Raw genomic sequence first — 288,358 nt, forward strand, 5'->3', positions numbered from 1 at the left:
AAATTTAAAACAAAGATTCTGGCGAAAAATCATCTTTTAAGGCAAAATTGACACATTTTGTCCATTGAATCCAGCACTTTATTGTATTCAGATGGAGAAACAATTATTCATTTTTAACAGATTTGTTTAAACTGAAATTATTAAAGATATGGATTTAGATTAATTCTGATTCATATAGGACAGCGCACCATTCCACAAAGCTTATGCCATAAACGATCGATCCCAAATAGTGCTATCAGCTGTTTTTGCGATGTCAATTAGATTTTTTTTGTTATGCTTACAGTCTGGAAATGTTTCAAACACTTAAGGCTATAATTATCCGAGCATTTGGTGAACTACAGCTTTATACATTATTCATGAAAGACATTAAATTGTATTGGTCAGTTGTAAATATACTGCCATTTTTTAAATGTTCGGTATCAAAACTATTTATTACATAATATGCAAACCGGTAAATAATGTCTTTAAAAAAACACCCTTCTTCTACTTAATGCGTTCTTTTGGTTCATACGCTTTTTTAGATAGTCTAAAATTATAAATTATAAGTACAATTTTTGAAGGGTTTTTGTAGAAACTTTTTCCAGCGCTCAAAAATTGTTCTCTCACATCCGATATTATATTTCTTTTGATTATTAAGGACCAGTTACAACTATCATTGAATTTAATTAAAAATTTTGTTTCGAGATTTGAAAGCGAGCAAAAAAGTCCAATTTGTTATGTTTGGTGTCGGAATGAAGATGATGAGATGAAGATTTTATTTACTAAAATAAATACAATATTTAACCACCCAGAACTTTTTGTTTTCAGTTTTTGAACATGTTACAAGTTTATTTCCAGCAAAAGATTGATCCAATTAGATGAATCCTATATTTAAGTATTCTTACCAAAAAGAAACAATGCATTTAAAGTTTTATTAAATAAATCTATTTTAATTTTTTTAGTGATGAAATTTCATTTTACTAAACAGCTGACTGCCAAAAGCCAAACAAAATTTCATTTTGTTTTACGATCAAATCATTAAAAATTTTACTGATGAAAGCAACCGTAAACAAATTGTCTAAGGAGTGAAGCCTCAAAGTGAAATTTAATTTAATAACGTAAATTTACTGATTGCTGTTTCAAACTTTACTGATGGATTTTACTGATAGCTATAACTAGCCCCTAATTTTTAAGTTTTCAATGATGAAATCATTTTCAATGAACAGCTGATTTCACATTTTGGAACAAAATCCTTCCAGTGAAAGCGTTCCATTTTCTTTGCGTTCCCGCCTGTCAGTTTTATTTTCAACGATCAACTCTTGCTAAATGCTTGATTCTAATTCGGAAATGCTTAATTTCGATCAGAAAATTGCAGACATTTTCCATGAAAGCTATAATCATCCTGTCAAAAAAAAATTCCAATGATTAGTTTCAATGATGAAAACCAAAGTTAGCTATAACTGGTCTGTTACTTCATATGAAAATTTAAAAACTATTTCGAAGGTGTGAAACATCCAGAGCTGCAGTATTAGTATTTCATAATCTGTGTTTCACATCGGCTGAGCTGTGTTGATTTTATTATAAGGTACATGTAAATCTCCATTATTAGAGACCATACCTAGATTTCTTGAGAGAGATGTCGACATACGCTATTATCTTATATTTACTAGGATGGATACCAATTTTATTTGCCGATGAGAACTCTGTTTTGAAAATTGTGTGGGTAGTCGGTATATAGCTTTTATGTGAGGTGCAGTATTTAATTCGATAAATACTCAATAATTTAGAAAGAGAATAACCAATTTTATAAGGACAATATCAGGCATGCGCATAATGTTTTCGAACTGAATCGAAGAGAAAATCTCATGCTCTTTATATTCGTTTGTGTATAATAGAATATTAAAATGTATGGTAAGGTAGTTTAGTTCTTAGTTTAAAACTTTTATTATCCACTTCCTAGTTTAAAGTTTTCAAAATTAAATAACTCAATAACACTTCCGCATGATAAACATACAAACTTTTCAACTTAATAAATATATTAAACTATGATTACATGGTGATAACCACAACATTCGTTTATAATTTATCATTAATAAAATGTTATATGTATAATGTTTACTTATCACTTGAAATTTTAAACTTTCTTATCAGAAAAATATTTGTTATCGTATTTAAATTTTTTAAATTCTAATAAATGTTGTTTCTTAACAAACTTATTTTATTTTAGTAGTTTAATATTCTTTTCTAAGTTATCTAAGTTATTATTACAACTATTCAAAATAAACAAGAAACATTACATTATTAGTTCGAAATGTAATCGAGCAATCACTTAAGAGGACGGTTATAGCTATCATTAGAACGAAATAATTAATTAAGTAATCAACCATTCCTGTGTGTGAGTCATTTCGTAAATGGAGCGGACCTCCATGCCAAATCTGAACGACTAATGTCAGAAAAAGACAAGAATTACTATTGTATTATTTGTAAATTCCTCACAAGAGGCAGTACCCGTACCCTAATCATGAAAAATAAATCAATATGCAACTATTTGTTATGTTTTTTTTTTTTTTTTTACACTTCAGAATTTCAGAAAGTAATAAGCTTATAGCAAGCGTCCAACTACGATCAGAGGCTCATCATAAGTGCATGTGTTAGTTGTTAGTAAAAAATAATACAATTATAGCCTAACACACGCACAAAATACAAAGCAAAATGAACATTTAACTATTACAGACAAACAAATAAAATGAGAACGATTACGATAGTGGAGCACTGGTTCTAAACAATGATTTTAATCCCACCTTATTTAAATTTAAATCTATCGATGAACAGTTTAAGTTTTATAAAATGCTCATTCGACTTAAAGCTTCATTCTTGCCACAGTTAGTTCTATGGAAGTCAATATGTATAAAATCAAATGTTCGCAGGTGAAGAGTTCCGCCCCGGTAATTCAAATGTACAAATGCAAATAAGGTGCATCAATTTCACCGTTAATGAGTTGATGAAAAATACTAAGTCATTATTAACACGCCTTTGATGGAGAGATTGCATTTGAAGAAGAAGAATACGATGTTCATAGGGAGGCAAATCATAGGGATCTTCCCAAGGAAGACCTTTTAGGGCAAAGCGAATGAAATTATGTTGAATTGATTCCATACGTTTTCTATGAATTTCGTAATAGGGAGTCCATACCTGCGAAGCATATTCAAGATGAGGACGAACATGGAAATTATACAAAGAAAGGGTAACATAGGGATCATTGAACTCCTTTGCCCAGCGTTTTATAAAACCAAGCATAGAACTTGCCTTATTAACAATAAAATTAATGTGATGTGTAAACTCTAAGTTTGAACAAAAATGTACACCTAAATCTTTAAATGTGGAGACACGACAGAGTTTTTGCTGCGATATACAGTAGTCAAATACGTTACTGATTAGTTTTTTAGTGAATGTTATAGTCTGGCATTTTAAAGGGTTGAGTAAAATGCTATTTTTCCCACACCAAAATGTGAAACTATCAATGTCGGCTTGTAAAAGAATACGATCATGGTTGGACTTTATTATTTTGAAAATTTTCATATCGTCAGCAAAAATGAGAAGTTCACTTAAGCGTAGACATGACGATACATCGTTAATAGACAGGATGAACAGAAAAGGGCCAAGATGGCTTCCCTGGGGAACACCAGATTGAGCAACAAAAGGTTCAGAATGACAATTTCTAAATTTTACCTCGTAGGATCTGTTTTCAAGGTATGACTTAATCCAAGCTAAGAAAAATGGTGGAAAACCAAGAGCCTTAAGTTTAAATAAAATAATTCCGTGGCTAAGTTGGTCAAAAGCTTTAGAAAAGTCAGTGTATACACAGTCAATGTGAGAATGTGAGGAGATTAGTAACGGTTGATCTTTTTTTCACAAAACCATGTTGCTGTTCGCAAATAATATTTTTATTTTGTTCAAATACTTTAGGAATGCAAGAAAGCTTTGCAATGGGCCTGTAGTTGCATATATCCGACTTGTTAGCTTTCTTGAAAATTGGTGTTAGAAATGACTTCTTCCATATACTGGGAAATTTTCCTGTTTTTAGAGAAAGTTTGAATAAAAACGTAAGGGGTTCAACTAAAGCATTACTACACTTTTTTAGTACTATCGGGGGAATACCATCAGGACCGGCTGAGCAGTCATCATTCAACGCAGATAAAAGATCAAGGACCGTACTCTGTAGCACAGGTATGTGACTACAGCTAGTTTGCGAAAAAATGTGAAGATTTTGAAAATATACTTCATCAACTTCTTGAAGGCTATTAACAAATGACTCACGGAAATTCGATGCGAAAGCGTTACAGATATCAAAAGTTTTATCTAACGAAAGGTTCTTGTAAGTGAAGTTAACTGGAAAGCCATCTGATTTTTTCTTTGAGTTTACAAAATTCCAAAATTTTTTAGGATTCCCTTTCAAAGAGGTGCCCATATCAGTAACATAACAAGCGTATAATAAATTAGAAAGAGATTTAAATTGGTTAAAGAGTTCAACATAAAAAGAGAAGTTGACTGGAGACAGAGTTTTGAGATACGTTTTCCATGCCTTATTTCTTTTGTTACGCAGTAAACGCAATTCTTTCGTGTACCAAGGATGGCTAAAGTTTGTATTTCTTGATTTCTTTAACAGTACATTTTTTTCAAAACAATAATTAAGGATCCTATAAAAATTTGAAACTGCTTCGTCAATGTTAGAAAATGCTAGTGTATCAGGAATTCCAGAAATGGTTAAATCTTCAGACAACTGCTGGAAATTGGCTCTTCTAAAATCAAAATTATATAAGCAATCAAAAGAATTACTGTGATTAGTAAGGTGATTACTTAAGTCAAAAAAAATGTCCAAAGGGGGGTGATATTTGTCAATATTAGTAATTCCTGATCTAGATTCTAGAACAAGAGTACTAATAGCGTCAGAAGAAAAGACTAAATCGAGAATTCGATTCTTTGAGTTTTTAATACAGCTTGTTTGCTGTAAGTCAGTAAGAAGGACTTTATCGAGAAGAGATAGTTCCATTTGTGAAGAAGAAGGAGAGGCTTCAAGGCAGGATTCGTCTTCGGATGGAATCCAGTCAATGTGTGGTAAATTAAAATCACCTAAAAGTAAGATATTGGTGTCAGAGCTGGACAAATTTATAAGATAGTCTAATGCCAAGGAGAGATCGTTATAAACAGACTCCAAACTTTTTGGAGGAATGTAAACGTTTAAAATGAAAAAAGTCTTAGTCTGTACCATTATCTTAACACATACCAGTTCAATTGATAATACAAATGGAAAAGATACAGAAGAAGAGAAATATGTATTTTTTACCGCTATGAGAACACCTCCACCTAAATCCTTTGCATTACCAACATGACGATCGTTTCTGTAAACTTCGAACTCTTGACTAAAAAGTTCTGTGTCGGAAAAGCTTGAATTAAGCCACGTTTCTGTCAAAACGAATACGTCGTGTGGAAATGATTGGGAGTTAAGAAAAATGTCAGTAGTCTTGCTACGGAGTCCCCTTACGTTTTGGTAGAAGAGCGCAAGCCTGTTAAGTTTTTTGATTTGTTTTTCAAAGAAACACCCTGTTTTTGACTTTGAGTAAATTCTTTGACTAAAGTCTCTGTGGGCCATATATTTGGATTGCAAATAGAATCAAAGTAAGTGGGATTCGTTATTAATTTAAAAGAGGAAACAAAGCTTTTTGGTTTACTGATCTTAGTACACCTGATAGATGAGCTGGAAGGTATGCTCTTGGTAGATACTAAGTGAGAAGTTATATCTTCTGGCGTAGTAACTGGGTCCAGACGAGATATAAAAAATGTTATGTTTGATACGAAAGTCAAGTTAATGGGCTTCTATTTGTTCAATAATGAAAGTACATCTAATTTTAGATTGGGGCCAGTCACAACTTTTATCAAAATCAATCCTCAAAATGTTTGAATGTATATTTTTCTTTTGATTATAAATACAAAATATATTGATTGATTGGAAATCATTCAAAGAATTATTTTTGTGAAAAATACATTTATTGCACAATGATGTTTTGCTATACATTTCTTTTTTTCTATTTTCTTGATATAAATTCCTGTTCAGCAAAATGGACTCCCATGAAGAAAATAACAAAACAGAAATTAATAACAAAACAGTATAGTGTAATGATATGTTTCTCACAAATATACAAATCCAATGAAAGATTCCTTTCAGGTGGATTTCATTCACGAAATTTCATTTTCATTGATACAAATTTTCACATATGGCTAAAAACTATCTGTCAAAAACAAAACAAAGAATGTTTTCAATGATAAAAACCAATTTTATTTCATATGAAAACCAATAAACGATTTTGGCCAAAAATCCACATTGAAAACTCAAGTGATCCCATACATTATTTGTTACAGACATGTTTTCGTAAACCACAAGTTATATATAAAACCTGTTCAGAAATAGTAGCAATTCAAAGATGAACTAAACAAACAAACCTTTCAAAACATTCAGCGCTAAATTAAATTAGCACAAAACAGCTGAGGAAAGTAATATAATAGTAATTTGAAATTGTGGATTTTTTATCCAAAGAGCTTTCAATTTAAAAAAAAAATGTTTTAGTTGTAAGAAATTGTTGTTTTTGGTAAACAATATTATAATTGCTTTATTATAATAAAAAATTTAAAAGAAAGGTGTAGATAGCGAAAACGAAGAGTACCTGATGAAACTGTGGTGCGAAAAGGAACAAGAACTTTAAGACAATACAAAAAGCCATATTTATAAGGAATTATTGGCCTAATTTTGGAGGCAGCTGGTCTAGTACACTTCGGGAGAAATTACTATTAAAATACACAATCTAAGAACAAAATTAAAACTACGCTATTTTCAAATGATTACTACAAATTCAAAATAATCTTTGTGTTTTGTTATAAAAATCAATTGTTATTAACATCAATTTGTATTGCATTTTATTTTCACAAATAATAATAAAAAATTTGACAGTAGATGTTGTTGAAATGTCAAACGAAAACTTATAAATGTTCAATGTGGGATTGGTGTTAAAAGAGTATAAGGTTAATAAGAGACATAAAAAATACCTGGCATCACTGAAACTAAAAACAGATTTTATACCAAATTTCAAAACAGACGAATACAAAAATTAAAAAAAGATTTTCAACAAATTTACGTCATTAAATGTTCTTTTCTTTTTATCATAGGGCGTTTTTCTTTTTTAGTTCAGAGCAGAGCTCGAACTGTCAAAAAAATAATTGTGTTTCTTTTTGAGCTCTGAGCGTTCAGAGCTTCAAATTCGTGTTTCTTTTTTAGTTCTGAACATGTTCAGAGCGCGCTCTGTGAGCTCAGAATAAAATAACAGAGTAAACGGAGTAAAATGCTGAGCACAAACAATTTGATATCTGAAAGCCGGGAAATAAAAAAAAAATCGTCATCAAAACAATAAAAATGGCGGAAGAGGCTGGTTGCTCTTGTGTAGAATGTAAGATAATTTTGGAAAAACTAATTGCATATAGCATTTTTATGAATCAAATTTATTTCAGGCGTCAAATGGACCAACGCTATGATTGTTTTATTAATTAATTTGATTAAGGAGAATTTTGAATGCCTTCAAACAGACGACATTTAAAATCATGACAGTTTAGTGCTCAAGTTGTTTCATAATTAAATCAGAGAGCTCTGAACATACTCTGCTCAGAACTCTACTCTACTCTACTCTGTTCGCTCAGAGTATGCTCAGAGCTCAGCTCTGAACTAAAAAAGAAAAACGCCCATAACATCGAGCTCAGCGCTTCAGACAATTTTGTTTACTTTTGCTTTCATCAGTAAAATTCAACAGTGAAACAAAATAATTTTATTTTGGCTTTTGATAGTCAGCTGTTCAGTAAAATGAAATGTCATCATCAAAAAAATTAAAATAGATTTATAAATGAAATAAAACTTTAAATGTATTGTTTCTTTTCGAAAAAGATACTTGAATATAGGATTCATCTTATTGTATCAATCTTTTGCTATAAATAAGTCTGTAAAATGCTCAAAAACTAAAAACAAAAATTTTACCGATGGATTTTACTGATAGCTATAACTAGCCCTTTAAATGAAAAAAATAAATTTACTTGAATAATAAAAATAGCACATCTCTATCGAAAATATCGATATAGACCCGCCCCGCAATGACAGTTCATTATCATCTCCTGCACATCTCTATTCTTTCATTGTCAAAATCACCTGGCACTGGACTAGATCTAGATGTAGATGATGGAGATGGATAGAAAAAAGTCACCCACGTAAAATCCGTGTATTTTCTTTAATATTTTACAAAAAAAAATATTACTTTGCAATAGAATCAAACATATTCTTTATTTCGACCGATATAATTAGTAAAGTGCAATAAAATTAAACCAATCATGGTTAAATAACACAAAAAAACATAAACATTCTTCCGATTAAGTGCAACACAAAAAAGAAATAAAAATGGAAAAACAAATAATACACCTTTTCTTCTTATTTCAATTTCAATGTACTACATCATACAGTTAATATGCAAGCAAGCAAACAACTAATAATAAACAAAAACAAATAAGAAAAAGATAAGAAGAATAAATTAAAATATTAAACAAAATAGAATAACAACTAATTAAAAAGAGAAAAACTGGCATCAAATGTCTGCTGCCAGTATAAAAACTAAAAATAAACCGAAATATTCGGTATTGGCAAAACTACGGCCAATAACCAATAAATATAAATTTTCATCAACAACTGCAATAAACAATAAGGTAAGTTAAATTATTCAATTTTATTTTAAATTAGTCTTTCTATCCAATATCTCGTTTTAAAGGGAGTTATTCCTCGCATATGGTTGGTAAAAAAGTTTGATAGGACAAATTAATGAACCTATTCATGGATAGCACTTTATCTTATTTCCCTAGCTCTTCAGATTTGTATTTACGGTTATATACGTAGTTATGTATCCAAACAAACTTGTCCAATACGAGTGTATGATTTCTCGGCTTCTGTTGAATTAAAACCGAATGAAGAAAATGCAAATTCTTTGCAAATTAATATCGGAACTTGTTTCTAAATTATTGATATTCTATCATCAAGAGGATGCTTTTGGACAGACTTATGTGCCCCAAGGAAGATAAAGGCATTTGTTTAATTAACTTCAGATACCTAAATCAAGCCTGATCAACTTGTTTTCCGAATAAATGTCCACTTTAAATTGATGTTAAAAGAAAATAGTGCCGCAAAACCTTATCTAAATAAATTTCGCGATATTTATGTTTTGTACCAAAATCTCCGAACCCATAGAAAATAGTAATTCGTAAACTGTACGTCGTTCTGTTATTTTGATTGTTTGTTTTAGAAATTATGATTAAATAACTCGCCATACAGCTTATTTTAATTCTGATCTAAATTTGAGTATAACATAATTTAGTGTCCGCTTTTAAACATGAAATCATACCTAAAAGTAAACATGAACTTCCAAATATTAGGTGCTATGTTAACTTTTTCTAGATCAAGTATTGGTTCCGTACAAAAAAAAACTTATCGGTTCAAATATTTCTTTTTGAATATCAAAACATATAGTTTTCGAACAAGACAAATCGGTGCAAGCAGTCGAACTTTCAATGCAGATTTGAAAATACGTACATATGAGATTCAAATGCTTATTTTTGGTCCATCTTGTTATTGGTCTTGTATTTTTGTGTTGTACAGAAATTTACTATATTCGTAAATAAATCGTTTTATCTTATTCGTAAATATCAAATAGTTCAACGCGATGAATGATGAATCAAGAAACTTCCTCCTGAGCAAATATGTGCGACCCTGTTAAGAATTTTCTTTCTTTTAAATATATAAAGTTCGCTACTTTTTTATCATCGTCATTATTTATATCAGCGGAACAAATTGAAACAAAATAATGAGAAATAATCTCTTATACATAGGTAAGAAATTTAAAATATTAGTAATTCGTATGTAGCTTGTTAAATAATGGTCCTCATGCCAATGGTGTTACGCTGATACAATTTTAATTGATTTGAATGACTGATCTTGATTGACGGACAGTACAAGAGGAAGTTTTTTTTTATTAAATTGTTGTCTAAACAACGATAAGAGGAAAGATCATACAAATGTTTATGTTGCTCTCGCTACAGAGTCAATGTCGTAAATGAAAATGTTGAACTATATTACATGCTGGATGATTTGTTGATAAGCTTAAGATTTAATCTTCTGTCAGTAGAAAAAAATGTACTCGTAAATACACAAATACATACATATTCAATGTTTGTTATATCTGGATACAGGTTACATTCTTCTTTTATAATCCTTTTTTAGTAGCATTCCGCATACCTGTTGTAATTTTTCGTCTTGGGAAAACCACCGGAACAAATATTGTATACCTACCTGAGATTAAAAATAACTTGTTTTCTAATCTGTGTGACTTCAGTTCAGAAACGTTGAAAATACTCAAATAGGACAATCATCATTATTTTGATCAGTAAACAAAGAAGCTGAGAGAAGTAGTGGAATGTCGAATAAAATTGACAGGCAATAAGAGAACCAACAAAAATATACTTTGCTTGTTGTTTTTCAAGTCAAATAGCTAGAATTGGATATCTTAGGAAATAAATAATGGTCTTATATTTTCAGAATGGAATTTCTCTAAGATCATTAAAACTCGGCAACATTTCAAGGCTCAATTTTATTTCAGGTGGCATAGAATAGGGTCTTTTATTTTTTGATTTCGAAAGTGAATCTAAACAAAACTCACAAAGATAAATTTTTGATGAAAATCATTACCCATTAGATATTTTATTATAAAATTTGAAATTTTCTATTTATTGTGAAAAAAAAACATTATAATTGAAATGGGCGCTTGAAAAGCTGTTGACCTAATTTTCAATCACATTGTTTCATTCAATGAATTTTTTTTATGAATCAAATTAAATTGCATGACCTTTATTAGTTTATTACCAATCAACTCCTGCAAACAGTGAATTTACCTCGTGTTGTGTGGCTTTTTACCCCATTTAGTTGGAACCATTTTACATCATTCGACTTTTTCGGTTACAAAATGACTGAAATGAAGAATTCGGATCATCACCCAGCATTTGGTCTTGCAGCAATCATCTTGAATGAAATCAAAACCAGAAAAGAGGTGCGAAACTCCTGGTTGTTTAATGCGTCTGTTTTAAAATTTAACTCTCATTAGTTAAATATTTCAGATCCCTGCTGGTTCAATTTCTACTGATGAAGTGGCCCCGTAGATAGGGTAACCGGATATCTTTTTTTAGTGTTTTTCGTGTAATAGAACAACTGATCCAAAACAGCTGCGTTATCAAGAAAGAAATTCAAAGGTATCCAAGAGCTTCTGGGGTACGTAGCTACCTGACAGAACGGCTGATCCAACGAATAGTTCAATTTAAACGAACTTTTTTTTTTTTTTTTTTCTTTTTATCCGATGGAAATCTTCAAAAGACACTCGGTAAGAATCGGTACCGAGTAGTGTGGGACTATTACCGCACTAAAACCACCGGTGAATCAGGACCAATCTATGAAAGATCGACAAACGATTTTTATTTCTTATTTTTTAAATCGCATTGGGGGAAGTTTAAGGTTATAACACTTTCCCGTAGCTTTTAGCCCATCAGCTCATGAGGCTTGGTTCTTCTTAATCTCCGAACATTGTCTCGTACATTTAATACGGTCTCCATTTCAGAGTTAGTATGACTTTGCAGTCGCTGATTGTGTGATACAGCGTGTTTCTTAACCACTTCTGTAACCATTTCAATTTGAAAGTCACGATGTAGATCGCTATTTCTTATATACCAAGGGGCATTTATTATTCCACGAAGGACCTTGCTTTGGAATTTTTGGATGGGTTCAGCATTTGTTTTCTTTGTACAGCCCCATAGTTGGATGCCATATGTCCAAACGGGTTTCAATACTTGCTTATATAACATTAGTTTGTTCTGGATAGATAGGTCAGAGTTCTTTCCTATTAACCAGTACATTTTTCTGTACTTCAAGTTTAGTTCTTCTCTTTTCTTTTTGATGTGTTCTTTCCATTTAAGCTTTGCATCCAAATTCATTCCAAGGTATTTGGCGGTATTGGAGTAAGGTACTTCTGTACTGTTTATAAAAATTGGAACATTGTTTATGTTTTTGTTTGTAAAGTTTATATGCGTCGATTTTGTTTCGTTTAATTTGATACGCCATTTGTGCGTCCAATCACTAACTTTATCGACTGCATTTTGCAATTTTTGTGTAGCCTTCGGAACGGATTTATCTGGCACCAATATTGCAGTATCATCAGCAAAGGTGGCCATGATAGCGTTGATGTCCACTGGAATATCCCTTGTATATAACAGATACAGGGTTGGTCCTAGGACACTTCCTTGTGGTACACCGGCTTCAATTTTCTTAAGTTCCGAGTAATTTTGGTCGTACCGTACTCTAAAGAGTCGGTTCGTAACGTAGGATTTCAGTATTTCGTAATACTGCCTGGGGAAGTCCCTATGCAGTTTGTACTCAAGTCCCAAGTGCCAAACCTTGTCAAAAGCTTGAGCAACATCTAAGAATACAGACGAGCATACTTGTTTTTCTTCAAGTGCCTTTTCCACAACATCCGTAATTCGATGCACTTGGTCTATCGTGGAATGTTTATTTCTAAATCCAAACTGATGGCTCGGAATTAGTCTTCTTTCTTCAATTATTTTGTTAAGCCTTTTAAGTAGCAGTTTTTCAAAAACTTTTGCCATGATTGGTATAAGCGATATTGGTCTGTAAGATGTAACTTCTGTTGGTGGCTTACCTTGTTTAGGTATAACAATGACTTCCGCAATTTTCCAATGATGTGGCACATATCTTAGTTTAAGGCATGCGTTTATTATAAATTGGAGTTTCTTGAAGGCTATAAGAGGCATTTCTTTCAGAACCTGAGCAGTTATAAGATCGTACCCTGGTGATTTTTTGTTTGACAACTTATGTTGACACATGCTTCTTACTTCTTTGAGCGTGACAAAAGGTATTTCACATTCGTCGTTTCTGTCAACAAACTGTAAGGGATCTGTAGCTGTGCTTGCTGGGAATGGCTTGAAAACATTCGCGAGATGTTCAGCAAAGAGATCAGCCTTTTGTTTCGGGTTTCCGATCCATTTACCATCTTGAGATTTTATCGGCGGGTTTTGTGTCTGAGGTCTTTTTAGGCGCTTAGTTGCTTTCCATAAGGAGTATTCTGTAGAAGCATCCGTCGTCAGACTTTTCAGGAATCTACTTAGTGAATCATTTTTAAACTCACAGATTCTTTTTTTTAATTCGTTGTTAAGACGGTTAAAAACTACCTTATCATCTGGGAATCTCGTGGATTGCCATTTTCTTCTAGCTCTTCTTTTTTCCAATATCAACTCCTTTATTTCGATAGGATATTTTATTTCTTTTTCTATCGCATTCGAAATAGTTTGAGTACTTTCTTCTGCAGCCTGCTGCACATCAGCAATAAATTGTTCTACTTCATGATCAACTTGTTCAATTGTTTGCATAGGGGATCTTAGGTTTATAAAATTTTCAAGTTTGTCTCTGAATGCGTTCCAGTTTGTTCTGTTATTCACGAGCTTGGGATTACTTTTTTCTATTATTTCTGTTTCGCTCAGTGATAAAATTACTGGAGTATGATCTGATGATAAATCGTAATTACCTTCGACACTTATATGACTTCGTTTAATACCTTTAACTACGAAAAAGTCAATAAGGTCTGGTATTTTGTTAGTATCAGATGGCCAATATGTTGGCGAACCAGAAGAATAAAATTCGCAGTTGTATTTTCGGCCTGCTTGGTATAGCCGTTTACCTTTTGTTGTTATTAGCCTAGATCCCCATTGGGTGTGTTTAGCATTGAAGTCGCCACCAACAAGGAAGTTATGTCCTAACAAATGTAGGAGTTCTGCATAGTCTTCTTCAGTTGGAGAGCGCCTCGGAGGGCAGTATATAGCTGCTATTTTGAATTCTTTCTTTTTTATACCAATACTAATTGTTGTTACTTGCATGTTTTCTTTAGTAAACTTTGGTTCTTCAAAGTGTGTTAAGCACTTTTTTATAAGTATTGCTGATCCTCCCCTAGCTTTTTCAGCTGGGTGCGGAGCGTGATAACATGTATAGTTTGGTAATTTATTATCAAGATTTTGTTCAATAGCGAGGTGGGTTTCGGACACCAAACAAATGTCTATATGCTCTATGTCTAAAAAGATGTTTAGTTCTGATACATGCTGTAAGAGACCGTTTGCATTCCATGTTGCGATTTTGAGTGTTCTGTCCATCATTGTTTTTTAAGAGCGACTTCTTCGCTTAGCTGTTTTATGTTTAAATCTTGTTGGTCAATCCTTTTCAGGATGAGTTCCAGCATTTCTTTTATAGAAGTTTCCTCATTCTTCCGCACATTTTTTACAATCTGGGAATAGGATTTATTTTCATCAAGCTGAACTTCCTTTCACTGGTCAGGTACAGATAATATATGGGACTTCATTTGCAGTCAACTGTATTCATTGAACGTACATTTTGATGAAGGCAGTAAGTTAGTTTTCAATAATCTCTACCTAATTTTCTAAAAAAAACTCCTCAGGCAAACTACTAGTCCAGCTCGACTTGGATTTTTTTTTTTAAGAAATATTATTTATTCCTTTTCCATTTTGAAAAGAAACCCTTTTACATGCAACTTCAAGTGGAATTGAGCAGAAAAAAATAAATGACAAAGTAATAAAGTTCAGCTTTCAGTTGAATGAAAAATTGGGCGCATTCACAGAGCTATTGGCTATGTAGTCAAAATTGAACTAGCTTTGTGAATGCAAAATTGCACTACAAAGCTAGTCAATCCGGAATTGTCATATTAATGACAAATACAAGGAATTTTTTGGCAGCTGGCCGATCAGATACTAGAAAGTTACTGGGCAGATTCAGACAACATAAAGGACTTCATTTGCAGTCAACTACGTTCTTTGAATGTAAATTTTGACTAAGGCAGCAAGTTAATTTGTCAAGTGTCACAAATTGCAAACTTGGAACTTTACTTCACTAACCTCTACCATTACAAAAACTATTAAAAACATTACTTACTTACTTAAGGTGGCGCTACAGTGCTGTGTGAACTAGGGCCTCACCCAACAAACTTCTCCATCTCACTCGGTCTCTAGACCGTCTCCAGCTTCGCGCTCTAAGTGTGAGGTCACTTTCCACTTGTGTGCGCCACCTGATTAGCAGCCTTCCTCTACTGCTCAGCCCAATTCGGGAGTTTTGTTGTTGTTTGGAGTTGTCGAAATTTTTGAACGGTCGAGCAGAAAACACTCTTGACTTGTTTCTTACCTGTGACCCTGGTAAGTCTCCTATCTCCTTTTTCTTATAGGCGCATCGAACCATTGCGTTATATCAGCAAATTTCTCGTGTCAAAACTCTCCAGTTAAAGAAAGAGCTCCTAAGAGAACCGTTTGGCAATACGAGAAAGCCAACTGGGACGGTATGAATAACTATTTTTAACTAGTCACTATGCTTCCTCGATATTAACGTTTACGCCAGCCCTGATATGATCATAAGTTTGATTCTCCTGGGAATGAGAACTTTTATCCCGAATAGGGTTAAAAACATCAGAACTCGCATGTTTCGATGCGAGCTATAAAAAGTTTGTTAGGGTCAAGAAGGTAAGTTTCCATTGTTTTAAAGTCAATCCAACTGAGGAAAACCGGAATAAGTTCAAGTAAGCCAGGAAGGCCTGCAACGCCCATATCAACGGACCAAATTTGTACATGACCAAAAATTACTGCAATGTCCCAAAGGCAGTAAAAATTGTTGGTCATTTGTAAAAAATATGAGGAATTCTTCCTCTTCTTACCTATGCTTATTGTCAATGACACTCCATTTGTTAGCTCTTTAGAGAAAGCTAATCTCTTTGTTAGGCAGCTCGACGCCAATTCAATGCTGCCAGTGAGTGTTATGACACCGCCTGTCATCGAGCGCGTTAGTGATTCTATGGAGTCAATCTTTTTCCTCACTCGTACTGTGACGAAAGTCCTAAAAGATCGTAACATATATAAATCCGCTGGTCCTGATGGTATCCCTTCTATTGTTCTGAAGAGGTATTCTTCAACGCTGGCAAAACCACTGCGTAAGCGTTCCGATCGGATGGAAAACTGCATTTGTCCAACCTATTCCCAAAAGAGGCGAATCTTCCTCACCCTTTAATTATCGACCGATTGCACTTATGTACGTCCCTTCTTTCTAAGGAAATGGAAACGCTGATTAATTATCAGCTCAAGAAATAACTCGAAGATCGAAAGCTTCTTAATGACCGTCAGTATGGCTTTCGTAGCAATAGGTCCACTGTTGATCTCATGGTTCATCTCACTGAGCAGTGAAGCAAATCTTTGTAGAAAATTAAGATTATTGCACTTGATATTTCAAAAGCATTTGCTAGCGTTTCGCGTCAGGTTCTTCTATCAAAAATGCGTGCTTTCGGTTTTCATGAATTCCTTGTTCATTGGATTAGTAATTACCTTTCGAATCGTTTAATACAAGTTGTATTGGATGGATTCAACTCAGAAAACTACAAAATAAATGCTGGTGTGCCTCATGGCTCTGTTCTATATCCAACACTCTTTCTCATTTTTATTAATTACCTCCTGTCTGCAACTTCTAATCCAATACATTGTTTCACTGACGATAGTACTCTTATCTTTTCATATTCGTTTTCAGACTCACATCCTTCTTCTTCGTATGTGGAACTGCAACGACCGAAAACCCAATGCTGTCTTGTATATACCCCATTTGCCATTATTCATAGCTTCTCGGTATGTGTATCACCACCACCTTTTGTGGAACGATCATATACGCGATGTCGCCTTAAATGCCGCAAGATGTTTGGGTTTTCTAAGTTGATGCAAGAAGCCTTGCCACACTCTGTGTTTCCCAGCCATTGCAGTATTCAAAAATTCAAAACCAATGTGCACCGACACCTCCTTTCAACTCCTCTCTCCCTTTTCTAGTGCTCACACTGTGGCTACACAATAAAGGTAGTATTATCCCCTTGAGTGTGCGCTTATTATTAACAAAAAAAAGCTTTAAATTTCTTCTTAATTTTTTCGGAGGTAGGAGCTGTCTTTTACTAAAACACCGAGTAGAAAAGTAGGTTTATTGTAAATTCGATTCGATTTAAGTGTAACATCTATAAATTCTCAATTAGTTCTCATTGACCGACGTCATGACTTAAAAACTTGTGATTTTCCAATTATTTTTAACCTGAAGCTCATTTCTTTATATTAAAAAATTAGACAAGTTATTGCATTTGTTTGTCTCATTTTGTTCGAAGTGTCTCGTTGTAAAATATAAGGCACGCTTTCAGAAATGTTAGAACGGCAGACTTGAAATGCATTTACCTAAACCATTTCTACAAGAACCCTTAGACTGTGGTTTATATTAACTTATTAACAAAAAAAAAAATCATAAAGCTTTACAAAAACGAACATACAAACCTAAAACCTTAAAATAATATTTTTTTCTTTTTTTCTATTCAACAGCGAGAGCCACTTTTCTTTTTCATAATGCGTTTAAATCTAAAAGCGGCTCTTCTCTGTCTATGCATAGCAGTATTTGTAATAACACTCTCCTGGTATATGCGCTGTTCAGATTTTAGACTGCCACACGTTTTAGTTCGTCGTTGGGATCGTGGCATATACGATAGTAGTAGTTCATTGTCATTAGCAGTCAATGGACAAAGTCAAGATATAGACTGTCTTATCAACCAAGAGTACACAATTCATTGTAAACGAGAAAACGACGAAGTCTATGTTCCCTTTTCATTTCTTCGAAGTTATTTTGAAGTCTCTGGAGCATTAAGTACAGAGAATCAAATAACCAGATTTAATTGGACGCATAGTAGTGCGAAAATTAATTACCCTAAGGGTAAATATGATTCAAGGGGATTGTTTATGTATTTTGAGAATTACAATGTCGAGGTGAGTTTTTATCAATTCTTAAAATTAAATGAAAAAATTACTTATATGTATGGAAATTTTAGGTACGAGAAAGAGTTAAATGCATCAGTGCGATCGAAGGAGTTCCAATTAGCACACAATGGGAGAAACGTGGTTATTTCTATCCAACTCAGATAGCCCAGTTTGCTTTGTCGCATTATAGCAAAAACCTCACAGAACCAGAACCTCGAAGAAAGGTACAATATTCGGGAGTTTTTTTTACGTATTTCTTCTAAATTACAACCTTTTCTGTGTATTTATAGATTCTAGAAGACGCTGATGCCAATCAAATGGAATGGATAACTCCCAAGTCAAGCAATCTAACACGAATTTGGCACCCGAAATTCAATACTTCAGTTGTTCAATTTGAAACCACAATCGATTACGAAAGTGCAATCAGTATTAATGTTGACTACGCTCTGGATCTGGTATTGAGTCTGGATCTTTTGTTAGTTAGCAACAGCAGCAGTTTAATGGTCACTCTGCAGAATCGAGAAACTAAGCATACCTACAATTTGTATTATATCATAGCTGATCTGGTGGTGAGTGTTCAGGAGGAGAATATCTATTATGGGCTAGGTAGTTCGTCAGTGCATCGCTGGCGACATCTTACTCGTGATCTTCTCATCGATGTTCAAAAGGGTCTGCTTAATCCCGATAAAAAAGCCAAAATTCGCCGAAGTGAACTTAAAGTGGCTTCGATTTCATTTCTGGGCATTGGATTCTTTGATAATATTACTCTGTCCACATACGATCATTTGGCTCATTTCTACGATGCCGCTGAATGGTTTGTGAATAATCAGGATAGAAAAACAGGTGGCTGGCCAAATCCAGTTAAGAGAAGTCTACTCGGATTTCAGGAATTAAAATCCGGTTGGTTGTCTGCTATGGGACAGGGTCATGCGATATCCGTGCTGGCACGAGCTTATTGGCAGTCTGGAGGGGATAAGCGCTATTTGAAAGCTGCAACCAACGGACTCAAGCCATATAAGGTTCTATCGAAAGATGGAGGTGTTTTGGCACAATTTATGGAACAATATAATTGGTATAGTTTTTAAATTCCTTTTTTTTTGTGGAGATATTTATGGTTTTATTTTTCAGGTATGAAGAGTATCCAACGACTCCTGCGTCTTTTGTACTAAATGGATTTATTTACTCTTTGCTTGGGTTGTACGATTTAAATTGTACTGCTCCCGCGGGTATTGCAAGAGAAGCTGGAAAGCTCTTCAATCAGGGAATGCACTCCCTGAAAAAGATGCTTCTTCTCTACGACACTGGCTCCGGGACAATATATGATTTAAGGCATTTGAGTTTAGGTAAGATTGTTTTATTAACATGGTTTCAAATGAAAAAATGCATGTCTTTTATATTTATACTTCTGCAGGTGTAGCACCAAATTTAGCCCGATGGGACTATCACGCAACGCATGTAAATCAGCTTCTTCTCCTAGCTACCATCGATTCCGATCCAATTATTTCAACAACTGCCGATCGATGGAAAAGTTATATGTTTGGCAAAAGAGCAAAACACAACTAAAAAAGAAAAATTATTTGAGTGATTTATTATCGATTGATTGAAATAATTGGTATGGTAAGAAAAATAATATTTTCTTTAAAGGTAAATAATTTAATCAATTGCACGACTAGCAGTTTAGTGATATTTATTCGGTATTGTTCAATTGAGTGTTGTTGCTATGTTTGTAACGATTCGTTGTAGTTTAGTCTATGTTTATATTTATATATAATATATATAACAAAAAAAAAAACAAAGAAGAACAAAAATCTGATTCATAAAATACGCACCTAGTAGTGATCATATAAGTATCAATTTATTATTATAATAATGCGTATTACAGATTTAAGTCTAGTTTTTTTTCTTTATATTTAAGTTTAACTATAACTTACGAGCTTATATATTTTGACATGGACGAAATGTATTACCTCTTTTACTTAAAAACAAAAATAATAGTAATAATAATTTTAAAATAAAAACGAAATCGATTCTACTATTGGTGCTCGAGCTTCCTGTTAAGTAAAACATAAGCTGTACAACTATTTATTTATTTTTGTTTACATTGTTTTTTTTTTTTTTATTTGTGTTTAAATAATACTAAAACTTTTGTTGTATGTTTATTAAAATATATGTATACATGAGATAATTTTAATATCCTTAATTCCTATTTCTAGATTTTTAAGTCGTAATTACAGTATTGATTACGGTCAATGGTTGTTTTTTGTTTGTATTTTTGTAACAATAAGATTGTTTGAGTTTGTTTAAGTATATACATACATTTAAATTTTGTTTACAAAACAAATACATATGTAACATTTTATTGAATTTCCCAGTCTGAATTCTCGTGACATTTTTTCAAGACAACAAAATCTTATTTCATTTCATATAATAGATGCTTCCAAATTGCAATAAGTCATTCAATTCCAATTTTTGCTGGTAGTTGTGTTAATAAGTTAACTTCACTAAGTTCTTTAAAAGGATTGTACCTACATATGTAAGTCCTCAAAACTACTGATTCTGTGTGTTTACCTAGCACGACATAGGAACTCAACTACTCCAACACGCTATCGTCTACGGTCTACGGGGATGTACTGAAGCTCTCTCCAGCACTTTCCGAATTCCGCTATATGCTTCGCAGTCTAAATACTATTCTGCCTTCATGCTTTAACGGATTCCACCTGCTATGCGACCATTACATTTTCATTAACACTTGTGGGTTTATTTAAGCATTTTTCTTCCATTGAAAATACTTTAGATTTATCCCCAATACAAACCTCTAAGATATTTCATAGACTTCTATTAATGTAAGTTTTCAGTTCCATAGTGATTGTTGATGTTATTTTTCATATAGCAGTTATGATTCAACATTTAAGCAAAATATTCGCAGCTTTGTGTCTAAGTTGCATGAGATATTTATCAAAATATTGAGCAACATTCCTATTCAAATTTTGATGACTGGTTGAGATAATATTCCCAATATTCTGGAAGCTGTCTCTTTAGACTTCTCTAGTTGTTGATAGCAATTTTCAATTCAATTTCTACTCTACACTAGGAAGCATTAGGAACTCGGAAAAGTCTCTATATTTGTTATGAGTTTGGGAGAAATTGTGGCACTTCTACTTCTTCAAAGAGAGTTTATTTTATATTTTCAAACTTGACCACTGGAGCGGATAACTTAACGCCTTAGCTCATCGATTTTGCTGTAAAGGAAAATAACAAGTTATAACTAGAACTCGGTACCTATTGGACAGAGCTAAAGCTATATTTGACAGAACTATAGCTATAACTATAAGAACCGCTCGAGTACTAATAACCAGGTCATAACTTGTTGTCCAGAAACAAGTCCTAACAAAAAGTAGGTTCCAAATTGGAAGTACTAGGTCTTAATATTTGTGTGAAGAAATGAGTTGATACCAATTTCTAGAACTAGTACTGGTTCTGAATGACGTTAAGACTTCTTGGCTGTTTAACCACTGTAACTCCAAACTCAAATTAGTTACGTATTACAACTTAAAGCGTCTTCCATATATAATTTAACAAATGCAAAATAATATTACAGCTCATTCAACGAACTTAAAACAGAATGAAACAACAATCATTTAAAATTAAAATCTTGTGTTACAACTCTTGTAGTTTATCACTACTTTGAGCCTTTTCGGCATTCATTTCCCCAATTTATATGCGATTTCTGGACTTATCTCTTTCCACTCATCCATAAAAGTATATTTGGTTCTTCTTTTTTTCTGTAAAGCAGGGACCACAAACTCACAATAAACTTCATGTCCGTTTACTGTGCTAGCCATTTCATTTAATAAGGATAGTTCCATTTCGGCCAGGCTTTCACAGCATCTTCTTTTCGCTTCGGATCGTTGTCTTGAAGATATTAAAAGTTATTGCTCATGCTAAACTTCTCCAATTGTTGGATCAACTTTTTCTTCAAAATATTGAAATATCCGAGATCCCATTTATAAATTCTAGATGACAAAAACCTGTAGTGGCCGCCCTTGTGCTTCACCCGTAAGTTAGTTCATTTAAACACAAAAAGGGTATGATCTTTAACTGTGTTCCAGAAGTAAGAGTCGTATAAGTATATAGACGTCTTTTCTTACTCTTGAAAAATCTCGTATTTATCTGCTGCAGTAAATATTTTATCTTTCAGATGGGTTTTAATGCACAAATCAATTAAAGAGTCCTGCGACAGGGACTCTTATTGACTTTTTCAACAATTTTCCCCACGGTATTCCAGGAAGCACAATAATGAGCTGTTTTATTAAATTTGAATGTATTGGTGTTACATTAGTAGCATTTGTGTTAAAGATAAGATTCTCATTTGGGTTCAAAGATACTGAGCTTGAAATTGTCAAAATTGAATCGTTATAATAGAATTCTTCTAAATGGAGTCTACGTCTTTGTGATAAAGCATCGAAAAATACTAAAATGGAAAAAATCACAAATCTTAAAGAATCGTTTATAGGTACAGTCAATTGTGCGCTAACAAAATATCGTGATGGGTTTTTTATTCGAATGTGTTTCGAATATAAACAATTTTGTTAATCAGCTCATCTCAAATTAAATAATTTCCTTTCCTTTTATTTGATTTACCATCTTCGTATTGTACAACTATAAATAATGGTTCACTATGCCTACCATAGCGCTGCCAATCGTCTCGCACATTCATCTTCGTTCATGTGTGTTAGGTGAATAGCTTTCTCCATTGGTATCATAATCATGAAGATGTGTGAAATATAAGTCATGTATCAAATACACAGCTTCTTCATTTCAATTTCTAAGTTAACGTATATTTTATATCCCCTTAAACCACAATGTTATCTTCCTTTTTTGTGGGCCTGTCCGGTTTTTCTTCTTACTCTATAAAATGATTCACACGATTCCTGGGAAATAACTAATTTAAAATAGGAACTAACATATTTGAGGCAACATCTTTTTTTTCTTTTTCCATTTATTTGTGTATAGTATTAATGAATTAAAAAAAATAAAATATTTATTTTCTAATTTGTGTATTTTGTACATTTATACGGTGCAGTTACTTTTTAAATAATAACAAAGTTATTTTATATCGAATTAGTTGCGAAACTATCTCTATATAAGTTTATACTTCGCTTCGTCCTGATTAGCTTTAAAAAAGTTTTATTCGATTTTACGTTTAATCTAATTCTATTTAATGTATATAAAATAAAAAAATAACAAAACTTGTAAAAACAAAACCTATAAAAACAAATAACAACAACAACAGAAAAAGATGTAAAATATTAGTGAGCTTACTAAAATTAGTCCCTTGATTATATCGCTTTTCGATCCGGAGGAAAAATCTTCACAGTCGATTCAAGATTAAAAACAATACTAAATTAAAAAGATTGAATTCAATTAAATAAAACCTACACAAATGTAGGGTTTCTTAAACCATGAGAAGAGTTGTGTTTATTTCCTTCCGGAGCGAGCCACGATATGTGTAATACCGTGTAAAAATTAAAAAAAAAAAAAAAAAACTCCATCAATATTGTAAACTCCAAACTAACAAAGAAAAATTAAATCAATATAAAATGATATTATATTAAGTTACCAAATACAATAAGCATATAGATAATCCATTCATAAATTTAAGATTTAGAATTATAAAGTATAACAATTAATATTATATATTAAAAATAATAATAATAATAGAATTAAAGCATATCTATATCTATTTATAATGTTACTAATTTATTAAAACAAAACGAAAAGAAAATGAAAACTTATTTAAAAAAAAGTATAATAATGAAAACATTCCATTTTAAATATTTATACAATATAAATAAAAAAAAATAATTTAAGATAAAATTAATATTCGTACTTCTTGCCTACTATTCTGTCCACGAACAATTTACTTTTTTTTCCTAAACTATTTTTGTTACAAATCTTTTATTTTATTATTTAGTTTTCTTGTTTTTATATTTCCTGTTAGTGATTTTGTGTTGTTTTTGGTTTCGATGTCTATTGCTTTATTTTTTTTTTTCGTAATAAAAAGCTGAGAAGAAATGGCTCATTAAATATAAATTCGATTATTTAGCAAAAAAAATAATTGGTTACATTTTATCAATTATTTGAATCAGAACTCAGTGACGTACAACTATCAAACAATTTTGTTTGCGTGAAATGATAGCAACGGGGGAAACCTACAACTTTTAACGATAGTCCAAATTACGAAGCCCTTTTTCATGACAAAAATTACTTTTAAAAATTTGTCAATTTCCCCCAAGAAATAGTATCCGAGAACAAATGTATATGGGGCTCAGCCCATTGAAGATTTTAGTCCTGAATCAATGGTCAAACATTATTTAGGGCACAGGTTTTTTATTCTAATATCTAGAAAACATTTTCCTTGTGAAACGCAGAGCGCAAATTTCATGGCTCACATGTTTATAAAACGAATATCATCATAATTATCATCAGCACCAATCTGGCCTTATACCAGTGGCGAAGGCACCGTATAAGCCGATTCCTATCGACTTACCTTTTGTAAATCTCAATATCAACAAAAAAAACTTCATGCAACATGTATATAAACAAATCATGCAACAGCATCTACATTACTTTACAATAATTCAATCAACATGTATTTTTCTCTTTAAAGGTATGCCGGGTTATTATTTTATCGCTCAATAGAACAAAATTTGTTTTCTCTCCCGTTTTCTCTTCTACTTTTCGCTAGGCGCGTGCTTCTTTATTCAACCAACGCTTTCTTAAGCATAGAAATAACCCGATGTTCACCGGCTTTCATCCGATGAATTTGTATGTATCTGAAAATTCACTTGCTTGTGCAAAAAACAAACAAGTGTGTTGGAAATGGAGAAATACGCATTTCGCATGTCAGGTTGAGCCTAAGCAAAGCAGTACGTTGACGCACTACACTTGTTATTCATTTTCATAGAGTAAACAAATATTGAACTATTCTATATAGGAAAAAAGACAAACGTAACCCGTCTTTTATGGACTTATTCCATATTTTTCTTCATTTTCGGAGGATGAAGTTTAAGAAGTAGGGGTTGCCACTTAAAGAAAATTGCGTAGTGGATGATTTTTGGCAGAAAGTTACTGTAATTTTAGTTAATTGACAGAAATAGATAAAATTAGCTAGACAAATGAGATTTTGTTCTAAATTATTACAAGCCGATTCTAAGATGGTAGATTGCATTAATAAAAGTGTGAACAAAAAAAGTATTAATTAAAGATAAAAAGTTAATTAAAGTTTGAATTGGAAGTGATTTGAGAAAAGTGGTTGCATTTTGTTTAAATTTTAGTTACTCAAAAGTGACAATGGCTCTTATAGGAATAGATTGCTGTTTGACAGATTTTCTATTAGATGAAAATAATAACTTTGAAAAACGTAATTTATTAAAGAAAAATAGTGATAGGATTAAGGAACTCTACCCCTCCTTTGAGCTTATCTATTCAATTAGAAAGCAAAGATTTTTGTTTTTTTCTCAGAATTTTTGTGAAAACTAGTGTTCTTTTCAATTTTATTCAAAAATTTAAGCTTATAGTTCTGTGTTGGGTTGAATAAATTGTCAGTTGAATTAACAACAATATTTTTTCATATGAAGAAATAGTTTAGTTTTAATATCTAGTTTTGTTAAATAGATTTGTATTCAAAAACAAATTTTTACCAATTTTAATAGCATTTCTTAAATTTTTACAAATTGTATGAATGAAATTGTTATGAGAGATATCAAGAACCGAACATCATTTTTTACCCAATTTGCGTTTTATTTCTTGTAGATTTTATTTTTTTATGAAAAAAGGACTGTTGGATTTTTATAAACAAATTACTGAATATCGAAAACAATATTTTCTATGAAATAAAAAAAGGTTTGAAGACAATATTTTTAATTTTTGAAAAGCTATTTGAATCGAAAGTAAATTTTTACCAAGCTTCAGTACTGTTTTTTTTTTTAGGTTTTTATTTTTTGTAAAACACTGTCAATTCGATTGTTCTCAAAATTTTTTCGAAGGTTCAAAACAATATTTCTTATAACAAAAAATAAGTTAAAAGTCATAATTTAATTTTTAAATTTTTTTTTAACAAAAAATATACTGCCAATTTCATTTTTTCTCAAAATTTTACCACATGTTAAAAACGTTTATTTTTTCGTTCCAGAAAATTGTTTTGGAGATAAATTATTTTTTATTCGTAGAATTTTAGCGGTGTCAAATTTTTTTGATTTATAACAAAACCGTTGATTTAATTTTTTCAAAAATATATTTGTTTGGTATCATGTTACAATATATTATATAAAATATAATTCTGTAACGTCATTGGTTCGTGAGATATTTAAGGTTAACCAAAATGTTCACCTTTTTTTAAACTGCTAAGGTAAAAAAAAACGCCCTCGCAATTTTCTTGAGTGCCCTTTCTGCATCTTTCTGCATTATTATCTGCATAACAAAATTTATTTGAAGTCGATATCTCTACTTTTTCATGAGCTATTGACGACGAAAAAACGTCGCGGACGTACGAACGCACAGACATCTTTCTAAAAATCTTTTATTTCGACTTGAAACGTCGAAAAATTTCAGCATTTTCAATTTGACTAATCGGATCCATTACAAAAACATCTTTTTCAGCAGTACATTTCAGTAAGTACATTTCTGATATTTTTTTCTAGTCGCTCATTTTTCTCCGACTTACGTTTTGAAATAAGTCACGCCTCGCCACTGCCTTATACAACATGTCCAGCCCACCGGGGTCTACCGAGTTTGTCCATATCGTAAAGTCCTAGCGAATGCGCCAGCCCTACAAGTTTCTGCAGTCACTAGCTTTGGAATATTTTACAACAAATAGAGCTGAAAGATGTTATAGAGTGGTAGCTATTGCTTCGTTAGGCGTTTTTTTTCTATTAACTCCTAAATTCAATTTCAATTTAGAAATTAATCTGCCAAGCAGGAATATTCAAAGTATTTGTATTTCTGATGGCACTGCACGCAAAATTGCTTTTCATAATAAGTAGCGGGTACAGTGAACAAAATGCGGGTTTGAGCTATGTTACTTGTCTACTGAGCTTGATTTTAGTTTTAAAAATGTCTACTTCGAGTTAGATTGCGTACAGCTCATAATTGTAACCTCTCTTGAATCGTCTTGAATCACATAAGGAGTTAAATTCTCATTGTAAGACGTGATTCTCGGGGTGGGACTACCTTTTAACAACGCCCAGGTTTCGAATCTATATGTAAGTACTGTCAAGTCCAGTACAGTAGTTTAAAAATTGATTAGATGATTATATTTTTAGATTTGAAGAGCTTCGGAAGATTATTGTATAATTATGTTCTTTATGTTGCTTCTCTTGACTCACGGTATTTTCAAATCAAGATCTGTTTCCCTTATTGTTTGATCAACTGTTCCTTTCGCAGTCGAAGCCATGATTTACTTTTTTTCTTTTACTAGAGGTTAGTATTTTTCAAGCTATAGGTGACACGAACTTTAATAGTTTTGGAATTGTTAAAATGTAACTAAAAAAAAAACATAAATTTTTGATACGGTTTAGATTGGTCGGCATAATCGCTCCCAAATTCTATTTTGGAGTCCAATTTTTAGCAGTAAATAGAACAGACACGCAGAACCGTAGAGCGTTAATCGTTAATTTTTATTTAAAATTAATTTTTTTTTTTATTTCTTTTATTTTTCTATTCCTGTTGATGTTAAACTTTGCACTCTCTATTTTCAACATCTTCTATTTTCCTGACACTTTCAAACTCTTTTAGTAAGGTAATTAAATACAAAAAAGAGATATACAAATTTTTGTATAAATTGTTGGACCAACACAGAAGGAGGATGAATATTTAATGTAAAAAATGCACATTTCTTAATACAATTTAACAAAAAAAACTAATACTTGATTTATATAAATACGTAAACAAAAATCAATCTATAAGAAATTAAAAATAAACAAGAAAACAATATCAGTCAATTAAACTGTGTACTTTTACGAAGATAATAATAAAATTTTAATATTACAAAATTTATTTAAACAAATAAAAAAAAACTAAAGAAAACAAAACAAAAATTGCAAAGAAGAAACAAGTAATAATAATTAATTCGTAATCTCCAAGACTGTCCGAAAAAATAAAATAAAATTATAATTAAAGAAAACAAAAAAATACTACTCTTGTACTTAATAAAATATGAACAACAACTGCAAAAACAAACAAAAACAAAAAGAAATAAACTTTAAAAATTAATAACTTTTTTTTTGTTTGACAATGTTGAACATTTTTTTTTTTTTCAAAATAACCTGAGGAACTCAAAACGAAAAGAAAATAATTAAGTTATAACAAAAAAAATATAAACTTGTGTATCTGCTTGATATAAATAAAATTAAATCTAACGAAATACAAAACTGTTATAATATAACAAAATAATAAAATAATACATTTACAAAATTTATTATTTACGTATTGTAAATTTGTTTAATTTTTGATCTGGATATTTCAGATTGGATTGATGCTTAGAAATAGAGACGGAGCATTTTTCCCAGAAGTAAGTGGGCAGTATTTTCTCCTTCTGATGGGTTGCACATATGACACTCTAAGGGTAAATCTGGGCTGTGGGGAATGTAATTTAAATCTATTAGTTGATCCATATAAAAGTATGCTCTTAGCTACTGACTGCTTCAAAGACTTTAAACTTGCTACTGTGCGCTATACTTTTTTCATGAAGGATTGTTTCCACGTCATTTTAATAACAGTTTTCGCTTTAACCAATTTCTCCTTCAAGTGTTTTTCCATATTTAAATTATAAGTAACAGTAATGCCAAGGTGTTTGTAGTCTCACATTCAATATTTTAGCGCATAAAGCTCCATTTTCATTTGATGCATTACCTTCACCACCACTTTTAGATTTATCGATATTTACGAATAAATTCCATAGCTGACAATATTGTAAGACCCTATTAATCATGATCTGCAGAGTTTCCGGAGAATGTGCGAACAGAAGTGCATTAATCCCCATCCTAGCAAAATCCACTCCACCCGGCAGGTAGTTTAGACTACCTTTACATAGGTCATCTATGAAAAATGGAAACAAAGTAGAGCTTAATGTACAACCTTGTCGCACACGCGATGAGGATTCAAACCAGTCAATAAGTTCTTTACCTGTCCATACTGCCGCCCTCGTTCCTCTTTATAGGTGCTTAAAAACTAGACCAAACTTCAATGATAACCCAAGGCTATACAGCTTATAGAAAAGTGCACGTCGATCGATTGTATCGAAAGTTACTTTAAAATCGATAAAAATACATACAGCTTTTTCCTTTGTTTGAAGGAATCCTCTGCCAAGCTCCTGAATATAAAAATGTTATCTATTGCTGAATATCCTGGTCTAATTCTAGTCTGGAACTCCCTCAGCAAGTTTTTTTGTAGGTGCTCTTTGAGCATGACAGTCCCATGCATACAAAATTCTACTGGAATACCATTTGAACCGGCTGCTCTTAAATCTTTAAGCGTCTTCAGCGTTTCTTCCAACTCGCTAAATGTAAATGCATAGTCCACTTTGTCGTCGTAGTTTCAGGATTTAAAAGATCCTTGAAATGCGAATGCATTACATTTAAAGACAAATTTGTGTGGATTCAGGATTCGGTTCCCTAATAGCTCAAATTGTTTCTATTTTTTGACTTTAGGTTATAAACTCACGTTTTTCTTAAAGTAGAACCTGATTAAATTCTATATTGTTAGGGTCAAAAAGTAGAATTTTTACATACGACTATTTTCTGGACATTAGGCATAAGTTATCCTTCTTTAGCTAATCCCGATACAAGTTTGGAGCTTAAACCTTAACATAGTAGAACTCTCCAGTTACATAAAAACCTGCTAAAAGACTGTTAGGGAATACGAAAAATCCGACTAGCACGTCCTCAATAATTATTTTAAGGTCTTTAATTAGTCCACAATGGGGCGAAATGTCTATATTTGACGGACCAAATTTTCCTGAAGACAGTGCAAATTTTTTTTATATTTGGTTGGTTCAAGCCAAAATAAAACACAAAATAACGATAAGCTCCCTAGGATCAGTCCTAGATCTGACCGTCATTTTTATTAATGATGAAATTGTTTGACAAAATTGTGTGCAGAGCAACCAAAACAGTACTTTTTCAAAATATAAAGATAACCTGAATGAATTTAAATCTCGTATTTAAATTTCTCTACCACATCAAGCATTTTAAAACACAACATATCCCCTAAATATACATTATATGATGATTTTGCAAAGTAAAAATCTTAACCTTATAAATACAGTTCAAATCATTAAAATATCCCACTTATGTACATTGTTTTCGTAATTTGTCATTACTTACTTACTTAAGGTGGCGCTACAGTCCTGTGTGAACTAGAGCCTCACACAACAAACTTCTCCATCTAGCTCGGTCCCTAGCTAGATGTCTCCAGTTTCACGCTCCAAGTTGGGCGAAGTCACCTTCCACTTGTGCGAGCAACCTGATCCGCGGTCTTCCTCTACTGCGCTGTCCTGTGGGTGTCGATTCGAAGACTTTGTCATTAGTTATGACTTATTTGGAAAACATTGAATGTAATTCCCTTATGTACATTTTTAGTGTTGATTCCGAATCCAAATTCCGATTTTAGCATTTGTGCTCAAATTCAGAAATACCTGTTTTCAACATTATTTTTTTTCAATATATTCCAATAACTGGATGTAAAACTACGAATTCGTAATAAGATTGCTTAAAAAAAATGTTGTATCTAAAAAACAATAGATTGATTTTGAAGTTAGATTTGAAATAAAGCAATCAAAAACACATTTAATCTACTTACCTGTTTCGCTGACGACAGTACCCTCAGCTCTTCATATAAGTTTTTAGAAACACAACCCTGATCTAAGTAAATGAGTCTGCTACGGCAATGAGCTTGCTGAGTGGCACTTCCATCAATGAAGCTAAAGATCTCGAAATTCTCGGTATGTGTATCATCAACCACCTTTTGAAAAACGATTACATACCGCGTGTGGCCAAACGCCAGACCAATATGCCCCAAAATATTTTTAAAACCATTTCTTTCTTTCTTAATGCTCACACTCTATCTTTGACACAAAAAGTAACCAAAAACCGTTCGCGCTTATTGTTAAAATACAAAACTGAAAAATATATGTTCATAATTTTGTTCTAAGTTTTAAGATTTTCCATAGGCCAACTTTCCTTTGTTCAAAAAGTAATTTTCAAACTCCTCCCAAAAACTATTTTATGGCGAAAACCCTTAACGTATTTTTCAAATGAAGACATTGTGTATTCCTCGCAAAAAAAAAGCTTTATGTGGCAAAGGCAGGAATTGAACCCAAGACCTCTAGCATGACAGTCCTACAACCAACAAGCAGTACTACGTTTAAGTGGTGTTAAAGCCAATTTTTCAAAGTAACCTATTAAAAGCCTCATTAAAATCTCATTTTCGTAACATTTAGCTACAAACTTTTCCGGTTTCATCCACCGATGATATCTAGATTTTACATTGTATTCTCCACAGTTTTCTATTTTTATTTTGATAACATTAAAACCAAACTTATCGATTTAAATTTAATTACTTTATTTACATCCACGATCATAAATATTTATTTACAAAAAATAAAATAATAAAATACTACAACAATATTTGGTTTTCATTAAAAAGAAAAAATACTAACATAAAATAAATATCATTTAGAGTATAACTCAAACCATAATGGAATGGTTCGATAAACCGAGCATTTGATGTCAATTTCAGTTAATACAGTAAAGCATAGGTACAAAAATAAAAAGTGTAGAATTAGGTTGGGAAAATTGATCACTGTTTTATAATTCGTCACGATCGCTTCGAAGAGAGAACATGGCTTTTTATTGATGGTGGACCAAATCGTCGTTGAGCTTCGGTTTGGAAAGCACTTTCCATTTGATCGCAAATCAAGTCGAAAAATAAATTGGCAATATTACTATGAATCAAGGACTTAAACTCAAATGATACTTTAAAATCCAACACACACGATTGTGGAATATCCTTGAGGCCGGGACTGAAGCGCCATTCATTCAATAAATAGTTGAATAATCGCCCATCGTTGCAAACTGATTGCACTAGCTTTGGTGCCTCCAGGGTAACATTTGATGTGTATTTTTCATTTAAAGGGGGGAAACCGACAATTAAGTCGGCTCGGAAGTTTTGGCCCCTCTGACTGTGTACGTGTGACTTTTTTACATATGGCACAAATTGATAGTAGTTTCTTACATCAGCAACAACTTCATACATCTCGGACATTGAGTATCTGAAAAAAAAAACATGAAAGTAGTTGTTTAAATGGAAAGCCCATATATGGATGTGGTTGAGCTTACCCTAGGAGTTCTTTTTTAACATATGCCTTGTTCCTGTTTGTTAAGTCACTGATCGAAAAGAAGGATCTCTCCAATTTCCCATGTGAAGTCCTAAAACACAATGAAAATATTTTTAAAAAATTCATTGTCAAGGATATTAAGTAATAGTTGTCTTGATCTTGACAATTAAGATCAATTCAACCTTGTCTCCATACGGAAATAGAGATGACATTGAATTTCTTCTCAATTTTACAAAAATATAAAAGGAAACGAATCGTAATTTTGTTTGTTTTGATAATCTGGGCTTATGTAAGTTGTTTTTTAGTTTTTAATTTGTTTGCAAAACTTAATTTTGAAGGTTTAAACATTTTTGACTTACGAAAATTCACAATTAATTTTGAAGATACCTTTCACAGGTACCAAATAACGCACTCTCCTAAACATTTTGAATTGTTTTAGTTTGGTTAAATGGGAAATAGAAGTTATTTATCGTGAGGAAAAATAAAAACACACGAATTTTGGCTACATCATTTTTTGCAGTGGATGACAAATTCACAAATTTTGTATTGCAATTTTTTGACGTTTTCGTTTTGTGATGAAATAGAAATTTGTACAGCGGTTCATTGAAATGCAAAATTTTAATTGAATGAAAACATTCAGTTAGAAAGATAGGTCAGGCACACATGAGTAAATTAGTAAAGCTGATATATGTACATTCAAAATCTTATGCATAATTTAAAAGTGAGAAATACAAAATTAACTAAAATTTAAATTATTGGCAAAATATAAGGTAGATGCCTAAATTATAAATATAATTGAAAAATTAAAAAAAGTTTTTGCTTAACTAAGCAGAAAAACGAGGATTTTTTTTTTAATTATTATATGATAGACGAATAAGATTGTACAAACAAACACAAAAGTACTTGGCTTGTTAATTCTCCACACATGACAGAACAGAGCCTTGATTTTTGATATGATGAGAATCCAAATGGATAAACAGAACCAAATCAAGTCCTGCATAGTTTCACGAAATTATTAGTTTTGACTGAAACCTTTCATCAAAAACTCAAGTTTTTCCATTCATTATTCGTAAGCCAAAAGTTTTATATAAAACATGTCATCATATAAAGCAAAGTAGCTGAATATTTATTTTATTTAAACCTTGAGTTTGTTGTACAGGACACCCGCCCCCAAGTAAAGTTTTAAATAAATAAAACAAAAACACATTGTAGTATTACAATGTACAATATGTATATTTTCATATCAATTTTAAATTTCAGAGATATAAATAGATACGTTTCTGGATGGTGATGACAACAACAGTTATTCTTCAACCATCCATACAATTTGCAAAAGACACAAAAATGTTAAGTGAAAATATTTGAAAAAAAAAAAAACAAAAAATTATTAGCCCAATTCTTAATATTAGACTTGTTCTCCCGAGAGTAAAATTCTCCTGTTCCGAATTCCCCGGGAGACAGTTTTTCTCTTCGAACTCGAGAATACAAATTTTGTATATTCGAAACAGCTGTTTCGAAGTATTTGGCACAAGAATGTAGGTGTACAACAGTTTCAGAAAAGGAAAACAAACATTTTGAAATTGATATTTATGCATATATAAGTAAATCACAAAGATTTATTCTAAATTTGTTTTTCTAGTTTCATTGAACAACTTCATTCTTAGGTTTCAAAAGTATTATAGAGTTAACAAGGTTGTCTTCAAGTATTTGCTGGATATTCTTTCTAGGTCCTGTGATCCAGCTAAAAAAAATTTGGCGATTCCACCAATAACAAAATTGAGTGCTTGTTTGCATTTCTTCGCTTAAGAAGGATACTAAACGGGTGTGTGACTACAATGTTGGACTGGCCTAACCTAGTTTTAGCCAGGTGCTTGCAGAAGTCTTAAACGTTTTGGAGGAACAACTATGTCCAGAATGGATAAAAGTATGCCAATCGGCGGCAGATAAAAGAAGAGTTGCGCTGGCCTTCTACTCAAAACATAACTTTCCTGGCAATGTAGGGTGCGTTAATGGAACGCACGTTCGGATCATTGCCCAATCTGTAAACAAACATTAATTTTATAACAGAAAAGGAACGTACAGACTAAATGTTATGCTAGTTTGTGATGATCAACTTAAAATTCAAAACGTTGATGCCTTCCATCCAGGCGCGTGTCATGATTCTTTCATTTGGAGTATGAGCTCGTTAAGAGTCCATTTTGAGCAGGTGGTCCAAACGAATTCAACTCATTTTCAAAACAATACCACATCCTCCTTTGTTTTCTTGTGGAAGCCACATGCAATATGGCGTCGAGCCTCCATCAAATTCAAAAGCATTTGAAGGTGTTTCTTGTTCTCCAGCTCAAGTGTTGGGAACAAACTCGCGCCAGGTGAATTCGTATTTTCCCTTTTTTGACATTTAGAATAGCTACTTTTTTCCCGGAGTGTTTTTTCCCATTTTCGAACTTGTTTAGAATAAGGGAAATTAAAATGGGAACATATTCACCGGGAATTTTTTTATTTAGAATGAGAGAGAAGCAAAAACATTTTACAAATATTTGCTCGGGAATTTTCATTTAGAATTGGGCTGTATACTTGTGGATATACCTACCCCCTAACATATCTGAAATCGTCCTGTATTCAGAGGCTGCTCTCAGTTTATATTGAAATGTCTTGTTGTTTGTAATGGTGTACACTTCCAAAGGTTTTTAGCTTGCATTGCCACATATTTTAGTTCATTACAGAGTAGGTACATCAAAAGTTCTGCAACTCATTCTGAAATGTTGTTTGAAAACATTTTACGTTCTCGAAAAGTACTTGTACAAATCTGCAGGAAATATTAAAGTAAATAGTTTCCTTTTAATTAAATTTGTATAACAAGTTCACGTTTTTCCACATCAATTGCCTATTGAATACAATATTTAACAGTCGATGTTACACAAATTGAAATGTCAATGTGAAATGTTAAATGTTTAGTGCGAAGGATTTTCGGGTTTTCGAAAACTTTTTGCCGAAAATTCAGTTTTGGCTTTGGTGTGAAAAGGCTTTTAGTTTCCTCCAACTCGATCCACTTTGGATGCGTTTGGTCGTATATTATTATTGCGAGGAAACACCGTTAAGTCATATGAATGTTTTCTTTTTCGGATTAAGCCCTTCTTTGTTTTTTGAATCAATGTTAACATTAATGGGCAGTACAGTGTACAAACAGAGAAATATGTAAGGATAGCATGCTGTATCCCTGCAAAGCCTCTTCTTGGGCACACTAAAGAGCTCAGAGTATTTGCGAGGTTGGATTTATGCATCTTTTGTTCTTTTTAAAAAGCACGTAACTTAGATTTAATGAAATTTTTAAATAATTTGACAGTAAAATCTTAAAACTAATTTTGTTCCAAAAACACAAGTATGCCATCAAGTAAATAAAAACAACGGGAAGAAATGTCAAAATAAAACATTTTTAGATGTTTGTGAAAAACGGAAATTTGAACATTATTTTAAAATAGAAATTAATGTTTACTCGCAAATCGGGGTAACCACTATTTGTGCATGTCTATCAAATTTAAAGAAGTGTGACAATTCGAGCTGAGTTTAGTCAAATACTCGTTTTTTTTAATGTCTAAATGACCCATTTATTTAAAAACCTTGCATTTCTATGTAGCTCACTCGTATCGTACCATCCACAACTCATTCATCGGTTTTTGGAAAAGGGCCCAATAGCCAATGTAGATGTTTATTAACACAACGATAACATAAGGACAAACTTCAAATTTATCGATAACAATTGATTGATTTTTGTAAAAGTCAAAGTGAGAAATAAATCAATAATAAACACAACTTCATAACACATATCCCAAGAGAAAAGTTCTTCCCCTTAAACTTTTGTCTTGAAAAAAAAAATTTAATTTAGGAATTAAATTATGTAAAAGCAATAATGACTCTCTACAGAAATATACTCTTTGCAATATTCTTTTTAATTTGCATTGCTTATGGTGATTGTTCGAATGGTGATCGAACACAATTTTTCCGAAACTGCCGACAAAATTGCGAAAGAAACAACTGCACTGAAGGTGTTACATGATTAAAAAATATTTAAAAATTTGTAAATATTAAAATATAAATTCTTTAGATGGAATTTGTATACAGGAGCAGGCAGTTAGATTCTATCAACAAACTATTTTCGATGAAATGTTTCTATGGAATTGTGTTGACGAATGTCAATATCATTGCATGTGGAAGACTGTTGATGCGTTTTTAGATCGAGGATGGCAAGTTCCACAATTCTATGGAAAGGTTTGTTTCTGTTTATTTGTGCTTGGTAGCATTTATCACTGATCACACTATGATTATGTTTTCCAGTGGCCTTTTGTAAGGTACCTGGGAATGCAGGAACCAGCTTCAGTTTTATTTTCCATCATGAATCTAATCGCACATTTGAAAGGAATACGGAGACTGCGAAGAGAAGTTCGTAAGGATAGTCCTTGCTATAAACTCTGGCATATTTTTACTTTAGTAAGAATCCTTAGATCAATGCTGCCCGAAAGGGAGAAAACCTTAATTGATGCTATTTGATTTTAGGTTTCTCTTAATGGATGGACATGGTCGACTATCTTTCACACAAGAGATTTTCCTATCACTGAACTTTTGGACTACACATTCGCCTATTCTATAGTCTTAGTCATGCTATACTGCATGATTATTCGGTAAGTTCCTATCAAGGGCAAATCTTTTAACTAAGTTTCAAAATTGAGAATGTTTAAACTGAAGGTTTAAGAAATATGTATATAAATCAGGTTAAGGCTCCAGCTCGTATAAAACCAAAACCTAGTCACTTACAACTCTCAACTTTTTCTATTTCCGAGTAATATCAGGCCCGCCCCTGCAAGGACTTGTAGTTTTATACCAAAATCTAACCACTAGGAACTTTCTATAATGAAACAGGTGGCACATGCAGTGATTGAATCTAAATGTTTATCACTCCACGAAAAGTAATATTTTTCAGAGAGAATAACTTCAACTATAAATTATATCTTCTGTTTAAAAAAATCATTAAAACAGCCATATTTCGAAAATAGAAACAAAGTATGATTCGAGCTGTAAAGTGGTTATTAGGTTCAGAGATGTAAGTTTCCGTTGTTATAAATCCAACCCGACTGAGGAAAACCAGAATAAGTTGAAACAAGCTAGAAAGACCTGTAATGGTCATATTCGACGAACCAAATTTTTGCATGATCCGAAATTGAGGCAAAAAATACTACAATGTCCCAAAGGTAGTAAAAATGTCTGGTAATTTGTAAAAAAAAACGTACGAAACACCACGTCATCCTCGGTTCCAACGCTCGTCCACAATGACACTCCCTATGTAAGCTCGATTGATAAAGCCTATTTGCCTGCAGCACAGTTTGCTGTTAATTCGACGCTACCGGATAGTGTCATGAGTCCTCCTGTTCTTGAAAGCGTAAATGATTCTATTGGACGAATCTTCTTTCGCACTCGTGCAGTTGCAAGAGTACTGAAAGACCTTGACATACACAAATCCGCTGGCCCGGATAGTATTTCCCCAATTGTTCTGAAGAGGTTTTCTTCAACGCTGGCAAAACCACTGCGTAAGCTTTTCCATCTGTCCTATTCTACAGGTCTCTTCCCGAGTGGATGGAAAACTGCATTTGTCCAGCCTGTCCCTAAAATAGGCGAATCATTCTCCCCCTCAAACTATCGTCCAATAGCACTTACGTCCCTTCTTTCCAAGGTCAAGTAAACGCTGATTAATTTTAAGCTTAAGAAATATCTTGAAGAACGGAAGCTTCTTAATGACCGACATTATGGCTTTCGCTTTCTCATGGTTCATCTCACCAAACAGTGGAACAAATCTTTACATGGTTTTGTAGAAAGTAAGGTTATTGCACTTGATATTTTAAAAGCATTTGATAGAGTTTGGCACCAAGCTCTCTTATCTTCTTCGTTGGATCAGAAAATACCTTTCTAACCGTTCAATACAAGTTGTATTAGATGGTTTCAAGTCTGAAATTCATAAAATAAATGCTGGTGTCCCCCAGGGCTCCATTTTGTCTCCGAATGTCTTCCTTTTATTCATAAATGATCTCTTGTCTGTCACTTCTAATCCATTAAACAATTTCGCCGACGACAGTACCCTCAGCTTTTCATATTCGTTCCTAGATTCACATCCTTGTCCTTCGGATGTGAAACTTCAAAGGCAGCGTATGATAAGCTCATTAAATTCCGATCTTGACAGCAAGAATTTAATGCTTCGAAAACTCAATGCTGTCTCCTGTCGTTGAAGCGTAACACAACCCCCCCCCCCATGAGTGACACTTGCATCCAGGAAACCAATCAACTATCAGTACTTGGTATGTGTATTACAGACCACCTCTTCTGGAATGAATATCAGGAATGCTCATCAGTTTACCATTGAGCTCAATTTTGGGCATACTGTCAAGTATGGAGATTCTTTCTTAAATCGCACATTGAGAATGTGGAATGCTTTGGCCAACTCTGGTTTTCCCTCCCATTTTGATGTTCAGAACTTTAAGACCAAGGTGGACCGGTGTCTCCTTTTAAATCCTTACCTATTTTCCTAACGCTTGCACTTTGTTTAAGTATAAACATATAAAGGATACTAATAACCCCTTGAGTGCTTATGAATTATATACAAAAAAAAAAAAAAAAAAAAAACCAAAGTATATCTCATTTTCATTATGGAGGCCATTTCGATTCTTGTCAACCCAAAACCAAATCCTAATGTTTTTCATGTCATGATTTTTTGTCTCTCGCCAAAAAAAAAAATCCGCTCAAAAGCTAGTGTCTCGTCAACAAATTTTAAGGCAGACAAAAGTCGAGGAAGACGATTACTGGTTTTGTTTTTCGTTAAAAAAGATTTGGTTTTAATTTTTTTTTTGAGATTGTTTTTGATAATCTCAAGTGACCGCTTTTAATCAAGAAATTAAGATGAGCTTGCCTCAAGTCTGTTTAACTGTGTTACTTACCATTATTCTTTATTTTAAACTTATTTAAATACTTCAACATTGCACGAATCGATTGCCATAACTTTTCTTCGATATCTTACTTTGTTTTATTTCAGAATGATTCACAATCGCTCGATTATAATCCGAGGAATTGTAACTGCACTATTTTTGTCGTTCTATTTGAACTATTTTGCTTATCTTAGTGTCGGAAAATTTAGTTATTCATTTAATATGGCAACGAATTTGACAACAGGTAAGAAAAATCCTTCAGTCCAATAGATTATCATTCATATTTAACCAATTAACAATTTTTATTTATTCCTTAGGAGCTTTGTGTGCTTTAGGTTGGTTATTATGGTGCTATTTTGTGCGTCGAAGACGACCATACTATCGAAAAATGGTGCGCTTCCTTATTTTGTTTGGTGTTTCTATGAGTTTAGAATTACTCGACTTTCCACCGATCTTATGGACATTTGATGCTCATTCCTTGTGGCATTTGGCTACAGTTCCACTAAGTGGATTATTTTATAGGTACACTATTTTTATATTTTATTTATGTAGCCAACAAATAACTGTATTTTTGTTTTTAGTTTTATTATTGAAGATTGCCAAAATCTGCGCAAAGAAAAAATACTAGAACAAGGTAAATACAACAAACAAATATAAAATTCCAACATACCAACATACCAAAGATTAAATAATTTCATTCCGACCGACATCCGACGCTAGTCGTATATCTATCTAACTTCATACATAATACGCTAAAAGATGTGATTTACTTTTTACTTTTAAGCCTTTTTTTGGAAAATTATGTTAATCTGCTTTCTCTTGCAATATTTTATTTATTTTATTTAAATAAAAAAGTATGTTTATTTACAAAAAAAAAAACAACACTTGGGTTTTACATTTGTCCACATTGACTTATTGTTACGGGTAGCTTAGGTTTATTATTCGGTCCAGTTGGAACATTCTCAATTTTTCTCATTATCAGTAGTCCATCGAGAACACGGCCAAACACCACGTGTTTGCCATCAAGGAAATTACACTTAGCACAGGTAATGAAGAATTGGCAACCGTTGGTATCCTTGCCGCTGTTAGCCAACGATAGAAGTCCTGGGGAATCGTGTTTGAGGATGAAATTTTCATCGGCAAAGGTTCCATTGTAAATGCTCATCACGCCAGTTCCATCGCCCTATCAGAATTCTTTCATTATTCGAACATATTTCTTGGATTTTGGTGTTTTACTTACATGAACAAAGTCACCACCTTGAATCATGAAATCTTTGATAACCCTATGAAAACTGGCGCCCTTATAACCCATTGGTACACCATCGGGTCTGTATTCGCCTGTGCATAATTGGCGGAAATTTTCGGCTGTTTTTGGCACTGTATCGGCAAACAATTCGAAAATCATTCGACCAATTTCCTAAAAATATTGCAAAATTGAATTATTTGTTATGGTTTAGTAGAGGCAATAATCTTACTGTGGTTCCAACAGATATATCAAAAAATACAACTGGATTGTTGGGACTTCGAAGTTGCATTTGTATTTGATTCCAGGTAGGCATTATTTAAGAAATTCAAGTTAATTTTTGGGTAAAATATAAATTTTTGCAGCCGGTCCAAGCTGAATTATAAAATTTAGCTTTTTGTTTACGTTTATTTGACGTTTATAAAATGTTCGATATCGATATTTGATAGGACTGAGTTATCGATAAAAAGTGCGTTCAGGGAAATAGATATAGAGAGCTTAATCTGATGTTACACGATATCTTTCATTCTACAATATAAATAAAGGTTTGTGTGGTAGTTACATGTATAGTCGGAATTAACCTTGCAATTCATCTATAAAAAAGTCACATGATAAAATGAGGTTTTGGTACTTCTTTGTTTTGAAGAACAAAGTTTCTGGGTATTAAAATTGCTTTTAAATGTTTCTCAGAATTGCAAAAGTTAACTTTAAGCTGCCTAATGGATGTTCTCCCATAGAAAACATAACAAGCAAATTGTTTTTTTTTTTTGTATGTAAAACATATAGTCATTGACATACTATACATGGACTGCTAGTAGCCAACTTCACGATGGTTCCACTTTTAACGGACAAAACACTAGCGCAAAGAGGACTATGCGGAAAAATTGTGTAACATTTAATACTCACATCCACTGCTGTCGTTTTTGCTACTATAGTAGTATTTTACTATTTTCAGAGTCAACTGCTACTCTACCAACTGACGAAAACTACTCCCCAAAAAAAAAAACGGAAAAGAAATTTGTATTTGGTTTACAATAGAAACCAAAATTTAAAATATAATGCCCCAATAATAGTGCAACAGCAGAAAGAAAATTTTTAGATATAAGCCCTATAAAAGATAAAAAAAGAAATTCACTCAAGGTAGAAACGGTAAATGCCCTGCTAAGGAACTCCTTAAAAACAATTTCACAGAAAAATGGGAGCCATCGAAAACTTTAATCGAGAATAACAAATCATTGTATAAGGCGCCAGTTATAGCTATCATTGGTGTTCATCATTGAAAACAAACATTAGAATTTTTTTGACAGGTCATTTATAGCTATCCTTAAACATTTCTGTCATTGAAAAAATTTCCCGATTGAAATCCACCTGCAAAATTTTACTGACAGAAATCTATCATTGGAATTGTGTGAAATTGGAACACAAATCAGTGGAACGATTCGTTTCACCTTTGAACATAAAGTATCAGCTGTTCAGGAAAATGAATTTCCGTCCGTTGTAGAGAAAAATAAATGCGCAATTACACTTTTTTCTCAAAAAACAAATAAATTTGGTACGACATTATATCCTTCTATTTGTCTGTTTAACCTTCGCAATAGGCCCATTAACTTCGAATTTGGACAATTTTATTTTCAGTTTTTAATTTTGTTCATGGGCCAAGCATGTGTTTGTTGTTTTTTTTATTTTACTCCTCAATTTAAGAAAATGCTCCCCAAAATGATAGAAAAATACTACTATTGAAATTTTCAAAATGACAGCACTGACACAGCAAAAAAACATGGCATCGTTTGTCTTCAACAAATTATACTAGATGTCAGTACTTTCTATGTCAGAAAAAGCTTATCTCAACTAAATACAAACAGATGTCGCTAAAAATTTCATAACTTTTTTTGCCACTGTGCCTGAAAGGGCTAGTGTAGCTAATTTGAAGTGGAACCATTTTTATTCAAATTTTGTATGGAAAATTCACACCACTAGCAGTCCATGTATAGTATGTCAATGCATATAGTATTATCATAAAAAAATTTGCTTTACGCTCTTCGTACCGCAATGTGGCGTTGCACATTTTATACAAAAATGTAAGGTATGAAAATATGCACAAGGTAATGTTGTCGTAGCCTGCAGAGTGTCACGGTACAAGTACTTTGAGGTTTATATATTTACAAAAATATGGTATTAAATCGTAAGCAACTTAAATTTTCTCGTGTAAAATGATTTAAGTTGAATGGTGGCAGACCTTAAATAGTTGAATCAAAATTGACATTTACAGTTGAATTCTTACAATAAAAATATGCACAACCTGAAACGCCTAACAAGTTCCAAAATGTCATTTATTCAACACATGTATTAAGTATTTTTGTTTACATTTTTCAGAATTTAGTTTTGTTGTGAAAAATAATAATTTTGAAGTGGATAATATTTTGTTTGTGAAAACTTAAATTGTGTGAAATTATTTATTACATTAAAAGTAAGTAAAATTAGTATTCTTATTTAAACATAATCATGTACAGTATTAAAAATAACATACATAGCTACATATGTTCACAAGAATTCTAATTTGAGGTTGGCGCCGGGGGAATATTTTTAATTTTTTGTTGTTAATATTTTAATTCCTTTTTGGCAAAATATATTAAAACGTGTAACATCTTTTATTTTAAGTAATTACATGGTATAACAGTTCAAACAATTTCGCAATTCTTGATAATGAGTTTATTCCTAAGAAGAAGGTGCAAACGCAATTTGTCGATTAGTTATTTTTCTTAAACAATATCTTATTAGAGTAAATACATTGAACCACTTAGAAGCTAAAAAAGAATTTAGTTTCTAGTTTATTTTAGTTTTAAATTGTAAATAATTAGGCAAATTCAGAACATACTTTAATTTTCATATAAAAGGAGTTGAAACTTGATGATTTTAAAAGGAGATTTTCTTAAACGCACATCTTGAACTCCTAAGACTTTAATAAGATAATCAGCTTGTCATTTTAGCGTGCAAATAAATATCTTTAGTAAGCCAGTTTCTAAATAAATTGCATAATCTGGTTTGTTGTTTTGAAGATTAAACATTTGTTGTATGAAGCTCTTTTCAAGTTTATCAGTTTCTCCACATACTCTTCTATTCCCCAAACCTTGAGCTGTATAACACAATGTTGACTTCACAACTGAATTAAATACGTGGTATTTTCACGACAAATTCATTTGTTTGTTAGAACAAATTGTCTTCATGTTGATTTTATGAAACCAGATAGCTCTTGGCATTTTCAACAAGATGTTTTCTAAAATTTACCGTTGAGTTAGGGTTCATCCAAGATATTTCTATTCGTTAGTCACTTCAAATCTCCTACTTTGTGCTTCCAATTGCTTTGAACTTCAACTCGATTTCATTGATTAACAATCGATTAAGTCGTCAGCATACAACAATACATTGATTTGGATTCCAGTCAGTTTAATATGTCATTTATAAATATGGCAAATAAAAGTGCACTAAGCGGATATCCTTGTTTGAAACCTGAACCAGTTCCAAACAATTCAGATAAATTTAACCCATCCCAAACTATAGCTTCTGTATCGGTGTCAATATCTTTATAATGTTTAAAAATCGGGTTGAGACATCATCCGTGTAAGTTTGTAAATTTGACATTTCGATTAACCAGATAAAATTTAGCATTAAAATCGAAATATAACGCGTAGATAAAATTCGGTCAACTGTAGAGTAGTTCTTCTATGATAATATTTTTTTCTTTTATTCACTTATCTAATCGGCCTACTAAAACACCACAAATTAATTTGGCTATGATATTGATACAAGCTAAACGTAAGTAATTGGCCTCGACATTCAGAGCGACTTTTTTATGTATCGGACAGATAAAAGCTTTTTCGAACGAATTTTTAAGAATTTGGTTAAAATCACATAGCTATCTCATTGTCCAATATATCATTTGTGATAAGATCTGCATAAAAAAAAGTTAAGGGAAATTTGTTCGCAGAAATTAAGCGAAATGATTGGAGTGGTCGTTGGTTGATACACCTGTTCCTATTACATGATGAGAGCCAGTAATATATACATATATGTTTATATTATCACCATAAAATAATCAATCACTGACTTGCCTTGTCCATCAATAAACGTGTTTCAACCCTTAATTTCTTCTTCCGTACAGCAATTTAATAGAATAAAATCTTACAATTTAAGAGTTTCAAGTAGAGCAACACCATTACTATTGCACATTGTGTCTTTAGATGTTCTAGAGTTTGTTTTTAAACAATTATTATTGACAGCAGTCATATTTCCTTCTGTTGGACGACGATGGGTTACGACCTTGATTACGGCGGGCGCCATGGCTGCTTTATTTCGCTCAAAACATTGGATTGTAATCCCTTACAATTTTTATAAGAAAAGCTAAGAAAAAGTTAGTAAAAGAAGTCTTATACCTTTTAGGAATTTGATTTTTCTCATTTAGAAATCACACCATATACAATGGTGGATAAGAATTTAGCACACTTGTTAAAGAAAATAAAAACCATTTAATTTTTTAATTTGTTTTCTTATTATATACATACATACATAACACTATGTTTTCATAGTACTTCATCAAATATGATTAACATCTGTAAGAAGAAAAAAGTATGGGATATAGAAACATCAATTTTTCGCCTGGACAAGAATTTAGCACATTCAACAGTTTCTTGATAATATTTTACTCACCGTTATCAATTTTAAGTTTTTCTTAGTATTTGGTAGGGAACCCTTAATTTTCAACCAAAGCCTCACATCGTGACTTTGGAATTGCATACCAAGTATTTTGAATCTCCTGCCACAATTGTGTTAAATTTGTTTTTTTTTTTTTTCTTCAATGTAATGTTCAACATCATTCCACAAATTCTCGATCGGGTAAGGATCGGGTGATTGTGCTGGTCACTTCAAAACGTCGATTTTATTCACCTCTAAGGCACACTTCACTAACTTTGAAGTGTGTTTAGGGTCGTTGTCGCGCATGAAGCGCCATAATAACGGCAAATTGCCTTCTGTGTAGGATATCATTTGATCCAACAGGATATCTCTGCAAACGTTCTGGTCCATTTTGGTGTCAATTTTTACGATGGGGCCAACGCCGCGCCGGCCGTGCCATGAGAAAGCAGCCCAGACCATAATGTTCCCTCCACCGTGTTTCACCGTCTTAATGGTGTACCTTGGATCATATTCCCTGTTTTTTGGACGCCATACATATTTTTTCCCATCCGATCCGAACCGGTAGAATTTGGATTCATCGCTCCAGAACAAGTTTTTGCAAAAACTAATTGGTTTGTCTAGGTGAACTTTGGCAAACTATAACTAGATTTCAATTTTTTTTTGATACAAGCGGTTTTCTCTGAGCAACGCTCCCACGTAGATTTTTATTTAATCGGCGTGTAATGGTCCTTGAGGAAACATTTACTCTATTGTTTGTTGAAAGTTCGCTTCGATAACCTATAAATAAATCTAACTTCATTTGTAGTTGTCTTTCCGGCCCGGGGGTTTTGTTTAACGTTTTCAATCACTCCAAACTTTTTGAAATGACGAAAGGCATTATTAACCAGCTTCCTGGAGCATTCTAACAACTTAGCAATGTCTATTACCTTCCGCCTTTTTTACTTTCAGACTTTTCAGACTTATTTTTTCTTTTGAGCACCATTTTCCTTTTACCATGATTAATTAATTTATTTTTTCTTTTTTTTATATAGATTATTAAAGGAATATTTAATTACCTCGAAAATTATTATTTTATTTAAAAAAAAAAAACACAAAAAATAAAAATACACTCTTTGATTACTACGTGTCCAGCACTATAGGTAATGTTTGTTTTAAGAACACATGCTTCAATTGCTTTTGCAGATTTGTTGCTTTTTCCTATTAAAATTACATAAACAAATCAATTGAATCATTTCCATTTTGTATTTCCCATTCAAAGAAACTTTAATTGTCAACAACTGTTTCAACTACAATTTATACATAGAGTCAAGCGCCGCGTCGGCCGGCCGGCTGGTTGCACTATGGAAAAAAATTAAAAACTGTAATTGATTTTAGTTGGTCTTTATTTTCTACTTAAAGAGATTCTTATCATATTTACACATTAAAATATATATATATAAAAAAACTTAATAATGCAATATACAAAAATGTCAAGGATGCACGCGCTTAAATGAATTAGTAACAATAACAAATATGTAAATAAATAAATTCATATAATATGTATGTACTAGATACTGATGTGCAGGAACATAATAGTATGTATAAATGTAGTGTGTTGCTTTCATTGCAAATAAATTAGATTTTAAAATTAATTGTACGTTTAATTAAATACTATTCGAAGCCTATATTTATGTGTAGGTTTATTTTTTTTCTACGTATAGTCTATGTAAATCAATTACTAGCTTCGTCCGTGTCCACATCAGCGATTTCATTTAGCTTACTCGCATTTTCCATAGCTTTTATGAAACTCTGTGTAATAGCCCCCGAATCCACAACTAGTATCGGTGTACATCCATCCTTGAGGTGATCTCCTTGGCTTTCGTATATTTCTCGGGATATGCTGCGAGTGAACGAGAAACGCAGTGACTTGTTTCGTGTGAGTTTTTTGTTTGGCATCTTGACTTCTTTTTCGGGTAATTCCAATTGGGCACCAAGTAAAACCTCGCTCGCAAATGCCTTAATCTGGGTCCATGCATCGATTATGTGTTGCTCTGTAGCGTGTTCGTATGTGACGCAGAATCGTATGACATATTTTCCATTAACCATTGACGGAATCATATGCATTTTGCCTGAGTGATTGATTTGAGCCAATAGCTCTTGGTTGATATTATCGGCAGCTCTGTTGGTAAAAGAGATTTGAAATTAGATATACTATCAAGAAAAAGTTAATTTTTTAATGTTACCTTAATCTAAAGCACACTAGTCCTAGATAAACGTCATTTCGAACCTCGAACCGTTCATCCTTTCTAACCATCATTTCAAATTTCTTAGCCAAAGCTGCATGATTTCGAATATACGCTTGAAGTCCGGAGATACCATACGAACGGAAGACAAACCACAATTTAAGAGCTCTAAAACGTCGACTTAACGGTATGCCGTAATGTCTATAATCGATTGCCTTATCGTGTTCATGTTGAAGGTACAGAGGGTTGACATTTAGAGCTGTCTTGAGGGTCATAACATCCTTGACCCACATTGCAGAAGTGTCAAAGTTCACCAGCAGTAATTTATTGGGATTGGTGTTGAAAGAATCGGCATATTCAAGACCCTTGGAAAATACTCTCATTTCGGGGAGAATAAAAGAGTTTCCTGCATAAGCTCCATCGACATGGAACCAAATACTTGGCACTTCACTGCATACTTTGCCGACTTCTGTCAAATTATCAAAAGCACAAGCTCCTGTTGTTCCAACTGTTGCCACAACAAAGAATGGCTTCAAACCAGCATTCAAATCATTTTGAATAGCTTGACGAAGAAGATCAACTCTTAATCGACCATGTTCATCAGCATCGATCAGTCTTAATTTCACCAAAGCCATTTTGGCTGCTTTTTCAATTGACGAATGGGCTTCTTTGCTAGCGTAAGCAATTAATTGGGGGAGGAATACGCTATCATGACATTCGCTATTCGTGCCTTTAAGACTTTGAATAGCCCGTGCTCGAGCGGCAATCATACAAACCAAAGTACATTCGGATGCTGAGCCTTGTAAGGCACCACCACCACGACTACCAGGTGAATCGGTTATGAAAGCTTTTGGAAGACCAAGTGCCTTTGCATACCAATCGAGTACAATTGTTTCTAATTCTGTTGAAGCTGGACAAGATGCCTGTAAAGAAAAATATACAACAAAATATTATATTGTTTTTATTTACATATATTTAAATGTTGTAAATTTTAGTTTATTGTAAAAGGGCGCTCTTTTAGGAGCTAAGTATAAAGTCTTATTTCAGGAAAAGATAGGATATGTTTGTATCTATGTCAAAATTTAAGAATGTATCTTTAAAGTGGTTATATTGTAACTTGCCCATGAGAAACCAATCGAACCCAGTGCACTGCTCAACATATCACCTAAAACCGAGGGATATGAATTTCCAGCTGGAAAATATGCAAAAAATTTCGGATGATTCCAATGAACAACACCAGGCATGACCTTATCTTCCACATCTGCTAACACATTTTCAAAGCTTTCTCCATTAATTGGCGCTTCGTCTATAAAGAAAGGAGACAAAATAAATTTTCATTATTGGAATAGTCGAGAAAAATAAAAGTTTTTTTTTATTATTTACTAAAAATACCAAAAAAAAACAATAATAATTGCAAATACTTTTGCTAATTGTTTTTCTATTTGTTTGTTTTTAACTTTGTGTTGTTTTGATATTATTTTGTATTTAAATTATTTAAGTGCTAAAAATCTAAACATTTTATTATGAAGGATTTCAATGTGATGAAACATCATTCTATTATAAGGTCACGAGAGTATAACCAAAGTAGTCAGATGTTTCACAAAGTTCATAGGCTAGGCAAAGTTTTAGCTCTAAATTATATGGTATATTAACATGGGAGTTGAAAATTAAATTCAATTATCGACCGGCAGTTATTTTATGTTAGATAAATAAGTGCGATTTATAGCAAATACTATTCTATTGTGAAATTAAGAAAATGATTAATGAATGAAAATATTCAAGATCTAAACAAAAAACGAAGAGGATGTTTTAAGCTATAGAAAGTTCGTGCTGTAGTTGTTATGCAGTGATAAAAATAAAGGGCATATACGTTTATTGGGGCTAGTATGGGAGTTCGCCTGTTGTATTTAAAAAAGAAGAGTATCATAGAAACAGGTTGGTACTTTTTTGGGCACTTAAGGGATTATGAACATATACAGCCCTATTCTGCTATTCAAGGGATCGTATATTCGATTCACCCATTCGATTCCCTTTCACACTGCCTTTGCATTCTGCTATCCATCGGGTGAACTACATTATCCTAAACTCATTTGACATTCAAATAAACAGCTGTTCATGTAAAAATCTTGGGAATGTTGGATAAATTGTTTTGATTCATACAAAAATTAAGTTTAATCCGTCCATCTTAACAAAATAATTAGTGTAATTTTTGGAAATGTGCAGTATTTGACTTTTTGTTCCAATTGTAAGCAGAGGAATAAGAGAATCCTCAAACAGAGAGCTTCGGAGAAATGTTAAAAAGTGTCTTCCTTGCACTAAAAATGTTAATATTCTTTTATTTATAAAACAAATATTCTAAATTTAGCAATAAATTAGTTTCCACTTAAATTTTGCTTACAAAAATTAACAAACCAGGATCTGAATTGTATAGAATGAATGCTTTCACGTGAATAGAGGAATACAGTATTATTACCGACGTATTACCGACGTTACCGACATACACAGATTCACTTCGAATGAAAAGCAGAATAATGATTAGTGAAAATTCAAGTAAAATTCATAATTATTAATCTCAGTGCGAGCAATAAGATAAGATTAAAAAGTAGATACCGATCAAAATTGGCTTTGAATATCTGCACATTGAAATTAGTGAGTGAGCCTAGTAAAGTATTCCACATTCGTGTAGTGCTGCTAATAAAAGAATATCTATATTGTGTATTCATTTTATTTTATTTGGTTTATTCAAATAGTTTGCAAAAATAAATGTATAAGTTACATATTGAAGGCATCAAGACCATTTGATGCCGTTTTTAACTTTACAAAAATTGGACATTAAATTTAAGTTAGGCAGTGGGCAGATAAGGTAACTTTGATTGGACGGAGAGTGTCAACACTTGATGGATGTAGGATGCTGGCGAGAATAATGGGTACATTTCGTGTGAGTCCATCTGTTTGTCGTGAAAAAAGACACTCCACCGAACTTGTAAGAGTTATTCCATAATTTGAGCATTCCTCTGGAGACTCATGATCATGAGTGTTAAAACTGTTTGCTTTTAAACAGCGGTTTCCTAATCTGATTTCAATATTTTAAGCAATCTTCTCTACTTAAAGATGGATTGTACGGGAAACGGGTGATAGCAGGTTGATGTTTTCAAAGAAAAGTATCTGAATTTCGCCATTTTTTTCTGTAAGCTTAATGGCTGAACCACAAACACTCTTCAGCTTCGGCTTTGCATGACGTATACGAGTTCAGCCATAGGAATTGAATGCATGCTATCACAATGGGCAGGTTCAGACGACATAATTGACTTCGAAGTTATGTACGTTTCTTGTATCTGATTGGCCAGCTGCCAAAAAATTACCTACCAATTAAGGCAACTTAAATGGAAAGTTGACTGGAAAGTTAGTCAAGAAAAATCTCCCTAACTATCAAGTTGAAGTCTACTTCTGTTAAAATGACAGTTGATAATGTTTTTTTGTATTCATATGAAAGACGAACTTTATTACTCTATAATTTATTTATTTTCTGCACAACTTCATTTAAAGCTGTCTTCAAAAGTTTTCCTTGTTAATTTGGAAAAAAAATAAGCAATAGTTCTTTACAATACAAAATACAAATCGTGATGAAAATGTATAATATATTATAATGTTTTTGACAGTTTTTATACTATGAACTTAAAGTAGAGGTTTGTGAAGTAAAGTTGTGGATTTGAAACTCATGCCACTTGAAAAACTAACTAATTGCCTTGGTCAAAATTCACGTTGAAGGTTTGAGGTTGACTGCAAATGAATTCTCTTATGTTGCCTGAACCTGCCCAATGAAGCTTCGACGTTTCATTTAACGTAATGTAGCGTAATGCAACTCCAAACGGAAGCTCTACTTCAAATTTGCTGAACATTTGCTTTGTCTTACAGCTTAACAGCTGTAAAAAAGTCACTAAACAGAATACATTTGCTTTTGGAGGGATTCCCATTGGTTTTTATAAACTGTGTAGGCTACTTCCGCGATAAATTTATTTTTTTTCGATTTCAAAACTCATATTTTTTTTATTTTGAAAAAAAAAAACAGCTGCTAATGATGAAGTGTCATTTTAGAAATGTCATATTGGAAGTGTCATTGAAAGCAACCTGGAAGCAGGCCCAACGTAACGCAGTTGAAGCCCAAGCTGAAGCGTAGTTGTGTTTCAGCTATAATCGTTTTAGTAAACCTAGATTGTCTGAAAGTTGAGCCTGGTGAATAACAGATAATTATTTATTAAGCTGGCATTCTACTACAACATAGTAGCGCCAATGATTTTCTTCTTATGCACCATCGGTTTTAAAGATTCTATCTGTTCTTATATTAGCGATTTATTATCCATGTAGCATTTTCGACCAGGCGTTGGATGTGTTTGATTTTTTGTATTTAGCGAGATTGCCGTTGATTTAAAGTGAATTTAGCTTCTATGGAAGTGTGTTCTATTTGCTAGTTGTACATCCTTTTCGAAAGCAATTTGAGGCTCTAGAGATATAAAGACCAAGTACCTTCTACAAAAGCTTTTGCTGATGTTTCCACATGTATTCAATTTTGTTTTTTTTCTTATACGAAACCAATATTTTGAATGATAAAAGAAGTAATTTTTCAATTTATTTTAGTGATTTTTACTTGTATTGGAATGATGCTATAAAGTTTCATAGTGCTGGCCACGCTATTGGTGGTTGTTTGTTCGGTTTCAAAAAAACTTAAAAGATAAATTTTCGTTTAGATTTCTTGAAATTTCTGGTAATGTTGTTCTGACTGCTAAGTTTGGTGACGCGAATTTCCATTTCATACCTCGATATTTAAATGGTTCAAATAAAACAAATTGGGCGGCCGATTTTGATAAGTTTGAAAGCTTTTTAAAAAATATGAATTTTGAGTCTCTTTGTATACTTGGCGATTTAAATGCTCGGACGGCTGAGGCCCAATTTGTTGACAAGTGTTTATTGAGTAGTACTTCCATTGCCTCTGAGATACGAATATCTAAAGATAAAGCCATAGACACAAAAGGAAAGAAATTACTAGATCTTTTTGAAAACATAGGTGCGGTGATCATCAATGGCAGAACGTTTGGCGATATGAATGGTGAGTTTACCTTCTGTGGCGCCTCAGGTAGTTCAGTCATAGACTATTGCGCATGTTCGTTTGATTTTTTACCTTTGATAGAAAATTTTTCTGTAGTAAGCAAACCTTTTTCTGATCACATGCCCCTCAGCCTGCGCCTCTCTTTCCCTTCAACCCACAATCAGAATGTTACGCAATTGGTGCTCCCTCAAAAACTCTACTGATCCGAAAATAATCGTGTAAAATATATAGCTACGCTCAGTCGGTTATCTAACTGCCGTTATATTTTTTCAAATATGACAATAGAAGAAAAAGTCAGCTCTCTCCTGTACAAAATTAACAATGCTGCCGGTAAGGGTAAGGCTTGTAAACGTTTTATTCCAAAAAATAAATGGTTTGACTTTGAATGTTTTCGCGCTCGAAATAGGATGTTAAAACAGCTCAATCTTTACCGAAAATATAATATCGGATTATATAAAAGACTTTACATAGAGAGGCGGTCTAAGTACTTAGGTATCTGCAAAAATAAAAAAATCAATTTTGCATACAAAAGCATTGAAAAGCTTAACACAGTTAGGAATGCTAGTGATTGGTGGAAGCTAGCTAACTCGATGAAGAAATGTAAACCAAAACAAAATGGTAATCTTAAAAGTCAAGACTTTATGATATATTTTAGGTCACTTTTTTCAAAATCTGTAAATGATTTTCATTTCTCTTGGGCTATGCCAGAAAAAATAGATAACTTTCTTGACTCTCCTTTTGATTTGTGGGAGCTTTTGCATGTAATACAAAGAGCAAAGAATAAAAAAGCGCCGGGTGAGGATAGAGTGAGCTATGAATTTTACAAAAATGCTCCAATTTGTTTTTTTAAAAGAAGTTCTGTGTCTATTCAATCAAATTTATCTCACCGAATGCATTCCTTCTTCTTTTCGTAAATCAATTTACAAAAAAGGGGATCCAAATTGTGTTGAGAACTATCGAGGTCTTTCGCTACTTGATTCATTATATAAAATTTTCACTGGTATTATCCTTAATAGGATTAATAGCTGGATTGACTGTAATAGTATCCTCAGTGAGTTCCAGGCAGGTTTCCGTAAAGGGTACTCAACGACCGACAATATTTTCAACCTCACAAGTATTATACAACTTAACTGCAAGAAAAAGAAAAACACTTTCGCTTTCTTTGTGGACTTTTCCTGCGCTTTTGATTTAATTCCACGAAATTCATTATTTTATAAACTTTCTTGTTTCGGATTATCCTCAAAGGTCATCAGAATCCTTCAACAGCTTTATGAGAACACAACATGTCGGGTGTGGGATCAAACGTCGTTGTCGGAGTACTTCTTGGTTAGCCAAGGCGTAAAGCAAGGGTGTTTGTTAAGCCCACTTCTATTTGCTCTTTATCTGAATGACCTTCATGAAGACTTACCCGGTGGGGTGTTTGTGGCGAATATGGTGATTAAGATTTTACTTTATGCAGATGATCTCGTCTTGCTCTCTAACTGCCCTGCTGATTTGCAACTTATGATTGATCATCTTTTCAAGTATTGCTCCCTTTGATGGTGCAAGAATTTCTAAGAATCTTAAATGGAATTATGGAGAGAACCCCATTGAAATAGTAAACCATTATAAATACCTGGGTGTTATACTTAACTATAATTTGTCTTTTAATAAACATCTCGACTCTAGGCTGGTTATTTCAAAAAATGCAATAAATGCAAAGTGGTCAAATTATATTAAAAACTCTAAAATAGTAATTTCTAAAAAACTTAAGATTTTTAACACTGCAGCTAAATCAATTATGTTTTATGGCACTCAGGTTTGGGGCTACAAGCGATTTGAGCAGGTTGAAAAACTATTTCGGTTTTTCATAAAAAAAATGCTGTACCTCCCCAGTAACACCCCCAACTATATGTTACATTTAGAAACTGGCCTTCACTCTCTTTATGTTCAAACTCTACGACTCCATTTTAATTACATAAGAAAAACTCTTAAACTGCCTAGATCCAGATTAACACGTATCCTTGCAGAGGAGACAATCGCTGTAAACATTTATTGTGCCCGCGAATGGAGAGATATATGCAATAACCTAGGTTTAGATATAGATACTAACTGTTTTACTTCTCCATCTTCCTTGATAGATCTGCACGAAAATATTATTGAAAGCTTGATAAATTTCGAAATCTCGGAAAACATTAGTAGTGCCAGAAATTCACAATTCCATGATCTTTACCCTCAACTCGAATACTACTCTAAACCATATTTTCCCATTTGGTTAGCCTCGTTCTCAAAGCTAGGGGTGGGCTCCTCAATATTAACGCCAAAGCTTTCAAAAAAAAATACAGTCGGTATTTGCACAATTTGCAATCAAGATGAAGTGGAAAACACGTACCATTTTATTGGCAGATGCCCAGTTTTCAAGAACTCTAGACTTATATGTTTCGGTAAAAATGTACTTTCTTCAGAAGACCTCTATGAAATTTTAAACGGCAAAAACTTTCAATCTCTCTTCAGTTTTTTAAATTATTGTTTAAAGTATAGAGAGTTATTATTAAATGAATTTTGTTAATAAATAAGTAATGATTAATAGGAATACGAAATGTAAGGAATAACGTTGTAGTTATTATTTCAATAATTTTATAATAAGAGTTATATTAGTATATATGTAGCCAACCTGACAGACAACAATAAAAGTTATGTCAATAATACTGTAATATTAACATTACACTATTAAGATTTTGTGAAAAATTTTGTACTGATTTTGTAAACAATGAATTATTAATAAAATCTTTTATCTATCTATCTATCTATTCAATTTTGTTTTGAAAATATCATTTTTAATGCGTTGTTAAGGGGTTTCAAGTCATTCACAACCTTTTTCATATGTCTGTCCCATTTCGAGCTCCTCGTAAAAGTCAAACCAAGAATCTTCGTACCTTTCTTTAATGTAATGTGAGTGCTCCGTAAACCTGCGGCTATATTTTCTTTTCCTGCAGGAATGAAGGTGATAATCTTTTATAATTCCATTCGAACGACACGCGACGGAACAAAAGTATCATTTTTACTCAATGAGCTACATTAAATTTCTCCTGATTGAAATGCTTGAAGAAGCCATCAGTAGAAATTAAAGTGTATTTTTGTATGTCCAACTTGAAGCATTCTAAGCGAGTAGCTACTTGCATTATATAGATTTTATAAATTAAGTACAAAGAAAAAAAATTATGGAAGACAAATCTCAAAACTCATTATTACTATTTTGAAGAAAGAAAAACAAAACACTCTTCTAAAAGACGGGGTTAAATTTTTACAAAATTATGTGGTGGCTCTTCAGCTCATAGAGAACTAGAGCCTAGTGACTTACAACTCTCAACTATTCCTATTTGTTAATTTTAGAAGCACTTATCGTGCCAAGAGTTAGAGAATCTGTCATTCATATCTTTTAAGATCATAAAAGTGGCTGTTAATTTAAACTCTCTTATATTCTCTGGCACGATGTGGCACTTTGACGACGAGACCGTTAAAGATATTAGACACAAAAATATTACTAAAGTGCGTATTTATAAAAAAAAAATAATTATCATTATTTCCTAATGGAAATTGCGCTATAAATGGCGCCTAAATATTATTGTATGTACTTAAACAAATTAAAAAATAGCACAACGCTAGTATAAATTTGTTTTTTAATTTTCTGGCAGATTTCCAGTTTACTAGTGAATGAGCATCACTTGGAGGAAATGTATTTTTCATTAATGAAATTCAAATACGTATATATCCATTTTATTGTTCTTAAATGCTCATTTTGATGATGACATAAATTATATCAATTTGTTAAGTGTGTAAATCTGCTAACACTTATCATATAGAGAATTTTTTTTGTTTAAATGTCAGGATCAACTATATTATCAATTAATTAAATTTTTAATTTTAATTTTAGTTTGTGTGATAAATTTTCGAAGGCGAAAATTTCTTTACCACATGGTTTCGGTTTTTAATTTTAAACAAATGTGATTTTATGATTGTAGATATTTTCTTCGAATTGAAAATACCATATTCAGCAACTTGCTAAATTTGATGAAATATCATAAAAAACAAAAAAGGATTACTCCACTCATCTAAATTTAAAAACGTTGTATTAATAAAACAAATCACAAGATTAACCTTATAATATTTCATACTTAACAAAAACAAAAATTTACGTATAAAGTAAAAATATATGAAAAAATAAAACAATAAATCATAAAAATTAGTTCATTGAAATAAAAAAAGAACAGCACAAAAATCAAAGTCTATTTTTATAGTATTTAATCAGTTTGTTTTTGATGCAAGTGGCAGCACCACTCCCACGCCCACCAAATATATAAAATAGTTTGGTGTTTCGGGTGATATTGGTTAAAAATAATCTACAATTATTTATTATTAGTTTTTTTTTTTTAAATTTTGATAAAGTTAAATTTAAAGTAAAAAAGAATACATTTTCAAAAAACATCACATAGAAACAAACCGATGTTAATAGTAGAATTATGATTAATCTATCGAGTGGGTGTGTCTTTTAGTTTGGGGTTTGACAATTTGATAGTTTAACAAATATTAGGGCTGATTTTATTTGAGATTGATTTTGTGTAGTTTCGAAAGATTTAGAAGAGAAATATTTATTGTTTCCTTGTCAAAGAAGTTTTTTAGAAACTAAAGTTTATAGTTTTTATTTTTGCGGTTGAATTAAATATGTTTTTTTTTGTTCGATTTACCGAAATATTTAAGAATCTAAAACTTGATGTGAAAAAATACATTTAATTCTCTAAGATCAATCTGATGATTCAGGTTTTCATTTATTGAAGCAAGATCGAAACACAAATTGATTTGTTAGTTTTAAATCTATGTAAACATAAAACTGAAAAATATAAACACGAGAAGTAATTTTACAAACTATATGCCTCCTATTTACGCTTAAAATCCAGACATTCTACCGAATGGTGGATGGAATATTTTATATACATAGTGGGAGAAATATTGGTTCTCCAAAATACAAAATGAGGTGCATTAATGGTTTGATTTATGACTTATAAGATACTAAAGTAAATAAATTAGGCACAGTCGATAATATATGAAGTTTATGGTTAGTCTTTTGAACAAAAACAAAATTTATGAAAATAAATTGATTGAAAAATGAGCTTGATTATTTTTTATTTATTTATGTGTTTTAGGATTTCTGCCTGATTTATTTGAAAAAATACAACGAATATATAAAATTTGAATAAAAAAATATTTTAAAAATTAATAATAATGTAGTTGAATGTTTTAACTTTATTTAATCCATGAACGATCAAAAGACAATATTAGATATAGAAGAGCTTTATAATTAATTTCAAAAAATTGAGCTACAAATAAATCAACAGCCCTGCGATTTTGTGATTTTTTGATTTTTCAGAGATTTAAAAATTTTCTAATTGTTTGAAATGAAAGTCAAGTTCATGTAAAAAGTTATTAAATTGGGTAGGAATCAACATTAAAGGTCTAAATTATACTGCTTGCAAAATTAGGCCTTTCCAATACAGTGCAAAAAAAAACACTGTCCTTAAAAGTCTCACATTAAAAGTTTTCTATCATACCAGATTTTCAAAATATGCAACTTCAAAAATTCTAGAAACAACCAAAAACAGGGTTTTTAATGCTAAGAAAAGCACAAAATACCTCTTAACAATACATTGTTATGATGATTTTTCAAAATACAAATCATTGTCTTTTAGATATAGTTTAAATCATTTTAGTATCTTACTAAGTTTCTAGAAATTCTCATTTGTTATTAGTTTTTTTTTTTTAATAGAGTCACATAAAGAATACGTAAGTGTTAAACATTGAATTTAATAATTTTTGGAGTTTATTTATAGTGTTGAATTCGATTTCCAACTTTGATTCTAACAATCTGTTCAAATTTTTAAAATACCTGTTTTCAGCATTATTTTAAACTTCCCATAGGAAGTTATTGTAATGGGTCCGATTTGTCAAATTGAAAATTTTGACATTTCTCGACGTTTCAAGGTCCCTAGAGTCGAAATAAAAGATTTTTAGAAAGATATCTGTGCGTGCGTGTGTACGTATGTACGTTCGCGACGTGTTTTCCGTTGTCCATAGCTCAAGAACCAGAAGAGATATCGATTTCAAATAAATTTTGTTGTACAGATAATAAGGCAAAAAGATGCAGAAAGGGCTCTCAAGAAAATTGCGTGGGTGTTTTTTTTTACCATAGCAGTTTAAAAAAAAGGTGAACATTTTGGTTAACCCTAAATATCTGACATTACTCAAAGTTCGTAAAAATTGAATATCGATTCAAATAGTTTTTCAAAAACTTGAAATTTAGGCTTCAAGCTTATTTTATCTTATAAGAAATATTGTTTTCAACATTTTGAAAAATGTTGAGAAAAATCGAATTGACAGTTTTTTTACAAAAAATAAAAACCTAAAAAAAATATTAATAAAAGTTGGTAAAAATTGATTTTCGACTCAAATATCTTTTCAAAACTTTGAGATATTGGCTTTAATTTACTTTTATCTTTCAAAAAATCTTGTTGTCAACATTCAGTTAAAGTTTGAAAAAAATCGAATTGACAGTTTTTTTTACAAAAAATTAAAAGCCGAAAAAAAAATAACAAAAGTTGGTAAAAAATGATTTTCGACTCAAATATCTTTTAAAAACTTTGAGATAATAGCTTCAAATAGATTTTTCTTATAAGAAATATTGTTTTCAACATTAGGACACATTTTGAGAAAAATCGAATCGACAGTTTTCTTACAAAAAATAAAAATTAAAAAAAATGTATAAAAGTTGGTAAAAATTGATTTTCGACTCAAATATCTCTTCAAAAATTTTAAATATTGGCTATAAACTAATTTTATCTTATAAGAAAGATTGTTTTCCACATTTTTCTAATTGACAGTTTTTTTTACAAAAAATAAAACTTAAAAAAAAAACAATACTAAAACTTGGTAAAAACTTACTTTCGACTCAAATAGCTTTTCAAAAATTAAAAATATTGGCTTCCAACTTATTTTATTTCACAGAAAATATTGTTTTCGATATTCAGTAATTTTTATATAAAAATCCAACAGTCCGTTTTTTCATAAAAAATAAAATCTACAAAAAATAGTACGCAAATTTGGTAAAAATTGATACGAGTACATATAGACAAACTTTTAAGCAAGACAAATCGAAAGACGGGATTGGAAGTAATCAGTGTGGGTCGCATCCCAGCCTCTTTTTTTCCAATTTTAAAATGAATTATCTCAAAAACCCTATTCTTAAAATTTTAAAATCGGATCAAAACCTTGTCAACCATTGTTATTATATTTAAATAACAAGATACATGAAAATTTAAATTTACACTGCAAAAATTCTAAGGCCCCCAAGAATTCTCACTGGAAGGCTAATTGTAAATATGCTTTGAAACCCAAATTCTACGGAAATCGTTATTTTGAATATACAAGATTTTCATTTAGAAGGTTTCATTTTGATATCTAGTATTTTTCAAGAGAAATCAATTGAGGTTTATTTGTATCATTCTAAAAAGGAACATATTCCAATAACAAAGTAAAAACCGATATCAGTCAAATGCCCGCCATTTCTAAAATTGCAGTACAATATTCATTTTATGAAATTATCCATGATCCTCGATAACTTCACGAATTCAATCTTTAATCGATTTAAGAGCATTGGGATGGAACTTATTTTCGACGTGGGCCCAAATAAAAAGAAGAATTGTATTAAATTACAAAATCTCAGTCGCCAATTGTGATCACTTTTTCTAAAAAGTACTCGGTCTTAAAAATTTCGTATCTTGTGTGTGATTGTGCGCCATTTTGTAGTAAATTTTATAACTTTCAATGCGTTATTGATGCGTCTATTGTCCTGCTCAAATAGTGATATTTTCAAAATGGAACACGCATTTTTTCGGTATGGTCAGTATTATTGACGATGATCAAAGTGAACTCTTTTAAGGAGACTCATTTCAACCTTCCATCATTTCATCTCACTTCCACTCATTCTTGTTTACATTTAAAAACTTCTGCTTCGCGTTCCCATGTGGTTTTAAAAAAAATCGGAGCGAGATAAATCGATAGGACGCAAAAAACTAAGTTACCGGAAAAGAAAAAAATCCATTTTGAATATGTACCGCCATTAAATGTTTTAGAATTCTCAGTGTAACTTTTATTGATTCGAATAATTTTGTGATGTTTCCAAAGGGTTTAAATTTATATCACTTCCTGGATTCTGATGTTAAAAACATCAAATTCAAGTATATTAAATAACTTTGAAAGCGATTTTTAATTTTGTTGAGATTTTTTTAGGTTTCCGGTATAATTTTCATAGAATTAAATTGGAAAGCATTACATTTTGTTGAAAATTCTTTTGGTTAGAAAACAAAAAAATTATATTGATTTGTTTAATATTATGCTGTTTGCATTTTCCAGTTGAATGTTTCTAATATTTAAACACAAATATTTTTTAAATAATACAAACGCCATAGAAGGTGAGATGTTTTCATGGTCACTAAATGATTGTTTATACAACAATTATTTTTTATTGCATTGTATCACTACAAATCTTACCAGGAATCAAATGTTTGAGGTATCCAGGATCTAAAGTTGGCGCGACATCACGACTTTCAATATTATCTGAATAATCGCAAATATAATCGATCATAAGTTTTCCGTATTTTCTAAAATCTTCGGTATTCATTTTGTTTTTGTTTTATATTTTTTTATTACTAATACAAAAATATAGATGCACTTTTTATATAAATACGTTTAGTTGTTTTAAAACAATGAAATTGCACTTTTCACAAATTAAATAAATTATTCACTTAACACAAACAATAAATTAAAGTTAAATTTATTAATTTTTTCTTTTTCAATTGTTGTCTTCAAAATAAATCTTTATTTATTGATTTTTATCTTATGGTTTGTTAAAGCAATAACACTTTTCTCGATTTATCCAACTCAACTGAAAATACACTCCAGATGCCTTCGTTTAAATATCAAAAGTATCTTTCAGATAGATTCATTGAATATGGCGAGAGAAAATATCTATTTCAGAAGCTTTTTATGCTCGCTCTCTCTCTTTCTCTCTATTCATCTCTAAATAGAGATCGTGTTGGGTTTTTTCTAAATTGCATTTAAATTGATGGATTTCAAAGCTTTTTTTCGCGCTGTATCTCATTGATTTGGAGATGTTTTTCTTTCTTCTTGGAAAAAATAGGTAACTGAAAGATAAGTGCAACAAAAGAAAATTTCCATAACACTTGATATTAATGCGAGATTACGAGTATTCTTGAAAATTTGACACATTACATTGGGATTTATCGAGATCGATATAAATTGTAATTAAATTCTCTGATTCTGTATCCAAGTTATTGGAAACTACGTATTTTCCTATCGAAGATATAGTTAAGGGGTATCTGCGAGTTGTATTTATCAATCACATACCATAGTACAAAAATAGGATCGTACAATAAACTTTAACAGAGAAGAAGATATTTTTAGAAAAACTTGGATGTTTTGTTATAAATTGGTAAATGTAAACTTCGTGGTAAATTGTTTTTCTTGTTTCCTTCTTTAATTTTTTGTGGAAGTTGTGTAGGGGTAAGTTTACCTGTTTGCTTATTTATTGCTTTAAAACAAACAATTCTTATATTGTTTTTGAAATATAATTTTTAAATTGAATTGAATTTTTTCGATGAAATTCTCTTTGCTAAGAAAATAATCAGTGTCAATAATAATTGCGTTTAAACAAAAACAAAAATACTCAAAATCTTTGTATTTATATACAAAAATTGCTTAAAATATACCGACTTTATGAATGAATCATATTTAGGAATCTTTTTTGGAATTAATTTTAAGTTATGGGTACTGTTATAAATCTATTGTGCAGCAAATAACAATGTTCGGTTAAATTTGTTTTGTTTTCTGAGAGACTTTGTAACTTTTCTTGGGTTTTATTTGGTAATAAATTGTAGTCTACAATTAAAAAAATTTAAACGTGTGTTTTATATCACTTTCAATAAAATGAACGAAGTTGTTTTTGCGACAAGACATTTGCATGATAAGATGTGAGGTAAAATTTAGTGACTTTTTTCATAAAACTACTTTTCTAATCACCTGCTCCTTTAAAAAAAAAACAAACTCATGAAACTCTTGATTTTAATCAAACATGACATAACCTTGGTAGAGAAGTCCGGTCCATCTGCAATCGTGCCTAAGCCATTGGGGTCGATTGAGTTCAAACTTGGAAATTAAGTTTTTAAGCAATTTTTTTTAATGTTTATGATGTATTAATTTTTTTTGTTAATTGAAAATACAAATTTTCTCATGAAAGTTCCAATAGATTTATTTTTTTTTGTCCTGGTATAAAAAATATATTTTTGTATTGTTTCATAAGGATACCCACGATAGAATAGTTATTTTGCGTTTACATTTTCTGAATAAATAATGGTTACATTAAATATTTTAGAACAAAAATGATTTTACCTCCAAAATAATTGTATGTAACGAAGGATACAAAAACTAAAAAACTAAAAAAAAAATCTTACTAAAAGTAGTTAAAAATTGAATTGATATTCAAAAATTTAAGATATTGGCTTCAAAGTAATTTCATTTCGACTTATAAAAAATATTGTTTTCAACATTCAAGTTTTTATAAAAAATCTGTATTATTTTTCCTTAAGATATACAAACTTTCAAAAAACGATTCTTAAATTGGTAAAAAAGGTGTTGGCAAACGAGTGCTTTTATTTATTAGGTGTTATTCAGTTCAAGATAATCCGTGTTCTTAGCTAACTTTTGTAAAATGCAAGGAAAAATACTCTAACGAAATAATAGAAAATTATGAGGATGAGTCAAATTAAAATACCGACAAAATATACCATTCTAAAATCAGTGATTTGCCAATTAATAAAATTTTACAAATCCTAAAAGTCATTTCAAACGGTTTATTGAGATTGCAGACCAAGAAAAACAACAACAATGAGAAGATGAAATCAATTAAAAAAGACCCTTTTATTATACATCTAGAGAAATAATTACTCAACTCGACCTAAACTTAAGCGCGAGAACAATTTGGATACGAACTGTTGATGGTGAACTAAAATCTTTCAAAGCCTTTTATTTCCACCAAAAAAATTTGCTCATAACTACGTCAACTGGACAGTTAGAAAATGGAGAAACATACTCTTTTCGGACAAGTCCAAATTCATTTTCAAGGGTTCCTATGGTTTCCGTCGTGTTCGCAGACCAGCCAAAGAGGCACTAAATCCACATTACACCAAACTTATTGTGAAACACTGAGGAGATAAGGTAATGGTACGGGGGTGTTTTTCAGGGCATGAACTGGGACTGATTAACCAAAAGACGGTACAAGAAATCGTTTTATGTACCAGTCACACGCTGAGGGTCAGTTGCCTCTAAAATGGATATTTTAGCAGGAAAACGACCCAAAGCAAACATTACGGTTAGGACGTGGTTTCAAGAAAAGCAGATTTACGTATTACAATGACCAGTACATTCCCCAGATCTCAACCCCTTGGAAAATCTATGAGAAATTGTTCATCGTAGAATTAAAAGGGCTAAATAAAAAAAATATTAAAATGGATTGGGGAAATATCTCAAACAGCATAATAACAACTTAATTGACTCCATGACTCGAAGGTGTGCTGAAGTGATTAAAAAAAAGATTTGCGTACTATTTTTTGTAGATCATATTTTATTATGAAAAAACGGATTGTTGGATTTTTATATAAAAAATACTGAATATCGAAATATTTTTGAGTTTTGAAAAGCTATTTGAGTCGAAAATCAATTTTTACCAACTTTTGTTAATTTTATTTTAGGTTTTTAATTTTTTGTACAAAAACTGTCAATTCGATTTTTTTTTAATTTTACTGAATGTTGAAAACAATATTTCTTATAAGATAAAATTAGTTTGAAGCCAATACTTTTGAAAAGATATTTGAGCCGAAAATCATTTTTTACCAACTTTTGTTAATTTTTGTCCGGTTTTTAATTTTTAAAAAAAAAAACTGTCAGTTCGATTTTTTTCAAAATGTTACTGAATGTTGACAACAATAATTTTTGAAAGATAAAAGTAAATTAAAGCCAATATCTCAAAGCTTTGAAAAGATATTTGAGTCGAAAATCATTTTTTACCAACTTTTGTTAATTTTTGTCCGGTTTTTAATTTTTTTTAAAAAAACTGTCAATTCGATTTTTTCAAAATGTTTCTGAATGTTGACAACAATAATTTTTGAAAGATAAAAGTAAATTAAAGCCAATATCTCAAAGTTTTGAAAAGATATTTGAGTCGAAAATCAATTTTTACCAACTTTTATACATTTTTTTTTTAGGTTTTTATTTTTTGCAAAAAAAACTGTCAATTCGATTTTTCTCAAAGTTTGTCCTAGTGTTAAAAACAATATTTCTTATAAGTAAAAATTAGTAAGAAGCTATTATCTCAAATTTTTGAAAAGATATTTGAGTCGAAAATCATTTTTTACCAACTTTTGTTAATTTTTGTCCGGTTTTTAATTTTTTTTTTAAAAAAACTGTTAATTCGATTTTTTCAAAATGTTACTGAATGTTGACAATAATAATTTTTGAAAGATTAAAGTAAATTAAAGCCAATATCTCAAAGTTTTGAAAAGATATTTGAGTCGAAAATCAATTTTTAGCAACTTTTATTAATTTTTTTTTTAGGTTTTTATTTTTTGTAAAAAAAAACTGTCGTTTCGATTTTTCTCAAAATTTTTCAGAATGTTGAAAACAATATTTCTTATAAAATAAAATATGTTTGAAGCCTAAATTTCAAGTTTTTGAAAAGATATTTTAATCGATATTCAATTTTTACCAATTTTGAGTAATGTTTTTTTTTTGATTTTTATTTTTTATAAAAAAAACTGTCAATTAGGTTTTTCTCAAAATTTTATCAGATGTCAAAAACATTATTCTCCGTTGCACAAAATTGTTTTAGAGATGAAATCATGTTTCAGTCGACAAATTTTTTTTCAGTTTTATTGATTTATAAAAAAAAACGTTATATTGATTTTTTTTTCAAAAAATATACTTCTTTGATATCACCTTACAATATATTATATAAAATTTAATTTAAGTCTCTAGCGTTTTTGGTTCGTAAGATATTTAGGGTGTACCAAAATTTTCATCTTTTTTTTCAAACTGCTATGGTAAAAAAACCACCCACGCAATTTTCTTGAGAGCCCTTTCTGCATCTTTCTGCCTTATTATCTGTATAACAAAATTTATTTGAAGTCGATATCTCTTCTGGTTCTTGAGCTACGGAGGACGGAAAAAACGTCGCGAACGTACGGACGTACGAACGTACGTTCACACGCACGCACAGACATCTTTCTAAAAATCTTTTATTTCGACTCTAGGGACCTTGAAACGTCGAGAAATGTCAAAATTTTCAATTTGACAAATCGGACCCATTACAATAACTTCCTATGGGAAGTTAACAAGGGGTTTTGCTAAAAAATGTATTTATTTACTTATAAAGTGTTGCAAGCCTTTACATTAATTCAAGAATTCGAATTCAAATTATATACCCAAACTTCTATTTACATATTTATATTAAGAAAAGAAAATTTAGCATCAATTATTTGCCAACTAGTAGAAGAGTAAAAATTTAAATCTACTAATGCTTCTTATTCTATTCATAGCGATGGGCAGAGAGTTCCAAAGGCGTAAAATATGAATACAAAATTGACGCTCAATATTTAGAAAATAGTATCGTCGTAATAAAAGGCAAGGATCATAACGACGTAGATTATAAATATAGCGGGCAATATTGTTATAAGCAACATTCAATTTGCGGTTAGTCTCACAGTCTTGTTTACAAAAGATTTCACACCAATACATCACAATTGGTAGTATAAGGGCCTTAGCAAGTAGCAGTTTAATTTTGATCGGGATGAAATTTTGAGTGACTTGAAGAAAGCGGAGACTTCCATAGACTTTACCAATGGCACTATTAAGGTGGTCATCCCAAGTGAGTGTTCAAATGAATACTGCTCCTAGGTTTCTGGCAGTGCTAACCTATTCAATTGTTTTATCGTCAAGTTTCAACGGGTTTAAAACCTATAGATCAAAGTTTTCGCGATAGATGGGTAGGGATTTTGATTTGACAGGGTTAAGGCGAAGATCGTTCTTTTTTGACCACTGTGAAATGCGGAGCAGATTCTCGTTCATTAAAGCTACGGCATCATTTTTAGCCTCAAACCGTCGACTTATCAGGAGCTGCACATCATCAGCATACAGATGAATTAAGGGCAACGGCCTAGTCACTGATAAAGCTTCGGTTTCCATCGATCACCGAAATCAAGCAACAGTGAGCGATAGGGGACCGTCTCGAAACCTGCCGCGTGCTGTTTTCATGTGTTCTTTCTTTCTGTCTGTTATTCTTTCTCGTCTGTCCTTTTGTCTTGTATTAATGTCTTGTGTTGTTATCACCTTACATAGTCAAGTCGTTCAAGGTGCTGTGTTCTCTATTCTGTACATTTATGTGCTGAGTAGTGTGAAATGTAATGTAATGTAATGAAACAATGTTTAGCAACTTGTGGTAACTCATTTATGTAAAGTGACAAGAGAATTGGTCCAAGGATAGATCCTTGTGGCACTCGACTCAAAACATTGAAAAATGTGGACGAGTATCCATCCAACAGGCTTTTTAGATAGTTTGCCAATATCGATTTCACGCAGGTTTTTCCATAATTTTTAGCCAGAGGTTAAAGAACCAAGTTTATTTTCAAAATAAAGTCTTTTTGCCGTTCTGCCCATTACGAAAACTTGATTACGCAGTCTGCAATACAATTTGTGGAAGTGAAAATAAAAATAAAAATAGAGGTGTATTGCAGGAGAAAGTTCGTGTGACTGAGTCATTCAATTTATGACAATCTTCGATGCTGGTTTCAAGGTCATACATTTGTATTAATTATTATTAATTTTGGAATTGAGTAACCGTTTGATTTGTTAATTGGCTTGATTACAATTTTTCTTTCACAAAATACACTAACTGATTTGTGATTTCATGATGAAGAAACAAACAACTCATTTAAAATCAAACATGAACTAATTAGACTTTTTCGAAAAAAAAGCTATAAAGGGTCCGCGAAATAACTTTTTTTTTTGAAAATGCTGTACAAAAAAAACTACTTAATATTTTCTCAAACTTCTTTTTTTATTTAAAAGTATAAATAATTTCATTCAAATGGCTGCCTCGACTTCACGATCGGTCCAATTTTTAAGCACATTATCAATTGTGTGCAGCTATTTTTCACCAATGGCTTCACGAATATTGTCCTTTAAATCGTCAATTGTCTCTGGCTTGTCGACGTAACACTTATCTTTTACGGCAACTGTGTCAAATCTAAGCTCTGACGTGGCCAAACGACATCAGCTCTGCGGCTATTAATGCGATTTTCCAAAAAAAAAAACAGGGCGCAAAACATCGAGTGTAGCTTCAGTTGTGTGGCACGTAGTACCGTTCTGTTGAAACCAATTGTTGCCAACATCCTCCTCTTCAATTTTTGTGAACAAAAATTTGTTTAACATGACCAGATAACGATCGCCATTGACTGTAACGGCCACTACTTGCCTAATTAGACCTCTGGACCAAAATCCGCACCAAACAGTGAATCGTTTTGGGTGTATCGGCTTTTCGATGTATGCGTGCGAGTTTTCTGTGCCCCAAATGCGACAATTTTGATTTTTTACATACCCGCCAAGATCAAAATGATCTTAATCTGAAAAGATGATATTTTTGGCAATATTTCTATCAAATCATACATGAGCTAAGTGTAATACCATTCACGAAATAAACACTAGTTAAAAAAAATGTTAGATGGCGGACCGTTTAGTATTATGGTATTAAAAAATGTATTTACTTGAGATGCTAGTTATATTATTCTTATATCTTTCTATCAATAATAAATAATAAATGCAATAAATTTGTTATCCTCGTTTTTTGAAATATTTTCATGCAAACCATGATTCTGTTCTAACATCTAAATTATGGTCTTAACAATTTAAAATATATATCAATAAAAGATTGAAGACAGATTAAAGTTTCAACTACTTCAATTTATAGTGCTGTCTTACCGTCATTGATTTAATTTCGAATATCAGTTTCTCGTTAGCAATTAATTCATCACCACGGGGAATCATGTCTGCAGACATAATGCATTCAAAGAATAGATACAACTTGACAAACAAAACATAAAAAGAATATAATATAGCAAGCTCCTTCTATTATTTGTACATTTTATACAAATAAATCAGGCAAACACATTTGCATTACCCTCTGCCGATTTTAAACTTTTACAAATTCAAAACGTGACTTCAAAGTTTTTCCAATATCAACAGCAACTGGTGGTAATAAATTTGACTGCAACAAAATTGAATGACTGAATGAATAGGTTAATGGGTAACTGATGCACTGCGACCTATAGATCCAGTGTGTCCTCTTAAAATACTGGATGAAAATACCCATTCTACAGATTAACAAATAAGTTTCTTGAAGGAACTTGAGTATTTTGTATATTTTATGGAAACAAAGCTCCTTTAAACTGGTAGTGTCCCCTCTATCTGTCTCTTCTCATACTCATTGCGCAACTTTCAGATAGTCCTGCTCTCCAATTCTAGGACGTTTCGTTCAACTTGCAATGGCCTTTCAGAAGACTTGTTGATTATATTAGACTCTTCTTACTTAGAGAAAAGTAAAATTAAAACAACTGTTAACATTACTAGACACGTGCTCTTAGGCGTATACGTAATTTTATGTTTATCTTTTTTGTGATGTAAATAATAAAAATACTTTTTATGCAAAAGTCGCAGGCTTTTAAGTTTAATTTTAATTTATTTAACATATAACATCAGAGTGGTACTTCGCCTCATTCATTCTCCTAGTGCAATCATTTATTAATTAAATCTATTATTAATGAAAAACAGGCCCTCAAAGCTAAGAGCCTGCAACCATCTGAATAAGAAAACTCAACTACTCCGACGGTAATCCCAAGACACATTAATTCATAGAAAAACTTCCTATATGAATAATATTAATGTAGATTCAGAATTTTAAGTTTTCCACGCAGATTATCACCCTTTCTCTTTAACTTTTTATTACTTGCAATTTTTATAATATTCCATTAATTATAACCACAATAATAATAATTATTTGCAATCATAGGCACACGCTTTCATACAAACATTACTAAAGTCAACTTTTATACAAAATAGATTTAAATTACTCGTATCATGGGATTCCCCATAATTTCATAGGTAACTCTATTTGTACTTATGTTGTTTTAAATAATTTAAGCATTATAAATAAATATTTTAAGAAAAAGAAGAAAAAGAGTTTAAGCAAAACTTTAATTTGATGTTATTTTGCAATTTTTTATAATACATATTTTTACCAGTGAGGCAAGGGTATATATTAATTTATACATAATTTCATTTTGATGTGAATCATATTTCTGCGAATAACCCAAAATCAGAGAAGAATGACTAATAAATTGATGAAAGTGGCTTAATCCTATATTTGTCTTATAAGGTTTGTTATATGAGCCAAACACCTGTAAACTCTTCATTAAAAAGCTATTAATTTCGTAATATTATGCCTTTTGAATAATAACCGCAGAATATAACATTTTATTGACTTTCTTTGAATTCAAATCAAGGAAGCAGTACAAAGTACATTTAAACAAAAATTTACATCAACACAATTATTTCTGTAATTCTAGATTATCAACAAAAATAAGAATCAGTTTTTAAATTTAAAAAAAAAATTGTTTTATGTATGTCTCTTTGCTTTACAAGCGGAGATATTTGTCAAGACACCAACTTTGTTGAAGCAATATTTTTTGAAGAATTCTGACATTTTTGTAAGTGCTTTTGACGTTGATTTTATCTTTAACCACTTCGTGTCACCTATTGTCATCAATAAATTCCGTATTTCTATATTTCTTTATTTTTTCGATGATTTCATGAATTTCGGAAAAATCTCGGTATTTTTTCGAAAAAACTATGCAAATTCTAATAATTTAGTATTCGAGTGTAATTTTCTGCTTTTCTCAACATTGTTAAAAAATAGAAAAATAATTAATACTCCAGAAAAGAAGGCGATTCCAATATTTCCAATATTTTATCAAGATATTTCACTTGTTAAATATTTCAGAAGATTACAAAAATGTATGTAAATCAAAACACCAAATTGGCTTCTTTTTAACTTCCCATAGGAAGTTATTGTAATGGGTCCGATTTGTCAAATTGAAAATTTTGACATTTCTCGACGTTTCAAGGTCCCTAGAGTCGAAATAAAAGATTTTTAGAAAGATGTCTGTGCGTGCGTGTGTACGTACGTTTGTACGTCCGTACGTTCGCGACGTTTTTTTCGTCGTCAATAGCTCAAGAACCAGAAGAGATATCGACTTCAAATAAATTTTGTTATACAGATAATAAGGCAAAAAGATGCAGAAAGGGCTCTCAAGAAATTTGCGTGGGTGGTTTTTTTTTACCATAGCAGTTTGAAAAAAAGGTGAAAATTTTGGTTAACCCTAAATATCTTACGAACCAAAAACGCTAGAGACTTGAATTAAATTTTATATAATATATTGATGATACCAAACAGGTATATTTTTTGAAAAAAATCAATATAGCGTTTTTTGTTTAAAAATTAATAAAACTTAAAAAAAAAATTTGTCACCTCCAAAATTTTACGACTGAAATATGATTTCATCTCTAAAACAATTTTGTGCAACGAAGAATAATGTTTTTGACATCTGATAAAATTTTGAGAAAAATCTAATTGACAGTTTTTTTATAAAAAATAAAATTCTAAAAAAAACATTACTCAAAGTTGGTAAAAATTGAATATCGATTCAAATATCTTTTCAAGAACTTGAAATTTATACTTCAAACTTATTTTATCTTATAAGAAATATTGTTTTCAACATTTTGAAAAATGTTGAGAAAAATCGAATTGACAGTTTTTTTACAAAAAATAAAAACCTAAAAAAAAATTAATAAAAGTTGGTAAAAATTGATTTTCGACTCGAATATCTTTTCACAACTTTGAGATATTGGCTTTAATTTACTTTTGTTTTTCAAAAATCTTGTTGTCAACATACAAATAATGTTTGAAAAAAATCGAATTGACAATTTTTTTCCAAAAAATAAAAACCTAAAAAAAGAATTTATAAAAGTTGGTAAAAATAGATTTTTGACTCAAATATATTTTCAAAACTTTGAGATATTGGCTTTAATTTACTTTTATCTTTCAAAAAATCTTATTGTCAACATTCAGTTAAAGTTTGAAAAAAATCGAATTGACAGTTTTTTTACAAAAAATAAAAACCTAAAAATAAAATGTATAAAAGTTGGTAAAAATTGATTTTCGACTCAAATATCTTTTAAACAATTTTAAATATTGGCTTCAAAGTAATTTTATCTCATAAGAAATATTGTTTTCAACATTTGGTAACATTTTTAAAAAATCGAATTGACAGTTTTTTGTTACAAAAAATAAAACTCTAAAAAAAAACAATACTAAAACTTGGTAAAAATTTACTTTCGACTCAAATAGCTTTTCAAAACTTAAAAATATTGGCTTGAAACTTATTTTATTTCACAGAAAATATTGTTTTCGATATTCAGTAATTTTTATATAAAAATCCAACAGTCCGTTTTTTCATAAAAAATAAAATCTACAAAAAATAGTACGCAAATTTGGTAAAAATTGATACGAGTACATATAGACAAACTTTTAAGCAAGATAAATCGACAGACGGGATGGGAAGTTATCAGTGTGGGTCGCATCCCAGCCTCTTTTTTTTCATGATTTAATATATGTATTAATACATTATGTACAACTGAACTGTAAGTCATACTTTTTCATATTTTTATCAATTTGTACCTCGGGGTATTCCTTGACTCTTAACTTACTTTTGGATTCCATGTACGTCAAGTTGTAAATAAAATCAACGTTACAATAAAAACGCTTTACCCTTTCATAAATCGAAATCCAAATTAAGTATTGAAAATAAAATACTTATATTTAAATCCATATTTCAAGCAATTATGTTTTATGGCTCTCCAGTATGAAGTAAATGTGCAAAAACACATATAAAATAATTGCAAATAGCTCAAAACAAAATTTTAAAAATGATGCTCAACTTGCTCACTTCTCAACGCAGGATCTTCATTCTGTCACTAATATTGAGCTAGTCCAAGATAGAATTTCAAAGTTAAATGTAAAATACATTCTTTCATGCCAAACATCAGAAAATTTCTTAATTTCTAATCTCGATTTTAGTTAAATTCTTAAAATAAAAAAGAAATAAAAATATAAAAAATAAAAAACAAGTGATTTATAGATGCGTTTATTAAATTAATAAAAACCGTTATTTATATTTCGTTCTATATTTATGCATATAATAAATTTGTTCTAGTTACTTTAATTATTTATTATTTATTAGTCCATCTATTGTTTATATAGTACATAGTTGTTCACTTATTAATTTAGTTGTTTACGTATTCATTTATTTATTTATTTGTTTGTTCATTTATATATATACTTTGTATTTGTGAATTTAATATCTTGTTTTTATGTATTTATTAATTTATTTATTTATTTATTTATTTATTTATTAATTTATTTATTTATTTATTTAATTATTTATTTATTTATTTATTTATTTAATTACATATTTATTTTTATTTATTTATATATAAATGTATTTATTTATTTATTTATTCATTTATTTATTAATTAATTTATTTATTTATTTATTTTTATTATGTATTTATTTATTTATTTATTTATTTATTCATTTATTTATTTACTTCTATCAAAATGAAAAGACTGATTTAACTATTAATAAAAATAGTATTGTACTGTGATATTTATATACAATTGTTAGCATTATTTCTATTTATTTTATTTATTTATTTTGTTACACAAACTGTAAAATAAATGTATCTTGCAAATAATTTGTTTAGAAAAACTACCATCTCTACTCTCGTTCCCACCTTAATTTAAACATATTTACTATGTAATCATTGATGAAGGTTTTTACATTAGCTTTTCCTTCCAATTATATTTGATCACGTTCTTTTAAATTTTTTTTCCCAAACATATTATTGACATCAGTAAGGTATTGAAACCATATCTATGTAAATTGTGCAATTGCCATTTTGTAAAAAAAAAAACGATAAATTTACGCTAATAAATAAAATTACAATTACAATTACATTATTTGTATAAAAAAAATTTAAGCTGTTTTCGATATTAAAGAGTTTTTCTCACTATGTTTTTTATTCTTAGAGTAACAATTATTATTGACTAAATTGTTGTTAATAATATTAAATGAAAAGTTTTAAAACGAAACTAAATAATGTTCAAATAATAAAAATGTCTGTTGCTCCTTAAAACCAAATAAAAGAATCAATGTTTGATAATAGATTGTTTTTATTTTGTTTTTTTTTTTTTAAATGGAAATTAATTTCGAATTTTGCCAAAAACGGTTGGATAGACTTTTCTAAACAACATTTTTTAACTAGATTTCTTTCAATAGATACATAAATACATTTTATTTTCTAAAAAAGTGGTTATAAAAACAAGATTATGCTGGTGTTCAAAATTAGTTAGGACAGTAACTTGTTAAAGTAGTCTGTCAGGTTAAAGTTTTCCTATTTATATTTTTGCTTAGCTTACTTTAAGTAGTATATTAATTTACAATTAATCTACTGTTGTTCTTTCATTTTAATCAAAAGCATGTTGTGGGCATGTTTCCAATCAAAATTAGTTGCTTCATAGTTGACAACGACGTCAGTCTTGCGAAAAAAGCCTGACCATTCCTGGGCCCAATAAATATTTTTGCAAAGTTCTGCGGATGAAAGTACTCGTGGTAATCTAAAGCTGGGAAGACTGAAAACATTTCTCAAATATTTTAAATGTATTTCAAGGGAAGTAAGACAGGCTTTTGGAAGACCGGTTTCGGTGTTTATAACGTAGTTTGTTGTATTATCTGGTATCGTTGAAACATCTTTTGACGAAAACCCTATGAAGCATAATTGATCTGGTGACTGAGTCATGGACTTTAACTTTGCTGAATTTGGCATTAACTTATTTTTCAAGAACTTAGATCAGGTTGCATTGATTGGATTTTTTGATGTTGCAAGCCTCTTTGTCAGATGTTCAGACCAAGACATATTATATGTAAAGACTACGCCTAGATATTTATACTGGTTTGTTATTTTTAGTTCTACACGTTTGAAATTCCATTTTTCACTTAATGCTTTTCGGCCTCCATTCCTAAAAATAACAATTTCAGATTTCTCAAGATTAACTTTAAGTCCATTTATCGCAATAGCTGCTGAACTTGTCTATAATTGTTTGAAGTAAAGCTTGATTCTTAGCCAAAATTACAATATCATCAGCATACAAAAGAACATTTATAGCGATGGAGAGTTCAGAATGTAGGCCATTTAAGAACAAGCAAAAAGCAGAGCGCTCAGAACGCTACCTTGTTTAAAGCCTTTGCTCGATCCAAAGAAATTAGAGGTACTGCATCCATCCCAAACGGCGGCGGCAATTGTATCTTGGTATAATAGTTTGATCGTCGAGATGCTCAAAGTAATAAGTTTGTGAATAAGAGCTTCTCTATTAATATTGTCGAACGCAGCTTTTAAGTCTACGAACCAAGCAAAAAGTTTCTTTTTCTGGCTTAGTTGCAGCTGAATAAGGCATGAAGGATTGAAAACCTGATCAATGGTACTATATAATCTTTTCGATATGCAGTCTGGAGTTCATTGAGTATATGTTGTTTTCGATCCAAGTAGTAAGGTGGTTTAGTAGAACTGAGGTAAATAATTTGTAGATGGTTTCTAAAAAGGATAGCCCACGATAATTAGATACAAGACTAGCGTCACCTTTTTTGACTTGCGGAAAGATAATAAATTTGTTGAATTCTGTTGGTATTGTTCGTGTTTCGTAGAGTCTTTTCAGCAAAGTATGAACCTCCCCAATAAAAGAATTACTCGCATTCTTATAAAACTCATATGGGATTGCCGTCTATACCCGCACCTTTGTTTTCTTTTGAAGATTGGAAGATATTGTAATACTTGGGAGTTGGAAATGCATTGAAAGTACGAACGTTGTTTTTTTTTACATAGGGCTTTTTATTTGCTAAAATAGTTTTTTCTGCTTGCATCGATATTATATTTTCTGCAAATGTAAAGTAGCTTAAGTGAAAAATTTCGAGCTTTATGACAATCTATGAACTGGGGGAACTTTGCGTAAGTGTATGGTCTGAAAAAGTTGTACTTTCAATTGAGAAACTTTAAAATATTTCCAATGCACTGTATGAAGGCAGTAGTAGTCAATAACTGATGATCAACTTGTTCCCACAAAAGTAAACCCGCCAGTTTTATCGCCAAAGCGTCTCTCCTTAAGTATAAATGCACCGATGTCCTCCAACAGCTCACAAAACATTTTGTTGCTGTCACTTACAGTATCTTTTAAAATTCTCACTTCAGTGATAAGCAGTAATATCCGTGAATCGACTGTTCCTTTGATTCCTGTTCTGATCTCGCAAAAGTATAAAGTGGTTTGATTGAATTTCTTCAAAGAATGTTTTTAATTTTACAATGATATCTTTCAATATTTAAAATATATTTTTGTATTGTTCCAAGAATAAATGTTTCCATTCGCTCCAGTCTTTCGATTTTTCTAACTGTTCTCGTATTTTGTAAAAAAAGTTGTCAAATGAATTTTTCTACAAAAATCATTGATCATCTATTCTCGAGATATTCGAATCGAACATCTTACTTACTTACTTCCCTTCTGGCTTAGTCTACGTCGCTGTACAGCCCGTACAGCTCGTCGTTCCATCTTCTCCTCCACACCCCTTCGATGCATACGGGACCGTATATCACACAAAGAACTTTTCTCTCGAAGCGACCCAAGGTGCTTTCATCCGCTTTTGTCATAGTCCATGGACGAGGCTGATAAGGGTCTTATATAGCACCACTTTGGTCCCTCGAGAGAGGACTTTACCACTCAATTGCTTTCTTAGTCCAAAGAAACAGCGGTTAGCAAGAGTTATTCTGCGTTTGATCTCAGCGCTGGTGTTGTTTTCTGCGTTTACAACGAAGCCTAGGTAGACGAAGTCCTTGACTACCTCAAAGTTACGTCTGTCGATTGTGACGTATTGGTGTTCTTGGGTTTTTTGCAGGATCTGCCGTAATGTGAATATTTGATCAACTGTGGACTTTCCTGGTATAAAACCACACTGATAAGGACCTATCAGGTTGTTGACGATGTGCTTTAGATGTTCACATATTACGGCAGAGAAGATTTTATAGGCGATGTTAAGTAGACTGATTCCTCTTAGTTGCTGCAGTTTAGACGGTCCCTTTTTTCAGGATCGGGCAAACAATACTGAGGTTCCATTCATCGGGCATGATTTATTCCGACCATATCTTACAGATAAGTTGGTGCATTCTCCTAAGCAATTTATCTCCAGCTGCTTTAAAGAGCTCGGCATTCGAGCCATCCGCTCCAGCGGCTTTATTAGACTTCAGCTTAGATATGGTAATCTTTACTTCATCTAAGTCGGGAGGACGGGATTGTTGAATGGATCATCCTGCCTGATAGCGGAATTCAGTTCGTCGTCGCCGTTATATAGTCTGCAGAAATGGTCCTTCCATATCCTCAGCATTGACTGCGGTTCCACTATGATGTTTCCACTTTCGTCTTTGCAGCCTTCGGTTCTAGGTTTATGTACCTGTAAATTTCGTTTCACCTGTTCATAAAACTTTTGAACCTCATTCCTGCTTTTAAACCTCTCAACATCTTCGACCGCACGCTTCTCATGCCCTCTCTTTTTTCCTTCTGAGAAGTCGGCGTTCCTCTCGCCTCCTCTGCTCATAGAGCTCACTAGCAGCTCTCGTCCTTTTAAGCAGCGCTGCTTTGCGTGCCTGTTGTTTGGCTGCATTTGCCTGCCGACATTCATCAAACCAGGGGTTCCTTGTTGGTGGCTGTTTGAAACCCAGCACATCAGAAGCGGCTTCTCTGATTGCATCTTGGCAATTTTGCCACTGGTTTTCGATACATTGTGTTGGTGGCAGAGAACTTCGAGAGAGGTTACTTGTGTCGGAAAAGGATTTGGCGGTCTCTGACGATTGTAGCCGTTCGACGTTGTACCTTCTCCCAGCACCTCCCTGTTTTGCCTTGGGTCTGGAAATCCGAAGAACTACCTTGGCTACAACGAGGTAGTGGTCCGAGTCGATGTTAGCTCCTGGGAAAGTTCGTATATCCATAATGCTGGAAGCGTGTCTGGCGTCGATTGCAATATGGTCAATCTGGTTGACGGTAGATTGATCTGGAGAAGTCCAAGTTCCTTTGTGGATGTTGAGGTGTGGAAAACGCGTACTGGCTACCATGACGTTTCTTCCCGCAGCAAAATCTATGAGCCTGAATCCATTGTCGGAAGTGTTGTCGTGCAGGCTGTTCTTCCCGATTATTCCACCAAAGATGTCTTCCCTTCCTAGCTTGGCATTAAAATCGCCCAGGACTATTTTAATATCGTAGCTAGGGCACTGCTCATATGTTTTGTCTAGGAGCTCGAAGAACATATCTTTGGTGTTTTCGTCTTTCTCTTCTGTGGGGGCGTGCGTGCATATCAGGCTAATGTTGCCGAATTTAGCCTTGATGCGTATGGTCATGAGGCGCTCATTGATGCACCTATAGCTCAAGACTTCTTGCCTAAGTCTGGCTCCAATGACGAAGCCGCATCCAAATAAGAGCTGTTGGTTTTCGTGGTAACAGTCACCATAGTAAATATCGCAGTTTTTCATCCTCTTTTTGCCTGGCCCATCCCATCGTATTTCCTGGATGGCGGTGATATCTGCTTTATATCGGCCTAGGTCTGTTAAGGGACCTAACATTCCACGTGCATATCCGAAGTTCGTTGTCCTTTATTCGTTTGCGTTGGTTGTCAACAGTAAATCCGTCCGTATCCGAGGCTTGTTGGTGCTTCGCAACTATGAAAGCTTTTACGTGGCCAGGAAGTCACCCGGACGCACAACCCCCAACCTGGAGGACCAGATCCTAAGTATAACTCCAAGGATGGGGAGCCGGATAAAACCGCTCCTTACAAGCCTGGGCTTCGAATAATTGGAAGAAGCCCTATAAGGTGTTAACTAAGTAGTTCAACCTTACTGGAACTGTAGACCCCACCGTTGATTCCATCTCGGGAATTCCTCCGCTGCCGTCTGGATAAAGAGAGTTGCCTTAGTGGAAACACCTCTCCCCACCTCCCTCGTTTGCTGCCCCCAACAACTTTCCACTGGGGTTGGGACCCAATCTCCAGTTGAAGTACTAGGCACACGATGTTCACCACGGGGAGGTGATAGACAGAGGTTGGTTTTGAGAAAAACCTGTGGACACTTGTGTCCTCTTGAGTGCACATGTCTACCATTTGAATATCCGAATCGAACATCACTTTTTACTAATTTAGCGTAGAATTTTTTGTAGATTCTTATTTTTTTATAAAAATAACACCGAAAATATGATTTTTCTAAAATTGTTCGATAATCAGTTTTTACCTTTTTAATAGCCATTTTATTTTTTGTACAAAATTGTTTCTTCGATTTTTCTCAAAAGTTCACCTGATGTCAAAAACGTTATTCTTGATTTCAGTTAACACAATTTTTTGTTCGTTCGTAAAGTATTCGAGATGACAAATATTTTTGTTTTTATTCAAAATTTGATATCTCAAAAACGAGTCAACATTTTTTAAAGAAATTAATTTAAAAAAGCGTTCTGACAGCTTTGAAAAAAAAAAAAAAAAAAAAAACAAAATATAAATAAATTAATGTTTGCTTTTTCGTTTTTTGCAGAAAACACACTCTTTTAATACACGAACAGCTACGTGCGACCCAGGCTTGCATTTTTTATTAACGAATTTTCGAAAAAAAGAATATGTTCTTTAAATGAGTTCTCTTAAACTTTTGTTACGTGCGTTAAAAAAAAACTTTTACTTTCACACTTATAATAAATTCAATTTAAATATTTGTTTTTAAATATTTTTTCTTCGCCAAACCTTACTAACGCCCAGTTGCCTCATTTGACTTGTTTTCAAATTCTTAAGGTAAGCAGACTAAAGTCTTCGCACATGAAATTATGACATCTGACGTACCAGCCAATGCCATGTCTAAACATTTCACAAAGTTTTAAAAGATTGAAACAAAAATTCAGATCCGTCTTTAGGTGTCTCATCACATCGGTATGTATGTACATACTCGAAGGTGTAGTTTAGTCTAAAGCTATAGGCATTCCTCAAACTATTGACCTCTTTTACTTTACGTAATAAATAAAATATTTAAATTTTTCGCTAAGTCATTTCCAAAAGCGATCTCGTGCCGCGTGCGTCGATGGAACAATTAATGAATTCTTGGTAAACCTATTCTCTTTCTTTAAATAATTCTCCACTTCTCCTTAGGAATCCGAATCTTTTAAATAAATTAGGTACAAACAAATTTCATGTTTTGTTTGGTTTTTTGTTCTCCAAAATTTGATTCATAGAAATTTAGCGCCTAATTATTCAAAAAAGCACGCGACAATACTCGTAGTTATTTATTGAAAGTCTGATTTTCATTGATGAAATGCCAAACTTGTTTCAGAGCTTTAACGAATACAAATCACATCACAAATCATACAATACCCAATCCAATATAATAAAAATCATTTCACTGATAAATTGAGTTGCTGATGAAGCAGACCTTTGACTGATCATTAATTTTGTGTGATGTGATTCATCTCACGTTTGATTTTATTTCATTTATTTTGGTAAGATGGTGTGAATTTAATAGTCTAGCAGGCAGTCAGAAATGTTACAAATTTATTTTGCTGAATAGATCTCAAGATATTTTGGGATTTCCATCAGGATTTGCTGCCATTTTTGTGTATCGTTTTGAATAATTTATTTCCGACAGAGAGAGGAAACTCAAAAATCACATCAAAGTCTGCCTCCCCCTGTTTAGCTATGACGTCTGAAATTTTAGTTTTCCGAAGGCACATGTTTTTTTGAAAGTATCATGACGTACGAAAACACAGCAAGCATGTCAATGTCGACAACACATTTTCATACTGTTTCTGAATCAAGAGGTGTGAAACTGAAGTGTTAATAAGGGCTCTCTGTAATTAATTTTGAAAGGGGATTTTCTAGTCATTTTTGGTTTGGTGTAGGTACGTTTAAAAAAAATTGTTTTGGACTTTCATCCCCGATCAAAGCTATTGTATTTTTATGTGTTTCAATATCTTGTTAAAGGAAGTATATCTATACAATTGATGATTAAAATCTTGACCTCATGTGAGCTGGTCATTATGAGTAAGCTCTAAGTCGTGACTAATTTTGACAAGCTGTACACAATTGCATTGTCATAGATTTGAAAAGGTTCATACGAGTATCTATGACATTAGAAACTTTGACTGTTCGGTTAAACAAAAATTATTTGTCAACACGTCGGTTATGAGGTCAACGAGTTTTTACTTGAATTGGTTCCTTTAGAGTGACGAAAAGAGGCGGGTAACTTAGTGTGATACAAAGTCTTAACGTAAAGAGAGCACAAATCATTTTTATTAAAAAAAAGGAAAGAAGATAAATAGGTGGGCGAAAGAAATACAAGTTTCGTTTGCCTTCACGGATTCAAACAAACAAAAGGCTCAAAAGGAAAAATCTGAGATCCAAGAGAGCCAAATGTCTTCACTTGGACGGCTGCTAGTGAAGAACCAACACTACGATCCGCATCAAAACGACACTGTCTGTAAATTCCAAGGTTCGGAATCAATGAAGAATTTTTTTGTAACAATTTGTTTTCCAAAGTATTCTCGATAATAACTAGTGAACTTTCCTAGCCCCAGATGCCGCAGATTTTTAAAAGAAGCCGCCGAGATAAGAATGCGACTCGTTAGAGAAGTTGGTTTTCTTTTTAATTCAATTTGAATTAGAATTAAACTACGAAGCTATAACAAAGTTGATAGCCCTGTGAGTTTTTTGTAGGCAAAACTTGTTTTCAAAAACTTTTTGTCAAGATTTCGAGCCAGAAATATCTGCAGAGAACATAAAAGGTTCGAAATTAAGTACTTAAAATAAATAGCTTCAGTGTACCGTACAACTTTTCAATACCTCTTTAATTTCTAGGTAATTTAATACCTTCTCAGTTCTTTAAGTGCCATTTTTTAATCCGTTGTTAACTGTAGTATCTACTTAAAAATTTATTAAGGCATTGAACAGTACCAAGGTACTTTACAAGTCCGGATAGTTAAAATTTGTAAGTCATTTTGCTTTTCTCTATAAAATTTAAGTTCTAATAAATTGAAAGTGCAGTCCGAAGTTATTGAGACTGAGATACTTATAGTTTAAAACCCTATAAAATGCCCAGAAAACTTCTAATTTCATATCAGCCAAAAAAAAAAGAAATCTTAAGGAGGAGAGCTATTCCAAGTTAGCTCATCTCATTTATCAAGGTGCCTTATGATGGGTCTTAATGTCACATCTTAATAAGAGGTATGCTGTCAGAGGTGTTTGAAGTGTAAAGTGGAGTCATACACGGCTCCAGACAGTCACAAATTGTTTTATTATCGGTGATTAGTGATGTGCTGCAGACAGGAAACGGAAGAATGAGATGGACTCTGACGATAATGGATAGTGGATGTTCATGAAAATGCAACAAAGGTCGAGAGAGAAGCGTAAATTGTAGGACAAAAATCAACAAGAGAAAAAGTCAGATGTTCAGCTATGGAACCTCCCACTGATCCGCTCTTGTAAACATTGCTGAATAACCAAAAGACAAAGGTAGAAAGTTTTTAGCATTTTCGAAGAATGATCTCTACTCGCTGGAATTGAACAAGATATTGTTAGCCTTATCCGGAAATCTAAGGCTGCTTTAAGGATGTTGTCGGTTGCATTACCTCAAGAATAACAGCAACTTTTACCAGCAAACTGCCGACCTTTATTCATAGTTGTCTTTTAAACATTTTACATGTTTTCTGGATTAATCGTATATCCAATGGAGAACTATATTGGATAACGGGTCAGGAACTCATTAGCACTAATATACGAAGGCGTAAGTGGCAATGGATTAGACACAAGCTTCGAAATGGCTATTTTCCAGGAAAGGAAATGCAATGAAATCCATTCACAACAGAAGGCAGACCAAAAAGCGCTTGGTGAAGAACTGTCGAGAAAGAATCGGTTAGATTAGGGAAAAACTGAAGGCACATTACCGGAAACCGCACTCAATGGCGCGTATGAGTTATTGAATCCCTATGTCCCGCTAGTTGAGTAGTAAAGTCCTCTCTCGAGCATCTAAAATCACCATCTATAAGGCACTCATCAGCCCGATTTTCATTGATGGCGCTGATGCCTGGCCTTGTCAAACAAAGATAAGAGCATCTTAGGATGATTCGAGAGGAAAATTCTTCGGATGATTTTCGATCCCGTCTGCATAGATGGAGAATGGAGGAGAAGATACGACTACGAAATGTACGGGCTATACAGCGACACTGACCTGGTTAACAGAATTGAAGTCCAACGACTTAGATGGCTGGGTCATGTAAAGCAAATGGAGAGCAACGCTCCAGACCACAAGGTATTCGAATTCAATCCAGAGGGACGACGCATTAGAGGAAGACCGCCACTCAAGTGGCACACGGAGGTGAATGAAGGCCTCAATCAACTTGGCTTAAGACAGCTAGCTAGGGGCCGAGCGGGAGACAAAGGTTAGTTGTGGCCCAGGTTCGCCCCGGACTGCGTCACCCAAAGTAAGTAAGTATATCCCACTAGTAATCAACTACTGACTTTATAAGTCTAAGTACTTAAGTAAGTAAGGAATTAAGGTGGCGTAACAGCTTCTAGAAAACCAGAGCCTAATGACTTACCGAGAAGCTAAATTGGTAAAGTACTTTACATAACAACAATTACTCTTAGAGTATTTTTAAATTCCACGCAAGAGGCACCATTTGTTTTAAAACTTTAAAAACGTTCAGTTAAAAATAACTTATCTGAATTTTTTTTGAATATAAAATTTTCCAAAAAAAAAACTATGACGAAAAAATTCTTGAGTTCTACTCGTGATAAAGCACCTTATTAGCTGCAACTTCATCTGGTATTCATTAATCATCGTTTTGCGCACTTTATCCAATCCATGCTGATGCATTCTCAAAATATTTGGTCTTAATTTTTCAAAAATAAAAAATCATAAATTGAGAACCAAAGAGATAGCTGATGCGGCGGCGTTTTATTGTTTACACCAAGCAACGTGGCTATAGATGACGTAGACAAAGTCAATAAATCAAGATACACTGTTTAGTGTAAACGCGAATGTATCGTGAAAGGTGTATTTTTGGAAATGATTAGATATTTATGTATGTTTTATTTTTACGAATTATAAATATAGACTAGTTGTCTGTTGGAATAATAATTTCGTCTAAATAGTATTACATGAGTAAAGTCCTTATTTGACTGCGTTGTTTATTCTGTCACTTTGTGTTTAATTACGAGTAAATTGATCTCTGAATAATTCGTATAATATTTTCATCAACATCAATTTTAAGGTAAAATAAGTGAGTGAGAAAGACTGTCAAAACATCTTAACTGATTTATTTGTTGATTATTACATTAATCAAACAGATCAGCTGATGATCAAAGAAGTACTTTTTGATTGAAAATAAATTTAAAAAAAAAGTTGAGTTTTGACACTTGAGAACTGATAGAAACTGTCAACCCTTGACAGACTTCATTCAATGATCTTTAAGCAATTGAGTACGTCTTAGAACGGAAGGGACGACTTGTCAAACAGTGTTTGCGTGTGGATGGTTTCGACATACTTATAAAGGGTGATTTTTTTGAGCTTAGGATTTTCATGCATTAGTATATGACAGATCACGCGGGATTTCAGACATGGTGTCAAAGAGAAAGATGCTCAGTATGCTTTGACATTTCATCATGAATAGACTTACTAACGAGCAACGCTTGAAAATCATTGAATTTTATTACCAAAATCAGTGTTCGGTTCGAAATGTGTTTCGCGCTTTACGTCCGATTTATGGTCTACATAATCGAACAAGTGAGCAAACAATTAATGCGATTGTGATCAAGTTTCGCACTCAGTTTACTTTATTGGACATTAAACCAACCACACGAATGCGTACAGTGCATACAGAAGAGAATATTGCGTCTGTTTCTGAGAGTGTTGCCGTTTCTGATAGTGAAATCTCGATTCGTCGCCGTTCGCAGCAATTGGGTTTGTGTTATTCGACCACATGGAAGATTTTACGCAAAGATCTTGGTGTAAAACCGTATAAAATACAGCTCGTGCAAGAACTGAAGCCTAACGATCTGCCACAACGTCGAATTTTCAGTGAAGTTGGCAGAAAATCCGCTTTTTTATCGACAAATTTTGTTCAGCGATGAGGTTCATTTCTGGTTGAATGACTACGTAAATAAGCAAAATTACCGCATTTGGAGTGAAGAGCAACCAGAAGCCGTTCAAGAACTGCCCATGCATCCCGAAAAATGCACTGTTTGGTGTGGTTTGTACGCTGGTGGAATCATTGGACCGTATTTTTTCAAAGATGCTGTTGGACGCAACGTTACGGTGAATGGCGATCGCTATCGTTCAATGCTAACAAACTTTTTTTACCAAAAATGGAAGAACTGAACTTGGTTGACATGTGGTTTCAACAAGATGGCGCTACATGCCACACAGCTCGCGATTCTATGGCCATTTTGAGGGAAAACTTCGGAGAACAATTCATCTCAAGGAATGGACCGGTAAGTTGGCCACCAAGATCATGCGATTTGACGCCTTTAGACTATTTTTTGTGGGGCTACGTCAAGTCTAAAGTCTACACAAATAAGCCAGCAACTATTGCAGCTTTGGAAGACAACATTTCCGAAGAAATTCGGGCTATTCCGGCCGAAATGCTCGAAAAAGTTACCCAAAATTGGACTTTCCGAATGGACCACCTAAGACGCAGCCGCGGTCAACATTTAAATGAAATTATCTTCAAAAAGTAAATGTCATGGACCAATCTAACGTTTCAAATAAAGAATCGATGAGATTTTGCAAATTTTATGCGTTTTTTTTTTTAAAAGTTCTCAAGCTCTTAAAAAATCACCGTTTAAAAACGAATTGAAACAAAATTAAAATTATTTTTGTTCTAACTTTTGCTACTCGTTTTTTTAAAGTTAATTTAGGCAATTAGCTTGAAGTTTACAATATCTTGAGTTCTGTTACGGACAATTTTTTACTGTGCACCACCTTGAACATCTTTTGTTTTGTTTGTACAATCCAAACAAATTGTTCTCTTCCAGGGAATAACCTGTAACAAAGTACAATTTTTGAGAAAATTAACCTGAAACCGGGTCCCCTTTGAACACCTTGTTGGATCATCGACATTCTTTACTTTTTTGAGAATAATTTTAGTTTTTTTTGCATTTGAAGATTTTTTATTATTTACTTTATTTATATTTACTAACTAAACATTAAAATTTTTTTTTTTTTTATAGAACACCTCTCAGATTTGGAATATATTTATATGTAAGTGAAATTGGCTTAAGCACTTTTAAAATTTAAAATTATTTTTCTTTAAAATAAATATTTTATAATACATTATAATTTGGCAATTTATTTGAAAGTCGATACAATTTGTTTTTTGAAAGCTCAAATTTTAGTTATGATTTCGTGTTGGTGAAATGTCTTTCTTTCGTGGCATAATTGGTGATTTTTTTGGTGATGACTTAGCCACAGTTTGAAGGGCAACTTCATTCTCTGGTGATGGTGATGATCCACCACCACTTCCGGAATTTCGGCGAGATGTTGATGGCCGGACATTAGTATCTAAATGTCGAAATCTTAAGAGAAGATAAAACATAGTTTAAAAAAAAAAACAGTCAGTCAAAAGAATTTATCGAAAAACAATCAAAAACTCACCTTATACCAACATTAATCTTCGAACCATCATCCGAAGAAGAATTGTTGTTGAAAAGAAATGCCAATGGCCAACTTATCCAAGTGCCTTGACGTTGATCAGATGGTATTTGAATTATCGGTGTTCCATCAACAACTGGTGACATCATATCCAATGAAAGTTTTGGACTACCAGTCTTATTAATAGCTGGATTATAGATTTTCGGATCACTGACCATTCGAACGAAGAATGAACGTTTCTGAGCCAAAGATTTGTTCTTCTTTTTATTGATAATTTCTGATATTTCATCGTGTTGTTCCTTCTCCAAAAGTTCAGTAGCAAAGTCAACGATAACATCCCAAGCATAATCGATATCTTCATTGGTAGCATTTTGAGCTACAGCACAAAATCTTATAATGTATTTTTCATTCACACAAGCCGGGACCATATGCAGTTTTCCAGATTCGTTAATAATGCTCAAGAGTTTTTCGTTGAGTTTATCCGATCCAATTAATCGAAAGCAAACCAGTCCCAACTGAAATTGAAGGTTTAAACAAATTTGTAATTTATCTGCGAAGATGTGTCTATATTTATGGTAAATTGTTTAAAGTTTTAATATTCCGTCGAAAAACACACAACTTACATATATTTGTATGTCAAATGCAAGCAACAGCTGCGGTACATGTGGCGTATTTGTTCCAATTAATTTTGTCTTATATTAAGGGTTTTACAATACCTGCATATTTTTGATTGTTATTAAGGTATTAAAAAAATAGAATGGAAAAATGAAAATTAAAACTACAGCTTTTAAAGAACATTAAACAAAATTCAGACCCAAATTAGCTCAAATTTGTTGTTCACTAGTTTTATGTTAAATATTTCTTAAAATTTAGGAAATCAATTGTGTTTACATACATTTTTATTTTTTTTTTCAATATAAATAGTCATAAACGTTCGAAATACTCAAATAAAGCAAACATAGACTTAAAGATGTAACACTTCCAAAGGTACCTAATGAACAACTCTTATCCTTCAAAAACCTAAACAAAAATCAGGCTGGGATGCGACCCACACTGATAACTTCCCATCCCGTCTTACGATTTGTCTTGCTTAAAAGTTTTGTAGATTTCCTTGTTCTGTTAACAACAAAGTCAGTTAAATTATTCTAACAAAAAAAATTTTAAATTACCAAAATATTTGATTTTGAAATTTATTTTTGTTAACGAGACTTTTAGTCGAAAACCAATTTTTCCCAATTTAATTAGCATTTGCGTTCTATTTGTTGTAGATTTGAATTGTTTGTTTGGCTTTTTATAAAAAAGTCAGTGAATTTCAAAATCAATATTCTTGTGAGATAGAATTAGTTTAAAGATAGTATTTTTAAAATTTTTGAAAAGATATTTGAGTCGAAAGTAAATTTGTACCCTATTTTAGTATTGTTTTTTTTTTTAGGTTTTTATTTTTTGTGAATAAAAAACTATTAATTCGATGTTGCCCAAAATTATACTAAATGTTGAAAACAATATTTCTTATAAGGTAAAATTAGTTTGGGGCCATAATCTCAAATTTTTGAAAAAATGTTTGAGTCGAAAATCAATTTTTACCAACTTTTAGTAATGTTTTGTTCAAATATTTATTTTTTGTAAAAAAACAGTCAATTCGATTTTTCCCAAAAGTTTACTAAATGTTGACAACAATACTTTTTAAATGATAAAATTAGTTGAAGTCAATATTTCAAATTTTTGAAAAGTTATTTGAGTCGAAAATAAATTTTTTTAGGTTTTTATTTGTTATTAAAAAATTGTCAATTCGATTTTCTAAAAATTTTACCAGAAGTTTAAAACGTTTTCTTCGTGTTGCATAAAATTGTTTTTGAGATAAAACCATTTTTTGTCGTAAAATATTGGAGATGTCAATTATTTTTTTTAATTCTTTTTTTATTTATAAAAAACCGTTAAATGGATTTTTTCTAAAAATATACTTTTTTGGTATCACAGTTCAATATAAAGGGTGTTCCAAAATTAACGCAAGATTTGAATTTGCCGCCATTTGTGCAGTGTGTTGGCAACCCTGAAAAAAAAAGCAATTTGACAGCTAACAGTATAGGGTTATTAAAAATGGAGCGTTACACGATAGAACAACGTGTCTTCATTATTAAAGAATATTTCAAAAATAGTGAAAGCTTGGCGGCTGCAGTTCGAAAATTTCATACAAAATATGGTCGTAATAGTGTTTTAACATCGTCAATTGTGAAGAGATTAATTGAAAAATTCATGGAGACTGGATCCGTTGGAGACGCCAAACACACTGGTCGTCCAAAAACAAGCCGTTCAAATGTGAATGTCGAAGCAGTGCGTGAGAGTGTTGCTGACAATCCAGGAACCTCAATTCGACGTCGTGGACAAGAATTGCAAATTTCAAGAACCTCTCTACAGCGTATACTCACCAAAGATCTGTGTCTTCATGCTTACAAAATTCAATTAACACAACAATTGAAGCCTAATGACCATGGACAGAGAAGAGAGTTCGTTGAATGGATTATTGAACATCAACAAATGGACCCTGATTTTTCGATCAAAATCATCCTAAGCGATGAAGCACATTTTCATCTTGATGGCTTTGTCAATCGCCAAAATTGCCGCATTTGAGGTTCGGAGAACCCACATGTGATTGTCGAAAAACAAATGCATTCACAACGCGTGACTGTATGGTATGGATTTTGGGCTGGCATAATTGGGCCATATTTTTTTGAAAATGATGCTGGTCAAGCAGTGACTGTTACTGGTGCTCGATATCGCGACATGATTACACAGTTATTTCTGCCAAAATTGGATGATATTGATGTGTCCAATATGTGGTTTCAACAAGACGGTGCCACATGTCATACAGCCCGTGAAACAATTCAATTACTGCATGAGACATTTCCAGGTCGTGTACTCTCTCGTTTCGGTGATCAAAATTGGCCTCCTAGATCGTGTGATTTAACACCATTAGACTTCATTTTATGGGGTTATTTGAAATCACAAGTCTATGTCAACAAGCCCACAACCACCCGTGCATTAAAGGAGGAGATTCAACGCTGCATCAACGAAATTCAGCCACATTTATGCAGAATGGTCATGGAAAATTTCAACAAAAGAGTGCGCATGTGCATGCAAAGCCGTGGAGGCCATTTGTCCGATGTGTTATTCCATACATAACCCTATCCTATGTACTTTACGAGTCAATAACAATATAACTATCAAAAGACTAAAAACAACGTTTTCTATTTAATTCAAATATTGCGTTAATTTTGGGACACCCTTTATAATATAAAATTTAATTCAAGGCGGTAGCGTTATTAGTTTGTGAGATATTTGGGTTAACCAAAACTTGTATCTTTTTTTTAAATTTCAATGGTAAAAAAACTGCCCCCTGAATTTTCTTGAGAGCCTTATTATCTGTATAACAACATTTATTTGAAATCGATATTTCTACTAGTTCTTGAGCTATGGACGACCAAACAAAACTTACCGAACGTACGGACCTACGAACGTACGTACACACACACGCACAAAGGAATTGAAGAAATACAAAGCTAGTTTGTCTTGTATAGATGAGAATAAAAAGTGATTTCTGTGATGTAAAAGATTTTAAGAGATTTATATGGACAAAATTAGCTTAGAGCCATTTTCCCACGTTCAGAAAGTAAGATCAAGTCTTTGATTTTGATCTTGGAAAGTTAATCAAGATTTTTAAGGAATGCCCTTGCAAAACTTGAAATTCTAAAAGTAGCCAGGGTAAGGCATTAACGTAGAAAGTAAATCACAGTTTCCTCTTCATGTTGGTCTCCGCTCCGTAGGTACTCAACTTTTTTGCCTGCTTTCTTATCAACAACGTGCTCGGTACATATCGCAGTAATATCCATAAATGTTCGATAGAACAGTTTTTGTTACCGGTAGGTCATATTTTCCTGGATATAATACAGTCCGTTAGACTCTTCCACCTGCAGTTGAAATTCTGTCAGAAAAATTGAGGCAGTTTCGTCCTTCCCTTTAGCTCCCAGAAGAATATTTACCTTTTTCTGCAAGTAAGCTATGAAGGGCCGATCTTTACTGAGTTTCAATGCCCAGAGGGTCGGGAAAACCAACAGTTTCATTTCTTCCTTCTTTAGTTCGTCTTTTTGAGTTGTATTTCTTCAATTTCTTGTTAAGTGCACACCACACAATCGATCCATATGAAAAAAAGGGTCTTCAACAGTAAGCCCACAAAATCATCTACGATTGAAGGTCCCAACTTTTAACAAATGTTTTTCTAGAGGCGTAAAAGGCAATTCGACTTTCTTAAAACGTTCTTAAATGTTCACTTTCCAGTTTAGGTTGAAATTTAGAATGACTCCTTGATATTTCGCTGGACTATAAAGACCGGATTTGACTGCTCAGTCAGGTTAGGGTGAAGGCAGGTTTTTTAGTTTTGGTTTGAAGAAGCACCAGTTTAATTTTACCCCTCCTAACACTTAGTGCACTCTTGGCCCGGTTGTTAACTTTCTTAAGAGCCATCTTCGTGACTTCGCTTCATCATGGTGATGAACTTTTCCGAGATCAGTAAAACCAAATGATAGACCTGTGCATTCAAGAGGACACAAGCGTCCACAGGTTTTTCTAAAACCCAACCTATGTCTATCAACTCCTACTCTCACCTCCCCGTGATGAACATCGGGTGCCTAGCACCTCAACTGGAGATTGGGTTCCAACCCCAGTGGAAAGTTGTTGGGGGCAGCAAACGAGAGAGGTGGGGAGAGGTGTTTCCACTAAGGCACCTCTCTTTATCCAGACGGCAGCGGAAGAATTCCCGAGATGGAATCAACGGTGGCGTCTACAGTTCCAGTAAAGTTGAACTACTTAGTTAACACCTTATAGGGCTTCTTCCAATTATTCGGAGCCCAGGCTTGTAAGGAGCGGTTTTATCCGGCTCCCCATCCTTGGAGTTATACTTAGGATCTGGTCCTCCAGGTTGGGGGTTGTGCGTCCGGGTTACTCCCTGGCCACGTAAAAGCTTTCATAGTTGCGAAGCACCAACAAGCCTCGGATACGGACGGATTTACTGTTGACAACCAACGCAAACGAATAAAGGACAACGAACTTCGGATATGCACGTGGAATGTTAGGTCCCTTAACAGACCACGTGCGGCCAAAGAATTAGCGGAGGCCCCAGACCGATATAAAGCAGATATCACCGCCATCCAGGAAATACGATGGGATGGGCCGGGCAAAAAGAGGATGAAAAACTGCGATATTTACTATGGTGACTGCTACCACGAAAACCAACAGCGCTTATTTGGATGCGACTTCGTCATTGGAGCCAGACTTCAGATCAATTTACCGTCAACCAGATTGACCAATGACCATATTGCGATCGACGCCAGACACGCTTCCAGCATTATGGATGTACGAACTTTCCGAGGAGCTAACATCGACTCCGACCACTACCTCGTTGTAGCCAAGGTAGTACTTCGGATTTCTAGACCCAAGGCAAAACAGGTAGGTGCTGGGAGAAGGTACAATGTCGAACGGCTACAATCGCCAGAGATCGCCAAATTCTTTTTCGACCGAGTTACAAGTAACCTCTCTCGAAGTTCTCTGCCGCCAACACAATGCATCGAAAACCAGTGGCAACATTGCCAAGATGCAATCAGAGAAGCCGCCTCTGATGTGCTGGGTTTCAAACAGCCACCAACAAGGAACCCCTGGCCAAACAACAGGCACGCAAAGCAGCGCTGCATAAAAGGACGAGAGCTGCTCGTGAGCTCTATGAGCAGAAGAGGCGAGAGGAACGCCGACTTCTCAGAAGGAAAAAGAGGGCATGAGAAGCGTGTGGTCGAAGATGTTGAGAGGTATAAAAGCAGGAATGAGGTTCGAAAGTTTTATGAACAGGTGAAACGAAATTCACAGATACATAAACCTAGAACCGAAGGCTGCAAAGACGAAAGTGGAGACATCATAGTGGAACCGCATTCAATGCTGAGGATACGGAAGGACCACTTCTGCAGACTGTATAATGGCGACGAAGAACTGAATTCCGCTGTCAGGCAGGATGATCCATTCAATATAGACGACGAAAGCCAACAATCCCGTCCTCCCGACTTAGACAAAGTAAAGATAGCCATATCTAAGTTGAAGGCTTGAATGCCAAGCTCTTTAAAGCAGCTGGAGATAAGTTGGTTAGGAGCATGCACCAATTTATCTGTAAGATATGGTCGGAAGAAAGCATGCCCGATGAATGGTACCTCAGTATTGTTTGCCTGATCCTGAAAAAAGGGACCGTCTAAACTGCACCAACTATAGAGGAATCTACTTAACATCGCCTATTAAATCTTCCTGCCGTAATATGTGAACGTCTGAAGCCCGACGTCAACAACCTGACAGGTCCTTATCAGTGTGGTTTTAGACCAGGAAAGTCCACAGTTGATCAAGTATTCACATTACGGCAGATCCTGGAAAAAACCCAAGAACACCAAATCGACACCCACCATCGATTTCAAGGCCGCATATGACAGCATCTACAGGGACTAGCTGTATAGAGCCATGTCTAGTTTTGGCATCCCTGCCAAACTCGTCCGTTTGTGCAGGATGACCATGGAGAATTCACGCTGCTCCATAAAGGTTGGAAACAACTTAACAGAACCTTACGATGTCAAAAAATGTTTTAGACAAGGTGATGCGCTGTTATGTGATTTTTTTAACATCGTGCTTGAAAGAATAGTGCAGAGCTCACACGTCAACACTAGAGGGACTATCTTTCAAAAGTCCGTCCAATTACTGGCATATGCTGATGACATTGACATAATCGGAAGAATTCAGCGTGATGTCAATGGGGCTTTTGTGAGTATTGAGGCTTAACGGTTAATGAGGGCAAAACAAAGTATATGCTGTCGTCTAGAAAGTACATACAACACCGACGTCTTGGTCAAAACCTCACAATCGACAGACGTAACTTTGAGGTAGTCAAGGACTTCGTCTACCTAGGCTCCGCTGTAAACGCAGAAAACAACACCAGCGCTGAGATCAAACGCAGAATAACTCTTGCTAACCGCTGTTTCTTTGGACTAAGAAAGCAATTGAGTGGTAAAGTCCTCTCTCGAGGGACCAAAGTGTTGCTATATAATACTCTTATCATCCCCGTCCTGCTATACGGTGCAGAAGCATGGACCATGACAAAAGCGGATGAAAGCACCTTGGGTCGCTTCGAGAGAAAAGTTCTTCGTGTGATCTACGGTCCCGTATGCATCGAAGGGGAGTGGAGGAGAAGATGGAACGACGAACTGTACGGGCTGTACAGCGACGTAGACGACGCACCCACAGGACAGCGCAGTAGAGGAAGACCGTGGATCAGGTGGCGCGCACAAGTGGAAGGTGACCTCACCCAACTTGGAGCGCGAAACTGGAGACATCTAGTTAGGGACCGAGCTAGATGGAGAAGTTTGTTGGGTGAGGCCCTAGTTCACACAGGACTGTAGCGCCACCTTAAGTAAGTAAGTAAGTAAGTAAGTAAGTAAGTAAGTAAGTAAAACCAAATCAACTTTAATAATTTCATCCTCAAAGCTTCTATCGTATCATTTTTAGTAAAGGTGTACATTTTTTAAGTCAAATGTCAAAAGATAACAGCTTCAAATGTGACAGATATTTAAAAAAATGGAAACTTCTTATTAAAAAGTATATAAGTATAAACCTTTTAATAAACTAACTGCTTAAGCTCATAGTGTATTCACATGCGATTCACCCGTGCATTTTAATTTATTTCTTAAACAAATGTCAAAAGAAAGCATCAATTACAGAATGAAGATGCGCAGTAAAACTAGTTTCAAAACTAGTCTATAAAACACTCTTAATTGTCATAGAAGCCGCATTTGTCCTACGTAACAGTCAATTCAGTCGATTGCACTGGAGAAGACAAAATTTGCATCACTACACTTCCAAGCTAACAGAATCTAATCTATCTATATGAATATTAGATTTAATATTCCTAAGAATGTTCCATATTCATGTTAAAACCAGATATGATCATCAGATTCCTGATAGCTGAATTAATAAATCCTTCGTTTTTCCATCATAACTTTAGCTATAACATTGTATATGTGCTTGTACTAAGACGGCTTCAATTTGGAATAACCACTGGTCTTAGAATTTTTCAAAATGCAAATATAAAATTTATTGATGCAAAAATTATAAAACAGTAGAAAACAGCGCCATCTAACTGGTTAATACTCTAGAAGTGGTTTTTCGAGTATTGAGTGACGTATGTAATATGTAACTAATAAATTGAACTTTTACATTTCCCTTAAGAAAAGAAAATGTATTTAAATAAAGAAGATTAGCCTTGAAAAAACGCGTTTGTGTTTAAGAAACTTTATTTTTCTTTTAAACTACTCAAATTAAGCTAAACCTATGTTGTTCCTTAAAAAGAGAAAAAATGTTAAACATTATAATTTAAGTCTTCTATTTTTTGTAACTCTTCAAAATCTCAAAATTCAATGGAAAATAAAATGCATCATTTTCAAATACAACAATTCATTGAATGAACCGGAATAGCAGTTGAATTTCAAATAAAGATGTCACCAGGCATAACTTTTCAAATATATCATAACTTTTGTATCAAACGTTTAACAACAATCTATTTTGGTTTATTTGATTTACTGACAAAATTAATAAACATTGCTAATGAACTAAAGCTACTGATAAATTATGCGTCTCAGTTGGATGCTCTTAGTTAATTTTATCTTTTTCGATTAAGTGTGAAAATGTGTTCATCATCGTGTTTAAAGTTCATCGTCAGTATAATGAATGGACTTTGTGATAAAGAACGTTAGACTGGCTTATTTACTTTGTTTTTTTTTTCTTTCTTCAAAACTTGGAATTATTAAAATTTCATTTATTGTAAAGGCTGATATCGAAAGATAAAATTAGCATATTTTGTATTTTGCTTTTAAACATGTAACGATGAGGGTTGATGAGTGATGAAGTTATGACTGATGAGAGGACTTAAAATGTGGCAAGAGTGTAAGGAATTCGTTGAGCTTGATATAATTTTCATTGATGAGAAAATTGTGGCATGGTGCGTGCGGAAGAAATACAAAGACAGCTTATTACTGGAAGCTGTTGCTCATTTTTGAAATGATAGTTTATTTTTTATATGAGACAAATATTTATTCATCAGATAGGAACAAAAAATCATTAAATGTGTTAAGCTTTTAAGAAGGGTTTCTATGTCACAACATTATAGATTTTATGTACAAGGTTTTCGAAAGAGAGGTTTCATTTAGATATTAAAAAAACGAATAGTTTTTAAAAGAAATAAATGAATTCTAATTTCATTACAAATAAAAAAAGAGGCTGGGATGCGACCCACACTGATAACTTGCCATCCCGTCTGTCGATTTGTCTTGCTTAAAAGTTTGTCTATACATCGTATCAATTTTTACCAAAATTTGCGTATTATTTTTTTGTAGATTTTAATTTGTATGAAAAAACGGACTGTTGGATTTTTATATAAAAATCACTGAATATCGAAAACAATATTTTCTGTGAAATAAAATAAGTTTGAAGCCAATATTTTTAATTTTTGAAAAGCTATTTGAGTCGAAAGTAAATTTTTACCAAGTTTTAGTATTGTTTTTTTTTTTAAGTTTTATTTTTTTGTAAATGAAAATGTCAATTCGATTTTACTCAAAACGTGAATAATATACAATATTTCTTATAAGCACAAATTTTTGAAAAGATATTTCAGGCGAAAGTAAATTTTTACCAAGTTTTAGTATTGTTTTTTTTTTAGAGTTTTATTTTTGGTAAAAAAAACTGTTAATTCAATTTTTATCAAAACAATATTTCTTATAAGCACAAATTTTTGAAAAGATATTTCAGGCGAAAGTAAATTTTTACCAAGTTTTAGTATTGTTTTTTTTTTAGAGTTTTATTTTTGGTAAAAAAACTGTCAATTTGATTTTCTCAAAATTTGTCTTATTATTGAAAACAATATTTCTTATAAGTAAAAATTAGTTAGAAGCTATTATCTCAAATTTTTTAAAAGATATTTGAGTCGAAAATCATTTTTTTACCAACTTTTGCTAATTTTTTTTTCGGTTTTTAATTTTTTGTAAAAAAACTATCAATTTGATATTTTTCAAAATTTTACTGAATGTTGACAGTTGAAAGTTGACAACAATATTTTTTGAAAGATAAAAGTATACTAAAGCCAATATTTTAAAGTTTTGAAAAGATATTTGAGTCGAAAATCAATTTTTACCAACTTTTATTCATTTTTTTTTAGGTTTTTATTTTTTGTAAAAAACTGTCAATTCGATTTTTCTCAATATTTTTCATAATGTTGAAATTAATATTTCTTATAAGTTAAAATAAGTTTTTGAATCGATATTCAATTTTTAAGCAACTTTGAGTAATGTTTTTTTAAATTTTTATTTTTTATAAAAAAAAACTGTCAATTCGATTTTTCTCAAAATTTTATCAGATGTCAAAAACATTATTCTTCGTTGCACACAACTGTTTTGGAGATGAAATCATATTTTAGTCGTAAAATTTTGGAGGTGACAAATTTTTTTCTACAGTTTTTTTGATTTATAAAAAAAACCGTTAAATGGATTTTTTTTTCAAAAAATATACTTCTTTGGTATCACGTTACAATATATTATATACAATTTAATTCAATTCTCTAGCGTTTTTGGTTCGTGAGATATTTAGGGTTAACCAAAAATTTCATACCTTTTTTCAAACTGCTATGGTAAAAAAACCACCCACGCAATTTTCTTGAGAGCCCTTTCTGCTTCTTTCTGCCTTATTATCTGTATAACAAAAATTATTTGAAATCGATATCTCTTCTGGTTCTTGAGCTATAGACGACGAAAAAAACGTCGCGAACGTGCGGACGTACGAACGTACGTACACACGCACGCACAGACATCTTTCTAAAAAAAATTTATTTCGACTCTAGGGACCTTGAAACGTCGAGAAATGTCAAAATTTTCAATTTGACAAATCGGACCCATTACAATAACTTCCTATGGGAAGTTAAAAATATGCCACTAACTATGGAAATAATAACCACTCAATCTTCTCTCTGGACCTATATAAACGGTGATTTTTTAAGAGCTTGAGAACTTTTTTTAAAAAAACGCATAAAATTTGCAAAATCTCATCGATTCTTTATTTGAAACGTTAGATTGGTCCATCAAATTTACTTTTTGAAGATAATTTCATTTAAATGTTGACCGCGGCTGCGTCTTAGGTGGTCCATTCGGAAAGTCCAATTTTGGGTAACTTTTTCGAGCATTTCGGCCGGAATAGCCCGAATTTCTTCGGAAATGTTGTCTGGAATAGTTGCTGGCTTATTTGTGTAGACTTTAGACTTGACGTAGCCCCACAAAAAATAGTCTAAAGGCGTCAAATCGCATGATCTTGGTGGCCAACTTACCGGTCCATTCCTTGAGATGAATTGTTCTCCGAAGTTTTCCCTCAAAATGGCCATAGAATCGCGAGCTGTGTGGCATGTAGCGCCATCTTGTTGAAACCACATGTCAACCAAGTTCAGTTCTTCCATTTTTGGCAACAAAAAGTTTGTTAGCATTGAACGATAGCGATCGCCATTCACCGTAACGTTGCGTCCAACAGCATCTTTGAAAAAATACGGTCCAATGATTCCACCAGCGTACAAACCACACCAAACAGTGCATTTTTCGGGATGCATGGGCAGTTCTTGAACGGCTTCTGGTTGCTCTTCACTCCAAATGCGGCAGTTTTGCTTATTTACGTAGCTATTCAACCAGAAATGAGCCTCATCGCTGAACAAAATTTTTCGATAAAAAAGCGGATTTTCTGCCAACTTTTCTAGGGCCCATTCACTGAAAATTCAACGTTGTGGCAGATCGTTCGGCTTCAGTTCTTGAACGAGCTGTATTTTATACGGTTTTACACCAAGATCTTTGGGTAAAATCTTCCATGTGGTCGAATAACACAAACCCAATTGCTGCGAACGGCGACGAATCGACATTTCACGGTCTTCAGCAACACTATCAGAAACAGACGCAATATTCTCTTCTATACGCACTGTACGCATTCGTGTGGTTGGTTTAATGTCCAATAAAGTAAACTGAGTGCGAAACTTGGTCACAATCGCATTAATTGTTTGCTCACTTGGTCGATTATGTAGACCATAAATCGGACGTAAAGCGCGAAACACATTTCGAACCGAACACTGATTTTGGTAATAAAATTCAATGACTTGTAAGCGTTGCTCGTTAGTAAGTCTATTCATTATGAAATGTCAAAGCATACTGAGCATCTTTCTCTTTGACACCATGTCTGAAATCCCGCGTGATCTGTCAAATACTAATGCATGAAAATCCTAATCTCAAAAAAATCACCCTTTATTAAGGAAACTGCTGCAAACAGTGTCTGCCGGGTAAAACAGACCAGTTCCTAAAAAACCGGTCACATCGGACACTCGCAGATTCTACAGAAGTTTATAGGGAACAAGGAACATATGATATCTTGCCTGTACTTCAATAAACCCTTTTATAAATTTAAAATTCTGTCAAAACAATCAAATCGAAGCTTATTAATTACTGTCGCCAAGAACTTATGGTTCATAGGTCACTGAATAACATTAGACTTTACTTGATACCAGGTCACAGTTGATTTGCTGCCGATGATATATATAACACTCAACCAAACCAATGAGAGATGGAAATGCAATGAGACCTTTGTTACGACCAAAAAACTATCGTCCAAATTCGAAAAATCAAAATCCCGTTCGATAATGCATCTAAAAGCTTCTTTGATAATCTTGAAGAACTCGAAGATATTTTAGCAAGCAGCCTATTAACCTTCATCAAAATCTCTAAATAGCTGCAACAAGACAATCCATAAAAAGTTATCATATGTTTAATTATACAATTTTGAAGAATTTCAATACTTCAGGGTCTCAGAATGGATTGACCTTAGTGTGGCGATAACGTCATCAATCGCAATCACATCAACCTAACCTAGTCCAATTATGGGAAACGATATCAGCCAAATGGCGGCAGAGATGACAGTCATAGCACCATCCTTTCCTTCAAATTTTCCAAGGCCAAATCGCACATTTATGATTCTTTGATAACTTTATGAATTCAATCTTTTAGGTCTTCAATCGATTTTTAAGCATTGGCATGGACCAAGTTTTTCACGTAGCCCAAAGAAAAAAAATTAAAATGTGTTAAAGAAATATCATGGCCAGGAAACTTTTCTTGGAAAATTAAACTTGTTTAATTGCTTGTGAGAAAAGTAGCGCCATCATGCCACATAACAACCTGAGTGAAAATTATTTGAGATCCATTTACTCTGACAATTGCAGCAGCCACGTTTTCGAATAATTAAGATTTAACCATACCGCCAGCAACACCAAAAATGTATGCGTTGAAGATAGAGAGTTATTTTAACATTAATTCTTGGAACCCAAAAAAATTCAAAAATCAAAAAGTCTGGATTTTGATCAACGTTACAGAATAAAAATTAAATAAATTATAGGTTGTGCAACGGTGCGTTGAGAACTAGGGCCAAGTGGCTTACAACTCTCAACCATTACAGTGTGTAAGTAATGTTATCAGGGATGGAAGGGACCTAGAGTTTAAAGCCGAATCCGAACGGCTAATTTAAGAAAACAGTTTTTTGACAAGAATTTTTCTTGCTGGATTTGTCAATTCCTCGCAAGAAAACGTTAGATGACACAGGTAGGGTTTGAACCAAAGTCTTCTGACAGTCCAAGGCACTAACCAACACGCGACGGGTACTACCTACATCGATTGTTCGCACCACTAGCTTCTCCTTAATCTCAAATTTGTCCAATAATTTTAATGCGTTTCAGTGTTAGTTATGGCGTAGATTGTACTTGCCAAACATTAAATAATCACGGATTAAAAAATTACAGATTTTTTTTTTTTTTTATAATAAGCGCACACTCAAAGGGATATATTACCCTTATTATGTAGACACAGTGTGAGCACTAGGAAAGGGAGAGAGGGGTTGAAAGGAGATGTCGGTGCACATTGGTTTTGAATTCCTGAATATTGCAATAGCTGGGAAAGACAGAGTGTGACAAGGCATTCCACATTCGCATAGTACGGCTAAAGAACGAATCTCTGTACTTGACAGTACGACCGAAGTTATGCTCGAGTGTATATTGATGAGTATTCCTAGAAGCGCGAGTATTACGGTTGAACCGTTTTAGGGGCGGAATGCAGCTGGCTATTTTTCTAGAGCATAAACCATTAAAATAACGGTAAAAGAGGGTGAGACAAGAAACATTTCGACGATGTTCAAGTGACGTAAATGATCTTATGATGGTAATATCACCAATCAGTCTAAATGCTCTACGTTCAATACTGTCCAAGAGGCTTAAGTAAGTTGCAGGAGCACCAGCCCAGATATGGGAGTTATACTCAAGCTTTGGACGTATATAAGTCTTGTAAATACAAGCCAGATCAGAGGGGGAGAAAAACTTCTTGCACCGCCTTAGAAAACCCAAACATCTTGCGGCATTTTTGGCGACATCGCGTATGTGATCGTTCCACAAAAGGTGGTTGGTGATACACATACCAAGAATATCGAGATGTTCAGTTTCCTCGATGCAAGTGCCATTTATGGATAATGGCAGGGGGGTATATTTCGCTTTTACAAGACAGCATTGCGTTTTCGAAGCATTAAATTCCACGCGGTTTCTTATTCCCCATTGTACAATGCTGTTTAGGTCGGAATTTAATGAGCTTATCATATTTTGTCGTTGCAGTTCCACATCCGAAGAAGAGGGGTGTGAATCTGAAAACGAATATGAAAAGCTAAGAGTACTATCGTCAGCGAAACAATGTATTGGATTAGATGTTGCAGACAGGAGATCATTAATAAAAATGAGAAAGAGTGTTGGAGATAGAACAGAGCCCTGGGGCACACCAGCATTTATTTTGTGGTTTTCAGACTTGAATCCATCCAATACAACTTGTATTTAACGATTCGAAAGGTAATTACTAATACAATGAAGGAGGGATTCATGCAAACCGAAAGCACGCACTTTCGATAAGAGAGCCTGATGCCAAACCCTATCAAATGCTTTTGAAATATCTAGTGCAATAATCTTACTTTCTCCAAAACTATGTAAAGATTTGTTCCACTGTTCGGTGAGATGAACCATGAGATCACCAGTGGACCTATTGCTACGAAAGCCATACTGTCGGTCATTAAGAAGCTTCCGTTCTTCAAGATATTTCTTGAGCTGATAATTAATTAGCGTTTCCATGACCTTGGAAAGAAGGGACGTAAGTGCAATCGGTCGATAATTAGACGGTGAGGAAGATTCGCCTTTTTTGGGAATAGACTGGACAAATGCAGTTTTCCATCCGCTCGGAACGCTTACGCAGTGGTTTTGCCAGCGTTGAAGATTACCTCTTCAGAACAATAGAGGGGATACCTTCAGGACCAGCGGATTTATATATGTTACGATCTTTTAGGACTTTCGTCACAGTACGAGTGAGGAAAAAGATTGACTCCATAGAATCACTAACGCGCTCGATGACAGGCAGAGTCATAACACTCACTGGCAGCATTGAATTGGCGTCGAGCTGCCTAACAAAGAGATTAGCTTTCTCTAAAGAGCTTACAAATGGAGTGTCATTGACAATAAGCGTAGGTAAGAAGAGCAAGAATTCCTCATATTTTTTACAAATGACCAATAATTTTTACTGCCTTTGGGACATTGCAGTAATTTTTGGTCATATACAAATTTGGTCCGTTGATATGGGCGTTGCAGGCCTTCCTGGCTTACTTGAACTTATTCCGGTTTTCCTCAGTTGGATTGACTTTTAAACAACGGAAAGTTACCTTCTAGACCCTAATAACCTCTTTACAGCTCGCATCGAACCATGCGTTTTCCTTAGGTCTGATGCTTTTAACCCTATTCGGGATAAAAGTTCTCATTCCCAGGAGAATAAAACTTGTGATCATATCAGCGCTGGCGTCAACGTCACTATCGAGGAAGCATAGTGACCAGTTGAAGATCCTGAAGTAATTATTGAGACCGTCCCAGTTGGCTTTCTCGTATTGCCAAACGGTTCTCTTAGGAGCTCTTTCTTTAACTGGAGAGTTTTTACACGAGAAATCTGATGTGACACAATGGTCAGATGTGCCTAGAGGAGATATGACACTAATAGTGTACTTACCAGGGTCAGAGGTAAGAAACAAGTCAAGAGTGTTTTCTGCTCGACCTACCACGTCCGATATTCGAGTGGGCTCGTTGACCAGCTGAGTTAGGTGGTTTAACTCAGCGAAGATCTCAGCACACACTCCTTCTGGTGTTGACTGGCCCGAATGTTGAAGCCATGAAGAATTGTGTACATTGAAATCGCCCGTAACAACGATTTCAGTGCGAGGATAGGACGAAACAATTCTTTGGATGGAATCAGACAAAGCATCAAATTCACGAGAAGTTGATACTCTGTCTAGATTTGGGCTTCGATAAAGGAAGCAATAGTGAATGATTTGCTTATTCACGGAAAATTTAAACCACATAAAATTGAAAAAAGAATTTGTGCAGGGACCATATTGTGGCAAAAACTGATAAGCAACATCATTCCTAATGTAAATGGCGAGACCATGGTGGGAAAAGAATAATGGCACCAAGTTATACCCTTGAATAAAGAACTCAGTGGGATCGGAATCCTCACCCACTTGGGTTTCACTTAGTGCCAATACAGCTGGCTTGTTTAAAGCAGTATGGGAGTACACAGAAAGAAAATTCGATCTAAGCCCACGAATATTACAATAATCTACCCTGAAATTTCGAGCCATTGCATATAAAAGAAACACAAAAACCAAAACAGACGAAGACTATAAGAAAAATATTACTGAGTTGAACCACAGAATGCAATTCGATACACGCCACTACTAGTGTTATGCCTTAGTACCTAGTGACAAGAATCGAATCCGGCCCTGTTAATTTAAAACAGTAAAATTTTTGTTGTCGACAATCTGTTAACTAAATTTTACTAAAAACGATCTCCTATTGCAAAATCTTTTATTATGTTACAATTAGCTATGATGAATGCAACTCAATATTACACAATTATAAACGAAAATGTAAGAGTCATTCGATTTCGAAGTATGGTTGATAACATTTTTATCTCCTCTTATGTACTTACTATGGAAAAATTTGAGCCCAAAATAAATAGTACCATAGACCTTATTATAAAATTATCCAATTCTTGACCTTGCACAAGAATACCGACAAGCACCGACTTTATACATACAATTCTACAGAGTCTTTATATTTTTCGATTAGTTCTACATTAAATTTCCCCCACTTCTAAGTTGCTTTTTAATTTCTAGTAATTATCATTTGTAGAGTAGTTAATAAGTTCTTAACAAGCTCTCGGTTCAACAACGAACAGTGAACTCTATAGATTTTAATTATCTAAGCTCTTTCTCATTCATAAAATGAAAATTAATCGTTTGTAGAATTCCCAGTTGAAATTGATTTATAATACATGTAATTAAAATCACAGAAAAATTATTCAAGAATCAAGCACACGAATCATAGTTCTAGGAAATTAATATTTCTATAAAACTATATTATACAGGAGCCGGTTTTCTTTTTTTTCTGAAACCACAGACAACATTCATTTGTTTAAGATCGGAATTCAAATACTTTCCATCAATCCACCAAGTTGTTGACTTAATTATATCATTATTCATTACAATTCAAAACACACACTTGTTTATCAGCACAAAGAAATCCCCTTCAAGCATCGTCAGAACTTCAAAAAGCTCACTTTTAATTTTAACTGAAAATAAATAAAAAAAATAAACTTTAAACACCTACCTTGACTTGATTACAGATCTCGAATCGATTGTCTTTAAGTACATGTTGCTCGAATCGCTTCGCCAAATGTATGTGATGTCGGATGTACTTCTGAAGTCCGGATATTCCATAATTCCGTAAAACAAACCTGATTTAGGTACAGTACAGCACAAGCCAATCGGGGAAGTGTTAAAATCATAAATTAATAATAATACCAAAGAAAACAACTCAAAATCAAGACATTTACATAAACTTGATTAGAATCTTTAAATAACCTACCAAAGTTTCAGCGATCGGAATCGACGACTTAGTGGAACTCCCCAGTGACGATAATCGATGGCAGCATCCGAATAGCCATGTTGCAAATACAGGGGATCCACAACCAGAGCTGATGTCAAACGTATGCGGTCACGCACCCACAATAGCGAGCAATCGAAGTTCGTCAACATCCATTTGTTGGGATTTGTGTTAAATGAATCAGCATATTCGATGCCCTACAATATATCGATTTACAATTAAGTGTAATAATAATAAATATTGTGTTAATCTAAATAAAGGTGGCGTTGTACAGGGTTGGGCATAATTATTCGGACAGTGATTTTAAAAATGAGGTGAAAACCCTAGCACATCCTCCCTACATGAACTTTTTTTAACCGATTGCTAAGAAAATTTGGTAACAGAAAGATTAATGACAATCTTCGATTGACAATACAAACGAAGATCTTACTCACGTCGAGTCACGTGTAAACGGGCCTTTTTTGTTCGCATTATTGAACTGAACTGTAATAATTCTAATATAGTTTTGATGAATTGTGAATTTTATACAAATGAATGAGTAAATATGAAACACTAATTACATTTAAAATAATTTCAAAATGCCATAGCTAAGTTTTCGGAGTGATTCAATTGTCAATTTTGACATTTCTACAATATTGTAAATGTCAAAAAATCTTCAAATCCATAAATAAGAAGGCGTCTTGTCTTTTTGGCGTAGCTAAGGTGTTATTTCTGGTCAATATTAAGACCAAACTCAATTGGTACAACTGAAAGAAGATCTGTCAGCATACAAAAAGAAAAAACAGAAAGTTTTGTGAAAATTAAAAGTTAAAATTTACTTCAGAAAAACAAACTAACTAAAACTAATAAAATGCACAATTTTGAAGAAGAAATGTTAAGAAAACATCTGGAAACTGAGAATCTATAAAAAAAGTTAATTTAACAATTGCTTCAAGGAGGGGGTTTGTTCGTAGACTACTACATTAACATATGATGTTGAAGCGAGCTTAAAGCTAACCTCAATTCTATATATACCTGAATCGAGTTGAAATGAACTTAATTCGACCCGGTCGGGGATCATAGGTTAGGTTAGGTTAGGTTATAGTGGCTGTCCAAGATGGAAACGGACACACTTAGGCCAGTTTAATGGCCCATTGTGATACCACATGAATCTTGAGGCTTCCTCCTAAGCTCAATGGAACCAACTTGAGTCCCTTACGAAACGTGAGAGGCTGATTATACCGATATGATTTAGATCGTTTAGATCGTTAAAAAGGAATTCTCCTAGGTATTTCTTGTGTTTTCGAGCTAGAGCAGGGCATGTGCAGAGAAGATGAAGAACCGTTTCTTCCTCTTCCTCGTCCATACAGCTTCTGCAAAAGTCATTTAAGAATACGCCTAGTCTCGTGGCGTGCTTTCCTATTAGACAGTGTCCGGTTATGACACCTATTATCGAGCTTATATGCGATCTGCTTAGAGAGAGCAAGCACCTTGAACGTTTTATATCCAGTGGTGGCCAGATGTTTTTTGTGGCTTGACACGTGGTGATGTTGTTCCACCTGGTGCCTGCCCTCCTCGCAGCGTCTTGCATTAGCAACAGTTTACAAGTAGCGATTGGTATGCCAGTACTTGCCAAAAGTGGTAGGATGGGCTGTACTGTACCGTTCCTGGCGAGTTCATCTGCCTTACAGTGACCTGGAATGTCTCTATGGCCCGGCACCCAGCAAAGGTGAATATTAAACTGTTGCGCCATCTCCATTAGAGATGATCGACAGTTATGGACTGTTATAGAGTTTGTAGAGACAGAGTCCAGAGATTTGATAGCGGCCTGGCTGTCAGAGAAAATACGGATATCAGATGTTGATATCACGTTTTCTTTGAGCCAAGACAAGACTTCCTTAATCGCCAAAAGTTCCGCCTGGAACACGCTGCAATGATTGGGAAGGCGAAATGAAAAACTTAATTTCAGTCGTTCAGAGTACACACCTCCACCAACCCCTTCTTTTGTTTTTGACCCATCTGTGTAGAAATGGATTGACTCATCCTCCAAGAATGTCCTATCCTCCCAAAAAGATCTGGTAGGTATAGAAATCTGGAAGTTTCTGTCGAATTGTAGTTGGGGGATGGTGTAGTCTGTGTGCTTTGGAATTGATTCTAAGTACCTTAGAATTGCGGAGTGGCCAATGTTGTTAGTCCACTGCGACGAAGCATTGAGGCGAATAGCAGAGCTTGCAGCTATTTGTTTGCTAAATATGTCAAGATGTGTAAGGTAGAGCAAGGTGTCCAATGCTGCAGACGGGGTCGTGCGAAGCGATCCGCTTACGTTGGACATTATTTGACTTATCCCTGTTTATACCTTTCTCTAAAGCAGTCCACCATACTGCCACACCGTACGTTAAAATCGGTCTGATTACCGATGTGTATAGCCAATGCGTGATTCTGGGCTGTAAATCCCATTTATTACCAATAGCTTTTTTGCAAGAAAAGAGAGCTAAAGTAGCTTTTTTGACTCTTTCCTGTACGTTGCGTTTCCAATTTAGTTTTTTGTCTAAGACAAGACCTAGGTATTTAGCCTCGTCTGAGAATTTTAATTGGATTACTTTAATATAAGGAGGGTTGACAAATGGAATTTTGTATCTCCTCGAAAATAAGACCAGATCGGTTTTGTGTGGGTTAACACCCAGTCCACACCGATCAGCCCAAAGTATTAGTCTGTCTAAGGCATTTTGTAAGTGTTCTTTCAGGACATTAAGATGCTTTCCTGAAACTGCTATAGCAACGTCGTCCGCATAGGCTATCACTCTGAAACCCTTCGCATCCAGACTAGTTAGGATTTCATTCACCACTAGGTTCCAGAGGAGAGGGGATAGAACACCACCTTGCGGTGTCCCTCTACTAACGAATCATCTGCAAGAAGAGTTGCCCAGTTTTGAGTTAATAATTCTGCTAGTAAGCATTAAATGAATCAACTCCCGAAGCGAACTCTCTACATTTAGAGATGTCAGTGCAGATGTGATTGCAGATGTGTTTACGTTGTTAAAGGCACCTTCGATGTCAAGGAAAGCAACCATAGTGAACTCTTTATGATGGAGGGAATATTCGATGGTGCGCACTAAAGTGTGTAACGCTGTTTCCACCGATTTACCTTTACAGTAGGCATGTTGAGACGAAGACAGAAGTCTTGTATCGATACGTGCCCTTAAATGGATATCAATCAATCTTTCAGGGTATTAAAAAGGAATGATGATAGACTTATAGGTCGTAGATCTTTAGGATTGACTTGGAAGCATTTACCTGCTTTAGGTATAAAAACAACTTTAACTTCGGGGATCATAAGAAACATCAAAACACCATTTGATTTTAGAAAGTGCTGTCCAACTTAATAATTTTTTTAAATTGTTGTGCGGGGAAAATACCAAAAGGATTTATTTGATCTAAACTGAGATAAACCTTTGGTGGAAAATATCAAAACTTAGTTATCTTTTCTATTGTTTTCTATTGCAAAGTAAGTCCAGTTAGTCCATTTTCATTACCAAAACTAAGTATTATCAACAGTAACAGATTGATTTTTTTCCCCAATATAAAACACATGATTCTAAATGCACAACTACTCAACGAACGCAGCCAACGAGATACAAATGCAATATCAATCGTACCAACATTTGAGAATGAAATCACATAAGATCCATTCGAGACTCGTATAAAGGTCAAAAAACCATCATAGTAAGATTCTACTTTAAATTTTATCGGTAGTATTCATAATACGGATATTGTTTTTGTTATTCGTGTAAAATCCTACTATACTATTGATAGATTTTCCAACAAAACACGGCTAATAAACTGTACGAATAATTATGGCAGTGATTGTATGCAGAAATGATTTATTAATAGACTTCCAACCAACAACAATTTATTACTAAAAAGTTTGCATATGCTAATTAAATAAAATAATTTCAAGAGTTTCATTGAAATGCTGCTTTCGTCATTCAATCTACATACCGCACGCCAGCCACCCACCTGAATTTATTTATCAATCAATTAAATTTAAGAAAACACATTTTTTAATTGTAATTGTAAGCAAAAAAAAACACCACTTACCTTTAAGAGCGGCTTCAGTTCAGGGCAAATAAATGAGTTACCTGCATAAGCAGCATCAACATGCAACCATACGGCTGGAAATCTTTGAATTTCTTTTCCAATTTCGTCGAGGTTATCAAATGAACATGAACCTGTTGTGCCTAATGTTGTTGACACAAAGAATGGTACTAAACCTTGTAGTTCATCCTCTTCCATGGCCTATAGTGACACACAAAAATAAAAAAAAAAAAACAAGAGTAAATATTTTTGTTTATAAAGTGGTAAACAAATCATTAAGTTTATTATTTGTAGATTGTATTGGGTACTTTTGAAAGACTAAAGTTTAAGTATTGTCGATAAGTATTATTATGTTGTTGCGTAGTTAAACTACCTTGATATAAAGCTGTCAAATTAAGTTGTTATTGTCCAACACCACACTGTAAAGTAAGACTGGTAGCATGACTTTTTTTTAAATTTACGTGTCAAACCATACTAGCTTACAATTAGTTCCACAGTACATAGCAACTAATATATTTTGTTAATGTTTTCAATTTCGCCTAGAATTCGAGATTTGTAGATCTCACAATATTTACAGATCTGTCAGTGAAAACATGCTTGGAAGATCCTTCATTCATCATTCGCAATAAATAGTAACCACTTTTCTATCAAAGTGACACACAAAAAATGTGCAGAAAGTTTTTAAGCAGAAAACAACGACAAAAGTTAACAGAATTTTGAAAGAAATCAGAAATCACCATCTGGAAAAATGACGAAAAAGAAGTCAACAACTCATCTTTCTCATCATTGGTTCACTGGTCTCGAACCAATATGCTGCCAAGATAATCCTTATTGCCTGCTTAATTATTGTTTAACATTTTTTTAAATTTGTTATCTTTTAAATGTTATTACACGGCCTGTTGTTTTAACTCACATTTTATGTTGTTTGTCAACCAAATTGTCTATCAAAGAGTCTACAAATGTTTTCTTTTCTACAATCTTCCAACCTCGAAAACAAAAATTGTCGTCAATAAAAACGGAAAATTTTCACTTGATAGAAAATTGGAAATCGTCTTCTAATTGGTTGTTAATGTAAGACTTTTGAAGTTTGGAATATTGTATTATCTCTCAATCGTGTATACTTATTTTAAATGTCAGAAAAATTGTCTTCAATAGTCTTTTAAAATATTTGTCTGAAAATTAAGGAAAGTAAGATCACTGTAGTATAATTTATTTCATCTGACAATCATGTCTATAAAAGCTGTCATTCGTGTAATCTTCCAATTTATTTCTTAGAAAATGTTTTTTTTACAAATAATTCTAAGATGATAAACTGTAAGGCTTGACGATCGTGTACACACACGATAAATTGGCAATCAAATTTGTATCCTCCTCTGACATTTCTAGAAATAAATAAACGGTCAAATGTATTTTTTTTAACGTCATACAATTTTGTCAGTGTCAGAGAATTTTCGACCAACTGTGTAAACAAACACACAACTGTATTGCCAGGGCACTGGTAGCGAATTTTTAGACAATTTCAAGCCTAATAATATTGTAAAATCTCACAATCATGTACACTTAACTTCAGTCAATGTTTTTGTTGTAAATTATGACAGTTAAAACATTTTCTTTTTTCAAATGTCGCAAGTTTTGACAGCTTTTTAGTTTTTTTCAAAATCAATATACTCAAAACCATCTTTCAATATTTGATTTTTATTTTATTTTGTAATTGTTTACCAGTAACCGGTCATTAGTGATCTTCCACTTTTACAAATATACTTAAAATTTATAATTTCGAAATTCTTTCTTTTGAAGTTTTTTTTGAGCAGATGAAATAAATTATACCAAATAATCGTCTGTTCAGTTCAATATTCGGCTACTATTTTGCTTTAAAATGTCAAAAACAAAACCCTTTCAAGTTTCTTGTCAGCTATTGGAACACTTCTTTTTGGTGAAATTTTAATATTATTTTTAAACATTTTTAATAAATTTAAATGATTTTTGTAAGATTTCAAGGAAAAAATCAATTATTATTTATTAATATTTAAAAAAAAGTTAAAAACTAATTAGTTAAATTGACTTATTCATAAAATAAAAAAAGTGTCCGATTGTGCTTTTAAAGTACTTATTTTCAAAAATTGTATGGGGACTACTGCTATTTTTAATCAATCTCCCAAAGGTTTAGTTGTAGGGCGTGAGCCCCTATACGGACTCCAGGGGCCTACTTTTTTTGACTTCTTTACCATCGAAATTTCATGTTTGATTACAATCTCGAGTTCGAAATTTTGTGCCAATACTTGCCAAATATATATTTCTTATATTTCGCAAGTAAAAATCATAGCGCTTATAAAAAATGTTGGTTTTATAACTTACTTCAAAATAAGAAAATGTGTTGGGTTGCCGGTTTTTTATGTAGTTACCTTATACGTTTTCTAAAAGCATTAGATTTAAGGACCTAAACGATTATGATTGGTTCGAAATTTGTGATGGATTTGATATTTAAAAAAAAGTTATAAGCTATAAGCATAAACACAGGATTTCAAAATAATAGGCAATTGCTTTGACAAGGCAAAGGATGTTTTGCAAAATTCTTTATAGTTATGAAAAACAAAATAAACCTTTTTTGGTCTGACTTCGAAATGTAATGCGTCCTCAAGGAAATGAGTATCACTTCTTTTATATACAAAAAGTGGTTAAACACGGAGGCGATCATGGTGTGTTTGTTTTTCGTAGTTTGATGTTTGACCGGTCTCAAAATGCATTCATGAATAAGGAAACATATATTACAATATGCCTTTTAAATGTCAGTCGTTCTTTGACTTCCAAAGTGTGAAGAAGTGTATATATATCATTTTATTTTAAAGTTAAATTAGTGCAAGTGATAAATAACAAGTAAAGTTGGTAGTTTGCAAGTACCAAATTTAACATTCGATAGCCCAGTGGAGGTGGCGTCCGTTTTTAGGGAACTTAAACTGAGCTTGGAAGAAAACTATTTCATCTTGGCCGGTGATTTGAACGCAAAACATGAAGATTGGGGAAATCAACATAGTAATCCCAGAGGCAATCATCTTTTTAATTTGATGAATCTTTACAGCGTTGAATATGGCGTCGACCTGCTGGCTACTGAAAGGCCATAGTATCCAAGAAGCGGCTCCTTTCTGGACCTTTTGCTGTACGACACCAGACTGACAGTTACAGACAAAGTGGGTAATCACCCGCGAAACTGCTTACAGACAGTCGAGTACGACAGTGATCACTGCGGACTGGCTGCTGTAATACAGATACAGATACGAACGCCTGAGTTGGAGGAATACGTTCCAACGCATTCTTACAATTACAGTAAGATGCGGTAGCCTCGTTTCACCAATACCCTAGCGAGAGAACTTCGTCCGAGTGACATAGCCCCACCAAACAACAGAAACCTGACAAATACAGAAATTGACCAACACTTACAACAGATGAACAAAACAATAAAACGAACGATGGAACGGACAATCCCAAAGTACAAAGAACGGGATCAAATGGACGCTTACAGAAACGCGACAATTGACGCACTACGTAGGCACAAGAGTGGCTTACTGACAAGACTCAAAAACTTGCACAGACGACTTACAGACCCACGCGACTTGGAGGTTAGGACACTGAAATCGTCAATAAAAAATGTCAATCTGTTGATTAAGGAGGACTACAGGCTATCAATTAACAAGTACTGGGACCGCAAGATCCGGTCAGTTAATTCGAGTGACCCTGGTATGTTCCCCAAAATCAATAAGATATTCAGGAAAAAAAAACGATAATGACTTTCCGTGTCTTAAACTCCAAAGAATTGAAGAGAACAGAGAAGTACTCATGACAGCGCAAATAGATCCAGAGGAAGCCATCATTGATGATGACTTTTACATAATTGAAGATCCGAATGAAAAAGTGGAGGCTGTGGGAGCTGCTTTCCAGCAAGTGTACAAGGTAAATGTTAGCATTCGCCCCAACCACGACCTTGAAAACAGAGCCCTACTCAATCACTTTTACCTTCGAAATGATATGACACAATGGCGATCTGAGATCCGCGGTTTCATGCGGTTCAATGACGATTCCTTGGCAAATGCCATAATCGCCGAGCAAACGGGACCAAGTCCCTTGTTAGTGACGAAGGTTGAGCTTCAACTCATATTCGATTCAATAAAAAATAAAAAGTCAGCCGGTATCGATGGTATATCCAACGTTGTGCTAAGACATTTACCGACAGAAGCAATTGACATTTACACCACACTCTTCAATAATGCACTGAATAATGCATATTATCCAGTGCATTGGAAGACCGCTGTAGTTCATCCTCTCCCGAAAAAAGGAAAGGACAATTCCAACCCGTCAAACCTTCGGTCGATAAGTCTTCTTCCGAGCATCAGCAAAGTTTTCGAAAAAATCATTAATAGGGCTCTGACTAAGTGGGCTGCGGACAACAAAATAATTCCGAATAAACAGTTCGGGTTCAAGGCGGGTCATGACACAATTCATGCTGCGTCTGAACTCGTTTCTGATATCCAATGGAATAAATCAAAACAACAATGCACAGGTGCTGTTCTGGTTGATTTGGAAAAGGCCTTTGACACCGTATGGTTAGAGGGTCTTTACCTAAAACTGAGCATGCTTGGCATAAGCAAGCCATTGTTGTATATACTTTATGGTATGCTTAACGGTAGAAAGTTTGTTGTCAAAAGTGGCAATGTAACTTCTACCACAACATTCTCAATTAAAAATGGTCTTCAACAGGGAGCGGCGAATTCGCCGATTCTCTTCAGCATTTACACCAGCGATCTGATAGGTAGTCTTACAAAGGCAATTGCGTACGCCGACGATCTAATTGCGTACAGAACAGCCCGAAAGGTTGAGGTTATTAGAATTCTCTTGCAGCGTGATTTCGACAAGATTCAGAAATATTGCGACGACTGGAAACTGAAAATAAATGTCCAGAAGTAGGAGACAATTCTGTTCCGGACTTCGTTGGCTAGGGCCACGAGGGATACGTGTAAGAATTGGCGCAAGATGGTCATCGTTGATCTTCACGGGCAGCCATTAGCGAACAAAAGTGAAGTGAAGTACCTCGGTATCTGGTTAGATCAGTATTTATATTTCGACAGACATATAAATGCTGCTCTGACCAGGACCAGAGGAGCTTTCGCTCTGACGAAATGGCTGTTTTTTAGCAGTCGGCTTGACCCCAGAGTGAAGGTAATTTGCTACATGGCCCTCATACGGCCAATGATCGTTTATGGTTGTCCTGTGTGGTTCAACGTTGCTCCTTCCCAGATGGAGAAGTTTCGGGTGTTCGAGCGTAAGTGTTTACGACGCTGTACCGGCTTATATCGAACAGCCGAGTCTTCTTATGTGCGTTACTTTTCCAATGAGGTCCTATACAACGGGGCTCGAATCAATAGAATTGACAGTTTCGTGATAAAACTCGTTCGAGGTCACATTGCAAGAGCTATGTCTTCGACCAACAATTTAATTTTCGGGGCGTTCTATCCGAACGACGAGTATTTTGAAAGTGCACGCTTGAGCGGCTTTATTCCACCAGAGGCATTCCTCTTTTTAGACAAATGCGGTCTGATACAGGATAGATTGGCAGTTCCGTTAATCTACCACATCAGACGAAGAACCGTGGATAGGCGACTCCCGTACAATCGGGACGTCATGGCACAAGGTGGAGCGGAGCTCCTTCGGTTCAGTAGGGCTGTGTCCGAACGGGACCGAACTGATAGGGTGAAGCAGGAGAACCAGTTTTTGGTGGCTTCAATCGGCACTTGATAGTGGGTAGTCGGGATGGGGTTTTAAGCCTTGGCCGGCTTACATACTTGTTTTATAGTTTTAGGGTTTAGTTTTAAGTAGAATAGGCATGGTGGCACAAAAAATATAAAAAAAAAATTAAAAAATACAAAAAACAAAAAAAAAAAAATTTTAAAAACATGAAAAAAAAGTAAACAAATTTAAAAAAAAAAGACAATAAAATATAAAAACAAAAAACGTTAGATTTGCTGCTGTGGTTGTTCTAGTTTTAAGTAGTTTATAGGTAGAATAGGTAGTTTAAGTTAGCTTTAAGTTTTATATTAAGGACCTTATTTTAAGTAGTTTTTTAAGTAAAAATAAAAAAGGACCTTGATATTAGTTTTTTCTCATAATTTTCTAATAAATACAAAAGAAATAAAATTTAAATTGAAGTAAAATAGATCTTAGGGCCGAAAGGCATTAGTAGTTAGTGTCATAGTTTAACTTAGATTGTCCGTATGGGACCATTAAGTTAGTTGTAAGTTATGGATAATTGTGCTAGTTTTATGAATTTTTGTCTAGCTTTAAGATAGGAAAAATGCCTTTTAAATGACATTTTCAGCAAAATAAGCACTCTTCAAAACTGTAAATGGGCTTCGCGATCAATAAATCTCGTTGGTACCCTGCCAGTCTCAGTCCTCCCATCTTAACCCAATATAAAATTGTGGGGAATCTACAAAAGTCTGTAGCCCTAGCCACTTATGTTTTTAACAATAAACGCCAACTATGGCTTCAAATAGAAAAGTAATAAACCGCCATTTCGGTAAGTTAATGTCAAAAACTTGTCGAGTGAATGCCGCGTCGTATATAGTCGGTAAAAAAATAAACGAAGCTAATCTGGCTATTAAAAAAAAATAACTTCTTAATTATGTTTAACCAATTCACACACTAAGTATACATTTTCATTATTCTGAACGTTCCAAAATGGAAAAACAAATTTGGTTGCTTTCCCCATAATTTTGAACAGCTGTGCATATTTTAAAATGTTGACAAATTTTTAGTTTAGTTTTTTTTTTTCTTTTTTGTCATTATGTGAATCACTTCTGCTGAAAAGTATTTTTATTTAACTATGGTTGTCGATGTCTTTGAAACAAATTGTTTCATTTAAAATTACCTGAGCAACAATATCTCCTCGCAAACTGGAGTTGCAATCAGGCTCCAAAATTCTCAACTTCACGAAACATATCATTGCAGCTTTCTCCACACAACTGTGCGCTTCCTTCGAACAGTATGCCATCAGTTTTGACAGCAAATGTCCTTCTTCAACAAAAGGATGTTGTGTTTTAAGTCGTTTAAGAGCCTGTGCACGAGCTGCTAGCATTGTGACTAAAACACACTCAGATGCGGAAGTCTATATAATTAAATAGAATTTTTTAATAAAAATATCAAAACATCGATCAACATTTTCATGCTGACCTTTTATTTATTATTCTCATTCTTCAAAATGTTATTTTTTCCAAAACATTTTCAACATTTATTATTTATTTACTTTAAAAAATAGAAAAACAATAAACAATCGAACAGGAATTATTTCGTGATCTTAAAATAGAATCACGAAATCTATTTTTGGCTTACCTGAATAACACCACCTCCCTTGCTGCCCTGCTTCAGTGCTAAGAAATGTTCTGGCAAGCCAATTGCCTTACCTGAAATTGTTATTTTTAAAAAGGAGAACAAAATAGCACAAGTTAATAAATCAAAAGTTCAAACTCTGCTCGTGGTGGTGTTAATCATTGGCAAATATTGTGAAATCAGCTTACGGGTATATACGACTTACCTAACCAATCCAAAACTATTGTCTCTAATTCTGTACATGCTGGACTGGCTGCCCAAGAAAAACCAATGCAGCCGATTCCATCGCCCAGCATATCACCAAGAATTGAAGGAAATGAATTTCCAGCTGGGAAATATGCATGGAACCGCGGATGCTGCCAGTGCGTTACACCGGGCATGATTTTGTCTTCCACATCAGACATTATCTTCTCCCAGGGTTCTGGTTCTTGAGGTGCTTCATCTAAATGTTTATTGAGAAATTTTTAAAATTTGAACTCTTTCTATTTAATATTCTTTGACGATTTTAAGGTACCTGGCAAAAGATGACGAAGGTAACCAGGCTCAACAGAGGGTGTCACCCGCCTGTCATTCAAAGTTTCCATGTACTTGCAGATGTACTCCACCATTTCTGCTCCACGCTGCCTGAATTCGTCACAATCCATTTCTTGCAGCAAAATAAAAAGACGTAGAACTTTAATATCATTCTGTGGTAAATTAGGGGGAACGAGTGGTATAATAAAAATTTGATATAATATATCTCGTTTAGGAAGTTAAGATCCCATCTTGGAATTTAGGAAAAAATTCTACCTGACAGTAGGGTTGAATATGACTTTAATTAATTAATGAATTATGAAACCTCCAAATGACAATTTTTCTTGTAATATTTTCAAGAAAACTACTTTGGCAAAAGAAAAATTAATTTCCCACGATCCTAAATTATTTATTTTCCAATATTTGCTTAGGTTTTTCGGTTCAAAATATATCATTGCTGAGAAAATACAAAACCTGTTTGGTTAAGAAAATAAACACAATTTTTAGAAACTTTAGAGTAAATCCGCGAAAAAAATTTGTGGATTTTAATCAGAAAGAACTTTTTTTGTATAAAATACTTTAATGTTTAGTCCCGAAACTTCGTTTGCTCTCCTAATGAAATTCAAGTCTTTAGAACAGAATTAAACGTTTATTTTTTGAAGAAACTATTGGAAAGAAATTAAGTTTGTTCCGTGAAAGAAGGAATAATTGTACTCTTGCTGCAAAAATAAGAAACATTCCGAAACAACTGATACATTACAAAATTTTAACAAAAAAGAAAGAATAGTTAAACAACCAAAAATTTTCAAATGCCATAACTCAATTAATTTCGTATTTAGGCTTTAAAAGATTAAGTCTAAGTTTAAGCAATTAATTCATAAAATATTATGATTGGAATCTAAATTTTCAAATGCCATAACTCAATTAATTTCGTATTTAGGCTTTAAAAGATTAAGTCTAAGTTTAAGCAATTAATTATTAATTAAGTTGACTCTAAGATGCAATCGAAAGCTTCAACCAAATCCCCCTATTTCCATTTTTCAACTACAATTTAAAGAGAATTAAGGGATAGTGGGGTGCAAGTTCATCATACTGGAATATTTATTTTGGTACGATATGAAAATATTACACATTATTCTAGAACAGTTTTTAGTTTAATCAAAACATAAACAAAGGCTATGATGCAACCCACACTGAAAGCTTTTTATGCGTGCCTCTGTCAATTTTTCTTAAAATTAAACAAAATATTAATTACTATATTTTGTTTAAGAAATTTAAGTCGAAAACCATTTCGTTTTTTGTAATAAAAAGTTGTCCATTAGATTTTTCTATAAAATGAACCAAAATTAAAAAAAAAATGTTAAATAAGTTTGATTTGGTGCCGTGAAATAAAGCCAAGCAAAACAAGGCCAAATTTCAAGAATTAACCTTATTTTACTTATGTAAAGTGTGATAAAGCCAATTTTAAACAGTTGAACTCATTACACTCAAGCAAAAGGAAATATAGCCAAATTTATTTTGTTTCACTTTCAAATCCTATAGTGTGCCCAAGCAAGAGGGTTGCAGGGCGTCAGCTTGCCCCCTTACATACCTTACCGTAAAATTAAGTTGGTCTTATTTATCAAAATAGTTTGCCTTATTTCACCTTGCCATATGCAAGGTAAAGTGCAATAAAACCAAGTTGTGAAAGTTGGTCTTATTTCACTCGGCCTTCAAACGCTTGATTTTAATAGCTGCATTTGTTCCAGATATTTTCAGTCGAAAACAGCAGGACTTTTTGAACGTTTTTATTTGTTATAAAAAAATACCATTGGATTTTAAAAACAAAATCTTTCGTTGGCAATAAAACTTTACATGGAATGAAATAAATTTGAAGTAAGTACCTTTATTTATTGGCGAGATATTAGAATCGCACATCAGTTTTTACTAACTTTCTATTGGATTTTGTTAAACATTTTAATTAATTTTAAAAACAATATTTTTTAAAAAATAAATTAGTTTGAAATTAATATCTTTAACGGTTGACAAGATATTGGGGTCGAATATTAATTTTTATCAATTTTTAGTAGAGTTTGTTTACTTACTTACTTACTTAAGGTGGCGCTACAGTCCGGGCGGACCTGGGCCTTAACCAACATGCGTCTCCAGCCAGCTCGGTCCCTAGCTAGCTGTCTCCAGTTTCGCACGCCAAGTTGGTTGAGGTCCTCTCCCACCTGGTCCCACCCGGTCTTCCTTTACTGCGCCGTCCCTCTGCTAACTAGGTCAGTGTCGCTGTACAGCCCGTACAGTTCGTCGTTATATCTTCTCCTCCATTCTCCATCTATGCGTACTGGGCCAAAAATCACCCGAAGAATTTTTCTCTCGAAGCATCGTAAGATGCTCTCATCTTTCTTTGACAGGGTCCAGGCCTCAGCGCCATAAATGAGAACCGGGATGATGAGTGTCTTATAGATGGTGATTTTACATGCTCGAGAGAGGACTTCACTTCTCAATTGCCTTCTAAGTCCAAAGAAGCAGCGATTTGCAAGAGTTATTCTTCGTTTGATTTCAGCGCTCTTGTCGTTGTCTGCATTAATAGCGGTGCCTAGGTAGACAAAGTTCTTAACTACCTCAAAGTTATAGCTGTCTATAGTGACGTTTTGTCCAAGACGTCGTCGTTCAGTGTCCTTTTTTGATGACAGCAAATACTTGGTCTTGCCCTCATTGACCACTAAACCCATCTTCTTCACTTTCGTCGCAATGCTCAAAAACGCTCCAATGACATCACGTTTTGATCTTCCAATTATGTCAATATCATCTGCGTATCCGAGTAATTGGATGGATCTGTGGAATATTGTGCCTCTAGTGTTGACGGTTGAGTTTTGCACAATTATTTCTAGAACGATGTTGAAGAAGTCGCATGACAGTGCATCGCCTTGTCGAAAACCTTTTTTGACATCAAATGCATCGGTAAGATCTTTTCCGACCTTGCGTGCATTCTCCATCGTCATTCTGCACAAACGGATAAGTTTGACAGGGATGCCAAAACTAGACATTGCTCCGTAGAGCTCTTCCCTATAGATGCTGTCATACGCGGCTTTAAAATCGATAAAGAGATGGTGGGTATCGATTTGAAGCTCCTGGGTTTTTTCCAAGATCTGACGTAGTGTGAATATTTGGTCTATAGTGGACTTTCCTGGCCTGAAGCCACACTGATAAGGACCAATCAGGTTGTTGACGAATGGCTTCATAAGTTCACATAATACGGCAGAGAGGATCTTATACGCAATGTTAAGGAGACTGATGCCTCTGTAGTTAGCGCAGTTTAGAGGGTCTCCTTTCTTATGTATCGGGCACACTATGCTGAGATTCCACTCATCGGGCATGCTTTCTTCCGACCATATTTTGCAGATAAGTTGGTGCATGCTCCGCACCAAGTCATCGCCTGCTGCTTTGAATAGTTCGGCAGCGATGCCGTCAGCTCCAGCAGCTTTGTTTGACTTAAGTAAAGATATAGCTATCTTCACTTCGTTAAGGTCGGGTAGGCGGAATTGTTGATCTGCGTCGCCGAGGTTGAGTGGTTCTATTCGGTTCGTCATCGCCGTTATATAATTTGGAGAAGTGATCTTTCCATATTCTCAGCATCGACTGCGGTTCTACTACGATGTTCCCCTGATCGTCTTTACAGGCTTCGGTTCGTGGCTGGTACCCTTGGGAGGTTTTTTTTACCTTTTGGTAAAATTTACGAACCTCATTCCTGTTGTGACATCCCTCTATCTCCTCGATCGCGCGCTTCTCATGCTCTCTTTTTTTCCATCTAAGAAGCCGGTGTTCCTCTCTCCTCTTCTGCTCGTAAAGCTCGCGAGCAGCTCTAGGCCTTTTGTGCAGCGCCGTTTTGTATGCCTCTTGTTTCGCTGCGTGTGCTTGACGGCATTCGTCGTCAAACCAGGGGTTTCGCTGTGGTGGCCGTGTGAAACCTAGCACTTCAGAGGCGGCATCTCTGATGGCTGCAAGGCAATGTTGCCACTGGTTTTCAATGCTTAACGCAGGAAGCATAGGACTCCTTAAGAGGTTATTATAGACTCGATCGGAAAAGGACATGGCAGTCTCTTGCGATTGTAGCCGTCTAACGTCGAATCTTCTCACAGTACTTCCTTGTTTTGGCTTGGATCGGGATATCCGTAGCCGTACCTTGGCTACAACGAGGTAGTGGTCCGAGTCAATGTTGGCCTCTCGGATGTTCGGATATCCTGGATACTGGAGAAGTGTCGTGCGTCGATCGCAATGTGGTCAATCTGGTTGACGGTTGATTGATCAGGAGATTTCCATGTCCCCTTGTGGATATTGAGATGCGTGAACTGCGTACTAGCCACCAGAACGTCTCGCCCCGCAGCGAGAATCCGTTGTCGGAGGTAGTGTCGTGCAGGCTGTATCTCCCGATTATCCCACCAAAGATGTCTTCTCTTCCTAGCTTGGCATTAAAATCTCCTAAGACAATTTTAATGTCATAGCCAGGGCACTGCTCATATGTCTTGTCTAAGAGCTCGAAGAATATGTCTTTGGTGTCTTCATCTTTCTCCTCTGTTGGGGCATGCGCGCATATTAGGCTTATGTTGGCGAATTTAGCCTTGATGCGGATTGTCGTGATGCGCTCGCTCACACTGTTGAAACTCAAGACTTTTTGCCTGAGCCTAGTTCCAACAACAAATCCACACCCAAATAGACGCTGTCTTTGTTCTCGGTAGCAGTCGCCGTAGTAGATATCGCAGCCTTTTAGTTTGCGTTTGCCCGGTCCATCCCATCGGACTTCCTGGATGGCAGTAATATCTGCCTTGCAGCAGTTTAGGGCTTCCGCTAATTGTTCGGCTGCACGTGGTCTGTTAAGGGACCTAACATTCCACGTACATATCCGAAGTTCGTTGTCCTTATTTCGTTTGCGTGGGTTGTCAACAGTGAATCTGTCCGTATCCGAGGCTTGTTGGTGCTTCGATACTTAAGGTATTTTTACAGGGCCAGGAAGTCACCCCGACGGCACAACCCCCAACCTGGAGGGCCAGATCCATAGTATAACTCCAAGGCAGGGGAGCCGGATAAACCGCTCCTTACAGGCTTGGGCTCCGAATATGTCGAAGAAGCCCTATAAGGTGTTCACTAAGTAGTTCAACCTTACTGGAACTGTAGACGCCTCCGTTGATTCTATCTCGAGAATTCGTCCGCTGCCGCCTGGATAAGGAGAGGTGCCTTAGTGGAAACACCTCTCCCCCCTCTCTCGTTTGCTGCCCCCAACAACTTTCCACTGGGGTTGGAACCCAATCTCCAGTTGAGGTACTAGGCACCCGATGTTCACCGCGGGGAGGTGAGAGTAGGAGTTGATAGACAGAGGTGGGTTTTGAGAAAAACCTGTGGACGCTTGAGTCCTCTTGAATGCACATGTCTACCATTTGAACATCAGTAGAGTTTGTTTGTTGTTTGTTTGATCGTTAGTGCGTTAGACTATCATTCCAGAGGTCTTGGGTTCGATCCCTGCCTTTGCCATCTAAAGTTTTATTTCATGGGTACTGACTCTTGCTAGGAATTGACAAATTCTCCAAGAGTAATTCTTGTCATGAAAAGTGCTTCCTCAAATTGGAAGTTCAGATTCGGCTTAAAACTGTTGGTCCCCTCCATCCCTGACAACAGTACTCGCACACAGGAATGGTTGAGAGTTGTCAGTCACTAGGCCCTAGTTCTCAACTGACTGTTGCGCCACCCAATTTCTTTTTATGTCAAAAACAGTAATTCTTTGCTGCATACAATTATTGTTTTATTTTTTTAAAGGCGTGTTAGAATACAATTAATTGAAATCTTCACCAGTTTTTGAGAAATGGAGGACGAACAAAGTATTCCGAACGTACATTCACGCATATACTTATATACGTACATATATCTAAAAATATTTGATTCATATTCTAAAGACCTTGAAACTTCGAAAAATTTCAAAATTTTCATTTCGACAAATCGGACCGATTACAGCCAGGAATAGTATACCTTTTTTAATGTATGTAATGTAACTATACTTTTCCAGTACTACAGGTAAAATACTATCGAAAAACGCTTAAAAATAATGCATATGCTTTATTTGTCTTATAAAATAAGAATCGCTAAAGTCTTTATACTTATCTTAAAGCTGGGAAAGCTGTTAAACTCCTACGAAAAAACCAAAAATAATATTATTGCGAAAGTTGGACAAAATGTTTTTAATTGTCCATAAAAATTAAGAGTTAAAAAGTCTATATTGAAGGTAAAGATATGTTTTTTTAAGAAAATTAATTGTACGGTTTTCATCTTTTTAATTCTTGGAGTTGTCCAGAAATTTAATTTTCTGAAGACACAAGGATATTACCGTCGGCATATCTCAAGAAATTTTAACAAAAAATATTTTTATAATAAAAAGTAATAACCTTTTTAAAATACTCGTTGACCACTTTTTTTTCTCCCGAGAACGAGTGCAAAAATAAAAATTACCTTTAATCAAATATTCTTCAAAGATTTCAAACTTTTTTTCTAAGATATTGTTACTTCACAACTACAAAAAATCACGACTTAAATTTGAATAAAGCAACGGATTTCACTCTTTCTAATCACACTGATCGGTGGAGTTTTTCTTTCTGGCAATGAAATTGCACTTGGGTTTTGATAGCTTTAAATTAAATGCGATTATTGTATCACGTCAGGTTTTAGAGATATTAATTTTTAAAATTCGAAGAAAACATAAACCTTTTTGAGGATATATACATTTATGAAGTATTTTTTTCCAATGAAATCCGTAATTCTTTCTTCAATGTTCACTTGAAATTTTTATACTATTTCATTTGATATTCGAAAAATCTTCATAAGTTGTTAGTTTTCGCCTGTCTTACAGAAATCTTAAAAAAACGCTAAACTATTTAACAACAAGTTTTGTCCTTATAACGAATCTGTTGTCTACACAAGTTTTTGAACTATATTAAAAACATAAAAATAGTGTTGAAAAAAAATATTTTTCAAAGTTGACTAAATAGCTAAAATGAAAGTGGGGGTTCAAAATCAGCACTAAAAATTAAGTCCTAAAGGTATTTTTCAAAAGACTCATAATTAATAAAATCTCCAGAAACTAACTAATATACTAAAATGTTTAAATTCTATCTAGACGAGAAATATTTGTATTTGCAAAATCATTATACAATTTTATGTTAAAAGATGTTTAAAGAATCTCAAGTTTAAAGCCTTAAAATACCCGTTTTTGGTAGTTTTTTTTAGCATTTTAAAGAGGCATCTATAATTTAATGAGATATTGGAAACTATGAAATGCTTTTAGATTTATTTCACTGCGACCACTTTTATTTTTTCGTTCTTTTTTACTGAATTTTTTTTACAGAATGGTCTTTATTTCTTTTGAAATGTTATATTAGAAACTTATTAATGAATTGTATATAATATATTATAGGTACTTATAAGAAATTGTAATTTTCTCAGGCAGATAACAACGGTAATGTTGTATTGAAAAACATTTCATGAGAAGCTACTTTTAAAAGTCAGAATAAAGTCGATATCAAAAATATGTGGTATCCTTTTTTAAATTCATTATTTCCATAAATATTGAATTTCATCAGTAAGCAGTGTCAATGATGTATTTATATAATATCTTTTAACCGATCACTTGTATAAGCACCTTAAATACGAACTTTAAGAATAATTTACAAAAATATGGTACTTTTAATTTCAGATCAGATCAGATCATCTTTGTTGAAGAAAAATGTTTACCAGGACTCACAGTAGTTTTTTTGTTAGTTAAATTTTATTGGAATTTGTATTTTTATTTCAAGCACTCACACACTTTTTTTTGAGAAAAAATTAAATTTATTTTAACGGTTTTTAAAATATGTTTTTTTTTTAATGTAAAAAAATATATTTAAAAAACTTATCGAAAACAGAAAAATTCTATATTCGAAGAAATTTGAATTCAAAAAATGAATTTTATGTAAAATATTTTATTTTAAAGAAATCAAATGATTTTCTTTCATACCTACAATAATTTATTGATATTTTAAATAAAAATCCGTAAAGCTATTTTTGAAATCTTTGGTTGTATTAAAAAAAAAACTTGAACTATTACTCAAAAACTCTAGATATCCAGTTTAAAACAAGTCAAGCTATTTATTTTAAATTAGTTTATTCCTCAGAGATATGAATTATTAAAGCTCGATTATCAGAAAAATTCTATATTTGGTTATATGTATGTATCTGAAGTTATTTCTTAGGTCCATCCCGTAAAATTGAAATATAAATTTGTATTATATTTTTTAGCTCACTAAATATTTTTTTAAAGGGCTTGTGGTAAGATTAGTTTATTTTAATTTATGTATTAAAATAAAATCATAATTCAAAAAACACTAAACAGTTTAATTATATTAAGTATTTTAACTATGAATTTTATTTACTTAAGACTTAACCACTGACTCTTGTAAGATTCACTCAACACGGTTAAGTTTTTTTTATATAAAACAAGTTGTTTTAGGAGTTCAATTTAAAGATGTAAAAACTATTTTTTGTAAGGTTAAATTCAAAAATAACTTTTTTACTATCGATCACCTTTTATTCTTTTTTTATATATTGTAATTATTTTTTTTTCTGAAAATTGCAAAACACCTTGGATCCGTTTCTATTAACTTCTATTTTCAATAAACGGTTTTATTGTCAATAGGGAGATAGTATTTTTACAACCGTATCCGACCAAGACGGAACACCAAATGATCGTCTTTAGAATCCTGCCGTACTTAAATCCTCGGATGAACCATAAGGAACAATTATTATACTATGTTTTTTTTTGTTTTGAAATTCATATAGCCTCGGTTTGCTGCTTCCTTCTTTCTATATCCCGCATTTTATATACTTTTGCACCCTTAAACTATGTTGTGTGGCTGTAGCTGTGGCATTCCAAGATGCCACAACCACGATATCCATCCTCTTTCAATTTCATATTTGATTTCATCAACTTAATTTCTTGTGCGTTTTGATGTGCACATAAATGTTTTAGCACGTTTGTCTCTCTACATAACTAGACAAGGATGAATGTTGGGAGTAAAGGGTAACTTAACTAGGTACCTACTATAGAAAGCTATATATTATGTAAAATCGAAGTAGAAGGAAGCTTTGAGGAATTTCACAAAAATATAAGAACTATGGGTTCTATCAATTTTAGTAGAGATGCATGTATACGAGTATTTATGTATAATGATGGTTGTTGCGTGGATATAATATCAGCATCTAGTTTTGAGTGTGAAATTTTTTTTCATCCCAAATCCATTCATATTTCGGCTTTACTTCATTTATTGTGGTTGTCAATTGTCCATTAACTTTAATAGCAAAACATTTTCTATGAATAATCAATTTGATCGACAAGATAAAGTATTGGGTTATTCATTTCGTGGTTTTAAGTTGGTACAACTGTCAAATTCAACCTTCATACTCTTCGTTGAATATTTGTCATTAACGAAAACAAATCGACTACCAATCGAACAATGCGTTCCACAAAGCTTAGACAAGCGGTAAAATGTTGAAGAATTCTGCGCGTGTATCAACGTATTACACGATCAGTAAGAAAATATTGATGCAAGTAAAAGTGTTGCTGTAATACGAATTAATCGTCATTCACCTTCTTCCGTGTCTAAGCGAATATTCTTCGAACTTTAGAAATATTAAAAAAAAAAGCCTTTACCCAAGTTATTGGCAAAATACTGCACGATTTGTGAGAATATCTTATACAAATTACTTCAAGTTCTCCTTTCTGATGCGCCTTCGTTATCATTGTAGCGTGTCCCAGGTGGAACTTTTGGCGATAAGAAAATTCTTGTCCTGGTTTAATGAAAACGTGATATCAACAACATCTAATATCCGTATTTTCTCTGATAGTCAGAACGCTATCAAATCTCTGGACTCTGTCTCTACAAATTCTATAACTGTCGATCATCTCTAATGAAAGTTAAACAACAATTTAATATTCACCTTTTCGGGTGCCAGACCATAGAGACATTCCCGGAAATCGTAAAGCAAATGAACTCGCCAGAAATGGTACAGTACAACCCATTCTGCCACGTTTGGCTTATGCTGGCATACCAATCGCTACATGTAAACTATTGCTGATGTACGATGCTGTGAAGAAATAACATCAACACTTGTCAGGTCCCAAAAAATATCTGTCCACACTAGATTTAAAGCGATCAAGGTACTTGCTATTTCCAAGCAGGTCGCATATAAGCTCCCATTATCGTGTTATTAATACAAAAGCACGCTAGGCGTATTCTTAAAAGACCAAGGGAGATCTTTTATAACGATCTAAATTATCTCAAACTGATTAACAAAATCAGTTTTTTATGTTTCGTAAGGGAATCATTGAGCTTCGAAGAAAACCTCAAGATTCATGTGGTATCACAATGGGCCGTAAAACTGGCCTAAGTTTGTCCTACTCCTAACCTAACCTTTCCTATCTGAAATTATTTATATTTAAAAAAGTCAGTAATAATGGCCCTATACTGACTGGTCATCAGACTGTAACATTCTGGCTAGCAACGTGTTTTACGAAGTACGGACTAATTATTGCACCAACCCCCATAAAGCACACCATAAAGTCTGTTTTTGTGCATGTAACGGGGTTACAAGATACATTTGATGAATATCATCGCTCCAAATACGGAGGCTTTTTTTACTGACTTATCCATTCAACCGTGCCGCTACCATGCCTATTCTACCTAAAACTAAACCCTAAAACTATAAAGCTCAAGAGTGCACTCTCCAAATACTCGTCGTTCGGATAGAACGCCCCGAAAATGTAATTGTCTGTCGAAGACAAAGCTTGTTGAAATAGTAATGCACGAAAGAAGATTCGGCAGTTCGATACAAGTTGGTACAGCGTCGTAAACACTGCCGCTCGAACACACGAAATGTCTCCATCTGGCAAGGGGCAACGCTGAACCACACAGGACAACCATTAACTATCATCGGCTGAATTAGGGCCATGTAGCAAATTACCTTTACTCTGGGGTCAAGCTGACTGCTGTAAAACAGCCCTTTTGTCAGGGTGAAGGCTCTTCTGGTCAGAGCAGCATTTACTTTACTACACTTTTGCTCGTTAATCGCAGCTCGTGAAGATCAACGATGACCATCTTGCGCCAATTCATGCACGTATCCCTCGTGGCCCTTCTGGATATTTATTTTCAGTTTCTAGTCGTCGCAATATCGCTGAATATTATCAAAATCACGCTACAAGAGAATTCTTATAACCTCAACCTTTCGGGACGTTCTGTAGGCAATGAGATCGCCGGCGTATGCAATTGCCTATGTGAGACTGCCTGGTGTGAATGCTGAAGAAAATCGGCGAATTCACCGATCCCTGTTGAAGACCATTTTTAATTATAAATGTTCTGGTAGAACTAACATTGCCATTTTTGACAACAAACTAGGCCCTTGTTCTCAATGGACTGTTGCGCCACCCAATTTATTTTATTTACTTATCCATTCAAAGCATCGACTCTACGCCTTGCAAGATAATCCTGTGGCTAAAATTCATAAAATTCCAAACCAAATAAATCGCTTGACAGATGACAAAATGGCCGACAGTTAAAATAGTATTGCCAACTTAAGGTTCTATACCTCTAAATAAAAATAAATTATGTGGGCCTAGTGACTTACAACTCTCAAGCACTTCTGTGAGCGAGTTATGTTATCAGGGATGGAGGGGACCTACAGTTTTAATCCGATTTCGAGAGCCTAATTTGAGAAGGCACTTTTCATGACAAGAATTACTCTTGGAGGATTTGTCAATTTCTCGCAAGAGGCAGTACCCTTAAAAAAAACTGTTGGTGGTCCAGGCAGCGATTGAACCCAAGACCTCTGGCATGACAGTCCAACGCACCAACCATCATGCTACGGGTACTACTTCTATACCTCTAAAAGGGCAAATAACAGCCTGCTTATTTTTAAATGATTATATGTATCTTTCGCATTGTATACTCTTTCCTGAAGCGCCCTCTGTTGGAAATTGCGATAATGCGAGTATAAATGTAGGCGATAAAAGAAACTAGACAGAAAACAAAGTAAAGAATAATATTCAAACAAAAAAAAGAAATACGTGTTTCCATTAAATGTAAAATTGAAACGTAAACCCTACCGACTTTTGTCAGGAATTTAGATGAACTTTGTCTTAACGAAATCGTGTCACCCTCAAACAAAGCTGAAAAAAGAAGGCGAGTATTTATGTACATTTCTTATGTCTAGGACTTCTATGTAAAAGAATTGAACTTGTTGAATTCCTTATTTTGTATTTAGTCTTATACAAAAGCAGTGTAATGGTTTTATCGGTCTTTCCGTGTTCTATATTTAATCTTCTCTAACTTCGATGATGATGCAAATCCTCATACAAAATATGCATTAAGAGCTCATTCTAAAAAGTCAGGTAGGTTTATTCCTACAATTGTTGATGTGGATCAATCCTTTTGGTCATTCAAGTGATGTGTTTTTTTTTCAAAATAATAAAATCTACTTTATAGGTATTTGAGTCCAACAATATATCCATAAATCTTATCGATTAAATGTAGTGCTTATAGTAATGATAATGCACTTATAATAATTAATATTCAGACCATGGTGTGGAGTGGACTATTTAAAGCTTTTGTTTCTACGTTTTTTTAATTCGAATATCTATAAAGACGATTGATAAGTAATTTAACATCTTATAAACTTAAAACGTGTTAAAACAGTAAATGAAATAACGAAGACTAGTTTGTAACATTATGTATTTTGTATATTTTGTAAAAAAAAAATTGTAAATATTGCATATTTTTTGATTATATTTATTAGGAATTGTTTACAATGTATGATATTAAAAGTTATCGATTAAGAAATACAATCGATATCTTGGCTGTCTAGCGTCAATTGATATATGTATTGTTTTTCAAACAAGTCGTAGGTTGTTCTTTTCGAAATATAAGGCATTTTGGAAAAGTTTTTCAGATGAAATGAAAGATTTTTTATGATATTTATATGAAACCTTTGAAGTATACGTATTTATTTGGAAAAATATCGGATTTTCCCGTTTCCTAAGCTTAACTTTTAATAAAATTATCTCAAAATCCCCACTGTTAAATTCAAAAATATTTGGCAGATAGATTGGATTGAACTTAAGCGTTTATTTGGTAGTCTCATCGGTGTCGACCTTGGCCCAGGCTCCCTACAAAATAAGGCATCTCCTTTCCTTGAATAAACTTCGCAAACTGTGCAATCAAGAATCGAGGTTTAAGCTATAACTTATGTTGTCGAGATATTAACTTTTTTTTTCTTTTCGTAAATAAAAACTATCAGCTGGACTTTTTTTCAAAATAACAATATTTTGTTTAGGTTGAAATAAGTTTTAAGTCAGTATCTTTCTTCATCCCCTAGATATTAGAGCCAAAAATTTAATCAATTTCATGCCACTTTTCGTTAGTTAAGAAAGTCATGTAGCTATAGCAATCAAATTATACTTTTTCTAGGGGTTTTTATAGCCTTAGTTCAAAACCGACTTTAAAATCAATCTATCACGTCAAGTTTTTGAGATACAACCTTTTATAAAACCCTCATATTTGCAGTACTTATTTTCTCCATACTTCAATAGTTTGTTTTTTAGTATCTTTTGTATTCACCAATAAAATCCTCTTTGTTACGCTGAAGCATTTATTTTTAAAAGGTTAGTAAAAAAAATAAAATGGTATAGAAGCAATTTCCTGAAAAAATATAAAAACACTGTTAAAAACGGATATAGCAAAAATCAGAGCTCTGGTTCGGAATCAGCACCAGCACTTCCGAACTATTCAAAACCATAATTACATTAAAGTCAAGGTGTTTCAAGAAGTCAGACTGACTTACTTACATACTTAGGTCCTCAGACCTGTTAAGTACGTTGGGAACCCCTTAAGACGAATTGGGCGTCTACTACGAAAATCCTTAGGATATTACGAAGACATCTATTCACGAAGGTTTGCAGCTTTCTTGTAACGGCTGAATTAACCTTCCAAATGCTGTATCGATAAAGAAGCACAGATTCGACATTTGTGCGAAACACTCTTAGCTTTGTTCTTAAGCTGAAAGAGTTATTCCTCCAAATTTTCAACAACATACCGAATACCGCTTTTGCTTTTTCCGATGCGGCAGATGAAGTCTTGTTCAGAAATATTTATTTGAGAGGATCGTCGGGTTCCGAGGCTGATCTTTTTTGTTTTGCCGGAATTAATTTTCAGCAGCCCCACAACTTCTGCTTCTCTCTCCACACTTGTTGTCGTTTAATGGAGATCCATAATCCAATGAGAGAGTAGGCAAACATCGTCCAAGTAATCCAAGTGCTTTAAATAGGATGTCTAAGTCCATTGGAACCCTCCGCTACCAGACAAAGCTGCGCCTAGTACAGCGCTTATCACCAACAAAAACAATATTGGCGACGGAATACAGCTCTGTCTGACTCCGCTACGACTTTCAAAATCATTTGACAACCTACCATCGTGTAGAACGTGACACTTGGGTCCATCATATGTTGCTTTAATAATAGCTATTAGTTTTTCTGGGATGCCTCTCCTCCGTAAAGCTAACCATATATTCTCCCTGTTAACGCTATCAAAGGCCTTCTCGAAATCGATGAACACAGGTGTAGTGGTGATTGATAGTCAACAGAGTCGCAGGGTGTTGATATGTTCAACACAGGAGGTTCCAGCGCGGAATCCTGCTTGTTAGGCATCGAGTGTGGCCTCAAGGTGTTCTCTGATGCGTTCCAGTATGACTTTTGCTACTATTTTGGCAACGACAGGTAGAACGCAAATTCCTCTTTAGTTTTCGCACTTAGTTAGATCTCCTTTTTTCGGAGCTTGATGATAATACCCTTCTTCCACTTATCGGGGAAGCTTTCGATGGTCCAGGTTTCTTTTATGAGATAGTCAAAAGAAGATCTATAATTTATCTCATAACTAATAAGAATTTACCAGAACTGTGCATTCTGTATTTTGTTTGCATTTTTAGAGAAGCATATTTCAAAAACGCATATTTTAAAATCAGAAATTATAAGGTTACCTTTGAAAAAATATTGTTTGGTTTGTTTAGCAGACAAAATAAACTTAATTTTGATAGCAACTCTTTTGGAAGTAAATATTTGTTCTACGATTCTGTTCGATTCGAAGGTTTTTTTGCTTTAAAGTAATCTTCCGAACAGAAATGCGTGTTAGTTGATCAAGTGCAGTTTTCCTGATATTAACTAAGTGTCTATGTTTCCCTCACAAACAATATTTTTAAAGTGTAAAATGTTTCCTGACAACAGTACTCGCAGACAGGAATGGTTGAGAGTTGTAAGTCACTAGGCCCTAGTTCACAACGGACTGTTGCGCCACCCCATTTCATTTCATAATGTTATAGCCAAAACGGATGATAACATTATTTGGGAATGCGGTGCGCAAAAAATCGATTGTGTCAAAAGCTGTGTGACCTGCTGCAATAGATAAGAGCGGTCTTAATCCATATTTATCGAAACGTTGTTTCCAGACTCATTTTTAAAGAATGATCCGAACAAAATGATACTCTGTGAAGGAATTGACTTCTGGTGGATTTTTCAAGCCACAAATGCAGTAATTTTGTCTTTTAAAGTAGTCGAGCAAAAATGCGACTCATCAGAAAAGATGTTTTTCTCCCAAAATACTTGTCCAATTCAACTTGATCTAGGATCCAAACCTTTGTGCTGAGTCATCATCAAAGATAGTAGCTGAGATTGATGGTGGGTTTATGTGCGTGATAAAACCACATTCTCTGACTGTGCGCACCAGACCGACTCATTTCTGAATCTCTGTCAAAATATCGATCAATGTAAAAGTTAAAAAAGAGGCTAGGATGTGACCCACATTGATAATTTCCCATCCCGTCTGCCGATTTGTCTTGCTTAAAAGTTTGTAGGTTTTCGTGTTGGGTTAAAAAAGTTGTCAGTTGAATTATTCTTAAAAAGTTTAAAACTACCAACAATATTATTCATATCAAGAAATAGTTGAGTTTCAAAATCTAGTTTTGTTAAATAGATTTTTAATCGGAAACGAATTTTTGCCAATTTTATAGCATTTCTTGAATTTTTATAAATTGGATGAATGAAATTAATTTGGGAGATACCAAATTTGCGTACTATTTCTTGTAGATTTTATTTTTTTTGAAAAAATGGATCTTTATAAAAAAAAATTACTGAATATCGAAAACAAAATTTTCTGTGAAATAAAAAAAGTTTAAAGACAATATTTTTAATTTTTGAAAAGCTATTCGAATCGAAAGTAAATTGTTACCAAGTTTTAATATTATTTTATGTTTTTATTTTTTTGGTAAAAAAAAACTGTCAATTAGATTTTTTTCAAAATTTTATTGAATGTTGACAACAATATTTTTTTAAAGGATAAAAGCAGTTTAAAGCCAATATGTCAAAGTTTTGAAAAGATATATGAGTAGAGAATCAATTTTACCAACTTTTATTAATTGTTTTGTTTAGGATTTTTTTGTAAAAAAAAACTGACAATTCGGTTTTTCTCAAAAATTTTACCGAATGTTGAAAATAATATTTCTTATAAGATAAAATAAGTTTGAATCCATAATCTTAAGTTTTAGAAAAGATATTTGAGTCGAAATTCAATTTTTACCAACTTTGAGTAATGTTTTTTTAGGTTTTTATTTTGTATGAAAAAAACTGTCAATTTGATTTTTCTCAAAATTTCACCAGTTGTTAAAAACGTTATTTTGTTAAATTGATTTGGAGATGAAATCATTTTTTATCCGTAAAATTTTCGAGGTGACAAATTTTGTTTTCAGTTTTTTTTTTTTAATTATAAAAAGAACCGTAAATTGGATTTTTTCCAAAAATATACTGGTTTGGTTACAATATATAATATAAAATTTAATTCAAGACTCTAGCAGTATTGGTTCGTGAGATATTTAAGGATAACCAGAATGCTCATCTTTTTATATATATATAGCTATGGCAAAAAAAACACCCACACAATTTCCTTAAAAGCCCTTTCTGCATCTTTCTGCATTATTATCTTTATAACAACATTTTTTTGAAGGCGATATCTCTTCTGGTTCTTGAGCTATGGACGACGAAAAAAAAAATCTTTTATTTGGACTCTAGGGACCTTGAAACGTCGAGAAAAGTCAAAATTTTCAATTCGACAAATCGGACCCAATACAATAACTTCCTATATTAAGTTAAAAAAAATATTTTTTATTTCATAGCGAATTAATTTTCCTATATCCCTAATATCACCGGGTACTTGAAGATAAGGTAAGTTTCTTTACCTTTTTTGGTCCTTGTCGAATTGGTGAAGGACTAAATTATATTTCATTACTATACAAAATAATGAATTTGTAGATTGTATGGGGAGTTTCTAAAAATTAAGGTTTGGGCAACTAAAGATGAAATTTTGTGAAATAAAGTTCTAATCTTTAAATTAATTACACTTCTAAAAACTAACTATTTATAAAGGGGAAAGATTTGCATTTTTGTATGCATCGAATAAACTCAAAAAGTACTGGACCGATTTTAATATTTCTTTTTTCATTAGAAAGCTTCATTATCACTGAGTAACATCAGACTATTGATCAAAGAATTAAGAGATAATGTGATTGTAGCAACTATTATTACGGCTCCTGCGGCCGGTCTGCTAGCACATGTTCCGCGGATCTCGATGATACCAAATGATTTGCCCATATCTAACAATAAATAAATCCCAGGGACAAACTTTTTCCATGGTTGGACTTAGGCAAAGAGTGCTTTTCCCACGCGCAATTTTATGTGGCACTTCTTCGAGTAGGATCTCTTGAAAATCAATACGTTTTGTTGCCACCTACAAATACCACAGCCAACGTACTGTACAGGGATGCTTTAAGATAAGCATACAATTTTTTTCTAATTAAGTGAATCATGGTCGTTTAATGTAGCATGCTTATGACTTAAATATCTGTACCTATTTATGTCTACCCGTGCGAAGCCGGGACGGGCCGCTAGTAATACATATACTCGTAGATAGAGGTCAAGCTGAATTGATTGATTGATGAATATTATGTTTCGAATGCAAGAAGATCTTTAAGCAAGGAAAATGCATAATTTCTTAAATTATGAAGAAAAAAAAACTACAAAAAACAAGAATAAGTCCAAATTTTTTAGCAACCTTCTACCAACTATGTTCATGATGAATTTTAAATTTGACTGATTTAAATTTACTTTAAATCTTAACGAAGCCTTCTTTTAAATTTAGTAGTAAATTAAGTGAGTGTTTTAATAAAAAAAATTAAATTATGGATCGAATTTTCACACTCATTTAATTTCAACAAGTCGACAGTCACGTTTCAAATATTTTCTTCTAAAATTATTGAATTTTAAGTTCGGAATAGGAATCTTCTACCAAAACCCATCAAAGAAAACTCATGCAGCCCACTCGTTTAATTTTCTTTTCCAATATAACCCGCCACGCTAATAAATTATTATGCTTTGAAATATAAAGGACCTTCTGTTAATGTCAGGATGTTGTTGAGATGCATTTATACATTCAATAGAAATCAATCTCAAGTGAGTATCCTAGCTAGCTTGCTGCTGCTATCGCTGCTGCTGTGCTACGAATTCTTCTTTTATTACATACATACATTAAACCTATACACAGTTTTTCTTCCATTACCAGTTCATTTTGCTCCTTGAAATTTTAATTGAGTCCTGATTGTCAATATCATATTCAATGTAGGGTGATTATTTAATTTATTTTCTAGCCGTTTAAATTTAAACCAAAACAACATTTGCCTCAAGGCACAATTTAATTACATTCATTCATAATTATTCCTTGGAAATCTGTGAATTTGTATTGTATGTAGATAGGTAAGGTTTAGTTTTTATCCAACAGGTTGTTGGAAAAAGGTGTTGAAAGACTGCCGGCCGTTTCCGTCAACTTTGACCCAATTATTTTAAAATAGATGAAAAAGTAGGTGGTAGTAGTTGTGCATTAAGTTTGTTGGGTGTTCCAACTTTGTCTTGTTTTACTTAAATCCTTTTTTTTTAATTTCATTAAATCTTAATAGTTTATATTTGTTTAAATGGGAACCATGCCATCATGAATTCTGAAAATTTCTTTTCAATAATTTCAAATTGTTCAGTGAATGAAATTATAGAACTTTCATGAACCGACCGACTCACGACCGACGTCATATTTACTCAGCAATAGAGTAGAAATAGAACTCGAATCCTACACTAAGAAATTCCAAACAAAAATACTTCCTCTTCCTTCGATCCTTTATTTGTTTGTATATAAATGAGGAATTTCTTATGGGGGGAATACTTTACTTCTCTGCTCCAAGGGTGTCATCCTTTTTATGGTAGAATTCATGTCACGTCCCGGTAAATTAATGAACTTTAAATGACTGAATAGATAAGAATTCCATGAACCTTTAAAGAAATAAAATAAAAATAAAAACATATTAATAAATCAGTGGTTTATTCAACATGGAGTCCTTTTTTGTTTTTATACAGAAAAAGAACTTCGCTAAAATGATGCACTATCGAAAAGGCGAAAATATCGAGGAAGAAATAACCAAGGAGAATTTACCATTCGAAAATCTTCCAAAGGATTTTTTATGGATGCATGTAAGTTGTTGTTGTTTTTTCTTTTCTTTCCATCTCTTCTTTTTTTTATCCTATTAGCATCTTCTTAAAACAATTTATTTTCAGGTTAAAGGCGGCACCAAAGTCTCAAATGTGATCGATTATGCTAAAAAGTCACTCGACAAGGCTGAGTATCGTACGCTAGTATGGTCGGGCTATGGAGGTGGAATTGTCAAGACGATATCGTGTGCAGAAATCCTTAAACGTAGTTATCCACTTCATCAAATTACCCGATTAACATATAAGACGTAAGTAAAATGATAATATGTAATTATTTAAATATTTTAAGCAAGCTCTTCTATTTTTTTTTTTTTTTTTTAATTCTTTAATAGAATTGAGGAACAATGGGAGCCCCAAATGGAGGGCCTGGAACAAATTATTGCTAATCGACAGATACCTTGCATTCATATTCTGCTCACACTTGACGAGGTCGATGAAAAAACAAATGGGTATGTGCTGTCAATTGTAATCTTGTAACTTTTTTCGAATTATTGGAAAATTATCTTATTTTTTTAGCCTTCAAAAGAGTGGAAATAAAACGTCTTTTTGGGTGGAGCGTTCTGCAAACGATTCAAAATCTAATCAACCTAGTGGGTCTGGTAGAAACAGAAAAGACCAAGGGAAACAAAGATACGGAAATCAAAATAAAAATTCGAGAAATCCAAATAAACCCTTTAATCAGAATAAGCCACCTCAGCAAAAACAACAAAGACCAAAACCTCCAAATCCGGAACCAATGGATTCTTAGTTGATAACTACATAATGACTCTTTAGAGTAAATTTTTGTACAAAAAAAGAATATGTAATTCTAGTTGAATGGCTCGTTTTGTAGGAACTACAAAGACTTGGCCTTAAGCGGGATGTATTTTTTTTGTTTGTGCTTTTATATTTTATTTATACTAACAATAAGTGCATTGCAACGAAATAAAAATGTGTCTATGTCTTATTTTCTTGTCTTTAATAAAAATAGGACACATTCGGTTCCAGTGAAAAAAAGGATGTCTCTCTAAGAACATTGGTCAACAAGGTTATGTAGCTATAGCAGTCAAATAATACGTTTTTGATGGCCTTAGTTTGAATCCGACTTCAAAATCAATCTATCACTAGAGATTTTTAAAGTACAACCTTTGATACTTAGAAGAAACCTAATGTTAGGCTTTTTGAGGCTATGTAGTTTTTATTTCTTAGTTCAATGTTCTATTTAAATATTTTCAGTACCATATTTATCTTTCAAAAGTTTCTTTTACTAACGCTAAAACGGTTAAATTAACGTTTGTTTTTAGTACAAATTCATATTTTTGGAATACATTGACAAAATAAACAAATATAAAAATAAAGCTAATTATTCAGCCTCATCGGGAATTCTTTGGGAAATATTTGTCCCTATTTATAAGTTCTTACTATCGGGAATTTTGCCAACATGGAAATAATAAACTTATTTTCGAACATAGTTTTGGAATGATTTGGTCGGTTCTTAGTGAAAAAAAAAGTTTGTTTTCGTCCTAAACCTAATCCTTAATTAAAAATGCAAAGAATATCCTTTTTTGTATTAATCAATAAAGCGATTTCAAGTAAATGGAACTCGTGCTTTGCTTTAACCTCCTTTCTCATCGCTTCCATTGCAAGGTTGTGCCTTGAGCTTTCATCCAACATCTTCTTCTGAAACTCACTAATTTTGTCATTGGACAGTTCTTTTTGGATTTCAATTTCTCGTTCCAAAGCGACGTCGCAAGTATGCCTTTTTTGTAGGACGAGGAGTTGAAGTTCTGTTTTCAATGTTTAGCTGAGAAACCAAAAGCTTAAGCGTCTGGGAAATCTTCCGACGATTCTTCTAAGACACAAATTGGTATTAATGTTCCACTGGTTGCTTTTTTAGTCTTTTGTTTTCAGACATTTTCTTTCTCACGTACTTTTTTTTATCAAGCCATACCTTGAATTATTTGTTTTAAGAAAAAAAAAACATGGTTATCAACTTATCACCTACTTTTTTCCATTCAGAAATAGATTTTGTTGGTGGGCCCAAACTGTTAAGTTCTTTCAACTAAATAACGGGAAAATAATTTTTCCATAACATTTTTTTTCCCAATTTCGAAAAATTCCCGATAACATTTTTTCGGATATGGAAACAAATCCATGGGAAAAGAAGTTCCCGATAACCCCAATTATTAATTTTGTTTTCCAGTTAATTAATTGTGTATATGTATTTTGGAACTTTGGCTACCGTGGGCCGGCCGTGACATCGGATTTTTGTCTCGAAAACAATTCACGTTTGCATTAAAAATAAAAACCTCACGAAAAGTTTACATAGCAAAAATTGGCTAAGTGTGTATCAAGCAAAGGTTTCGCACAGTTACTCCAAATATATCGAAATAAGCAAACAACTTTATGTGGATTTTGTTGATTTTAAGGCAGCATTTGATAAGGTGAATAGACAGGCTTTGATTTATTAATTGGTATCGATTCGCTTTAATTTATTTTAAATTTTCGTCATCTTTGTTTGCAGTAATATGGGATGGTTCAAAGATGTCAGATTACTTCTTCTGCAGGTGTCCCACAATAATGCATCTTAAGCCCTATTTTATTTGGCCTGTTCATTGATGATGTTGCTGATATTCTTCCTGGGGGAGTAAACTTAACTGGAAATCTAGTAGGAGTTCTGTTCTAAGCTGACAACTTAGATTTTCTGACGAACATTTTTTTTGTTCATTCCAACCTTATGATGTGACAAACATTTTTCGAGATTCGCAAAGCTGAAAACACCACAATCGAAATTCGAATGATGTAGGAATTTAAAAGCTTTTTTGTGCGTATTTAGTGCTTGAATCCCGTCTTGGTTCGAAAATTCCTTCTTAACTTAAAATTTCTAAACTAAACAAAATTAAAAAAAAAAAACTAATGGTGAGGTAACTTAGGGCTATTTTTAGGATCCTCCAGATTGATTTCTTAACTACATATTTAACTTATAAATCTATAACTTTCGGAGACTTCTAATCAAAACAAAAAATTTTAAAAATTAAATGATGGTAAGAATATTCATATATTTTGCAATACCCCACATCGATCTTTCTTCCAAATATCAGATTTTTAACGCAATAGCCTTTACTTGTATATGTTATGGAATTATGATTATGAATCCGATTATTTAACCAGAGTTATAAAGAGAAATATAAGCAGAGCATAGATCAATAGTGTTAAGAACGCTAACATAAAATGCTTTTTTATTTCCGGGAATTTGACATTTATGCAGCAGCAGAGAATCTAAAACCATTTCATTGCGGTTAATTGGAAAGACTTTTGAAAGATAGTATCTCTAGTGTTGACGTTGGACTTCTGCTCTATTCTTTCAAAGGCGATGTTAAAGAAATGACCTTGTCTAAAGACTTCTTTGCCATCAAAAGGTTCAGTTAAGTTGTTTCCAACATTTATGGAGAAGCGCAAATTGTTGTCCATGTTAATCTTACACAAACGGACTAGTTTCGCATAGATGTTGAAACAAGACATGCATCTATACAATTTTTCTCTGCAGATGCCGTCATATGCCGCCTTGAAATCGATGAAAAGATGGTAAATGTCGATTAGTTTCCTGGATCTGTCGTAATGTAAATATTTTATCAACTGTGGACTATCCTGGTCTAAAGCCACACTGATTAACACCTATCAGGTTGTTGAGAATGGGTTTTAAACGTTCACATATTATGTCAGACAAGATTTTGTTTGCGATCTTAAGGAGACTGATTCCTCTATAGTTGGTGCAGTTTTGAGAGTATCCATTTTTCAGTTTTAGACAAACAATACTAAGATGCCATTCACCGGGCATGCTGTCTTCCGATCATATTTTACAGATAAGTTGGTGCTCCTTACCAAATTATCTCCAAGTACTTTGAAAAGGTCCTCATTTAGCAAACCATCTGCTCCAGCGGCTTTATTAGACTTTAACTAATATCTTATTGTTGGCTTTCTATTATACAGAATGCAGATGTGGTCCTTGCATAACCTCAGCAGGTTGATGTTTCCACTTTAGTCTTTGCAACCTTCGATTCGAGGTTTATGGACTTGTGAAATTCACGAGATCATAATACTTTCAAACTTCACTCTCCATCTGAACCTCTTAACATCTTCGACTGCACGCTACTAATGCTCTTTTTTTCCTTCTCAAAAGTCAGTGTTCCTCTTTTATCTTTGTTCATAGAGCTCGTAAGCGCTCTCTTCTTTCTATGCAGCGCCGACGCTTTGAGTGAGTGTTGTTTGGCTGCATTTGAATGCCGACATTACTCATTAAACCAGGGGTTTCTTGATGGTGGCTGTAAGAAACACAGAACATCAGAGGTGTCTTCTCTGATTGCATCTTGGCAAATTTGCCACTGGATCTTGATACAATGTGTTGGCGGGAGAGAACTTCGAAAGAGATTACTTGTGACTCGGTTGTAGTAGGATTTGGTGATGGTACGACATTGTATCTTTTCCCAGTATCTCCCTTTTTTGCCTTGGATCTGGAAACCCGAAGCATTACCTTGGCTACGAAGAGGAAGTAGATCGAGTCGATACTGGAAACGTAGCTAGCGTTCGATCGCAAATCGGTCAATCTGGTTAATGATAGATTGATCAGGAGAATTCCAAGTAATCTTTGTGGATGTTAAGGTTTAGAAAACTCGAATTGATTACCATAACGTTTCGCCCCGCAAGAAAATTGATGAGCCTAATCCTTTACAGGAAGTGTTTTCGTGCAGTCTGTTTTTCCCGATTATTCCACTAAAGATGTCTTCCCTTTCTAGCTGGGCATTTAAAAAAAAAAGAAGAAACACAAGATCAAATGTCTTTTTGGATTACATACATAAATGTTTATTATCATTGTTCATTTAATATTTCGTCTTAAATTATTGAGTGTATAATAGATTTTTTGTTTATTATCCATTTCAATATTCATCTCATATTACGTTCATGTAACCATCATTATTATACCTAATTATATTCTTTTTAGAGAGGATCCATACAGTTCATTTTGTTGTTTTGTTTTTATGTTTATGTTTTGACTATTAAAATGGAGCCCATAATTAAATTTCAATCATTTTATTTTATATATGATGAGTGTTTTACATTTTAAACAAGAAATTTTAACCCGAAAAAAATAGTTTAAATACAACTTTTTCTACACAATTCTACGCAAGCAAGAAAATTTAAATGAACTAAAGAAGAAAACGACTATCGCACTATAACGTTTTTTTGTTTTAAATATAAAATTACAAATACCTACAAATTATTGAATATTTGTATATTTTTAGATTATATAAATAAAAGAATTGATAACATAACCCAGGTTAAAAAGGCTCCATAAACGACACCATTTGAGTATTTTTTTAAACCATTTGTTTTATATGTGTTTTGTTTCATTTAAATAATTTAAATTTGCGTATCTTTAGTTCAAAGTTAATAATACGAAAAATGCAGTTTTAATTGTTATATATATATTTTTTGTATATACAAAATGCATAAATATTTGTATTAAAAATCCTATAAATGGATTTAGTTGTAATAAAAAAAATCATTGCTTTTTTAAAAATCTTTATTCAATTCAGTATATTTTGCAAAATGGTGTATAGATTGTTTAATTCTGATTTTATTTTTAATTAAAACAATTCTGAAACTGATCCAATGAACAAAGGAATATTTAAGATGCAAGGATGGTAAAATAAATTTAAAAAAAAAAGTTAATAACTTCAAATGTGTTTTTAAACAATATTAACGGCTTAGTCGCAGACTTCTCATATTTCACCCCTTTTTAAATCAGGATCTGTTACAATTTACTTTTCATATTGTGAAATGGAGTGAAAACAAAAAATTAGTATAGTTTTATCTAGAAATGATCACATGAAGAACTTAAGGTTCAAGCGATCCACCACGTCGTCGCTGACTCTAAGCCCCAATACGTTGCGAGTTACATGCGGTTTCAGGGAGGCGACTTGTTTTACCCACCGTGATGTAGTCTAAATCGAAAGTTGACAGTACTTTTTCGAAAGTTTTGGTAGTAAACTTTCGTCAATTCTCCACAAAATAGAAAAATAAAAATTGATTCAACCGACGGATGATTGAAAACAAAACAAATGCAAATAAAATTTTCAAAGTTTGTTGTATATGTGTGTGCAGACTAATTACTAATTATTAATAAAAATAATTAATTTGTATAATATTCAGAATAATAATAATACATAATACAATAATATAATGGGTAATGTTTAGTAATAATGAAATCAATTGTTAAAAAATTTGTTTCTTTAAGCTTTATATTCATTTAAGGAAACAAAACTTCAGTAAAGATGTCTCTTTTTCTTTTTTATTTGTTTATTCTTAAGTTAAAACTTGTATTTTATCAATTATAATTAATTTGTATTTTTCAATCAAATTTAACTTGTCAAGGTTTCATTTATTTTTAAAATTTTTCACTCCATTGGCTTTTAATTATCAGAAAAAAAAAGAATGTCAACAATATTTTGAAACTTGCTTTTGGAATAAAACAAAATTTAACTTTTTCTTTCTATGATAAACCAATAGCAGGGGATCGGAACTTATTTTTTGTATTTGTATATGTTTTTGTTTTCTCTGTTTTGTATAATTTATTTTTTTTTTTAATGTTATTATGTTTGTGGTGTTGTTCAATTTTATTTTTCGTTCTTATATAATTTAAGCTTCACTTTCGCCAGGCGTTGAATTTTCTTCTTCATTAATTGGGACAATTAGATTCTCTTTTGACATGAGATTGTATTTGGTAACGAAATGCGTAAAACGGTGGCATAAAAATGTCTCAGCCTCGAATTCATCGAATATCCTTCGATGATGGAAATATGCATGAGAAAAAATTCTATACACTCGACGACAAACCGAACTTAATTTAGTAACTGATGATTCTTTTATCGAGACCCTGTTATTGGAAGAGAGTACAACAAAAAAAATAATAATTACTTTTGGTATTGAATGGAATGGAATTTTTGTTAACTTACCGGCTAGGGAAATATTTATTGCTATTTAATAAACAAGCAGCACCGTCTAGTGTGTGACGTGTATAATCAATGGCAGGACATTCTTTTGGTGTTTTATGTGCAGCACATAGGAATATCCATTGTTCGGTTGCTGTCATCTGTGTACATGATGCCGGAAAGCAATTGGTCTGAAGACGCACAGCCAAACCATTTAATTCCATGCAGAATTGCCTTTAAATTAAAAAGTAAAATAGATTAAAAAATATTGTTTAAGTGAGTATGAATCATAATGTAGTGAATGAGATTAGTTGGATCATAGTTTTAAGATAAATTGGGCCAGTACAATAAAGATTATGAATCATTTCTTTCTCATCCATAAAGCTTTTGCCAGGAATCACTTGAGTAAGTATCAAGTAGACGGAATACAATATGTAAAATGTTTCGAAACTACGGCTGCCCAAATCAGCTTAGAACGTGGTTTATTCAAGCAAACATTTATATTTAATATACAAATTGGTATAACAAAATTTGCTGTTCTTGATTAAATGGACAATGTTGTACTATGTATTGTTTGGTAGTTCATCAGCTTAAGATGTTCCTGCTGCACTAAGCAAAGGGGAATTTATTTCTATTAAAAACTAGTGGGTCCGACAGACTTTGTTTTACATGATATTTCAAGGGATTAAGGTATAAAACATCTTCTCTGACAGTCAGGCTGCTTTTAAATCTCTTGACGGTGTCTCAACCAAATCTCAAACGGCCCTCGATCGTCACTTATGGAGATGGCGCAACAATTTAACATTCACCTATGTTGGGCGCCGAGCCACAGAGACATCACGGGAAATTGTAGAGCCGATAACCTCGCTAAAAATGGAACCGTCATGCCTATTTCACATGAAAGGGAGGATACAGGTATACCGATTGCTGCATTTAAACTTATGCTAAAAGAAACAGGCTTTTGAAATAGAAAATTCTAGGTGGCACAATTTACCAACATGCGCAGCCACAAAACTCATATGCCCTTCACTGGACCTAAAGCACTCTAAAGACTTGTTATCTCAAAGCAGACTTCATATTAGCTCCCTTATAGGTGTCCTTACGGGACACTCTCTCATAGGCAGACACGCAATACGACTTGGTGTAGCCTCAAATGACTTCTGCATGGACGAAGAAGAAGAGGAAACAATCTCTCACCTTCTCTGCACTTGCCCTGCTCTTTCACTAAGACGCAAACTTCATCTGGGAGACTACTCTTTTGATAATCCCAGTGAACTAGCTAAGAAGGATATAAAATATCTTCTTCGCTTTATAAAAAGCTCAAAATAATTTGACTAGTAAGAAGTAATTCTCTAGATTCATGTGGTATTACAATGGGCTTTTTCTTTTGGCCTAAGTGTGTGGATTCTAAATAATCAGCCACGTTAACATAACCTAACCTAAGATATAAAACAAAGTTTGAAATAATAGACAAAAACTTTAATAATTTCGTTATTCTCTATTTCGAAATCAATCTAAGTACAATGTGTTTAGTCAATTCCTGAGGAGTTTAAATGAGTAAACTCGACTGTTTTTTTCGACGCGATTGGGCGAGTCTAAATGGATCATTGGGATTCGTGGCACTAGACGATCCACATTATTTTGTATAATTTACCTAAGGGGTTATTAGTAACCTTTAAATGTTTATATTTAAACACAGTTTGAGCATTTTGAAAATAGAAAAAATATTTAAGTAGAGATACTGTTGCACATTGGTCTCAAAGTTTGGAAAATCAAAATGGGAAGGAAAAACAGAGTTGGCCAAAGCTTACCACATTCTCGATGTGCGGTTTAAGAAAAAAAACAAAAACAAAAATACAGCTAGATCAGAAGGAGTGACAAATTTCTTACACCGTCCGAAAAATCCTAAGTCGTAGCAGCAATTTTGGCAATTTCGCATATGTGATCACTCCATAAGAGGTTATCTGTGATACACACACCGAGTACGGAAAGTTGATTATTTTCCTGAATGTAAGTGCCACTCATGGATAGTGGCATCGGGGGTGAATTAGCTTTAACGACAGGAGTTAGCATTGAGTTTTTGAGGCATTGGACAATGATGTCGAGATCGGAATTAAATGAGCTTATCATACGCTGCCGTTGAAGATCAAAATCTGAAGGACAAGAATATGAATCTGGATGAGTTGTAGACAAAACGCAGCCCTTGGGAACATCAGCAATTATTTTATGAGTTTCAGACTTGAAACCATGCAAAACAACTTGTATTGAACGGTTAGAAACGGAGAAGATATTCATCTAAAAGCCCGCTTTTTCGATAACACAGCTTGGTGCAAAACTCTATTAAATGCTTTTGAAATACCAAGTGCAGTAAAATGACTAATCTTATACCGTTGGATAGCTTAGGTCAATTTAAATTGCGAAGCTAAAATATATGTAATCCAATTTTGATCTCAAGCAATGTAGTATTTCTGGTAAATCCAGCGAATTCAAAAGGGCAGTTGACTGCTTTACCAGGATCGCTAACAGTTTCAATCGATTTCAGCAATATCTCATTACCGGGCAACAACTGTTGTATTTGGGAGTGATAGCGTAACCATCCATATTTTTGCGGCTAAGATGGCATTTGCAACTATTGCAAACTTACGAAGAAAAGCTTTATGATTTATTACCTTATGGTGAAGAGATGACACTTGTTCTCTAAGGCTTCAGGTTGACAGCAAAAACAAACAGGTTAGCTGGCGAATCTTGTTAGTCTAGTTTCGGAACACATATCCAGAGAAAAAAGTAAGAATTTAAGTGAACATAAACTCGTATAGCCAGTTAAAAATGCTTTAAAAAGCTTTTAACCTAAAATTTAATAATATTCCTGCCAAAGGTAAGACTGACAAGAAATAAAACTGAGTGACTGAGGACAGTTTCATTAACTCCCCTTCATCTGCTCAATCAAGCAGAATGAATAACACCAAAGCAAACCAGAAGGTGGTGAATGGTTAGTACCTTTACCTTAGGTGTTTTTAACACCCCTTTTATAAAATCCCAACAAAAAATTATACCAATATAAACTTCAATGGTTTCCTTGTATGTATTAATATTTCAAAGACACTGCCTTAATTAAGTCACACCAATTTTGAAGTCACGAGAACTGAAAGAAAAATTTTTTCAAAGTTATTTTTACATACCGCAAATGCTCGTACTTCCAGACACCTTCATCCTGTGCCTCTGGCATTGTTAGAATCAGATCCACATTCGATGGGTCTCTCTTGATCAACTGCTGAATGTATTGCTGCACAGCAAGTGTGCTGTCCATTTCATCAAGGGGCTCATCTGGCCAGCGACAGAAATCCTAAAAGAAAACAATGAAACAAAATGAGAACTCATTTCCTGGCAAAATATCATTTAACATTCGAAATAAGGACAGTTTTTCTTTTTTGTCACACAGATGGTGTCCATAAACACACAGAGATTCACTCATTCATCACAATCATCTTGTCACTTCTTCTTCATCATCATCATAAAAAGGCGAGTAGTTGAAAATACATTTTTAACAAGAGGAATTTGGCTGAATACACCAACAAAAAATACAATACAAGGAAAATGGGGGAAAATCTGCTTTCTCAAGGGTTGACATATCCTTTCTTGCTAATCCACCGACGAGTGGTGCTTCTGCTTTTGCTTCTCGATCACCCACCCCACTCTTCTATTAAAAAGTAGCTCTACACAAATCGAAGAAGACGAAAACCAAGCCCCAAAAAAAAATGTTGACGCGATTTTACAACACACTTTCACAAATCGATTATCGGACGAAACAATTAGATTCTTTGGAATTTTGAATTTCGATTGGATGGGTTATGACTTTGTTGGAAATTAGAAATACCTTCGCTTTAGTTCCGGGTCTATTTCTTCGTAAAATAGTCGAGCCGTCGGCCATCTTCATGGTTAATATGAAAAAATCGCTTTGATTTCGTTTTCGATTTGGGTGCCCAATAGAAAAAAATTCGTTTAGATGAGGGAAAATATTTGACAACTCCAGCAAATGTTTTTCTCTCTTCTCTGTCTAACTGCTCTTCAAAGTAATGCTTTTTCATTCCTGGTTTTTTGGCATAAGAGTAAACAAAATGGCCAACCTAGAGAGGCAAAATATTCTCAAATAGTTGCTATAATATTGTTTTGTAAGTTTTGAGAAGTAGATGGCAGTTCAGTTTATTTTACCAGCATCAATAAGTATTTTTAAACATCTTACAAGGAAGTTAAAACCTACGACGATTTGAAAGTTAAAAAAAAGTATACATTTATACAGATAGCATATTTTGCTATAAAAAAATAATGTAGATTTATTCAAAAAGTTGATAAAAGAATAAAGCTTAACATCACTTCATGAATATTGAAAAGAAAATTCAAGTAATTAACCAAAATTTCCTGATTGAAATATGCTGGCTATTTTTTTGACAGAAATCTGCAACAATCAGTGGAATTGTTCATTTAATTTTTGACATAATTGATTCAGCTATTAAGAAAAAAGAATTTCCGTCATTCTTAGAAAAAAATCACTTTTCAATTAAAAATTCTTCGAATGATTACTAATCAATTAGTATGAACGGGGAATTTGTATTTTCAAATGTCCATTTAAGCATTTTCCCACAAAATTTTATACAGAGTTTTCCAATAAGTGATGTTATCTTATATTGAAAAAATTAGTATTTTTAGAGAAAAATCAGCAGATTTTTGTTTCATTTTAGAGAAGAAGATGTTATGTCTTTAACAGTAGAAATTTTCAATGACAAATTTGCACATTTGCCGTTGTATTTTCTCTATTAGTTAACGAATTCCATCTTCTAGATTTTAAAATAGATCTTGTTCTTTAAGGCTAGGTGCTCACATGCAACTTTTTCGAAATTAAATAGTTCGATCGTTAGTTGCCCTAACATCGCGCACTGTTGTATATTTTTCTTTTCTTTCTTTTATTTAATATATTAAAAAGAGTTTAGGTATTTGATATAAAGAAATTTATTAATAATAATAATAATATTTGGTAAAAGAAAATGAAGTTAATTAAACTATTGCTTCCATGGCTGAGTGGTTATGAATAATGAATAATGATGAATGCACAGGACAAACGACAAATGGCACATAGTTGTCAAAACGACCTATGGGCCCGTTCGGCAACCTGATCGGTCCTAGCTCTGAACAGGGTTGTCCGTCAATATGTGACAACTTTTCCCTCCTTATAAGTCGAGACGGTTTGGTGCTCTTCTCGTTCTCTTAGACCGCCTTGGGCTTGCTGGTGCAGAGGGTTGATGAGCGATTGGTTGGCTGCTTGATTTAGGTTTTGGTGATGTTGACACTTCCGGTGGTGTATACGTAATGGCTGGTGATGATGTGGTAGGTGCTGGTGTTGGTATGGTAGATGCTGGTGTTAGTGACGATTCTGGTGATGCGTGAATAACAGCTGGTTGATTTGGTACTGATTCGGAGGTGTTCGTTTGTTGTACGTTATTGTCATGTCTTGTATCGTTCTCGTTAGTCGTGGTATTTTTATTTGATATCTCGATTAAGGGATTTGAGTTATAGTTATTTTTATCATTTGTTGTTCTGCAATCGGTTCTTCGAAGTTGGTCGACATGGCGTGTGTGCTTCTCATCGTCAATTAGTATCTCGTACATTCTACTTCCTATTTTCCGAATTATCCTTCCGAATTTCCACTTGCAGCATTTGTTGTTGTAAAATCGAGCTTGAATCGATTCACCGTCCGCAAATTCTCTAGGTTCTTTATAGCTAAAATCGCTTTGTTTGTCGCTGACTCTGGATGTGACATCAGTTTTAACTAGGTCGATTCTGGTTCGAATTGTTCTTTTGAACATCAGTTCAGCTGGTGAAACCCCTGTTGTTGCGTTAGGTATTTTTCTGTACTGCATCAGAAATCTGCATAATTTGAGATTCAAATCACCATCTTCATTTGACATTGCTCTTAACCCTTCCTTTACGGTTGAAACATAACGTTCTGCTTGTCCGTTTGAAGACGGATGATATGGAGCGCAAAATATGTGACGAATGCCATTGGACTTGGTGAAATCTTGAAATTCACGGGATGAAAAATTTGTACCATTGTCAGAAACTAATGTGAGCGGTAAACCAAATCTTGCAAAGATCTCGCGAAGAATCTTTATTGTTCTTGAAGAGCTTATTGTTTGCGTAGGGATGGCTTCCACCCATTTTGTGTGAGCGTCTACAACGATGAGTATATAGCAGTTCATAAAGGGTCCAGCATAGTCAATATGGACTCTCTGCCAGGGTGTAGTAGGATACTCCCAATGATGTGGTGTTTCTTTAACTGGATTGTTTTTGTTCTTGCAGCAATTACGGCAACTTCTTTATATGGCTTCAATGTCCTTATCGATTCCTCTCCACCAGACATAACTTCGAGCTAAAGCCTTCATACGCACTATGCCACAGTGACCCGTATGGAGCTCGTCGAGAATTCTTTTTTGAAGAAATTTTGGTATCATAACTCTGACTCCATTAAATATGCAATGGTTTTCTAAAGAAAACTTGCCTTCAGGTTCTCCATTCGGCAACTGTCCACCTCTTTGTAGTGCGTTGTAGTATTGCTTACATTCACTGTCTTTTAGAATTTCTCTCTGGATTTCTTTTTGAGTTACTGGCATTGTCTCAATCTGGTTAAGCTGGAAAATTGTAGTTTCATCTTTGGACAACTCATCTTTTGGTTCCTCAGTCGGAAATCTGGATAGAAAGTCCGCGTTACTGTGATCTTTGGTGTTTCGATATCGAATCTCGTAATCAAATCCTGATAAAAAATTTGCATAGTGTAGCAATCTTACTGCTGACATGGATGGTAAATCCTTATTTGGATGAAATATTCTGGTTAAGGGTTTGTTATCTGTGATCAATATTATCTTACGGCCATAACAATATTGGAAAAATTTCTTTAATCCCCAGATAATTGCAGTGGCTTCTTTGTCGATTTGTGAGTAATTCTTTTCTGAATTTGTTAAAGTTCTCGATGCGAAAGCTATTGGTCGTTCATTCTGATGTTCGTCGATGTGGGAAATTACTGCTCCAAGTCCATTTGGAGATGCATCCGTAGCTAGGAACAAGGGTAGCTTGTTATCAAACGGAATCAACACTTTCGTACTAGTAATTTCGTTTTTAATTTGTTTAAAAATTTCTTCACATTCAGTTGACCAGTAAAATTTTACATCTTTTTTCAATAGGTTGTAAATGGGCTGTAAACGACACGCTAATTTCGGTAAAAACTTTTGGTAGTAATTTACTAAACCTAAAAATGTTCGAGCTTCCGAAACGTTTGTAGGTCGAGCGCAATTTTGAATACTTTGGATTTTGTCGTTCATTGGTTTAATGCCCAGTTTATCAATGTAATGACCCAAATATGTAATGTGGTCAAGTAGAAATTGGCATTTAGTTTTGTTCAGGTGTAGCCCGTGTGAACGTAATCTTTGAAGAACTTGTTTGAAACGTACTAGCAGCTCTTCATAGGTACTTCCTTGTAGTTTAATGTCGTCAAAAAAGCATGATACTCCATCGATGTCTTGAAGAATTGAATCCATAAATCTCTGCCAAATTTTCGGGGCTGCTTTCACACCAAACATCAGTCGCTTTACCTTGTAAGTGCCTTTATGTGTACTTATTGCTTGTAGTATTGAAGTGTTTTCATCCACTTCCATATGTAAATAGGCTTGGTGTAGATCCAGTGTCATAAAGTATTTTCCACCGCTCATTTTTGCAAAGATATCATCGACTGTCGGTATCGGGTAGCTGTCATCTTTGATAGCCTTGTTGATTGTGATTTTATAATCGGCACATAAACGAATATCGCCGTTCTTCTTTACTACTGGGACGATGGGTGTACCCCACTGCGAAAACTCTACCTTTTCAATTGTCCCATTGTTTTCTAACCGTGATAATTCATTTTCGATTCTATCTTTTAACGCGTATGGAACGGGACGATGTCTTATAAATTTTGGGGTCATGTTTTCTTGGAGTTCTAGTTTACATTTGTAATTTGGAATTTTGCCTGTAGTTTCTACGAAAATGTCATTGTAGTCATTTAAGATTTTGTCAATCTCGTTCTTGCATTGACTTTCGTTCATTTCACTTACAAGTGATTTCAAGTCTAGTATATTCAATTCTAATTTTCGAAACCATTCTCGGCCAAGTATCGCATCTACTTTTGCATTAATGACGTATAAATCACATTGTACTACTGTGCTCTTATGCGAGACATTCACTTTAGCTTTACCGACAGGATGTATTATTTCACCCGTATACGTTCGTAATTGTAATGAAGTCGGCTTTAGTCTAATATCCGGAAGTAATTTTTCTTGACATTGTAATGACATTGTTGAGACCGCCGCACCCGTATCCACTTCCATTAAGCATTGTGCATCTTCGATGTTAACATTTATCATGAATTTTTCATTATGTATGTTGTTCACTTGTACTATTTGTATAGTGTTGATGTCCTCAAGAGCATCGGAATCGGTTTCATCGTTATCGTAATCGTATGTAGAAATTCCGATAGCACGATTTTCAGCTATTTTGTCACCAAAGCAAACTTCTTGAACGTGTCCACTCTTCTTGCATTTGTGGCATTTAAGATTTTTGTGTGGGCATGTATTAGCTTTGTGACTAGTTTGGCCACATTTGAAACATTTGCCTTTTATTTTGCTGAATTTCGAATATGAATTACTTTTGTTCGTATTGTTTATACTTTTTTTTATAAAATTGTTTCTCTTTGTTTTGAAATTATTTTTGATTTGGTTTACTTGGGGTTGATTACGAATTTCCTTACTTTCGATCTTCGAAGATTCTATCGACAGTGCAAGTTTAACTGCATCTTCGAAAGTTTTGCTAGCATCTTGTTGTAAGAGTCGTTCACGAATATCATTCCCCTAACGAATTGCGATCTAAGATGAGTTGAATTAGTTGAATTTTTACAACTGCTGCATACAAAGTTGCAATGTGTAGACATCTTCTTTAAGTCGGCTTGAAAATTTGCGATAGACTCCCCCTCGTGCTGAACTCTGTTTGAAAATTTATGCTGTTCAGAAATTTCGCTCGGTATAGGGCATAAATGCGAACGTAACAAAGCTATTAAATCTTGAAATTTTTTGGTTTTTGGATTATCAGGGGCGGTCAAACATGTAAGGGTGTGATATAGTTTTGGGCTAAGACAATTAAGCAATATTTTGACGCAAATTTTGTCACCTTCTACATCTTTGCATGACCAACCTCTGAGGTCCAAATAATTTTCGACTCTTTGTAAATACGAATCGAAAGTTTCATTATTTTCGTCGAATGATTGCAAATTTATGCCTTGAGATGGTTGAGCTGGAGTCGCAGGGGTTATTTTTGTAGGGATCTGAAGAAGAGCTTCGACTAATTTCTTCAAGGTGTCATCGATGTTAGCAGTTGACATGACGCTGATGACTTTTCTCGAGTATATATGAATTTCAATTTATTTTATTTTTAGTTTAAGTCTTGGCGTAGTGCAGTTCGTTTGTAATATTTGAAAAAAAGTAATGTAATTTGTGTAATAAGTATGTACGTACCTCAATTTACCAACCAATTTGCACGCTGTAACTTAACCTCAAAATGTTTCTTCCCTCGTTGAAATTTGTATATATGTGCTCATGTAATTTGTTCTGGGTTTTACTCCACAGACTCGTTCGCCAATTGTTGTATATTTTTCTTTTCTTTCTTTTATTTAATATATTAAAAAGAGTTTAGGTATTTGATATAAAGAAATTTATTAATAATAATAATAATATTTGGTAAAAGAAAATGAAGTTAATTAAACTATTGCTTCCATGGCTGAGTGGTTATGAATAATGAATAATGATGAATGCACAGGACAAACGACAAATGGCACATAGTTGTCAAAACGACCTATGGGCCCGTTCGGCAACCTGATCGGTCCTAGCTCTGAACAGGGTTGTCCGTCAATATGTGACACGCACATAAGCAACTCCGAAATTAATCAGCGAAATAGACCAATCCAAGGGAAACATTTATTCACAGAAAATCATTCAACGATTTAGTTGAATGTAAGCGCAGTTATCTATGATTCCTTGTGACGCAAACTAAGGAATTGGTTCGAGGCGATCGTCTAGTTTGTGTTTAAAACTTAAACTAAAAAGTTGCTCGAATGGGCCACAGAATAGTTTCTGCATGTGCGCGGACTCTCATATAAGTCTATAGTGCTCAGTTTTGAAACAAAACACTTTCGAAACTAAAATTATATTCCCCTCTTCAAGGAACAACACGGCCAAGAAACTTTTCTCGTGATTGTTTCGTTGTCATCAACATCAATATCTTTATATTTCAGCCATAAAAATCATTCTTCATAGCTCGGTAACGCAATTTATTCATCGTAAAAGTAGCAATAGTAATCTATTTATCGTAACATAAGCCCTCCCAAAAATCAGACTTAACTGCGACATGGGGAGGATTTTAAGCATAGTTAAAAATATAAATAGTTTTTGTCTGAAAATTCGATTTATTTAAATGCATATTAAGGATCATCCAATAGACCAGACCAATAGACAGCAAAATTTTAAGCATTTCAATGACGTGTTGAACAGTGTATCATTTCATTTTAGATAATGGAGTAGTTTTAAATTGTCATATGTCAAGATATAATAGCTTCAGAAAGTGAAACTTTAAATATTGTAGCAACACCGATAATCTGCTTTTTTGAAGCTGTTGGCATTTTTTATCTGATTTCTCTATTCACCCAGTATGATTTTACTATTTTGCACCGTTATCTGCAGACTTCTAAGTTCATATACGTTTAAATTAAACGTAAAATAATTTAATTTATTCTTGATCCAGATACGTCAAAAACACAAATATCTTCTTTTTTTGCATTCAATCGGTTAAAATAAATGTATTTATTTGATATATCAAATCTGCGGGTCTAGATTTGTCGGCAATGTACCCTTCTTTGCACAAATACTAATACAATTTTTTAAAATGCTTACCTGCGAAATTGAGAGCTCTACCGCACTCGAAACACGTACATGATGTTACACTAATACAATGACAAAAAATAAAAACTGTTCCAATAGTGCTCTAAGTCCCACGAAAACAAAATACATTTTTGACAGAAATCTGAAATTACCCATGTAAAACCCTATTAAAAAGGTTTTTTAAAAAATCAATGAAATCCCCAGAAATGTCAGGTATTGCATCATTGAAATGAAAAGCCAGGGATGTCAAAATAAATCATTTTTACTTCTGTTTATTTTAATGATTCTTTAAAAATTATAAAATAATAGAAGAACATGTTTCCCTGCCTTTAAATTGCGATTAAAACCACGAGTAAATTTTATCAACTCAATGTTTCTGACTCTGTAATCAGCTTTAAGTAAATAGTTTCTTCTTCTCACATCTAGACTGCAGTTTGTCAAACAAAATTTCCCCCTGAAGTTTTATAATTTCCCTCACTTTTGACAGCTGATTTGCTATAATTTCTGAAGCCATTTCGATGACAAAAGAAAAAAAGTGAGAAAAAAGATCCCAAACTCCCTACACAAGATCAAAGAAAAAATAAAATAAAACAGAAGGGAAAAATATATTCTTCGTTGCTGTTCTTCTGTCTGATTCTAATACAACTTCTGCTTGATTAGAAAAAGAAGTACTAAAAACTGCTGTTTACCATCGTCATTGTGGAAAAATAATAAAATATAAAAATCTCAACTATCAATTTAAATTTTGTACGGCGTAATTAATTTGTGTAATTTGCTCTCTGGAAAATTTCATAATTTTCATTGTGATATCATTCGACTTAGGTGAAAACTTCTAAAAAAAAAACAAAAGAAACTCAAATCAAAATGTCCTACGCATATTTGTTCAAATACATCATCATTGGAGATACTGGTAAGTTGGACGAGTGAGAGATTAGAAGGGCAGGCAGAGCCAGGCAGCAGCAGAGTATCCAACAAATAACGAAAAACAAAACGGCGACGTCGAAGTCATAAAGTAATCTTGTTCGTCGTCGTCGTCGATGTGATTGTCGTTGTCGTCATCGTCATAAAGTTTCTACCTCGTCAGATAGACGGGCGAAAAAATCGATTTTTTCCTTTACTTGTAGGGATGCTTTGCGTTTCCTGGCCTTGCCTTTCCTTGTCGTACCTTGACTTCCCTATAACTACTCCACCCCCATATTCAACGTCGTTCTCGTTACACGGAAAGTGCCCTTTGCGCCTGCCGTTTTTTGCAAGACAGAAAATTCACTCGATATGACTAACAACTGCTAAACAGCTGTCACACTTGCAAATCACAACCACAACACAAATTCACAGATTTCAGCACATTTTTAGTTATTTTTTTGACTTTATTTTTATTTTCATTATGGTTGCAAAACGATCTTGAGAAAAATATACACTTGGTCATGCATGGTTTGGTATGGCTTGGGGTATTGTCTGTGATTTCTTTTTTCTTGTTGTTGTTTTTTTTTATTTATTTGCTTGACTTTCACTTCAGTTCTTTTTTTCTTCCTCGAGTGTGTGGGCAGACGAAGTTGATAACATGGCCGTTGAATCGGGTGGCAATTAAGGGTGCAACTTATATTATCTGACTCCCCTGTACGAGTATGTATGGAGATTCGTTTTTTTTTGCTTCCTTATCATGGTGAGGAAGGCGGAAAAGATTAGCTTTATACTGAATTATAATTAGGGTATAACGTGGTTCAAATAAGTTTAACAGATGATTAATTGTATTACTCTTAATCGTTGTTCTCAGATTTTGTTTTACATCAAGTAAATGCCAGCCTGGATATAAAAATCTTTTTGAGAAGTTTTTGCTAATTTAAACACCCTTATTATTTCCACCTCTAAAAAACCTTACTTTTTTTTCTGCTTAAGCCAAGCATTTGTTTGTTTTTAAAAGTTTTTAAAAAGCAAATTTTGGATTAGTAAAGAAAACGAAAGCTTTTAACTATCTATAACATTAAGATTATTTTTCCGACATTCTGTTTGCTTATTTGCCTGGCGTTAAATGATGACGAAAGTTTACTCAAACGTGAGGTTTTTGAATTTTTCATAAAAAAGATGGTAATTTTAAAAACTACAAATACACAAAATCTGTTATTTTCAAAACGGTACTTAGCAAAAAATCTTTTTTTTTTTTTGTTTTTTAGATAAGGGGTCATATGCTAAAAGATGAGACATTTCTCAGAGTCAGAGCTGACGAGCTTGAACTCGCATATGAGATCGATCGAGCAGACTCGAACTCGGACTTAATTTCATATGCAAAAAAACGAGTTCGCTCTCTACAGTTCTGATCTGACTCAGTAAAATGAGAACGGTTTCAAAACTCTTTGTATTCACTTGCACTAGTTAAAACAGTAGTTTCTGTGCGGTCAGTCGAGCCAAGAAGGAAAAATGTCTTCTAAAAGGGAAATGAAAGTCTAATTATAAACAATAATGCTGACCATCTCAGTAAATTTCTAGTAACTGAAATTAAATAAAGTTTTACTGGAGAAGTCATAGAAGCATTTAAAAACAAATTTTGCGAGGACATTAGTGAAAACAAAAATTACCAAAAAAGTATCAAAAAAAAAAAACTGGAAATATGAAAATAATTCTTAAGAACTGGGAAAAAGAATTGCTTGTAAATTGTTCATCCGGGTTGCCTTTCCGGTTGACGTACTCCTCATGGTGATAGAGTGGTTTCCTTATACGAACATGTGTACAATCAGAACACCAATGGCGTAAGGAAACTCATAATTACTGCTCCTATGAGCTTCTTCTATTTCTTCAGAAGTGTGTCAATCAATTGCACTGCTTGCAATTTTTGTTGCGACTTGCTGTGCAACCCTAGATATCGTTGGTTTATTGACACCAATGCCTTCACCAACACTGCTTTGAAATCCAGGATCTCCTACATAACGCAGAAAATACAATTTTTTTCTTGATGAGTCAAAGCACCACCGCGTGATTCCAGGATTGGGCCCAAAAGCTTATCTGTGAATAATTACACACAGGTTTCACTAGGTTAGGTTAGGTTAGGTTATAGTGGCTGTCCAAGATGGAACGGACACACTTAGGCCAGTTTAATGGCCCATTGTGATACCACATGAATCTTGAGGCTTCCTCCTAAGCTCAATGGAACCAGTTAGAGTCTCTTACGAAACGTGAGAGGCTGATTATCCCGATATGATTTAGATCGTTTAGATCGTTAAAGAAGAATTCTCCTAGGTAATTCTTGCGTTTTCGAGCTAGAGCAGGGCATGTGCAGAGAAGATGAAGAACCGTTTCTTCCTCTTCCTCGTCCATACAGCTTCTGCAAAAGTCATTTGAGAATACGCCTAGTCTCATGGCGTGCTTTCCTATTAGACAGTGTCCGGTTATGACACCTATTATCGAGCTTATATGCGATCTGCTTAGAGAGAGCAAGCACCTTAAACGTTTTAAATCCAGTGTTGGCCAGATGTTTTTTGTGGCTTGACACGTGGTGATGTTGGTCCACCTGGTGCCTGCCCTCCTCACAGCGTCTTGCATTAGTAGCAGTTTACAAGTAGCGATTGGTATGCCAGTACTTGCCAAAGGTGGTAGGATGGGTTGTACTGTACCGTTCCTGGCGAGTTCATCTGCCTTACAGTTACCTGGAATGTCTCTATGGCCCGGCACCCAGCAAAGGTGAATATTAAACTGTTGCGCCATTTCCATTAGAGATGATCGACAGTTATGGACTGTTATAGAGTTTGTAGAGACTGAGTCCAGAGATTTGATAGCGGCCTGGCTGTCGGAGAAAATACGGATATCAGATGTTGATATCACGTTTTCTTTGAGCCAAGACAAGACTTCCTTAATAGCCAAAAGTTCCGCATGGAACACGCTACAATGATTGGGAAGGCGGAATGAGAGACTTAATTTCAGTCGTTCAGAGTACACACCACCACCAACCCCTTCCTTGGTCTTTGAGCCATCTGTGTAAAAGTGGATTGACTCATCCTCTAAGAATGTTCTATCCTCCCAAAAAGATCTGGTAGGTATAGAAATCTGGAAATTCCTATCGAATTGTAGTTGGGGGATGGTGTAGTCTGTGTGCTTTGGAATTGATTCTAAGTACCTTAGAATTACGGAGTGGCCAATGTTGTTGTTAGTCCACTGCGACGAAGCATTGAGGGGAATAGCAGAGCTTGCAGCTATTAGTTTACTAAATATGTCAAGAGGTGTAAGGTAGAGCAAGGTGTCCAGTGCCGCAGACGGGGTCGTGCGAAGCGATCCGCTTATACATAGGCAGGCTGAACGTTGAACTTTATTCAACTTATCCCTGTTTATACCTTTCTCTAAAGCAGTCCACCATACTGCCACACCGTACGTTAAAATCGGTCTGATTACCGATGTGTATAGCCAATGCGTGATTCTAGGTTGTAAACCCCATTTATTACCAATAGCTTTTTTGCAAGAAAAGAGAGCTACAGTAGCTTTTTTGACTCTTTCCTGTACGTTGCGTTTCCAATTTAGTTTTTTGTCTAAGACAAGCTAGGTATTTGGCCTCGTCTGAGAATTTTAATTGGATTCCTTTAATGTAAGGAGGGTTGACAAATGGAATTTTGTATCTCCTCGAAAATAAGACCAGATCGGTTTTGTGTGGGTTAACACCCAGTCCACACCGATCAGCCCAGAGTATTAGTCTGTCCAAGGCATTTTGTAAGAGTTCTTTTAGGATATTAAGATGCTTTCCTGAAACTGCTATAGCAACGTCGTCCGCATAGGCTATCACTCTGAAACCCTCCGCATCCAGACTAGTTAGGATTTCATTCACCACTAGGTTCCAGAGGAGAGGGGATAGAACACCACCTTGCGGTGTCCCTCTACTAACGAATCGTCTGCTAGAAGAGTTGCCCAGTTTTGAATTAATTATTCTGCTAGTAAGCATTAAATGAATTAACTCCCGAAGCGAACTCTCTACATTTAGAGATGTCAGTGCAGAAGTGATTGCAGATGTGTCCACGTTGTTAAAGGCACCTTCGATGTCAAGGAAAGCAACCATAGTGAACTCTTTATGATGGAGGGAATATTCGATGGTGCGTACTAAAGTGTGTAACGCTGTTTCCACCGATTTACCCTTACAGTAGGCATGTTGAGACGAAGACAGAAGTCTTGTATCGATACGTGCCCTTAAATGGATATCGATCAATCTTTCCAGGGTCTTAAGAAGGAATGATGATAGACTTATAGGTCGTAAATCTTTAGGATTAACTTGGGAGCATTTACCTGCTTTAGGTATAAAGACAACTTTAACTTCTCTTCATGCCGAGGGAACATGGACCAGGTAAAGACAGCTGGTAAAAATTGCCTCAAGGACTGGTGCAATTATAGCAGAGGCTTTTTGTAATTCTGCTGGTATTATTCCATCTGGTCCTGCAGCTTTAAATGGTTTGAAGCAGGTTTCACTAAATCTGCTTCAAATCATTTAAAGTTTCACTAAATCTATACAATTTTCGAAAACCTTCACCAATTGGACATCTTCTATTTTTATAAACACTATTTGTATCGAAATTATTCGGAAACTCGTGCATTTTGATAGTTGTTTATCAACTGAGTAAGAGATAACCCATCCTCAACAATTTGTGAGATCGATCTCATGTAATCGAACGTTTGCTCATTTTTTTGCATATCAAAACTAGAACTTTTTCACATAAAGCTTTCGTCAAGAGGTAGTTCTCAATACTTTGAGTTTAAACTCACAGCTCTGTATTTTTTTCGCATACCATTCTAAGAAAGTTCTCAGAAAAGTTATTAGGGAGCTTGAACTCATCTTTTTGCATATGACCCAAGGTTCCTAAGTGAAAGTACTGTATATTTTTTTTACTCAAAAATATTATTGAAAACAAAATAAAAAATTTAATGAACATTTTCAAATTGTGTGTTTACAATGAGGTAACTGGCAAGCAAACTTTACTTACTTACTTACTTAAGGTGGCGCTACAGTCCGCGGTGGACCTGGGCCTCAACCAACAAGCGTCTCCAGCCAGCTCGGTCCCCAGTTTCGCACGCCAAGTTGGTTGAGGTTCTCTCCCACCTGGGTGCGCCACCTGAGTCGCGGTCTTCCTCTACTGCGCCGTCCCTCGGGATTGTGTTCGAAGACCTTCCGGGCTGGAGTGTTGATGTCCATCCGCTCTACATGACACACCCATCTGAGCCGTTGGACTTTAATTTTGCTAACTAGGTCAGTGTCGCTGTACAGCCCGTACAGTTCGTCGTTATATCTTCTCCTCCATTCTCCATCTATGCGTAGGGGACTAAAAATCACCCGAAGAATTTTTCTCTCGAAGCATCCTAAGATGCTCTCATCTTTCTTTGACAGGGTCCAGGCCTCAGCGCTATAAATGAGAACCGGGATGATGAGTCTTGCAATGCTCAAAAACGCTCCACTGACATCACGCTTTGATCTTCCAATTATGTCAATATCATCTGCGTATCCGAGTAATTGGATGGACCTTTGGAAGATTGTGCCTCTAGTGTTGACGGTTGAGTTTTGCACAATTCTTTCTAGAACGATGTTGAAGAAGTCGCATGACAGTGCATCGCCTTGTCTAAAACCTTTTTTGACATCAAATGCATCGGTGAGATCTTTTCCGACCTTGATAGAGCAGCGTGCATTCTCCATCGACATTCTACACAAACGGATAAGTTTGCCAGGGATGCCAAAACTAGACATTGCTCGGTAGAGCTCTTCCCTATAGATGCTGTCATACGCGGCTTTAAAATCGATAAAGAGATGGTGGGTATCGATTTGAAGCTCCTGGGTTTTTTCCAAGATCTGACGTAGTGTGAATATTTGATCGATAGTGGACTTTCCTGGCCTGAAACCACACTGATAAGGACCAATCAGGTTGTTGACGAATGGCTTCAGACGTTCACATAATACGGCAGAGAAGATCTTATACGCAATGTTAAGGAGACTGATGCCTCTGTAGTTGGCGCAGTTTAGAGGGTCTCCTTTCTTATGTATCGGGCACACTATGCTGAGATTCCACTCATCGGGCATGCTTTCTTCCGACAATATTTTGCAGATGAGTTGGTGGATGCTCCGTACCAAGTCATCGCCTGCTGCTTTGAATAGTTCGGCAGCGATGTCGTCAGCTCCAGCAGCTTTGTTTGACTTACGTTTAGATATAGCTATCTTCACTTCGTCAAGATCGGGTAGGCGGAATTGTTGATCTGCGTCGCCGAGGTTGAGTGGTTCTATCTCCCTTACAGCGGAATTCGGTTCGTTATCGCCGTTATATTATTTGGAGAAGTGATCTTTCCATATTCTCAGCATCGACTGCGGTTCTACTACGATGTTCCCCTGATCGTCTTTACAGGCTTCGGTTCGTGGCTGGTACCCTTCAAACAAACTTTACTTTTGTAACTTTTTTCATAGTCTTAGTTCCAATGCGATTTTAAGACTAATCTATCAAATCAGGTTATTAAGATACAGAGACAGGAACATATAATTGTTTGTCTTTGAATTAACAATTTGAATTTAATTTGTGAAAACGTGTTCAGATTGATACGGGCGGCGCGGCGTATATTGGCTAAGTATCTTTGGTTACTCCCATGCAAGATTAATCTGACTCAAGAATTGAAGCCCATAATCTAGTTCTCGCGACGTACGTTCTCCGAATGGGCCACTTTTCAAGTTCTTATGGGAAAACCTTTTATTAGGCCTCTTGTTTATAAGTTTATGGAATAGCTTATTTTCAATAAATTTTCGATCAATGACTGAAGGATTTATAGCCATCTCATAATGAATACAAATTTCCGAAAATTGTGTTTACCAGATAAAGATTCGTACTTTGCAAAATCAATAATTTTTTGTCAAAAACTATTTTTTTTTCTAATTTTAAAATCACCGTTCTGATTATTTGTTTGTATTTTGAAAAAGGTTTCTTTCAAAACCCTGACATTTTAAAAACAAATTATAAGGCGAGCAAATTCAAAAAATCCTTTTCGGATCACAAAATAGTGATAAGAATGTAATGTAGTTTCAAGAGTTGCTAAATAAATATGTTGTCTTCTTTTATTGGTAAAACCTTAATATTTTTTATTGAAACAAAAGGATAACAATGTAACTAAAGGGTGTCCCAAAATTAACGCAGGATTTGAATTTGCCGCCATTTGTGCAGTGAAGTGTTGGCAACCCTGAAAAAAAAGCAATTTGACAGCTAACAGTATAGGGTTATTAAAAATGGAGCGTTACACGATAGAACAACGTGTCTTCATTATTAAAGAATATTTCAAAAATAGTGAAAGCTTGGCGGCTGCAGTTCGAAAATTTCATACAAAATATGGTCGTAATAGTGTTTTAACTTCGTCAACTGTGAAGAGATTAATTGAAAAATTCATGGAGACTGGATCCGTTGGAGACGCCAAACACACTGGTCGTCCAAAAACAAGCCGTTCAAATGTGAATGTAGAAGCAGTGCGTGAGAGTGTTGCTGACAATCCAGGATCCTCAATTTCAAGAACCTCTCTACAGCGTATACTCACCAAAGATCTCTGTCTTCATGCTTACAAAATTCAATTAACACAACAATTGAAGCCTAACGACCATGGACAGAGAAGAGAGTTCGTTGAATGGATTATTGACCATCAACATATGGACCCTGATTTTTCGAGCAAAATCATCCTAAGCGATGAAGCACATTTTCATCTTGATGGCTTTGTCAATCGCCAAAATTGCAGCATTTGGGGTTCGGAGAACCCACATGTGATTGTCGAAAAACAAATCCATCCACAACGCGTGACTGTATGGTGTGCATTTTGGGCTGGCATAATTGGGCCATAGTTTTTTGAAAATGATGCTGGTCAAGCAGTGACTGTTACTGGTGCTCGATATCGCGACATGATTACACAGTTCTTTCTGCCAAAATTGGATGATATTGATGTGTCCAATATGTGGTTTCAACAAGACGGTGCCACATATCATACAGCCCGTTAAACAATTCAATTACTGCATGAGACATTTCCAGGTCGTGTACTCTCTCGTTTCGGTGATCAAAATTGGCCTCCTAGATCGTGTGATTTAACACCATTAGACTTCTTTTTATAGGGTTATTTGAAATCACAAGTCTATGTCAACAAGCCCATAACCACCCGTGCATTAAAGGAGGAGATTCAACGCTGCATCAACGAAATTCAGCCACATTTATGCAGAATGGTCATGGAAAATTTCAACAAAAGAGTGCGCATGTGCATGCAAATCTTGCGTTAATTTTGGGACACCCTTTATACAGTTTCTTAATTCAATCAATATTAACTGAAAATGTATTGTCTTTTATGATACAGGTTTGTAATAAGCTAGCTATACACGATCGAGTCGATTTAATATCATAGAATGGACATACATCATAAATGCACATTTGTGGTTTTCTGTTGTCTCGAAGTTTAACCGCTATCCCCACATAAGTTGACTGTATTCATATTTCGAGAAATTCTACAATTGGTTCACTTCATTTGAGAAGTTCTTTTATTGGAGGTCCGCCCCTAAATAATAAAATACAGTGGTAAATAAAATCAGAATAAAAGAATATTAAAGAGAAATGTATAATCCTAACGTGGTTGGGTGAGCATCTTTTAAAAACTCTTGCAATTTTCACCCACGTTTATTTCTTGTTTAATCTTATTATGTGCTGAAATTAAAGAACATTGCTTATTCCAACTTGTACACAATTATGGGCACTAAGCATTAAACGAACATAAAAAATCCAATCACATTATGTTTGGCAAGAAGTAAAAACAGTAATATTTGAATTATGCAAAATAATGATTTCTTAATATTAAAAAAAAAAAACAAAAACAAGATCAATTTTCAAAACATAAGTACTGAGTTGAAAGCTGCGAAAGTGAAGAAAACCAATCCTCAAAATGACTTCAACTTTAAGTTTGACATTAACTCTAGAGTTGATAGACTGCGAAACTTGAGACCAATTTAAAAAGAGTGAAAAAAGGGCTCTGAAAAGTTCCGGATCAATCTGCGGGGTGTTTTTATTGGAACTGCGGCGTAGGTCCATTGATCATATTGATGGAATCCTGAATAAAGAAAAATAGGTTGAAATACTTGAGACCACAATACTACCATTGGCCGAAAAATGCTATGACTGGCCATTGTCTGGTCCCGGATTAAGTCCTATCGAGTACGTATACAATGACGTCAAAATGCCGTAAGCTTAAGAAACGTAACAACTTCAGATGCTTTAGTCGCAAGTGTGAAGGAAGCCTGAAAAGATATCAACACCTTTTCGAGTCCATGCAAAGACGAAGTGCAGCAGCGTTGAAGCAGCGAGGGTATCCGATCAAATATTAAACAGTCAACATAAAAAACCCAACTGAAAATATTTGTTGTTACTTTTTCTTGTTAATTTGCCTTTTGTTTCTAATTAGTTGGCTTAGACAAATTAGAGGTGTAGATATTAAAAAATCTTAGTACCTATGAACATTTGAAAAATATTGTGATATTTTCAAACAAAGTACATATTTCAAATTTTATGAAAGTAAGTTTTGAAATTGAAAAAGAATCCCTTCCATAAAACAGATTGGATTCTAATAAGCTGTGGTACCCGTGGCCTAATGGATAGTGTACTGGACAGTCATGCCAGAGGTCTTGGGTTCGATGCCTGCCTATGCCATCTAAAGTCTTTTTCGCGGGTACTGCTTCTTGCGAGGAATTGACAAATTCTCCGAGAGTAATTCTTGTTATGAAAAGTGCTTTTTCAAATTTGCCGTTCGGATTCAACTTTAAGAAAAACTGTAGGTCCCCTCCATTCCTGACAACAGTACCTGCACACAGGAATGGTTGAGAGTTGTAAGTCACTCGGCCCTAGTTCTCAACGAACTGTTGCGCCACCCAATTTATTTATTCTAATAAGCTACCAATGGATGTAATATAATTGTTTCAAGAGCTATCAATAGGTTTAATAAAACCACAAGTCTCACAACACTTTTACAAAAGTTGACGCGGTCACATAAATGATTTAATAGACTAGACGTCTAGAAACGACAGGTTGTTTTCATAGCTCAAACATTCAGATTAAAAGGTGTTTGAAAGGCCTAACGTAAGGAATATTTCTCTAAGTGGTTCTTGGTTCGAAATTTTGATGATACATTTTAATGATTTGTAAATGCTTTTAAATCGGGGATTTTTCAAAATTAGAAGTTTGGCTATAGGGTGTTCCACAGTGTAAACTCTAAAATGTGGAGACACAATTAAGCAAACCTACAAAATTTTACAAAAGCAAACAATGGAGCTTTGTTTTTTATTGCAAAAAAAACTACCAGGAATACACTTTCTCATTCGCATTAGGTATTTAATGCCCTTACCTATCGTCAGTTACTTCGATTTAAATACAATATTGATTTGAAGGGTTGAACTTTCTACTTACGGGATCAATCAGCCTCAAACCTTTCAAAATGTATAAATATTTCTTTTAAAGACTTTTTCAAAAAACTTGGCACTTAGCAAAATCGAAGAATTAGATTTTTCTAGTAAATTTGCTATTCTGGGTCGCTTTCTGAAGCACTTGCTGTTATGGCATGCTAATGCTCTTGTGCTTTTACTATTTGTTTAATTCGTTAAGGGTTCTAATTGGTTGTCGTCAAAATTTTCAAATTAAGTCTTTTAAGTCCCCAATTAAATGACCTAAATACATATTTCCAAAAAATGAATCTTTAAGTTGGTGCTTATCATTCAAGTATTCATAGGGGTTCGTTTTCTCAAATGTAAACACAAATAATATGGTTTCATGAATTTTCATCGATTAACTCTTCTTACCTTCTCTATTCGCCAGGTGTTGGAAAATCATGTCTGTTATTGCAATTCACCGACAAGCGATTCCAGCCTGTTCATGATCTTACCATTGGAGTTGAATTCGGAGCACGAATGATAACAATCGATGGAAAACAAATTAAACTACAAATTTGGGATACTGCTGGTCAGGAAGCATTTAGGTAAGAAAAATAATATTATTTCAATTTTTCTTGTTGTTAATGTGATCAATTATTTTGATAAGAAAATTTGTTTGTTTCATCGATAATCAAAATCGAGACAAAGCCAAAGATTTGCCTTATATTTGATGTGTATATAAAATTTATTTTGTATTGTAGATCGATCACACGTTCATATTATCGTGGAGCTGCTGGAGCATTGCTTGTTTATGACATCACAAGACGCGAGACATTTAATCATTTGACAACTTGGTTGGAAGATGCTAGACAACACTCGAATTCAAATATGGTTATTATGCTGATTGGCAACAAGAGGTAAGTTAACAAGAAAATGAGGTCAATAGGAAAAAGAAATAATTTAATTGAATTTTTCTTTGTTTTTTTTTTTTTATCAAAATGAGTCATGAAATTCACTTTCGCTGTAAACAATTTCAAGTTTTGATTATGCATTATTGATGTAAATATTTATATTTATTGTTGTAGTTTATTGCGCATCTATCTGTTTGAACGTGCATTTTGTATTACTTCACAAAACAAAGACCATATCAAACGAGTAATTTCACAAGAAATTAGAATAAAGGGAAAGAGAGATAACATTATAATTGGGAAAGTTTCCAGATAACACTAGTTTTCCATTAGATATGTAGAGTGATAAGAAAAAATAATGAGCTTGTCAACGATTCAGAGAGAAAATATACTTAATCCTTTCATCAAGTTGGGAAATCAAAATTAAAAAGTAAAGTATAGTTTATCCAATAGAATATGATTAACATACAGATTCAACTAATAATGCCAGAAGATGAATTTAAGGATTTTCATATTATTATTTTCTTTTGAACTTTTTTAGTTAGATTTTAGGGTGGTTTATACAGATATGGACATTAAAACAGAAACACCAAACAATGTTTTAAAAATTCAATTTTTTATTGACTTAAAGAGATTTTTTTCAAGTTTTGTCTTCATTTTCTTATTTTTTTCTTACAAACTAAAATTACCCTTTATTTATGGTAAAATTATAAGAAAAGAACAAATTTGGTGGACATTAAAATAGATACAAAGATTTAAAACAAAATTAAAACAAATGCAAAGCTATTCTGGATTTTAAACTTATTTTAATACGTGGTAGTATAGCCCTTAGCTTTAACTACAGTGTGACATCTGTTGGACATTGAGTCAAATAATTGGCGGCATCTGTCAATTGAAATCTTGTGCCACTCCTGTTGAACCATTCTCCACAGTTCGGCTTTATTTTTTGTTAAATGTTTCCCAACCGCGCATTTTAAATCTCATCCAAAATGTTCTATGGCATTTAAGTCAGGCAATTGGGATGGCCACTCCAATACGCTGATTTGCTGGCCTTTAAAATACTTTTGAGCAGATTTGGACGTGTGCTTAGGGTCGTTGTCTTGCTATAGAATACATTTGAGAGGCATATTCTCGTCCGCATAAGGCAGCATCGAATCCTTCATGATATTTACCTTCATATTTTGATCCATTATACCCTCAATCAAATGTATTGGTTTAACGCCATATCAAGAAAATTAATTCCAAATTATGATACTGACGCCACCACTCTTGACCGTTTTCTGGATGCCTTCTAACGGTCTTAATAAGTTAACTTCAACAAGTCTTCTACGAACAATTCTGGAAATTATTGGAAGCTGTAGTTTGTTTTTTATTTCCTTTGAAGACTTGTAAGGATCTTTCAATATTCTCTTGGGGGTTATTTTGCTTGGGTTTTCCCTCTGTTTTTTGGCTTTCAGTGGTCAAATTGCTTTTGCAATCAATTCGGAAGATATGCTCGTTATTCTGACTATTTCTCTCAAATATTTTCCCTCACTTCGTAGAACTAAAATTATAGCTTTCTCTTCTAGGGAACACAGCTTACTGCGACCTAATGCCTCCTAAAGTGAACTTATTGTTTTGTAAAAGTAAAAAAAATATTAAAAGTTAATATTTTTGATATTAGTTAAATATGTGATATTTAAAAAACACAGTCGTACCTAAAAAACGGTTCATCTCCAAACAATCAACAAGCAAAAAAAACATGTTATTTTGCTTAAGAAAGTCTAACTTTTTTTTTGATAACGGTCAAAACTACTTCTAATGCATGGTGTTGTTTTAATTTGGTTTACTCTTAGCATAGTATTATACTAAGCTTCCCCATTTCGATTTAGGTCTGTGTATTTTAACCTTAAAAAGTATCTACTTTTAGGGGTTATGAACAATTAGAGGACTCTTAATACTTCCTACTAATAAACCATGAGTGAGAACAAGAAGTCCTCTTTCAAAATTTCTATAAACACTACATTTGAAGTTTTAATACTGCGGGAGTTTAGGGCTCCTTACCTGTACTTTAGCGCATCCTTTTTCCCCTCAGAAGCCTAAGCTTATCGTCAAGCTAAATAGAAAAAACAACATCTTAAGAAACAAAAAGTAATTATCATGTATTGAACAGTAATTTTTAGGATCGACATTAAATAAAATGCTACATTTTAAAATGCGTCAAATTTAAAAGTTCTTTGTGTCTTTTGGTGTTGAGACATATTATAAAAAATTCAAGCAGATTATTTTATGACTTGCATAAATCTTACTCCAGTGATGCAATGTAGATGTTGCACACTTCAAGTTGGGTGAGGTTACTTTCCTCTTGTGCGCATAACCTGATCCGCGGCCTTCCTCTACTTTTCTGACTTGTCGACGTAGATTCAAAGACTTACTGGGACTGAGCGTTGTTGTTACGTTACCCAGCCATCTCTGTCATTGGCATTTTATACTTTTGGCAAAGTCGACGTCGCTGTACAGAACGTCTTTCCATTTTCTTTTCCACGTCTTTCCGCCGTCTATACACATGGGACCGTAGATTTCACGAAGAACTTTTCTGTCGACAAAAATCTTAGGTGATTTTATCAGCAGCTTTGGTCATAGTCTCTGCTTCTGCACCGTATAGACGGAAGGGTCTTATGTAGCAATACTTTGGTTGCCTTGGACAAGTGAACTGGGAGTAAAAAATTAATGAACAATTTCACCGAAGCAGACTTGGAAATCACTTGAATTCTTTGGATTCACATAAAGTCTTTGCATTCATTTAAATTTTTTTGAATTCTTTGCTTCCTTTTGAAGTCTTTGCGCTATTTTCAAATCCTTGCATTTTTTAGAAGTATTCGTCTTCTTTTAATTCGTTGAATTCACTTGAACTCTTTGAATTTGCTTAAAGTCTTTGCATTTGCTTAAAATTGGTAAAATGGTTGGTTTATGTTTCGAAGTATGATTAATACGTAGACAACTTCTAACACTAAACTGACTGCACGGTAGTTAGCCAGGCACATTCAAGGGGTTTAAAACATTAATTGGATAGTCAGTTGCTTCGTCTTCATTTTTTATATATACAGTAAACAAATTAGAATGAATGAATTGTTTCAATGACTTCATTCTGAGTTATGTAGTGTAGGTCATCTATGTACATGTTTATTTTAAGGCTCTTAAATTGTTCGCTCACTTAACTATTCACTATTTTTGTAATTATTAATGATGGTTGGGAATACTTTGTTGATAAGCTCGTGTTCGATGAGATAAGGTTACAGCAATGGAACTCTCATGTTTGTTGTCATTTGAAAATTCTTTACAAAACTCCATTGATTCGATTATTTGAGGAAAGCTTTTATTTCGTGTTAGGCAGAAATCGCTAGACAGTAAAATCGTTGCTCCTCCAAAATATCTCCAGTCATTGCGTAGATCTTTTAATTTTCGCTTAAGTTCTTCTATGCGCATTTATGTACCTTTGTGCATTGGTCCTAGATCATGATTTTCGATGCTGATGGCTAAAACTACTTACATGAGGAATGTCTTAACGATTCTACCACGGCAGCATCAATTGCCTTCATTAATGTATCATCAACTTCATTTTTGTTTGGGATTCAACGATTTATAGTGACTGGTATTTTCTTTGACACTTTATGTCACGTTACATGGGACAAAAAGTATCCTATGTTCGTCTCCTGGTTCTAAGCAACCTACCACAAATTGTCAGCTAAATCATAACTGGTACGACTTTGTTTTACATACATATGTATATAAATTCGAGTTAAATTGGTCTTGTGTTTTAGAATCTAATATAAGAATTTGAATGGTACATTATTTTACAGTATAAAACATTATTTAGCTTAATTTATCATTAGTTTATACAGTTATATTTATAATTTTTTAAACTCAAACATAAATAAATATTATTTTTTTAAATTATATATTATTTTAACAGTGATTTGGATTCGCGAAGAGAAGTGAAAAAAGAGGAAGGAGAAGCTTTTGCTCGTGAGCACGGTCTTGTTTTTATGGAAACTTCAGCCAGAACTGCTGCCAACGTCGAAGAAGCTTTCATTAATACCGCCAAGGAGATTTATGAAAAAATTCAAGAAGGTGTCTTTGATATCAATAACGAGGTATTTATATTTATTTATCCTTTTGTTTGTTATCATTTAACTAATTTCCTTAACAATTATCTTTTAGGCAAATGGTATCAAAATTGGACAGCAACATTCCCCGACAAATCCAGCTTTGCCTGGCTCCGGAAGTCAGGGTGGACCAGCTGGAGGCAGTTGTTGTTAGGAGTAACACTGTCATTTTTTTTTACAACTTTTAAGTTTTTTTTTCAATAACAAACAAATAAGAAAAAAAAAAAAACAAAATACAAAATCAAACCAAACTAAACAAAAACTTTTAACATAAAGTGAACATTTAAAAAAGAAAAACCTTTTAAATAAAACATAATTAAATAAACAAAAAAATACAAAATACAATTGTGTGACACTTTTCAACTACAAAATATAAATTATTACTTCCAATTTAAGGTATAATAATAAAAATACAAAAATACAAATAATTTTCTTTTTTATACATAATATTGAATTTGCATTGGTAAGCTCTTTAAATTAAAACAAATTTAAAAATAAAAGACTACGCATATAAGAGAACTGAAATGCGAACATTAAAAAACCTATTCCAAACGAAAAACATAATTAAATAATTACAACTATTGTGTCGTACTATGTATTAGGTTAATATGAGATTTTTAAAAATTCAATTTTCTACGTTACTTGTGCAATTCTAATATTTGTTTTAAAAATTTAATGTTTGATTACTCTTTAAATCAAATTGAAAATTATGAAATTGTCGTTTAGTTTAGTTTGTTTTTTCCTCGATTTATTACTTCTGCTCCTTTCCACCTCCAAGGTTTTCAATAGATTATATAAAGAAATAATGTTCTTGTTCAGTAGGGTTTTGCCAAGCTGCTTAAAACTGCTTGTCTAGAATCTAGAAATCTAAATAAATCACTCAAATAAACAACACACACCACACACATTTGTATTGCTTTGCGTGCTTTATTTCTGTTTATTATTTTTAATTTTTTGTTTTGTTTATTCATTCTAAGTGGCACTTTTTATTTTTTATAATAAAAAATATTTTTAAGTAAATTTCATAATATATACACTGATTTATATTTTTATTTTTACATAATATTGTACAAGGAAAACTATAAACAAAAATACAATATAAAATTATTAAATTTGATAGAGTGGAAGAAGGATTTAAGATTAATTGATTATTTTCAGTAAATTAAAGAATAATATAAATGAATTATGTATAGTATTTATATAATTAAATAAATAAATAAATGTAAAACACACACACGCGTACATATACAAATTAAACCAATAAAATACAATTATTCAAAAAATAAATTGTTTTGTTTTTTTCATTTCAACTAGAGAATTCCCAGTTAGCGCTTAGCTGATCTAAAAATTGTTCAGACTTATCAGCTGTGTTCATTATAGCGGCACGACGTTTTATTAAGCTTTGATTTGATGCCATTTTTATGAAAACCCAATAAGAATTTGCCGAAGTTAGGAGCCATTTTTATAGTTTTTTTTTTCAGTCACAAATCTGAATGACCGCCTAGAAATATGCTCAATTTTGTTTTTGAGAATGTTTAAGCCACTTTTTTGGAGCTTGTAGTTGGTGTACGAAAAAGTTTTATATACCAAAATGATCGTTTATTTGTCAAGAATGTAAATAAATTTGAATTTTGAAAATCGGTTTGAAAATATAAATGATATGCCCGATTTTTCAAAATATTTGCATTTTTTTATATTTCTACGTATAAAACGCTTAATATCTATGATTTAATTATTTTTATTTTTTTATATTCTTTGTAACAAATAAAGCTTTCTAAAAATATATCATTTATTTAAATCGGTTAAGTATTTTTCAAGTTACAGCCGATTTAGTGCTGTTTAAACGATAATTTTTCGATTTTCCTTGCATTTACCTGAAAAAATATTTTGCAAGATATAAAATTTTTTTAATTAAAATAACATTGCAAATTGTTTCTATGGGTAAATGAAGCATATTCAAATAATATTTTTTTTTTTATAAAAATAGCGAATCGATCAATTTTCATTAATTTGAATTTTTAACGGAATCGATTTGTGATTGAGATTATGACGTTTATAGGGGGCGTGCAAAAAGAAATAAGGCATCAAAATTATCGTTATTTTACTGACTTTCAATACAACAACACAAAATCATAGAGAACAGTAGTGCTGAGCCAAGTTCTGGATTTTTAAACCCAGTGTAATTTTATAACCAATACAGTTAAAATTTTAACAAATTTTATTTTTAAAGCAAAGTTTCTGAGATGCAACACTTCAAAAATCAAAAAACCGTTATTGAATTACTAACAGATTATCAAAATTATGAAGCACTTGTAGACATCTCAGATTCTTGAAACTTTGCACATTTTAGTCTGGGGGTGGCGGGAGGGGTACATACTTTTAATATAAGTAATATTACCACTTAAAAGTGTTTTAGAATAATGAATTTTTTAAAAGCGGTAGGCTTATAAAGGGTGTTTTTTAAGAAACCTGGCCATGCTTCTTTCGGTAGATTTTTTGACAGCTGTCATTTGATGTATGATCAGCTTGGTTTACAATTCATAAAATAAATAGCTTTTATCCTGGAAAACGTTTGGAGTAAATTCATTTTCAAAATATTGGTTCCTTTTGCTCGAAGTTTTGAAACAATCAATTTTTTGAAGAAAACTTTTGGTGAGTGCATTAGCTCACGTCGCGTGCGTCCTGTGCCTATGGGGGGCCTTTTATAATGTAATTTTTTTAAAAAAAGATCTTAAGTTTCAAATAATTATGTAGTTTTACTGATTAAGAGTTCAAAATTCACAGCATTCAACAATCTGAGTTAGATGTACATTAAGCATAAAACTAGTTCGAATGCTATTTAACCAGAATGTAACGATGAGTCGTAGGAGACCGGTCAGTGGATGCGTTTTTTTAAGGGGAATCAGGACAAGTTTGTAAAACAAATCCTTTCCATTGATGCCCGTTTGGTTGAATCTGCGAAATTAGTCACTGGAAATCAAGCCCCAAAAGAAAAAATGAAATAAGGCCCTAACAAAATTTGTACAAAACAACAACAATGAATATTCTTGAATTTGGGGTGTTATTTCATTTTTTGGGGACCTTATTTAATTTTTTGGGGCCTTATTTCATTATGAAATAAGGTCTCAATGATAAAAAACCTCAACATTAAATTTGGGGCTATTTTTTTCATTTTATTTTGAAAAACAATTTGGGGCCTTATTTCATTTTGCATAATTTACTTAAAATTGCCAAAACAACATTGTTTTCACAAAAAGTATTAAGAAAATCCGCTAATCGAGGACCCAGAGCTAGCAAAATACCGCTTAGTGTGGTCACAGCAATCATGTTTCAATGTAAAACCGAGGTGATGTAAGAGCTTGAAGAGAAAACCATCGTCACTCTAGTTAAATCAGATTTACGAAGTGTAGTTATTCCGGATTTGAATTATCTAGTTTATATTAATTATGAATTGTGAAAAGTTTGTGGGAAAAAGGAGGAACAGTGAATTATTGTATGTTCCTATCATCCAAAAAATTATATTAAAAAAAATCAGTGTATAAAGATATTATTAAGTATGAGTGCTGGAGAAGATCTTATAAGGCAAGAATTTTTGTATTGCCAGATGGAACTTGTGAGAAGTCAAAAAAATTACGTGGACCATAGCCATGAGAACATTTGAGGATTCTTACAATGAATTTAAGGCTTTAAATAAAATTAAAGACGATTGCGTGGATGCAGCAAAAACTCTTGGGTGGAGTTAATGCTCTTAGCACAATAAGAGTTGCCTTTCGCAATACTTGTAACAAGTTAGAACTATTAAGTACTTCTAGAACATGAAAATTCGTTTATTTTAATTTTGTGATTTTTGATATACAGTTTGTGAATTTTCTTAAAAAAAGATTTCAGGAATAAACACAGAATTTCCAATTGGAAACGGTTTGGAACAATTTTGGAGTCTCAAAGAACGAGGCAAATCCAATGCCATTTTATACATCATGTACAGTTAAGGAAGGGCTGTTCATCATATAAAACATATTAAAGAGAACATTCCAACCCACAGAAACATCTTTACGGACGGAACATTTAAAATTGTCCTGCAATGGTGTTTCAAACAACTGTTGGTTATTTATATACATAGAATATTTTGACGAGGTAATATTAATCAATTATTTTTAATGCTTTAATTCGAGAATCGTGTTGAAACACATCAGCGAGTAACAGAATACCTGACAAAATCGCGCGATTTTTTCAGCTATTCAGTTGTTTTACACACTCGTTAAATCTTTTGACAACATTTTCGAATCATTTCGTAATATTTGTGGGGTAATATCTGAAGTTTCTTATCAAATGCGCGTTTTAAATCCTCTAAATCATGTTGTGTAGACATGCCCTTTCAGAATAAGAAATCGGGAACTGACTTATCCGGAAAACGAGGCGACCAATCGAACGAGAAAGTAAAGGAGTTCCAAACTTTTTTTTTTAACAAAGCGAGCGTTACCATCACACACTGGCTGTGTATTGGCTCTTCCTGACTGGGTTATCCTCAGCCCAGTACTTGAGGTTTTGACAAATAATTCAACCATTTGCTAATTTTCGAAGCTTTTTCTGATGGAAGAGTAAACGTTGCCTGTAGTCCCTATCCCTTTAGCTACGGTTCAAAATTCAAATCTTGGGTCAATATTGTACTTATTGTTAACCAACATAGACGCTTATCGCCGCGGAATAACTTGTATGACTTTACGGACTCTTAATATTGTCAGTCGTGCTTATTGTTTTCGGAGGACTGGAAGGCTATGATTGCTTTGACGGATTCACTAACATTTTTTCAACTGTAAAAAAGAAAAACAAGTTAAATGATTCTATAGGTGAGTTTCCAAGACGCTTCTTTTGCAATATCAATATTAAAAACTTACCCCCTTTATAAACTTATTAAAAAATCTAAATCAACGAAAAGTAAAACACAAAACTAGATTTTATAGTAATTTATGCTATAATTTAATTTAGATTTTTTTGTTTATCCTTTTACAATCTCGTTATCAACTTCGTAGCCTTAAATTTAATTTATATCTGTTTAACCTTGATTTTATAATTATTAATATTACTTTTTAACTTAATTAATCGAAAATAAAAATAAAATTAAAACGAAATAACATTTAATATTTAGACAGAAAAAAAAAATTAAAATTCATTTGAAGAACTGAAATTATTTCTTGTTTTGTTTAATTTTAAATATTTATACAGTAAAGCTATTACAACTTATTGTGAACTAATATTAAGAATTAATAATACTTTGAAAATTTTACTTTTGTATGAATGGTGTGTGATTTATAAACTGCATTTATCTATAGGAAGAGAGAAAGATGAACAAAAACAGGAAGAAACAAACAATTCTTTAAATTTAAAAAAATAAAACTATTAATTTTGTTCTCTATTGATATTGATTTAAACAAATTAAAGTGAAAATTTCTATTTATTGATAAATTTCATATAATTCCAACTCTTATGCTTTAAGTTATTGATTTTATTTTTAAATGTGTGCATTAGAAATTTTCAAGTAGGTATTTTATCAAAAAGGACAAAAACAAACTAAAATTTATATTAGTTTAAAATTTTTGTTTAATTTAATTTGTTTAAAAATTACTTTTCATCTTCTTTTTTGACAGTATAAAAGGGTGCTGTTTTTGAGAATGAAATATCCCAAAAAATTAGAAAATCGATTTTCGAGATGATTGTATATCGGCAATTATTATGAATTTTAATAAATTTGTTTAGTTTTAAAAACTATTATTGTTATTATTATTAATTATTATTGGTAGATATAAACCTTTGTTTGATGTAATAATTTCGATTCTTTTATAACATTTTAATTTGTGGTTCTTCGGCTAGAAATTTATTTATTTCTATGTTGTTGTCCGAAGGGCAGTGATGCACTGTCCAAAAATTTAAGTATTTTAATTTTAATTTTATAATAATTAATAAAAAGTAATAAAAAAGTAATTATTTATAATTATATATTTTTGTTCTAATTGGACAACGAAAATTATATTTTATAGACAAAATAATGAAAAGATAAGCCTAATTTTATAATATATGGATACTTAAAAAAATATATATAGACTGCCTTTGTGCTCCTAAGAATCACTATCACTTCCTTTGAGACGCTTTTCTCTTCTTTCGAAAAATTCAATCAAATAGGCAAGAAATCCGGATAAAGCTATGAAGAATCCAGAGGCATAGAAAGAATCATCCCATCTGAAAATTTAAAGAAAATACAAATTATTAAATCAAGAAACTCTCGGAAAATGTTACGAGTTTAAATAAATTATACCTTAGTGTAACTTCGTAGATGAAACCAGCCAATGGTGGACCAACAATTATTCCAAGACCTTGCACCAATAACACCAAACCATATGCACATGTAAAATCATCCAAATCCACCAGACTCACCAAAATACTGGGTGTAAACGAAAATGAACTCGCAAAAGTCAAACCAAATAGCATGCAAAGTCCAACCAGTGATATATAACTTTCAACAAATATTGGAATTAAGGCAACTGAGATCCCGCACACTGAAATTAAAAGAATTAAAGACAAATAATTTAATAGTTGTTTGGAAAATCTAGTTAATTGTAAATTTTTGCAATTAGACAGAGGAGAATAGAGCTAACATCGCTACTCTCAATTAAATATTTTCAAATGTTTATCATACATTTGTAAGTTTGCAGATAAAGGCTTGAGAGCTGAGGTAATCCCTAAACAGAATTGATTATTGCATTTTACATTCTTGATGTGCGGTTAAAAAAAGAATCTATGTACCTGATAGTTCGTCTGAAATTGAGCTCAAGGGAATTTGAGGAGCATTTCTAAAACTGCGAGTGTAAACCTTATTTGTTTAATAGGTAAAAGAACGGACCATCGGTAATAAAGGCTGGTTAAATTTTAGGGGCCGATGTTTATTTTGTGAAAACACAAATTATTCAAAAAATGATTGCCATTTTTTTTTATAATTATAATATTGATAAAGTTCAACTATGTATGGAAAAAAGTATTGGCTAAATAGGCGCTGCAACCACGTGAAACAACAATGCCATTGGATTTGTCGCGCAAAAGAGCCTTTGTTTTGTTAGCTGTGTGGTAAGTGGTATCGTCCTGTTGAAACGATACCGAACACCATTCACAGTTACTGGAAAAAAAACGGCCCGATGATGCCACCAACTCATAAACCGCACTTAGATTACCATTCGCTCAAACCCGGCAATTCTGCTTATTGACAAATTCACTGAAGTGAAAATGAGCCTCATCACTGAAGATGGTTTACTTCGCAAATTAAGCATCCACTTTTGCCCTTTCTTGCTACCATTCTGAAACTTGACGACGATGGAAATGGTCAAGAGGCTTTAGGCTTCACCAACGAATAGGGTGAGATGTGCAATTGTTGGGCACGACGACAAGTTGATGTGGACAGCGCACAGCAGCAATATTTCCTGCAGTACGTTCGGTACAGGCTTGCACGGTGTTTTCAGATCTCCTATAGAATCGGTTTGCTAACATTTTTGCACGATTTTTTCGAATGTACGCACATGTGAACGATAAAGTTGACCGAAAAAATCACGAAGCGCACGATTTGCATTTTGATTTGAACGCCCATACAATGCAGAACAAAACTTGACGTTAGGGTGTGGTTCACATTCAACATCGGCCTTTCCCAGCAAATACGGCTCAGATTCGTTTCCATTTGTTTATAGAAATGATGAATGTAAAATTACTTTTTAGCCCTAAAAATACTACAATTTATAACAAAAAGACCTTAAGAAAAGATATGTACACACATCATTGGAAAATTGCAGATGTCATTGTTATTTTGAGTACAAACTGCATAGGGACCTTACGAAGCAGACGAAATACTGAAATCATATGTGACGAACCGACACTCTAGAGTTCGGTACGACTAAAATCACTCGGAAATAAAGATAAATGTAGCTGGTGTACCACAAGGAAGTGTCCTAGGACCAAAATTGTACTACAACTTCATAACTTTTATATAAATGGTTTTCCAATAAGGAAGTGTTGATTTTGACAGTTCGTGGCGGATAAAGTGTTTCTTTCACTGATTAAAAAAAAATATATTGACAGATCTTCTTTCATCGAAAATAATGTTGACCTTCAAAGGTGATCACCAATGTTTGTAGCTTGCATTAGATGACATGGACGCCGAAGGCATACAGTTTCAACAGGATGGCACTACGTGCCCAACAGTGAATGTGAATTGGCCAGCCGAATCGTGTGATTTTACCCCTTAAAACTTTTTCTTATGGAGTTTCTTTAGTCAAAGGGTCATGCGAATAAGTTGCAAGTCATCCTCAAAGAAAAAATAATCGATGCTATCTCGGTCAAATTCGGCCTGAAATATTCGTCAAAGCGAATGCGCACAGATCACCATAGCCTCGGATGAATCTGTTCCGAGGGCTACACAAAAGTTGCAAAATGCAGTTGATAAATTTTGTTAACAAAGTATTTCATGGAACGAGTTTTTGGTTTTCAGGCTAGGTTGCCTTGAGATCGCCATTTCTACCTACCTATTTCATAGAATAATAAATGTCCCTTTGCATATAAAAAGAACAGCGATGAAATTGAATTGGTTATAGAGTGGTTAAAAAACACTCTGTATCACACAATGAACGACTGCAAAGTCAATTGCAAATCCAAAAAGGCAACCGTCTTACGAGTAAATGTACGAGTCAATGTTCGGAGATTCAGAAGACCCAAGCATTGAACTTCCTCTAAAGTGAATTATTATTAGGAAAGAGAAAAAGAAATGCTGATCTTTCATAGGTAAGAGTCCCACTACTTCTCGGTACCGATTCCTACCGAGTCAATCGGATACAAAAAAATTAAGATACAATTTTAAGAATATATGAAACGCTCATCAAGATAAGAAAAAGCTATTTAAAGGCTTTGAAGGGCAATTATATAGTTTTATATTTTTAAAAATTAAATTATTTTCAATGAAAAGTTTTATCGTCGTTCGATATAACCTTAAGCATGTGAAGGAAATTTTGTATTAGTTCGAGTAGGTAGGTAAACAGATTATTATTATTTATATCAAAATTGTATACTTACAAACCATACAGACGGCATAACATATGTTCACATTTAGCCATGGACGATCGCCTATGAAACCAAGTACTATCATACCAATTGTATTAAATATACCAATAATCGAAATCAAATGAGCACTATCTTCTTCCGTATAGTTATATGACTTCATATGTTCAACAATATAGAAATAGGGAATTATGAACCTGAAATGATAAGAATTAAATATTGTATATTATTATTATTTTATTGTTAAGTATAAAAAATTAATAAATTATGTATGAATAAATCTAATTTCTAGGACAACTTTTAGTTTCGGAAAGAACGGAACTGATTTCTTTAAAACTTCTTAAGAACGGTCATACACAACATTTCACCTTAGACTGAATTAAAGATGCGGAAGTTGGTTAAAAATACATTATGAGTATATAGCTTGGAAACACAAGCTCCGAAGTGTCAGTGTTTTGTACATGGCCATTCATTTTTTAGCCGAAAAAGTTACCATATCCTCTCCATTCCCAACGGAATTTATTGCTGAAGAATTCAGGCAGAAGTAACGCCAACAAATGTTACATAAAGATCCTCTCTTTCGCTAGCAAGTAGTACAGCCTGATCCAAGCTAAAGCAAGAAAGTACAATCGCAAGTCTGCCACGTCCTTTTCCTATCGAATCTCTAATAACCTTTTAAGAAGTCCTATGCTGTCTGCATTAAGCACTGAAAACCAGTGGCAACATTGCCTTGTAGTTCATCTCTGAAGTGCTAGGTTTCACACGTCCACCACAGCAAAACCTCTGGTTTGACGACGAATGCCGTCAATCGCACGCAGCTACGCATACAAAACGGCGTTGCACAGAAGGATCAGAGCTGCTCGCGAGCTCTACGAGCAGGAGAGGAGAGAGGAAAACCGGCTTCTTAGATGAAAAAAAAGGCAGCATGAGAAGCCCCCGATCGAGGAGATAGAGGGATGTCACAACATGAATTTGTCACAACGTAAATTCTACCAAAAGGTAAACAAATCTTCCAAGGGTACCAGCCACGAACCGAAGCCTGTTCGGTCGGAAGGAAGCATGCCTGATGAGTGGAATCTCAGCATAGTGTGCCCGATACATAAGAAAGGAGACCCTCTAAACTGCACCAACTACAGAGGCATCAGTCTTCTTAACATTGCTCTCTTCACTATTATGTAAACGTCTGAAGCCGTTCGTCAACAACCTGTCCTTATCAGTGTGGCTTCAGACCAGAAAAGTCCACTACAGATCTTGGAAAAAAACAAGGAACTACAAATCGATACCCACCATCTATTTATCGATTTTAAAGCCGCGTATGACAGCATCTATAGGGAAGAGCTCTACAGAGCAATGTCTTGTTTTGGCATCCCTGTCAAACTTATCCGTTTGTGCAGAATGACGATGGAGAATGCACGCTGCTCTATCAAGGTCGGAATGGATTTCACCTCAAAGGTTTTAGACAAAGATCCATCCAATTACTCGGATACGCAGATGATATTGACATAGTTGGAAAATCAAATCGTAATGTCAGTCGAGCGTTTTTGAGCAATGCGACGGAAGCGAAGAAGATGGGTTTAGTGGTCAATGAGGGCAAGACAAGTACCAAAAAAGGACATTGAACGTCGACGTCTTGTACAAAACTTTACTATGGACAACTATAAAAGTTATAAGTTGAGGACTTTGTCTACCTAGGCATCACTATAAGCTCAAACAACGGCACCTTTGTTGAAATCAAACAAAGAATAACTTTTGCAAATCGCTGCTTCTTTGGACTTAGAAGGCTTGGACTTGTTAAGGGCAGGAAACGTGAGAGGGGGGAGAGGTGTTTCCACTAAGGCACCTACTTTATCCAGACGGCAGCGGAGGAATTCCCCAGATGGAATCAACGGTGGCGTCTACAGTTCCAGTTAGGTTGAACTACTTAGTGAACACCTTATAGGGCTTCTACGACTTATTCGGAGCCCAAGCCTATAAGGAGCGGTTTTATCCAGCTCCCCGTCCTTGGAGTTATACTAAGGATCTGGCCCTCCAGGTTGTGGGTTGTGCCGTTGGGTTGACTTTCTGGCCACGTAAAAACATCATAGTTGCGAAGCACCAACAAGCCTCGGATATGGACGGATTTACTTAGAAGGCAATTGATTAGTAAAGTCCTCTCTTGAGTATCTAAAATCACAGACACTCATCATCCCGGTTCTCATTTATGACGCTGAGGCCTGGACCCTGTCAAAGAAAGATGAGAGCGTCTTAGGATGCTTCGAGAGAAAAATTCTTCGGGTGTATAGATGGAGAATGGAGGAGAAGATATAACGACGAACTGTATGGGCTGTACAGCGACACTGACCTGGTTAACAGAATTAAAGTGCAACGATTAGATGGCGGGGTCATGTAGAGCGAATAGACATCAAAGCTCCAGCCCGGAAGGTCTTCGAATCCAATCACTAGGGACGGCGCAGTAGAGGAAGACTGCGACTCAGATGGAGTACGCAGGTGGGTGAAGACCTCAACCAACTTGGCGTGCGAAACTGGAGACAGCCAGCTAGGGACCGAGCTGGCTGGAGACGCAAATTGGTTGAGGGCCAGGTCCGCCAGGAATGTAGCGCCACCTTAAGTAAGTGAGTAACTTGTCTTCAAAGTAATATGCATAAGAATTTATTTATACTTTTCAATTTCAAAACTGTGTGTGTTTTTCTTTTCTAAAACGTTTGTATTTATTCTTGTGTTAAGTACTTCGGACCAGATGTTTCAAACATACAAAATTATCATTCCCGAGTTTGAAGGAAAAAATTGTCTCCATAGAAATACCGGGGAATAGTTTTTCCCTTGGGCTGATTATAAATAGAGCTTTTTCTCCAAAAACTTGTTTTTTTTTATTGTTGTCTGAAACATTTTTCAACACAAGAAGTCCTGCGGTAAAAGCGTGATTTTCTAATACATCCTCATCAAGATATCGAAACATGGTTTTTTATCTTTTCTACCTCAACTTATTTTGTATTGCTTTAATATCCGAAATATCCGGATATTTTTAAGTCACACTTTACTTGCATTCGCAATGAAATGCAATTTTTCAAAATATACCCACTGATTATTAAAAACATGACCTTCCTCAAATTAATGGTGAAGTAAAGGAACTAGGTTGACTATTTTCAACCCAAAATAAAAACAAAAATTTCCTTCCGTGTAATATACATAATTTTGTTTTCATTTTATTCGACAATTAATTGCTTGCCCTCTATTAGTTACCTACGACAACGATGGACGCACGGAGACAACGATGCGACGACGTCAAACATTTAAACAAAATATAATATTTTTGGCCACTTTTCAAATCAAAAAGAATGTTTTATTAAAATATTGTCTTTTTTTTAATTTTGTTTCAATGTTGTTATGACGACTGTCTCTGCCTTGACGGTGAAATACCTACGTCTTATTTTAGTTTATTAACACAAAAAATATATGTATATTTTTTTAAAACGATCCACGTGGGTATATTTTAAAATGATTTTCTTTTAAATATACAATTTATGATAAATACTTACCAAATGAATAGCAACAAAGTTGATAAGTTGAAAATTGAAAATTTCAAATCCAAAAATAAGGAAAAATCAAAAGCTGATTTCATCACATCAACGAAACTCTCATACCATGTCTGAAAATACAAAAAATTAAAACGATTTTTATTTAAATTTCGAGTTTTTCATAGTTCATTATTCATTTTAAAAATTATGTTTTTTTTTATAAATCTAAACAAATGATATGCTAAATTGCTAAAACAGATAAATTAATTTTATGGATTTGTAAGGTCTAATTAACTGTGTAGACGAGCTGAAAAAGGGCCAGATTCCGAATATTTTGACGAATTTCAATGACTCAATCAGCGACTATACGAAGTTGAGTTCCACATTCTTGTAGTCCGGCTAAAGAAATAATCTCTGTACTTAACAGTACGTTCGCAATTGGAATGAACCAATGATCATTTTTTATAGAAGTACTGGTTGAATTGTTTAAGGACAGGAATGAAAATAGTGATAAAATAACCTTAAACAACGTTTTCCTTTCATTTGTAGAGCTGTCTTTTGAATTCTGTCGAAGAGACTCAAGTGTACTCGAGTTTCGGACGAATATAGGCTTTATAAATTACAGCCCGATCAGAAGGGGCAAAAAACTTCTTGCATCGAAGGAGAAAACCTGAACACTTAGAAGGGGTTTTGGTGACTTCATAAATGTGATTTCTCCACAAGACGTGGTTTGTGATGCTCATGCCCAGAATTGAAAGCTGTTCAGTCTCCTCGATGCAAGTACCAACAATGGATAGGGGCCTTGGGAGAGGGTTTCACTTTTGCGACAGTGACATCATTACGTTTTTGAAGCATTAAATTCTACAAGGTTTTTGATTCCCCATGGGACAATGCTGATCAGAAGATCAGAATTTAATGATCTTATCAGACGCTTCTGTTCGTAGTCTACATCCACATCCGGAGGAAAAGGATTCGAATCTAGAAACGAATATAAAATGCTGAGGGACTGTAGTAGGTTAGTAGTTTCAGACAAAAGATCATTTATACAAATATGGAAGGGTATCGGAGACAAAACGGAGTCATGTGGCACACCAGAGTTTATTTAAGAGTATCGTTTGTTTTGTGATAATACTTGAATTAAGAGGTCCGAAAGGTTTTCTTTATAACTCAACAAAGAAGAGACTCATTAATATCCAAGGCACTCATTTTAAATAAGAGAGCTTGATGTCAAACTCTATGAAATGAATTTGAAATTTGAACTGAAATAATCTTACTTTCGATGGAAATATTTATTCCACTGCTCTTGTCGATAAACCATGAGATTGTCAGAGGACCTATTGCTACGAAAGGCATACTGCCGTTCAATAAGAAGCGTTTCTAAGGCCTTTGAGAAAAGGGACGTTTCCGTTACAGTAGGAGTCATGGCATTCATTGGAAGATCAATTTAACAGCAAACTGTGCTCTAAGCGAATTGTTTGTTTTTATCAATCAAGCTTAGATCGAGGAGGGACATTGAAAACGAGTGCCGATAGCGACGAAGATGACGTAGTGTTATGCACATTTTTTACAAACTACCACAAATTTTTACTACTTTTGGTACATTGTAGAATTTTGTTTGTAATTTCTGCTCATGCAAAAATTAATACGTCGAATATGTCCGTTTGTAAAATTACTTTGCCTAATCCTCTAAATTTTTCACCAGCTTTACTGTTGCCTTGCTAAAGCCTTCTTTACCTTGACTCTACAATTTTAGATAATTCTGTAGTGCATGTTAACAATTTCAGTGGTAGAAATTTAAGAGTTGAACACCTCAAATTTTGAAAGACACATTTCCACTAAGTTTAGATTAGAAATTATTTGAAATTTGATAATTCGCGAATAAGAGCTTGAAAATTAGTCTAAGGTTAAATGCGTATTTTTACTTTTGATTAAAACACTTCGAGCCGTTTCATTTGGTTTACAATTTAAACTTATAATATTGGTTTGTTTTTAATTAAGGGTCAATTTCGCTTGAGATAAATATAGAACTGTTTCTTAAAAACTAAGAAACTTATTTCTGAACTACATTTTCAAAAAATAGATAATTGCCTAAGTGATGAATGAAGACTCAACGGTTCTCATGAATAGCTCTCAAAAATCAATGTTTTGATTAATCAAAATATGTTTAAACATTATCATAAATAAACAATACTTAACTTCACTTTAAAAGACATTGAAAAAATCAATTGATTTCATTTCTTGTTTACTTCGCTTTAAATATCGAATAAGAATTAATTCAAGTATTTGTCAATATCTTTGTACATAAGGATAGTCTTTATTATTTTTCAATTATATTTCAATATAATAATATACTTAAATATGTAAGGTTAAAAATATTTATTAAACTTGCACCGGAAGTCAAAAGTTGTTAAGACAAATTTTATTATTTCTTTTTCTTGTGTAATCGAAGTATTGCACAAGATCAAAATGATTAAACTGAATGTACATATTTAATAAGAAAAGTAATTATAAACTACAAGGGTCCACTTCAAAATTACAAATTTTATCCACTTGGAATGATAATCAAATTCATTATCATCCATCATGGTATATAAAGTTGAATTTTCTGCAAATTCTATTAGTTTCCGGGATAATTTAGCATCGAAAGTGACAATTAAAAAACAAAAAAAATACATATTATTTAAAAAATGAAGTCCAGCATTATTTTAGGATATTTTACCTGCATCCTGATGAGTGTAAGGATCTTAAATCATAGCTACAAAATAAATAAGTTTATAGTGAATTCATTCTCAATCTAGTTTTATTCAAGTCCTGTTTGAAAAGGATAAAATGCTATCAGTGTCAAAATAATAATAAACGGTTTGTAAAACGAAAAAGTAAGAAAATGTGAAATGTGTCAGCTACTTATTAGATAGGATTTTATTACTTTCAAGTATCCTTTTTTTTAAATAAACAGAAACCAACACAAATTACAATATTTATAAACTTAGGTCAGAAACGCATTTAACATTCAAAAGTGAACAAAATAAAAGTAATACGTTTTGCAAGGATCCAAAAGGGATTAACAATGTAGGTAGTACGTTTGGCAAGGATCCAAGAAGGATCAAAAAGTCGGCTTATTATTTAGCAATGGGATGGGGTCAACATTTTAATGTTTTTAAGCACTAACTACATATTTGTATCCAATCTTATTACGTCCCTCAGTACTTTTACTTAATCTCACGGATTGGAATATAAGCGTACATTTTTTTAAATTAAAAAATGCAATGTCAACCATTAGTCAATAGATTTCAATTTTGTGTTGTTTTCCGAAAAACGAAGGCAATGCAAAAAATTGCCATACGTCTTTTATCGAAAGAAGGGTGAAAATAAAAATATGTGTCAATTTTGAAAATGCCTGCTCTGGCAAAACATTTCGATCATTAGAAAAAAATCAAATCTTAACACTTTTCATTTCGAGATAAATGCGATCAAAGAATTGTTATTGCGAAAAACTTTTATATTGTAAATGAGACGGGATACCATCGCGAACATTAAATAAGATAAATGCTTAAAGGCTTTCGATTCCTACTTAATTTTTAAAAGCGTGATTAGTCTCTTAGCTTCAAGGTGGCATTTGACACATGTCAAGTTAAGCTGTCATTTGAAGTGTCAAAATATTTTTTGCATGTTTGTCATTTAAGAAAACGGAACGCCTAGCAATCAAACAACTCGTTTAAAATATTTTAACCTTACCACAAACGTGTTGTCTAAAGTTGTAATTGGTTGAATTGTGAAAATAATTGAAGCTTTACTGATGGCTAAAATATTACTACTGCTAGTGATGTTAATGGAATTGATTTCTTTCTTCCTTTTGGCCAGTAATTGAAGATTAATACTTAGATCTGGATGATATGTGGTTGCAACAACATGAGTAAAAAAGCTACACAACGCTCAATTGCGGGAGAAGTTTTTAGTGAGCAAAGTTTTACACTAATTTCAATATCTTGCGATTTGAAACCATTATATGTTTTTCTTTGGAGCTGCACACAAAAAAATATTTACGATATAGTATATATTTATTTTATAGTTAACAAAAATTGATTTTCGTCTCAAATATCTTTTTAAAAATTTGGGATAATGGCTTCCAACTATTTTTATCTTATAGAAATGTTGTTTTTAACACTCGGTAAAATGTCGATAAAAATCGAATCGGCAGTTTTTCCACAAAAATAAATTTCATTCATTCAATTTGTATTTGTTTATATATGAAATTAAAACTTTAAGGAAGTGTTACTAAAATTGGTAAAAATAGATTTTTGACTAAAATTCTCGATAACTAAAATAGATTTTGAAATCAAACTATTTCATCATATGCTAAATATTGTTAGTAATTTTTTTTTAAATAATTCAACTGACATCTTTCTTAACAAAACACGAAAATCTACAAATCTTCTAAGGAAGACCAATCAAAAGTCGGGATTAGAAGTTATTAGTGTGGGTCGCATCCTAGCCTCTGTTTTACAGTATTGCATCGAATTTGTTTTGCTATAAAAATGTCCATATATGTTTTCGAGTGGCTTGCTTAAAAACAGCTAACATTTGTTTTCTTTTTGGACTTAGGTTGCCATAAGTAATGCTCAGCAAGAAGTCAGCTCTGTAAATTCTCCTACCTACAACTGCTATAATATATTAAATGCCAATATTGACAGTTTGTTGGGAGTCTATAAGACATATGCAAGTACGTGCGTGACTAATGCAAATGCCAAGAGAGGCTCCATTATTGGAGGTACTGGAAACCTACGCAGCCAATTAGAGACCATTATAGCAAGTGTTGCTAAATACTTTAACGAATGTGCCCTACAAAAAGGAGCCTACTTCTACACTTGCTTGGCTGGACATGTAAGATTATATTTTCTTCTTAAGTTTTGTTAAAAATTTTATATTAATTAATATCTTGTGTTTTGTTTTATTTACCAGTTTGATGCTAATTTAGATAAACTAATTAAACTCAGAGACATGGCTTTGAACGCTATAAATACTAATAATTTTGATGAGACAGTTTCAACGACTGATATCGATGAAGAAGAACGAAAATGTATCGCAGATGCTGTGGACTATTATAAAAGTGAAAGTAACAGGCAAAATCAACTTTTTACCGAATGTATTACTACAGGTTTTAAGTATTGAAGATACAATATTTTCAAAAATGTCCATATAAACCAAGATAGATATGAGTGTACCTATGTATAATTTATTATTGCACAGTAATAAATAAAATTACAATGTAAATATTTAAAGTTTGTTTAATTTACCGAGAATGAATAAATACACTTAAAGAATTAGGACCAAGTTTTTTGAATCATTCCTGTAATGAGAAACACCTATAATTGTATGCCCAATTAGAGGTTAATTTGAGAAGCTCTCTTTATCATGACAAGAATTTCTGCAAGGAGCAGTATCATCCCTTTCAAGAATTGGTCCTACTTTTGTCGATTGTGGTAAAATAGAAGTATTTAAGGTGCTTTTTGAAATTGCCGCTAAGAAGTTTGTCATTCTTAAAAATTAATGTCCAAAGATGCAACGTTTTGCCTTTCATAAAAACAGGATTAAGGAGAATAGATTTTCCGTAATTGATTTTTTTAAAAAAAATTGATGTTTTATTATATAGAACATGTAAATATTGGTAAAACGAATTCTATGAATGTTGTCGATAAGTGTAAGGAAGGAAGTGCTCCGGAAATGCAATAGTGGTGTCTCAAAAGCAGAGTACAATATCCTTGCAGAGTGTATGGGTATTTTACGATGAACCAAATCGAAAGTCATTACGGAATGTTATAAAAGAATTTGTTTGTCGAAAGTCTTTAGTAAAGTGCGGAAAACCAATTCAAAACTGCCGAATCAACCAATTAATTGCTATAATAAGTTGAGACAACCGAATTTTTAAAGACTGAACATATTGAATTGATGGTTTACCACCGTACTTCTTAAACTTAACATCTAACCTCTTAAATTTCATGAAAGGCGATTTTCTCCGCAGGAAGAAGTAAAGTGTATGTTTCATCCTTATCTCCTAATAAACACATATTACTGTCAAGAGTTTTACAATAACAAGTTCCATGCAGAGTAGGCCGCTATTTTTGCAGTTTCCACAAAATTCTAAACTTAAGCAATCAGCAATTAATGTTGACGAAAATTGAGCTGTATTTAGAAGCCAGTGTTGTCGAAGAAGTGTTGGTGAAAAACCATCTTCAGGGATGAGGACCATTTTTATAAGTAGTATTGTATTATTGTAGTATTGAAGTATTCTTTTTTTTTTGGCAAGCACGGAAGTGTTATTGGATTTTGTATGGCTGGATTTAGAAAAAGATATTGAAAAAATCGTAATTTTCTAGGGAAAGTTTTCTGACGTTTATTTGCTGATATATTTTCTAGTTATTAATGGCGCAAATTTGTCTCTAAAATAAAATAAACCTCCATTGTTTTCACTCAAAAATACTGTTTTGGTCAAATATCAAAATGAAAAATATCAGTGGAAAACAAAACATTTTAGTTGGTTATCCCAAAATTTGAAGAAAACCCTCCGTATTACATAAAATACTGAGTTTTGAATATATAAGGAGTCAATCCTAACAAATACAAAAATGTATCCTCACAAAATTACCAAACTATACCATTCTTTATGAGGAAGTCAAATGTTTTCCTTTTTACATTTCAATAGAAGTCATCAATGTTTGAAAAAAGCTTTTTGAACTAATTATTATGATAACTTAGCAGTTCAAAAAAAAAAAGGGACACTGAACGACAGCTCGCAGATTTTAAATTCATTCAATAATGGGTGCGTTCAATAAAAATACTATTCAAGATTAAAAATTCACAGTTGGTGTGGTAAGTTATTTAAGTATATCATAGAAGACGTGTGACACCGAAAAACGACAAAATGAGCCTGTTATTGGATTTTAAAGAAGAATATTCACGTCTTCTTAATGTATAATCTTTCATCTCAAATTAAAATTTGTCTTATGTATTTCAGTGACTTATCTGAACTTCCTCATTCAGTGCCTCAGCTTGATGTTTCCAAAGCAATTATCTGTGATCTTTGTTTCTCTAAAAAGTATCAGACAAATAACATCGCCCTCCAGAACTAGTCAGGTGTCCTTATCATCTTTTTTAAATTATCAATAAAACTAAAAGGTACGTTGAGGCCAACTATACAAAATTGCATTCGGCAGCCAAATTTGAATACTACGCTACTGACACTTTTATTCATTTCTGAAAGAATAAGGGTAGAAGTTTACATGTTATGTTTATCTTTAGACGTTAATAAAAGTGTTTGAAGGAGTTATAAAATCTTAAACCGCAGCGATTGCGTTTACCGAAATATAAGTTAAGCAAACAAGCAAAACCATAAGACCTACTATTAGCAATCCAAAAACCCATGACGTAATGGTTAGTGCATAGTATTGTGCCGCCAGAGGTCTTGGGTGCCATCCCTGCCCGTTTGTTTTCCCAGGTACTTCCTCTTGCCTATGAGAGATTCTTTCTCATTCGGGTTCGGCATGAAAACTGTAGTTGCGAACATTACTCGCACACAGAAATGGTTGAGAGTTTGTAAGTCACTAGGCCCTAGTGCTATACGAGAAATAGTGCAGTGCCTTATATATATTTAAACCAAAAAAATAGTTTTTCTAAGTTGTTTTTTCAAAGATATTGAATTGAAAAGAAAGTTTCATAAAATTATGTCTAGCCAAATACTTAATCCGTCCCTGTATGAGAAACCTTTTGCTCAGCATAATAAACTAAATGTAATGCTTGATCAATAAAATCAACATAAAAAAAGATTCCCCAATAAGAGATAAAGTTCATAATGTGTGATGAGATGAGGAGGGTGATTGATGATAAATTGCGAAGCCACATAAAATGGAGCCCTTATATCGAAAATGCAAACAAAGCTATTCTTGCCGAAATAACAATGATTCATTGTCTTCCTTTATAGTTGACATATGATTTTGGTTTTTCGTCCTTTTTTCATTTTGCCATCACTGATAATGGATCAATTCAAACATTTTCCCAAAATTATACACAACACACATCAGGAAAATAATAATTAGATTAATGTGGTGGAACAATAAGCAACAAACACAATACACACAAAAAATAAACTTACATCTTCGACTTCCTTGGCAATTGTAGTCATTGAATTCCTGTAGATATTCGGACACGATGACGCCCTCAGCCTATAGCGATGTGTATTCAATAGAGCACCACGATAATGTATCGAATTACGATGAATCCGCATATCCTTGAGGAAATTCGAGTTCCTTATCGAAACATTGCGACGCAAATTAGATCGATTGAATTTTTTCGTCTTCGATAACCTCCGCAGACCGGTGATGCCATTTCTATTAAAGGCAGGAATATCATTTTCAGGAATTGCAATAACAGTTCCGTTTAGTTTATTCACATTTGCCTCAATCAGGGCCGTCGATTCGTCTCGAGTCGACATCGAATAACCATGTACCATGTCATCGTTCAGAATATCCAGCGAATTGTGACGATGTTGGAAATTGTTTCGAATGTTTGCCATGGAATTGTTAGGGTTCGCAGCGAATATGTTCTCGTTGAGTGAATAGCGACTACTGGCAAACCGCTCTTGGTCCTTGGCTTGTTTTTGGGTCAAATATCCCTCGTCGGTTGAGCTGTCTCGAGAATGGAGGGAGAAGTTGGAAATTTTCTCTGACGGTGACAGGGTTTCCATGCTGGCCAAATAAGGCTTCTTGTCCCGATCATTATTGGCACCACCGCCTGCAGCCACAGTTGGATTTCCCGCCGAGGACATCGAAAGAAGATTCTCCCTTGATGGAGCTTCAGCACCGACTTTCTGCCGAAGAGATCTGCGACTGAGACTTTTCACTTCATAAATGCAATCCAACTCCTGTGAGCCCAGATAAGTTGGCAAGAATAATTCACTTCGATACTTTTTGAGGCCGTTCGCATTCGGATCACCAATTTGCTGATTCGCTTCGGTATTGTAGTTCGTCACTAGAGTGTCCAAAACCGCCTCTTTGGTAATGCCGGTCTCCAGAAGCTTCTTAATTTCTTCCAGACATACACTAGAGTTCGAAAAAGTCGTTACACTCTGCGAACGACTTTCCAACCGATTCTCCTCGATCAACCAATCCGGATCTCGCATAAGCGCCCCAAACACACAAGTGTTAAGCATTGTGCCGGCAAGGATCAAGGTCGCCCCACGCCATCCATAATAGTCAATTAGCCACTGGGTGAATGGAGCATAGAGAAACGTTCCGATACCAGTTCCAGATGCCCCAACTGATGTAGCAAAGGTTCTCTTCTTGTCAAACCAGAAGGCAATCGATACCACAGCCGTAACATAGCCAATGCCCAAGCCCAAACCTGAGACAATTCCAAAACTTAAGTACAACATCTCGACCGAAGTACCAAAAGCCGACAACGCAAAGCCAAACGAAGACAGTAAACCTCCGATTATTGTCATTTTACGGCAGCCATATTTATCCACCAAATTCGACATCACCGGTCCGACGAGCAGCGGAACTGCCAGGAACAACGAACCAATCCATGCAGTCTTCGCCTTACTCTCATGAAAGTGTGCCAGCAACTCGGTGTAGATCAAACCAAAGGAAAATGATATTCCATCAGCAATCATCGATACCATAAGTGAAGCAAACACAACAACCCATCCAAATCCACCATCGGGAATTTCGGGCTTCTTCTTATCCGACGACGTTGAAGATTCTATCGAATCACCAGATTCATTCGATATCAGACGTGTGCGTTTCTTCAAAGTCTCCTTCTCACCATTTATCGTCACAACACTATTCGAACGTTCCGAGACATTACAGAAAGTCACCTCCGGGAAAAGCTCTTGTTTGAGCATTTTCATCTTTTCCGGATGAACGCCGCCATTTTGATTGGCGGCATTTTTATTTGAATCACCAATGACAACCATTTTTGTAGATATATATTTTTTAAAACTAATTTACGTTTTTGTCTAGATGTTTTGTGGTGGGTATTATCAATATACGTATATAATGTGGTGAGTTTATTTCTAGAGTGTTTTGTTGTTGTTGTAGAATTGAACACAATTTTTTGTCTCCTTTCGTTTTCAGCAAATTTTACTTTTGTATTTTTGTTTTCACAATGATAGAATTTTTTTTTTAAATAGAATGAGCACGAAAAATTAATTCGCTGATGAAATTTAAGTTGATCTAAGTTGAGCTTTAGAAAAATTGGATTGGATCTTCTCCGAAGAGCACGAAATTTGTATAAAGTTGTAGAGTTTTATTTTTGTAGAAATTTCTATAAAGATATAAGTTTGTAATTTACCTCAGGGAATTTCAGCAATATTAAGTACCTTGTCCGAAAGTTCTTATTCGTGTAATTTTGAAGAGAATCAAGTAAGAAATTTTTCGGCACAATTTTTTGTAGAAGCGATTCCTCAGGATGAAACAATTTTATGCTTCAATTCTAACTGAGAAAACTAAGCCTTTTCGCTTTCGATATCCTTTTACCACCAAATTTTCTAGCACTTTCTCGTAACTACACGAAATGTGTATATTCAAAGGTTTCTCAATAAAATTCTTTACTTCTCTAAACTGCACGAAACAGCAGGACTTTCCTTTCGTTCGAAATATCCAATAGTGCAAAAAATAGAAACAGCACTTAAACTCAGTTTAACACTTCGACTGTTCAACTTCCCGAAACTGCACGAAACAATAATAGCTTCTCTTTTGAGGACAACTTCTTTGTTTTAAATCCTGTATTAACTTCAAGGAGCGTCTTTTCGATTTGTTCGCAATAAAACTGCGCGAAAAAAATGTACTTTTCCACTTAGGCACCATCCAAACTATTTGAAATCACACCGGAACCAGAATCAAATGAACGTTTTCGAGAGTCGATTGTTCTAATCGATGAAATATAATTATAGTAATGCGATGTTATTCAGTTGAATGAATACTTTGTTTGTTTATTTCTAGGTTCGCTTTAACAAATGTTAGATTTTAACAAGACGTGATGATGGTTACTATTAGGTATTCCTATTTAACAATTCTTAAGCTAGTAATTTAATTCGAAACGCACTACAAAACTACTGCTTAATTGACTGGCGATAAATATTTATGAATTTGTTTGATTTTTATTTCAGTAAATGGTGGTTTAAAAAGAGGTTCACTTGTTTATTGCTATTTTATTTTAAAGGTAGTGTTGATAGGAAATTATTTAATTTTTTAATTTTTTTTTATAATTGTTCTTTAGTTGAAAGTCAAAACAACAAACCAACAAAAGGAAATTAAAAAAATCAAAACACTCCCTTGGCACTTGTGGTTTTGTTTTTTTTTTATTTTAAATTTATTTCTAATTTTTAAAAATACTTTTTTTCTCTTGTTTTATTTTGAAGTTTATTTTTAAACTTACTCACAACAGACTATAACGCGTCAGTTAATGACGTGGGAATTTTGCAATTAAAAGTTCGTCTGTTTACTTTTTCACAATATCTTAGCGTCTTCGTGTCGTTGAATCGATTTATTTATTTTTATTTTTATTTTTCAACAGACAAAACAAAAAATAAATTCAATGTTTTTCGCAGTAGGACGACCCGGCGAAAACTGCGCGAAATATTTTAAATAAATATTTAGCTTGTTGTGCAGATTTGTTTTTTAGAATTTTATTTTGTTGTTGTCACCCTCCACTTGACCTCAGGACAGCTGTTTCGGCACCAAAATAGTTTTCGAAAACTTCAGCTTTTTTCTTGTTGTTGTTGTTGTTGTTGTTTTTGGTGGTGAGAATATTTTATGAGATGGAAGGTATTGTTTATGTTGTTGTTTTAAGATATTTGGCGTCAATCCAAACGAGTTTTATGCTGTAAAGGCCTTTTCGAAAATTAGCGTTTCAGACACTGTTTTTGAGTTTTTAATCTTCGAATATTTGCAAAAAAAATACAGGAAAATAAAAAACACAAAAAAAGACACGATGCAAATAAAGTACAGTATCACACGATCGATAGCATATAAACCGTTATATTTTTATCTATCCTAAGAACTATAAATATATTTTATAATTTGCACTGAATTAATGTATATTTTTGTCAAAAATATTTTCAACCGAAAGACAATTAAAATTGAACTTAAAATGTTGGTGTTTCCTTTAATTTTTTTTATTTAGTTTGTTAAAATTAACTAGAGTTTTTTTGTTAGTGTATTTGTTTGATTATTTAATTAATAAATACTTTTAAGTAATTTCGTGCGGTTTTTCTTCTTGCACTCACCATGAATAAATGATGAATTCTTAATGAATAATTTATCACCATGCCGTAATTGTTTGGAAAACTTTGATCTAAAACTAGGTACACTGAAAGAAATTACTTTTTCTACACTACTACTACTAAAAATACTACTACCGCCAATTAATTCACCATAATTACACAAATATTCACTTAATGCTGAGTGTTTATTAATTATTAATCTTAGACGTGGATCACGGGGCGTGTAACGTAGACACACTTTGTTCGATTTACTAGCCTGCTGACGTAGATGTTGGTGTTTTTTGTTCGTAAACGGTGAACAATTATTTAATATTGAACTGAAATTCTTTTTAGTCCGAATTTCATTCATTAAGAATGGAAGTTTTTGTATCACAGTAATTAGAAATTGAGCGTTCAAATGGTGTTTTGGATTGTTGAGGTTTTCGGCTTCTAGATGTGATGATGGTCTTTGATCGAGGAAGAAGTCGGTGGGCGGCGCGGGCGGCGGCAGCGGGTTGAGATAGCTGCTATTAGATCCGGAAGGAATTTTAGGATGACAATAGTTTGAGAAGGACGAAAAAGAAGATTTTGCAATACGTTTGTTTGTTGATTGTAGGCAGTTATTGTTGTCCAGTTGAAATGTCCTTTGTGTCGAGTTATTGTGAGTCGTTAACCAGGATGATGAACGTAGAACCAACATGCGGCAGTTTATTTAATTTAATACCGTTTTATGCTTGAAAATTGCTATTATTTTTCTTTTATTATATTTTTTGTTTTTGTTTAAATAAAAATATAGAAAAATAAATTAAGAACACAAATAAAATAAGATTTTTCTTTTGTTGATAAGAAAAACGTCTTTATAAATATTATATTTCGTGAAATATAATATTATTATTTTAATTTATATAAATAAAATTGAACTTGTGTCAGGTGAACACGTTATTACTTCTGAGTGACATATTAGAAAAATTTTAATTTAATTTAATTTAAAATTGAAATTTATTTAATAGGTGGCCGCTTGGCCACAAACTAGATGTGTTTTTATTTTAACTTTCTATAAGGACAATGATTGTGTCCTTTTTGTATTTGTGTTTTATTTATTTATTTTTAAAATGGTGACGATTGCCAATTATGTGGAGTGCTGTTTTTAGTCTGAAATGAAACAAGAAAAAAAGAGAAAAACAAGGATAAGTATGGTAATTTGATTCGGCTAATTAAATTAAATAGAGGAAAATTCATTTGGGGGATTTTGAACGAAAATATGTATAGAATAAGAACAGAGCATGGTGTCAACTTGTTTACTTTGAATTATGTACTTATGATAATGTGGGAGAAGAGGACAAGTTTTTAAGTAGGTTAGGTAATCTTAAAGTCTTAAATTTAGCGTAAACTTGTTTAACTGGGGCTTTGTAATTACTGTACCTAGCGCCAGTCAATTAAAAAGGTTCTAAAAATATAGCTATGAATAATCGTCCTATAGCGAAAATGGCTCCTATTTCTGAGTTGTTTGAATCCCTTGTATATGAATAAGTTATTTGAATTGCTCTTTTGTTATAGGTACATGTGGAAATCAACATATGGGCTTGTGAAAAAGTCTACAATTACAATTGTATTACAATTCTCTACTTCCTTTGTTTGCATGTATTCTACAAAAACATTTTCAATTGCATCTTTACAGACTTAAGCAAGGCTCTTAACAAATTACGTAATAAAATTCTTTTAATCAGCCATTTCATTAATTTCATCTTAATCGGAAACTTTTACGAATCTCGAAAAAAACTATTGACTAATACGTTCATACGAACGGATTTCCTGATACGGTTTTTCGGAATTAGTACAAGTTTCCGTTTACGATGGAATTAGTGATAGGCCTTGATAAATATTTTTTTTTTGAAATGTATTTATTTATTTATATCTTTATTAACACGTTAATAAATTACAATGCTAATATATTTAGCGATCTTAAGCTATCATGACTACAAGCTCGCGATACATTAAGTACAATTTTTTTTATTTTGGACATTTAGAACGTTTCGTTATATTTTAAAGATAGATATTATAGCGTCATGTCAATATAAATTAAATTCTGGTAGGCCTCAAGGGAGTCAATTTGGTCCATTGCTGTTTATTTTATTTATTATTGATTTAGCTTCTGTTTGATTTTATTTATAGACAAATGTAAGACAATGTGTTTTACACTCAAACTTAATATAATAAATAATGACTATATGTTGAGTTCGTCACGTTTGAATAGAATTGAATCCATTTTTTCTGACTCTAGTGTTGTTCTATACTCCAAATTGACATTTACTGACCACTATAAATTATATTATAAAAAAAATCGACTAATTTGAGAAAGCACTTTTCATGACAAAAATAACTCTTGGGTTTGTCAATTCCTCGCAAGAAGGGAGTACCCCGTGAAATAACACTAGGTGCCACTGATCCCAAGACTTTTACCATGTAAGTCCTAAGTAATAACACCCACTACAAGCTGGTTTATTTTTGTCAGTTTAATTGAAGTCTAAGTCGTTTTTTGACGAGATATTCCAGATATTTAACACTATTTTTCGTAAGGGTTTCCCATGTATGTACCATTTTGGTCTTGAAGCTGAATACTTTTGACATTTGACAAGATACACGCTTAAACAAAGCATTAAAATATTTTAAATCCACTTTTCATATTAAACATTCTGCCGTCACGTTTTGCAAAAAGAAAGCACTTTTAAATCCTAGTGAAGCTCTTGTTCGGCAAGAGAAAAATTGACATGCAAAATTGATCTTTTAAGAGGACAGTCAACCAAAAAGATCTCAAAAAATGGTCTTCTTTTTTTGCTAAGACGATTCGGCAACTATTCAATATTATCTTTGTAAGATTTAAGCTCAAAGTTAGGAGTATTTCGGGAGAGACACCGGTATTCAGTCGGTCACGGATCGTGCCTAGCGGCCGCGCAAAAACAAGAGGATGAATGAATATAACGACTACGAAGGGTCTGTTAAAATCGATCTGCAGTATTTAAATCTTTTTTTATTTCGCTGTCTTGTCTTGTTTGTTTTAGAAACCCGTTGGGGGAACTTGTATGTGGACTCATGTGTCAGAGGGCAGATGTAGTGCGTCACGTTTTTACACTTTGCGAGAAATATAACTAAAAAGTTCTAAACCTATTTTCTTAAAATATAGTGTTTTTTTTATTCAACACTTAATGCTACTCTACGTAAACTACGGATTTAAAAAAAATCCTACTTTTCTTACCTATTTTATCAACAAATAATTGTAACAAAAGTAACTATTTTTTAGTTATATTCAAAAGTTTTAATAGAACAAATATTCCTAACAAAGAAACAAAAAAATGTTTACTTTTAGTTGAAAATAACGACTGCTCTAGTTTCTGCAAATAGATTTCGACCGTGCAGCGACATTACCACAAAACATCGATTACTCGGCCATTTATTTTTTTCGGATTTGTAATAAGGTTTAAAATATGACTAGAACATATCTTAAGTTTTGTATGGACTGTCCCTTTAAGGTACGTCGCTCAAGAACAACTGAGAACGATCTTCGATTTGTACTAGGGATTCCACAAACGATATTACTCCGTATTTTCCATTGAAACTTAGGTTTTAAGGCTTTTGAAGTAAAACTTGCTTATAGGTGATTGAATCCTTGACAAGAATCAACATGATCCGGATTTTAATCGAATATTCATCTTCAATAAAAATGCCAACTATCGCATTTGGAACTCGAAAAATTCAAGAATAATTAGTGAAAAATCACTCCATACAACGTGCCACTTGACATAGCCTTTGGGCTGGCAATATGGCCCAACGTCACTTATTCAAAAACGAAGCTGGTGGAACTGTTACGGTAAGCAACTTTTAACGACCAGACTGAAGAGATATTGAAGATGGCTCTAAATGCCACACATGTAATAAAACAATCAAAATTGTAAGAAAAATCAGGCACAATACTATTTTTCGAAGAGCTCATTGTTCACAACTGTCCACAGTAACGTGATTTAACAACTTTAGAATTTTGTATTTGAGGACACATCAAAAAATCAATTATATGACAATACTCCACAACCGATTCGAGAATTTAAAGATGGAATTCTCGAAGTTATAGGTTAAATATATAACATGTCATGGAAAATTTTATGAAAATTATATGGTGTTACAACCGTGATGACACGGCGGCCATTTGGCTAAAATCGTTTTCTATTATTAGTGGCATACTTTTTTTTTACAATTAAACAAAAATCTATTGATTTCAAGTACAGAATGTTGGTTATTTTAAAACATCAAAATGAAACCTCCTTTTGGAAAACTGTTTTTTTTTTTTAAACATTTTAAAGGTGATAATTTTAAAACCTGAAAAGATACAGTCATTTTAAAGGATTGAAAGTGAGGGTATTAAAACATTTGTAAAAAGTTTAATAAAAACTTTGTGGACAAATTTAAGAGTTACATAAATAATTATTTACGTGAAAAAAACGAAATACTTTGATCATTTAACCTTGAAGAACTCATAATGCGCACACGATCACTCAGTGGATTTTTCAGTCAACATTTATTGTGCCAAAATATAGATAATTGCATTTAAAAAACATCACTTGGATTTATTTCGCAGCACAAACGCACAAATATAAATATTTTGTCTGGGCTGCTTAAATTCTGTTAAATCTTAAAAAAAACCTAAATAAATATCCAAAGAATTTCAAAGTAAACATACATACTTGCAGTTAGATACATATACCTGTCGCGACATTTTATTTAAGATACACAAATCAAAAATACATATCTTTAAAAAAACAACTGAGCTAAATTATGCACATAAGTATTATTTTAAATTGTATAAATATGTATTTTAATATTCTCATCAATTAGTTTTATTAATAAAGTGTCAAGAAATATCATGACAGTCGGAAAATAATAATAATCTATCTAATCTTTAGAAAAGTGGTAACAAAATTGATAATATAAATTTTACATTTCTTTTCATTGAGATAATGGAAATTGCTTTTTATGGGAATCACATATCTATTATCATAGAATAATTTATCGCCGCCGTGTTTCTTTTTTTTTTATTTTTTATAAATTGTTTTATCACTTCGCAACACAATTTATACTCAAAAATTCACTTGTGTTTTATTGAGATAAAATTAATTGCAAAATTTGTATATTTTGTATTTGTATTTGCCAACAGGTTTGTTTTGTGTACATTGTACAGTGCAGTATAAATAAATAGGTACAATATAATGTCTGGAAATAATAATAATTATATTATTGAGATAAACGGGAGTATCTATAAATTAAAAGGTTACACGTGCTGCAAAATTGAGCTTTAAGTAATTGTTAAGAAGATGAATAGAATTTGTTCTTTAAGTAAACTTTTAAGTAGCCAATCAATGCAATACACATAAATTCAAAAAAGTAAAAGTAGGAAAATGCGAATATTTCAATGTTTTTTTTTTAAATGCTTATCTGAACATTTTTAAAATGCAGACACTTTTCGAGAAATGCTTTTTTTGCCGTCCAAAAATAAATAAAAATATGTAAAGTTTATATGTATATATTTTTGATAGAACCATCAAAGTATATACATGCGTCAAATAAATGTTGGCAACCCTGAGCCAGAGACTACAATTCTAACTTTAACTAGATATAAGGTTTGAAAAAAAGCTTTATCTTTGACTTTAATCAAAATATTGTCATAGTTATTACTTGCGACACGCACCAATTATATGGCAAATTCGCATTCTTAAAAAGATTTGATATAGAGATTTTCTGAGAGATGATATTACGATAGTAAATTAGTAGAAAAATGTGGGTCCCACGATTTCTCCTGGGTCCAACGATTCTGTCGCCCCTACACCCTAAACCATTGATTGGGTCGATTGAATTAAAACTTGGTTGTTTAGGTTTTGAGTAGTTCCGCGTTAGGATTTTAATCAAAAACTAACTAATAGGTTTTTATAAAATTTTCTCTAAAGTTTATTTACTTAATATAATTTTATATTGCTCCAAAAGGGCCCTCCCTTATGCACAAGCTCTTGTCTAAATAATTTTGATGATCAAAAATGTTTATATACACATATTTTTTTTTCAAAATTCGATATCTCAAAAATAGGTCCACAGTTTTTTACGAAAATGAAACATAAAATGTATATCAATATTTTTTTAACAACTGCAAAGTAATAATAATATTTTTAAACACAAATTGGCAAGTTTTATAGGTACAAAATAAGTTTAAAAAAGACGCTTTACTATTATTTTTTAAACTCAAATAATAATAAAACATCTGACTACTTTTCTCAAGACTATCAAGTCCTTTTTTGTTTGAAATACTTCACATCGTTAATATTTAAAAGTATGATGATTTTGTTTAAAAAGCCATAGCAATAGACTTGGTTACAATATTAAATTAAACAACTTCTATAGAGTATTAGTTTAATCATTATTGATATGGTGTCGGTCTATTATAAAAGACAAAGGCTTACCCAAAAAATGTTGATTATAATTAAACATATTGAGGTCTTCAGTTTATTAATTGATTAATATCAATGAAATAAAGATAAGATCAATTTAATCATCAATTGGTCAATTTACAAACATTGCCCCTACAATATAAGTATAATTTAAGTACAAAAGTATTTACTATTTTGTTTCGTTCACATGCTGGAAATGTCAGGAACTGTCTTTTCAAATAAGAGCTCTTAATGTTAATAGTAATTGCTAAAAGCATGTGAAAATTTGCTTTTTAAAATAGACATATACATGTTTAACATTAAATTCCTATAGCTTAGTAAAAAGGGTGTCCAGGGGGAATTTTTCAATTTTAATGCCCATGTTCTGCATTTCACTTATTTTAAATACACTTTGCGAAAGTGAATTTGGGTGTTAAACAATTCGTTATTTTGAATTGGATTTTCGAACATACAAATCGATATTCTGTATTTCGGTTTGTTCCATTTTTTGAACGCAGTCAAATCACATTTTTTATTTCTGTAAATTGATCTTTGAAAGCTTCCTTCTGCTCGGAATCGGAGGGTAGCAGCAAGTTTTTGAATTGAAGGAATCGATGAAGGTAAAAGGTTCTATTTTCCTTAGAACATACAAAAAAGCGTATTTGCTTAATCAAAAATTATAATGAAAGCTTAAAAGGGGAAATCAAGAATTTACTCTATTTATCAGAACAATTGTACATAATTTTCACGCACTAACATTGTGTCAGGTAAATTCAATATATTTGATTTGTCTCGCGAAATTCGTCTTCTTATTTTTTCTCTTGAATTCTGCTTCCTTTTTTCACTTAAAATTGCCAATAATATTGCATCCATCTTCAAAACAGCAAACATTTTACTTCAGAAACAAAATAAAAATGAATAATCCTTTAGTTCTGACAGTTCGAAGCAATTTCGAAGTTTTCGAAATCGATGGAATTAAGGAACGTGCAATTTCATTCCACGTGAAATTGAAAAGTGGTTTTAATTCAATTTCGATCGAAATTCGGATTGTTACGTGCGTACGTAATATTGGACAACTAAGTGATGTAACTTATCTGGCCGTGGGAACAAAGATTCAGGCAAAGTGATACAATGGTCAATAGACCTATTTCTGGACCATTAACATTAGCAATAACCCCATAACATGTGTTTCAAGTTCGAAATGAAAATATTCGAAATCCACTTAAACCGATAAGGAAATAAATAAAAACGTTGTTATCCAAAACTCTTACGAACAGGATAGAAAATTCTTGTTTTTAAACTATCATCTCATAAATACTGGCAATATGCAATGGAATAGAATAGAATAGAATAGAATAGAATAGAATAGAATAGAATAGAATAGAATAGAATAGAATAGAATAGAATAGAATAGAATAGAATAGAATAGAATAGAATAGAATAGAATAGAATAGAATAGAATAGAATAGAATAGAATAGAATAGAATAGAATAGAATAGAATAGAATAGAATAGAATAGAATAGAATAGAATAGAATAGAATAGAATAGAATAGAATAGAATAGAATACAATACAATTCCTTAAATTGTCGAATAAAATTTTGGAAAATAGCACAAACTTCAATAGATGGCTACCATGGTGTAATTTGAATTGATTCTTAAAATTTGAAATGTCTTATTTTGTCTTATTGGTTAATATCTTTTGGGATTGGTTCCTTGCTTTAATCACTTTAAATACTGCCCTGTAGCAGATGAGTCCAATGAATCATCATTTCTTTTTTTTATTACATTAAAAATATTCTTCGCAAAGGAGTTTTCTGTTTGATGTTTAATTGTGAATTCATATACTTCTAAAAAATTTATTAAATAAACAAAGACAAAAATATCAGCTAAGGATTATAGTGAAAACTCTCTGATTATGAACATTTTTTCGAGGGAGGCAGATCTTTATATAATAACATTTCGTTTAAAGTCGGCATTGAGTTTTTTATAATACTGTAATTCTCCTTGACTTATAGTTATATAGATGAACAGTCAACAAACTAAATTACACAAAGGTTCAAAACATCAAACGATAGAGTAAATAAACAAGTAACCAACTTCGCAGAAATTTGAACTTATTTCTACAAACACGTAGAATCGAACTTTGAAAAATTACAAAGTCCTTTTGATGTTGCTATAACCAATTTTTTTTTAATTACTCAAAGAAGCCCTCGAACATTAAAAATTCACTTGAACATGGTTCTACGAGCCGCTAAAAGCCAACAACAACTTAAGATAAAGAATACACATTTATACCTTTTTCTAATAACAGGGCTCATTTTGATAGTAAAAAAAAGTGTAAGCCTGTAGAAGTAGATGCCCTATCGATAACTTAAAATTTCATATTAAAGTTTTGAATCGATTGAAGAGCATTAGCATTTACCTTATTCGTCATGTGGCCTTTTCAGGAAATAACACCGTCACCAGGAAACTTTTCAAACCGATATTGCAAGGGAGTTTTTGAACAATTTGAATGCGTTCCATTTTAAAAAATTGCAAAAACCCGCCTTTTGAAAACAAAAACTTTTTACCCTAAAACGGTCACGTCAAGAGAGCTTACACTGTAAACAAATCTCTTATCGTTTAAGGTACCCACATCATTTGGTCAATTTATCATACACAAAATAAAAAACAATAAACAAAACTAATGAATGCTTTGTTAACCCTTAGTCAGATGGTTTTATTTTTATTTTGTATACATTTGAAGATTGATATAAAAAATACATAATTGGAATTTAATGATTAGAGGCAGCTGTGGAATTTTGTTGAGAAGGCCATGAAGACTTTTTTTAAGATAAGCTTCAATTTTAATTAAATTTCAATTTTTACTTCACTGCTAATCATTTTCAGAAGAGAATACTAACTCGCAGTGTGGTTAATTGGAATATGATCAAACTTTGGAGCGAATTCTTCATTAAACGGTTGATTTTATTGAATTGCGGTAAAATTACATCAGATACATTAATCATCGTTGATATTAGGAATACGTAGTGGAGTGGGCTGTAGGAATCCAATGATAATGAAAAAATATAGATTCTGGGACTAATAGGGCTTAGGTCGAAATAGACATGTTACGAAGTATTTCAAACGGACCACTAAGGTAGACAATACTTTGTTTAAAAAAGTTTGTTTAGAGACTGTTTAGTAAAATAAACTAGTAGATTTACAATAACAAACCATTCATAGTACAACTCGACCTAACAAATCTTACTCAATGCTAACTTTCAATTATAATAAATCGTCTCTAAAATAATGAAACTCACAGTTTTATGCTATTACATAAATCTTTTTCTTAGACATTTTTTTCCAATATATTTCTGGGGAAAAAATAAAAATAGGTTTTCCTATAAAGCATTGACAACTTGCCCAGCCAGAGAACGCATATGTCGCTTCAAATAGTCCATGGGCTTAAATTCTTGAGTCCACGATCCTTACACTAATTCCGCAATAAAGTAAGTAATCGATAACCAATTCTTGGAAACGTTGTGGAATTGACTGATTTGGATCGTTCGCTAGGGATATTTTTGACACCTCGACCAAGCCGTTGTCTCACTGGCTTGGCAACATCACACAACGAATATGGAGACTCAAATGTTTGCACTAAACTTGTAAATGATTGTCTTCTCAAAAGCTATTAAAGTATTGGTCATTGACTTCGAATTTCGGTATTTGCAAACGTTTCTCATTTGTGTACTTAAAAATGATAAAAATGTTGAATTTACTGAGTACATTGAAAATGCTAGTTCCTGAAAATGTGCGTTCAGAAATCAAATTCAAAATTGTCAAGTCCCTATTAGAAACCCCCGATATTTAATGTTTTCAGGCATGTTCGATTCTAAATTTGGAAGCTTATTTTTTTTAGGGTTTTTAATTGCTTAAATTCAAATTCAGTTTTTGAGATTCGACCCTATATAAAAACATATATGTATTAGCCTTTTTGAGGTTATGTTAATTCACGTAGTGGTTTTTTTTCAATAAAATTCGTAGTGATTTTTCAAACCTACAATCCCTTACTTGAATATAACGTTAAAATCTTCATTAGTTAGTTTTCAACCATACATTAACCTTAGTAGCACGCTGAAACATTTGTGCTAAAACGGTTCTTAACAGAAAAACTTAAAAAGGTATAATAATAATTTAATCTTATTTCAAATTCGTAGTCTTCAGGTTATAAAATCAATTTTTAGGAATACATGGAAATAAATATAGAAATAATGTTAAAAACGGGAAATCCTTTATTTAAGCACATATAGCTAAAACCGTAATATTAATTCGGAATCAGCATTCAAAACTAACTCCAAAACGAATTATTTAAAAACATTAAGGAAATACATTTAATGTTTTTCAAAACTCCAGGACACCCTTTAAAAATGCATTGTTTTGTTTGTTCACCAGCAAAATAAACAACATCGAAATTTATTATCTGAAGTTCTAATTTTGACCCAGGAGCCTTTATCATGCTAATAAAGTACGTATACTTTCACAAACCATCACGCAAGGTTTAAGAAACTGCATTTTCAAATTCATTTCAAAATTTTACGCTCTGGTCGAGAAATGTATAGAATTTATCAATAAATGGTCTTTACTGACTTGACGGTGTTTAAAAAATCAGAATTTTTGTTTTGCAACACTATATAATTCCAATAGAATGACTGTTTGATGCGATTTACATACGAATGCAGAGATGTATATTTTCAAGTACAAGTATACTAGGTACTTGGAAAACACCACTATTTTCAAGTATTTTCTTCAAATAATTTTTCTGGGTCCGAAGTACTACCAAGAACATTTTCAACTACTTTAAAAATTGTTACCTTGTCTTAAAAAATCAGAAAGGGGTGGTATATTCATACGATGAAGTTTAAATATTTAGTAGGCTTGTAACAATTGTAACAATTTTGAAAGTTCTGGAAAATACTTAAAAACATACTTTGCAGTATAAGAGTTCCCGGTAAAAGTTCTTAAAGTTCTTGCCACTAATTCCAGTACTTGAACAAGTTTTAATACTAGTGGTTTTCAAGTACCAGGTACAAGTACCGGTACTGAAAGTACTGCAGTCCAAATGTAATTAATTACTTAACACCTTCGTCCAAAGGCTTGAATTCCGAACGCCAGCCCTAATGTTATTTCAAATAAATTGGATACCAAATGGTTCAAACAAAACAGCGCCGTGCACCATGCCAGAAAGCACGTGCACCAGAGAATTGACCACTTCGTTGGTGTGGTTTTTTGACACTTTTTGATTACTTTTTAGGCCTCTAATTTTTATTTTTAAGATAGTTTTTTTTTAATGGAAAATTTTAACATATCACAAATATTAACTATTTAAATTTTACCTAATAAACTTAGAAAAGATTTAGTAATCTGACTTAGGCAAAGAAATATCAATTATTATGCTCATTATTTAAAAATTTGACAACCAGACACAATCTAAAACTTTAAATACAAAACGATAAGAAAAATAAAAAAAACAACTCACCTGATGTTTTATTTTTTTGTGCAGAAATAGAAATAAAAATATTCCGTCGATATAAATGTAGCAGTATAGATATTTTTTATATTATTTAATTGGTCAAAGATTGTCTAAGCTCTTATCGAATCAAATCAAACTGAATCGAATCGATAAGTTGAATGACCGGTATACACGATACACAAGACGACAACAGGTTTCGATATCAATGCACAAATGCACAATCACTTAGTTGACACACTAATCGAATAAAAATAACCACGAATAAACTTTCACTTAAAGAAACAAACAAAAAAATATCTCAAACCCTCCAGTAGTGTTATCTATTTGTCTAATTCCAAGTGAAATAAAGTTTTCAAAGGAACGTTGTTAAAGGAGGTTCCTCCTTTTATGAAAGTAATCTTTTTTCTTAGAGATCACACTTTATTAAATTCGTCCTTAAACAAAACCAACAACTAAAACAATAATAACGATTATCATGTGCGATATGATGACAAGTTCGTTCATATGAACGCGTCGGGGCCACCTACTGTCAAATCCAACTCCATTCTAGAGCCTTTTTAGATTACAACTAAAATCGTCCATAGCTCTGAAAATGGTCTAAGGCAGCGTATTTAATAGCTAAACGTTTGTAAAATCAAAAAAAATATAAAATAAAAACCTTATCACAGGAGATCCAACAAACGACAATATAATTAATCTAAGTGCGAAAAAGCTTTTGTAATCTTTTTCTTTTTTGATTTTATTAACACGACAACGACGAAAGACGACGACGACGGACGCGACGAATACAATAAAAAGGAAGATAACTATTTTCTTCGTCAAAAATAAGGAGAGGACAAATAATAAATAACCATACTGAAAGTAGTGTTATTTATCAACTTTCAGATACACAGAACAAAAGTCATAGATTATTATTTTTGTTTTGTTTTAGTTTTAACAATGGAGTATTTATAGGTGACTGTTGTAACACATATGTAATGTATATATAAATATATGTACAAACTTAATGGTGTTATAATTGAGTTTGTATGCATACACTCAGTGTCATTTGATTAGGGTTGAATTTTTGGTTAATCCAACTAGGTTTTGAATTTTAATTTTTTTTTATTATAAGCGCACACTCAAGGAAATATAACTACCCTTCTTATGCAGAGACGTCGGTGCACATTGGTTTTGAATTCCTGAATATTGCAAAGACTTGGAAAAACAAAGTGTGGTAAGACGTTCCACATTCGCGTAGTACGGCTAAAGAATGAATCTCTGTATTTGATAGTTCGGCCGAAATTGGACTTGAGGGTATACTGATGAACATTCCTAAATGTGCGAGTAATCCGGTTGAACTGTTTTAGGAAAGGAATGCAGCAGGCTATTTCACTAGAGAATATAACGTTAAAACAACGGTAAAAAAGGGTCAGGCAAGAAACCTTACGACGATGTTCAAGCGAAGTAAATGAACTTATGATGGTATTATCACCATCAAAACGAATATGAAAAGCTTAGAGTACTATCGCGAAAAAATGTATTGTATTAGAAGTTGCAGACAGAAGATCATTAATACAAATGAGAAAGAGTTTTGGAGATAGAACAGAGCCCTGGGGCACACCAGCGTTTATTTTGAGGTTTTCAGACTTGAATCCATCCAACACTACTTGTATTGAACGATTCGAAAGGTAATTACTAATCCAATGAAGCAGCGATTCATGAAAACCGAAAGCACGCATTTTCGATAAGAGAGCTTGATGCCAAACCCTATAAAATGCTTTTGAAATATCTAGTGCAATAATCTTACTTTCTCCAAAACGATGTAAAGATTTGCTGTTCGGTGAGATGAACCAGGAGATCAGCAGAGGACCTATTGCTTCAAAAGCCGTACTGACTATTAAGAAACTTTCGATTTTCAAGATATTTCTTGAGCTGATAATTAATCAGCGTTCCCTAGACCTCGGATGCAATCGGTCGGTAATTTGAGGGTGAGGAAGATTAGCCTTTTTTGGGAATAGGCTGGACAAATGCAGTTTGCAGATCCCATCCGGACCAGCGGATACATGAATTTTGAGATCTTTAAGAACTCTTGCTACAGTACGAGTGCGAAAACAGATTGGTGCCATAGAATCACTAACTCGCTCAATTGATACTTGATTCTTATTTTACTTGAAAAATTAAACAAAGAATTTTGGAATCATCACGTTAACTTCACTTTCTTTCTTAGAAAACTCTAAGGCACACATCTTAGTTCCAAGGAATTGTGCCTTAATTTATTTTTAATTATCTCAACAAGGCAACTTATTACCAAACGTTCACCTTGGCACGTGCGGCCGTGAATTCTTCAAGCTGAATTGATTTGCGCACAGTATTTTGTTAATATGTTTCTCTAAAAGGGAATTCAGAATTCTTTTGTCGTTAGGCAAAAAGGATCTAAGTATGAAACTATTCACACAGACTCAATGAACTTAAGAAGTTAATATCATAACAAATATGAATTTTTCAGTATATCTACAGTTACTCACAAAATTGATTGTAACACTTATATTAAAATAATTATTCAAATTACATTACATTACATTACACTACTCAGCACATAAATGTAAATGTAATAAATGGGAACACAGCACCTTGAACGACTAGACTATGTAAGGTGATAACAACACAAGACATTAATACAAGACAGAAGGACAGAAGAGAAATAACAACAAACTGAAAGAACACATGACAACAGCACGCAGTAGGTTTCGAGACAGTCCTCCATCTTTCTACTAACCACGCTAGCTGATGCATCATTTCGGTGATCGATGTTAACTGAAGCTTTATCAGTGAGTAGGCCGTTGCCTATATTAAAATTAATTAATTTAGATCTGATGGAAGGCAAATTGTTTGGAGAAAGCTTAATGCCCAATTCAAGGAAGAGAACAACTGTTAAACCTGGGGGAGGTATTTGAAGAACTTTTGAGCCTTTTTAATTGTTGATTGTAACAAAACCAAACAAAATTTACAAAAAAAAATATATTTCAATCATTTAGCGTACGCTCAACCTTAAGAGTAACTGTAAATATGTACATATATTCTGCAAAACCGCTGTAGTGCGTTTGATCTCAGAATTTACAGAAAATCTACGTTTAAATGGATCTTTTTTTACTAATTTCGAACAAAATAAGGAATCTTTTAAAGTGGACCTTTAAACGTTTTAAAACACTTGATCTCTTACATATAACGTAATTCATTTTAAAGGAGAGAATGAAAGCTAGTTCTTAATGCGTCTTGAGTTCGTGGATAGTTAGACCCGTGGCGTAATGTTTAGTGCGTAGGACAGTTATGCCAGAGGTCATTAGTCATGAAAAATGTTTTCTGTCACTAGATCCCTACTTTGTGGATTAAAATTCATATGATCTAATTTGCCAAATGACGTTTCTTAATGAAGAAATTACGCATACAGGAAAATTAATAAGCCATAAAGCTATAATTGGTAGTGTGAACCATGATATTGTTGACGAAAAACAAATTGCCTTATCGATAAATTCCGATCATAATAAACTGCACTGTCTTCACAATTTTACCGGTCGGTCAATTATGACGAACATTACTATCAAGTATAGCGCGTTGGAGTCATAAGTAAGTTTTGATAAAAACTATGACAATTCAGTTAAATTTTGTCAAATGTCAATGCTACCAATCTGAAACCACGAAATGAATGAGCCCCAATAAAATCTTTTGAACATTAAATATTAAATTGCGACTATAATTAAAAAAAATTAATAATAAATTAAATTGGTCTCATTGTTTGTTCAAATTTGTATCAATTTTATTTGAAACTAGCTTTTTACCCGCGGCTTCGCCCGCAGTGGAGAAATTAAATAAGTATATGAGAAATAAAGGGTAAGGACATAATAATAGAATTGAGTCAATATAATAACTAAATTTTATTGCATGGCTGAGATCAACAATTTTTAAAAATTACTACAGACAATGAAGTTTCAACACCTTAATATATGCTTATTGAAATGCAACAACAAATGTTAAAATATATTTCACCGTAACAAAAATAAATAATTCTGAATTCTAAAGAAAGAAAAGTCCACCACTGCCGGAGTCTATTTTACGTAAAACTTGATGGAAAACATGATTTTGCTCTGGAAGTAATTGAGGGACTAACTCTGCCACTTGATGTTGCAGTGCTAGGAAATCATAATCTAGCTCTCGTGCAATTTCATTATCAAAATCATCCACATTGTCTCTTCGAGGGCTGGACTGGACATTCCAAAATCATCTAAATTTTTTCCAACCATCGTAAAAACCTTGTTTTCGATTGTAGCTGGCGTTTTATTGTAGACGTGTTCATTGAAAGTAATGTCTGTGTGTACTTGCTGCAGTTGATGTAAAATATCTTCAGCCATGTATTTTTTGTACTTATTCCAAAGAGTTCGAGGGTTAGAAAGACCGGAAGAAGATAAAAGCGCAGCGTAAAGTTCCCTGATTTTATCTGGCGATTGTACAGCTTCCTCCATAGTTTCATTCCAATGATTGTCATTTTCTAATAGTCGCCGAGCTTCACATGCTTCTCGGTAGGTTTGACATTCCTGACCATTGACAATTTTAAGTTCTGTAAAGCTAATTGGACCTCTAACATGATGCAACAACATGCGCAGACAAAAGCATTCAAAATTCGTAACATGTACGGTAAATATAGAAAAAATAGAAACAGTTGAAACTATATTCAATTGAATTAGATATTGTCGTCACCGTCGGTAATACAGTGGGTTGGTATTACAGTTGAAACTTCATTACTATGATGCCAGATGGCGTTGAAGTAGCTAAATTTGACGATATTTTGACAAACAATTTTCTTATTTTTCGTAATTTTTTTTAATAAAAGGTATCCTATGTTACTTCTAATACCTTCAAGAGTGTATGTGCAAAGTTTCATGGTGATCGGTTAAGTAGTTTTTGCGTGAAAGCGTAACAAACAAACTTACATTCGCATTTATAATATTAGTATGATATGATTATTTATTGTTTTTTATTACAAAATTTAAAATGTACGAGTATATAAAAAGTAGAGTTGTAAATACTTAATTATTTTAGTGACTACAGTTAAGTCTTGCCTTTGACTTATTTTTAAGGTTTATTGACTTCCAAAATAACTTTGACTATTAACATATCATTGCCTGAAGTCTCTTGGACTCTATAAAGCCAATTTTGAAAGTCAGTAAGTCATATAAATGCAGTTTTTTGATTAAAATCCCTTGAGTTCTTTAAATCCTTTTACTTTTTTTTCTAGATAACTATTTATTGATATGTATGTATGTATTTCCGACAGAAAACCCAAGTCGCGACATCTGGTTGTTTACTGTATTTTTTTTAATTTTAAAGTTTGGTATTAAAATTAAGTAAACTAAAATATAGATATTGTATAAAAATTAAAAAAATTGGTGTATAATACATAATATACATATGTATAAAATAATATTTTTGTAAAATATACCATAATCTAGTGAATGCATGCTTAAACTCAATCTCATAACGATTTTTTTTTAAATTCATACGTAAAATAGGTTACCCAATGTCAAATGGTGATATTTGTATTTGAATTGAGCTTTTTAATAATTTTTTCTACAAAATACACATTTCATTTACATACATACATAATATTCTACAACCACCAAATTCCTTAAACCCATTAATTGATTTAAGTCAAAAGAATGCATTCAAAGGAATAACTAATTGTAAAAATTGAAAAGACAGCATTCAAATACAATGGTGGATCCAGGGTATCTCCCCCCTGCTTTTTCGTATGAATTCCCTTCAATTCAAAACTAATCGTATTGCGTTAATGGATATGACCCCCATTATATATTGAATTATTTATTTTTTGTAAATGAAAACAACATTTGTATTTTACTTCCTTAAACTTTGTTACAAAAAGTACTAGTTTTGAATGAATATTGGACCAAAAACATAATATATATAGGGGGGGGATCATATGAGCCAAAAAGCTTATACAGTTAAGTTGTATAAGTAAAGATTTATTAGTAATTTAACGACATTTACCAAAAAGTGGTTTGCTGTCAAAAACAACTCAAATTTTGATTTTCGCTCAATTTAAAACTTGAAAAACTTTAGTCATGCTTTAAATTATTTTCATAAAATTTGTTTCTAAAAAAAGAGCAAATATTCAGGTTCTTAACAAGAAACCTTGAATAAGAGATCATCGATTTTATATTAAGTTGCCTTTAAATTTTTTAAACTAGCCTTCAATTTTATTATTAAACTTTTTTGACACACATAGATAGTGAGCATTGAAGTGATTTTTACTTGCGGCATGTAGGAACTATATGACAAGTTTTGCTTAAGTAATCAATTTCGAAGTAGAGCTGTAGTCTGTCTGTCTTTCCTGGCCCCTACAGTCTAAACAATTGTGTTGATTGAAGGAGTTTTTTATCATTTTATTAATACGAAAAATAACAGCAGTCCCCACACAATTTTTTTTTGTGCAAATATGTGATTTTTCTAAAACTTTCTCTAAATTTTGTGTTCTTAATTTGGCTTTTTTATACAAGAAAAACATATTCTCGTATTGCGCCAGGAGGGTACCCCTCAAAAAACCTTTCAAGAACTAATCGACCGATTTCAAAATTCTTCTCTTTCTGTGGAAGCTTTGTCAATGATCAAATTAATGATGATTTTTTATGATAAAAAATGTACTTTTTTTATTTATAATAAAATACTTATTTTGTTTACAATACTCGATATCTCAGAAAGGGGACATTATTTTTTTACGAAATTTAAATGTAAAATGTTTATATATTTAAGCTCTTTTTTAGTGCGTATACCAAAAATATTTTAAGACAAAATTTAAAATGATTTTCGAAAAAAATAGGTAAGTCTAGATTTTTTCACAAATAAAATGGCATTTAAATTTTTGAGAATAACTTATTTTGGAAGTACATTTTTAAATCTTAAAATACAGGCAATGTTTTTAAACAGACTTTTTAGAAGAAATTATCAAGTTCTTTCGACCCAGTTGTGCATTTAATTTCTTTCAAAATTGTTTTTTTGTTGAATACAAAAGATCTTACAAAATCAAACACGAATTTCAATAATACAAATGTCCCAAAAAATCAAGTGAAACTTTTGTTAAACTAATGGCTAAGTGAAAAACATAATAAACGTTTTATATCTATTGATATAAAAACTTTGAAACGTGTAATTTGTGAGTACTACTAAACTCTTCTTCCCAAATTATTTGTTTACTTACCTAACTTTGTTTTAATTTAATTTTTTTTTAGAGAAATTATGTGCTTAAATGCAACTATTTCCTTAAATTCAAGAACCAAACCTTTTTGTATCTACAATTTTTAAGTTTTGTTGACGACTTTATAAGATCCAAATACGAGTAAGCAGATTCATAACGATAGTAATAAAAGACTCCGGGAAATTGAGTTCGAAAAACGTCAAAAAAGCATATTTAGACAACTGTTCGAATCTTGGAATGCTTTCATATAAGTTATCCAATTAAATAGTTAGACCATAACTTGCTGGACAACAGTATTCTAAATAATTTGATAACTAAAGTTGTCATTTTAGCAATTATTAAATTTTGTTAGCATCCTTTACAAAACATTAAAGAATATTTTTAAGCGGTGAGTAAAAACTCATCTAAGTGTGTGACTCCCCAAAGAAAAGTCTGGATCCGCCCATGTTCAAATGACTAACTTATTTAAGTCAATTAATTACATTTAGACTTTATAAGTCAAAGAGACTTCAGTCAAGTTGACTTTGAAACCGACTTCAAGTAATAGTCATGAAAATTATTTCTAACTTTTATGTAAAAAGTCAAATCACGAGTTTTAAAGATAAGTTACAAATTGTAGTTAATAGACTTTAAATGTACTGAATATGTGTAAAAGGCTTTAGTCCTCACAACTCTGATACAAAGTGGTGCTATTCTTTTGGCCGTCACTGTATGTAACATATGTAATGTATACAAAAACATAAAATAAGTGTGTTTGATTTACAATTATTGACACTCAAATAAAATACATTAAATATTTGCATACACTTAAGAATAAATATAAGTTTGTTCACAAAATCTCTCTTAATTTCCAACTTTTAACAACATTTACCACATCATAAATAAATTAATCAGATCGCTAACAACACGTCCCAATTCAGAGCAATCACAAAAAGCAAATAAAACATACAATGTTTGTCCAACGTATGTACGAGTAATGTATGCAACTTAAGTACATTCGTATTCCCTTATATTTTCCTTTTTATAAAACTACTTTTGCCGAAAGTCAATAATTTATTCATGACATTTCAATCCCATCAATTAAGAAGCAAACAAAAAAATAAATGACATTTCTTTTGCTGCGTGACAAAAGTGTGGAAATGTTCGATAGGGTGATGTTGAAAAAAGAAGACTACTTGCTTACAATTTTAATTTCAAGACAGCGAGAGTTGGATATCTGCTTTCAATCACATTTAAAAGTACATACATACATTTATGAAATTCATTAATATTGTAACTTCAAATTAAACCCGTTTATTTCTTTAAATTAAGTGTAATTGTCAATATAAATCGACTCGGTTGGTTAAGTACATTTTCAATAAACTTCATTTAAATAAATCAATACGCAAACCACAAGATAAATCACTTAACGGATCAGAAACATGGAAATGTGATATTTTTGGTGAATCAATTGTTGTAAGGCAAATAGCAACTTTAACACTCAATTTATTTTAAAGAAAGACAATTGAATTTCGTAACGTTATTGTTAAAAAATGATTGAATAGTAAATTTATGTTACAATGACCAAAATCAGGCCAACTAATTGCTTAAGGCACATACAACGACGGAACTGATTGTGCATTTCAATTTCAAGTCGATGTTAAGTACCAAGTAACTTGTTTTTGATTTTTGTCAAACATTACGTAAGCCAACCTTAACAATCGACTTTTCGTACAGTGTTGGACAAAGAATTATAACGCATTTGTGAATTGACATTAATTAAGCGATACAATTAGTAGTAAAGTAAAGCTTTAAAATTAGCTGCACAAAAATATCCTTTCGGATTAAATTCAGGGCTCAGGAAACTGCTCACGCTCAGGTCAAGTAAAATGTTAGTTTATGCATGAATGTCTGTTATAATAAAACAAAAAGGCTAAAGGTAGTTTATTATTTTGAAAACATACTTATATAGAAGAATTATTGTCTTATTTGTGCTTTTCGACGTTTCCGCTGAAAAATGTATCATTTTTGAAAATTACTATTTCCAGATTGTTTTAAAATTTGATTGTGATTTGCTTTTGTTTACAGCAAGTTGAATGTTGTCTGCCTTTATCTTAAGAAAAGGGTGTGAATGGAGAAATAACTCGTCCAGGAATTTGTTTTGTTTGCAAAATTTCGATTGTTTGCTTATGTGGCACGTAGCTGAAAATAAGAGCTGGAAAACCTTAAGGGTTTTCCATTAAAAATAGGTCGATTTTAAAATTAAATGAAACAAGCTGTTTATGACTCCAATTAAATGGCTGCCGTGGATTGGTTGAATGGCGTGCTTGCTAAAAGTCAAGTTTTAGGCTAAATTTGACCGAGATGACATCGATTTTTGTGCCTTTAAAGGCTGGGATGGTTGGCGGCTTATTCGCATATACCTGCGACTTAAGAAAGCCTCAGAATAAAAAATCTTAAGGGGTCAAATAACACGATCTTGGTGGTCAATTCCTCAGCGCGACATAACCATGCCATGAAACCGCTCGCGCTCTGAATATCGATTGTGTCTTGAGCTGTGCGGCACGAAACTTTATGTTTTTATTGTCCTTATCATCCAATTCAGGGCACAAAAAGTTGGTAATCATCGATCATCATTTTCGATGATGTACGAACCGATAACGCCTCCAGCCCGCAATCCACAACAAGCAGTAACTTTATTAAGCTGCATTAGCACCTCGTGAATTTGCGTGGATTTTTATCATCCGAAATCTAGCAATTTGGATTATTCACGTACGCATTCATCCGAAAATGGGCCTCATACATGATTTTTGCACAAAAATTGGGATCAACCTCTAACTGCTTCAAAATCTAATTAGCGAACACAAAGCGTTGCATTTGGTTCAGCTCCTGAGTCAGTTGGATTTTGTAAAGAAGCAGGCCTAAATGAAGATGTAAAATTCTTCATGTTGTAGTCTACAACAGGCTATGTGCGGAATTGACTCCCTGGGATTCTGGTGCATACTTCTACGAACAACTCCGAAATTTTCAGCAGATCTTCCATTTTGTTAACCTACTGGAGTTGACTGATTGATCACTGAGTCAAACGTTGAGTAGTCGACTTTGAAGGACTACCATAAAAAGGACGCTCCCATATCGATGCTACTACAGAAAATCTATTTTGATGTAACTTGACATAATGATTTGTCTTTAGTGACTGTTTAAAAGAAGATATTTTGACAGCAAGTAAATAAAACAATACGGCCGCTACGAGCTGTCAAAATAAACCCTTTAAATCTATATCTTTCAATTCCTAACATAAAAAGTCGTTAACCATAGCTTCATTAAAGATTTAATAAGGTCTATCGTTCCATTTTTGTTTTTAAATAGCACAGTTGTCAAATGTCAAAAAACAACAGCTGCCCAGATCTTAGGCTGTTGAAACTGAATTTCTTTATTGGAAACCCCTTTCAAGTTAAGAAGAGTTAAATTATTTGTACAACTTTTGACGTAGGTTTTCTAGGCAGATATGCATTGACAAGATACAATGTGTGTTGAAGCCCGTGAAGTTCATCTTAATTCAGTTATAGATGGTGTGTAAATTTTTGTATTGAACAATTGTTATGGGAGGTATTGAAAGATAAGGTTTTTATGATATTAAATTTTAACTACATTACATTTCAATCAACACGGTTTAACGCCTGCCCAAGAGAGACTAGTGATTTCTTTTGGTGTAAGGAACTTTTCAAAAGATTTAAACGCCCAGGAAAATATATTCAAGAGTCGATGCCTAAATCCACTAAAAGTTGTTCTTGTTCAAAACGCTTCAATTGCTCCTTTGGCATAACCGGACAAGAAGTCACTTAAAGAACTTACAACGGTCAATTCAGAATTCTATAGAAGTGTTTTTTTAGAAGCCTGAAAAAATTGAAGAAACTAATAAAAGTCGTCTAATTAATTTATCAGTTAAAAAAGCTGAATTTTAAAGATTCTAAAGCTACCATACAAAATCCTCTCAAGCATAACGATTTTTTTACGCCTGAAGAAGCTTCAATCATATTTTAGAGATCTTTCAGGCAGGGTGTTAAAAATGTTTTCAAAATTAGTAGAAAAATATGGAACAATGATAGACTGATTCTCTTGGAAAATATTTTGAAAAACAATAAAACCATTTAAAACGAAAAATGATTGTGTCATCATTCTTATCAGTTATTTAAAGTCAATCAAATTGGCCTTATTCTTTATGAAATACTGGAGAAACTTCACGTCTGTAATTTTGTATCTAAATATTATTTAAAAAAAAAGTACAATTTTCAGAAATTGTTTTCTTTTCTATCATTTAAAAATCATTTAAATCTTCAAAACATCAAAAAAATAAAAGAAAGTACAAAGCTGATAACAAAATCGTGCAATTTCATTTGAAAATTTTGACATTTCAAATAATTAAATGAATAAAAAATAAATGTCACTCTATTTTATTTAAAGCCATCGTTCATCAATCATATTAACATAATTTAATCATACATTTATGAAATAAGGAAAATAATCATATACAAGATTAGATAATTTATAATACAAATTTCCACATTTAAATTTCAACTGAAATAACTTAACACTCCTGTCATAAATTTTGAAATATGTAGTTTTTAAATATTTTATAGTCTGGGAAGTGAATTTGCACACATAATGAAAACGGAAGCATAAAAGTAAAGCTTTTCTAAAATTTGTAATAAATATATCACCGCATGTATTTTATATTCGAAAATCCGACTCTTAGTGAAGAAAAAGTTTTGAAATATTAACATAAGACATTTTCTTTCCATCTTTTTTTCTGTTTTAGTACTAATGAATGTACCGAACAGTAGTGGAATGAATTAAATAACGAATAGAGGGCGCTTTCTGTAGTAAAGGTTTGACAACTCCTCAAACAAAAATATTGTGACAGCTGACAGTTTGAGTTAGTAATAGTTTCAGTAATTCTGCATGAACACATTTTAAAAAATTGTGTGGTAAATAGTTGGCAACTCTGAACAAAAAACATTTTGACATTTGGGACTTTCAGTTGGTACAAATAAAGTAAATTTTTACAAGCGAATAATTTTCTTTTCATTTTTGAATAGGTTTTTCAAAAATAACAAACATTTCTCAAAAATATAAGTGAATTTTGTGAAACTTTTTGGACTTGAACTTTGTAATTTCCTCAATTTATTTGCACTTACAACTCATATTAATTTTCCAAAGGAAGTTATTGTAATCGATCTGATTTGTCAAAATGAAAATGTTGACATCTACGTCTGTAGATATCGACTTCAAATAAATTTTGTTATACAGATAATAATGCAGAAATATGCAGAAAGGACTCTGAAAAAAATTTCGTGGGTGTTTTTTTTTACCAAAGCTTTTTAAAAAATAGGTAAAAATGTTGGTTAGCCCAAAATTTCTCGCGAACCAATAACGCTAGCGGCTTGAATTAAATTCAATATCATTTATTTTGCCAAACAATTATATTTTTGGAAAAAAAATCCAATAAAATGTTTTTTTTTTTTTTTTTTTTTTTTATAAATCAAAAAAACTGTACAAAAATAACTGTCACCTCAAATATTTCACGAAGAAAAAATAATTTTATTTCCAAAACAATTTTATGCAACGAAGTAACGTTTTTGACATGTGGTACAATTTTGAGAAAATCGAATTGAGAATTTCTTAATAAAAACTAAGAACTTAAAAAAACGTTACTAAAAGTTGGTAAAATTGATTTTCAACGTAAATATCTTTTCAAAATTTTGGGTTATTGGCTCCTAATTTTATCCTATGAAAAATATTGTTTTCAACATTTAGTAAAATTTTGCGAAAAATCGAATTGACGGTTTTTTACAAAAAAAAAAAATCAAAACCTAAAGGAAACAATATTAAAATTTGGACTCAAATATCTTTTTAAAAATCAAAAAACATTGGGTTCAAACTAATTTCATTTCACAGAAAATATTGTTTTCAAAATTCAGTAGATTTTTCTTATAAAAATCCAACAGTCAGTTGTTTTCATAAAAAATTAAAATCTACAAAAATAGATCGCAAATGCTACTAAGATTGGTAAAAATTGGTTTTCCACTAAAAATCCAGTACTTATGTAGATTTAGAAATCAAACTACATATTTAAATTTTTTTAGAATAATTCAACTTTTTTTTTAACAAAACACGAAAACCTAAAAACTTTTTGGCAAAGACAAATCGGTAGTCGGGATGGTAAGTTATCAGTGCGGGTCGCATCCCAGCCTCTTTTTTTATTTGAGTATTTGGGTAAACTGCTTTGGGCCGTCTAATTTTTCAATCCGCAACTGGAAAATTCATTATACATTCATTTTAGTATATCTTAAGCTTCTTGGTGTAACTCTAAGTAGGTACCAGTTACAAATGTTGAATCCTTTTATCCTTGTGAGAGATCTTAAAAGCTTATTTCACTGCTTCCCAAGTGCGGGTAATCTCGATTCGAATGTGTTCTTTTTGAGTCAAGGGTTTTCTTTTCTGTTTTTCTCTTTTTTTTTTTCATCGTCGTCGTTGTCATCGTCATAGTCGTTTTTGTAGTGTCTTTAGGGTTTTGAATTGAGGTATAAATGAGAAGAGGCACACAAATTATAAGTACACACAAACATATAAAGTGCGACAGGATTTTAAGGGTGACTTCCTTGTAATTTCTTCGTTCTCATGGTTGAAGAAAGCAAAGTGTGATTTGATTTTCTAAGGGATTCTGTTCTTATCTTTTATAAGCAAAAATGAAAAAAAAATTAAGAACAAAAATTATAATACAAATGAAAGGTGATGCGGATATCTACATTAGTAGATCCTCGTTTACACTACACTACACAGTTATGAGAAGAATAAAATTTTTATTCAAGGACGAAATTGTTTACAGCTTTTTTTTTGTTATTTTATTTTGGTTGAATAAGTTGGTTGGTATATGAGTATGGGACGGACCTGAGAAATTACTTTTAAGCTTGAGGAAGGTCAGAATACAAGTCTCAAGTGTTAAAGGTTAGACCTTGAGAATGTTAAGTGCCAAAAAGGATTATGTCATCTAGATGAGAATTTTATATTCAAATAGAAAATAAAGAAAGAAACAAAAAACAAAGATTTCAGACGTTCTCGAGGGTTTTCTTTTTTTTTCTAATAAGTTGACCTGTCAATTCAGCAGTTTTCCGAATATGCTTACAGTGGGTAATCAAAAAAATTCCTCATTTTATTTGCATGACTGATTTTATGTTCATAATAATCCCAGGAACTATTTCATTAAATGGCTTCAAAACTAAAGAAATCTCCAAAATAAAATAAAAGTTTATTGTTTGTGTTTGGATGGTAATTTTTTCACAGAAATCAATGGATTTTTATTTAATTGAGGAGAAAGTTCAACGCCAAGTTTTACAAATTCTAATTGGATCACAATTCCATACACGTGATCAGACAAAAATTACTGCAAAGGCATGAAATTTTCCATCGTCGATACTGTCATGAATTCCATTTTTACCTTGATTTATAAATCGGTTATCGGGCATTGGCCTGCTCCAAGCGGTTTCTATTTTTTAGTATGACTTACTTGTCCAACAGCTCAAATTTGTTTTACTATTTTCACTATTGCCGACTGAGAAGGTTTTTCACATCTACTTAAAAGTGGGAAAGTTTTGCGAACTGCAAAAGTGTGAATGTTTTGCGAACTGCAAGAGTTTTACCATTTTTGAAGTGAATAGCATTTAAAATGAAACTTCTTACTGGAAATTTACTTTTTGGTATGCATTAAAAATAACGGGTTATCAATTTAGCGCTTTTAAGGATACAAGGCTGGAATTGGACATCTGTCAAACTAAGTTATTAAACCAATTTTTTTCCAGTTGAAAGTCTGACATCTAAGAAAATTGATCGCTTTACTATCGCACAATGCATACAAATTGTTAAAGCCTACTAAAAAAATGATGATTCTGCCACAGACACTTATCGTGCTTTAAGAGGAGATTATGGTTTACATAATCGTCCAAATACACAAGCAATTGTCAAAATTGCCAAGAAATTTGAGGGGACTGGGAGACTAGATTGTTTACAGGTATTGTAAGGGTTGTGCATCATCGTTTCGCTAGTACCACTGAAAGTAAGTGAAAGTGTTACCGAAAACCCAAATGTGTGGATTCCTCATCGTTCTCAGAAATTAGGTCTGTCTTACGGCACATTATGACGTATTTTGCATTTGGGTCTACAACTACATCCATATAAAGTCCAGCCCATACAACAACTGAATCCAGCTGACTCGGACCATTCACAACGTCGTAGATACATCGCATGGGTGCTTGAACAAGAGGCGGAGGGTGGCGATTTTTCGAACAAAATTAGCGACGAAGCACATTTCTTATTCGGTGGGTATGTAATAAACAAAATTGTCGTATTTGGAGTTCTGAGAATCTTCAAGTAAATAAAGAGAGGCCATTACATTTACAATTCACTCTTTGGTCCGGAGGTTTGATTGGACCTAACTTCTTCGAAAAGATCCGTCAATTCGGATCGTTATGGTCACATGATAACGAACTTTTTTTGCCTGGTATTGAAGAATACGATTCGAAGGTGTAGTTTTAACAACATGGTGCCATATACCACACAACTCAAGCAAATATGGCTTGGCAAGAGATATCTTCGTGGCGATATCAGCTGGCCACTAAGATCATACAATTTGACACCGCTAGACTTTTTTCTTGTGGGTCCACGCGAAATACCTTTTTTATGCAGATAGACCTTTAAACTCTTGAGCACTTAAAAACCAACATTCGTCAAGTTATGACTGAAATACCGCTCAATGTGTGTCAAAAGTGGTCGAAAATTACCTCAAAAGAATCGATTCTTTCAACAATAGTGGTCATTTAAATGATGATGTTTCATAATGTCAACGTTCAAAATATTTTATATGTGTTTTACTTACGTTTACTTTTGAAACCGCAAAATGGATAACCCTGTATTTTTAGATTGATACTATTTATTAGTGTAATAACGCCTAAGTTCAACATAACAAATAAATTTGTAGTTTTTGTCTAAGAATTTCAAAGCAGCTTAAAGACAAATTTATCAAACGGAAACGACAATAATACGATTGGGCAGTGTGGCGTGTACTTGTTTTTTTTTTTTTTAATTTAATTAATAAGGAGTACAGACAATAATAGTGGATTGCAATACCTATTTATAGAAGTCACTTGTGCATTCAATAAATGTCTGATTGGTGTTATCTACAAACCTCCTAACATAACAGACACAAACGTCATTACAGACATTCTAGAGGAAGTAACACCTAACTTTAACCACATAATTATTGCAGGAGACTTAAATATTGATCTATTAGATAAACATAACAGTAGGACCAAAAATTTCAACGAAAATCTAATATCCATCAACCTTTTTCCAGTTAACACTGATCAACCCACGCATTTTACTTCGTCTTGTTCACTCTACTTGATACATTCCTGGTCAATCAACCACATCTTGTGAACTTCTATGGGCGGCTTGATGTTCCCGGATTTTCCAAGCATGACTTAATTATCGCTTTTTATAACATTAACCTAAATCCGACCTCAGAAACAGAAAGCATTTCATTTAGGAATTTCAATGCAATCAATATGCAATCATTGGTAACAAGTATATATAACTCAAATTTAGAAAATATATACTACATCTCAGACGTAGATGAGCAAGTTTATTTCTTTACTAACAAAATTAATGACCTTTTTGACACCTTTGTGCCAATTAAAAACGTGCGAATCAAAAACCCTGAAATAGGATGGTACACTAGTTACATTGATAAACTTATTCTGAAAAGAAATATAGCTTTTAAACGTTGGAAAAGGTTCAAGTTACCACTGTTGTTCATGCAGTACAAAACGTTAAGAAATGCAGTGAATATTCAAATCAGAAATTCCAAGCCAAGATTTTTTGCGTCGAGATTTAACAATGTTTCTTCCAAAAAACTGTGGAAGAACATAAAATCTCTTTTCATTACGACGAAACAAAAGATTGCTGAGGATGACTGTGATGTAAATGAACTAAACAAACAGTTCGTAAGTTCTGTTTCTGACACAAATAATGGTATTGCGTTTGACACAAACTTTGAAAGAAGTAATGAGCTTCTCTCAAGTTTCAGTTTTAAAAGAGTTTTTAAAGTTGAGGTATTTAAGGCCGTAAAAGACATAAAATCGGACGCTATTGGACTAGACAATATGCATCCTAAGTTTGTAAAAATTATTCTTACTTTTATATCTCCTTTCTTGACACATATCTTTAATTCAATATTAACAAAGTCCTGTTACCCGGCACTATGGAAAGCTTCAAAAATATTGCCAATTCTTAAAAAGTCAAATTCGCAACAAAAAGAATACCGACCAATTTCTATCCTACCATTCATTTCAAAAGCGTTCGAAAAGATCGTTAGTCAGCAGATAACAAACAGCATTCTTGGAAAAACGGAATTTAATTACACCGACGCAATCTGGTTTTAGACCGAAACACAGCTGTACGACTGCGCTTCTTAAGATAAGCGACGATATACGACAACAAATCGATAATAATAAAGTCACAACTCTGGTTCTCCTTGATTTCTCTAAGGCGTTCGAAACTGTTTCACATACAATTCTTCTGAAAAAACTGAATTCTTTCTTCTTCTTTGAAAACTCAGCCTTAACCCTCATAGTACATTATCTAAGCCATCGAACTCAGGCTGTTTTTGCTAACTCTAGACTGTCGGATTTCCTCCCTACCCCTAATGGTGTTCCCCAGGGATCGATTTTGGGACCACTCTTATTCACATTTTTCAATAATGACCTTCCATCTGTACTCAGGCATTGCAAAATTCATATGTATGCTGACGACGTTCAAATTCATTTGAGCTACAAAATCGGCATGGTTGAAGACGCAACTGCCAGAATAAATGAAGATTTGATGTGTATAAACCAGTGGTCCAGGGAGAATCATCTTAAACTTAACCCTTAGAAATGTCAGGCAATCGTCATCAGTAACACTGGAATAGATACTTCTTATTTCCCCAGTATTGAACTTGAGGGGAAAACGTTAAGCTACGTTAGAACAGTTAAGAATTTTGGGGTTGTTTTTAACCAAAAACATACATGGGACGATCACTTGACTTGTGCCGTTGGTCGAATATATGCTGCTTTGCGGGTTTTATATATATCTGCCAGTTGTCTTCCAGTTTCAACAAAAATGACTATAGCAAAATCTCTTGTCCTACCAATACTTTTCTATGGCAGTCCCATTTTCTGTGCCCTTGACAGCGTAATAAACGAAAACTTCAAGTCGCGTTTAATAATGTTGTTCGCTTTATTTATGACTTGCGACGGTTCGATTATGTTTCGATGCAAGCAAGTAGTGTTTTCAACATGACCTTCAACAACTACATAAACTATCAAACTTTGACATTTCTTGTTAGACTTATTCATACTAGATCTCCTGAATATCTATACGAAAGGCTTAGGTTCCCAGTATCACAAAGAAGTAATGTTCTAATTGTCCATTCCTTCAAATTCAGAAATTCAAAACAACAGTTCTCTGGAACTTGGAACTCCTTGCCTGCTAACCTGAGAGGGATACACAGCAGCACTCGTTTTGAGAACTCTTTAAAGAACTTATACAAATGCTGAAAATGTTTCCAAAATAAAAATCACTTTGTCTTAGAATTTAAAAATGTATGTTATTTAATTTTTCATCATGACCATTTATCTAAAAACAAATTTTCTCTTAACTTCAAGCAAATTGTAAATTTAGCATACTAATTTGATTCCTCTTTTAATTTGATAAAATTTAAATCTGAACATAATAAGTATTAAAAATAAGACTCTATGTTTTAAAATGCTTAATGATAATAAATAAATACAAATACAAATACAATTGTTATTTTTTAAATTTATTTATGTATCATTCAACCAATACAAAATAGAGAATAGTTTCAGCTTATGTGAATAGAATTTAATGATGTACTTTCATTGCCAGATCAAGCACACCAATAGACTTTTAGATTGAGAAGGGATGTTTCCTATTTTGTTATACTTTTGCTTTGGAGTTCCTCAATTTATTCGTGTTAAATAATAAAAACAGGAAACACAATTTTATGAAATCCTCCTTTGAAGGATAATCCTATCCTTTATCCATATCCTCATTCAAAAAAACTTGCACTTATGTACATCAAAAGCTTTAACTAAAAAAAAAGAGCCTTTAGTTTTCACTTAATTATTCATAGACCTAAAACTTTTAATAGGCACGTAGGTATACCTACCTAAATTTCAATTTTAGTTTCTTTTTTGTTTGGAAGTTGTATAAGAATTGAAAACAAAACTAAAACAACAACTATAAATTCAATCTCCTGAGTGAAAGAGACTACAATTAAAAAGTTACCTAAATTCAGTAGAAAGATTTTTTTTTGTCTTGTTTTTGAAACGTTTGTCACATTTTGTTGGGGTTATTTTAAAATTCGGTTCATATTTTGAAAACTTTATATATTAACATACAAATAATTTTTAACAATTTTTAAATTTCACAAAGCATAGCCATCATACACATTTATGTCCACACAATGTGTTGTATTTTGTTTTCCACTTTAAAAACAGGAAACAAACAAAAAGTTTTATATGAAACTTTTTAGGATACACATAAACTGTGAACATCTTTCATATCATAGATTTGTGGACTATAAAGGCGCTTTTTTTTTGTCGGTCCAATGGTGAATTTTTCGAGATCTCAAAAAAAAAAAACAATTCCTATAAAATTTGTGGCGTTTTATATTAATATTCAGTACTCCCCCAGGCAGTTTTAAGTTTACCATAAACTTTGATATTTTGTCTTCAAATTTCTATAGCTCCGTGGCGTTTCATGTTAGCATCTCGCCCAGAGACGCGTTTTTTAGGAATACAACGCTCAACAAAAGTTTCCATTGCGGTTTACCCTTAACTATCACCAATGGGGTAGTTCAAACCACTAAACCGTTTTTTTCAATTTTCTGCAAATATTTTGAAAATGACAAGGGTAACAGAAAAGACGTCACGAAGTTGCTCTTCGTCGTGGTTGCGGTCATTGACAGAAACGATGATGATGACACAATTTCAGCTGATCGTTGGCAGTTGGTCAAGGTAAAGCTCTCGGGTGGCTTTTTAAGCATTTTGAGAGAGCTTCCAGGATCACTTCTTTCCATAAGTTATGGGCGTTGGTATCAAGGTCATATCAAACTCATGGTTTGTGACTCTCAGAGGTCTTGTCACATGTACATATACAAGCTTGCTGTCAGCAGGTAAGGTGAAGTTTGGCCAAGTTTGAAGAAACTCGAGGTTATTGCTAAGGAAGATATTCGTAGCAGACCGAGAGCCTACATTTGGATTCCATTCGAACCTCCTGGTATCGAGGACATTCGGATCAAAATTTCGATATAAAGAACCGGAAAATAAAAGGTCCTGGAGGAAAACATTCGCCAATAAATTTAAAGCAATACTCCCGCGCTTTGCCGTTGCGTAATCGAAAATGTAAAGGTCCTGCTATCGTTTAGTTGATATCTTTTTTTAAAAAATGATATCCGCATTATTACTCAGCATTTAATTGAAATAAAAACGTTAACTTACTTAACGAGAACTTTTTTGTGTAAAATTGAATTTTCCCTACAATGACCCCTGCCATTTTCGAGGTAATTCCCGAAAAATGAAAAAAAGAACACTCAGTTGGTGAGAATTGTTTTTGTTTGACATTTCTAAAGGGTCGTTATTTTTAAGGGCCGTAGTTGAATGTGAACCACACCTTAACGTCAAGTTTTTTTCTCACTCAATTTGAATCATGGAAAGATGTACTATCGAGCAACGCGTTAAAGCTTTTGCAGGCTTATGATGAAAATGGGCGTTCAAATCAAAAAGCATGTCGAGCGCATCGTAAAGCACGTACTGCTTTGTGTGGGTAAAAAGCCGTCCACCTCAACTCGTCGTTGTGCCCAACAATTAAACCTTTAATTTTCTTCGTCGATGAAGGTGCAATTGACTCAAGAACTAAAGTATCTTGAACATTCCAAGTGTCGTCAATGCTAAAAGTGGTGGCAAGAAATAGCAACTGTCGAAGAAAATCATCTTCAGTGATAAGGCAAATTTTCACCTCAGCGGATTCTTCAATTAGCAAAATTGTCGAATGGTAATCTAAGTGCGATTGTCGAAAAACCAATGCACCCACGAAGAGTTAGTGGTTGGTGCGGTTTATGGGATAGCGACATAATCGGGCTTTATTTTTTCCAAATTGAGTCCGAACAAGGTATAAGGTATTCCCTATCGTGAGATGGCCTGAATTGAAAGATATGGAAGTGCACGATATGTGAATCAGGACAGTGCCACTTACGACACAGCTAACGAAACAATGTCTCATTCCTCACGTAGTGGCGATGTTAATTGGTCGCCAAGATCATGTGATTTGACACCGTAATACTTCTTTAATTAGGGTTATTAATTAAGGCACATTAACGGCATAGAACTTCAGCGTCATCGAAAATTCGGACCATCAAATGGAGGTGTGCCGCCGACCAAAGTTGCGACGGCCAATTAGGCAATATTTTGTTCAATACATTCTTAAACCATACCAATATAATCATAATAAAACGAATTGAAAAAAGAGGCTGGGATGCGACCCACACTGATAACTTCCCATCCCGTCTGTCGATTTGTCTTGCTTAAAAGTTTGTCTATATGTACTCGTATCAATTTTTACCAAATTTGCGTACTATTTTATGTAGATTTAATTTTTATGAAAAAACGGACTGTTGGATTTTTATATAAAAATTACTGAATATCGAAAACAATATTTTCTGTGAAATAAAATAAGTTTGAAGCCAATATTTCTAATTTTTGTAAAGATATTTGAGTCGAAAATCAATTTTTACCAACTTCTATACAATTTTTTTAGGTTTTTATTTTTTGTAAAAAAAACTGTTGATGCGATTTTTCTCAAAATTGGCATAATGTTAAAAACAATATTTTTTATTAATAAAAATTAGTCAGAAGCTATTATATAAAATTTTTGAAAAGATATTTGAGTCCAAAATCAATTTTTACCAACTTTTATTCATTTTTTTTAGGTTTATATTTTTTTGTAAAAAAAACTGTCAAATCGATTTTTCTCAAGATTTTTCAAAATGTTAAAAACAATATTTCTTATAAGTTAAAATAAGTTTGAAGACTAAATTTTAAGTTTTTGAAAAGATATTTGGGTCGATATTCAATTTTTACTAACTTTGAGTAATGTTTTTTTAAATTTTTATTTTTTATAAAAAAAACTGTCAATTCGATTTTTCTCAAAATTTTATGAGATGTCAAAAACATTATTCTTCGTTGCACAAAATTGTTTTAGAGATGAAATCATATTTAGTCGTAAAATTTTGGAGGTGACAAATTTTTTTTTTTCATTTTTTTTTGATTTATAAAAAAATCGTTAGATGGATTTTTTTCAAAAAATGTATTTCTTTGATATCACGTTGCGATATATTATATAAAATTTAATTCAAGTCTCTAGCGTTTTTGGTTCATAAGATAATAAGGGTTAACCAAAATGTTCACCTTTTTTTCAGACTACCATGGTAAAAAAACCACCCACGCAATTTTCTTAAGAGCCCTCTCTGCATCTTTCTGGCTTATTATCTGTATAACAAAATTTATTTGAAGTTGATATCTCTTCTGGTTCTTGAACTATGGACAACGAAAAAAACGTCGCGAACGTACGGACGTACAAACGTACGTACACACGCACGCACAGACATCTTTCTAAAAATCTTCTATTTCGGCTCTAGGGACCTTGAAACGTCGAGAAATGTCAAAATTTTCAATTTGACAAATCGGACCCATTACAATAACTTCCTATGGGAAGTTAATAATTGTTGTTTTATTCAAAATCAACATCGGTACTTAATTCAATTTAATCATCTTTTACTTTTTGATTTGTATCTTTTTGAGGAGAAGGCTTGAAACTCTCATTGGTGAATAGTTTTTTAGCGATTTAATTCGTCATTTCGTAGAAGTGCTTAGCTTTCATTTTATACCTATTTCAATGCTGTTGTTTTTACGCCAAACTCCTATACAAATATTTGGCATGGTCTTTTAATTTTATGCATTTTTAACCATTTCGAGGCGCGAGTAGTACTTGATATATAAATATGCTGTTCTGTTCCACTCTCGTACCGACAGATGGTATTTTCCCATAAGCATTTGACAACTTACACAAAACACGATATAATATGGTCGAGGTGACAATGTCCATTTCTTGAGAACGTCATTAAGTCATTGTGGAATTGACTGATTTTTATCGCCTGAACAGCAGCGATATTTTCGACATTTCGAATAACCCGTTGACTCACTGATACGACAATATCACGCAACAAATATAAAGCCTCAAGTTTTTGCACTAAACTTTATATTGAATTTCTACTACGTCCAGAATTACGACCGTAATTGGAGTTTAAAGTCGTTTCCGAATTGTTGTGCGTAAGTAACAGTCGTTGCTCGTTCGTGTATTTCAACATAATGAAAATGTTGAGTTCGCTAAATCAGCTGACAATGACATTTCGGTGATTAGTGAAAGGGTGCGTTCAAAATTTAAATCCACAATTATTGTCAAGTCCCAATTAGATAAGCGGACAGATAATAAGAATTTATTTAAACAATTTCTGTTTCCATTTTTAACGTCCCTATTGCATCAAAAGTTATTCCATAATAATTCTATTTAAGCAAAAATAAACGTCCTTAAGCGTCGTCGTTGACTTATCCGCTTATTATCTATGCTTTCATTTTTCTTCAATTTTTATTTCCTTTTTTAATTTGTATCTAACCAAGAAGACGACGACAACGAGTTACGATTTGCTTTCGTAAAGTGGTGGTTATTACATTTAAAAGCCCATCGAAATCTTTCTTATTGAATTACAAACCAAATCACCTACCAACTACTCTTATGCCTACAAACCATAATCTAGCGATGGCTATGCCGATGTAAACGGGGTCATTTAAGTCAGTCGAATATACATTGATGTGGCAACTAATTCAATTATTTAATGTTGATGGTGTGATGACACTAAGTATATCCTATCTATCTATATCTGATGTTATGGAAGAAAAACAAACGAACGAAAAAAAAAATCTAAAAATAACTCGTAAACAAGGGACGAAACATGTGCTTTTATATACGTAACGTAATATCACATTCATGTCCAATGAGTCTCCACATAAGGAAGGCGATTGAACTTAAGTGAGAGGCTATATGCACTCACCTGGACAATTTATTTAATTAAAATGTCTAGAAGAGGAACATGAATGACTATGAATATACGATGATGCGATGTGCTGTGCAGTGTAGCGTTATTTGTGTAGGATCAGTGTCAGTCATTGAACTACTTCAAGGATTCTTGTAGGTGGACTTAAAACAAATAGAAAAGCAAAATATAAATAAATAAAGTTAGTTGGAACTTTTTTATAGTTTAAGTGTTTATTTTTTATTTCTAGTGGTGGTACACGACAAGAACTTTGTTGACTTTTGCCATGAGGTGCTTGTAATTTTATTTCTGAAACACAAAAAGTTCACGCCTCTAGGTACATACATACATACATATATAGTTTTGAAATGATTTTTTTTTTAAGTGGCCAATTTATTTATTTAAGGTTTAAGAAATCAAAGATGTTATAAGATTGTGTTAGTTGCATAAGAAAATTGAAACAGATTTTTTTTCAAAATCAATAATTAGAAGAGCAAGAAAAAAAGGGCCAAAAGTTTCTTCTTAATTAAAAAAAATCATAAGTCATAAATTCTTGTTTTTCTTTTAGTTTTTAAGACGCTTATAAAAGCGAGTTTAGGAGATTTACTAAAATGAACCTAACTACCTAATTAGATTAGAATGTGTTATGTTTTATTTATAATGCATATAATTTAAATTGAAAGAAAATACATATTATTATTCAATATTCGAGAAAATTCTTTATGGAAAATATTCTAATTGAAAAAACGGCCAACCTCTTTCACAGACGACGATGAACTGAAAAACTAGCAATAATGAGTGTACGTCGTATGTGTAATTTATATAACAGATTTTCATAGATTTATGTGTATGTATAAAGTGTATAACAGAATGTCATAGCAACAATTGAATGAATACAGGATACGTACTTAGCAAGATGGTATTTTAGAAATACAGTGTATGAATACATTATACTCTCCGCCTGGCCGAAAAAAAAACTTAACTTAATTATTAAAAAAAAACTTAATATTGTAATCTAATAGGGCGTTTGGTTTGTCTTCCTGAACGTCGTGGAGTGTGGACCACTGGATGTGGAGGTACAGTTCTAGTTACAGCTTCTGCTGATGCTTGAGGACGTGAAGTTGGAGTTTCAGTTGCAGCCTGTGTTGATGATGGTGCTTGAGATACCGGATGATGGCACACTATCACATCATGATCTGAAAATGAAACTGTCCGACGATCTTGTACGATAGGTTGTTGAGTTGGAGTCTTCTGGATTGTTGGCTTCGGAGCTGGGACATTCACGAGTCTGAGTTGGTCAATATGTATTTTAAATATATAACCACTGTCTAATTTAACAATGTAATGTAATGAGCCCAACTTTTGCGTGATGAATCCTAGTTCCCATGCTGGTTTATTGTTTCTGTAAACTCGAACAGTTACTCGGTCACCAGTTTTGAGACTACGTATCGTACCATTTTGTGGAACAGTTGATGGTAACTCTTTAGTAGGTCTTATCGCATCTAAACGAATACGTAGCTGACGATGCAGGTACAGCTCTGCTGGACTTTTCCCAGAAGACAACGGTGTGGCTCGGAATAATTGTAGTATTTGATTTAGATGATCCGAGTTATTCTCCATCTTTTCAAGCTTTATTTTTAATGTCTGGACAAACCTTTCTGCAAGTCCATTGGTTGCAGGATGTCCTGGCGCAATGAATATCTGAGTGATGCCTCGGCATTGTCGGATACCAAGAAATTTGGATAACCGTGAAAGGAAAATATGTCCTCTAGAAGAGACATTGTTGTGGACGTGTCCGGTGCTTTCTTAATTGCTCTGACCTCGGGCCATTTAGACTTCGCGTCAATTAATATAAAGTAGAAATTACCATTTTTGGGTCCAGCGTAGTCAATGTGAACTCTATGAAAATTTTCCTGTGGTTCTTCCCAATGATGTGTTGGTGCTTTTGCTGGAGATTTTTGGTTCAGGGCGCAGGCTTGACATAACCGTACTACTTGTTCAATATCTCGATCAATATTGTGCCAGTTACAGTATCTTCTCGCTAGCTGTTTCATGCGAACTATGCCTGGATGTGTTACATGAAGTTCGTCCAATATTGTCTTTTGAAAAATTTTTGGGATGTATACTCGTGAATCTCGGAATAAAATGTTACCTTGCAGTGTATATTCCTGTAAATAGCTTGTTCCGGCGTTGATTTCTTTTATTATTTTTGTCAGATCAGGGTCCTTAGATGTTTCTTGTGCTATCATTTGACTAGTGACGTTGGTTGAAGATATGTAGCTGAATGAATTGTTTTGGAGCTGAAAGATTTCATCATCGATTGTAGAATGTTCTTTGAAAGTTTTACTGACCGGATTTCTTGAGAAATAATCGGCATTGACATTTCGGTCGCCGTTTCGATGAATTATTTCATAGTTAAAATTAGACAAATAACTTGCGTACCTGAGCAATCTAGCGGCTGTCATGGGTGGCAAATTACTATGATGATGGAATATTCTTGCCAGAGGTTTGTTGTCCGTGATGAGCGTAAACTTTCTACCATATAAATAAGTAAAAAGTCGGTCAAGTGCAAATACAATAGCCAAGGCCTCGCGATCAATTTGGCTATAATTCATCTCAGACTTTGAAAGGGACCTTGATACGAAACAGATCGGTTTCTCGACTCCATCGATGATATGAGAAAGAACAGCGGCTACTCCCACAGGGCTGGCATCGCAAGCAACAGTGACTGGCAGTGAAGGGTCATATGGAACAAGCGTCTGTTCGCTTCCGATCAAATGTTTAAGCTTGATGAATGCTGCTTCACATTTCGCTGACCAGAAAAAACCGGAATCCTTACAGAGTAGCTCGCGAATCGGGGCTGTGATAGTTGAATGGTTGGGGATGAATTTACTATAGTAAGTCACTAGTCCAAGAAATTGTTTTACTTCCTTCTCATTAGTTGGTCTTCGTGCATCGAGAATAGCTTCAACTTTCTTTGGATCTTTAGCAATTGTCTTGAACGATATAAGGTAACCAAGGTACGATATCTTGGTTGCAAAAAATTTACATTTTGATCTATTTATATGCAAGTCATTGTCTTGAAGTCTCTGGAAGCATTTCAATAGATTATCTTCGCATTCTCTTAGGGATTCGTCATGTACGATGATATCGTCGAAGTATGAAACAACTTCGGTTAGGCCGTTTAAAATTTGGTCCAAGATTCGATGAAATTCACTCGGAGCTGATTTGATGCCAAAGCTTAAGCGGTTCATTTTGAATGTGCCTTTGTGCGTCGAAATTGTTTGAACCATCGCACTTACTTCATCTACTTCAATATGAAGGTATGCTTTGTATAGATCTAATTTACAGAAGTATCTTGAATTCCTGAGGTTGTTCACTATTTCGTCAATTCGGGGAATCGGGTAGTGCGCGTCTGTGAGCTGTTTGTTGACAGCAACTTTATAGTCAAAGCATAACCTAACGTTTCCATCTGGTTTTGGCACAGCTACTATGGGTGATCCCCAATCACTTTTGTCGATGGTTGTGATTATGTTGTCTTTCTCCAGCATGGAAAGCTCACGTTCGACTTTGTCACGAATAGCAAACGGTATGGTTCTTGCTTTGATGAAAACTGGCCTTGCATTACTTCTTAGCTGTAAAGAGCACTTGACACCTGGAATCTTGCCTACTGACTGCTCGAAAATTTTTGGAAATAATTTCACAAATTGGTCAACTGATTTTACCTGGAAAACATCTTGAATATTATTTTTAATTGACTGATTGATGACTTTGTCTATTTCTTGAAGGCTTATATGCAGACGCCGAATCCACGTTCGACCAATCAATGATGAAAACCCCTCCGGTACAATGAACAGTTGTTCAACAGATTCGATGTTGTTGAATTTCACTGGAACGTCGATGACTCCTAGAGGTGACACAATACCGGCGTCGTACGTTCTGAACTTCAAAGAGCATGGCTGGAGTTTGATATTCAACTTCAGCTGTTCGAATTTATTAATGGGAATCAGGGTATATCCGGAACCCGAGTCAACTTCAAACTTCACGGCTTTGTTGGCTATAAATACTTCAACTTCATATTTCTGTGTTGTTAAATTTGTGGAAAACAAATCAACGACTTCCATATGGTTGAGATTTAGATCGCTCTGATCAAAATTTGATTGGAAATCAGCGTAATCTGTGATGTTTGATACAGTTCTGGATGTTGACTGGTGATTTTTATTCTTGACAAGCGTAGATATGCACACTTTTGACACGTGCCCTTGTTTGTGACAGGAACCACATCTCAGTTTGTCAGGCGCTACCCTACAATCTGTTGACATGTGATTGTTCCTACCACATCTGATACACAGATCATCAATTCCGATTTCTCTAAAATTAACTCTGTAATTGGCATTTCTTTTGCTGGAAGTGTTTCTTCTTCTGGAATGTGTTCGTGACCCGGCTTTCTTTGAGGATTCACGTCTGGATTTTGAAATTAAGTTGATGTTCGTCTGTGCTGAATTGATTGAAGTATAAGATTGAGCAACCTCGTTGGCATTAATCTTAGCTGTCTCATAAGCTAAAGTTTTTGTTACCACTGCACTGAAATCCAAATCGGTCTCTAAAAGTTTCTCTCGAATGCTATTGTCTCTAAGTCCTCGAATAAAATGTCCTCTCAAAAACAAGTCAGTGACGGATAACCCACATGAGCAGTTCAATTGACAATCGATGGCTAGTTTTTGCAATGCAGCCACGTACTCAGAACAACTTTCGTTAGGTTGTTGAACTCTCATCAAGAGGCGATGCTGACCCACGAGAACATTAACAGAAGGTGCGAGCTTCACTTTGAGAACTTTGACAATGTCTGTATATGTGGATTCTTCAATGGTTCTTGGTGCTAGAAAATGCTTACATTTGTCGTAGAGATTAGGTCCGATTGAATTCAAGAATGTCCTCTTCTGAATAACTGGGTCGGTTAAATTCTTCAAAGCACAAAAGTTCTCGAATCTCTCTATATATTGTAGAAAATTTTCATTATCTGGATTGAAAACCTCAAAATTCGAAGCGATAATCGTCGTTGAAATTGAACTGGAATCATGTGCAGCAGCACCAACGTTGTTTTGTAAGCTCATCATATCTCTCATAGCCTGGAAAAACTGGCTAAATTGTGCAGCGTCCATAATTCGGCTTTTATCTCGTCGCCAAAATGTTATGTTTTATTTATAATGCATACAATTTAAATTGAAAGAAAATACATATTATTATTCAATATTCGAGAAAATTCTTTATGGAAAATATTCTAATTGAAAAAACGGCCAACCTCTTTCACAGACGACGATGAACTGAAAAACTAGCAATAATGAGTGTACGTCGTATGTGTAATTTATATAACAGATTTTCATAGATTTATGTGTATGTATAAAGTGTATAACAGAATGTCATAGCAACAATTGAATGAATACAGGATACGTACTTAGCATAATAGTTAGCAAGATGGTATTTTAGAAATACAGTGTATGAATACATTATAGAATGTATACAAATTATTATCAAGGAATTTTATTGCTTTATTCTATTTGTCTATTTTATAAAGTATGGATTTAGAAGTTAAAACTATTTTTCATTAAAATGGCCACCTTGTGAAATATTTTTGAAGGTTATTTGTTCGCATATTTCTTACGGTTTTTTCCCACTAGAGAAATGTCGATTTTTTATGCAAATAGAGTTCGAGGATTGTTGAGGATTATAAGCGTTCTTTTCGTAGGTCCACAGAAACAAATCTATTTGTGTCAAATCCCATGATATTGCTGGTAATATTGACGTAATTGAAATATGAAATTACTATTTACGCAATAAAGCAATAATTTTTCGTGTTGTATTGTTTTTTAAGTGGTCTTGTTGGAACAACATATTTTATAAGACATGATTTTCAATGGCAAGTTAAAGAGGGTCCGAAAGACAAGTTTAATATTTGCAAACGCTAGAAAATCGATTAATTCTGTTCATCATAAGACATCTTTCAATTTCTTCCACATTGGCAATTTTAGAGATTGATTCTTTAGTCCTTATCCAAAAAAGGGGTTAAAATTAGAACTAAATAATATATATTATTTATTTATTCAGCTTAATACAAGCTATCAAAACTTAACTTAACTAAACTTAACACTAGCTTAACATTTTTTTTTTTGCAGTTCTTGTTATAAGTTTTCAACATTAATTCATGTGGCCTAATTAAAAGCTCTTTAATATACAAGAACTAACAATTTTGATTTTATTTGACTTAAAATTACAAGGGACGAGGAATTCGGACTCAAAAAGGGAAAAAGTAAAGTGTATCTTTCAGATGGGATTTGGAAATGTTGAAATCGAAGACCACCATAGCAGCGTTCCAGTGACGAAGAATTCTGGACATTGGTTCAAAGTGCCCGTGATTAGTGCGGTGATGAGAGATATAGAAAAGGGAAACAGATAGCAGATTTCGAGGGTTGGTGTTAAGATGAATATCACTCAGGAGTGCCGGGGAATCTATATTGCCCATTAACAATTGAGCAAATAATAATTTTTGTGTCGAATATATAAGGGCTGCAAAGCTATCAGTTTTAGTCGATCGGCATAAAGAGGAAATTTGGATGTATCAACCCAGGGGAGGATACGTAAGGCAAATCGAACGAAACGTCTTTGAACATTCTCAATTCTGAGTGAATAGTTTTCATAAAAGGGAGACCATACTTGGCATGCATATTCAAGATGAGGACAGACTAGGGAAATGTAAAGCGCGTTAGTTACAAAGGGGTTGCAAAATTCTTTTGACCATCTCTTAATAAAACCGAGAGATTTATTAGCTTTATTAATAATTTGGTCAAAATGGGAATGGAAATTCAGGTGTTTGTCACACATAATACCAAGATCTCTAATAGAATCGACTACGTTGACGGCGTCATTAAGGAAGTAGTATACTCTATGAGATTTGTTTGCGCGAAAAGGTCATTTGTTTACATTTAACTCTAAGAAATTATGCATGCATCAAACAAAAAAGATATTAAGATCATTTTGTAAAAGTAAGGAATCAGATGGAGTAGAGATCATCTTAAAAATTTTCTTATCATCCGCAAACATTAGGATAACTGAGTTATTTTATTTAAGACAGACATCGTTAACAGATAAGACAAAGAGAAGAGGGCCAAGGTGACTGTGGGACTCCAGAAGTTGCATGTATAGGCCTGGAGTTTGAGTTACGGAAAAGGATTCTATAAGTTCTATTCGCAAGATAGGAGCTTATCCAGTTTATAAATATAGATGGAAAGCTTAGGGCTCTTAGTTTGAGATAAATTATCTTATGGGATAATGTATTAAAGGCTTTGCTGTAATCAGTGTATACAACATCAACTTCTTTGGATAACTAATAAACTTTGGATATAAATTCAATTAAGTCAGTCGTAGTGGATCTACTTTTAAGGAAACCATGTTGAACGGAGGAGAATAAAGGCTTGCAATGGAAATAAACGGAATCATAAACTAAGCTTTCAAAAAGTTTTGAAATGCATGAAAGTTTAGCAATAGGTCTCTAATTGTTAATTTCAGTTTTATTGCCGTGTTTATGAATGGGAAAGAGAGAGTTCAAAGAGTGCAGTTAGAGGCTTTGACAGAGAATGCATACATTTTTTTAGAACAACTAATGGGACGCCATCAGGACCAGTGCTAAAGTTTTCTTTGAGGCTTACGATTTTGGCAAGTACCATTTCTTCAGTTACTGTAAACGAGGTTTGAGTGCAACCATCTAAATAACTAAATTAGTGTAGATAAAACAAAAAAACGATTTGCTAAAGTAATTAGCAAATAGATTTGATATGGTTGTTGGATCAGTGGAGATTATGTTGGAGAAATCGTAACTAATACTATGAAATTTCAAATGATTGTCGAGTTTGACAGGTGTCAAACGCTATTGCTTTCAATAATCAAAATAATAAACTAAGAAATAATTGAACTTGTACCAATTTTTTTTCTGCATTTCTACATGATTTATCATTTGCAGCATTTGATCTAAAAAAAACTCAAAATACACAACAATCGAAGGTTATCAAACTTACAGATATGGACATAAAAATAGACACAGAGACAGTTGCTCATAGTTAAACTTTTTTTAATATTTTTTTTTACTTTTATAAAACAATAAGTTGATTTTAGGAAAATTTAATAATTTGAATATACAAATTATTTAAATAATATTACAATTAGTCATTTTAGTTCTACGAAGTGAGGAAAAACCTTTAAGGCAAACAGCCAGTATAATGAGCAGATCTCTAAAGTTGATTGCAAAAGCAATTTGAGCGCTGAGAGCCAACCAAGCAAAACAACCCCGAGAGAAGACTGAAAGATCATTTGCGGCTCAACAAAAAAAAAATCCTTACAAGTCTTCAAGAGAAATAAAAAACAAACTACAGCTTCCAATAACTTCCAGAATTGTTCGTAGAAGACTTGTTGAGGCTAACTTGAAGGATTGCAAAAATGTTGCCCTTTCTAAGGAAAAAAAATATGACAACGCGGGTTTAAATCCGCCCACGACCATTTTGATTGGAATGGGCCAAAAGGAGGCAAAAAGTAAAGGAATGTTTTATGGATGGACGAAAAAAAGATAAATCTCGGAAGTGATGGCAGACAAACAATTAGAAGGCTTTATTTAAAGGAACTAGATACCAAATAATGTCAAATATGTGATCACTCCACAACAAGTGGTTCGTAATGCACATACCTTAGACTGAAAGCTGTTCGGTCTCCTCGATCAAGTACCACTCATTGATAGAGGGCATAGGGGAAAGGTTACGCTTTTGTGACAGTAGACAGCATTAAATTCTACACGGTTTTTGATTCCCCATTGGACAAAGCTGTCAAGATCAGAATTTAATGAGCTCTTCATACGCTGCCGTTGGTAGTCTACATCCGAAGAACAAGGATGAGAATCTAGAAACGAATATAAAAAGCTGAGGGTACTGTCATCAGCGAAACAATTAAGTGGTTTAGAAGTTTCAGACAAAAGATCATTTTCAAAAATAAGGAAAAGTGTTGGAGACAAAACGGAGCCCTGGGGCACACCAGCGTTTATTTTGTAGATATCAGATTTGAACCCGTCCAAGACTTCTAGAATTGAACGGTCCGAAAGGTAATTTCTAACCCAACGAAGAAGGGATTCATCAATACCAAATGCACTCATTTTCGATAAGAGAACTTGGTGCCAAACTCTATCAAATGCCTTTGAAATATCAAGTGCAATAATCTTACTTTCTCCAAAACTATGTAAGGATTTGTTCCACTGATCGATGAGATAAACCATGAGATCACCAGTGGATCTATTGCAACGAAAGCCATACTGCCGGTCATTAAAAAGCTTCCGTTCTTTAAGATATTTTTTAAGCTGAAAATTTATCAGCGTTTGCTTGACCTTGGAAAGAAGGAACGTAAGTGCAATTGGACGATAGTTAGATGGTGAGGAGGATTGGCCTTTTTTAGGGACAGGCTGGACAAATGCAGTTTTCCATCCACTCGGAAAGAGACCTGTAGCATAGGACAGATGGAAAAGCTTACGCAGTGGTTTTGTCAGCGTTGAAGAACACCTCTTCAGAACAATAGCGATAATACTATCCGGGCCAGCGGATTTGTGAATGTCAAGATGTTTAAGTACTCTAATAACTGAACGAGTGCGAAAGAAGATCCGTCCCATAGAATCGTTTACGCTTTCAAGTACAGGCGGAGTCATCATTGGCAGCATCGAATCAATAACAAACTGTGCTGCATGCAAATTGGCTTTATCAATCGCGCTTACTTAGGGAGTGTCATTGGAAATGAGCGTAGGAACTGACGATGACGTAGTGTTGCGAAATTTTTTTACAAATGACCAGAAATTTGTACTACCATTGGGACATTGTTGTATTTTTTGCCGTAATATCTGATCATGCAAAAATTTAATGCGTCGTATGTGTCCGTTATAGGTCTTTCTAGCTTCTTTGAACTTATTCCGGTTTTCCTCAGTTGGGTTGGATTTGTAATTCCGGAAACTTACATTTTTGGTCCTAATAACCTCTTTACAGCTCGAACCAAACCATGAGTTTTCTTTGGGTTTGATAGATTTTACCCTATTGGGGATAACATTTCTCATTCCACAAAGAATCAAGTTTGTAATCATATCTGTACTGGAGTCCACGTCACTATCGAGGAAGCATAGTGACCAGTTAAGGTTCGTGAAGAATTCATTGAGACCGTCCCAGTTGGCTTTCTCATATTGCCAAACAGTTCTCGTAGGTGTTTTAACTTTATCTGGGGTTTTTTTGCATGAAAAATTTGCAGATATGAAACAATGTTCTGAGGCGATAATACACTGACAGTATATTTATTAGGATCAGAAGTAAGAAACAAGTCTAGAGTGTTGGCGGATTGACCTGCAACGTCAGGAATCTGAGTTGGCTCGTCAACTAACTGAGTCATACCTTCCTTCTGATGTTGTCTGACCAGAATAGCGCAGCCACGAAGAATTATGTACATTGAAATCGCCCGTAACAACGATCTCACTATGCGGAAAATAGGATACAATTCTCTGCATAGAGTCGGACAGCGCATCGAATTCGTTAGAAGTCGAATTTCTATCCAGACTTGGGCTACGATAAACAAAACACTTGTGAATAATGCGCCTTTGGACGGTGAATTTAAACCACATGTAATAAAAATTTGTGTTGGTGCACTGACCATATTGTGCTAGAAGTTGATAGGCAACATCATTCCGTACATACATAGACCATGGTGAGAAAAGAATAAAGGCACTAAGTTATTACCGAAGAGGTAAAACTCAGAGTTATCGGTGGTTTCACCAACCTGAGTTTCGCTTAGTGCCTTTTCAAGACAGTATGAACGCATGCCGCATTGAAATTTTTTCTAAGCCCACGAATGTTGCTATATTGAACATAAAACTTACCAGTCATCACAATATACAAAAACACAAAAAAAAAACAAAACAAGACAGTTATCTATGAAGTAAATTTAATTTGGGCACTAAAACTTCTCAGTTACAATTTACCATTAGTGTTATGCCTTAATGGCAAATTAAAACTGATCCGCTCCTGAATATTCAGCAACATACAACTAGCCTCAATTTTTTCAAAATACTGCCCTGTATAAAACATAACTACTTAAAACTACAACAGAACAAGGATTCGTAGAAAGAAAAACTCACACTGCTGGCTCCTCTTTGGCTACTTACTCATTTACTTCAAACAAACAAAAACATAATTTCAACAATATTCTTCAGAAGAGTACTTTTTTTAAAGTTACAAATGAATGAATGTTGAGCTTTTGTAAGTGTTTTTTTTCGTTCACAGAAATTCTGTCTTGAAAGTTTTGAGGGTTGTCTTATTTAATAAAATATTTGTTTTTCTAGTTTAAATAAAGTAAATTTGTTTAAGCCTCCAAATGATTCTCATTATTTAAAATTTTAAGAATTTGTTTTTTTGTTTTTCTTGGAAAACTTAAAGAAACTTAAAAATTAGGGTCAACAATAGATACAGAGATAGAAAGAGAGGTGAAGTTAAAAATGAATGAAAATGTAAGTTAATATAATATAAAAGTTAAGTTATACTATAAAACACACACTTTATTCTAATTTATATAGAAAATATGTAAGAAAAGCATACACTTGAATTTATGCTAAAAGCAAAAAGGTCATGGTTCATGGTTGAACATATTTTTATGTGTACTTTTGGGAAGAAAAGTTTACCCCAAAACACTAAAGGCAAAACAAACTGATGGAAATTAATGTGCTGCTGCTTGTTGGCTTACAAAATTGGAAGTGATATTTTCCTAATGTTTTGAAGTTGTATAGTCAATTTATTTTAATTCCAAAAGAAAAGTTATACACACACATGTATATTTGTAGTATGAGTACTTAGATAGACAGGTGTACTGAAATAAAATACTATGCTATTATTTATACAAAAAATAAACTTGCTATCCTTGAAACTGGATCCATAAGAAGGTATAAAATAATTTCATAATTTCTGTGGAAGTAACCATTAAGAGTTCAAACAGTGTGAATTTATGAACTTTGTAAGAGCTTCAATATGATTTTATGCTTCAAACTCTTATATAATAATTTATATGACGTAAAAGAATGACTTTTGTAGCATTCACTTACAAAACTGTGTTTCCCTAGAATTCATTCAAAGTACCAATTATATGATATCTTCTTCAAAGTGTAATTTTCAACAGCAACAAAAATATCACGTATACGCCTAAGTGAACGTATGGAATTAAAGATACTTGATTTATTTGTAAAGAAGAATTTTGAGACTCAGGAAATAGGTAATTTTGTTTAACTATGTTTTGATAAAATAAAGAAGTACTATTTAGGTTCCTGGGTACTTATCGAAATGTATATACCTCAAAAAATATTAACTCAAAACTATTGAGATAGTCGAGTGATGATTTGTGTTATTTTTAAAATGGGTTTCAGTAAGCGAAATGCAACTATTTGAGTGAATTGTTTGAACCTTGTCTCATTTCGAACATGACATAATTTCACTTCTAATGCTTTGTTCTATTAAATTGAAATTTATTTTAAGAAAACTGAACAAAACATTAAATAATTGGATAAAAACCCTTTATACTCGTACACCTTTAATCCAATGAACATGATTTGCTTAGGTTTAATAAGAAAAGTTAATTAAATTTGTGGGAATCCCCGGAGGAAAAACTTTAAATTTATGTGTTTATATAAAATTTAGCTTGAAAATTACTTTTGCTAATTTAATTAAACTTCGTATTGTATATGCTTTGTAATACATATTTGGGGTAATTGTTAGAGCTTTTAAGATGGAATCTTTTTTAAAATGGCTTTAATGATTTAAGATCTTAAGCGAAGATTGTTTTGTTGAAATGTTACACCTTCACAGATAAAGGGTGTCCCAAAATCAACGTAAGATATGAATTTGCCGCCATTTGTGCAGTGAAGTGTTGGCAACCCTGAAAAAAAAGCAATTTGACAGCTAACAGTATAGGGTTATTAAAAACAGTATAGGTTTATTAAAGAATATTTCAAAAATAGTGAAAGCTTGGCGGCCTGATTTTTCGAGCAAAATCATCCAAAGCGATGAAGCACATTTTCATCTTGATGGCTTTGTCAATCACCAAAATTGCCGCATTTGGGGTTCGAAGAACCCACATATGATTGTCGAAAAATAAATGCATCCACAACGCGTGACTGTATGGTGTGGATTTTGGGCTGGCATAATTGGGCCATATTTTTTTGAAGATGATGTTGGTCAAGCAGTGACTGTTACTGGTGCTCGATATCGCGACATGATTACACAGTTCTTTCTGCCAAAATTGGATGATATTGATGTGTCCAATATGTGGTTTCAACAAGTTGGTGTCACATGTCATACAGCCCGTGAAACAAATCAATTACTGCATGAGACATTTCCAGGTCGTGTACTCTTTAGTTTCGGTGATCAAAATTGGCCTCCAAGATCGTGTGATTTAACACGATTAGACTTCTTTTTATGGGGTTATTTGAAATTACAAGTCTATGTCAACAAGCCCACAACCACCCGTGCATTAAGATTCAACGCTGCATCAACGAAATTCAGCCACATTTATGCAGAGTGGTCATGGAAAATTTCAACAAAAGAGTGCGCATGTGCAAGCAAAGCCGTGGAGGCCATTTGTCCGATGTGTTATTCCATACATAACCCTATCCTATGTACTTTACGAGTCAATAAAAATATAACTATGAAAAGACTAAAAACGGCGTTTTCTATTCAATTCAAATCTTGCGTTAATTTTGGGACACCCTTTACGAGGTGTAATCAAAAAGTAAGGTGACTTTCAGACTTTCACTTCATTTCTATTTTTTGTATTGGCACATATGTCAAGATCATACATAATGTTCACAGTTTTGACTATATAGCATGTGTTTTTTTTATGTAAGAGGCATAAAGATTAGACTTGTATTTGCGTACTCGGCGATTTTTTCTTTCTGAAAATAACAATTGCTTAGTTTTGATCAAAAAACCACCGCAGGAACATTGCCCAAGATATATTGAAAGACGTCAATGATGATTTTGATCTCTGCTCAAAAGGGTTATAACTGTTGACGAATCATGGGTATATGGTTATGACGTCGAAACCAAAGCCTAATCATCCCAATGGAAAAGTCCAGGAGAGCCAAGACTGAAAAAGGCACTACAAGTGCGTTCAAATGTGAGGGTGTTGCTCACAGTTTTCTTTGATTACCGTGGAGTTGTCCATCAAGAATTCCTACCATGAAGTTATGCGGCGTTTGTGAGAATCAATAAGAAAAAAAAAAACACTAGAAATGTGGAAAGAAAATTAATGGATTTTGCACCATAATTCACATGCGCACAAGCCGTTATTAGTGAGAAGTTTTTTGACCAAAACAGTACTTCTATCATGCCTCAGCACCGTATTCACCAGACTTGGCCCCCTGCGAATTTTTCCTCTGTCCGAAATTTAAAAGGCTTATGAAAGGACGAAGTGGTGAATATATGTAAGGTATAGTTCAGTCTGACAATACTATTTTCGGAGACGGTATTTTTAACAGCTGTCACTTAATTCTTGTTCAGTTTTGTTTGCAATTTTTTAATGAATAGATTCCTGAACAACGTTTGCAAATCTTATAAATTATGGTAAGGTTCGAAACTTTCGGTTACCCCAAATGGTAAAAAATTGGGCCTCTCGTTGAAATTTATGGTGACGTTTTGTCCAAGACGTCGTTGTTCAGTATCCTTTTTTGATGACAGCATACACTTGGTCTTGCCCTCATTGACCACTAAACCCATCTTCTTCGCTTCCGTCGCAATGCTCAAAAACGCTCCACTGACATCACGAATTTGATCTTCCAATTGTGTCAATATCATCTGCGTTTCCGAGTAATTGGATGGATCTTTGGAAGATTGTGCCTCTAGTGTTGCCGGTTGAGTTTTGCACAATTCTTTCCAGAACGATGTTGAAGAAGTCGCATGACAGTGCATCGCCTTGTCTAAAACCTTTTTTGACATCAAATGCATCGGTAAGATCTTTTCCGACCTTGATAGAGCAGCGTGCATTCTCCATCGTTATTCTGCACAAACGGATAAGTTTGACAGGGATGCCAAAACTAGACATTGCTCGGTAGAGCTCTTCCCTGTAGATGCTGTCATACGCGGCTTTCAAATCGATAAAGAGATGGTGGGTATCGATTTGAAGCTTCTAGGTTTTTTCCAAGATCTACCGTAGTGTGAATATTTGGTCGATAGTGGACTTTCCTGGTCTGAAGCCACACTGATAAGGACCAATCACGTTGTTGACGAATGGCTTCAGACGTTCACATAATACGGCAGAGAGGATCTTATACGCAATATTAAGGAGACTGATGCCTCTGTAGTTGGCGCAGTTTAGACGGTCTCCTTTCTTATGTATCGGGCACACTATGCTTAGATTCCACTCCGTACCAAGTCATCGCCTGCTGCTTTGAATAGTTCGGCGGTGATGCCGTCAGCTCCAGCAGCTTTGTTTGACTTAAGTTTAAATATAGCTATCTTCACTTCGTCAAGGTCGGGTGGGCGGAATTGTTGATCTGCGTCGCCGAGGTTGAGTGGTTCTATCTCCCTTACAGCGGAATTCGGTTCGTCATCGCCGTTAAATAATTTGGAGAAGTGATCTTTCCATATTCTCAGCATCGACTGTGGTTCTACTACGATGTTCCCCCGAGCGTCTTTACAGGCTTCGGTTCGTGGCTGGTACCCTTGGGAGGTTTTTTTTACCTTTTGGTAAAATTTACGAACCTTATTCCTGTTGTGACATCTCTCTATCTCCTCTATCGCGCGCTTCTCATGCTCTCTTTTTTCCGTCTAAGAAGCCGGCGTTCCTCTCTCCTCTTCTGCTCGTAGAGCTCGCGAGCAGCTCTAGTACTTGTGTTAAAGTAGTTTCAATAAAAGTGTGTATTTTAATGTAAAGAGGGAGGTATGCCACAAACAACGGAAACAATATCAAGCAAATGGCTGCTACGGTTACGGTTTTTTCAATAACTTCATGGCTTAAATTTTTAATGTCTTGAATCTATTGTAGAGCATTAAAAAAGATCTTCTTTCATTTGGCCCCAAAGAATTATTAAATTCACACAAACTTGCTTCTGTATCCAAAGATCTGTTTTAAAATAGAACCTATTTTGAAATTTAAATATGCTATTAAAGTTTTCAAAAATTTTTTTGTTTTAGAAAATCATAGAGCGGTATTTTTTCAAATTGATTTTGAAGGTATTTACAAATTTATATATAAATTTGGTCAATGCTTTTTTAGAAACATTTTTAGGATGCTATTATTTAGTATACACGTTTACTATTTGAATTTCGTTAAAAATGTTGACCTTTTTTTTGAGATGTTGAATTTTTATCATCGGATATTATTTATACAATATAAGAAATTGTTCAGAAAAAAAAACATTCAAATTTTTAGTTGATGAGAAAATTTAGAAACAAAATAACTAAACCCTGGAAAAATTTCATAAAAATCTATCAGACTGTTTTTGAGAAAAATCGAATTTTCCATTTTTTACCATATTATTTAAATGGGGACTACTGCTATAACTGGTCTAATGCAAATCTACTTAAGACCTTAAGTTTTATCTAAATCGATCTTATAGGAAACGGAATCGATGGACCCCTCTTTTTCTACTTCACTGACATCGTAATGTCATGTTTGATTAAAATCTCGATTTCCAAGTTTTTAAAAAATGCAATATTTGCCACATACTTAGTTACTATACGTTGGAAGTAAAAATCTAAATCTGTTAAACTGAAGTTATGATCATAGCCAATTTTGAAAACTAACAGCTGACAAGAAATTAATTTTTCTCGTAAAAAGCGCAGTATTAATGCTTGGAAATTCATGAAAAATATTTTCCTTCAGGCCCTTGATTTTCCGCTTATTTTTTTTTGTTGAAAACTTTGTGATTAAAGACGCATCTCCGTACAAAGTAATAGCAAGGTGTGAGGTCTGGCGACCACAGCCTTGAAATGTCTCCGTACTTGCTAATCACTTTATTTGGAAAAAGCTATCCTAAGCCTTTTCATGTACACCCTAGCTGTGTGTGAAGTGGCACAGCGTCCTGTAGAAATTGTGTAAGGTTGTTTTAATGTTTCCTAGCGTAAGTGCGTTTCGAAAACGTTCCAGTATTGTTCTTATGACGGATTCTCTCAAAGAATATTCCAATTTCGGTGAGATTCTTAAAAATTTCCATTTTGTACGGTTGAAGCTTTTTATTAATTTGTCAAAACAGTTCATTGAAGGTTTAATTTTAGAAACCACTTTTCATGACAAGAATTACTGTTGAAGAATTTATCGATTCTTCGCAAAATACAGTACCTACCAGGGAAAAAACTTTAGATGACACATGTAGGGAATGAACCCAAGACCTCTGGCATGACAGTCCAACGCACTAACCATCATGCTACGGGTATCGCTATTCTTCAAACAATGGCGTAGCTTATACTTGTCAATTGTAAAAGTAGGCAAGCTTAAACAGTGCCAGCTCCTCAAATAGTGGACTATTTAAAATGAAACCTCTTTCTTGTAAACTCATTATAAAAAGCAACTCTCCTGTGTGTAACAGTTAAGTTTAAATGAATTTATTAATTTGCATCAACTGAATATCTCTAAATAATTCATATCATGACGCTCTTAAAAAAATTACTAAACTGCTACAATTGTGTTACAATAGAATTCACAACTTAACACAAATTTTAAGCAGCAAACAATTTCAATCAATCAATCAACCAATCAATCAATTTATTGTTGGTGTTTAATTAGTTTCAACGTCACGTTCGTTGACACATCTTTTTATCAATTCAAATGAAACAAACTGGCATTGAAAAGTGAATTTTGTTTGCATTTTTATTTCATTTAATTTTATTTTTCCTTCATTTTTTTGTATTATAAACGAGTTTTGATCTTTTGAACATTGGAATAATGAGAAATAGAAGTTTGAGCATTGAGAGACAGGAAAGTATCTATTTTTATTTGCTATGATTTGAAATCAAATAAAATTGCAAAAATGTACCTATCAGTTGTGTATATAAATGATTTGTATTTTACTATTTTTCCAATCTATTAGCACTTCAATGTAAATTAACCTGTGACAGATATTGTTTACAAGAGTTCTGTTGGATACTCTGATGGAAAAATTTCTTTGTATTTTGATGGAGTTATTTCTTTATAAAAAAATGTGAATTTAAGATCAAGCTTAATAAAAGATATCCCAAAACTTTAATTTATCATTATTTTGCAGTAAAACATTGACGTTGACGCTTTTATATACTTTTGAATAAAATACGGATGTTTTTATCTTGCCATTTTGGTTTGGCATTTCAAGAATTGAAGTCTCATGATTTATAGAAAGGTCTAGCTTCGGTAAATTGGTCGAAACAAGATTACCGTAGATCCGAATTTTCTCACTTTTGGTTAAATGAATTTATCAATAAATAAAATTTTCTTATTTGGATTGATGATAATTCTCAAGTGTATCGTCAAAGTCTTTGAGTCAAATGGATTTTTTTGACTGAAATCAATTGATTTGACGTAAGGATTTTGATGTTGGTGAACATTATATAAAAATTTGTATTTTTAAGAAAATTTTGTTTAAAAACGTCACTATTTAATTAAAACAAAATCTGCCTTGTCACGAATTACATCTTAATTGGAATCTTTTAAGAATACCGACAAGAAAAAAATTATCAACAAATACTTTTGTAGCGGAAAAGCGCTTACAACTGCCATCTAATGATTTACTGACTTTCAAAATCGACTAACATTTGACTTTTAAATGACTTTAAGGACTTAAGTCCAGTTATTTTGGAAGTCAAATACATGACATAACTACAGTCACTAAAAGACTTAAATTTTTACAACACTGGTAACCGCATAGTTACACGTTATGGACCCGTAAATTGGGCCCCCAGATCTCCGCGATTTAACGCCGCTTGATTTTTCTTGTGATTGACTACTTAAAGGACAACAACTTAATATCGTCAAAAATGTTAGAAAAAGTCCTCGAAAGTTGAACCTACAGATTAGACTACGTCTGATCCAGCCATGTCAGTCATATGACATAATTCATTAAAAAACAAATTAAATTATGAAACTTTGTCGAAATATTAAACGACGTTAAAAAATTTTAAGGACTTTTGTTTAATTTCTGACCGAAAAAGTATGATTTTCCTTATTTTGAACCGTTTGAGCCCCTTTAAATAAATAAATTGGGTGGTGCAATAGTCCGTTGAGAACTAAGGCCTATTGACTTATACAACTCTTAACCACTCCTGTGTGTTAGAACTGTTGTCAGGGATGAAGGGAACCTACAGTCTTAAGCCGAATCCGAACGGCAAATTTGAGAAAGCACTTTTCATGACAAGAATTACTCGTGTAGAATTTGTCAATTCCTCGCAAGAGGCAGAGCCCAAAATGCCTGTTCTATTTAATACTTAACCCTAAAACTATGAAACAAGTACAAACAAACAAGGCTTAAAACCTCATCCCGACTACCCACTATCAAGTGTCTAAAAAGAGGAATGCCTCTGGTAGATAGAACACTCCGCAATTAAATTGTTGGCTCTTGCAATGTGACCTCGAATGAGTTTTATCACGAAATTGTCAATTCTATGAGGGCCATGTAGCAAATTACCTTCACTCTGGGGTCAAGCTGACTGCTGTAAAACAGCCGATTCGTCAGAGCGATAGCTCCTCTGGCCCTGGTCAATGCAGAATTTAGATGTCTGTCGAAATATAAATACTGATCTAACCAGATACCGAGGTACTTCACTACACTTTTGCTCGCTAATGGCTGCCCGTGAAGATCAACGATGATCATCTGCACCAATTCTTGCACGTATCTCTCGTGGCTCTAGCCAACGGAGTCTGGAACAGAATTGTCTCCGACAGGACATTTATTTTCAGTTTCCAGTCGTCGCAATTTCGCTGAACCTTGTCAAAATCACGCTGCAAGAGAATTCTAATAAACTCAACCTGTACGCAATTAGATCATCGGCGTACGCAATTGCCTTTGTAAGACTACCTATCAGATCGCTGGTGTAAATACTGAAGAGAATCAGCGAACTCACCGCTCCCTTTTGAAGACCATTTTTAATTAAGAATGTTGTGGTAGAAGTTGCATTGCCACTTTTAGCAACAAACTTTTTAAACATATCATAAAGCATAAACAACAATGGCTTGTCAAGCCTGCTCAGTTTTAGGTAAAGACCATTTAAATATACGGTGCTAAGGCCTTTTCCAAATCAACCAGAACAGCACCTGTGCATTGTTTTGATTTATTCCATTGGATATCAGAAACGAGTTAAGACGCAGCTTGAATTTTGTCATGACCCACCTTGAACCCGGGAGAGGATGAACCACATCAGTCTTCCAATGTATTATTGAAGAGTGTGGTGTATATGTCAATTGCCACCATCGGTAAATGTCTTAGTACAACGTTGGATATGATATCGACACCTGCTGCCTTTTTTGAGTTGAAGATGAGCTAAAGCTCAACCTTTGTCACTAACACGAGACTTGGTCCCGTTTGCTCGGCGATTATGGCATTTGCCAAGGAATCGTCATTGAACCGCATGAAACCCCGGTTCTCAGATCGCCATTGGGTCATATCATTTCTAAGGTAAAAGTGATTAAGTAAGGCTCTGTTTTCCATGTCGTGGTTGGGGCGAACGCTAGAAGCAGCTCCCACCTTTTCCTTCGGATCTTCAATTATAAAAAAGTCATCGTCTAAGATGGCTTCTTCTGGATCTATTTGCGCTGTCATCTCTGTTCTCTTCAGTTCTATGGAGTTTCAGACACGGCAGGTCATTATCGTTATTTTTTCTGAACATCATGTTGATTTTAGGGAACATACACAATCCAACGCATTAACCAAAAATGCCACGGGTACTACATCAGCATTTTTACTTCTTATTAATAATAAGCTTAAGCTAAAATTACAAATCCATATAAGTTCCAAAGTTGTTGACATTTCAAATTAAAAGGTGCGTTCTGTTTTTATATTTAGGTTTGTTTGCTATACATTTTTTTGTACGAACTGTCACTGTTAATACATGTTCAGATGGATCGTTTTTAATAAAAAGGAATTAGGCTTTCTGTGAATTAGCAAATAATTATTGCCCCATTTTTAAATATTTGACGTTTTACACTCCTCCATGTCAATTAACACTTTTTATTAAAACTACACATAACGAAGTATTTGTCACCTTAAACCATATTTTTCTTTTAAGCCGACACTACAATTATGTTGTTTTTAGCATTTTGGCATCTTAATGGCATATTTATATAAAAGTTTAATTAAATTAAAAAAAACTTACGATGTATCTAAAAAGACATTATGTACATATTTTTAATTTCCCCAAAGTGACAAACGTAGTACGAGTAAGTATTTATACTCGTATATACATAGAAGCTTTACGTTATTCCATTGCCAAGATCCTTATTTGTACTTTGTTTGTATACTTTGCTTTTGTAATTTTAAATGAATGCACATTGCACAGCACGTCCTGTGTGATGGACTTGAATATGCTGAAGCAACCTTCATTGCGCTTTCAGCACCGCCTTTAGTGCAAATTTGTAGTAGCTGCATAACGTAGGTTAGGTGTACATTTAATTCAGAGAAGCGTTTGTGTATTTTAAAGTTTCAAAAAAATACATAAACTTAAGGTTGCAGTTACACTTGGTGAAAAAAAAAAAAATTAAAAATGTAGGTATATTACCAGAAGGATACTCTTTCACGTTCACGTTTTGATGCAAATGATGCAACAAATAGAGAGAGTGCAGTAGGTAGGTGCCTACATATACAATCCTTTGAAGACTGTTTAATCAAACAAAAGATTTATTTTCTACTCCAGCGGTCGAGAGGTTGGCAAGAAAAACAAAAACAAAAAAGGTCGACTAACAAATAAACAAGAATTTCATTTACCTGAGTTTCCAGTTGAAAAAACCAAAATGGTATAAGGACACACAATATATCAGCGAGCCTGCTCCTGCTTCTATTCCTTTTTGACGAAGGAGTATATATGCATACACCCAGTTCCACCACAGTGGATCTCTTGTCTTATTTATAGCTTGTGCAAATGTTGTTGGACGTTAAACGTTGAAAAACTGAAATAAGAAAAAATAAATAAAACATTAGAAAAAAAGTTTTTGAAATAAATTTTTGTTTTCAATATTTGTATATTTCTACAGACGATGAACGAGAGGAAAAGCTGAGTTTTTTTTTGTTCATAAGTTTAACTTTAAGACAGGGGTAGAAAATCATAAGGAAAACACCATCAGGATACGCGTGAAGGCTGCACGAGGAAGGGTTGATATTTCCTGTTAAGAACTTGCACTAGAACTGACGCTTGCACGTTATTGTTATGCAAGAGAACTTTGGTTATGTATCAGGCATTTCAAAACCATAGAAAAAGGCTGTCAGTTGAAGAAGGAGTAGAAAATACCAATGCTCCTAGTCAAGTTCGTGTTAAGTGTGCCGTAATAATGCACATGGCAGACATTATATTATTTAACTTAATGTAGAAAAAATTACCAGCGAAAGGTTAGGAAGAGGAAACTTAAAAGTTTAGAAAAGAAATCAATGTATTTTTTTTTTTGAAACATTTATTTCTAAATAAAGAAACATTTTCCACAAAATATATTTTTAATAAACGCACAAAACTTAATTATGGACTTATGGTACATTGAAATTTACTCAAATTATTTTAAACAATAGATAGAGTGATTTATTAAGTGTTATTGTACTCAACATTTGATTGGACACGAAATGTTATTAGGTTATTGATGTTACCTTCTATACTACAATTTAAATTAGATAGAGTATAATAAATATCGGGCTTTATGACCTCTATTAATTACATATTTCAATTTAATGGTCATAAACTATTTTTATATATTATATTTTAACTTGCGCACGTAAACTACCTCCAACATACGTACGTAACTATTAAATTATTCAAAGTTCAAGGCATTTGGCCCGCATACTTGTAAAATATTTTAAGACGATGTTAATTAAATAACATTGATAAATTGAATTTTTTCATACGATAATGATTAAACACCTGATTTGATTAATACCCACAACTAAAATATATTTAAGTCAATTAGGTATTATTTTAGGTAATTCAGGGTGGTTTGGTTAAGCTTATAGCTTTTGTTTTAGCGCCATGTCGTTATCATCCCATTTTTTGTGTTTAAGTCTGCAACCATTGATTGGGAAAACAAACGTTGCAAAATCAATAGACGGTACTTTGAAATAAGGTAAACCCTTCTCGGTAAACTCAAATGTTCATTCAAAATTTCTTTTTTCACTTCAAAACTTTCAACTTGAAAACTTTGCCAGTTTAATACCAACATTTTCGAAGTCTATAGAACAACACTTGATTTCTCTCAATTTTTTTAAAGACGATAATATGCTTAGGGCTGTCATATCAGAGTTCTTGGGTGCAATCCATGTATGTGTTATTGAAAGTTTTTTCATGGTTACTGCATCTTGCGAGGAAGTGACAAATCATCCAAAAGTTATTCTTTTCATGAAAAGTGCTTTCTTAAATTAACCGTTTGGATTTGGTGTAAAACTGTAGGTCTCCTTCATCCCTGACAACAATACCTGCACAGCCTACATTTCGCGTTTAATGTTGCCTTTGAGCTCTTTTTCGGCTTGTTGGCATCAACCAATTATATAAAGTAGTCCTAAAGAAAATATTTTAGAGGCGTTAAATTGCTCGAATGAAGCGACCAATCGACCTGCCGTAGAGTTAGCGCGCTCATCTAACTGTGCGGTGTGGTTTGTGGCATCCTCCTGCCAAAAAATTAACACTGAATATGATTTTGCGATGAAATTTATCATTTTAGGGCATCTTCTCGGAAAATGTACGTCTATTTAAATGTTGCATGGGCTTCAATTCTTGATTCAGCTTGAACTTGTATAGATATAAACCAAGATCCTTACGTAAAATGCGTCATAGACCGATGTTCAATTCTTGAAAACGCAGTGGAATCAACGGGTTTAAATCATTTTCTACGGACGCCTGAACGGCGGCAAAATTTGCAACACTTGGGCCAGTCCGTTGTTTTACTGACAAACCATTTCTACAAAACGAATATGTAGACTTTTTTGAAGTATACTTAATATTGCCTGTCTTATAGGGCGAGTATAACGACCGCTGTCACCTACTCCGAATTTGGGTAGAATTTTTTTTATAATTTACAGTCGTTTTTCGTTCATGTAGTTTACCATTATGAATATTTTAAGTTTACTAAATAAATTGACAGTAACATTTCTATGGTTAGTTAAAGGGTGTGAATAGTATAAACAAGAGGGTACGAGGCCATCGGTATCACCGATGTCAATTTGGGTTCTGATCTATGCTATGCTAAATACCGGTGTTATTTTGGGTTCTAGACCATGCTTAGCAAACTTAAGAACCAAAAACGTAAAATTCACGTTTAAACGTTAAATTCACGTTCACGTTAAAACGAAAACACGTACAATTCACGTTCGGAAAGCAGAAATCACCATAAAAAACTGAACAAAATCATGAAGAGAACATGATGCTTAAGAGTTAAGTTTTTCAGAAAAGGTAGTCCATATGAGTCAAGAGAGAAAAGAATCGTTAAGTTAAAAGACATGTTAATTCTTGTAATATTTTTTTATTTAAATTTTAATATTTAAAAAAAAAGTAAGTATTGCTGGTAGGGGGGCTTACATCGAACTCCCCTTTATAAGCTTTTATTTTTAAAGAATACAGCAGGTGGGCCACTGCCACAAGTTTTATATTTCATTTTCAAGTTCTATTCGATAATGACCCCAAGCTAGTGTATTTATATTATTGGTACATATACATCTTTTGTCATGAGAACAACTTGAACTTAATTTGTTTATACATTCGGTGTATATAGTATGGTGTTTAGATCTAAAGTTCAACATTTTACTATATAAGTTTTGTTTGTGTAGCAAACAGTCTCTGTAATTTTGTAAAGACATTTTTTTACAGCTGCTGATTTAACACCCTTAGCCTTTTTTATTAGTGCTGCATCTTCTATGTCTATACTATACATTTTAGCTCTTAATCCTATAAACTCCTTCATTATTCTACCATTATTTTCATCCTTCATAAATCCTAACTTTTTCACATTGAGTTGGGCAATAACGTAGCGGTTTTGGGGTGGATAGTCAGAAGTATCAAATTTATCAATTATATCATTTCTTATATCATTGTAAAAATCATCTGTTCTTGTTTTATAAACAAATGAATCGGTATCCATGTAGACCAGATGTAGGTCATTTTCCTTTTCAAACTTTGTGGTAGCTTTTTTTCTTAGTTCATTGTTTAAATCAATATATTTTTTGAGCAATTGAGATTGTTTGAATTGCATCACTCTATGAATTTTCTTAAGCACCAAACAATTATCAAGGCATTGAATTAATATTTTATAATGAATTACATAATTAACTTTATTATTCAAATCAGCAATTAATTTTTCATCGGATTTAATAGACAATGAAATGTTTGAAGGACAGAATGGAAGATCATTGTGATTATCATGTATTTCTAGGAGATCCACTTCTAAAACATAACCAATGTTTATATTTGAAATTAACCAGCCTTTAATCTCATCTAAATTAGTTGGAGGTTCAACCCATTTAAAGTCTGAATGTGGGAGGTAATCAGAAATGGCCCAACTGTATAGGTTTTTAGCATCCAAGTACATTAAATAATCAGATGGGATACTTGAATCATAATCAACTATATTTTGATTATTTGCTTTACAATGTAGCAAGCTACATTCTGTTAAACCTTATCTTATGCCCTTAGCGAAAAAGTTATACATGTTAATGTCCGTCAAAAGTTCAAGCTTAACACCTGTTTTTTTCAACATATAGCATCCCACGAAAAACCTTGCAATGTATAATAGTGACAGGGGTCTAGACCATACATTGTTCTAGAATCAATTCTAAATTTTTCAAAAATGTCTCATAAAATTAAGACGTCTGTAATTCAATAGTGTTCAAGATATTCTCTAAATTACTACATTTAAAATGTGACCAAACTTTTTCAGCATGATTATAATCATCTTGGTTACAATCCTCTTCAACCAAAGAATTTCTAAATGATTCTATTGGGAAAGCTCCGTCTCGCTTAATTTTTCTATAGAATCTAAATAATCATAGCATAAAACATCCTTACGAGTCATAATTTGAATAGATTCATCATCTTTAAAAAATGTTGTTAATAACATTTTAAAATCTTTTTATTCATCAAGAAAAAATCTAAATGAGTCTAAGAACCGTAATTCTAGAAACTCGCTCTGCTCACTATTTATTAATAGATTTGTTGATAGGGATATATATTTCCCTTTGTTGAGAGGAATAATATTGATAAACCCTTTGATATTACCTAGCTCTTTTCTAAATAAATGATAATCATAACCGGTCAAGTTATGGAAAAAAATTGGAATGAATTTAGGTATCTTATAGTTTAAGTTACAATTTGAATGTGCTGCTCCTCTGAATTTACTAGTTAAGTGATCATGATCTCGTACCTTTACGGCGCCCCATACTGCCTTCTTACAAATATGACATCTTGTTGCCTGCTGAAAGTTGATTTCATCCCGGGGTGTCATGTTAATTTATATCTTCTTACTCAAATGATGTCGATAATTATGTTTGGAGTCTTCAATCAAATTCGTAACAAAAACTAGGCACAGTCTTCACCTAGAGTAAAAAAAAAAAACGTATATTACAGCGCTTATAATTATCATATAGCATAAGAGATAAATCCTTTAAAACAAATTTACTTACCGGTGTATTTGAACATTTTATTTAGAGATGGATCAAATGAGCATTTGGAAAAGTATGAAACAGCAATCGGGACATGTTTTTTATCATAATCTTACAAAACATAATCAGGACTTTTTACTCTCATTGGGGTATATCATAAAATATTGAAAATCAAAAACAAAATATAACAATATGTTGAACATTTTCCAAGAGTCCGATTTCTATGAAAGTGTTTCTAAATATGAATATCACCATCAAAACAATTTTGAAAAAAAATGATATCGTTCAGATTTGCATGCAACACCAAAATCTTAATGTTCTTCCTTCGGAAAGGATCACTATCGAAGACAAATGGAAAAGAAATAGTCAGCACAAGACTTGTAAACAATGCAATAGCTTTTCTCTTCGACGAAATACGTTATAAGCTCAATGGAAAGGAAATTGATTACAATTGAAATCAAAAACTATTTATCGTTGACAAAAAATTAAAGTGATATGCTTTTAAATGCTTCATGGTCTCCTGATTCAGTTATTTATTTGAAACCATTTCATTTTAACTACTGCATTCCATTGAATAAGCTTTTGGGTTTTGCAGAAGATTATACAAAACTTATTCCTAATGCTCGTCGTGATCTGATTCTCACTCGTTTTAGGATAGATGAAAACGCTATAATCTCCCCTACTGATGAAAATGTACAAGTAAAACTAAATAAGGCACATTGAAGAGTACTACACTTGACTTTATCACATTCGATGAAATTAAATCTTTAAATGCAAATAGTTTTATGAAAATTGTTTTCCGAAACTGGGGTCTCTATGAGTATCCCATGTTATCACACTTGACCATCACATCTGGAACGTTAAAACAACAACGCAAATAGAAAAACCTCGATACATATTATTTGCACTACAAACTGCAAAAAAAAAAAAATCTGCTGATCCTACAACGTTTGACCATTGTGATTAAACAGACTTAAAAGTGTATCTAAACTCTAATGTATATCCTCATGAAGATCTTAATGTTTCTTTCGAAAGAAATAGATATAGCTTGTTCTACAAAATCAATACGGATTTTCAAAGAACTTACTACCATAAAACTAACACTGAACCTTTGCTTTCTTGGGATCTATTTAAATCCCGTGCTCCAATTTTTATTATAGACTGTTGACATCAAAATGAGACTTTGAAAACAGGACCTATCGATATACGCTTGGAGATGAGAACATCAAAAAATATTCCTGCAAATACTTCAGCTTATTGCCTCATGCTTCATGATCGGATCATTAAATACAATCCACTTGACCAGGTTGTTAACAGAATTGTCTGAGAATTATTATTATTTTTTTTAATGTTAAGGGACAGGGTTTAGTAATATGATTGACATGATGCTAGCAAAGCAATAGATAAAGTAGGTATAGCCTTATTAGACAAATAAATGATATGATGGTAGTGAGGTATTAGGCTTTTGTTACACTAATTATTACCTCAATCCAGGAGAAATCCTAAAGCAATAGATATAGATGTTCAAGTCCTATTTGTCAGATGAGTCACATGATGGTAGCGATGTATCAGGGTCTTGATATATGTATCAATGCACGTATTATAATCGTAAATTTTAATTGCCGGCATTCAATCTTATAGAAATATAATGCTAACCATATTTAAATATTTTTATTTCCGTTGACTTTAAACATCCTCAAAATGTATTCCATTCAAAAATTCTAAAGCATCAGATAGAGGGGATATGCAAATATCATAATCGCAAATTTTAATTGTTGACATCTATCCTTAGAGAAATATAGGGTTGATCCTATTTGATTTTTATTTCTGATGACTTTTAACATCCTTTAAATTTATTGAAAGTGTGCTACGAAATCAGAGGGTCTGAAAATTTGTAGATTGTAATGGTCTGCATACAAATACTTATGTTTGTATGTGTTTTTTTTGTATAAAAACTTTGAGCATTATCATCATAATCATCAGTTAATAGCAAAAATAAATACAAGCAACTTGAATTATCAGAACGCAAGTATAAAAATTACACAACAGATGGAAGAGTGGCTAGCAAAATAAGGCTGCCAATGCTGGGAGTTCCAGCAGCTTCAGGATGCCGCTTTGGAGGAGGTCGGTAATGTGGATACTACCAACATTTACAGCCTTGTAGCAGTAGTCCACCTGCTATATTCTTTAAAAATAAAAGCTTATAAAGGGGGGTTTGATGTAAGCCCCCTTCCAGCAATACTAACTATTTTTTAAATATTAAAATTTAAGTAAAAATAAAAAAATATTTAAAAAATTAACATGTCTTTTTACTTAACGATTCTTTTCTCTCTTCACTTATATGGACGACCTTTTCTGAAAAACTTAACTCTTAAACATCATGTTCTGTTCGTGATCTTGTTCAGTTTTGTATGGTGATTCTTGCGTTCCGAACGTGAATTTTACGTTTTTGCGTTTCAACGTAAACGTTAATTTTACGTTTTTGAGTTTTAACGTAAACGTGAATTTTACGTTTTAACGTGAAATTTCGTTGTAACTTGAATATTACGTTTTTGCGTTTTAATGTGTTTGCTTTTCAACGTAAACGTTAATTTTAAGTTTTTGCGTTTTAACGTAAACGTGAATTTTACGTTTTAACGTGAACGTGAATTTTACGTTCTTGCGTTCTTACGTTTGCAAAGCATGGTCTAGAACCCAAAATAACACCGGTATTTAGCATAGCATAGATCAGAACCCAAATTTTATTTATTTACTTAACATCTTCAAGCAGTCTTGCAGCTAACAGATTATGGTAAAAATAGGTCCGATGGTATCGTACAAAAAGCAAATGCCTTAAGCGAAGTAATCTGGATGGTGTATAGATTGGTATTAAAGAAAGCAAAGGGGGACATCTAATATGACAGCATAACACGTCCCTCACAAGCATTATTATATCATGAATGTTTCGTCTCGATTCCAGGGACTTAATTCCTAGCAATAGGCATCTGGCTCTATAATTGGGGACAAAACTCCATTTCATTTTGAAAAATATGAATTTTGTGGAACGCCTTTGGACTTTATCGATGCGATTAGAAAAGGTCTTAAATGTCGGATTCCATATAACATCTGCGTATGCAAGTATTGAAGTGACAAGGGATGTATAAAGTGATAATAACGCGTAGGGGTCACAAAAATCAACGCAATTTCGTTTAATAAAACCAAATAATGAATTCGCTCTACATACTATATAGTCAACATGACATTTAAAAGAAAAAGTTGAATCAAGAATTATACCAAGATCTTTGATATTTTCTACACGGGAGAGTGTGTTAGACTCGATCAAGTATTTAAAGTCAATATGAATGTTTGATTTAAAAAAAGAGATAACATTAATTTTGTTTGTATTTAAGTTTAAACTATTTGAATTACACCATTCAACCACCAGATTTATATCGGATTGAACACGATAGCAGTCATCAACACTTTTCATCTCAAGAAATAATTTTAGATCATCGGCATGTAGGAGACACTGGGAGTGATTTATGGCTACCGTAATGTCATTGATAAGAATATTAAAAAAGAAGAGGACCCAAATGACTGCCCTGCGGGACACCAGAAGTACATTCTATAGACCTCGATAGGAAGTTATCAATGAAAACTTTTTGAGTCTTAACTATCAGGTATGACGAAATCCAACTGAGAAACTTAGAGTAGAATCCAAATATCTCAAGTTTACATAGCAGTGTGTGATGGCTAACAGAATCAAAGGCTTTGCTAAAATCTACCTGACTCAATGCCTCAATTGAATTAATTACGTATGTTGAAAAAAGAGCCATATTTGTAGTGGTGGATCGCCCGGATATAAATCCGTGTTGCAATTCAGATATGGACCATTTCGTTAAAAATTCAATTTTATTTTTTACTAAACTCTCGAATAACTTGGGAATGGCTTGAAATACCAAATCATTTTCTACTAAGCTCTTGCAACCAGATTTGTGAATTGGCATAAGGTAAGATATTTTCCACGTATCAAGAACAATTCCTTCTGATAGGAACTTATTAAAAATACAAAGCAGAGGATAGCAAAGTGATGAGGCACAATTTTTGAAAAATATAGCGGATATACCGTCGACTCCAGCATTTAATTTTGATTTAAGTGATGGAAGTCCTGAAAGAACTTCATAACTACTTAACTTTGGTTGTTGATTTAATTTCGATTGGTGGGCCAGAAGTAATGAATTTGGAAAAACTTTCAAAACATTTTGACGTGAATCGAGTATACATTTGTTCAAGCGTTAAATTTAAAAATTCACTGTACCAATCAATAGTATTTAGAATTGGTACCGGTTGTACCAGTGGCGACGTACTCTACAGTTTAAACTACTGGTGTAGTCACAAATTAAATTCAAAGTTGTCAAGTTTCGATTGGAAAACTCGATATTTAACTTTTTTGGTTTCAGCAAATTATTGATTTCTTTACATGTAGGGATTTTATATTTAGAAAATATTCCCTCATTTTATTAAAAAAAAAACTTTTTTTATTATTGTACACAATCTCGATAACTTCATGTATTTAAGGTCTTGCATTTTGGAACATTGGTATAGACCTTTTCTAGCACGAGAAAACTTTTCGAGAAATAACAAAATCAGGAATCTTTTATTGCAAAACTGCAATTTTCGAATTATAATTACAAAATATTCTTGCCTTGTTAAAGTGAATTTAAGCCATTTTAATGTATTGTTAGTTAAAGCGTAAGTAGTTGATTTTTAAGTAATGGTGTAGTTAAAAATTGTCAAATGTTAAACGACGACATCTTGAAAAGTGACAGCCGCTTGGATAGCTTTATAGGAAAAACCCTATATATAATTATAAATTGTGTTTTATTTTTAACGTGTGGTTATCAAGCGCCGAAATAAAACGCGTATAATTAAGATAATCTTTTGCCATTATGAAAGTCAGCGAAGTGATCCAATTTATCGACCACTTTTTGCTGCAGGTCAGCAATAACGTCATGAAAATGTTCTTCCAAGGCGTCAATCGTCTCGGGCTTATCTGCAGACAAGTGTCTTTTGAAATATCAAACAATTACATTTTTTAAATTTTGTTTGCACATTATTTTTTTCAATTTAGTAAATTATTCCAAAAATAATACGCAAAACAAAGTATTTGTTTTTTATTATTAAAGTTTTTTTATTATGGAAAATGACTTACAATTATTATCATTTATCAGATATTAAAAGCTTTAAATTTTAAATATTCATAGCATAATATCGATTTATTATCTTGTTTTGACAGCCATAGTTATGGCGTTAATAAAAATTATTAAATAATTTGGGTAAATTATTATTGATAAGGTTATTTTATGGATCTAATAAACAATTTTTATAAAATATAAATTACCTAATATATTTTTATTTTATCAATGTAAATTATTTATCAATTTAATTAAAACCTATCAGGCTAGGCTAATACGCAAATGTATAGTACAAAATGTTCTAAAAATTTGATTGTTATCTTTGTGAATTTGGAATTAACAGGATGGTCCAAAATTATGTATTTCAATTTTTTTACACTAACCAAAATATAGATAAATGTGTATTTAGGTATTTAAACAAAAATGCTTCCTCTAACAATTTTCACTTCGTCTTCTATCGAATGATTTTGGCCACCAAATACAAAAACATCACACCATCCAGGTATAGTTACACTGTAATTTTAAAGAAATATAGGGTGTTTTTTAAGAGGTGGAGAACTTGCAATACCATTTGTGATAATTAATTCTGACTTGTTAACTTCCCATAGGAAATTATTTTAATCGGTCTGATTTGTAATTCGAATTCAAGAAGATTTTATTTTGAGATTCGATCGATTCGAAAGTTCATTTAAAAAAAAAAAAACTAAGTAAATTTTGACTTTCGAATGATTCGAATTAAATGTCATTTTTGTGTTGTTCAAATATTATCCGGTGAATAGCTAAAGAAACATGTAAGTTTTAACAATTTGTATACGATAATTAAACGGAATTGACGAGTTTTTTTTGTTACTTTTTAATGGACACAGTCACATTCTAATTGGAGCAACAGGTAGCAAAAAGAAGTCCTGATAAGGTTGATGGAGGACAATCCGGAGGTAGCAAAGAGTTTTTCTGTAAACCGTGTAGATTCTGACCGGTTTTGGAGAGATGCTGCCGAAAAGCTCAATAGCCATGTGCCTCCATCTAATGATGGATGCGTCCATAATCGTTCTTCTAAAAACATGTTCTCGCTCTCCGCCATTAGAATTAAGAAACAAAAATATTGCCATTGTTTACTTGGTCCAAAATAAGAAAAATTACACCGATTTGAAGTTTGTAAACTTTGATTGTTTTCATTTCAATTGAAAGAGTGATTATGTGAGACGAATATAAAAAAATAAATAAATTAGGTGGTGCAACAGTCCGTAAAGAACCAGGGCCTAGTGACTTACAAGTTTCAACCATTCCTGTGTACGAGTAATTGCAGGGATGGAGGTGACCTACAGTTTATATGCCGAATCCAAACGGCTAATTTGAGAAAGCACTTTTTCATGACAAGAATTACTCTTGGAGAATTTGTCAATTTCTCGCAAGAGGCAGTACCCGTGAAAAAAGTTAGGTGACATAGGCAGGGATTGAACCCAACCCCTTCGCACTTTTTTTTGTAATTAATTTGTATTAATTCATTCTAAAAGCTAGACAAATATTCATAAAACTAGCCTAATTATCCATAACTTACAACTAACTTAATGGTTCCATACGGACACTCTAAGTTAAACTATAACACTTAATACTAATGCCTTTCGGCCCTAAGATCTATTTATTTCAATTTATATATTATTATTTATTTTTGTAATTAATAGAAAATTTGGAAAAAAACTAAAATCGATATCCTTTTTTATTTTTACTTAAAAACTACTTAAAACAAGGTACTTAATATAAAACTTAAAGCTAACTTAAACTACCTATTCTACCTATAAACTACTTAAAACTAGAAAAACCACAGCAGTAAATCTATCTTTGTTTTTCATATTTTGTTGTCTTTCTTTTATTATTTTTTTTTTAAATGTTGCAAGCAATAGAGGCTGCCCAGTTGCCAAAAAATTCCAAGAGTTCGGAAGCAAAAATACATCTGCTAGAGACAAACCCAGAAACACAGTAAATACCGATTTAACTGCTGAAAACAATACTAAGAAGGAACCGCCTAAAAAGGCTGTTCAAAGTAAAAGCGATGAAAAGAAAGCCTATTCTCAGATTGTTAAAAATGTACGGAAGAATGAAGATAATTCCATAAAAGAAATGCTACAACTTATTCTTAAAAGAATTGATAAACAGGATTTGAATATCAAACTGCTAAGCGAAAAAGTCGCTCTTAAAAAACAATGATGGACAGAACACTTAAAATCCCTACATGGAATGCAAACGGTCTTATACAACATCAATCCGAATTAAAAATCTTTTTAGATCTAGAACATATCGATATTTTCCTGGGCAGAGTCTAGATAATGTAATAGAAAATTATTCATGTTACCACGCTCCACATCCAGCTGACTAGGCAAGAGGTGGATCGGCGATTCTAGTTTTCTATTGAAAATATGCAAGTAACAACTATTAGTATTGGTATGAAAAAGAAAGAGTTTAAAATAACAGCTATACACTGCTTACCAAGGCGCTCCCTGACAGAAGATGACTATACAGATCTATTTAATCTTCTTGGGCATAACTTTCTTGTTGGTGGAGACTTCAATGCGAAAAACACCGATTGGGGTTCAAGACTTATATCAACAAAAGGCAAAAGACTTTTCCAAGCAGGCCGTAAATACAATTGCGAATTCTATTCCTCCAGTTCGCCAACTTACTAACCTTCCTACTAACAAAATACCAGACGTTATTGACTTTTTTGTAGCTAAAGGAATCAAACGAAATCACATTAGTGTCGAAGGTAATTGTGACCTGTCATCAGATCATACTCCGGTGATTCTATCACTAAGTGGATCGGAAGTACTAGAAAAAAGTAATCCAAAGCTTGTAAATAAGAAAACAAACTGGAATGATTTTAGAGAAAGGCTTTTACGTTTTATAAATTTAAGATCTCCCATTGATACAATCGAGCAAATTGACCATGAAGTGGAACAATTTATTGCTGATGTGCAACAGGCCGCTGAAGAAAGTACTCCAACATTTTCTAATAGAAGACAAAATGAATTAAAATATCCTTTAGAGATAAGAGAGTTAATAATAGAGAAGAGAAGAGCTCGAAGAAAATAGCAAAATAGTAAATTTTCAGATGATAAAACAACGTTTAACCGTATAGCAACAATCTTAAAAAACAAATTTACAAATTCAAAAATGATTCACTCAGTACATCCCTAAGGAATTTAATGACTGATGCTTCAACCGATTTTTCGCTACGGAAAGCAGCCAAGTGCCTGAAAAGACCGCAGTTACAAAACTCGCCCTTGAAATCTCAAGATGGGAAATGGATCGGTAACCCGAAAGAAAAAGCTTACCTTTTCGGTGAACATCTTGCGAATGTTTTTAAGCTATACTCATCAAACGCGGCTGAAAATAACTTACAATTTGTTGATAAGATAGATGAAAGTGAAATACCAATTGTAATACTTAAAGAAATAAAAAGTATGTGTTTACATCAACTACCAAATAAAAAATCACCAGGGTACGATCTAATTAGTGCTCAATATATAATAAATGCATGCCTTAAGCACCGGTATGTCCCGCACCATTGGAAAATTGCTGAAGTAATTGTCATACTAAAGCAAGGTAAACCACATTCAGAAGTGACGGCTGACAGACCAATATCGCTTATACCAATTATGGCAAAAGTTTTTGAAAAACTGCTTCTGAAGAGACTTTTTTTTTTTTATAATAAGCGCACACTCAAGGGGATATATTACCCTTATTATGTAGACACAGTGTGAGCACTAGGAAAGGGAGAGAGGGGTTGAAAGGAGATGTCGGTGCACATTGGTTTTGAATTCCTGAATATTGCAATAGCTGGGAAAGACAGAGTGTGGCAAGGCATTCCACATTCGCATAGTACGGCTAAAGAACGAATCTCTGTACTTGACAGTACGACCGAAGATGGGCTCGAGGGTATATTGATGAGCATTCCTAGAAGCGCGAGTATTACGGTTGAACTGTTTAAGGGGAGGAGCAACTGGCTATTTCTGTAGAGCATAAACCATTAAAATAACGGTAAAACAGGGTGAGACAAGAAACATTTCGACGATGTTCAAGTGACGTAAATGATCTTATGATGGTAATATCACCAATCAATCTAAATGCTCTACGTTCAATACTATCCAAGAGGCTTAAGTAAGTTGTAGGAGCACCGGCCCAGATATGGGAGTTATACTCAAGCTTTGGACGTATATAGGTCTTGTAAATAACAGCCAGATCAGAGGGGGAGAAAAACTTCTTGCATCGCCTTAGAAAATCCAAACATCTTGCGGCATTTTTGGCGACATCGCGTATGTGATCATTCCACAAAAGGTGGTTGGTGATACACATACCAAGAATATCCAGATGTTCAGTTTCCTCGATGCAAGTGCCATTTATGGATAATGGCAGGGGGGGTATATTTCGCTTTAACGATACAAGACAGCATTGCGTTTTCGAAGCATTAAATTCCACGCGGTTTCTTATTTCCCATTGTACAATGCTGTTTAGGTCGGAATTTAATGAGCTTATCATATTTTGTCGTTGCAGTTCCACATCCGAAGAAGAGGGGTGTGAATCTGAAAACGAATATGAAAAGCTAAGAGTACTATCGTCACCGAAACAATGTATTGGATTAGATGTTGCAGACAGGAGATCATTAATAAAAATGAGAAAGAGTGTTGGAGATAGAACAGAGCCCTGGGGCACACCAGCATTTATTTTGTGGTTTTCAGACTTGAATCCATCCAATACAACTTGTATTATACAACTTGTATTGAACGATTCGAAAGGTAATTACTAATCCAATGAAGTAGGGATTCATGCAAACCGAAAGCACGCATTTTCGATAAGAGAGCCTGATGCCAAACCCTATCAAACGCTTTGGAAATATCTAGTGCAATAATCTTACTTTCTCCAAAACTATGTAAAGATTTGTTCCACTGTTCGGTGAGATGAACCATGAGATCACCAGTGGACCTATTGCTACGAAAGCCATACTGTCGGTCATTAAGAAGCTTCCGTGAGCTGATAATTAATTAGCGTTTCCATGACCTTGGAAAGAAGGGACGTAAGTGCAATCGGTAGTTAATTAGACGGTGAGGAAGATTCGCCTTTTTTGGGAATAGGCTGGACAAATGCGGTTTTCCATCCGCTCGGAACGAGACCTGAGGAGTAGGACAGATGAAAAAGCTTACGCAGTGGTTTTGCCAGCGATGAAGAACACCTCTTCAGAACAATAGCGGGGATACCATCCAAACCAGCAGATTTGTGTATGTTAAGATCTTTTAGGGCCCTCGCTACGGTACGAGTGCGAAAAAAGATTTGCCCCATAGAATCACTAACTCGCTCAAGTACAGGCGGAGTCATAACACTCACTGGCAGAGTTGAATTGGCGGCGAACTGCCTAGCAAAGAGATTTGCTTTCTCTAAAGAGCTAACAAATGGAGTGTCATTCACAACGAGCGTAGGAACCGAGGAAGAGGAAGAATTCCTCATATTTTTTACAAATGACCAAAAATTTGTACTGCCTTTGGGACATTGCAGTATTTTTTGCCGTAATTGTTGGTCATGTAAAAATTTGGTCCGTCGAATATGGGCGTTGCAGGCCTTCCTGGCTTGCTTGAACTTATTCCGGTTTTCCTCAGTTGGATTGGCTTTAAAACAACGGAAACTTACCTTCTTATCCCTAATAACCTCTTTACAGCTCGCATCGAACCATGCGTTTTCCTTAGGTCTGATGCTTTTAACCCTATTCGGGATAAAAGTTCTCATTCCCAGGAGAATCAAACTTGTGATCATATCAGCGCTGGCGTCAACGTCACTATCGAGGAAGCATAGTGACCAGTTAAAGATCCTGAAGTAATTGTTGAGACCGTCCCAGTTGGCTTTCTCGTATTGCCAAACGGTTCTCATAGGAGGTCTTTCTTTAACTGGAGAGTTTAGACTTAGCAAAATCATAGAAGAAAGAAGGTTTATCCTAACTTTAGAAATAAACATTCCACGATAGACCAAGTTCATTGAATATCGGATGTAATAGAAAAAGCATTGGAAGAAAAAATGTTGCTCAAGCTTTTGACAAGGTTTGGCATGAGGGACTTGAGTACAAACTGCAAAGGGATCTTCCCAGGCAGTACTTTGAAATATTAAAATCGTACATCTCAGACCGATTGTTTAGAGTAAGGTACGATCAAGAATACTCGGAATACTAAAGCCCGTTTGGACCTATGAAATCCAATTATAGGGCTGTACAAAGAAAACAAATACCGAAATCATCCAAAAATTCCAAAAAACGTCCTTCGTGGAATAGTTAATGCACCTTGGTACATAAGAAATACCTCTACATCGTGACTTACAAATAGAAATGGAACCAGAGACTGCAAAGTCATACTAATTCTGAAATGGAGACCGTCTTGAAGATAAGAAACCATGTTTGGAGATTAAGAAGAAAGAAGCCTGATGAGCTTATGGTCTAAAAAAACATGGGAAAGTATTAAACGTTTAAACTTCCCCAAAGTGATTGTACAAAGTTAAGAAAGAAAAATCAGAAGTCGATCCTTCAAGATTGGTCCTGGATTTTCCATATAAAATCTCGTGAACTAAAATATATTTTATAATCATACTATTTCATTACATGTATGCAAAATATTGTTGTTAATTTTTGAATTTTTAAGAATAATTTAACTGACAACTTTTATACAAAACACGAACACCTAGAACATTGTGACCAAGACCAATCGACAGACGGGATGGATAGTTATCAGTGTTAGTTTTAAGATCACTAGGAAAACATTCTTAATTCGAATAACTTATAGAGAACTTAAAAGCTCAAATAGTTTTCAGAAGCTTTTGGAGAGATGACAATACTCATAAGACTCTATTTAAAACATTGTTTGGTGCCAAAGGCTTCATCGGCTCATAATTTAAACCCGGTGCAAAAATTATCCAGGCTTGTATTCCTAATGACATTGCAAATCTTTTAGGGGAGAAATGTTTCAAAAAAAAAAGTTGTTTAAATAAAGATTGCAGTCATTACTTTATTGACGTAAATGTTTAGAGAAATTGAACTATGACTTGGCGACCTCGCTCGTTTATTCTTGGAACTTTTGACCACATTTTGGGGAATAGTTCGAGTCTATCGTCTATGTTGATAAACCAACAACTACTGATTACTTAGAAGCCAATATTTGACGCACAAAATAAAAGCGATTATACTCGAAAACAGTGGTACGAAACTGAGGGGACCCGAATAGATGGCGTTTTAAAAAAAGCAGTCCCGTAAACCATATGAAAAATACAACTTTTGAACATTAAATTTTATAAATTTTTTGAGTTAAGAAAACAAATCAATTTACATGGTATGGCTTAAGCTGCCTAATTTCGAATTGTTCGTTTTATATAGTGAATTTTAACAATTTCCAGCCTTTTTTTTGTTGTTCAAATGGTAGACATGTGCATTCAAGAGGACACAAGCGTCCACAGGTTTTTCTTAAAACCAACCTCTGTCTATCAACTCCTACTCTCACCTCCACGTGGTGAACATCAGGTGCCTAGTACCTCAACTTAAGATTGGGTTCCAACCCCAGTGGAAAGTTGTTGGGGGCAGCAAACGAGAGAGGTGGGGAGAGGTGTTTCCACTAAGGCACCTCTCCTTATCCAGACGGCCGGCGCACAGTGGGGCACCTTGTATGGGGAACCGGAAAAAACTCCATAAAATCTGAACCACTGAATTGATTTTCATGAAATTTTCAGAGAAGATTGATTAAAGCAAGTAGAATCAACTCTAAAAATAACCGCCCACTGCCACGCCCACAAGAAGAGGAAATGGCTTTTGACCAAAACATGTTTTTTCTAAAATCCAACATTGAATAAAATATAAAGATTATTTTAATTTATTTTAAAAACATACTTTTTTTTGGAAAAATTATTTTGTGTTTTTTTCCCATTGAATTGAAATCTTGTTTAAATATCTTTTATTTAATATTTGGGGCCCTCAAAAGGGCCATTTTTGAAGAAATCTTTCTCAAAGAATTTAGAGTTTTCATAATTATATTAATAAGTGTTTAGCTTCCTCACTCATCAAATAATTTTTGGACTTCGGCTCAGGCCTTAAAAATGAAATATAGGGATCTGACGATATAAGGAACATATGCAGGACATCTTCGTTTGTAGCCGTCCTTGAAATTTTCCTGCTATTGTTGGATCGAAAATATCTGTCAAAAAAAAAGTTTAAAATTCCTTCACATTTACCATAAAATTGGAACATTTTTTTTGTCTGGGGTAGGTAGTGAAAAGAAGTTTCGAATCAGAATTCGAATTCTGATTTAACGTTCCAAAAAATATTTAAAAACCGTTGTATCATCAAACGCACTCTTTTTATCTACCAGCGAAACTTTCATTATTTTAAGCTGACTTTTTATATTCAAATGGCTATAAAATCCGAATTCGAACGTCTTCGGGTGTGATTTTTTTTGGAAAAAATAGCTGAGACCCAAGACTTTCAAACGCAATTAATTTGCTTACAGCGCCAAACAGCGCTAACAGTCAAAACATTATTTGAATTTAAAAAACCTTTAAAAAAACAGTTTTTCGTAAAAAAAAAAATTCTATCCAATTTCAAATTTCAAAAAAAACCTCTGATTTTATTTGCCTGTTCTATTTCAAACATATTTACAAAAAAAAAACATTTTAAAAGGTACAAAACTTTCATAAAATAAGCAATTCAAAACTACTCTTATTTTTGCCAAATTTCCTTTTTTTTTCAACTTTAATCGGAAATATCCGCTACAATTTTTTTATTTTTTTTTTTAAATCTATTTTCGGATTCTCCATCCTTTTTGCTTTGCGAAAATGTTTTTGAATTTTTTAAAATCCTAATTTGATAAACATAGGTTTTTTCCGCTGTTTCCCCACTGTGCGGCGGCTCCCATTCCTTGGAGTTATACTTAGGATCCCTCCTCCAGGTTGGAGGTTGTGCGTCGGGGTGACTTCCTGGCCACTTTCATAGTTGCGAAGCACCAACAAGCCTCGGATACGGACGGATTTACTGTTGACAACCAACGCAAACGAATAAAGGACAACGAACTTCGGATATGCACGTGGAATGTTAGGTCCCTTAACAGACCACGTGCGGCCGAAGAATTAGCGGAGGCCCTAGAACGATATAAAGCAGATATCACCGCCATCCAGGAAATACGATGGGATGGGCCGGGCAAAAAGAGGATGAAAAACTGCGATATCTACTATGATGACTGCTACCACGAAAACCAGACCCAAGGCAAGACAGGGAGGTACTGGGAGAAGATACAACGTCGAACGGCTACAATCGCCAGAGATCGCCAAATCCTTTTCCGACCGAGTTACAAGTAACCTCTCTCGAAGTTCTCTGCCGCCAACACAATGTATCGAAAACCAGTGGCAACATTGCCAAGATGCAATCAGAGAAGCCGCCTCTAATGTGCTAGGTTTCAAACAGCCACCAACAAAGAACCCCTGGTTTGATGAGGAATGTCGGCAGGCAAATGCAGCCAAACAACAGGCACGCAAAGCGGCGCTGCATAAAAGGACGAGAGCTGCTCGTGAGCTCTATGAGCAGAAGAGGCGAGAGGAACGCCGACTTCTCAGAAGGAAAAAGAGAGGGCATGAGAAGCGTGCGGTCGAAGATGTTGAGAGATATAAAAGCAGGAATAAAGTTCGAAAGTTTTATGAACAAGTGAAACTAAATTCACAGGTACATAAACCTAGAACCAAAGGCTGCACAGACGAAAGTGGAAACATCATAGTGGAACCGCAGTCAATGCTGAGGATATGGAAGGACCACTTCTGCAGACTGTATATCTAAGTTGAAGTCTAATAAAGCCGATGGAGCGGATGGCTTGAATGCCGAGCTCTTTAAAGCAGCAGATAAGCTGGTTAGGAGCATGCACCAACTTATCTGTAAGATATGGTCGGAAGAAAACATGCCCGATGAATGGAACCTCAGTATTGTTTGCCCGATCCTGAAAAAAGGAGACCCTCTAAACTGCACCAACTATAGAGGAATAAGTCTACTTAACATCGCCTATAAGATCTTCTCTGCCGTAATATGTGAACGTCTAAAGCCCATCGTCAACAACCTGATAGGTCCTTATCAGTGTGGTTTTAGACCAGGAAAGTCCACAGTTGATCAAATATTCGCAGATCCTGGAAAAAACCCAAGAACACCAAATCGGCACCCACCATCTTTTCATCGATTTCAATGCCACATATGACAGCATCTACAGGGACGATCTGTATAGAGCCATATCTAGTTTTGGCATCCCTGCTAAACTCATCCGTTTGTGCAGGATGACCATGGAGAATTCACGCTGCTCCATAAAGGTTGGAAACAACTTAACAGAACCTTTCGATGTCAAAAAAGGCTTTAGACAAGGTGATGCGCTGTCATGCGATTTTTTTAACATCGTGCTTGAAAGAATAGTGCAGAGCTCACACGTCAACACTAGAGGCAGTATCTTTCAAAAGTCTGTCCAATTACTGGCATATGCTGATGACATTGACATAATCGGAAGAACTCAGCGTGATGTCAATGGGGCTTTTGTGAGTATTGAGGCCGAAGCGGCAAAAATGGGTTTAACGGTTAATGAGGGCAAAACAAAGTACATGCTGTCGTCTAGAAAGTACATACAACACCGACGTCTTGGTCAAAACGTCACAATCGACAGACGTAACTTTGAGGTAGTCAAGGACTTCGTCTACCTAGGCTCCGCTGTAAACGCAGAAAACAACCAGCCTGAGATCAAACGCAGAATAACTCTTGCTAACCGCTGTTTCTTTGGACTAAGAAAGCAATTGAGTGGTAAAGTCCTCTCTCGAGGAACCAATGTGTTGCTATATAAGACCCTTATCATCCCCGTCCTGCTATACGGTGCAGAAGCATGGACCATGACAAAAGCGAATGAAAGCACCTTGGGTCGCTTCGAGAGAAAAGTTCTTCGTGTGATCTACGGTCCCTTATGCATCGAAGGGGAGTGGAGGAGAAGATGGAACGACGAACTGTACGGGCTGTACAGCGACGTACAGGACAGCGCAGTAGAGGAAGACCGCGGATCAGGTGGCGCGCACAAGTGGAAGGTGACCTCACCCAACTTGGAGCGCGAAACTGGAGACATCCAGCTAGGGACCGAGCTAGATGGAGAAGTTTGTTGGGTGAGGCCCTAGTTCACACAGGACTGTAGCGCCACCTTAAGTAAGTAAGTAAGCCTTTTTTTAGTTTTTATAAAAGTCCCCTTATTTCAATTATGTTTGTAAATTTTCCATCTAATCTATCGAATATTTTAGAAAAGAAAATGTAAAATTTATGAGCATTATTGATTTGAATTCTCCATAATTTTAGAGCTTTAAGACATTCTAAAGTGAATTGTTCTCTATTTTCGTATTTTCCCATTATTTTTTTTTAATTCCTTTAATATTGGTAGATATCATCTTACACAATTTATAAATACAAACTTACATATTAAGCTCAAATATGGCTTATTACAGCCTCCTACCTCCTTTTGTCCCAGTTATACTTATATACATAATAGTTTCCTTAATTCGTTTTATGATGTGGATTTTTAGAACGACGACACATCCTCAATTGATTTTTCTTTCATTTCACTGCCGTCTCCATCTCTTCCCACCGCCAGCAGCGCACTCTCACATTTCACCACACAAACATCTCGAGAGAAAGAAAATGTTGTCTTCATTTTTTTAACAAGTTTTCAGTTCAGTTATAAACATAATTCATATAAATGTAAGCTTATAGCGGAATTTACTGTCAAAAACACATACACATTCAAGTCGATGATGGCGCCACAAACTGGCAAAGTGCCAACGCAACAAAACAAAAAAACATCTTCACATAACCAACACTTTAAGTCAATTTTGATTCTGGTTTCGAATAACTGCCGCACAAAATAAAAAGTTAGCCTACAAACGAAAATGACAACAACAACAACAAACAAATAAAAAACAACGATAATGAGGATAGAATTTAATAAAATTGAAGAGAAGATTTTCAAAACACCAAGAAGAGCCTAATAATCGAAATTATATGTAGGCATAAATATATACATATATGTGGATAATATGGCCAACAGACCGTAATCTATGTCACAAATACAAAATTAATTCTATGTACCACCACCGCATCAGCAGCACTGTGGCGGCGCTAAGGGCGGTGGAGAGGCAAAAAAACCTGAACTGTAAAATTTAATGGACAACTTTCATTTTTGTTTACTGTGACTATGGATGTTGTTGTGGTAGTCAGTCTCAGTATAAATATCAGATCTCAATTCAACTAAGCGAGAATGCCCTTTAAAGTGTGACGCGAATTTTTTTTAAATGTTTTCGGCGGTATCCAAAAGTGATTTCTTTCAGGTTTAATTTAAAAGATAACGAGTTTTCTATGCCTGTCATATGACGACAACGACACGCACGATAAGGAGTTGAGTTGAGGGATTGCGGTTTAGAGGACAATGATTTATTAACGCAAAGGGCTTTGTAGAAAGTCAAAGTCAATATTATACAGTGGAACAGGTCAGCTACATAAATAAATTGCAAAGCATTTTTGATCAAATTTTTACTGAAGCTTGTCTTCCTTAAAATGCCAAACTAATAATCGATTTATTAAGGTATCGCAATCGATACAATTAAAGGGTGATTTTTTAAAAGCTATACGAAAGTTTTTTTTATTTGAAACGATAGTACGGTCCATATAATTTCATATTTGAAGATTATTTCATGTATAGTCATGAACTTGTCCCACCAAAAATAGTGTAAAGGGGTTAAATCGCACGATTTGACCGGCTCCGAGCTTCAGATAAAATTTTCACCGAACTCGCCTCTCAATAAGTCCATTGTTGCGTGTGCCGTGTGGCACAGTCTTGTGGAAACCAAATGTCATGCAAGTCAAGCTCTTGAATTTTGGACTTAAAAAAGTTGAATATCATCTCACGGTAGCTCCCACCATTCACAGTTACGTTACGATTCGTATCATATTTGAGGAAGTACCAAACTCTAACTTTTTCTGGATGCATTGGTAGCTCCTGCAATGTTTCTGGCTGACATTTACTTCAAAAACGACAATTGTGCTTATTTACGTACCCATTAAGCAAAAAACGAGCTTCGTCGCTGAACACAATTTTTCGGTAAAAAAGTGGATCTTCGGCCAATTTTTCAAGAGCCCATTCACCAAAAATTTTATGTTGCAGGAGGTCTTTCAGCTTCAAATCTTGCACCAGAAAGGCATTACACTTAAATCCTTCCAGAGGCTCAATTGCTGCGAACGGCCACAAATCGATAATTGATGGTCATCATTAACACAGCCCGATAAAGCTGTGATATTTTTTTCAGTTCACACTCTACGTAAGCGTGCTGGTGGTTTAATGTCCAACAATGTAAATTTGGTGGGAAATTTAGTCACAATAGCCCGATCAGCCTCTTTAGTGGGTCGATTGCACTGACCATAAAATGGAAAAAGCCCGCGATGAACTTTTTTAACAAAGCACGCATTTCGATAATAAAATTCAATAATTTGCGAGCGTTGTTCGTTTGTAAGACGATTCATGGTTAAATTATAAACCAAACTGAAGAAGTTTGACAGTAAAATAAAACACGAAGCGACAGCTGTTTAAAACAGTGTGCCAAAAAGATAATAGCTAAAAAATCATCCTTTAGTAGACAAAGTTTTGTAACTGGAAAATCATATTTTTTCGAAAAAAAAAACAATTCCACTTCAATTTCTATTACGGCAGGTTTTTGTGATATCACTTTTGACAATTTAAAAAACCACATACAGACAAAGGGTAGGTCGAATACAAGTTTTACTGTAATGTAGCTGATGGATTACTTGAGTGATGTTGGCCTTAAGTGCTTAAATCGTTTCCAGATTGTTGCTGTTGAAAATTCGTTGTCTAATTCAAGCTGCATTAAGGCACAAACTGGTATTAAATGACCTTTCAATTCCTGATTCAATTAAAAAATAAAGCAAACCACTTAAGAACTTCTAGACTTCTGAACTATGATAAATTATTCCAACTGTAACATCCAAACTACCCCACTGTTAGTTGAAGGTTAAAATAGTAAACTTTCTGTTTTTTTTCCTCCTTTCATTTTAATTTATGGAATTTAATTAAAACTTTAACAATCAAAGCTCCTGGTGTGAAGTGATTGGATTGCAATAGAAACAAACATCGTTCCAAAACATTTTCCAGAAATGGGGATTATCTGTCTTTTTAAAGGTAACTGAACCTGAAATCATCTGAAACATTTGTCACTATAAGAATATACGAGGACGAGTAGACAAGCTATAAATATTTATATATTTACATACTTGTGTGTTTTTTTTTATAGGAACAGGGCAAAATAAATTAAATGTATTTTTGTCCTTTTGTCTCTCTTGTGAGTTGAATGGAAATCTCTGGATGCTTCTGGAAAAAAGGTCCTTTTTTTGTATTTGGATTTTATTAACGCTTGCTGGTTGTATGACTGGATGTACGTATTCTGTACGTCTCTTCGAATTAATGTTTTTATTTATGATTTCATTTGATAGATTGTCGCCGTTTTGAGAGCGATGTTGATTTGAGATTATCCTGTTAAATTGGTCGGTCTTTGTGCGAGAAGATACTTTATGTGTGTATATGAAATCGGATGTCAACTGGATGTGACTAATTCAAATTATTCTGATGAATAGATCGAAAATGATGTAAAACGAGCTTATTGAAAACTGAATTATTTCTGTAGAGATATTTATGGATTGATTTTAGTCTATTACGATGTTTGAAAAGATTTTTTATAATATAAATTTTGTCACCGTAATGACCGTTTGGCTTTCAATCAATGGTCTGGATGTTTCTTAAAATTAACACAGACTCGTTTCTTTTAAAGATTTGAAGGTTTATAAGGGTCGAGTAAATTTTGATAAAAAATTAAATTTTTGTCATTATTTTTCAGAAACTTATTTTTGGCGGTTTTCGTAAACTACTAATAAGTATTTCTTCATAAAATTTTCGATGGATTTTTTCAATTAATGTTCGATGAGACAAATTCCATTCGAAACTTAATTCACGATAAGTTACGATGTGATTCTATCATTCATACAAATTAATAAGTTTGGTGGTTTTATGACTTACAACTCCTAAATATTCTTGTTTACGAGTTATGTCTAGGATGCAGGGGACAGGGGTGTCGTCGATTGTGATGCTCTCAACAAAAAGTTTACGTCCATGCCCTTAAACGTTGCTTCACCCGTTCTTTACCTTACTGAGGAGAAACTAACTGCTATCAACAGCTCCCTGAGTTTTATAAGAATACAAGAGGAAGACATTGTAGAGGCAATAATATCGATTAAATCCAATGCTACTGGCCTGGACCAAATGGACCATAAGTTCTTGAGACTACTGCTTCCGTATATACTGCGCTATATAACTTACATATTTAACAGCATATTGACTAATTCGGAGTTTCCTTTATAATGGAAAAAGGCTAAGATTATTCCCATACCCAAAAAGCAAACAGGTACTGCTACAGAATTTCTGCCGATTGCCATTCTTCCGTTTCTTTCGAAGGTTGGGCAGATCCAAAAAATCTTACAATCAACAACCTGTTAAGTACCTGTCAGTCTGGTTTTCGACCTAAGCGCAGCTGCAAATCCGTCTTACTTTTTGTCATTGATGAAATAATAATCGCAATGGACAGTGGACTTGTTACATTACTAACACTGTTAGATTATTCAAAGGCTTTTGATACTGTTAACCACTCAACTTTTCGTAGAAAGCTGTGAATTAACTTTGGGTTTTCTTTAGAGTCCTGTAAGCTTGTTCTTCAATATCTCAGCGGAAGGCAACAATGGATGGTGGCCAATGGATACTCGTCCACATTTCTCAATGTTTTGAGTGGAGTGCCACAGGGATCTATCCTTGGACCAATCCTCTTTTCACTTCCTATAAACAAGTTACCACAAGTTCCTTAACATTGTTTAATTCATCTTCATGCTGCTTATGTGTAGGTCCTGATAAGCCGACGTTTTGGGGATAAAAATGATGCAGATACACAGTGCTTAAAAAAGAACGATCTCCGCCTTAACCCTGTCAAATCAACATCCCTCCAACATCTTTCGCAAAAACTTTGATCTATCGGGTTTTAACCCGTTGAAACTTGACGATAAAACCATTAAATATGTTAGCACTGCTACAAACCTAGAAGTAGTATTTAATCGAACTCTCACTTGGGACGACCAACTTAATAGTGCCATTGGTAAAGTCCATGGATTTCCGCCTTCTTCAAGTCACTCGAAATTTCATCCCGATCAAAACTAAACTGCTACTTGCTAAGGCCCTAATATTACCAATTGTGCTGTATGGGTGTAAAATATTTTGTAAACTAGACTGTGAGACTAACCGCAAATTGAATGTTGCTTATAACAATATTGCCCGCTATATTTTTAATCAACGTCGTTATGATCACATATCCATTTTTGCGGTACGGATTTCTGGTTGTAGCCTATAAACTTCCGCCCTCTGAGATACCTGCATGAAATCATCCAAATACAACAACCTTATTATCTATACGGTAAGCTGAATTTCCCTCATTCAACAAGGTTTTTATTCATATTGTACGCCTTTGAAACTCTCTGCCCATCGCTATGAGAAGAATTAGAAGCATAAGTAGATTTAAATTTTTACTCTTCAACTAATTGGCAAAAAATTGATGTAAAATTTGCTTTTCTTTATATAAATACGAAAATAGAAGTCTTAGTTATATAATCTTTAATCGAATTCTGAAATGAATGTAAAGGCTTCCAACACTTTATAAGACTCATGTCCAACATTGTAAGCGATTTTTGAAATAAATAAATACAAATTCAAATACAGTTCCACATCCGAAGAAGAGTCTTAGAACGAATATGAAAAGATAAGAGTACTATCGTTATTGGATCAGAAGTTACAGATCATAAATACATAACAATAAGAAAAAGTGTTGGAGACAAAACAGTGTCCTGGGGCACACCATCATTTATTTCATGAAATTCAGACTTTGAACCATCAAATACAACTTGTAGTGAACGGTCAGAAAAATAATGAAGGATGGTTTTATCTTAACCGAAGGCACGCATTTTAGATACGAGTAAGAGGGCCCGATGCAAAAATCTATCAAATGCTTTTGAAATATCAAGCGCAATAATCTTAGATTCTTCATCATTTTATTAGTAAGTCTACCTTTTCCGGCTCTTAAACACAACCAATTTCAACAAATGAGATGTCAAAAGAAAATTAATTTCCTGTAGAATGCGAATTTTATTTGCTAAATAACCAGGATTAAAAATAACCTGTATTACAAATAAGCTTGGGCTACTATACAAACTAGATTACAAAATATCCAGTGCTTGGTTCCAAACAACCTGAGTTCAATACAATCATTGCTAACAAATAACCTGGATAACAAAATATCCTAGGTTTGACAATACCATCGATTATAAAATAACCTGACCTGAAAAATTACGAAGGTTACAAACTATCCAAGATTTTGAAAGAACTAATGATGAAAACGAACCTAGGTATTAAACTAAATAGGGTAAACAAAATAACAGGGGTAAATTAATAATCAAGATTAAAAAATAACCTGAATTATTATATTAATAATTTATATATAAAATTTTTAATAAATAACCAAGGTATAACCAAAACAAAAATAACAAAGTTTCAAAAAAAAGGTTATACGATAACCAGAGTTAAGCAGTAATTTGGATTACCAAATAAATTTTATAACCTTTGTAACAAAATAGCCTGAACTAGAAAATTACATTGCTCATAAAATAGCCAAGATTAAAAAAAAAACATCCTGGGTTATAAAATAACCAAGGTTACAAATTAGCTTGAGTTAAAGAATAATCGAGGACAGAAGATAATCTGGATTACTAAGTAACCAGGGTCAAAAAATAACCGAATTTAAAATTAACTTAATAACATTGGTTAACAAACAATAATAAATAATTATTTTTAACCAAAAACTTAAAACTTTATTATATGCAAAAGAAATTGAGACTTACTACACAAATCTTGGGGCAAACAATTAATTTCGAGCTTTGAAGCTAGATTTGATTGCTGGAGTTCCTGTATGGGAACTCTACTTCTACTCTGAACGTCGACTTGTCGAGTTGTAGAAGCCGAGTAAGGTCAATGATTCTCGAGGATTTTCTCCAGATGAGTCCTGAAACTAAAGGACGTTCTTATCCCTCTACCTTCCCAAAATCATCATCCACTCCCACATAAACAAGGCATACCAGGCTACGTTTATGTCCACAAATTCCCATCCCACCTCCCACGTTTGTAATGGCGAAAAAGCTAGCAACGGTCCTATCTCCTATACTCCTTCTTACTCTAGGTAACCTAGCTGAATTGCTGTTACCGAATCCCAATCTTTTCCTTACACGTCAGAATGATGAATTAACGTCAACTGACTCCCCACCCTTTCTCTTCCTCCCCAACCACCGCTGAATCGCTGAACTTATTATTGGACACTCATTTTCCTGGTAGTTCTCTTACCGAAACTTGCAACAGCTTTATACGTTCAAATTCAACATATCCACAAGGTCTAATCACAAAGAATAAGCTACAATGGGCTCTCAACAGCTTCAAACCATTTAAAGCTGCAGGACCAGACGGTATAATACCAGTCGAATTACAAAAGGCTTCTGATATAATTGCACCAATCTTTGAGGCAATTTTTACCAGCTGTCTTAACCTGGTCCATGTTCCCTCGGCATGGAGAGAAGTTAAAGTTGTTTTTATACCTAAAGCAGGTAAATGCTCCCAAGTCAATCCTAAAGATCTACGACCTATAAGTCTATCATCATTCCTTCTTAAGACCCTGGAAAGATTGATTGATATCCATTTAAGGGCACGTATCGATACAAGACTTCTGTCTTCGTCTCAACATGCCTACTGTAAGGGTAAATCGGTGGAAACAGCGTTACACACTTTATTACGCACCATCGAATATTCCCTCCATCATAAAGAGTTCACTTTGGTTGCTTTCCTTGACATCGAAGGTGCCTTTAACAACGTAGACACATCTGCACTGACATCTCTAAATGTAGAGAGTTCGCTTCGGGAGTTAATTCATTTAATGCTTACTAGCAGAATAATTAACTCAAAACTGGGCAACTCTTCTTGCAGACGATTCGTTAGTAGAGGGACACCGCAGGGTGGTGTTATATCCCCTCTCCTCTGGAACCTAGTGGTGAATGAAATCCTAACTAGTCTGGATGCGGAGGGTTTCAGAGTGATAGCTTATGCGTACGACATTGCTATAGCAGTTTCAGGAAAGCATCTTTATATCCTAAAAGAACTCTTACAAAATGCCTTACACAGACTAATCCTTTGGGCTGATCGGTGTGGACTGGGTGTTAACCCACACAAAACCGATCTGGTCTTATTTTCGAGGAGATACAAAATTCCATTTGTCAACCCTCCTTATATTAAAGGAATCCAATTAAAATTCTCAGACGAGAAGAGTCAAAAAAGCTACTGTAGCCCTCTTTTCTTGCAAAAAAGCTATTGGTAATAAATGGGGTTTACAGCCCAGAATCACGCATTGGCTATACACATCGGTAATCAGACCGATTTTAACGTACGGTGTGACAATATGGTGGACTGCTTTAGAGAAAGGTATAAACAGGGATAAGTTAAATAAAGTCCAACGTTCAGCCTGCCTGTGTATAAGCGGATCGCTTCGCACGACCCCGTCTGCAGCACTGGACACCTTGCTCTACCTTACACCTCTTGACATATTTAGCAAACAAATAGCTGCAAGCTCGGCTATTCGCCTCAATGCTTCGTCGCAGTGGACTAACAACAACATTGGCCACTCCGTAATTCTAAGGTACTTAGAATCAATTCCAAAGCACACAGACTACACCATCCCCCAACTACAATTCGACAGGAATTTCCAGATTTCTATACCTACCAGATCTTTTCGGGAGGATAGGACATTCTTAGAGGATGAGTCAATCCACTTTTACACAGATGGCTCAAAAACCAAAGAAGGGGTTGGTGGTGGTGTGTACTCTGAACGACTGAAATTAAGTCTCTCATTCAGCCTTCCCAATCATTGTAGCATGTTCCAGGCGGAACTTTTGGCGATTAAGGAAGTCTTGTCTTGGCTCAAAGAAAACGTGATATCAACATCTGATATCCGTATTTTCTCCGACAGCCAGGCCGCTATCAAATCTCTGGACTCTGTCTCTACAAACTCTATAACAGTCCATAACGGTCGATCATCTCTAATGGAGATGGCGCAGCAGTTTAATATTCACCTATGTTGGGTGCCGGGCCATAGAGAAATTCCAGGTAACTGTAAGGCAGATGAACTCGCCAGGAACGGTACAGTACAGCCCATCCTACCACTTTTGGCAAGTACTGGCATACCAATCGCTACTTGTAAACTGTTGCTAATGCAAGACGCTGCGAGGAGGGCAGGCACCAGGTGGAACAACATCACCACGTGTCAAGCCACAAAAAACATCTGGCCACCACTGGATATAAAACGTTCAAGGTGCTTGATCTCTCTAAGCAGATCGCATATAGGCTCGATAATAGGTGTCATAACCGGACACTGTCTAATAGGAAAGCACGCCATGAGACTAGGCGTATTCTCAAATGACTTTTGCAGAAGCTGTATGGACGAGGAAGAGGAAGAAACGGTTCTTCATCTTCTCTGCACATGCCCTGCTCTAGCTCGAAAACACAAGAATTACCTAGGAGAATTCTTCTTTAACGATCTAAACGATCTAAATCATATCGGTATAATCTGACTCAAGCTGGTTGATCTTAGGAGGAAGCCTCAAGATTCATATGGTATCACAATGGGCCATTAAACTGGCCTAAGTGTGTCCGTTTCCATCTTGGACAGCCACTATAACCTAACCTAACCTGTATGGGTACGCTAGTTACATCATTGGTTGTAACTAAATTTCTGCCTCATTTATATGGTTCATGACACATCGAGGACCAGATCTTAAATCACCTACTTTTATGCCATATTATCATTGATATCATATAATCGTTGTATATCAATGTCAGAACTGTCAAACACAACTCCAAGTGTCAACATGAACATTTTCATTTCAAACAAATTACAAATTATACTTTTCCTATACTTCATTATAATGATTACCTACAATGATATGGAAATGTAATGAATGAATGTCAAGTGAATAATAATATAGAAACTAATTTCAATAAATATATAACAGGAAAAGCTTAAATTATTGTACCATGACTCTATAATCATAAGAGAACATGACACATGTGTAAATATAATGAAACTATATTTAGACGCATAAATAAACTGTCAAAAGATAATGGAAATTAGAAGGAACAATGAACTAAAATCACTCATGCAATTTTGATTTTCCTTTATTAAAATTTTGTTTTGAAAACTTTGAAGAGCATAGGAAATATGGTTGACGAGTTTTTTGAAAGTAGTTTTTTAAAGGGAAAAAAATCAGTTTGTTTTCTTATTTAGATTTGATCCAGATCAGTTTTTGTTGATAAATTTAATCTAATACACCAAAAACAACATAAAATATTTTTAACTATGAATAAAGGTAATTTTATTTTGAAAATATATCAGAAACGCGGTTTTCTAAATAAATCAAAAATATTTATCATAAATTACGAGTTTAAAGGACCTTGCACATGAGAGCGAACACCGAAAGAACGAATGGACGAACAAACGTCATTTTACACATTTCAAAAAGTCAATTTCAAACAAAAACACATTAAAATTATAAAAAACCAACTGACACTTATTTTAGGATAATAAAATTTGCATTTTGTTCTCAAAAACAAGACAATTTTGTGAAAACAATTTCGTAGTAACGACTTACAGTGTGGTTGCTTTGCTACGAACTGTCAAACTTAATTCGAACGAATAAATTGTTCGCCTTCAACCTTACCTCAAAATTATACCACTCTTGTTTTGTTTGTTGAAAAGGGTAATTATAAATTGACAATTCGTCGCTGTCTGCGAATATAAATAAAGCTCATGTTAAAGAAAAGTCAAAATATGCGAACATCCACAGTTCGCAGTTCGCAATTTGCAGCTCATGTGCAAGATGGGTAAACAAACACACCTTTTGGAAGAAACAAAAATGGTGAAATAGAATCGTTTTTCGCCATTGAATGCTGAATTCATAAACACGAATTTGATATAAACAGGTGTTTGTGGTTTTAAGGAGCGTTTGCACTTTTTATTTTACATATTTGCTCTCTAGACCCGTGTTACGAACTGTCAAGCCCGTTTCTTATTGCGATTCCGCTTAACGATAGGTTTTTGACGGTTGTATTACTATCGTAAAATTGTTGTAGCACAATTCTTTTAGACCTTTTTGCCTAATTTCAAAGAAATATAATTTTTTTAGAATTGCTAAAATGGTGATTACATTCGGATGATGTTTGAATTTTTGTAATTCTTTACCTTTTATCGAGTCTGGGTAGTTTTGACAGATGGCATTTGTGTTTTTGAGAGTTAGTGGATAATAACGAATATTGTATAAAAAGTTAAATTTACAATTAATTCAAAATGGATCGAGGACATTAACACACAAATGTAATCCATTATTCTTGTCAAATTCAAATGTATCCATTTTTTTTTTTATTATCGAAGATAGAACTTACAGGATATATGTATGTCAACAGCAGCTCCAACTTCGTTCCAATCAGTTGCTACTTTAAGGGGGTATTCTGGTCTAGAGACATGAATTTTAGGTAATTTTTGAAGTTCTGTAGAAAAAAGCAAGCAACAATTTTACCATCAATTTTTTTATACATTATTTATTCACATTAGAAGCATACAAAAAAAAATAAAAAAAGTAAAAAAAAAATCAAAATTCCGTTAGTTTTTAGCTGATAAAGTGGTGCGTCTCAAAAATTTGGTGCGTGACCATACCCACGATTTTAACTCTCCTAGAAATCTGAAATCAAAAACTAAAAAAGATTATTAATCTACAATAATGTCGCAATGTCTGAAACTACGGAAAAGTTACAAACATTTTTTTTTACAAAATGGCGACTGCCTAAAAACAAAATTTACCACTCTTTTGAACATTCTTCGATTTGTTAAAAATATTAAAAATGAAAATTTGGGGATGGCCGTAGTTCCGGACGTAGACAAGTCCCTAAAGAAGACTCTCTTAAAATTTCAAGTAAATCGGTTCGGCAGAACCCTAGAAATCGTGGGTATTAGATTCAAAAAGACAGTTCTGAGAAAAACGCGTTTAAAGTACCCCATTATGTCTTTTGTTCTATTAGTTGCAGCCCAACCGATTTGGATGGCTGCTCAGCAAAATACTTATTTCTCCGAAAATAATTTGAATTTGGGAAAATCCTCTCGTAGACATATTCTTAAATAGTTAAACTATGAAAATATGAAAAGAAAAAAAAATCGATCTTTTTTTATTTCTAGACCAGAATACCCCCTTAAATCTCCTGGCAAGTGGAAGCTATAAAGACTAAGTTGGTTAGGTATTGGAAACCATAAGGTATTAAATCTGTTCTCAAAGTCTTACTGTCGTTACCTTTGCCTGGTGACAAGTCAGCATTAAGTTTTTGGCCGAATCGTTGTGTCCAGACATACATTTTTCCAGTACATCTTTTCTTTAATTTTGTTCAAGTTTGTTAAAAATATAATTTAAAAATATCAAATGCTGTAATTATTAAATTTTGATCCACAACTCGCTTAACAAATTTACCATCAGTTAACTTTAAGTCTCTCTTATGAAATTCCGTTCGATTGCTGATGACAGAAAAAAAAAGTACTAGATTGTTCGGTTAAGTGAGCGTTAATGCCAAATTAATATAATTCACCCTCGTTTTAGCCGTTTACTGATTCGACACAACCCTCAATTTTTGAATAAGGTTCGATCAGGGTAGTGCCCGTGGCATAGGGGTTAGTGCGTTGGACTGTCATGCGAGAGGTTCGATCCCTGCCTATACCATCTAAAGTTTTTTTTGCACGGGTACTGAATTTTGCTAGAATTCTTGTCATGAAAAGTGCTTTCTCAAATTAGCCGTTCCGATTCGGCTTAAAACTGTAGGTCCTCTCCATCTCTGCCAACAGTACTCGCACACAGGAATGGTTGAGAGTTGTAAGTCACTAGGCCCT

General features: G+C 33.5%; 14 protein-coding genes across 17 annotated transcripts; 5 read left to right on the forward strand and 9 right to left on the reverse strand.

The window, feature by feature from the left end:
- Positions 1–8,212: 8,212 nt before the first annotated feature.
- On the forward strand, positions 8,213–19,781 carry LOC129950263 (D-glucuronyl C5-epimerase B). Its single transcript, XM_056062140.1, has 6 exons — positions 8,213–8,769; positions 17,557–17,994; positions 18,057–18,209; positions 18,276–19,057; positions 19,114–19,328; positions 19,397–19,781. Exons 1-6 carry the CDS (start codon positions 8,656–8,658, stop codon positions 19,546–19,548), a joined length of 1,854 nt encoding a protein of 617 aa, XP_055918115.1. The 5' UTR covers positions 8,213–8,655; the 3' UTR covers positions 19,549–19,781.
- An 11,800-nt stretch (positions 19,782–31,581) lies between these two features.
- LOC129949911 (coenzyme Q-binding protein COQ10, mitochondrial) lies at positions 31,582–32,933 on the reverse strand. Its single transcript, XM_056061633.1, has 3 exons — positions 32,740–32,933; positions 32,382–32,471; positions 31,582–32,314 (listed from the first exon to the last, which is right to left on the reverse strand). Exons 1-3 carry the CDS (start codon positions 32,802–32,804, stop codon positions 31,861–31,863), a joined length of 609 nt encoding a protein of 202 aa, XP_055917608.1. The 5' UTR covers positions 32,805–32,933; the 3' UTR covers positions 31,582–31,860.
- A 3,241-nt stretch (positions 32,934–36,174) lies between these two features.
- Positions 36,175–40,227, forward strand: LOC129952135 (post-GPI attachment to proteins factor 3). The gene is made up of 7 exons (XM_056064588.1): positions 36,175–36,423; positions 36,483–36,646; positions 36,713–36,865; positions 36,932–37,056; positions 39,453–39,589; positions 39,663–39,867; positions 39,927–40,227. The coding sequence occupies exons 1-7, from the start codon at positions 36,288–36,290 to the stop codon at positions 40,000–40,002; spliced, it is 996 nt and encodes a 331-aa protein (XP_055920563.1). The 5' UTR covers positions 36,175–36,287; the 3' UTR covers positions 40,003–40,227.
- LOC129952136 (peptidyl-prolyl cis-trans isomerase H) lies at positions 40,138–40,993 on the reverse strand. Its single transcript, XM_056064589.1, has 3 exons — positions 40,821–40,993; positions 40,586–40,762; positions 40,138–40,528 (listed from the first exon to the last, which is right to left on the reverse strand). The coding sequence occupies exons 1-3, from the start codon at positions 40,902–40,904 to the stop codon at positions 40,238–40,240; spliced, it is 552 nt and encodes a 183-aa protein (XP_055920564.1). The 5' UTR covers positions 40,905–40,993; the 3' UTR covers positions 40,138–40,237.
- Positions 40,994–42,916: 1,923 nt separating this feature from the next.
- Positions 42,917–137,374, forward strand: LOC129949503 (ribonuclease P protein subunit p25-like protein). 2 transcript variants are annotated; one of them, XM_056061007.1, is made up of 6 exons: positions 42,917–43,055; positions 86,215–86,245; positions 136,297–136,410; positions 136,495–136,676; positions 136,761–136,877; positions 136,945–137,374. In XM_056061007.1, the coding sequence occupies exons 3-6, from the start codon at positions 136,315–136,317 to the stop codon at positions 137,174–137,176; spliced, it is 627 nt and encodes a 208-aa protein (XP_055916982.1). In that variant the 5' UTR covers positions 42,917–43,055; positions 86,215–86,245; positions 136,297–136,314; the 3' UTR covers positions 137,177–137,374. The 2 variants fall into 2 exon arrangements, with proteins under 2 accessions (XP_055916982.1, XP_055916983.1); XM_056061008.1 differs by lacking the exon at positions 86,215–86,245 and having other exon boundaries at positions 42,934–43,055.
- Positions 46,642–61,568, reverse strand: LOC129949502 (aromatic-L-amino-acid decarboxylase). The gene is made up of 4 exons (XM_056061006.1): positions 61,184–61,568; positions 48,621–48,805; positions 47,500–48,422; positions 46,642–47,435 (listed from the first exon to the last, which is right to left on the reverse strand). Exons 1-4 carry the CDS (start codon positions 61,311–61,313, stop codon positions 46,988–46,990), a joined length of 1,686 nt encoding a protein of 561 aa, XP_055916981.1. The 5' UTR covers positions 61,314–61,568; the 3' UTR covers positions 46,642–46,987.
- On the reverse strand, positions 86,251–125,480 carry LOC129949501 (tyrosine decarboxylase). Its single transcript, XM_056061005.1, has 10 exons — positions 125,412–125,480; positions 116,746–116,877; positions 116,437–116,673; positions 116,235–116,305; positions 115,774–116,010; positions 108,861–109,058; positions 104,766–104,980; positions 104,508–104,634; positions 86,639–87,150; positions 86,251–86,559 (listed from the first exon to the last, which is right to left on the reverse strand). Exons 2-10 carry the CDS (start codon positions 116,873–116,875, stop codon positions 86,376–86,378), a joined length of 1,911 nt encoding a protein of 636 aa, XP_055916980.1. The 5' UTR covers positions 116,876–116,877; positions 125,412–125,480; the 3' UTR covers positions 86,251–86,375.
- A 3,964-nt stretch (positions 137,375–141,338) lies between the features above and the next one.
- LOC129951332 (MOB kinase activator-like 4) lies at positions 141,339–147,428 on the reverse strand. The gene is made up of 4 exons (XM_056063429.1): positions 147,271–147,428; positions 146,576–146,739; positions 143,421–143,630; positions 141,339–143,341 (listed from the first exon to the last, which is right to left on the reverse strand). Exons 1-4 carry the CDS (start codon positions 147,328–147,330, stop codon positions 143,104–143,106), a joined length of 672 nt encoding a protein of 223 aa, XP_055919404.1. The 5' UTR covers positions 147,331–147,428; the 3' UTR covers positions 141,339–143,103.
- Positions 147,429–148,618: 1,190 nt separating this feature from the next.
- Positions 148,619–152,850, reverse strand: LOC129950491 (uncharacterized protein K02A2.6-like). Its single transcript, XM_056062428.1, has 3 exons — positions 152,664–152,850; positions 149,947–152,088; positions 148,619–149,724 (listed from the first exon to the last, which is right to left on the reverse strand). The coding sequence occupies exons 1-3, from the start codon at positions 152,848–152,850 to the stop codon at positions 148,619–148,621; spliced, it is 3,435 nt and encodes a 1,144-aa protein (XP_055918403.1).
- A 2,072-nt stretch (positions 152,851–154,922) lies between these two features.
- On the forward strand, positions 154,923–171,533 carry LOC129951065 (ras-related protein Rab-2A). 2 transcript variants are annotated; one of them, XM_056063071.1, is made up of 6 exons: positions 154,923–155,149; positions 155,225–155,312; positions 166,219–166,378; positions 166,535–166,690; positions 170,634–170,814; positions 170,882–171,533. In XM_056063071.1, the coding sequence occupies exons 2-6, from the start codon at positions 155,267–155,269 to the stop codon at positions 170,978–170,980; spliced, it is 642 nt and encodes a 213-aa protein (XP_055919046.1). In that variant the 5' UTR covers positions 154,923–155,149; positions 155,225–155,266; the 3' UTR covers positions 170,981–171,533. The 2 variants fall into 2 exon arrangements, with proteins under 2 accessions (XP_055919046.1, XP_055919045.1); XM_056063070.1 differs by having other exon boundaries at positions 154,924–155,312.
- Positions 171,534–176,799: 5,266 nt separating this feature from the next.
- LOC129952493 (uncharacterized) lies at positions 176,800–195,654 on the reverse strand. Of its 2 annotated transcripts, XM_056065092.1 has the most exons (6): positions 193,801–195,654; positions 191,575–193,745; positions 183,450–183,559; positions 179,929–180,110; positions 177,137–177,377; positions 176,800–177,060 (listed from the first exon to the last, which is right to left on the reverse strand). In XM_056065092.1, the coding sequence occupies exons 2-6, from the start codon at positions 193,393–193,395 to the stop codon at positions 176,940–176,942; spliced, it is 2,475 nt and encodes an 824-aa protein (XP_055921067.1). In that variant the 5' UTR covers positions 193,396–193,745; positions 193,801–195,654; the 3' UTR covers positions 176,800–176,939. The 2 variants fall into 2 exon arrangements, with proteins under 2 accessions (XP_055921067.1, XP_055921066.1); XM_056065091.1 differs by having other exon boundaries at positions 191,575–195,654.
- Positions 186,025–188,699, forward strand: LOC129952494 (uncharacterized). Its single transcript, XM_056065093.1, has 3 exons — positions 186,025–186,163; positions 188,031–188,309; positions 188,388–188,699. The coding sequence occupies exons 1-3, from the start codon at positions 186,116–186,118 to the stop codon at positions 188,595–188,597; spliced, it is 537 nt and encodes a 178-aa protein (XP_055921068.1). The 5' UTR covers positions 186,025–186,115; the 3' UTR covers positions 188,598–188,699.
- A 37,498-nt stretch (positions 195,655–233,152) lies between the features above and the next one.
- Positions 233,153–233,770, reverse strand: LOC129950492 (uncharacterized). The gene has a single exon (XM_056062429.1). It carries the CDS (start codon positions 233,768–233,770, stop codon positions 233,153–233,155), a length of 618 nt encoding a protein of 205 aa, XP_055918404.1.
- Positions 233,771–233,787: 17 nt separating this feature from the next.
- Positions 233,788–237,312, reverse strand: LOC129950493 (uncharacterized protein K02A2.6-like). The gene has a single exon (XM_056062431.1). It carries the CDS (start codon positions 237,310–237,312, stop codon positions 233,788–233,790), a length of 3,525 nt encoding a protein of 1,174 aa, XP_055918406.1.
- Positions 237,313–288,358: the final 51,046 nt, after the last annotated feature.

Source organism: Eupeodes corollae, chromosome 3 (genome assembly GCF_945859685.1).
Source record: "Eupeodes corollae chromosome 3, idEupCoro1.1, whole genome shotgun sequence".
NCBI classification, from domain to species: Eukaryota; Metazoa; Arthropoda; class Insecta; order Diptera; family Syrphidae; genus Eupeodes; species Eupeodes corollae.

Coding starts and splice junctions, on each gene's coding strand:
- LOC129950263 (XM_056062140.1), top strand. CDS start 8,656: ATGTCTGCTGCCAGTATAAAAACTAAAAATAAACCGAAATATTCGGTA. Junction 18,210..18,275: donor AACCAGAACCTCGAAGAAAG/GTACAATATTCG, acceptor GTGTATTTATAG/ATTCTAGAAGACGCTGATGC. Junction 19,329..19,396: donor TTTAAGGCATTTGAGTTTAG/GTAAGATTGTTT, acceptor ATACTTCTGCAG/GTGTAGCACCAAATTTAGCC.
- LOC129949911 (XM_056061633.1), bottom strand. CDS start 32,804: ATGTTTAGGAGAGTGCGTTATTTGGTACCTGTGAAAGGTATCTTCAAA. Junction 32,472..32,739: donor AAAATTAATTGTGAATTTTC/GTAAGTCAAAAA, acceptor ATTGTGTTTTAG/GACTTCACATGGGAAATTGG. Junction 32,315..32,381: donor GTTAAAAAAGAACTCCTAGG/GTAAGCTCAACC, acceptor TTTTTTTTTCAG/ATACTCAATGTCCGAGATGT.
- LOC129952135 (XM_056064588.1), top strand. CDS start 36,288: ATGACTCTCTACAGAAATATACTCTTTGCAATATTCTTTTTAATTTGC. Junction 36,424..36,482: donor AAGAAACAACTGCACTGAAG/GTGTTACATGAT, acceptor TAAATTCTTTAG/ATGGAATTTGTATACAGGAG. Junction 36,647..36,712: donor TTCCACAATTCTATGGAAAG/GTTTGTTTCTGT, acceptor TATGTTTTCCAG/TGGCCTTTTGTAAGGTACCT.
- LOC129952136 (XM_056064589.1), bottom strand. CDS start 40,904: ATGCCTACCTGGAATCAAATACAAATGCAACTTCGAAGTCCCAACAAT. Junction 40,763..40,820: donor ATATATCTGTTGGAACCACA/GTAAGATTATTG, acceptor CAATATTTTTAG/GAAATTGGTCGAATGATTTT. Junction 40,529..40,585: donor AAGGTGGTGACTTTGTTCAT/GTAAGTAAAACA, acceptor GAATTCTGATAG/GGCGATGGAACTGGCGTGAT.
- LOC129949502 (XM_056061006.1), bottom strand. CDS start 61,313: ATGAATACCGAAGATTTTAGAAAATACGGAAAACTTATGATCGATTAT. Junction 48,806..61,183: donor CCTCAAACATTTGATTCCTG/GTAAGATTTGTA, acceptor CTTTCTTTATAG/ACGAAGCGCCAATTAATGGA. Junction 47,436..47,499: donor CTAGTGTGCTTTAGATTAAG/GTAACATTAAAA, acceptor TTTTACCAACAG/AGCTGCCGATAATATCAACC.
- LOC129949501 (XM_056061005.1), bottom strand. CDS start 116,875: ATGGATTGTGACGAATTCAGGCAGCGTGGAGCAGAAATGGTGGAGTAC. Junction 116,306..116,436: donor AATAGTTTTGGATTGGTTAG/GTAAGTCGTATA, acceptor TAACAATTTCAG/GTAAGGCAATTGGCTTGCCA. Junction 116,011..116,234: donor AGGGAGGTGGTGTTATTCAG/GTAAGCCAAAAA, acceptor TTAATTATATAG/ACTTCCGCATCTGAGTGTGT.
- LOC129949503 (XM_056061007.1), top strand. CDS start 136,315: ATGATGCACTATCGAAAAGGCGAAAATATCGAGGAAGAAATAACCAAG. Junction 136,411..136,494: donor AGGATTTTTTATGGATGCAT/GTAAGTTGTTGT, acceptor ATTTATTTTCAG/GTTAAAGGCGGCACCAAAGT. Junction 136,878..136,944: donor GTCGATGAAAAAACAAATGG/GTATGTGCTGTC, acceptor TTATTTTTTTAG/CCTTCAAAAGAGTGGAAATA.
- LOC129951332 (XM_056063429.1), bottom strand. CDS start 147,330: ATGAAGATGGCCGACGGCTCGACTATTTTACGAAGAAATAGACCCGGA. Junction 146,740..147,270: donor GACCCGGAACTAAAGCGAAG/GTATTTCTAATT, acceptor GTTTTCTTTTAG/GATTTCTGTCGCTGGCCAGA. Junction 143,631..146,575: donor TGGAAGTACGAGCATTTGCG/GTATGTAAAAAT, acceptor TTTAATTTAAAG/GCAATTCTGCATGGAATTAA.
- LOC129950491 (XM_056062428.1), bottom strand. CDS start 152,850: ATGTCAACTGCTAACATCGATGACACCTTGAAGAAATTAGTCGAAGCT. Junction 152,089..152,663: donor AAATTATTTGGACCTCAGAG/GTTGGTCATGCA, acceptor GCAAAATAAAAG/GCAAATGTTTCAAATGTGGC. Junction 149,725..149,946: donor GCCGAATGGAGAACCTGAAG/GCAAGTTTTCTT, acceptor AAAACAATCCAG/TTAAAGAAACACCACATCAT.
- LOC129951065 (XM_056063071.1), top strand. CDS start 155,267: ATGTCCTACGCATATTTGTTCAAATACATCATCATTGGAGATACTG. Junction 166,691..170,633: donor ATGCTGATTGGCAACAAGAG/GTAAGTTAACAA, acceptor TTATTTTAACAG/TGATTTGGATTCGCGAAGAG. Junction 170,815..170,881: donor TCTTTGATATCAATAACGAG/GTATTTATATTT, acceptor ATTATCTTTTAG/GCAAATGGTATCAAAATTGG.
- LOC129952494 (XM_056065093.1), top strand. CDS start 186,116: ATGAAGTCCAGCATTATTTTAGGATATTTTACCTGCATCCTGATGAGT. Junction 186,164..188,030: donor TTACCTGCATCCTGATGAGT/GTAAGGATCTTA, acceptor TTTTGGACTTAG/GTTGCCATAAGTAATGCTCA. Junction 188,310..188,387: donor ACACTTGCTTGGCTGGACAT/GTAAGATTATAT, acceptor TTTATTTACCAG/TTTGATGCTAATTTAGATAA.
- LOC129952493 (XM_056065092.1), bottom strand. CDS start 193,395: ATGGTTGTCATTGGTGATTCAAATAAAAATGCCGCCAATCAAAATGGC. Junction 183,560..191,574: donor TTGCCAAGGAAGTCGAAGAT/GTAAGTTTATTT, acceptor TTGTATTTTCAG/ACATGGTATGAGAGTTTCGT. Junction 177,378..179,928: donor TTATGCCGTCTGTATGGTTT/GTAAGTATACAA, acceptor TTTTAATTTCAG/TGTGCGGGATCTCAGTTGCC.
- LOC129950492 (XM_056062429.1), bottom strand. CDS start 233,770: ATGGAGAATAACTCGGATCATCTAAATCAAATACTACAATTATTCCGA.
- LOC129950493 (XM_056062431.1), bottom strand. CDS start 237,312: ATGGACGCTGCACAATTTAGCCAGTTTTTCCAGGCTATGAGAGATATG.